This window comes from Gorilla gorilla, chromosome 6 (genome assembly GCF_029281585.2).
Source record: "Gorilla gorilla gorilla isolate KB3781 chromosome 6, NHGRI_mGorGor1-v2.1_pri, whole genome shotgun sequence".
NCBI lineage: Eukaryota > Metazoa > Chordata > Mammalia > Primates > Hominidae > Gorilla > Gorilla gorilla.
Genome location: NC_073230.2, coordinates 126,669,478 through 126,957,835, shown reverse-complemented (window position 1 = coordinate 126,957,835; position 288,358 = coordinate 126,669,478). Strand labels below are relative to the sequence as shown.

At 38.5% G+C, this 288,358-nt stretch overlaps 1 protein-coding gene across 5 annotated transcripts; it reads left to right on the top strand.

Annotated features, from left to right (window-relative positions):
• The first annotated feature begins 124,324 nt into the window (after nucleotides 1-124,324).
• Nucleotides 124,325-283,955, top strand: CTTNBP2 (cortactin binding protein 2). 5 transcript variants are annotated; one of them, XM_055392152.2, is made up of 25 exons: nucleotides 124,326-124,563; nucleotides 136,388-136,495; nucleotides 184,480-184,704; nucleotides 201,998-203,651; nucleotides 210,239-210,442; nucleotides 211,743-211,842; nucleotides 214,112-214,262; nucleotides 216,966-217,220; nucleotides 227,526-227,643; nucleotides 233,977-234,252; nucleotides 236,703-236,798; nucleotides 238,039-238,118; nucleotides 247,675-247,749; nucleotides 248,547-248,633; nucleotides 248,716-248,815; nucleotides 259,330-259,482; nucleotides 259,651-259,838; nucleotides 266,478-266,656; nucleotides 269,490-269,695; nucleotides 270,038-270,223; nucleotides 273,649-273,712; nucleotides 275,140-275,272; nucleotides 276,670-276,771; nucleotides 278,847-278,907; nucleotides 283,020-283,108. In XM_055392152.2, the coding sequence occupies exons 1-24, from the start codon at nucleotides 124,483-124,485 to the stop codon at nucleotides 278,862-278,864; spliced, it is 4,839 nt and encodes a 1,612-aa protein (XP_055248127.1). In that variant the 5' UTR covers nucleotides 124,326-124,482; the 3' UTR covers nucleotides 278,865-278,907; nucleotides 283,020-283,108. The 5 variants fall into 5 exon arrangements, with proteins under 5 accessions (XP_055248128.1, XP_055248127.1, XP_055248126.1 ...); XM_055392151.2 differs by lacking the exon at nucleotides 278,847-278,907 and adding an exon at nucleotides 208,268-208,307 and having other exon boundaries at nucleotides 124,327-124,563; nucleotides 201,998-203,488; nucleotides 283,020-283,955; XM_055392150.2 differs by lacking the exon at nucleotides 278,847-278,907 and having other exon boundaries at nucleotides 124,327-124,563; nucleotides 283,020-283,955.
• Nucleotides 283,956-288,358: the final 4,403 nt, after the last annotated feature.

The following is a 288,358-nucleotide window of genomic DNA, read 5'->3' as shown; positions in this document are numbered from 1 at the left end:
ATTCTCCTGTTGAGGGACATTTGAATTATTTCCACTTCGGGGCTATTAGGAATAGGGTGAGCATGAACATTCCCATAATAGGTCTTTTTGTAGAAATCTGTATCCATTTCTTGTGGACATATACTCTAGGAATAGAATTGCTGTGTCAAATGTGGTTTAAATAAAAGGAGTATTACTAATAATATCAACACAGCTAGTTCTCAATTAATTGTATTAATGTGCCTATACAGAACACAAGTAGATAGTCTAAAGCAGCCAAAAATTCCAGATGATTTTAGATTTCGATTTGGAACTTTCTCAAAGTGTTTGGGTTTGTTTTCTCTAACCCAAGCCTAGAAGTGATGAGTTAGAAATCATCTTGCATTTTATTTAGCATTAAAAAAAGTTAGCCCACGATCAAAATTTGTCAAAGAAAATATATATGGATGCATGAGAATTAACCACCATTTCTTATCACCAATAACAATAACTATTTGCCACTTAGGCTAAATTTAGTAAGTTTTGTGCATTGGAAGGAGTTATTAGGTCTGAATATAGCTAAAAAGAAAACTTTTTATTCCATTCAGAGCTTTAATGAGACAATACTCACATTCTCCCCCCCAAAGATAGAATACATTGTTTTTAGTTTGAAATATTTATCCATTTGTTCCTTTCCTTTTCCACATTTTGGCTGTAGACACCTTATGTTTTCTAACCAAAATGTTTTCTTACTCGTTTCATTCAACAAATAACTTTTGAGTATCTACTATGAGCAAGGCTCTGTAGCACATTCTGAAACTAAAGCATCGATGAAAGATGGATAAAATGTCTTCCATCTCATGAAGATTTCAATTTAGTGGAAATAAACATTAAGCAACTAATTACACAATTATCAAAATAAAATTGTAATAAGCGCTATAAAGTATAATATGTTAAAGGAGCATTTAATAGGACTGTGAAATAAGACCAGAGAGGTGAGCAGGAGTGCATATGAGCAGCTCCGTCTTCATTCTCGGAGCAATCAGAAGGCACCGAAGTAAACAGAGGAATGGCATAGTTGGAGCTGGACTTTTAAAGGTTTACTCTGGCTGCAGAGTAAAAACCTAAAAAACCTAGAAAATAAATGAAGAATTGTTCTGGTGACCTTCTGGGCATCACACTTCATTGCCACGTTCCACCATGCTCGAGGCCAGGAGTCCATTGTCTTCATGCTGCCCCAGCCCACCTAGTAGGGCACGCCCTTCCAGAACTACCCTGATTCTTCTGCATCAGAGCCCATCCAGGTGAAGGGACCTAAAGTGACCTAAACAGCTTTAAGCTATGGCTTTAATGGCAGAGAGCAGACTAAGATGTTACCACTATCCCCCACCCCTTTTCCTTTGCCCCAAATAGAGTAGAAATCTTGCTTCAGTAAAAAGGAGTGAGAAAATGGGAACGTTTAGTCATCGAGGTCAGCCCAGCTGGAAAGATGTTTTGAATATAGGGCGTCAGGATGTTCATTGTGCCATAAATTCTGTCAAAATAAACTGATGAGGTATTTAATATACAACTTATTGTCCTGGAATGTGTTTCTTTGTTGGTCATTCTAGGAGGATTTGAGTGGCAGGATCAGTTTCCACAGTGAATGTTCATCATACAACTGTCTACCTAGTCTTCACACCACACTTGAAGACAAGTGGCACATTTCAGGGCATGTACAAATTCCATTTGCGATGCTGCACAGGGCATCTGCTTTGCCTCATTATTATAAGTAAGGACAGCCCATGTATTAGTTCATTTTCATGCTGCTGATGAAGACATACCCGAAACTGGGAACAAAAAAAGGTTAATTGGACTTACAGTTCCACATGGCTGAGGAGGCCTCAGAATCATGGCGGGAGGTGAAAGGCTCTTCTTACATGGCAGCCGCAAGAGAAAATGAGGAAGAAGCAAAAGGGGAAACCCCTGGAAAACCCATCAGATCTCGTGAGACTTATTCAAGATCATGAGACTAGCACAGGAAAGACTGGCCCCCATGATTCAATTACCTCCTCCTGGGTTCCTCCCACAACACATGGGAATTCTGGGAGATATAATTCAAGTTGAGATTTTGGTGGGGACACAGCCAAACCATATCATTCCACCCCTGACCCCTCCAAATCTCATGTCCTCACATTTCAAAACCAATCATGCCTTCCCAACAGTCCCCCAAAGTCTTAACTCATTTCAGCATTAACCCAAAAGTCCACAGTCCAAAGTAGCATCTGAAACAAGGCAAGTCCCTTCCGCCTATGAGCCTATAAAATCAAAAGCAAGCTAGTTACTTCCTAGACACAATTAGGGTACAGGTATTAGGTAAATACAGCCATGCCAAATGGGATAAATTGGCCAAAACAAAGGGGTTACAGGGCCCATGCAAGTCTGAAATCCAGCAGGGCAGTCAAATCTTAAAGCTCCTTTAAAATGATCTCCTTTGACTCCAGGTCTCACATCCAGGTCATGCTGATGCAAAAGCGGGGTTCACATTGTCTTGGGCAGCTCCACCCCTGTGGCTTTACAGGGTACAGACTCCCTCCTGGCTGCTTTCACAGGCTGGTGTTGAGTGTCTGTGGCTTTTCCAGGTGCATAGTGCAAGCTGTCAGTGGATCTACCATTCTGGGATCTGGAGGACAGTGGCCCTCTTCTCACAGCTCCACTAAGTGGTGCCCCAGTAGGGACCCTGTGTGAGGGCTCTGACCTCACATTTCCCTTCTGCACTGCCCTAGCAAAGTTTCTCCATGAGGGCCCTGCCCCTTCAGTAAACTTTTGCCTGGGCATCCAGGAATTTCCATACATCTTCTGAAACCTAGGCAGAGGTTCTCAAACCTCAATTCTTGACTTCTGTGCACCCACATGCTCAACAGCACACAGAAGCTGCCAAGGCTTGGGGCTTCCAACCTCTGAAGCCACAGCCTGAGCTATACATTGGCCCCTTTCAGCCATGGCTGGAGCAGCTGGGACAGAGGGCACCAAGTCCTTAGGCTGCACAAAGCACAGGGTCCTTGGGCCCAGCCCACTAAACCACTTTTTCCTCCTGGGTCTCTGAGCCTGTGATGGGAGGGGCTGCCAGGAAGTTCACTGACATGGCCTGGAGATATTTCCCCTATGGTCTTGGGGATTAACATTAGGCTCCTTGCTACTTATGCAAATTTCTGCAGCTGGTTGGAATTTCTCCCCAGAAAATGGATTTTTCTTTTCTATCACATTGTCAGGCTGCAAATTTTCCAAACTTTTATGCTGTTTCCTTTCTAAAACTAAATGCATTTAACAGCACCCAAGTTACCTCTTGAATGCTTTGCTGCTTAGAAATTTTTTCCACCAGATACCCTAAATCATCTCTCTCAAGTTCAAAGTTCCATAAATCTCTAGGGCAGGGGCAAAATGCTACCAGTCTCTTTGCTAAAACATAACAAGAGTCACCTTTGCTCCAGTTCCCAGTAAGTTTCTCATCTCCTTTTAAGACCACCTCAGCCTGAATTTTATTTTCCATATCACTATCAGCATTTTGGGCAAAGCCATTCAACAAGTCTCTAGGAAGTTGCAAACTTTCCCACATTTTCCTGTCTTTTTCTGAGCCCTTCAATCTGTTCCAACCTTCGCCTGTTACCCAGTTCCAAAGTCACTTCCACATTTTCGGGTATCTTTTCAGCAGTGCCCCACTCTACCAGTAACAATTTACTGTATTAGTTCATTTTCACACTGCTGACGAAGACATACCTGAAACTGGGAACAAAAAAAGGTTTAATTGGACTTACAATTCCACATGGCTGGGGAGACCTCAGAATCACGGCGGGAGGTGAAAGGCTCTTCTTACATGGTGGCGGCAAGAGAAAATGAGGAAGAAGCAAAAGCAGAAACCCCGAATAAACCCATCAGATCTTGTGAGACTTACTCACTATCATGAGAATAGCACAGGAAAGACCAGCCCCATGATTCAATTACCTCCCCCTAGGTCCTTCCCACAACACATGGGAATTCTAGGAGATACAATTCAAGTTGAGATTTTGGAGAGGACACAGCCAAACCATATCAGCCCATGATTGTGTTTATGATCTCAATCTCATTTTCTCTGCCTGGATCTTTTCCTTTTTTTCCCCACCCCCCTCAAGGTTTTGAAATGATTTGTCTATGTTAAGCTAATCCTCAGTAACATTAGAAGATGGAAACAAGAATCGGAGAAGGAGATAGCCAGGAAGAAATTTACCCAAACTGTAATTACCCTCCTGCCTTTTAAAGGAGTGACTACAGCTGAGAATTTCAACCACTGAGGACAAGAAGGGGAGGGAGGAGATCATCTTTGCTGAGCAAGTCCTTGCTGTGTCCTTCAAAAGCTGCTGCTGCTGCCCCTACAGGAAAGCCATTGAAATGCACACCAATTAGGACCCTGTGATCTGGAAGGAAAGCTCTCCAGAGCACCCCTGAGCAAGGGAGGAGATTGCAGGCACAGCCATTTCAGCCAATGTAAAGCTGTAGCATTATTTCTTTCTAGGGTCTGGGAGAGTGATTCATTATAGAAAATAATAACAGAAACAAGTCTGAGCTACAGAATTAGCATCCACCCCCAGCAGCAGCTTTTGGTTTATTTGTTAGAAACTCTATCCAAGGGAAGGCATAATTCACTTCTAAGCAGCTTGAACTAATATCATTGTTTCTGTCTAGCTTATATATCAACTTCACACTAGAATTAGAGGAGATTATCTTTTTTTCTCTAGCAAGCCAATCATGACAGGTCTCCCAGTGTCTGAGCATTCTCAGCATGATAAAATGTGTAAGAATGGAGAAGGATGCACCTTGCATTCTGAGGGTGGTGAGGTTTCCAGATGGTGCTAGGGAGGAGGTGCAGATAATAGCAACACTGGGCTTCTAGCAGAAGACCGTTCACATGCAATGCATGGAAGCTCATCCAAGAAAAGGTAGGCATCCCCTAATTTGACTGGGCAACTCATTAGGGACCCACTCACTGGGAAATTAAAGGAAAACAAATGTATGGTTAATCTGTTACCAATAAAATCTAATAAATAGCCTCTCCACTTTGCCACCTTTGAATTAGAGGTGCAAGTCATGGAAGTGAAAATAGCACACTTGTCAAAACACTCAGTGCTATAGTGACAGGAACGAAATAAATGAGGCTGAGAAAGAGAGTTGCTGGGGCAGCAGTTCAGGAAATCACACTATTTTTTGCTCTTCTATCTCTGCTATGACATAATTTCTCAATGAGGGCTAGTAGAACAAATTTATCCTGAGGTCCTAGTAGAAAGATGTGCATTAAAATCAAATCATGTGCATTCAATTCTGCAAGAAAAAGTCATTCCTTCATTGTATCATTTATGTAATTTATTCATTTGTTGATTATGATTATTACTGATTATTCATTTGCTGATTAAAATATCTATTACATCTTCTAGGTCAAAGACACTGCAGAATATCTGGATACCAAAGAATAACCCTCAGGGACTTTATTCTAGACTAGCAGTTCTTAAATTTTAGCATTCCTCAGAATCACAAGGAGAGATTCTAATTCAAGGTGGCCTGAGGTGAGCCAGGGAATTTGCCTTTATAACACATTCACAGATGATGTCGATACTGTTGTTTGGGGACCACACTTTGAGAACCAATGGTCCACAGCAGTGGTTTTCAATCTTGTCTGCTCATTAAAATCACCCAAGGAGCTATTAAAATTCTTGATGACCAGTCTGCAACTCCAAAATGCACAAATCAAAATATCTTGAGTATAACCTAGACACTCATATTTTAAAGGCTTTGAGAACCAGTGGCATTCTGGGAGAGACAGACAAACCAGAAAAACAGCTGGCAGTTATAGTGGAACCAGAGGGCAATGGTGGCACATGGAAATGAGAGCCTAGGATGATTAGGAAAGACCGTTCTGTTGACCTGAAGCAAAAGACAACAAAAATGTCATGAACCATGGAATGAATACTTCAGGTGGAAGAACCAGCAAGTGCAAAGGCCGTAAGACTGGAGAAATTTACATACTTAAGAGATTGAGAATGGGCTAGCATGGGGCTGGATCATCTTGAGTGAACTCCAGAGTTGCCAGGTTGTATCTATAGAAGTAAGCAGTGATATGGAGACTTGTAGGCCATGGCCAAAGTTTGAGGAAGAGTAGGAAGCCATTCACTAATCAGATTTACATTCCAAGAGTGCCCAGGGATGAGCATAAATTAAGAGGAAATGTGGACATCTCTAGGTCTAGAATTAAGTGTTTAAAACAACTTTTTCTAGATCATCATCTCCTGATGCCTAGATAACATTTTCATCTCAAATGGAGGATGCAAGAAAAGATGAGTGAAGGTCATACTTGGGATAGAGGGAAGGGAGGTGAGTCTCCCATGCCTGGTCTTGAGAGTCCTTTCAATCTTTTCTCCTACACCTGAGCTCTGAACCTTACCATAGAGTGCCTCTCCTCTCTCCACCTTCAATGCTAATAAAATTTCTACCAAGTTCTGAAGGAAGCATTACCTGAAAACCTTAATTTTATTTTGTGGCACTCTGAACCTTTCAGTTTAGATTTCTTGGAGAGGCCTCAGAGAATACAAATGATCATTATTAGGATGAGAGACTTACAAGGAGAAAGACAAGAAGCTTAAACTCTCAACTCCCAAAAAGGCATACTCAAATCAATGGTGTGAATGAGTTCCAACCCACATTGCCTCCTCAGTATCTAAGCAAAACCAGTGTACACATATACTAAGTGAAATAGGCACAATGAATTATTCAGTTTCTAAGTACTTGCCTATTTAGTGTCTTCAAGCCAACAGAGAAATTCTTTGGAAAGAGAGTAGAGAAGTTCCCCTTGAAGTACAAAGGGAACTTTCAATAATTCCTTGTCCTTTTCTGGCAATGCAGTATCCAACATTTTCAACTGCAATGAACTCTCTAATTTGTTTTTCCACTGGAGCTTTGTACTACTCTACTGGTATGATCAATATTCTTTTCAGATTTGGAATCAAGACCTGAACTTGAGGCTAGTTGTTTGTTGTAGTCAGTTGTTTGACTCCAAGGCATAAAGCTCCACAAATAACTCTATGATTCATGTAGCTGAGATATTAGAAGCTTATCCACATCCTCACACAAACCCCAAACTCCAGCAGTACTGAAACACTGGCTGTTTCCTAAACATTAAAGGGAGAGGGACAGAAAAGGGATTCTGCCGCATCTCCCTATTCTGCCCCACCCTCCACAATCACTCTTATTTGTCCTTTAGACGTGGTTCATGGCTTAGATTCCTCTAGAAACCTTCCCTTGTCCCTTTACACCCCTTCAAGTCAGATAGTTTCCTTCTCAGATTCTCCCTTGTATTGCAATAACATCCTGTGCCTATGCCTATGACAGAATTCATTTCACTGTAATGTAATTTCACTCTAATGATATTCTTGTCTGTCTCTGCTACTAGACCATGTGCTCATGGAAGACAAGTACTAGGTATTGTTCACTTTTTACATATCTACTGCCCAATATATTCTAGATATGCAAATATCACAATAAATAAATAAAAGAGGAGAATTGTGAATTAGTTAAGATAATAAATAATGGACATTAATTTATGTATTATTAGAAATGCTACATAAACTTTTTCAACAGTTTTATCACTGGTGGCAAACTTTTTCATTATGTTCTTAGTCTAAAATTAAATGCTTAGATACTACAGTTGACCCTTGAACAATGTCGAGGGTTAGGAGTACTGACCCTCACACAGTCAAAAATCCATACATAACTTTTGACTCCCCCCAAATTTAACTACCAATAACCTACTGTTTGCTGGAAGTTTTACTGATAACATAAAAAGTCAATTAACACATATTTTGTGTGTTACATGTGTTATACACTGTGTTCTTACAATGAAGAAAGGTAGAGAAAAGCAAATGTTATTAAGAAAGTCATAAGGAAGAGAAAATATATTTATTATTCATTAAGTGGAAGTGAATCATTATACAATTCTTTATCTTCACTGTCTTTCTATTGAGTAGGCTAACAAAGAAGAGGAAGGGTTGGTCCCACTCTCTCAGGAGTAGCAGAGGCAGAAATCCATGTATCCATGTATAAGTGGACCCATACAGTTCAAACTCATGTTGTTCAAGAGTCAACTGTGTATGTTTATTATCAAAAGTTTAATTCAATACAAAAAAGATGAATTAAGTCCTTACGTGTCAGATATTTTGGTAGACACTGGGGAAACAAAGACTAATGACACATACCCCTGCACTCGGAACAAATAGGTGAATTAAAACATGCGTAGACAATGCCAGGAACATCAGGAAGAATATGGTATTCTGAAAAAATTGCTTGTCCTTTGCTGCCAATGCAACATCTAACATTTTCACAAAGATAGGAGGGGTCAGAAGAATCTGGGCTTCGAAAACTTCCCAGAAGAGGTGACACCTGAGCAGGTGATGGCAAGAATGGGCAAAGGGCAGGGTATTGTGGATCAGGGACATACTTGCTGACAGAGGGCTTTCTGTCTTGCATCTTGGATTTGCCATAGAAAATCCATCAGTATCATAGTAACAATGCCCAGAAGCCCATTCAGATATTTTGGGAAATGTCCCATCTCTCCAATCTCTCCTTTTTACAATTACCTCTTTCCTGTCACGACCCAACCATGCTCAATTTTCTCCTATCCTTAAAAATGAAATAAATATTGTTCCCTGACTCTTAAAGTATAAGAAATGCCACATTATTTTTCTAAATCAAATTAATTTCAACTGGAGGCCTCACTATCAAAGTTGGGGAGAAGTCCAATACCGGTCATTAGGTGCAGCTCCCTCTCCCACCTCAGGTCTAGAGGACTGGGTGGTCCATTCACAAGCCAGTGCCTCCACTAATGGCAGCACTCTTTCCTTGCTCAGCTTAGCCGAGCTAAGCTGAAAACTCAGCTTCTCAAGGCCTCAGTTCTTAGTGCTCATCCCTTATGTTGGCTCCACCGTCTTAGGATGTTGCAACTGTCTTTCTGACTTTCAAGAATCAATATCTCCTTGAAGTTAGAATGCCTTCCTTCATGTAACCCTCAAAGAATAAAACTTTCAAATGTAGTTATTGACCCACCTGAATCAGAATTACCTGGGGTGGTTGTTAAGATGAAGGTACCAACATCACCTCAGGCCTATGCCTGCAGAATCTCCCTGTGGAATCTGAGCAAACCTGCCCTCAGTGATTTCTCTGGGTGATTCTTCAGGATCCACTAACCTATATTCTGACCACCAAAGCCTGTTCTCCCTCCACCCTCTCCAACTATTATTTTATTATCATATACTCACATACACATCTATTTCTTTTCTGTGGGCAAAAATCTTGAATCTGGGTCAGACTGACTGTCTTGAGATAGTTGATATCAGCAAGGGAAAAAGACATGATATTTCTCCTATGATGAGCATGTGGTAGAAAACAAACAAACAATAACTACAAAAACAAAACCAAGAACCCAAAGCGCCAATAGATTTCTTAGCAAGTCAATCCATAATAGGAAAGTATGTAAACCTCTCTTGACCTTCATCTCTCCTCCCCCAATCCCACACCATCTCCTTCTCTCCATACCCAAACTTTTAGGAAGAATAATTTATACTCACTCTCTTCACTTGAATTCACTCCTTATTTCATCTCAGTCTGTCTTCTGATCCATTACGGGGTATCGGAGTGAAAGAAGAGGCTGTCCACCTTTGAAGGAGTCATATGAGCCATAAAAATGACCATCTCAATGGAAATCATAATGAACCAAAGACTACAGGCCCTTCCATCAATTTTAGGACAAGATGTAAGCCTCCAAGAATTCACTGGGGAATATTCCGCATTCCTGAATTGACTTGTTTAAACCACTCTGTCAATAAGAGGTTCTGAAGTAAATATAATCATTTAATTCAATGTAGAAAAATAAAGCAATGTGATATTTTTATTTCCAAGCATTTATGAAGTAAGGCTCATATTCAAAACAGTGGTAGGTGCTATAATATGCATAATGCACATTTGAGAGTCAAAAGAAAGTTGTCACCTCTGTCTTCTTAATAGAGAAAAGGAAAGCTTCAAAAAAAAAAAGGTCACTTGGGGCAGTCATTAAAATACGATTACCTGTTCACTATTGAACTCCTGGTTGGAAAATTTATTGTTCTTTTTTCATTGCTTATCATTCCTGTCTTCGCTACAGCATTCGTTATATCTTATCCCACTTCTCATCTTTTCACTACCTGACATTCTTTCCTCTGTTCATTTTTATGATGCCAGTATCTCTTATAAGCACTTTCCTAAATTATATCATCCATCCTCTTCTCTTCTAAAGCTGTATTATTTCAAAATAATTTTATCTAAAAGTATGGACTTCTCTAACACCTGTACAATGATTCTCAAATCTATATGCCTAGCTCAGCTGACTTCATTCATGACCCAAGTATTCACCCAGTCACCAAGCCAGAAACCTGGAACTCAGCCAAGACTCACTCCTTCTGTCCAATTAGTCACCAAATTCTGGCATTCATCTTCGAACTATAGCTTGAATTTATTACTTCCTCTGTTGCCACTACCACTGACTTGCTTAATTTTTTTTTTTTTTTTTCTGAGACGGAAACTGTTCTCCCTCTGTTGCCTAGACTGGAGTGCAGTGACACAATCTTGGTTCACTGCAACCTCCATCTCCTGGGTAAGGAATTCTCCTGCTTCAGCCTCCTGAGTAGCTGGGACCACAGGTGCCTGCCACCACACCAGGCTAATTTTTTATTTTTAGTAGAGATGGGGTTTCACTATGTTGACCAGGCTGGTCTTGAACTTCTGACCTCATGATCCACCCACCTTGGCCTCCCAAAGTGCTGGGATTACAGGAGTGAGCCATCACGCCTGGCCTTGCTTCATGTTTTCATCATTTCTCTCCTTATCTGCTGAAGTTCCTCCCTAATTTATCTTGCTAATTCCAGACTTGCTTGGTTTCCAACACATTTCCATGCCAGTGCTAGTTATTCATTTATTAAGTAAAAATTGAATGTTGTAAGTCCCTTTTTTAAAAGGCTTACTTGCTGCTGTATTTCTCAAGACTCTTAGTTGCATCAAGAGAAATGCATTTCAAACTGGCTTCTACAAAAATGGGAATTTGCTGGCTCAGGTAACTGGAAAGTCCAGAGGTAGAAGCACACATCCAGCTGCAATGGACAACAGGATTCCCTCCCTCTGCACCCTTTACTTTGTTTTGTTTCTGTTGACTTTATTCCTAGGTAGGCACTCCAAAGTGATAGCAAAATGAGTACGAGCAGCTCTAAAATTAACATTTCCACCATTTTAATTCTCTAGCAAAAAGAGAGTACCTCTTTCCCAATATTTCCAATTTAACATAGGGGTTGTCTTATTGGGCTATCTTGGGTCACATGAACATCCCTGTGGTAGAGAGAATGACGGCCCCCAAAGAAGCCAATGTTTAAGTCCCCAGAATATCTTACCTTACATGGCAAAAGGAACTTTGCAGATGTGATTAAGTCAAGGATCTTGAGATTCGAAGATTTTCCTGGATAATTCAGAAGGGCCCAATGTAATCACATAACCCTTGTAAGAGGCAGGCAGGGAGGTAACAGTCATAGTAGGAGACTTTATGACAGAAGCAGAGATCAGAAAAAGATCTGAAAGATACCCAGAGCCAGAAGGAATACAGCCCTGCTGACACCTTGATTTGGGGGCTTCGGACCTCCAGGACTATAAGATAATAAATTTATATTTATATTTAAGCTATTAAATTTGTGTTAATTGGTTACAGTTAACAATAGGTAAATAATACAACCCCTGAGCCAATTACTCTGGTTAGTATAATGAAATTTGACTGGCCAAGCCTAAGTCATACGTCCACGAAGTTAGAATTCTTCGATTCATGCAAACCTGATAGCCAATGTCGGGGATGTGTGGTTCTCCAGGGAAAGTCAGAGTGCAGTTACCTTCAAAGAAAATAGATGCCTGACGTGTAAAAATAACAAATGTCCTTTACAGACCTTCATTGTCTTCCAGGTAAAGATTCTCGGCTGGGTGTGGTGGCTCACACCTGTAATCCCAACACTTTGGGAGGCCGAGGTGGGTGGATCACCTGAGGTCGGGAGTTTGAGACCAGCCTGACCAACATGGGGAAACCCCGTCTCTATTAAAAATACAAAATTAGCTAGGTGTGGTGGTGCATGCCTGTAATCCCAGCTACTTGGGAGGCTGAGGCAGGAGAATTGCCTGAACACGGGAGGCAGAAGTTGCGGAGAGCCGAGAGCACACCATTGCACTCCAGCCTGGGCAACAAGAGTGGAAACTCCAAACTCCATCTCAAAAAAAAAAAAAAAAGAAAAAAGAAAAGATTCTCAGTGAGACAGAGATAAGCAATGGCACTTAAAATCTGATTCTTTTTTTTAATTTATTTATTTATTTTATTTTATTATTATTATACTTTAAGTTTTAGGGTACATGTGCACAATGTGCAGGTTAGTTACATATGTATACATGTGCCATGCTGGTGTGCTGCACCCATTAACTTGTCATTTAGCATTAGGTATATCTCCTAATTCTATCCCTCCCCACTCCCCCCACCCCACAACAGTTCCCAGAGTGTGTTGTTCCCCTTCCTGTGTCCATGTGTTCTCGTTGCTCAGTTCCCACCTATGAGTGAGAACATGCAGTGTTTGGTTTTTTGTCCTTGCAGTAGTTTACTGAGAATGATGATTTCCAGTTTCATCCACGTCCCTACGAAGGACATGAACTCATCATTTTTTATGGCTGCCTAGTATTCCATGGTGTGTATGTGCCACATTTTCTTAATCTAGTCTATCATTGTTGGACATTTGGGTTGATTCCAAGTCTTTGCTATTGTGAATAGTGCTGCAATAAACATACATGTGCATGTGTCTTTATAGCAGCATGATTTATAATCCTTTGGGTATATACCCAATAATGGGATGGCTGGGTCAAATGGTATTTCTAGTTCTAGATCCCTGAGGAATCGCACACTGACTTCCACAATGGTTGAACTAGTTTACAGTCCCACCAACAGTGTAAAAGTGTTCCTATTTCTCCACATCCTCTCCAGCACCTGTTGTTTCCTGACATTTTAATGATTGCCATTCTAATTGGTGTGAGATGGTATCTCATTGTGGTTTTGATTTGCATTTCTCTGATGGCCAGTGATGGTGAGCATTTTTTCATGTGTTTTTTGGCTGCATAAATGTCTTCTTTTGAGAAGTGTCTGTTCATGTCCTTCACCCACTTTTTGATGGGGTTGTTTGTTTTTTTCTTGTAAATTTATTTGAGTTCATTTTCCCTATTTAATAAATGGTGCTGGGAAAACTGAAACTGGATCCCTTCCTTACACCTTATACAAAAATTAATTCAAGATGGATTAAAGACTTAAACGTTAGACCTAAAACCATAAAAACCCTAGAAGAAAACCTAGGCATTACCATTCAGGACATAGGCATGGGCAAGGACTTCATGTCTAAAACACTAAAAGCAATGGCAACAAAAGCCAAAATTGACAAATGAGATCTAATTAAACTAAAGAGCTTCTGCACAGCAAAAGAAACTACCATCAGAGTGAACAGGCAGCTTATAAAATGGGAGAAAATTTTCGCAACCTGCTCATCTGACAAAGCGCTAATATCCAGAATCTGATTCTTCTTTCTCTACTATTTTCTTGTTCCTCTTTTATTTCCTCCGCCTGGATATCCCTTCCTTCATTCTTCGCCTAACTCCTTCTTGTCCTTGAAGGCAACTCAGGCATCACCTCTTCCAAGAAGCCTTCCTGGATAGTCTGAGCTACATGATCCTCCTCTGTGCTCTCAGCATACCCCTACCATAGTATTTATCACACTTGCTTAGAAGTGATATTAAGTCCAATGCTAATTCTCATAACTAATCATAGTAATTGTGCTGGAAGAAATGTGTAAACTTGATTTCACAAGCAAAACAAAATATTAACTATTTTTTATAAGCAATGTTTCCATGGAAACAAACATCAATATGGCAGGAGGGATTAATTGTCATTATATTTGAAATAATTCAATGTCCTGGTGTTTCTCTCCCATTTATTCCTCTAAAACAGATTCAAGATTCACTTAGAAATCTACTCTTTATATGATGATTGATAAAATTATTACTTGAGTTTGATGGAACTGGAAATGTGCTGCCCATGGATAAAATATCTTTCATTTTCTGCCATGACTCCTAGACACAATTGCTGCATGCTTTAGAATGAAATTTAAGAAAAAATAATTCTAATGCTAATATTAAGGGTTCTAATTAGATATTACTTCAATCCTCTCTGCTTAGAACAGAATATAGTAGGTCGCAAAAAGGATGTTTTAGTTTTTGTTCCTATTTTCTAATACGAATTGATCTGATTCACGCCAATAAATCCTCCTGACATTTTATAGTCATGGCACTAAATCACTAAAGCATCATGTCAAATGAAAAAGCTGCTGAATGTAATGGTATTAAATGATGATTTTTAGGTCTTGTCACCAACTTTAAAATGTGTTATTGATAAGGCATTGGATTTATATGTTAATGGCTATATTTCACCAGTCCTGCCTAATATGTCTCTGCTGCAGTCTATAGCAAAAAATGTTATTAAACCTCCAGGGTCGCTTTGACTGAGAGAAGTTTTGAAATAAATCAATAAAAATGAGCACGGCCTATTTTCTGAGCATGGCACATCATACTCAGAACAGCATGGCTGTTTGACAGAATGAGCACAGTGTTTGCTTGTTTTTAATCCAGTAATATCCCTTAATTTTTGCAAACTGTGGAAAAGAGTGTGACCGACCCTAGGAAATATATTCAGTTTTTTCATGCACAGAATGAGGCATGCATGAAGGGCTAAAAGGAAGAAAAATTCATTTTGAAGAGTCAGTTGTCCTCCTTTTTGAAAAACGAGGCTTTTTTCTTTTTTTATTTTAACATCAAACCGAGAGTTCTCTAAGGAGTTTTATATAACAGCAGTGCCAATCAGTCAGATGTGGCTGTTACTGGACGTAATTGTTTTATATTATTATGATTTAATTTGTAAACCTCAAAAAGCTTAAAGTTTAAGGAAGTGAATGAGTAACAGCTATATTGCATCACGTTAGCTCTGAAGGACTTCTAAAGAACATAAAGTAGTTCTTTATAAAGTTACTCATTGCTGGTACCTAAAAATGGCATGAGATAATTGACCTCCCATTACAGTGTCCTACCTTTTCTCCCATCCCTAAGCCTGGCCCACTTGCCCTAATCAGCCGCCGTGCACATTTTGCTCTGTACCTCTGCTTCGGGAGAGAACAGCTTGACCTGAGCTGTGACACGGCTTCCTTAGCCTCCTGGTAATTATTTTGATGTTTAAATTCTGTGTAAAGTCAAACAGGAAGGGTTTTATGATGTTTTGCTGGGAGGATTTAGTGCAACTGCAGTGCGCTTTGCAGATTAGCCTGGGACTGTCTGTGTGGTTCTCTGCCTAAGGAAGGAAGAATCTAAGTACACAGACAGATCTTTTAAATGCAATTTCCAGAAACTTCTAGTGATACACTGGTAAACACTTTGTAACATTTGTTTATTCAGCTGGTGGGAAATCCTGCTAGAAACCCACACTCTGATTGTCATAGAGAAACATTACATTTGATATCAGGAATAAGCTCTTCCCACAGGAGCGGAATTTCTTAGATGCAGGGTCAGCATATTCTCACAAATAGCAGCTTGATCAAACCCATTATTCTTAGTCCTCATAACATGAAAATATGCTTAATTGTTGATTGAGAGTTTAATTGATGTGCCCTATTTCAATTTCATACGTACAGAGACTTTTAGATCAAAAGTTGTTTATCCAAGTGTCACACTTCCCGATGTTACAACATAGACATTATTTTAAAATGAGGGAAACCAGTTTAACAAAAGCATCCACACCATTTGAGGTATAATTTGGGAAGGCTGCTTTGCTGGAGAGCTCTAGTGTGAGTAGAAGCAGAACCCCAGTCAACACAAGGCAGGAGCTTCTCTGATGATCCACATGAACCTGGCAGGGTTCACAGTGGCGATGGCCAGTCCAGAAAGGGAGCTGTGCAGCCTGGGGAAGGACAGTGAGCCTTGAGTTGGGGGCCCCGAGTCAAGGCTATACTCATAAAGCTGTAAGGAAGGTTATTTCAGGAGCAAGTGAGACTCTGTTATTTTGAAACAGGGAGAGCACCTTCAGACTGAAAAGACCAGGCCTGAAACATTGATTCCTACTCCCCAACGGCATAGCCGCAACCCCTTCACCTAGAACCCTTTGCCCCACTGGCAGAAGCAGGGGCTTCCAGAAGAAATGGCAGAATACACCTTATTGGATGTCCTCCATTTGGAGTTCCACAGTCCTCAAGGTCCAGATTTAAGTAAAAGAACTTCAGTTCAGGCAGAGAGCACAATGTGAGTAAAGTGCTGGTGGCAGTTAACATACGAAATGCGGGAGGGTCCCAGGAACTGGGGCAGATGGAGATGGCTGGAATGTTGGGCACCGGGGTGGAGCGGGGGTGAGAGGATGGTGCAAGAAGAGCCTAGGGTGGAAGATAAGGGATGAACTCTCTATCTAGTGTTGCCAGATAAAATAGAGGGTGCCCAGTTAACTTTGAATTTCAGATAGACATTACTTTTTTAGCATAAGTATGTCCTAAATATTTCACAGGACATACTTATACATTTAAAAATCCAATGTTTAAAATTCAAATTAACTGGATATCCTGTATTTTTTATTTGCCAACCTGGCAACCCTACACACATGCCATACCAAGAGCATGGACCTCTCTGCATGTGGAGAGTGCATTGGTAGGTTTTAAGCAATGTAACCTCTCGATCAAATCTGAGCATTCTGTCAGCAGCAAGGAGTGGAAGAGTGAAGGTAAATCAGAGAGTCTGAGACTAATATTAGTGTGGAGGATCTTGAGGAAATTTTTTTTAAAAGTGAAAGACTTCATCAAAAAGAAATAAACCAAAAAATATGCCATTGTAGATCAGAGTAGTTATCTATTCAGTCCAATATTCTGTCTCCCAGTAGTGACAAGTAACGCTTTGTAAAAAAGAATGACATGGTCAGAAAAACATCAGTCTCAGGTCTGGAGACCTGGCTTTCAGCCCTTTTGGGCCATTTGAACTCATACAAATCAAACAAGTCATCAAAGGAGCTGAGCATCCTCAGTATACACAGGCTTCTATATACAAGTTTCTATTTTATTCTCACATATTAGGGACATTTTTTCCCAAAATCCCCTAACACATTAAGAAGGTTTTCTAGTCTCAAAGCACAAAAGAGATAAGGTTAAAAGAAAGCGATTTATTCCCACTCTCAGAATCCTCTCTTCGTCTTCCGCATCAAATCTCTTCCTAACTCATTCAGGACTCTGCACTAGGCTGCTGTTTCTACTTCTCTTCCCTCTCTGCTTCACAATTGACCTGCTCTTGTGTCCTCCTGCCTGGTAAATCCATTTGCTCTTTATTTTCTGGAACTTTAAGCCTCTGTGTGTGCTTTTTGCCTACCTAGAAATATCATTTTACCCCACCTTCCCCACTAAAGCTGCTTGGTCTCTTTCTTCTGCTTAAAGCTCACTTCTTTCATGAAGTGGTTCTTAGTCAGTCTCATCTGTTTGTAGTATCAGTCCATTCACGTGACTCATCTCAGGTTATAATGTGCTTATACAAAATTTAAACCTAAATTCCTCTATGTGACTGCCTTTTCTTCTAGGGTTATTAGTCATATCATTCTGTACCTTCATCCCTTGAAAACCAAATGGTCCACCCCTCCCTCTCTACCAGGTAGGGCGTGTGAGCTCCTTCATGTTTCTGTTCCCATAATATGTATTACAGAGCTATAGAAGGTAGGCGTCAAATAGATTTTGCTGATCTCCTAATAGTAATGGTTCATTTATTAAGTCAAAAGTGTGCCCTGGTTTGAATGAGTTAAAAAAGCCTAACGTAGTCCAAAAAGCCATTTTTCTTTGAGATTGGCTTACAAGAAGATGACTCATTAACAAAATGAGCAAGAGAAGCTTGGCCCAAAGATGAAATGGCCATGACAATAGCTTAAAATGTATGAAAAATACAATGCCAAGAGTTTTTATTGCAGAGTAATGAAAACGTCTGGTGTAAAATTTTAATGTGTGGTCATACTGTTAAGAGAGAGCAATATCAGAAACATTAAACAATAGATGAAAAAACAGAAAAGTTTTGAGGTAATTTTAATTTCAAATTCAATAGATTAAACAAGCAAATGATGGCATTTTAAAAAAGTGGTACATAGATTATTTTTCCTCTATTCCTAAAAGCATACGGCATTATCTGGGTTTTTCTGAATAGGTAGGATGTGTCTGTTACGATCCAGCCATGAAGCAGAAACCATTTTGAATATCAAAAACAGATGAAATGAAATCTAGGGAACTTGTTCCACAGGGGATAAGACCTAGAAGGACCAGCAAGGCAACCCAGGAAGCAACTTTCAGGAAGCCACTCTCTCCTCTAAAGGGACAGAGGGAAGCCATAGTGTTACCAAAGCCCCATGGGAGAGGACACCCAGAGGACCCTGGGACTATAGTGGCCTGTATGGTGGAAACTGGAGCCATGAAAGGAAAGTGGAATGGTTAATATTAAGTGTCAACTTGGTTGGATTGAAGGATGCAAAGTATTGATCCTGCGTGTGTCTGTGAGGGTGTTTCCAAAGAGAATAACATTTGAGTAAGTGGACTGGGAGAGGCAGACCCACCCTCAATCTGGGTGGGCACAATCTAATCAGCTGCCAGCATGGCTGGGATGAAAGCAGGCAGAGGAACGTGGGAAGACTGGACTGGCTCAGTCTTCTGGCCTCCATTTTTCTCCAGTACTGGATGCTTCTTGAACATCAGACTCCAAGTCCTTCAGCTTTGGGTAACTTGGACCTTCAACTACAGACCAAAGGCTGCACAGTTGGCTTCCCTACTTTTGAGGTTTTGGGACTTGGACTGGCTTCCTTGCTCCTCAGCTTGCAGATGGCCTATTGTGGGACCTCACCTTAGGATCCAGTGAGTCAATACTCTTTAATAAACTCCCGTTTATATATACATCTGTCCTATTAGTTCTGTCCCTCTAGAGAACGCTGACTAATACAGAAAGTGACCTCTGTCCACCTGCATTCAAAGCAGAATGGGTAGAGAAGAGAAATACTCTGGCTTCTTCCTTCCTTCTGTCCTCTAGCCTCCTGCGAGTGCCTCCCATTGGCCAGATCCATCCATAATCCAGTAGAGACAGGAACCTAGCAAATATTCCCATCTGTATGACAGAGGTGAGAAGAAAAGGATTGGGGAATGAATCTCAACATGAAGGGCCTACAACTGACATACAGAGTTTCTAGCATAGGTAATAATCTCTTAATTAATAACTACTTATTTGTTTACTTCATTTCTCATTTCTCTGGGGATTAGAGGTAGAATCAATACTTTTTTTCTATTTTCATATGGGCATTACAGAGACATACTTTAAAATCATAAGAGGAAAAAACAAACAAATGCAGTCATGCATAGATAAAGCACAAATACTTTGAAAGAAATCCTTGCTTGCACAAAGGAAGTATCGGTATGTGTTAGGTTTAATTTATACAGTTACTTAAATTTGAAAATATATCTTTAGCTCTTTAAAAGCTGACCACTTCTATACAGAGATCGTGTTTTGAATGTTTCCTTTCTCTAAGTTTGTGTGTGTGGATGTGTGAGGGGGAGAGATGGAGGGATGGTAGTAATACTACTGGCTTTCAAAAGCAAACGAAATATAAAATTCCGCAGAGATGTAAGCAGTTCGATATAAGTGTTTCTTTGTCAATGATAAGATTATTTTTTACTCTGTTTTCATGAAGCATCAATAATACATGAAACCCTGAAAAGAAAAACTTCTGGTTGATTACATTTCCATTTGACATTGGAGAGGAGAGAGCCAATCAAATGTAAGACTTCAGACACACATGACAGGGCCCATGTAATTAGGGCATACAAAGTTCCACTCATATCATGTGTTGTGGTTTATAATGGTGCCTTTAACTGTTAGGCAAAAGTCATTAGAAAAAGTTACACTTCCAAGTGATGACCAGATGTTGAGCAGGAAGGTTTCCGCAAGTGCCACAGAAGTTGATTCTCAGTGGACAGAGCAACATAAGGTGGGGAGGAGAAAGAACAGGGCAGAAGCAAAGAGAATTCCCCATTTAAAAGAACCACTTATTTCTAAGATGGTTAAAGTTAACACTATTGGGGAAAAATAGTCTGTAAATTTTTATTTAGCTTGAACACTTTTTTTGGCACACAGCAGCTACTCAATAAGTGGTGGCTATTGGTATTATTGCAGAGATAAATTAGGAATAATGAAAACTGAAAAAGAGTCACCAAATTGATTGATTCAGATGAATATTTCAGCAGTTTGGGTAGGAAAGAGGAGCAGGCCACAATCTAAGATGTAAAGAGCAGAATACATGGTAAGAAATGATAGACAGCCCCTGTAGGTCATTTATTCTAAAAGTTTATTAAGCTTAGGAAGGAGAAAACAGAACAATAGTCAAGCACTAGCAGCAAGATCAAGAGATGTTGTTCTTTTATCTCAAGCCTAGGAAAACAAGTGCATGTTTGAAGGCAGAGTCGAAAGGTCCCACAGAAAAAGTAAGAATGAGAAAGCGAATAACAGACCAAAAAACCCTAGATAAACGAAAAGACATAGGATGGGAGGGGATTAAGGGCACTGGTCAAGTATTCTAGGAGCTGGCCTTGGAATGATGTGAAATCACTTTTTCTTCTATACATAATGAAAAGTGGGGGCAGGGGACGGGAATGAGCTTATAGCATCTAAGCTTTCAGAACAGAGCTTATCACCTTGATGAGATTTGGCCTGTTGAAGAGATTGGAGACTGAACATGATGACTGGGGTAGGGAAGGACTGTGCAACAGAGCCGGGTACAGATAGAGGGAGGAAGTCTACACAGGACAGTAGGGCATGGTACCCAACTTATGATGACAAGATTGTCCAGTACATGGCCACTATCAGGGCAACATAGGGAAGGCGACTGGAGTTCAAGTATACAAAGAACTCCTGAAAAGTCTGGGGACAGGTGTTAAATGGCAAGATACTCTGCAGCATCAGGGCATCTAGAAGCAAATGACAAGGTTCTAGCAATAGGATGATGATTTAGACACAACCTTAGTAATTGAGACTGGTAGGGAGAAGTGAATTGCTGAGTAAGGCAGTGTCCACTGTAAGTCAAAATAACAAAGCAGAAGCTCAATTATTAAAACTAGCCATAATATCAGAGGAGGATTAACAGCACATTTATCCTGTTGAGCAGTTTACGCTACTTCCTTTGACAGGGATCCGGATCTAGCTCTGAGCCTCAGGTTGAGCTGAGCTGGGATCACATGACCCTTCATGAGGGTAGAAAGGGGTTGACAGGTGAAGTCAGATGATGCAGGAGTGAAAGACTTCAGAACCTACAGCTTTCATCTGGTCAGAAAAGTAAGAGGAAATTCCAATTATTAAAATCTGGGTAAGTAGGTGGGATTCAGGTTTGAGACCAGAGAAAATCTGGAATAGCTCTTATGGCTAGAGTGGACAAGCAGTCTACAAAAGAGGCCTGAAGGGATTGCCAGATAGCAGAGACCATCCAGTTAGAAGCTGCATGAATTCCTAGTGGGCCAAATTCTTCATCCTTTCACTGATGTGAAAAAAGTCATTTTACCCTCAGACAGCCTCTACTCATGACCTCTTTGAGGAATTTTTCAGCTTTAGTTTAAATCCTTTAGTTAGATTTACATGTACTTTATTCAGATTTTTAAACATTTAAAATCCTTAAATGGTTCTGATATTCTCAGTACAACGCTTCATATCACTTAACAATAATACCAAAACCTTTCAGATTTTCATTTTGTTAATAAATGCAATGCATTTTTATCTTATTTCCTAACAGGTAGTCAACCTAAATTACATTTTTTTCTTTCAAAAACTAGATTCTGTTTGTGAGAGGGCAGAGGGCAAGGGCATGATGCTTGTAAACAAAGGATAAAGAATAATGTGCTAACATGGAAATAGAGTGGAAAGAAAAAGAAATCAGATGTTAAATAAGAGAAGAATGCCAAGAGCTCACAGCCTTACAGTTTAAGAAACACTTGGCTAGATCCTATCTTCTAACTGATTGGTTTGAATATAATAGAAACTGGAATTAAATTACTTTCAGGCTCAATGGCTCATCACTGAGAAATAGCAAGAAATAAATTTGATTGGGTATGAATTCTTCTTTACAAAGTTGTGCCAATTTTTACTATAGGACATGACCCAGTTATTATTTCCTTTCCAGCAAATGATGGAATTGTGCCCAGCCACTTTGGTCCTCATGGAAATTGAGCGATGTAATTTGATTTTATTATTTTAGTTAAGCAATGGCAAAAACTATCAAGGCTGTGGTAGCACCATGTCACTAATTGCCTGTATTTATTAAACATAAAAACAAACAGAAAAATAGTTAACTCAGTCATGTTGAATGTTATATACATCCAACCTACATCTTGATCTTTTTATCATTAAATAAGCAAAGTGGCACTTTATCAAAACATCAGTAGTAAAGTCTTTTTAAATCATTTTACACATAGTCTGTGTAAAAATGCCAAAAATTGTTTTTTATGAGAAACTCACAATTTTGACTGTCCTTCAAAGTTTTCAATAACAATACTTTGTACTTAGGTCAAAATGTCCTTCTGGGGAATTGGTAAGCTAATGAATAACAATTTGCCTATTTCACAAAGAGGAAAGTGCATATAAAATTACTCCTAATTTCTCGTGTCAACTCAGTTAACTAAATCTCTCATTTGAGAAATGACCCAAGGGAATATTAAGGACAAAGATGAGTATTAAATTGAATTTAAGCTATCATTCTGTGGTAAATGCCAGGAAATTCCTTTTAGGAGACACCAACAGACAGAAAATAGAGGGTAATATGTCACAAAGGCCTTTTTGTCTCATACACTAAATGCTCTAAAAATATACACATTTTCTGGAATGAAAGTTTCAGTAATTAATATAAATTTATATTAAAAGTGGGCCTATTTTGATGCAGAGATGATTTATTTTATACATCATATAAAGATGAATGTGTGATTATGAAACATTTTGAACATAATTCTGAAAATATCAAATTGTTCTTGGTATTGCTTCTATGTCTGGCTTCTCTGAAATGTGTTTGAACTTTATTTTCTTCACATGATATGAATATTCTGTTCCATTGCTTAAACACCTCTGTGGTTTCCTTTCACCTATCAGATAAAGGCTAACATATTTAGCTTTGGATTCTTCATGGTCGGTCCAAGACCTACATGCCAAGCACAGCCTCAGACCACTATCCTCCACACATACTGAGTTCTCCCAATATCCATTCTCCCCTTCTCTGTAGTAATAGAACCTGGATTTCTATCTGGCACATGGACTCTCAGCAGTCTTCCAATCATAGCAACTAAACCTGTCGTGATATTTAACTGTTTTTAAGACAGAAACAGAAGTGTACATGGAGAAAAAACCTCTGGGATTTTAACCCAAAACTTACCTACAACATCCTTACTACATTGCCCCAGGATCAGATCATGGCCTTGTTTCTCCTCCAACAAAACCCAAAAATACTATCATAATTCTTTTCATTATAACAATACATGGAGAGTATTTTGAGTAAATGGAATCATTAGGGTGAGGCAGCTGCAAGTTTATACTCTTTGAGCACATGCACAATATGTGAAGAAACAAGAGCAGCAGAACAGCCAGAACTTTGGCCGACAATCAATGGAGACCAAAATCAGATCCTGTACAGACATAAAGACTGCCAGTTCTCAGCAACTGAAATATCTTTTAATAAATCGAGTCCACTTGTATCGACCAGCATTATTAAAAGAGAAAGCTCAATGGGGACTATAGGATCAGGATGACGACTAAAGAATCTTTCAGCCACTTCCGGCTAAGAGTTCCCTGTGGGATTGATTATTTTGTAGCTTTATCTGTACATTTTGTAATTGTTTGTACATATGCTTATATTTAAGCTAAACATTTAGAAAACACTTTATAGTTAATCAATCTTCCTATATTTGTCAAGCCCAGAGTTGAAAACTTCCCCATTAGGTACCATTAAGAAAATGTACCTGACACATGGACATCAAGATGAGAATGACAGACACTGGGGACTACTAGAGTGGGGAGAGAGGGAGGGGCAAAAGTGGAGAGATGACTTATTGGGTACCACTCCCAATAGGGTCATTCATACCCCAAACCTCAGCATCACACAATATACCCAGGCAGCAAACCTGCACATGTACCTACCCCTGAATTTAAAATGAAACCTGAAGTCTAAACATTTTAAAAAATAATTTTCTTTTGAGACAGAGATTTGCTCATGTTGCCCAGGCCAGGGTGCAATTATGCGATCTCAGCTCACTGCAACCTCCACCTCCCGGGTCCGGGTTCGAGTGATTCTCCTGCCTCAGCCTCCCGAATAGCTGGGATTACAGGTGCCCGCCACCACACCTGGCAAATTTTTTATAATTTTAGTAGAGACGGGGTTTCACCATGTTGGCCAGGCTGGTCTTGAACTCCTGATCTCAGGTGATCCACCTGCCTCAACCTCCCAAAGTGCTGGGAATAGAGGTGTGAGACACCATGCCACAAAAAAAAAAAAAAAAAGATAAATTTTTTAAAAAGAAAATGCACCTGGGCTTCTATTTTCAACAGTAGGATGGATTAGAGATCTTGAAAACCTGCCAGTACAAAACACTGAAATGCTGTGTAAAATATTTTCTAAACATCCTTTAAAAGTCATGTGTGAATTTCCAAGAAAGTAAGAAAACACCTCTGAGGCAGGAATGTGAAGCAAAGGCATACAAGGGAAGTAAGGGAGCACTGAGTCCACGCAGCCCTCGGGAGGAGGACGGCTGCCTCTTGGGATTAGTAGTTAGGCACAGGGCCCAGAGGCCAGGGGGTTCATGGTGGAGGTCTACCCTTTATAGCAGAGACTCAGGAAGGACTCTGTCCTCCAGGAAAGGGTGAGTTAGGAAGCAGAAACAACAAACAAAATCAGCCCTTTGAAACTTGTCTGCCTTGGCAACTTGTCTGCCTTGGCTTTGGAGAAAGGGAAAACATCTCCCTTGAGAATTCATAGCTAAGGGCCAGAACGTAGAGCGCTTGGGGCCTGATATTGCAGTATGTGTCTTCTACAGTCTGAAGTCATTAGTTGTAACAAAGTATACCAGAGTTTGCAGGGCCTCCACGTGCCCAGTAGATATAAAGGCAAATCCTTTCTGGGAGAATGCCTCCTAGATTCAGACCTCAAAATATTCCCATATGTAAACTACAATGAATTAAAATCATAATTAAAAAATTCCAAACCATACCAGGTAATAGCACCATACTAAGAATCAGGAAAAAAAAATAAAGAACAAACATCAGAACTAGACATTTATGGAAGCTAATACACAAAGCACATAAAATACGCATGTTTAATATGCTTAAGACATATAACAGAGAATTTAAACCATGAGTAATAAGCAAAAGATTTTTTTTAGGAAACAGCCGTTTTAAAAAAAAAGTCAAATAGAACTTTTTGAAATGAAAAATAAAATCATTGAAATTTTAAAACTTGGACAATTAAGCAGCAAATCAGACTTAGTAGAAAATGAAAAACGGCCAGGCGCTCAGTGGCTCACGCCTGTAATCCCAGCACTTTCGGAGGCCGACGCAGGCGAATCACGTGAGGTCAGGACTTCGACACCAGCCCGGCCAACATGGTAAAACCCCATCTCTACCAAAAATACAAAAATTAGCCTCATGTGATGGTGCACACGTGTAATCCAGCTACTTAGGAGGCTGAGGCAGGAGAACCACTTGAACCTGGGAGGCAGAGGTTGCAGAGAGCCGAGATTGAACAATTGCATGCCAGCCCGGGTGAGAGAGAGAGACCTTGGCAGAAAGAAGAAAGAGAGAAAGAGAGAAGGGAGGGAAGGAGGGAGGAAGGAAGGAAAGAAGGAAGGAAGGAAGGGAGGAAGGGAGAAAGAAAATGTGAATTACAAATTGGAAAATAGATTCCAAAAATTTTTCCAGAATGCAGCACAGACAGAAAAAGAGATAAAAGCTATGAAGGAGAACTTGAGACACAGAGAATAAATGCCTAAAATATGTCCCATTGGAGATCCAGAAGGAGAGAATTAAAAGAAAGGGGAAGAGATGTTATTTTAAAAGATAATTACTGAGCCCTTTCCAGAATTCAAAATACATCTATCTATCTTTAGATTGAGTAAACCTAACAAATTCAAAACAGAATAAATTTTTTAAATTCAATATTAAAACACTGCAGTGAAATCCAAAGAGAAAATAAAAGATCCTAAAAGCAGTCAGAGAGAAAAGATAGGCTAGCTAAAAATAAACTATATTTAGTCTAATGGTTGCTTTCTCAAGAGCAAAAATGAAAGGCAGAAAACAGGGGAATTAGTAGCACCAATCTGCTGAGAGAAAATAACTGTCAATTTACATTTGTATACTCAAAACAAACACTCAAAAAGGAGAGTAAAAAAAGAAATTTTCAGATGAACAAAAACTGAGTTTAGTACCAACAGATTCTCAGTAAAAGAAAATCTAAAGGATGAATTTTAGAAAGATATATTTTTTTCCCAGAAAAAGATCTGAGTTGCAAAAAGAATTAGTGAATCAAGAAAGCATTGAGGATGAGAATAAATCTAAATAAACATTGAACACAGCAATAATAACTATTGATTTGGAGAATAAAACAATTAAGCATTGCAAAGAACTATAAAATAATGAACAAAATAGCATGAAACCTAAAAGGTAGTGTATGTGGTGGATAGCGTTAAATATCATAGGTCCTGGAGCTATTCAAGAGGAGGATAAATGTAATTATTAACTTAAGTCTTGTGAGGTAAGCACAGTAAAATTTCAAGGGTTTGACTAAGAACAAATAGAGCACGAGGAACATCCAAACCAGTAGAGGGAAAAAACTGATGCTGCATATAAGAGTAATATGTAAAACAAAAAGGCACAGAAAAGTTGGAAAGAATGGAAGAAAGATATATCTGAAAAGTGCTCATTAAAAGAAAATTGATGCCATTAATTTATAATACAGAAATATAATTTAAGACAAAAAGCATTATTAGAAATAAAGATGTCTACTACAATATGATCAAAGTTTTTGTTTGTTTGTTTGTTTGTTTTTTTGAGATGGAGTCTCACTCTGTCGCCCAGGCTGGAGTCCAGTGGCGCGATCTCGGCTCACTGCAAGCTCCGCCTCCCGGGTTCACACCATTCTCCTGCCTCAGCCTCCCGAGTAGCTGGGACTACAGGCGCCCGCCACCACGCCCAGCTAATTTTTTGTATTTTTAGTAGAGACGGGGTTTCACCACGTTAGCCAGGATGGTCTCGATCTCCTGACCTCGTGATCCACCCACCTCGGCCTCCCAAAGTGCTGGGATTACAGGCGTGAGCCACCGCGCCCAGCCTTCAAAGTTTTAATTCACCAGAAAAATATAACAATTCTATGCTTTTAACAACAATAACTTGAATTATATTGTACCACTAATAAAATACATTATATCATTAATAAACTAATTATACTATTAAGAAAATAAAATAAGTAAACGTAACTTGGTTGTCAAAAAGTCAGTGTATCAATATTCATACGTAAGACTGACACCTAACTGCCTTTTCATATCGTGCCTGTTTCTGACTTGGTCATCAAAGTCATTTAGCTTCATAAGATGAGTTGTACAATGTTCTCACTTCTTCTATGCCAAATTTAGAATTATGTCCCTCAAATGTCTGGAAGAATTTATCTCTAAAAACACATATGCATGATATCTTCCTTCTGGAAACATTTTTAAAAATACTTATTTAATGACTTTGATAGTTACAAAGATACATTTTCTATTTCATCTTGAGTCAATTTTGATAAATTTTGTTACCCTATGAAAATATCCATTTCTTGAAAGTTTTCAAAATTTTTGGCATCAGAGCATGTTTTTTTTCTTTTATCTATGTGGTATCTGTAATTTTTCATTGTTTTAAGGATTCCTGTGAAACTTATCTCTTGTTTTCTTGATTAAACTTCCCAGAGAGTTGTCTGTTTTTTTATCTCTTCAAAAACAAGCTTATTAATTTTCACTTTCTTCTTTTATGATAAAGCATTTAAATCATAAAAGTCCTCATACATACCACTGACCTACCTCTCTAAGTTTTTATTTTATTTTATTATTATACTTTAAGTTCTAGGGTACATGTGCACATTGTGCAGGTTTGTTATGTATGTATACATGTGCCATGTTGGTGTGCTGCACCCATTAACTCATCATTTAGCATTAGGTATATCTCCTAATGCTATCCCTGCCCCCTCCCCCAACCCCACAACAGGCCCCAATGTGTGATGTTCCCCTTCCTGTGTCCATGTGTTCTTATTGTTCAATTCCCACCTATGAGTGAGAATATGCGGTGTTTGGTTTTTTGTCCTTGCGATAGTTTGCTGAGAATGATGGTTTCCAGCTTCATCCATGTCCTTACAAAAGACATGAACTCATCATTTTTTATGGCTGCATAGTATTCCATGGTGTATATGTGCCACATTTTCTTAATTCAGTCCATCATTGTTGGACATTTGGGTTGGTTCCAAGTCTTTGCTATTGTGAATAGTGCCGCAATAAACATATGTGTGCATGTGTCTTTATAGCAGCATGATTTATAATCCTTTGGGTATATACCCAGTAATGGGATGGCTGGGTCAAATGGTATTTCTAGTTCTAGATCCCCGAGGAATCACCACAACGACTTCCACAATGGTTGAACTAGTTTACAGTCCCACCAACAATGTAAAAGTGTTCCTATTTCTCCACATCCTCTCCAGCACCTGTTGTTTCCTGACTTTTTAATGATGGCCATTCTAACTGGTGTGAGATGGTATCTCATTGTGGTTTTGATTGGCATTTCTCTGATGGCCAGTGATGATGAGCATTTTTTCATGTGTCTTTTGGCTCCATAAATGTCTTCTTTTGAGAAGTGTCTGTTCATATCTTTCACCCACTTTTTGATGGGGTTTTTAGTTTTTTTCTTGTAAATTTGTTTGAGTTCATTGTAGATTCTGGATATTAGCCCTTTGTCAGATGAGTAGATTGCAAAAATTTTCTCCCATTCTGTAGGTTGCCTATTCACTCTGACAGTAGTTTCTTTTGCTGTGCAGAAGCTCTTTAGTTTAATTAGATCCCATTTGTCAATTTTGACTTTTGTTGCCATTGTTTTTGGTGTTTTAGACATGAAGTCCTTGCCCATGCCTGTGTCCTGAATGGTAATGCCTAGGTTTTCTTCTAGGGTTTTTATGGTTTTAGGTCCAACATTTAAGTCTTTAATCCATCTTGAATTAATTTTTGTATAAGGTGTAAGGAAGGGATCCAGTTTCAGCTTTCTACATATGGCTAGCCAGTTTTCCCAGCGCCATTTATTAAATAGGGAATCCTTTCCCCATTGCTTGTTTTTCTCAGGTTTGTCAAAGATCAGATAGTTGTAGATATGCGGCATTATTTCTGAGGGCTCTGTTCTGTTCCATTGATCTATATCTCTGTTTTGGTACTAGTACCATGCTGTTTTGGTTACTGTAGCCTTGTAGTATAGTTTGAAGTCAGGTAGCATGATGCCTCCAGCTTTGTTCTTTTGGCTTAGGATTGACTTGGCGATGAGGGCTCTTTTTTGGTTCCATATGAACTTTAAAGTAGTTTTTTCCAATTCTGTGAAGAAAGTCATTGGTAGCTTGATGGGGATGGCATTGAATCTGTAAATTACCTTGGGTAGTATGGCCATTTTCACGATATTGATTCTTCCTACCCATGAGCATGGAATGTTCTTCCATCTGTTTGTATCCTCTTTTATTTCATTGAGCAGTGGTTTGTAGTTCTCCTTGAAGAGGTCCTTTATGTCCCTTGTAAGGTGGATTCCTAGGTATTTTATTCTCTTTGAGGCAATTGTGAATGGGAGTTCACTCATGATTTGACTCTCTGTCTGTTATTGGTGTATAAGAATGCTTGTGACTTTTGCACATTGATTTTGTATCCTGAGACTTTGCTGAAGTTGCTTATCAGCTTAAGGAGATTTTGGTCCGAGACGATGAGGTTTTCTAAATATACAATCATGTCATCTGCAAACAGGGACAATTTGACTTCCTCTTTTCCTAATTGAATACCCTTTATTTCTTTCTCCTGCCTGATTGCCCTGGCCAGAACTTCCAGCACTATGTTGAATAGGAGTGGTGAGAGAGGGCATCCCTGTCTTGTGCCAGTTTTCAAAGGGAATGCTTCCAGTTTTTGCCCATTCGGTATGATATTGGCTGTGGGTTTGTCATAGATAGATCTTATTCTTTTGAGATATGTCCCATCAATGCCTAATTTATTGAGAGTTTTTAGCATGAAGGGCTGTTGAATTTTGTCAAAGACCTTTTCTGCATCTGTTGAGATAACCATGTGGTTTTTGTCTTTGGTTCTGTTTATATGCTGGATTACGTTTATTGATTTGCATATGTTGAACCAGCCTTGCATCCCAGGGATGAAGCCCACTTGATCATGGTGGATAAGCTTTTTGATGTGCTGCTGGATTCAGTTTGCCAGTATTTTGTTGAGGATACTTGCATCAATGTTCATTGGGGATATTGGTCTAAAATTCTCTTTTTTTGTTGTGTCTCTGCCAGGCTTTGGTATCAGGATGTTGCTGGCCTCATAAAATGAGTTAGGGAGGATTCCCTCTTTTTCTATTGATTGGAATAGTTTCAGAAGGAATGGTACCAGCTCCTCCTTGTACCTCTGATAGAATTCGGCTGTGAATCCGTCTGGTCCTGGACTTTTTTTGGTTGGTAAGCTATTGATTATTGCCTAAATTTCAGAGCCTGTTATTGGTCTATTCAGAGATTCAACTTCTTCCTTGTTTAGTCTTGGGAGGGTGTGTGTGTCGAGGAATTTATCCATTTCTTCTAGATTTTCTAGTTTATTTGCCTAGAGGTGTTTATAGTATTCTCTGACGGTAGTTTGTATTTCTGTGGGTTCGGTGGTGATATCCCCTTTATCATTTTTTATTGCGTCTATTTGATTCTTCTCTCTTTTCTTAACAATCCAGGAATTGAACTCAGCTCTGCACCAAGCGGACCTAATAGACATCTACAGAACTCTCCACCCCAAATCAACAGAATGTACATTCTTCTCAGCACCACGTCGCACTTTTTCCAAAACTAACCACATAGTTGGAAGTAAAGCACTCCTCAGCAAACGTAAAAGAACAAAAATTATAACAAACTGTCTCTCAGACCACAGTGCAATCAAACTAGAACTCAGGATTAAGAAACACACTCAAAACCGCTCAACTACATGGAAACTGAACCACCTGCTCCTGAATGACTAGTGGGTACATAATGAAATGAAGGCAGAAATAAAGATGTTCTTTGAAACCAATGAGAACAAAGACACAATGTACCAGAATCTCTGGGACACATTTAAAGCAGTGTGTAGAGGGAAATTTATAGCACTAAATGCCCACAGGAGAAAGCAGGAAAGATCTAAAATTGACATCCTAACATCACAATTAAGAGAACTAGAGAAGCAAGAGCAAACACATTCAAAAGCTAGCAGAAGGCAAGAAATAACTAAGATCAGACAAGAACTTAAGGGAGATAGAGACACAAAAAACCCTTCAAAAAATCAATGAATCCAGGGGCTGGTTTTTTGAAAAGATCAACAAAATTGATAGACCACTAGCAAGACTAATAAAGAAGAAAAGAGAGAAGTACCTCTCTAAACTTTTAAGTTACAGTATTTTCTTCATTGTTAAATTTTCCCTTTTTAATGTTTTCTTAAACCAGGAGTTAGTAAAATATATATTTTTTTAATTTCCATTTTTTGTCCTGCACATGTATGCATGAATGTAAAATTTAAATTTATTTCCTAACTTAGTCTAGTTTGGGTCAGAGATGGAATTCTGTGCAAAATGAACCCTTTGGAGTTTACTCTGACTTGCTATATGGCCTAAAGCATTGTTATGTTTTGGTAAATGTTTCGAAGTTTTGGTAAATGTTCCTTGTAACTTGAACTGGGTCCAGAGTTTTTTATGCTTTCATTAGATTAGTGTTTACTAAACCTCCTCTATGATAATCACCTGAGGAATACAGCTTTCTGGGTCTCTTTCCTGGAGAGTCTCACTCAGTAGGTCTGGTATTAGGCCATCAGAGAGGTTTGGGAAATTTGCAGTAGACTGAGCAATTTGATTGTTCCATTCAAATTTTCTTTATTTGTACTGATTTGTGTCTGTTTGATCTATCATTTATTGAGAGAAATGTGTTAAAATCTTTCAGTTCAATGGTGGATTTTTTTACTTTTTCTTTTAATGTTTTCATACATATATATATACATATTTATACACATCTGACAGGTATATTAAATTCTCAGTTCTGTGTCCTCATTTTATAAAATACAGAAGAGAAAAGTAAAGATAATTATTTTAAAGTCTTAGGACAAATAAATGGAATGATGTATGTAAATAAAATGCCTGGTCCAGAGTAACTGCTCAATAGGTCGTCACTAATGTTTTCTGTAAGATCACTTTCAAAACTAGAATTATCTACATATATGTGCATGCAGTCCATATATTTACATACAGGCATAGTGTGTTTTATCCTTACATCAAGCTGCCCATCAGAACTCTTCCCCATGAACGTGTGAAGAACTGTTTCTCCTGGATTGAAATGAGAGATAATGCTCTTTCCTTTCCTCAGAACACGCTACTAGATGTGTATTTGTTGTGGTGATGTTCCCGAGGACATTGTCCTTTTTTTATTTATTTTTATTTTTTGTCAAGACGAGGTCTCCTTATGTTGCCAGGCTGTTCTTAAACTTCTAGACTCAACTGATCCTCCCGCCATGCCCTCTCAAAATGCTGGGATTATAGGTGTGAACCACCACACCTGGCCAGGACATTGTCCTCTACAGTCACTAGTGTCCCCAATACAAAGACCTGTGAGAGAATAGGAGCTAACTGTTAAATAGAAGCTGTGATTCTCCTAAGGATTTTCTATGCCTTTTTTGTGACATTCATATATAATGAAAACAATTTAATGGTCTGTTTTTGTTGTTACTTTGTCAGTGGTAAAGTTCAGAACTAAGTGCGTTGCTCAGCTCTGGGAACTAAATAGAAATTTACAACTTTCTTAGGCATAATATATTCTCTCTGACTCTTTTCCCTAGCCCATTTACATCTCCTATGCTAATTTAGATTTTCCCTGTCCTATTGTTTTGTTGTGTGTGTTTGCTTTGCAAATTTATTACATGTATTTACTGTTAGCACCTAAAGTCTTTATGCAATAAACCAAGATATAAGCACATGCATAGAAACATAAATAATAAATACTTGTATAGATAGAAGCATGACTTTCTACATATGTATGAATGTAATTTAGAGACCAAATGGAGAAAATAGCTGAATCTAAGGGCTTCATGTCAGTATCAAAGACCCTCTTCTAGAAAAGACAAATCAGAGAGATATTACGTAAAATATTTATATTATTCAGAGAGAGAGAAAAGAAATGCCTTCCTTAATTCAGTGATTCAGTGCTATACTAATATGATTATAGTTTATAGAGCAAGGTTTAAAAAGCACAGGATTTATGGATTTTCTACTTCTGTCAGTCTTGCTTCTACAGTCTTAGGAAGATTATATCACCTTTTGTATTGAAGGCTTCCTTATGGCTCTGTGTTTAGTCAAAATGTCATTTTAAAAAGAAATGGCTTGTTTTCAAAGCAATATCTTGCTTGCATAAATTCGCCTGCTGGGAAAAAGAAGAAAAGCTGTGTGCATTGGTAGAGTCAGCATTATTCTGGCAATTTCTCTAAATACAGTTTTAGAGGACTGTGGAGCTTGCTTCTCTTGTTCCAAGTCTAAGATACTCTCCTCCAAAATGTCCTGGTGCTGCTTATAGAGGCCCAGCTGTTCAGGGTGGTTTACTGGAAACATTTGTAAAACAATTAAAACTTTCTTCATGCCTGCTAACCTCCTGTCTTCTTAACATTAAAACTACCCTTTGTAATTTCCTTGTTTTTCTCACATTGACTGGATCTGAAGGGAACATTTATTTATGCCATAGCAAACACAGCTTAACTGGTATTTCGTCTGACAGAAGAGCTTTGTTTATGTGCTTGTATAACCTCCTCTTCTGAGAGCAGAACTTGGGGAGTTAGCCTTCTTAACAAACTGCCTATGCAATGCCAGCAGAAGACGTAGCAATCCTGTTATTACAGGAACACAAAATTGGTTGAGGTTACTTCATTTTTCATTTACTGACTTAAGCAAAAATAACACAGTGTTAAAACCTGAGTATTATTTCAGAAATCAAGAGAGATCACACTCTAGCTAGCTTTCAAAATTAAAGACAATTCTTTCATTTGGTAGTAGTACCTTTAGGGCACTATAAATTTTCTTCAGTTTCTTCATATGGTCCACAAAGGCTGAGAAAGGTAATGATGCATGTCAGTCCTGGGGGAGGCTAGATAAACATAGTTTAAGATTAAATTGTTTCCTAGCAAAACAAGAATCATTAGATTACAGCTTGCAGAATCAACCAATTATGCAGATATATGAATGGAACAGATAAAGCAGTGGGCATTCTTCCCCAACTGGAAACAACTGTGATTTTCAGTTTCTGCTGAAAAGGGTCTTGATTTTAAAAGGAATAAAAAATAAAAACCCTAATAACCAAATGAAAATTATGAAAGCAGGCATTGCTCTTCTTCAGGGACATAATGCTGTTTCAGATATTTCTGGAATATTTCTGGGGAACAATATTCTCTTTTGAAAGTGCGTTGTTAGGCTGTTACTCATCTTGTTTATAACTGCCCTCCCCCCTCCCAGGGAGTTCAGATGACTGTCCTAAGAACAAAAGAGAAGATACACAGCTCTTTTAAAATAACATATCCTTACTTCCCTGTTATGCCCTAAAATATATATTATACTCTCTTTTCTATATTTTGAGCAGAAAATTATTTAGGAGTCAATGGACTTTGAGCCCCTCAGTGAATTAAGATTTAAAGTTTCACTGAGAGCCCCTTTGGTAGCCTTTCTCATGGCAAGCTGACAAAAGGTTGGGGAAGGGAGAAGGAGGAGGCCTCTAGGTTCTTCCAAAGAGTACATGAGCTGACCTTGCAGGCAGAGAGCAGAGCTGCGGGTTCATTTAGTCCCTGTTTTCCCCATAAATCTACTGCAAACTTGCTATCACATTTGTCATGTGGTTGATGAGTGTCTGTCTTTATACCAAAGGTACTTAATCAAATTCTATAGAAAGATGACTCCGAAGACAGATTATATTAACTTAGGAGTCTGCAAGCTTGGCCGAGTCCTGACTGCTCCTGCGCAATCTTGAGCCTCAGATTCTCCAAATGTAGGGAAACTAATCCTTACCAGCTGCTTACAAGGAAGGGAAAATCAAATTCATGAAGTAATTTGAACTTCTTGTTAACAAAAATCATCTATCAATGTATATTACTTATTATGGAAAAAATAACCTGTCCACAATTTGCTTTCATTTTGCTTTTGATTAATTGTATGTATCATGCATTGTCAACCAGGACTCCACAAGGAAGTACAATTAGCATTACCTATGTTAATCAAAACTAATGGTTAACAAGAAGACAGATTCTATGCAGAATTCAGAAAAAAACTTGCTGACTCTACTAGTATGATCTAATTTAAAGAAAGCAACAATTGCTCAATTTCCCTAAAATTTTTAACTTCAAAGAGCTAGCGTATAAAGCAAACAAAAATGAGAAGTAAAGATGATAAAGGAGCAAAAAATATATGTATAAGGAAAAGTGAAAGAAATAAAATGTTTGCCAGGGGACATGCAGAATTGAGACTGACCTAATAAAAATGGTTTGCAGACTTCTAATGATTCCATTCTTTAGGCCAAAGTTAAGTCACTCTGGGCTACTTTTTTGTTGTTGTTATTTTCATCCCATGTCCATTCTTTTGATTAGACCCAAACCACCACCTTCTTATGCACTCATTTCATATTATCTACTGTAAAAACTATGTTAGGTGTTATGCAGGATAGAAAAATATACAAGACAGCCACCTGTTCTCAAAGAATCCAGATTAAGACATAGACACAAATCACTCCTATTTAAGGAATTGTGATTAAAAAAACAAAACAAAAAAAAAAAAAACTAATACAAGAGCACAGAGAAAGGAAAAAGATTTATATCCAGCAAGTGTGATCAGGGGAGCTTTTTGAAGAGTGTTGTTTCTATATGACTCATGATATTTCCCATTATTGCTAAAAAAAAGAAAAAGAAAAAAAGGAAAACAAAAAACACTCATTACCTCTTCTACAGATAAATTGAGTAATGTGGAAATTAAGATAAATTGGTATGACAGCATCCAGGCTCGGACTATTTCTACTTCTTCCAAGCAGCAAAAAAACATTCTGTCCTCTTGGCTGGTTTCTATTTTGTGAAGTCAGTCTTCAGGTCCGCTAGAAATGTCCCAGTAAACAAGTGCTGCTTCTGGCACAGGGGGTTGGATTGCTTCCCTTTTAGATCTGAATGTTGAATGACTTCTTGCTTCCTACTGGATCTTGTTTGGGAGCTAACTTAAAAGGTTAATGTTACTGGCCATCCGTAGTTATCGTTACTTAGGGTCGTGCTGGATGCCTAAATGATACAGTCAGGTTTTGCCTTTGATGGTGTGAGGGACAAAGACAATCATCTAAGCATCTGAATGAGCATAAGACCTGATAAAGTCCCCCAAGGATAGTGGACTGTGATTGCATATCAAGTATCTAGAGAGTACAATTTTTTCCCCCTTAAAAAGGTCTTTCTTACTTCTTTTTAAAAGGAAATACATGACAAGATAAACAATTCAGTGCAATGATCTTTCTAGAGTAACAATAACATGGTTTCTTTGGACTTTGTTCATATTCTCACTCATGTCAATAAACACGAGTTTATTGACTAAGAGATGGTGATCGGAAAGGTGCTGCTTAAGATGTCAAAAAGGCTGAGAAAATTATGAAACAAGGCTCATCACCATAACCATTCGAAGAGGAATTTTTTTTCCCATGGAAAGGTTATTCCTCTTCTTTCTGAAGTTGATATTTCTTCTCTTTGATTGAGGAAAATAAGAAACTTTTGATAGCAATAAGGAGCTACTTTTTATAGAGTGCCTACTTTATGCTAAGCACTTTATATACTTCATTGAATTATTAGATCTACTGTACAACATTATCTTTATTTTGCAGATGAGGAAATAGAAACTCAGAGAATGAGTGTCTCAGTTCAGAGAATAAATGCAGCTAGTAAGTGTTGGAGGCACCACTTGAAACCTGTCTCACTTAACACCTACACATGTTCCTGTAGGATGCCATGCCACAGAAACCCTTCAGGGGAACAGCTATACCTAGAAGTTGCCTTGCCAGGAAGAGCATTCTCCCAGATCAAAATTCTGATAGCATTGTCTTTAGCCAAGTGTTTGTAATGGGATAATGGGATTAAGATATGATCACAGAGAGACATAAATTAAAGAATCAAAGAAATCCAGGCACAGTGGCTCACGCCTGTAATCCCAGCACTTTGGGAGTCCCAGGCAGGTGGATCACCTAGGTCAGGAGTTCGAGACTAGCCTGGCCAACATGGCGAAACCCCGTCTCTACTAAAAATGTAAAAATTAGCTGAGTGTGGTGGCACATGCCTGTAATCCCAGCTACTCGGGAGGCTGAGGCAGGAGAATCACTTGAACCCAGGAGGTGGAGGTTGCAGTGAGCTGAAATTGAGCCACTGCACTCCAGCCTGGGTGACAGAGTAAGACTCTGTCTCAAAAAATAAAAATAAAAAATGAAAAAAGAATCAAAGAAAATCAGGCCACCAAAAGTAGAAATAAAACCAAGGGAATGGCTTGCTGGCATACAATAACACTTAATTAGGTAGGAGATATTGTACAGTATTTTTATGTTTTTATGCGCCTAAAATACATTGAAGTGTAGTGTTCATGACCTCCTATATTTTCCTGTGGCCTTATATATTTACTCTAGAAGCCTTCCAGGACAAGCTGAAGAGCATCAATATTTGTGATGTTTCTGAGGAGTTTGGGAAGGATAAAGTTCATGAGCAGGCTGTTTCAGCTGTCCTTGCTCTGCTGACCTGCTTTTGTTCTGACTGGCTTTCGAATTTCCAGCCTTAAGTTCCATCTTCTCTGTGGTAGATGTGTAACTTTACACAACTCACTTACCCATTTGTGATTTCAACATTTAAATTATAAAACAGAATGAAAATTGTCCTTCAAAGTTTTTGAAGCTCTAATATTTGATTAATAACAACTTAAAGTTCTCTTTACATTTTTATAGAACAGATATATATGTATTAATTTCAGTTAAATAACATTTTTAAAAATTATTAGTGAAACTTCAGCAGCCATGGAGTCACTATGAAGATTCTTCAATTGGTTATTCATCAATTATCCAAAAATTATTTATTCAATGGATTTAAACTCAGTTTATTATTTTAAAATCAACTTGTATGACTACTAAGGATAAAATATTGTGTTAAAATTAAGGCATTGTTTTATGTCCAATAGAGATTTTTCTGCATACACAAATCTACTTTTCTGAGGCTAAAATATAGCACACTCTAAATTGCAATGTTATTTATTTAGGCTAAATAAAAAACCATGGGCAATTAAGAAAAATAATATGAGAAAATCTTTATGTAAGGTTCTGTTTTTCATCCTACTGTCTTCCTTTTTATTGTATTTCACTTTTCCTTCTAAATGAAAATAAAATATTAATAACATCTTACACATGCATGATTTTTAAGGTTTGCAAAAACACTTTCATAAGCAGCAGAGTTACATCTTACATGGGGATTGTATTGTGAAGCCATTTCATAAGGTAAAAATCACATATGGATAAAATTACCCATAGCCCATAAAGAATACCATGCATAGTTTTATACAAACAACCTTTTAAAATATGCATATGTATGAAGACAATATCTACAGACTAAAGAAAGTATAGTATGCAACAAAGGATAGTTTGCAAATTTTATTTCTCAAAATATTAATTGTATAAAAGGATATATAGTTATGTATTTTAATTTCATGGGAGAATGCACATTATTTGTATAACATAGATGCAAACATGATGCTATTCCACTGTATAGCTCTTACAACATCCTTGTGAGCTAGAATTATGATTTCCCTTTATGAGAGAAAATAATGCTTGCAGTAGTTTTAAAACTTGTCCAAAGCCTCAAAACTCATAAGCAGCAAAGGTAATTCAAACCTTCAGAACTGCAGGCCCAATTGTCTTTCTACTTCCTCATAATTGGTTCTGACTTTATGCTTCTCTCCTGCCGAAGTATCTAAACATTTTTTCAACTTTACTAAATTGAGCAGTGTTTTTCAAAACAATTAGTTTTCCCAGATAAAATTATCTTCTTCAATTCATTGATAGAATGAGAGGAAAATGCTATTATGTTTGATTTTAAAATATCTGTTAATTAAATGTAATCTGACCAGCTCATGAACTAATATTGTCAATCTGCTACTAAGCTGCTTTAAATGTGTGAGACTTTATTGGATAGAGGTTTTATTTATAATATCTCCATTTTAAGAGAAAGTGATATTTAACTGTCAATAAAAAGGTCACTATTTTTTTTGCTTGACTCTGGCCCAGAAACAAAGTTTAAAATTTCTAAGAGAATCCGCGTCAGTCGATATAGGTCAGCTTTAGGGGTGAACATTGTACTGAAAGACTCAGGAGAATGATGAATTTTAGTCTGCCCAAAGACCAACACTTGGGATTACAAACCTTAACCTCATTCTCCAATTAACAGTCTGGATGTAAAACCAGATAGTTATAACCTAACCTCTTTAGCCATGTCTTCCACACAGGAACTAGCATAGTGACAGATTTAGACATGTAGAATAAATAAATAATGCAGCTAGAAGTATATTAATGTGGAAGTTATAGATACATACATTAATTGATTATGTATTCAAAATTAAGAAGTTGTGCTTATATAATTTTTCCTATTCTAATGTTGCTTTTCCAAAGCAGAGAATGGTTGCTAGAAGTAAGCCCTTACCATCCTCTCAGCTCTTTCTGTTTTAAAATCTTTCTACACATTGAACTACGCAAACATTTTTAGACTTGAGAGTTACCTCAACCCCATTATTCTTCAGAAGAGAAATTGAGGCCTCCCAATGTTAAATGATTTCCTCAGGAACATTTAGAACTGAGACTAGAATGAAATTTGTATTAATTCATTGATATATGAAGAGATATTGAGAACTTACTGAATGCCAGAAATTTTTGCACTTTTCACTACACTCACTACTGCTGTTTTCACTACAACAATCAGATTGGAATACAGTTTTATTAGAAAATATGAAATAAGGCCAGGCACGGTGGCTCATACCTGTAATCCTGACACTGGGAGGCCAAGGCAGGAAGACTGCTTGAGCCCAGCAGTTCAAGACCAGCCTGGACAATGTGGTGAAACCCCATCTCTAAAAAAATATACAAAAAAAAAAAAAAATTAGCCAGTCATGGTAGTATGCACCTGTAATCCCAGCTACTTGGGAGGCTGAGGTGGGAGGATTGCTTAAGCCCAGGAGATCGAGGCTTCAGTGAGCCATTATTGTGCCACTGCACTCCAGCCTGGGTGATAGAGTGAGACCCTGACTCAATGAAAAAAAAAGCAAAACAAAAAGAAACAAAAGAAAAGAAAATGTGACTGAAATAATAAGTTAATGGTATTTGAGTCCAGTATATGAGAGATTTCAGATCTCAGTCAATGTGAGTCTTGCTAATTGTGATTCTCAGGGAGAGAATTTGCAGAAGCTGCCTTCTAAGCTGCCTGGCTGAAGTAAGACAAAGATAAGTGGTAAGTAAGCAAAGGGATTTGGGGCAAGTAAGCCTTTATTGTCTCACTATATATTTCCTTTAGAAGAAAAGAGTCATTTTCCCCAAAAAGTCAGCACTAAAAGAAGAGAAAAATATGCAACAAGGCACAGGAATTATAGATTTTGTCCTCCTAGTCATGGGAATGTCATCTGGGCAGCCACACAGGATCCAGTGTTTAGAAAGGCCCCACACATGATTTAATGCTCTCCAGTTGCCATCTTGGAATTCTTAATAAGTCCTTAACAAGGGGTCCCTGATTTCCGTTTTTCATGGGATCATATAGTCTTCCATGCCATTGCTTGGCAGGGTCTGTACGGCCTTGCTCTGCCACAACCCTGACTTTCCTCATCCTCTCCTGCATTCTTTCCACTTGGGCGCCATTGCTAGGACCTGTTTCTTGTATCTGAACACGTCCTTAATGTAGATCTGGTTTGTATAGTAAATTCTCCCTCTGGTATTTAACTTCCAGTGGACTTATTTGGAAAAAATGGGATACTGTTATACAACTTGCTTTTTCTATTTAATAGACATGTTTTTATATCAGTAAATACAAATCTGCCTTGTTTGTTTTTATAGCAGTAAAATCTATATGTAGCCCACATATCCCCACTGGGGGTCCCCTGGGCCCCTAGAAATCTGGGTAAACTTAGTCCAAACCCCAACTCCGCAGTCCCGTGAGAAATTCCATGGTTTCTGCTAGTTCCTATCCTGAATTCTCCAGGCTCCTCTGCTACCACGCATATGCCATCTGCACATGATCCTCTGTTTGCCCTGTATTAGTCAGGATGAAGGTCTCAGCTGCTTCAACAGTTCCACAGGATATGTAATAATATGCATTTTGTGCTTTTTGTGCGTATTTTACTGAAGATTTGGAGATACCCAGGCTGAGGGGAGAAGTTCACATCAGGGATAGACGGTTCTCTACAACCTATCTGATCTCTGTTCTCTTTCTCCCTCATCCTCCTTCTTTCTCCAAAGTAACAAGTACATTTTTATTATTGTTTTGCATAGACATTTTCAACAGTATTAAGGTCTTGTCAGGGTCTCATACTCTACCTGAAGCACTTTCCCAATCAAATGTAGTTCCCATCCTAAGATAAATGTTGATTACAACCATTTTATAACAATAGTTTAAATTGTTAGCAGCAGTTTTCCAAAAAAAAGGTAAAAATGCAGAGGCTTTTTTCTTATGATTACACTTCATGATTTTTGGAATTTTTATACAAAAGATAAAGTGGTATTAAAGTGACCTACCTTTTCAAACTGGGCACAATATATAGTCCAGATATTACTGCCTCATTCTGAAGTCCTTTGTTTTCCTTTGTCTCTAAAAATATTTGTTAGTTATAAAAGAAACTTCTTTTTTCTATGTCACAGAGAAATTTATTTTCTATTTTTTTTAAGTGTGAATAAAATGCTGCATTTTTCAATCTTAGAAGCTTGGTGGGAAAATATATTGAAGTTCAAAACAATATTAGAAAGCCCTTTACCTGTCAGTTTCCATCATAACATGTATACTAATTAAATATTTTTCATAAATGTTATATTTTGAAGAGATGCTTTCATCAGCTGGTAGCATATTTTTAATTTACTAACCACTTCTAAACTGATTTATTTAGACCTTGTTGATACTTACTACTTAATTACAAATAAGACGTGATAATATACGGGTTTGATCTCATTACGCAAATAGCTTTTCCAATGCAGTTGTTAAGGAGAATCAGGCAGTCTGCTGAGAGTCAGAATGAATGATTTACATAACTGTTCTCCATTAGCCAGTTCTTCATGCATGGCCAGTCATTTCCTTCTCTTAATTGGAAACTAGCAAATTAGCCTATATGTAATTAGTTTGCATATCAAACAAATGAACAATTGAATGAAACGCTGTGTAATGTAGTACAAATTAGGGTCAATTTTCTGGAGTAAACAAGCTCATAACCAGCCCCCCTCAGCTCCAAATAAAAGAGAAATACAATATTTTTAAATACTAAAAATATATGTTAACCTCACACCATATCTAAATTTTAACTTAAAATGAATCATACACCTAACATTATCAGACATTTTGAAAAAGATAAAATTTTTGTGACTTTAGGCTAGGCAAAGATTTCTTAGATACAACATTAAAAACATACCAATAAACAAAAAAAATAAGTAACTGGACTTCATCAGATTTTAAATTCTGTTTTCTGAAAGACATTAAGAGAATGAAAAGACAAAGCCATACCTGGAGAAAAATATTTGCAAATCATATAGTTGATAATGGGCTAGTATATAGAATGTAAGAGAACTCTAAAATCAATAATAAGAAAACAAATAAGCCAACTTTTAAGAATTGGGCAAAATATTTGAGCAGACATTTCCCCTGCCCCAAAATAGTGTATAGAATGCAAACAAGCACATGAAAAGATGCTTAACATCTTTAGTTATTAGAAAATGCAAGTTAAAACCACAGTGAGCTGCTGCCATGCACCTATAAAAATGACTGAAATTAAAATGTGCCACTTATATATGGCCCAAGCAAAAACCCTTCAAGATAATTATAACTGAAGCTGTACTGCAAGAGGGCTAAACATCTAGAGTTTTTGTATCCCCATAGTACAGAAACTCAAAACTCCTCACTCAGAGTTCTTAACTAAAGGTCTAAGTACCCCTACAAGATGTATGACTGGGCTTTCAAATGCCCATAAACTTTCTAAGGGTATATATAGAAGGGTGTGTATATATGTGTATTTGTATTTCTTGGGGAAAAGGAAATAGGGATATCATCAAGTTTTCAATGGAGTAATTTAACAAAAACAGCAACAACAAAAAGTTTAAGAATCCACCCCAACCAATAGCTTAATTGAGCTAAACAACACAGAGAGCTCAATGAAGCAACCATGAGACCACTGGATAGGAAGAGGTGTAGGTAATAATAAGCACCCTGGGAAGATTAAACCCATAATTGAAAATTATAAAGCATACAGGAAAATTTCTGCTATGTGAGATAGTCAAAAGACCATAAGTTGGCAGAATTCACAAATGATAAAATATAAATAAGGCAGCATTCCTCATTTAAAACAAATGTTTAAATTTCTCAAAGAGATATTGCAGTAAATAGCATCCCAGAAACAGGAACATAAAGTTATCAAACAAAAGCTGGAATGCATGAAAATGGGCCAACTGGAAATCACACAAATGAAAAAAAATAACTGAAAGGAAAAGGGATTTTAATAGATGAAATAAACCAGACATATTATTTAATACTGTACACCAAACTGTCTTAGAGTCTGCTTCTCAGGGAACACAACCTGTGACAGACAGCAATCACCAAACATGCCTGTTTGCTCAACAGTCATAGGACATAAGGAAGATTGTAAGAAAGGAGTACACTCAGAATAGTCCATGGGAAATAAAGAGAGAAGAGGAAGACAGAGCACATTAATTGCTAGGATACACTTTTCTCCCACTGGTCAAAATCTGCTCCACTGGGAAACAACACCTCCACACTTCTAAGTCAGGTCTTTCAACCACTCTAGGTGGCCACCGGGGAAGGCAGATCTTTCTCTTGTTCAGTCAGCCCAGTACATAGGTACAGAGAGTTCTTGTCAGGCAGGAATTCACAAGGGGACTCCTAAATTGTGGTGGCAACAGCAGCCAGAATTTCTGACCATAGGAATAGCATGATTGATATTGTCACTCCAGTCAGAAAGAATAGCAAGTTACTGAATAGACAGGGCTGAATAGAGGTAGAATGAAACCTAAGCTATGATTAGTACAATGAGCAAGAGTGTGCCTATGCATATACTGTTCTTTCTGAACAATTATATATTTATATATATAGTTATATATAGACCTAATTATATATTTATCTAACATGAAGTACTTGCATCTCCTATCCAATTGTGGGAGATGGAGAAAACAGAATAATGAGAGTGGTAAGAAGAATCATAGTAAGAGTGACAATAAATTGTATACTTGTATAGTGCTTTGCAGCTAATAAAAATGGAAAAAGATGCTTTCATAGAGGAAAAATGCGAGACATTTTCCTTCTATTCACCCCAAAGCATTTAAACTTATTCTTTCTCTCAGCAAACAGGAGAATTTGATGACTGGGATAAATGATTTTCCCAGGCCAATGGAAAGCTAGGAAAAGCCGTAGAAATCCAGATTTTGAAGACATCGGAGAGGAAACAATCTAACCACCTCATTTTACAAATTAGGAAGCAGATCCAGAGACAGAAAATGAGTTCTGTGTCAGCTTTTGATTTAGGAGGAAATGATTATGAAAGAAGTGATTGTATTTGTGTTAAAATTAAGTGGTGTCCTCATTAAAACTCTCTCTTAGGACAGGACAGGCATGAGTGGAGGCTTACATTTACTGAATACCTGTTATGTTCCATGGATTTCACATTCGTTATGTCCTCTAATTAACTTATTAATCTTCACAAAATCCTAGGAGGTAGATATCATTTTACCTATTAATTAAGAGGTTTGGTAGCTTGTACAAGCCCAGATTAATAATTAGCTGCTTCTGGAATCAAACCCTGAGTAAGAACCTCACACTGAATCCAGAGGCGAAGCAGTTAAAGAATACTGAAGCTAAGAACAATGAAACCGTATTTTCATTTTAAAGTACTGTTTCCATTTCCCTTTCATTTTAAATGAGTTAGACACATCAAATATTATAGAATAATGGCTTGCCCCAAGTAAATAAAAGCTCAATTTTATGTTTGAGTCAGTAAAATGCTGACATATATACAAGCAAAAACATCCAGGAGAGACATATTTCTAAATTTCCTCACCACTGCCGGGCTCAGAGGTACCAAAGTCCTCCTTCCTCAGTATCTCTCTGTGTAAAATGAGGGCATTCTGCTCCTGGTCTTCAGGCTCTAAAAAACAAAACAAAACCCAACAAAACAAAAAACTCCACTACAGGCCTACGTGGTCTCCCCCATCCACCCCTCAAGACAAACCTTTAAAATATCCAAGAATAGAAACACAAATAGGTAGTGGGTCACAGACGCACTGAAATACGACCCAATTCAAACATAGGAAGTGCAGTTGCTTCAGTGGGTTGGAGCAAGTCACAGTGAGCATTCTGACACATTTGCCTCTGGTGGTGAGATTAATTGATGTACACTGGCCGGTTGCACTGCCTGTGGGGAGCTTGGATACTATTGTACAATTTAGTTATTGTACACTTGATAGTATTGTACAATTTAGTTATTGTACACTTGAGATCTAATTCTTTGTATAAATTCCGGGAGTCACTCCTTCAGGACACTGGTGCACTTCTTTTTCTGGAGGAAATTTAAAAAGAGAAAGTTAATAGGGTGAACTACAGCTCCACTGCTGCTGTTACTCAATTTACACTCATCATCTCCCTTCACATTGTCCATTCTAGATCTCCTTCACCTTCAGCTAGCATCTCTGCTGGTCTCGGTGGCTCACCCAGTGGCATGACTCAGTCCTGCATGTTTTAGAAATCTGAGCCCCTTGAGCACTGTGCCCTTTGCAGATCATGGTTGCTGTCTAAAGAGACACTCAAGTGAATCATGTAAGAACAATTGTTTAGCATAGTCATAGCTCAGGTATTCCTTGGAAAAAGGATGAAACGATACCTTTAGTTATGACGGTCTGATCACTCACAGGGAATAATTTTTCTCCTTGCTAACTCATTGGCATTTCCATTCCTTCCATCTCCCATCTCTTCTCTTTTTCTCTCATGCTTAATATGTATCAAGCATAGTTCTAAGTACTTCACGTATAGTAACTTACTTAGTTCTCACAACAACCCTGAGATAGGTATATGTTATCCTCATTTTAGAGATTAACAGTGGTGTGCAAATAAGTTAAAGAAGTATCCTTAGTCACACAGTAAGTACATCTGGGGACCAAGATTTGACCCGATGCAGCCTGCTCCAGAGTCCATGCCTGTAACCACAGATGCTATTCAGGTATCAGTTAAAGTCATAAACTACACATACTTCCTACTTCCCAGTCTTGGTTAACAATGTGCTTGCTTATTGATAAAGGTCGCTAAAAATACTTGGCTCAATCCAAAGCACCTTAGTCAGCTTTTAGCTAATTTGCAAGTCTGTAAGATAGTTGTGGCTGAAATTGCTAGTTCCAAACAGCACTGCTTTGCTTTGGACTGAATTTCAGTTGTGGCTGGCATTGTGGACCTATTTGATTGACTCATTTATTCTTCATCTCCAGCCTGAAGCTCATCTACAGCCTTTCAGCACTCCGCGTTCCAGCCACACCGGAAACCTGCTGCATGTTTCCGCCTCTGTGCTTGGCCTGTGCTATTCCCACTGCCCATAGTGCCCTTTTCTTCCTTCTGGACCTTGGAAACATATTCCCATTCTTTCAGCCCTACCATGCCAGCCACTGGGGAGTGATGGTAATGTTACAATAACTTACTTATGCATCCTTTGCCCCCTTCAGATTGAACTCCTGATGATATAACAATGCATTATTCTTTTAGTATCATTTCCCTATTTAATACCCTAGCACTTTGGGATGGATTGCCTGAGCTCAGAAGTTTGATACTAGCCTGGGCAACATGGTGAAACCCCATCTGTACTAAAATACAAAAAATTAGCTGGGCATTGTGGCCTGTGCCTGTAATCCCAGCTACTCGGGAGGCTGAGGCACAAGAATTGCTTGAACCCAGGAGGTGGGGGTTGCAGTAAGTTGAGATGGCACCACTGCAGTCTGCACTCCAGCCTGGGCAACAGAGCAAGATTCTGTCTCCAAAAGAAAAAAAAATTTAATACCTTAAAGACACCAGGTTAATGTATAAAAATTTCCCCAAGATAATTTTAAATGTGACGAAAACCCTTTTGAAGGTATCTGTCATTAAAACACATTAATAATTCCTTTTAGGAAAGAGTTGTCCTGAGCCGAGTTCATAATCCTCTTACTGTCACTGTAAGACCTTCAACCTCTAAGGAAAGAAGCAGTGTAAGCAGAGAAATTAGCTGGGTTGTGATACACTCTCAAGTGACACATCAGCCACACCCACAGGGATCTTTGCAGCTTTGACGGTCCTCCAGAATGATGCCAGGTTGGGGCACAGAGGCTGGATACTTTTTACTCCTTCATCAACCAGTCATTGGATGTAGGCTATCCTTAGAAGGGAGCATGACATTGACAATGGCAAATGCCGAACAAAGGTGACATCCAAGGCTGTTTTCTGATAATAATCCCAGCAGGTAAGTGAATAAGTCTGCATCATTCCTGAAGGGGGAGGTGGAGGGCACATCACAACATCTACTCCAATGTACCCCTGTACAGTTCAGATCTAATTCTTTGTATAAATTCTGGGAGTTACTCCTTCAGGACACTGGTGCACTTCTTTTTCTGGAGGAAACTTAAAAAGAGAAAGTTAATAGAGTGAACTACAGCTCCACTGCTGCTGCTACTCAATTGATACTCACCATCTCCCTTCACATTGTCCATTCTTGATCTCCTTCACCTTCAGCTAGCATCTCTGCTGGTCTCAGTGGCTCACCCAGTGGCATGACTCAGTCCTGCATCCTTTAGAAATCTGAGCTCCTTGAGCACTGTGCACTTTGCAGACCATGGTTGCTGTCTAAAGAGACACTCAACTGACTCATGTAAGAACAAACATATTTCTTCCTGCCCTCGTTGTGAAGCATTAGCCTAACTTCAGTTTCAGTTAACCCTGACAAGATGATTACTTCACAGTGCCCAGGTGGCAGTAGCAGTTAGAGTTCAGTGTGACTCTTGATGTGTCCTCTGGTGGAAGGGTTCCTCCTTTGGAGCCGGGACCCCTAGACACACAGAGCTCAGAGTTGTGGGGATGGGAAGCACAAACTCCTCAAATGGGTTCTGGGGAGCGGTGGTAAACAAGCCACTCCTGCTTCCACCCCTCAGTCCTTGCCCATGCATTCTACCTGTTGAGAACACAATCTCCTTATTATACTTGCTGATTCAGAGTGTGCGCTGCATCCTGGAGGATGGTCGTCTGTCCTCTGAGCTGGTGCTTCAGCAGGGTAATCCTCTCAGCTGTGCCTTCAGCAGGAGGGGCCATTGCTCTTCCAGGCCAGCACCTTCTAGGTGGTAAAGTATGTGATATATCCTCACCCTCACACCTTTTTTGCTGTAAAGTAGGGCCCTTGGTCTGATGCAGTGTTCTCTGGAAACTTATGCTGGTGGATGAAACACTTTGTAAGACCTTGGATAGGTCCTGTGAGCAGGAAAAAGAAACCCATACCAGGAATATATGTCTACTCTTGTCAAAATGAATCGCCAGCCCATCCAGACTGAAGGAGCATAATGTAGTCAACTTGTCAACAAGTGGTTTATTTAGTGATGATGCTACAATAAAGATGTAGAGTTGTTCTCTGTTGCTGGCACATTTGGCAATGGCAATAATAGATCGGCCAAGGTAAGCAGAAGTGGATGCTATTGGATCCATGTTGTTAGGCCCTGCTACCATGGCAACTCCACTCCTGTCCTCCTTTTGCCAGTGTTACATGGCCAATGACAGTGGCTAGTTGGTGTCGACTGTCTGAATTGTTTTTGGCTACCTGGCTGTGAAGTGCCTCTTCAGTGATGGGTACTTTCCAGTAGATATTGCATGTGATAGAAAAGTCTTCACACAATGTGCTCACTCCCATATATTCATCCACATGCCTCCTTGTTTCCAACCTTACAATCTTTCTCTTTCCAGACCCCTTTCAGCTGGCCAAAACATTTTCCACTGCCTGTGTGTCTTGTGCCCTTGCGACAGTTCTCTTTGCTTATAAAGTTAATAACCTGTTGCACCAAAGTGCGGCCCATTGGCCACACCCAAGTCAGGCTATAGAGCAACTACGATCCGCTTCTGACTTACACCTACATGCTGAGCCATTCCATCTTTGAACCTCTTCTATCAGCTGAGCATGAGATGCCCCCTACAGCCGTGAGAGTGAACTCGGGGGCTGGGCGCGGTGGCTCACGCCTGTAATCTCAGCACTTTGGGAGGCCGAGGTGGGTGAATCACGAGGTCAGGAGTTCAAGACCAGCCTGACCAACATGGTGAAACCCCATCTCTACTAAAAATACAAAAAATTAGCTGGGCGTGGTGGCAGGCACCTGTAATCCCAGCTACTCAGAAGGCTGAGGCAGGAGAATCGCTTGAACCTGGGAGTTGGAGGTCGCAGTGAGCTGAGTTTGTGCCACTGCACTCCAGCCTGGGTGACAGTGCGGGACATCATCTCCAAAAAAAAAAAAAAAAAAAAATAGTGAACTTGGGGAGAGGCACTGGAACACATTGATAGGTGACATGGGGGTTCTGAGCCACCTGCTGTACAGCTTGCTTATACACTCTGGTCTCGCTTGGGCTCAATTCAGGATGTATAATTTTTGTCTTAAGATAGATTGCTGTGGGACCTTCCTGAAGTTTGACAGGGTTCAGCTCATAATGACAATTCTAGCCATAGGATAAGTTAATGTTCCATGATCAGTTGTTCCAACTCTACCCCATAGTATGACAGGAGCTGTTTCTGGATAAGTGTTTAACTGTTCTCTGCACATGACATGGCATTAGGAATCTGCATTGCCATTTCCGTTGGGTCTTGTCATGAAAGGAATCATCAATTGTGGCCCCTTTCCCATGATTAATGACGTTAAGACAATAGGGTCTGCTAACTTGCATGACCCTTATAGCAGGCCACTTGCCTATATCATCTGAAGAGCCCGTTCCTACTCTGGGGCCCACTCAGCTCTGGCAGCCTCTCAGGTCCCCTGGAATACAGGTCAGAGTAGTATGCCCAGGTGTAGGATATGCTGGCTCAGACTCTGAGCAGGCCTGTCAAACATAACAATTCTTTCTTTGTAGTGGGAGATGAAAGATACAATAATTTCTCCTTTATTTGAAGGCAATATTTCAGACCCCTGGATCCTAAAAATACTACTGATGTAATAGGTCCTTGAAATCTGTGTAGGGATTACCTCCCATCTGGTAGGGCCAAAGCCTCCAAAATATTTGAACTTTTTGTTTTTCTGGTCATATTGGAATGAAGTCCTCAGTATACTGAACCAGTACAATGCTCTAGAGAATGTTCAGATGATCCAGATCTCTCTGGACTATATTATGAGGGCATAGGAGTTAACACAATCCTGGTACTGAATGTAAGTGTATATTTTTGTAAGTTGAGTGCCTTGGGAAGCAGACTGAGACAGATTAAGGTGCAAGAAGTTTATTAAGAAGCAATCTTGAGAAGGAGTGAAAGCAAAGGCAGTCAAGAGGAGAAGTTGGGCTGTGATGAGCTATAACAAAGGCCTCAGCTGACTACACGGGACCTCTGGAATGCGGCTAGTCCTTAAAAGTTGTCTTGAATTCAGGCAAGGGGACCAGGACTGTATGCTGCTGTTTCGACGAGTCATTGGTTGAGGCTGCTCTGGAAAGTGCATGTTACCAGCATGAGGCATCTCTCTTCAGCCAAAGCAATTCCTGAAAAGGGCTAACAGCTTGTCTCCCAGCAGCAGTTCCTGTAGCTGAGTGAGTGATCCCATTACTCCCGAGGTGAGGCCTGAATTGTGAATCACAGAATCCACTAAGCTTTCCTTCCTTCCCTGCCTCACTCCTTCTTTCCTTTACTCTTAATTTCCTGGGGTTGCACCCCATTAAAGCATTAGCATGTGAGCTTTTGCCTCAGGCTCTGTTTTCTAGAAGACTTGGGCTAAAATAACAAAGAGTTGCATATGTTTGTTTTGGCTTCTATTTCACAGCCTTAAATGAACGTGTGCCAAAATGGAACTCGCTACGAAAATGGAATGTATAGAATTAACACCCCCCCCCCCCCACCACCACACAAACACACACACACAGACTTAATGCAAGATGGATTTTGGGCTAAGACACTTGATTTCTAGTGGAGCTCAACTATTCGTGGATATTAGGAACATGGCTTGGTCTCTCAGATTTAGTTTCTAACTTAATATAGTGGGCATAATAATGCCTGATCTTTCCAGCCCCCAAATAACATCAAGTCTGAAAGAATATAATGTATGTCACAGCACTATGCACAATCACAAGATCCCTACTAACAAATTCTCATCTCCCCCTCATATTCTCTAGCAAAGGTACCGAATGATGAAGCAGTGATGCCATGCTCCAAGAATCGTTGTCAGGACCTTATGGTGCACAGTCCCTTACAAATGTGTTGATACTAGAATAGCAGGAAGCTACTAATTCAAATGTCTTTCTTATCCCCTGCCAAATTTCCTAATGCTCTACCACTGGACACTGAGGTTCTTCTTTCTTGTGATCTCTCAGTGAAAGCAACAAGGCCATAGTGTTGCCCAAGTCCAAGCACCATTGCACTTAAATCTCAGAATGAGGCCTTGTAGAGTTAGGCTGGTAGACAGATCCCTGAGAATGAGACAGGCATCTTCTCTGTGAGGAAGAGAAAAGAATGGAAGGAGAGATACTGGGAATCAAGGCAATGAAAGGGGAAAGTGAAATGTGAAGTCAGGGGAAAAGATTTCACATACTTCTTGATTTCAACAAGGTCTCATCCTGATTAAATATAGGTCGAGATCTCTACCAAAGACCGCAACAATATACATGGCTGCCACAGGATAGCTAAACCGTAGCTGCATACTCCTGCCTATGGCCACTTGCCAGTCTACTCTTTCCGTCTCCTTCCCTCTGAAATCATCAATGGCTTCCCTCAGTGGGGCTTTCATAGGTCTCTCTTTTGACCTGTGTATGAGACGGTGATGCCCACAATTATTAGAATAAAAATTTTAGTCCCTTAACTTGAGCCCTACAATTAAAAAGACCTTCATTCTGACTAAGGACAGGAAATGAGAACATGACCCACTCTTGCTTAATTAGCCCCCTCTTTTTCTGACAAGATTTAATTCTACAAGTCTTTTGAAATGCAGCATGTTAGAAATAAAATAACACAGAGTCCTCGAGCACTCTCAGGGGAGGAATGGAGAAAAGTCTTTGAAAAATAGCAAAAGTAATGGGAAAATAATTAAAGGAAACATCTCTGACATATTAAAACTAAAACAAACCATATGCTGTGGCAGAAAATTATTTCCTATAGCCCTGGATGAAGGCTGAAAGGGGAGGTCCAGTGTGGACCTAGAGGGCTAGTCTGGGCTAGCTCAAATTGGAAACTCAGGGCCTTATTCCTCCTGACTCGAGGGCTCTAGATGGCTGTCCTGCTCCTCAGTATCTGCCACTGAGCCTGCCATAGCACTAGTAGCAATTACTGGAATGTTGGGCACTGACCTACTTTCCAGTTTTGTGAACCAGTAAAGCTAATTTAGTGCTCTCTTTTCAGTTGCACAGACTTCATTGATTTTTCAGATAGATCAACGCCAGCCACCCTAGACCTAGGCAGCATTGAACAGTCTCTAAGCAGTTCTGCTGTGGTGAACTGAATTGCATAGACAACTACATATGTGCTTCTACAGTGTATCCTTTCTTTGATCTATGCATTCACTCTGAAATGAAATATCTCTAGGCAAATCAACAGAGTTACAAATGTCATTTGTAATCCATCAACTGAAAGGAAATGACAAGATGCCAAGGAGCCGAGCCTGGGGCCTGTCAGTGCTGGCCAAGTAGGTGGCTGCAAACTTCAGGTAATTTGAAGAACACCTAAATATTAATTCTGCTCAAATCAGAGAATCATAAAATATTTTAAGTGGAAGGGACCATACAAATGATAAGGTTCAGTGTCTTCAACTCTCAGGTAGCCTGAGGGGGCGGAGCTGTTCACTGTACTCACTAGGGAGCTTTTTCAACATGTAAACAGGATACTGAGACCCTCCTAGCTCAATCTGAGAAGATATTAGAGTCTGGGAGCATTGTGGGGTGGTCTCACAAGTGTTTTAGAAGTTCATTGAGTAATTCTGATAAATGATTTCCCTCACCTCCCTAAAAACCCCACTATTTTGGAGAGAAAGAAACTGAGCCCCAGCAAGGTATGGTTTAGCAAAAACCACACATCTAGTAAGATGTAGAATTGGGACTCTCTACCCAGATGTTCTGATTCTGAATCCAAAACTCCTTTTATAAATTTACTTCATTCTGCTTAGAACATAATCTTTTGTTAAATTTAGGGACAGGCCGGGCGCGGTGGCTCACGCCTATAATCCTAGCACTTTGGGAGGCCAAGGCAGGCAAACTGCCTGAGCTCAGGAGTTTGAGACCAGCCTGGGCAACATGGCAAAACACTGTCTCTACTAAAAATGCAAAAAAAATTAGCCAAGCCTGGTGGTGCACACCTGTAGTTCCAGCTACTTGGGAGGCTGAGGTACAAGAATGGCTTGAGCCCAGGAGATGGAGGTGCAATAAGCCAAGATTGCACCACTGAAATCCAGCCAGGGTGACATAGAAAGACTCCATATGAAAAAAAATAAAATAAAAATTAGGGACTACGTGCATTGAGTAACCATCTATTAATCTGAAAAAAATGATTATAATGTTCTTTCAAGTATTAAGATTTTATATGCAAAGTGTGTTTCTTTAAAGCAGCATATAGTTGGGTCCTTCTTTTAATGCACTCTGACAATCTCTACCTTATATTTGGAGTGGCTAGACTATTTGCATTTTGTGTAATAATAATATGGTTGGGCTTAAATGTTCTACTTGCACTAAACATTTCATTTTTTCTTCTCTTCCTGCCTTTTTAGGGGGTAATGAAATTAATTAATTCATTTACCAGTTCTATTTTCTGTCTATTTCTTTCTATTATTGTTTTATTATCTGTACCTCTTTGCTGCTGCTGTTGTTATTGTCATTGCTTTTTAGTGGTTGTCTAGGGTTTATAGTACACATTGTTATTATTTCCACTTTAGAAAGTCAATTATCTTTTAAAGTAAAACATCTTAAGTAGAAAAAGTATTTTATATTTGCCTACATATTTTCAATTTCTAGTGCTTTTTCTTTCTTTATGTAGATCCAAATTTTCTTCTGGTATCATTTTTCTTCTACCTGAAGGGCTTCCTTTCATGTTTCTTATGCTGCCGGCAGCACTGTGCTGGAGCCAGCTCACAGAGGTTTGCAGGAACATTGTGTGTGTCTCTTCCATACTCTGTCTTCAGAAATGACAGGTTGTTAGCATAAAATTAGCCACTGAAGGAATATTTACAGCATAGAAATCACAAAATGCTACAAATCTAGGTTTATTTTCCTGGAAAGCTACTTGTTAAACATTTGTCATTGTGCAACTTAATACAGGCCTATTTGGTAGTAGATTATCTCAGCTTTCATGTGTCTAAAAATGCCTTAATTTCATATAAATGTTTTGAAAGAAGTTCATGAGAAGTTTAAAGAAAATAGCACAACTGTACATCATACTCAAATTGCCAAAAACTACTAATGAAAGAAAATATTTAAAGTTCCCAAAGTAAAACAGATACATTATATATAGAGGAGCAAAGATAAAAATGACAGCAGACCTCTCAGCAGAAACATTGTAAGCCTGAAGAAAATGGAATGATATCTTTAAATTATTGAAAGAGATAAACTATCAATCTAGATTTTATACATAGCAAAAAATTCTTTTAAAAATGAAGGTGAAATAAGGACTTTTACATTTATAAAAACTGAGAAAGCATACTAATGTCTAAGGAGGAATTCAGAAATATGCTCATGAATTTGACCTGTTTGGGGGTAGGCCATCCAAAAGTCTATGTACAGGAGGAACTGAGGTATCTTTTGGTAGAAAAGACATCTCAAGAGAAAAGGGAAGCAGATCGATCCAGTAATAAAGTTTAATGGTAACGGGGGAAGGGAGAGTGCTATTTTACAAGTGAAGTATAAAGTCATTTAGATTTTGCACAAAGCCAGGCCCTGATGGGATTCATATATGAAGACAATAATAAAAACACAGACCTAACTGTAATTAAAAACTGGAAGATATGTTTTCCCAAAAATTCTATGAGACTTCATGGAGTAATCAAGACCATGTTGACACTCCCTTAACAGACTATAGCACCAGAAGAATTGAGAAACACTCTGTCCAAATTTACACCCATGTGATTATATCTAGATTTGTTTAAGAACATGGAAAAGACTCATCTAGAAATCACCCAAAATATTAAAGGTATCTTTGCTGTGGACTGAAATTCTGTATTAGCTGAGGGGGAAAGGCAAGTAAGAGCATTTTATTTGCTATGGCCTTTTGTCATGGATGTGGCTCGCATCTTTTGAATTCTCCTCCCATTGCTTGGAGTCTATCCCTTATCATGTTTCACCTCTCTGGGGGTAGAAGTCAGAAACTCTTTTTTAGCCTTTCTTGCAGCTTGTGTGCAAACAGTCAGAGGAGCCATTGTGAAACTTCTATATAGAAAGGAACCAACCTGCGAAGCATGTACCAAGAGTAATTCATTGTCTGGAATGAATGACCACAGAGACAGGTGGCTAGCCAAGATAGCAGAGATGAAAGTTCTGGAATCAAATGCTAAGTAGCAGTGAGGCAAGTTGTGTATCTGTGCTAATAGCAGCAGCAGCAAGATCTCTGTTGGATTAACCTCAGTGTGTGGTTTAGTCATTGTTCCTGGTTCCAGAGCTTCCAAGGCCCATTCTCTAGACCTCTCAGAGAATCTGTGAGTTGCCTAATATCCTTTAATAAATTCCTTTACTGTGTAAACCAATATGATAGGGTTCTGTTGTTTTCATCTTAGATGACCAGCTGATACAATTGGTCGTAATCATCCTGATACTCATGGTCATAATCAGTACCTCCTAAAACATTCCAACCCTCTCTCATTCCCCCAAAGTGCTAAATTTTCAGGATTCTGACTTTGCATACTCACATGCAGTCAACTGGAAGATAAAATACTTTTCCAATGTATTCTTGACGCAGCTCCAAAGAGCCTTGTAAACCACACAAGACTTCAACTTGGCAAAGACTGAGTATCTTTCAAGGGGCACAGAGGAATATTGGATAAAAGGACTTATTCAGGCATATCTTCAGGAATCAGATTGTTTCATTTCCTCTCCTTAATGGAAAGAGGACCTCTGATAGGAATTCTATCATTTTCTTGTACACCAGGATACTTGGTGAAACCCCCATTCTCCAACATGAAGACTCTGCCACAGGTACTTGGAAGAACAATTAATGTTTTGGTCATCTAAGCAGCCACCAACAGTCTTTTCTACAATGTGCACTCCACAAAAATAGGAGAATAATTTATCAAAAAATCAATCTGGAGTCCTCACTACAGAGCAGGAAGGGATTTTGACCAATCAAGGAATTGTGTTGAAAAAATTTAGCTATTCAAGTTTATGATGTGACTTACATTCCTCCTCTGTTTTTAGAAATATAAAAAGATGTGTTCAACATGCAGGTTTTTCTTATCATGTTGAAAATAAGTTTGTAATTGACCATGATTTTATATATGTAGTGGCACAATAACTGGAATTAACATAATTTTATCTTTTAATAGCTTTTATCTCCTAGTGCTCCTGAGATTGTCTTTCTGTGATCCTTCTCCCCTCCAGTCGCCCTCTTTCCCTTTTCCAGCACTCAGTAAACCTTCTGCTTTTCACTACATTAGGCTCTGGCAGGAGAGGAGCAGATGCCTTCATGCATACAAATGTGATTGATAATGAATAACAACTAACTCTTTGACAGGTGTTGGCTTTCAACTTTAAGCCAAGAGGATGGATTGATGAGAGTCTGCCTGTGGATTTCTTGTCACTTCTGGACTTATGTTTCTTGTGAAGCTGCCGACCCTACTCACAGCTAGTACACAGAGCAATACCGTAGGTTGGCCCTGCCTGTCTACCTCAGAAGTTGAGTGTACATCTGCAGGTGTACATTTCCTTCTCTATGGTTTTCTTACTAAGTAATGTGTACAAGAAGTACAAAAGATTGAAAAACAACAAAAGCAAGTCTTAGAGGTCATTATAATGCCTGTGGGGTACGCTATTTTGTACACATTATGCTATTTTGTACACATGCACCTTGCTGTGATATTATCTGCCTCCTGTAGGAACTAGACCTGCTGCAAGGGGCATTTGCCTTCAGGAGTGGTCTGATAGCTCTCGTTGGTGAGGACAGCGGCACACTTAGTGGTCAAGAAGGTGCACCAAACAGGGCCAGGAGCAGAGCCATTTCACCCACTGTGACTCTAGGCATGCAAGAACAGTTATTTGCATTTGTTGTGTTGCCTAACAATTTCAAACACTCTCGTATACAGCTGCTTTGGGAGGACAGCAGGAGAGGAACTTTTCCATAGGGAAGAATTCAGCCCTTCATCCCACAAATATTTATTGATATCACCTATTTTATATGAGGCATTAGAAGAAGTACTGGGATACAATAGTACATAGAGTTGATAGGATCCCAGCTTTCCTGGAGCTAATTTCACCATAAAGAAAATGCGAGCAGTTGATCATGTTATAGCAGCTAATGTTTAGGCTCACGTTTGCTTATGACCCCAGCTGATTCCTTGTACCACTCACCCATCACCCATCGCATTCTGCCTTAGCCGTAATTTTCTTATTAAAAACCTGTTTTCTAGCTCGTTATAAATCCTACAGGGCAGAGGTCATAGATTTTTATAACCACCAAGTCAAGGGAGGGGAAGGGAGGATAATATGTGAAAAATTCCATGGACAGCTCCCTGTAAAGGGAGTTGATGGCCATTGAATGAAATGTTAGTTTTTACTTCTAAATCATTCCACCTGGTCCCTCTAGAGTCATATGTTTTCTTTATGTAAAAGAAAAGTTACCCTCAAAAATGTAGTGAATTTGGACCTTCAAAATGTGTTTGGGTCTATCAAAATTGTTTGAGCAAAACATTAGAGTTACTTGTTTAATGTAGGCAAGACATAGATATCTAGCAACTACTATCTAAAGAAAGATGTCTGCATGCTTCACTGTGGTATATATGGTACAAAACACATGCATGTGCAGACTTCATTTCTCTGTAAGCAGGTGATAGTGAACAGAGCACAGATGCTCCATCATGAGGGAGGACTAGCTTGCCTTCTGCATCTTTTCCTCCGCTCTCTTTCTGGCATCTGCCATATTCGTGTTCTATAACAAATTAGGAAATAATCTGATAGGAGTATTTTACAGTTTAATATTTACATTCAGCAAACATTTATGCATCTATACTATGTGCCAGTAGCCATGATGCTGGTCACTTTTCATAAACAGCTTCTAATCTGTAAGGGAGTTAGGAGACCTGCACACAAAAGTATCACTAGAAAGTTATTAACAAAGTGACACAGAGGCACATAAGAAAGGGATGAGAACATTGTTAGAGGCAAGTAAATTGGGTAATTAATAGATAACTGATTAATTTTATCAAACAATAATATATAATTATACCATGTTTTAGGAACTTTGGAAGTTGCTGGGAATATGGAAGAAAATAAAATAAGCTAAGTCCTTGCCCTGATGAAATTTAAATTCTAGTGGAAGAGACAGGTAACAAATAAGCAATTAAGTAACTAATGTCGTAATATATTTTGTTTCCAACCAACCCTAACATGTTCTCTATGCTACAGCCCTCCTGAATTACTAGTTATGCTACACATGAGCCATCTTCATTCACATCTCTCAGATGATGTGTCCTTACACACAAAGATTTCCTATACTTCTAGTTTGACTTAGATGGTTCCCTCCCACCCTTCAAGGCTCAGCTCAAAAGTCAGTTGTCCTTCCAAGCATTTCCTCATAATTCCAGGAAAAGTCAACACTCTCTCCTCTGGATTGCCGTGACACTCAATACATTGGGCCTTGATTTCTGCAGATGTAGCAATGAAGTGCAAATATTTGCTTATATGCCTTTCTCCCATTAGACAAGGAGTCTCCCAAGAGAAGGGGCCACGGGTAATTTATTCTTTCCATGCCCTGTGCCTTGAGATTACCTGCACATGGAGATGAACTATACTGTCAACCACAGTGACAACAGTGACACAAACTAAAAGTACCAACAATGCACTGGGCATTCTGCAAAGCGAGTAAATTCCAAACATTCCTCTGAGTTATACATTTTATTATTCTCTTTATTTTATACATGAAAAAACTTAGACCCATGGAGGTTATGTGTTTTGCCCAAGGCCAGAAAGCTAGTAAGGGATAAATACCTGATGAATGACTAAACAAATTGATTTTTAGTTTATTATTAACAAAGAGCTCTGTGCACATGTCTGATCCATAAAACTTAGATATTCATAAGGCATTAGTATCTGCTCAAATCATTTTTTAAATTTAAGAAATATTGATTATCATCATTATCATAGCTGCAAAATCCAGTTACCTAGAATGTTCCATGAACCTGAACAATGTATACAACTTTAAAACTTAGAGAATAAATGATCCACATGAAGGAATTCATGCATATAATTCCCAGAAGAGCAATTGAAGATCTTAGCCTTTATTTTTTCCTGGACACATATTTTCTCCAATTCTCCAATTTCTTGAAGACAGCTGTTAGAAGGAAATGAGGCAAGGGATTTAGGGGCAGTCATGAGACTTAAAAATAGAAACTTGCATTTTTTTAAAGCATGCAGTGTCTTTTTCTCTTTCATAGCACAATGTACTATGTCTGTGACCACATAGCTGATACTCATTACATCTGGGACAATCATCGTGGACACGGTGGCTCATTTTCATAGTTTACACAGAAAAGTTGAATCAGGAATATTGACATTGTCTGACTTATTCGATTTGCCTGTATTACAGAGGCCCAGCGTTCATTGGATTATTGTGCACTCTCGTGCTCAGGAGCTTCAGTAGGGACTATTAATAAAGACCAAGTCTGAACATGTTTATTCCCATTGGTCTGAAGTACTATACTCAATTTGTTTGTAGAAGCTTTGAGATCTGTATAGTAAGTATATCATGAAAAGGTAGGATGTTCTTTTTTTTTTTTTTTTTTTTTTGTTTGAGACCAAGTTTCATTCTTGTTGCCCAGGCTGGAGTGCAATGGCACGATCTCAGCCCACTGCAACCTCTGCCTCCCAGATTCAAGTGATTCTCCTCCTTCAGCCTCCTGAGTAGCTGGGATTACAGGCGCCTGCCGCCACGCCTGGCTAATTTTTTGTATTTTTAGTAGAGACAGGGGTTTTGCCATGTTTGCCAGGCTGGTCTCGAGCTCCTAACCTCAGGTGATCCACCTGCCTCGGCCTCCCGAAGTGCTGGAATTACAGGCGTGAGCCACCACACCCGGCTGGATGTTCTTTTTACCAGTGTCTTCCTGATATCTGTTCTTTGCCATAAAATTATCTTTCATGATAGAAAGATGGAGAATAAAGCAAATTTTGACCATTCTCTCCAGGGTCATTTTAATCAGCCTACTGCCTTAGTATTTACAATATCAACAGCATTCATTTGGAAAAGTTCCTTTTAGTCATCCTAAATAAACGAACCATTAGAAATGCAATCAGGGATCATGAGCTTGGGTATTGTAAATAGCCATGCTTTCAGTCTTGATATTTTTAAGAATATTCATATTATTGAACTAGAAAAATATTACTTATTAGCAGTATTAAACTGGTTATCATTTAAAATTCATATAATTTTTCCTTTCAGCTAAAAATGTGGGGTAATAGGGACTGAGCCATCTCTTGCAGGAATGAGGACTGGCCACACAAGACAAAGAGGAATCCATTGTTCTGCCTCGGGTCCAACTTCAAATTAGTAAGAAAGGACCCTAGAGAAGGGAAAGATTCTTAGAAGAGGCATTTATGAGCCCCTATCAAATCAATAGAAGCCTCACAGGATTCCTCTTTGTTTCGGACAAAGCCAGGACCTGTAAGTCAAGGGCCACGGTTGTTGAGATTTTGCAGCCTTCAGGAGAATGTTTGTAAAATATGTCAGTTACATTTGTTATCCCCTGTTCATTTCTTATTCTGAGTTGTAGTGAAACCCTTAAAACTAAATGGGAGGCATGAAGGATGCTGGAGGGCTATGGAAGAGCCTCCAAGAGCAAGTGATGGCAAGGAAAGAATGTAACTGAGATCTATAAGGCAGACCACCAGAAAGGGAGGCTGGAAACTTGAGCATGGGCTGATGCTGTGGTCCACAGGTAGAATTTCTTCCTCCTCAGGGAAGCCTCAGTTCTGCTCTTAAGGCCTTTCAACTGACTATATCAGGACCATGTCAACTATTGAGGATAATCTGCTTTACTTAAAATCAGCTGATTATACATATCAATCACATCTACAACATACCTTCACAAAAACACCTTGTTTCGTGTTTGATTGAATAGCTGGGTATTACAGCATAGCCAAGTTGACACACAAAGTGTCCTTCAGTTGGGTGCGATGGCTCACTCCTGTAATCCCAGCACTTTGGAAGGCCAAGGAGGCTGGATCACCTGAGGTCAGGAGTTTGAGACCAGACTGGCCAACATGGCAAAACCCTGTCTCTACTAAAAATACAAAAATTAGCCCGACGTGGTGGTGCACACCTGTAATCCCAGCTACTTGGGAGGCTGAGACAGGAGAATTGCTTGAACCGGGAGGCAGAGGTTGTAGTGAGCTGAGATTGTGCCACTACACTCCAGCTCTGTTGCTCTAGGCAACAGAGCAAGACTCCGTCTCAAAAAAAAAAAAAAAAAGTGTCCTTCATAATGCACCCCTTGTCGTCTTGGCACCCGTACATATCTCCTTAAACCATACCTGGCCTTCAAATAAAGATAATAACAAAGTCATTCTTCCACTTAACTTGATAAAACTATCCTACATAAAACTGAAAACATAATAATCTTTTTCCAGAAGAGGATGCAAAGTCCTTGGGTGATATTCACTTTCTCTTTGATATCCTGTTACTTAAATACAGAGGTGTAAAGTTAACTTATTAATATATCTTATGTTAGATGATAAAGGAGGGAAGAAACATATATACATATATATACACACACACATATATATAAGATATATTAATATATGTATTATATATATAAATATATGTATATATGTATATGTATATATGTTTATTCCCTCCCTTATCTATATACATATACATCTATATCGATATACATATACATTATATATGTGTGTATATATATGTATAATCTCCTACTGGTTTTGTTTCTCTGGTGAGATGCTAATCCAGATGTTGGTACAAGAGTAGGGTTCTGGTATTTAAAATGATATTACATTTCCTGTAGCCTGATAAAGTATATCTATTATTATAACTTATGTTTCTGAGAGCTTTAAACTACTTCCCTATTTTTATGCAATCATTTTAAAGATTATGGCTAGATCTAATTTAGGTTTGTTGATCATTGAATCTAAATTCAAGAGAAGAAAGCAACATTAATTCCAAAGGAGAAATTTTGTATTTAGAGGTGGAGGTATGAGGGGTATTTTATTATAATGTCCTTGTTATCAAAAAGTGTCTTTATTCATGTGTGTGCTGCATTGAACAGCAGTGTCTCTCAAAGTTTATCAGCTGGAAAAAAAGAACTGAAACCTATTTTTCTGGAGGAAATTTGGAGATGTCATTAATAATTTATGATTGGCAAAAGGTTGTGTTTATTTGTTGAGCATTTGAGCTCTCTTTAAAAGTTCGTTTCAAAGGAACAAATACTTTGAATAATAATTATCTTATTAAATATTATCTGGGTATGTTTAACTAAACCAGGTGAGGAAAACATGGTGTTGTTTAATTGTCAATAGATTGATACAAGATTGGATCAACATTTGATGTGTATAATTTTGGTAGCAGAGGTTTTGTGGGTTTTTTGAAGTTCAGTTTTTCTCTCCAAAAAATACCTAAAATTGTGGAAGTGCCTTTGGGTAGAGGCTGGAAGAATTTTGAGGACCATGATAGGAAAAAACCTAGATGGTGGGGTGCAGCAGCTTATGCCTGTAATCCCAGCACTTTGGAAGCCCAAGGCAGGCAGATCATTTGAGGTCAGGAGTTTGAGACCAGCCTGGCCAACATGGGCAAACCCCATCTCTACCAAACAACACAAAAATTAGCCAGGTATGGTGGTGCATGCCTGCAGTCCCAGCTACTCAAGAGACTGAGGTGGGAGAATCTCTTGAAACTGGAAGGTGAAGGTTGCAGTGAGCTGAGATCAGGCCAATGCACTCCAGCCTGGGCAACAGAGTGAGACCATGTCTCAAAAAAAAAAAAAAAAAAAAAAAGAAGAAGAAAAGAAAAGGGAAAAAAAACCCTAGAACATATTGAACAGACTATTGATAGAAACATGGATTTCAAAGATGACAATGGTGAGGCTCAGAAGGAAGTGAAGAATGTCGTAGAGAAAGTTTTTATTGTCTTATATAACACATATACAACCATGAACAGAATATTGGTAAAAATATGAAATTAAAGGCACTGCTAGTGAGAACTCAGTCAGAAACGAAGAATATATTATTAAAAACTGGAGGAAAAGAAATTGTTTATATAGTGGCAGAAACTGTGAGTCTGAATTCTGTTCTATAGTTGTGTGGAAAGCATAATTTGTATGCGATGAACTTGGATATTTAGCTGAAATTTCCAAGAAAAGTGTTGACAATGTGACTTTGTTTCTTCTTGCTGCTTTTAGTAAAATGTGTGAGGAAAGAGAAATTTGATGTAGGAACTATTAAGCAAAAAGGAACCAGCATTTGGTGATTTGAGAGGTACTCGGCCTATTCATATTGCAAAGGATGCTAAAATTAGGAAATTCACTGTTGAGAATGCATGCTCTGGAGAGAATTCTAAGAGTTTGGCTGGACAACCTTTTGCTGAAGAGATTAGATGTGTTACTCATGAATTCACTCAATCACTCAGAAAGAGCTAGGAATAGAAACAGGATTATCCAGGAAAGATCTGTGGAGTGCCGTGCTCTCTAATGGCATAGATCTCCATAACATACACAGGAGACCCGCAAGGTTTTTGATACTGTTGTATAAGCAGAAACCTTGCCAGCACCGACTAAAGGGAAGAGAGGTAGGGCAAGTGAAAGAGGGCTGTTGGACTTTTAAAATTCTATACTCAGGAAATGAGTTGATAGAACTACTCAGCTTAACTTTGTTTAAACATGAATCCTTCAAAAAAAAAAAAAAAAAAAAAGGAAGGATGACTCTGAGTGCAGCAGCCTGAGTACAGAGGCAGAGGCCAGAGGTGTAGAATCAGAGACTAGAGCTATAGGCACAGAAGTCTGCAGAGCTTCTGAAGGTCCAGAGGACAAAGGCTTGAGCCACAAAAACTGAACAGAACTTACCCTGCTGGATTTCAAACTTGCTTGGGGCCAATTACCCCCTTTATTCCTTCTGCTTTTTTTCCCTTTTGAAATGGGAATGTCTATTCTATGCCTGCCCCACCAATGTATTTTGGAAGCAGATAACTTGTGTCCTAGTTTCACAAGTCCACCTATGGTTAGGAATTTTGCCTCTAGATCAATAATACTCACCCATACCTGACTGGAGGATTTAGATGATGACATTTGGAACTGTTTGAGCTGATGATAATTAGATAGGATTTTGAACCTAGAGTAGATGCCATAATGGGTCCAGACATTTGGAAGTATTGGGATGAGATGAATGGATTTCGTACGTAGGAAAGATGTAAATTTGGAGGGGGCCAGAGAGTGTAGTGTAGTTTGGGGTTAAATGGTGGCTCCCCAAAAGTTATGCCCATACCATAATACCTGAAGTCTGGGAATGTGATTTTATTTGGAAAAAGTGTTTTTGCAGATGTAACTAAGATCCACCTGATTATCCAGATAGGACCTAAATTTATTGACAAGCGTCCTTATAAGAGGCACACATAAGAGAAACAGAAAAGAGGAGGAGAGCATGTGAAGATGGAGACAAAGTAGATGGTGGCACCACAAACCCAGGAGTGTCAACAGCCACCAGGAGCTGGAAGAGGCAAAGAATGGGAGCCTCTTCCTAGAGCCCCTGGTGGGGATCAGCCCTGCTGGCATTTTGATCTCAGACTTCCTGCCTTCGTAAGTGTGACAGTGTACATTGTTGTTGTCTAGAGCCACCAAGCCTGTGGCAACTTGTTACAGCAACCCTAGGAAACTAAAAACTCATCACATAGTAGAAAATGTGTATGGGGTTCCCTGACGCAATTTTTCAATAACATTCCAGAATATAGACAAAACAGTGATTTCCTCTTTTCAAAAGTCACCTTGGATCTCAAAAGCATTATGCTAAGTAAAAGAAGCCAGGCTCACTTACAACATACTGTATGATACCATTAAGGTAACAGTATGCATTTACTCTGGAGAAAGCTAGAAAAATTATAGTGCAATCAGGAAGGGGGACATCACACACCGGGGCCTGTTGTGGGGTGGGGGGAGGGGGGAGGGATAGCATTAGGAGATATACCTAAAGTAAATGACGAGTTAATGGGTGCAGCACACCAACATGGCACGTGTATACATATGTAACAAACCTGCACGTTGTGCACATGTACCCTAGAACTTAAAGTATAATGAAAAAAAAAAAAAGAAAAATTATAGTGCAAGAAAAGAGATTAGTGGTGGTCAGGGGCTCAGAGAGGAGGGAAAGGATTCTCCACAGAGGGGCGCAAGGAATCTTTGAAATTGAGGATGAGGAATGTGTTCTGTATTTTGACCATGATGGTAGTTACACACTTGTATAAGTTGGTCAAAACTTATAGAACTGTATGCCTACAAAGGGTATATTTTACTGTCTGTACATTATACTTCAATAAACCTGACCTTAAAACTTTTTACCTCCTGCTGTTATACACTTACGTAACTCTTGTTTTAACTGCTTGGAGCAAGTAATTTGAAAACATATAAATACAAGTCTCACGTTGATATTTTTATATAAGTGCAACAGACTTGGTTTTACATGAATTTTTTAGTTTTCTGATATGAATCTACTCACTCCTAAAGGGCAATGATTTTCCTACCCTTGAGGATATACTAAGAAACATACACATATTCTGCCCTTAGTTCCTAAATAAGATTTTAAAAAAATATTTTGCTAATTAAGGATATAACATCCAACAGTGACTACTTTGTTTAGTTTAACTTAACAAATTTTTTTTAGTATTTTATGTAGAAGGCAGTATGCTAAGTGTAGGGCTGGAAGTAAAAGTGGTTACAGAGAAAATTAAGAAACGATTCTTCAATACTTAGATGTATAAAATAAGAAGCAAGTAACTCTTAAAAAAAAAAAAAAAAGATTCAGGACAGGCACGGTGGCTCATGCCTGTAATCCCGGAACTTTGGGAGGCCGAGGTGAGCAGATCACTTTAGGTCAGGAGTTTGAGACCAGCCTGGCCAACATGATGAAACCTTGTCTCTACTAAAAATATGAAAATTAGCTGGACGTGGTGGTGCATACCTGTAATCCCAACTACTTAGGAAGCTGAGGCAGGAGAATTGCTTGAGCCCGGGAGGTGGAGGTTACAGTGAGCCAAGATCGGGCCACTGCATTCCAGCCTGGGCAACAGAGTGAGACTCTATCTTAAAAATAAATAAATAAATAAATAAATAAATAAATAAATAAATAAATAAAATAAAAACAGATTCAAACAAAATATTTTAGGGCCTTTGAAGAGAAAGCAATTATAATCAGTAAAAGTATTTCTTTTAAATAGGTGAAATGATTTTTAAAATGGATAGTGGATGATGTGAATTTCAATAAGAGGGGGCATTTCAGGTAGAAGGAACTGCTTGGGCAAAGGTGCAGAAATAGCAATGTACTCTGGGAGCAGTGAATAGTCTCTTTGACCAGAAATTAGAGTACATGCAGAGGAGTGAGAGAAAAACTAGACAGTGGATTTAAAATAGTGTTCTTCATATCTTAAATACCAAGTTGAGGCATTTATACTTAACTAGGTGGTCAGTGGGGAGTTATTAATGCATCTATTTAGAACTTGAGAATTTGAAGAATCTGATAAATGCTATAAGTATATTTCTCTTAAAAAATGCACAGGTATATAAAATGTTGCATACCATCTCAGGAGGTTCAGACACCTGGAGCTCCTCCAGACTCTCCCCTCCCTGGATACCCCTGGATTTAAAATTTTTTGAGAAGGAGCTGATATGAAGGGAACTGTCATTTCATGTTTTTTTATTTCATTCCTCCATACATTATCAGAATGGAAAATTAGAGACAGTGACACAACTTAAACTCAAGTTTGAGTTTAAAGGTGTGTACATTAGAATTACCTACAGGGCTTATAAAAACATCAATATCTCTAAGTCTCACCCCAAATATACTGAAAGTCTCCAGTGGTGGCGCCATCTGAGATACATTTTTAAGCACCTACCTGATTGTGATGCACATTTAACTTAGAAAAATGCTGATTTTGTGATGAAGAGGGCATTGTAGTGGACAGCCGTGTCTTTTGACTTCCCAGCACCACATGGAAGGGACAGGAAGAACTAAAGCACAAAATTGTAAAAGATATTGTTTTCAACTCCACTGATTCTCAAGATAATCCTGCAATCAGTACTAATTTAGGCCAAGCATAGGAACATCTTCAGCTACAGTGTGTTAGGACTGAATTTACCCTGGAGAAAGCTGTCTCCTTTACATTAGCCAGAACATTTAAGAGGAACATTAGCATCATATATTCATAGTGTTGAAAGCTACTGATGGGTCCCAGCAGACTAAGATAAACAGTAATCATCCTTAACCTTAAATGATCACCTGCCACAGCAGCCAGAGAAGCTTCTGCTCTGTGTCTTCATCTGAGAAAAAGATCCACAGTTACACTCATACATCAGTCAATCTTCACAGGAAGGATTTTGCAAACTGACAGTAATTGCCAAGGTCCTGGAAACAGTACGGTCTGTTGCTTATCAGGGTTTTATGGGATTCTGTTATCTTTTCATTTTTATAAAATAATCACCATGACTGTATCTTAAAAATACTATTGATCCCTGACTTTTTTTTTCTTCCGACATTCCACACATTCATTTCTAGTCAGGAAGACAACATTTTATGATTTAATATTAAACTACCAAATCAATGTATTATGCATCCTGATTATTTTTTAACCAAAAAACCAAAATAAGTGTGAGAAATATGCTTATTAAGGAGTTAGTTGTTAAATGAAGCTGCCATTTTCATTTTCTAGAAATTCCAAGCTTGCTCACTGAATATTTACATAGCAAGCACATATACTAGTGTCTGTACCTGAGTTTTCAGTTCATCCAACAATAGTCATAGTACCTGCATAAACAGCCATTTTTATTCTTCCCTGGGCATAGAAGAATGTATACATTTATTGTTTCAGAGTTCCCAGTACCTCTTTTCCTCTTCTTGTTACAGAAACCTTTCTTCTTTTGGAGAGCTCTTCATTCTCCACTCTAGTCATAAGGATTTTTTTTAAGCTGTCAGTCACAGAACCCCACTCTGTCCTACACTAGACCAATTATGTTACCTGGCCTCATTAATGGGCCATCTGATTGACCTGAAAATGGGCAGTCAGAGTTTTCTCCAAATAGTTTTTTGAACTGGAGCTGGAGTAGACAGGCAGAGCTTGATGGGAAGATGAAGAGCTCTCTCCTCTCTGATAAAGCTGAGAATGTGATTCTAGAGAGGCTAGCAGCCATGTGCCCAGGCACAGTGAGAAATCAGAAGTGTACAGTAATGAAACCATCTCACAGAAGCAAGGGTGGTTCTTCAGGAATTCTTTCAGTTCTAAGAGCCACCCTAATATGCTTTAATACTATGCTATTTAATATCGTAGCCAATGGCTACAAGCAGCTACTGAGCACTAGAAATAGGACTAGTTCAAATTAAATTGTTCTGTATACGTAAAATATCACTCGATTTTAAAGACAGTATAAAAAAGGATGTAAAATGTCTAGTTATTATAAGGAGCATATATCAAGATTATATTTTTGATATACTATTTAAATAAACTAAATTTTAAGATTAATTCCACCTATTACTTTTTATCTTTTTATGTGGCTTCTGGAAATTTTCATATTACATATGAGTCTCAAATTTTATTTCTATTGAAACAGCACTACTCTCTGGTGAACTTGTGTTTTTTGTTTTTCTGTTTCTGTATTTGTTTGGCTACTTTGGATGGGGTTTCTGCCATTGGCAACCAACGGAGCCCTAACTGATGCCATAATTGGTAACAGGACCACAGGCATTGCTGTGGACAGATCCAAAATGTGGAATTGTCTATGTCCAGGTATAAATAGGACAAGCAGGTTTCCTCCACTCTGAATTAGATAACTCAGTAGCAAAGCAATTAGTTAATCATTGTTCATTGTTTATTGTTATTCGGATCCTGTGCCTATTCCCACTGAGTTTAGAACTTTATGGGACTTGGTAGAAAGAAAACAGGAATTTGGAAGTATTGGTTACTTCTTGCCAACAATAAGTATGGCTTCAATAAGGTGTTGCAACAACAACAATAACAACAACAACAGCAACAACAACAAATGGACCAAGCAGAGCCATCTAAAAGTGGAGCAGGAGAAAGACACAGCTCTACTCAAAAGGCCATTTTCTGCTACTGGACATGCTCTGGATTTCAAAAGGCAACTCACTGCACCCAGTTCCAGTAAATGTTCAACCAGAATGGAGAAACTAGATTCCCTAGATGTTTCCAAAGCACTTGTCCCTGGCAAACATCATTCTCCTTTCCCCAGATTATAAAGCATATTGGGAGTACCTGGGGCAGAGGGGCCCTTAACCTTGCCTCATCCCCAATGCCGTCATGCAGACAGAGACCAAATCAAGTCCCATAACGATGGGTAGCACCACTGAAGAGTCACCAAGAAACCAAAACCATGAAGGGGCAGAGGCCCAGATTCAAACATCTTGCTCTGACATCAGTTACTAGCAAAAGGAATTCCTAAACAAGCAAACCACTGGGATTTTAAGGAAGTTCTATTGTCACCATCATCACTCCCAAACAAATAAACCAAACACAAAACAAGTCTGGCTGAAAGAGATACAAGATAACTCATTGTTTAGGGCAATTTTTGAACCTCTATGTCACTGCCAACAGGAAATGCACAGCTAAGAAGTTGTCAGTCCTATGGCAAAGATGCCTGGCTGTCCACCAGAATTGTTTCCCTTCTTCAGGCATACCTCTAGTCTCCCTTACACTTAGTTGTGGTCCTTTGACTATCTTCAATGGCATATGAGAAGAAGCGATGTCTCCCTCTTCCAATCCTAGCCCATGAAAACTTTGCACATATTCTTCCTCATGCTCTTCTCTCTTCTAGTTAACAGGACTTGAGAAGATCACCAGGTCAACTTTGGAAATCATGCGTTGAAGGTGGTAAACACTACAGCCTTCCTGGACTATGATGTAAGCAAGATATAAACTTCTATTTTGTTGAACATTTACATGTTTGCTGTCACAGCCCAACCAAATATATGTCCCAATACATAAATCCTCCCAAACATCCTTGATGACCAAATCATGTAGGACACTGAGCAAATTAAACCTTTTTGGTAGATAACAGTCAAGCCAACCCAAAATGACTAACCTACTAGATTATTTATTTCCATAAAGGAAAGTCTGCAAATAGAGGTAAATTACTTACCTAGCAAGATAAAGATAGTGTCAGTAGGGGCTGCTTCTCGGGCTCCTAATCCTAATTTTAATTTTTTTTCCCATGGGTTACTGGGGAGTAGGTGGAGTTTGGTTACATGAGTAAGTTAGTGGTGATTTGTGAGATTTTGGTGCACCCATCACCCAAGCATTATACACTGCACCCAATTTATAGTCTTTTATCCCTCACCCCTTTTCCACCCTTCCCTCCTGAGTCCCCAAGGTTCATTGTGTCATTGTTATGCCTTTGCATCCTCATGGCTTAGCTCCCACTTATGAGTGAGAACATACGATGTTTGGTTTTCCATATCAGAGATATTTCACTTAGAATAATAGTCTCCAGTCTCATCTAGGTCACTGCGAATGGCATTAATTCATTCCTTTTTATGGCTGAGGAGTATTCCATCATATATATATATATATATATATCATATATATATATATATGTATCATATATATATACCACAGTTTCTTTATCTGCTCATTGATTGATGGACATTTAGGTTGGTTCCACATTTTTGCAATTGCAAATGTGCTGTCATAAACATACATGTGCAATTATCTTTTTTGTATAATGACTTCTTTTCCTCTGGGTAGATACCCAGTAGTGATATCACTGGATCAAATGACAGTACTACTTTTAGGTGAGGAATCTCCATACTGTTTTCCATAGTGGTTGTACTAGTTTACATTCCCACAAGCTGTGTAGAAGTGTTCCTTTTTCACTGCATCCACACCAACATCAATTATTTTTTTATTTTTTTACTATGGCCATTCTTGCAGGAGTAAAGTGGTATCGCATTGTGGTTTTGATTTGCATTTCCCTGATCACTAGTGATGTTGAGCATTTTTTCATATGTTTGTTGGACATTTGTATATCTTCTTTTAAGAATTGTCTATTCCTGTCCTTAGCCCAATTTTTGATGTGATTGTTTTTTCTTGCTCATTTGTTTGAGTTTGTTTTAGATTCTGGATATTAGTCCTTTTTCAGATGTATAGATTGTGAAGATTTTCTCCGACTCTGTGGGTTGTCTGTTTACTCTGCTGACTGTTCCTTTTGCCATGCAAAAGCTCTTCAGTTTAATTAAGTCCAAGCTATTTATCTTTGTTTTTATTGAATTTGCTTTTGGGTTCTTGGTCATGAAATCCTTGCCTAAGGCAATGTCTAGAAGAGTTTTTCCAATGTTATCTTCTGGAATTTTTATAGTTTCAGGTTTTAGATTTAAATCCTTGATCCATCTTGAGTAGATTTTTGTATAACGTGAGAGATGAGGATCCAGTTTCATTCTTCTACACATGGCTTGCCAATTATCCCAGCACTATTTGTTGAATAGATGGCCTTTCCCCACTTTATGTTTTCATTTGCTTTGTCGAAGATCAGTTGGCTGTAAGTAGTTGGGTTTATTTCTGAGTTCTCGATTCTGTTCCATTGGTCTATGTGCCTATTTTTATACCAGTACCATGCTGTTTTGGTGACTATGGTCTTATACTATAATTTGAAATCAGATAATGTGATCCCTCCAAATTTGTTCTTTTTGTTTAGTCTTGCTTTGGCTATGCAGGCTCTTCTTTGGCTCCATGTGAATTTTAAGATTGTTTTTTTCCAATTCTGTGAAGAATGGTGGTGGTATTTTTATGGGAATTGCATTAAATTTGTAGATTGCTTTTGGCAGTATTATCAGTTTCACAATATTGATTCTATCCATCCATGAGCATGGAATGCATTTTCATTTGTTTGTGTCATCTATAATTTCTTTCAGCAGTGTTTTGTAGTTTTCTTTGTAGAGGTCTTTCACCTCCTTGGTTAGGTATATTCCTAAGAATTTTCTTTTCTTTTCTTTTCTTTTCTTTTCTTTTTTTTTTTTTTTGCAGGTATTGTAAAAGGGGTTGAGTTCTTGATTTGATTCTCACTTTGATTGCCGTTAGTCTATAGAAGAGCTACTGATCTGTGTACATTAATTTTGTATCCGGAAACTTTGCTGAATTCATTCATCAGTTCTAGGAGCTTTTTGGAGGAGTCTTTAGGGTTTTCTAGCTATACAATCATATTATCAGCAAACAGAAACAGTTTGACTTCCTCTTTACCGATTCGGATGCCCTTTATGTCTTTCTCTTGTCTGATTACTCTGGCTAGGACTTCCAGTACGATGTAGAACAGAAGTGCTGAGAGGGAGCATCCTTGTCTTGTCCCCATTCTCAGAGGGGATGCTTTCAACTTTTCCCCATACAGAATGATGATGGCTGTGGATTTTTTATAGATGGCTTTATTACATTGAGGTCTGTCCCTTGTATGCTGATTTTGCCCAGAGTTTTATTTTTTTTAATTTATTTTATTTTATTATTATTATACTTTAAATTTTAGGGTACATGTGCACAACGTGCAGGTTTGTTACATATGTATACATGTGCCATGTTGGTGTGCTGCACCCATTAACTCATCATTTAGCATTAGGTATATCTCCTAATGCTATCCCTCCCCCCTCCCCCCACCCCACAACAGGCCCCAGTGTGTGATGTTCCCCTTCCTGTGTCCATGTGTTCTCATTATTCAATTTCCACCTATGAGTGAGAACATGCGGTGTTTGGTTTTTTGTCCTTGCGATAGTTTGCTGAGAATGATGGTTTCCAGTTTCATCCATGTCCCTACAAAGGACATGAACTCATCATTTTTTATGGCTACATAGTATTCCATTGTGTATATGTGCCACATTTTCTTAATCCAGTCTATCATTGTTGGACATTTAGGTTGGTTCCAAGTCTTTGCTATTGTGAATAGTGCCGCAATAAACATATGTGTGCATGTGTCTTTATAGCAGCATGATTTATAATCCTTTGGGTATATACCCAGTAATGGGATGGCTGGGTCAAATGGTATTTCTAGTTCTAGATCCCTGAGGAATCGCCACACTGACTTCCACAATGGTTGAACTAGTTTACAGTCCCACCAACAGTGTAAAAGTGTTCCTATTTCTCCACATCCTCTCCAGCACCTGTTGTTTCCTGACTTTTTAATGATTGCCATTCTAACTGGTATGAGATGGTATCTCATTGTGGTTTTGATTTGCATTTCTCTGATGGCCAGTGATGATGAGCATTTTTTTCATGTGTTTTTTGGCTGCATAAATGTCTTCTTTTGAGAAGTGTCTGTTCATATACTTCACCCACTTTTTGATGGGGTTGCTTGTTTTTTTCTTGTAAATTTGTTTGAGTTCATTGTAGATTCTGGATATTAGTCCTTTGTCAGATAAGTGGGTTGCAAAAATTTTCTCCACATGAAGGTGTTTGTAGTATTCTCTGATGGTAGTTTGATTTCTGTGGGATCGGTGGTGATATCCCCTTTATCATTTTTTATTGCGTCTATTTGATTCTTCTCTCTTTTCTTCTTTATTAGTCTTGCTAGCGGTCTATCAGTTTTGTTGATCTTTTCGAAAAACCAGCTCCTGGATTCATTAATTTTTTGAAGGGTTTTTTGTGTCTCTATTTCCTTCAGTTCTGCTCTGATCTTAGTTATTTCTTGCCTTCTGCTAGCTTTTGAATGTGTTTGCTCTTACTTTTCTAGTTCTTTTAATTGTGATGTTAGGGTGTCAATTTTAGATCTTTCCTGCTTTCTCTTGTGTGCATTTAGTGCTATAAATTTCCCTCTATACACTGCTTTGAATGTGTCCCAGAGATTCTGGTATGTTGTGTCTTTGTTCTCTTTGGTTTCAAAGAACATCTTTATTTCTGCCTTCATTTCATTATTTACCTGCCAAGAGTTTTAATCATGAAGGAATGGTGGATTTTGTTGAATGCTTTTTCTGCATCTATGAAGATGATCATGTGATTTTTGTTTTCAATTCTGTTTATGTGAGGTATCACATTTATTGACTTGCATATGTTAAACCATCCCTACATCCCTGGTATGAAACCCACATGATCATGGTAAATTGTCTTTTTGATATGTTGTTGGATTCGGTTAGGTAGTATTTTGTTAAGGAGTTTTGCATCCATGTTCATTAGAGATATTGGTCTGTGGGTTTCTGTTTTGGTCATGTCCTTTCCTGGTTGTGGGATTAGGGTGATACTGGTTTCATAGAATGATTTAGGGAGGATTCCGTCTTTATCTCTCTTGTGGACTAGTGTCAATAGGATTTGTATCAATTCTTATTTGAATGTCTGGTACAATTCTACTGTGAATCTATCTGGTCCTGGGCTTCTTTTTTTTGGTAATTTTTTTTATTACTACTTCAATCTTACTGCTTATTATTGGTCTTTCCAGGTATCTGTTTCTTCCTGATATAAGCTAGGAGGGTTGTATCTTTCCAGGAATTTATCCATCTCCTGTAGGTTTTCTAGTTATGCACATAAAGGTGTTCATAGTAGCCTTGAATGATCTTTTGTATTTCTGTGGTGTCAGTTGTAATATCTCCTGTTTTGTTTGTAATTGAGCTTATTTGGATTTTCTCTCTTTTTTTTTTGGTTAATCTTGCTAATGATCTATCAGTGTTATTTATCTTTTCAAATAACCAGCTTTTTGTTTCATTTATCTTTTGTATTTTTTATTGTTACAATTTCATTAGTTCTGCTCTGATCTTGGTAATTTCCTTTCTTCTGCTGGGTTTGGGTTTGGCATGTTCTTGTTTCTCTAGCTCCTTGAGGTGTGACCTTAGATAGTTTGTGTTCTTTCAGACTTTTTGATGTAGGGGTTTAGGGCTATGAACTTTCCTCTTAGCATTGCCTTTCCTGTATCCCACAGGTTTTGAAAGGTGTGTCACTATTGTCATTTGGTTCAAAGAAGTTTTTTATTTCCATCTTGATTTCATTTTTGATCATTCAGGAACAGGTTATTTAATTCCCACGTTTCAATACATCTGGAGTTTCAAATCAATTTGGAGTTGATTTCCAGTTTTATTCCACTGTGGTATAAGGGGTTGCTTGACATCATTTTGATTTTCTTAAATGTATTGAGGCCCGTCTTGTGGCCTATCATATGCTCTATCTTGGAGGAAGTTCCATGTGTTGCTGAATACAGTATAGATTCTGTGGTTGTTGGGTAGAATGTTCTGTAAATATCTGTTAAGTCAATTTGTTCCAGGATATAGTTTAAAACCATTGTTTCTTCGTTGACTTTTTGTCTTGATGACCTGTCTAGTGTTGTCAGAGGAGTACTGAAATTCCCCACTATTATCACTATTATTGTGTTGCTGTCTATCTCATTTCTTAGGTCTAGCAGTAATTGTTTTATAAATTTGGAAGCTCCAGTGTTAGGTGCATATTTATTTAGGATAGTGATATATTTAGGATTTTATCATTATATATGTCCCTCTTTGTCTTTTTAACTGCTGTTGCTTTAAAGTTTGTTTTGTCTTATATAATAATAGCTATTCCTGCTCACTTTCAGTGTCCATTAGCATGTAATATCTTTTTCTACACCTTTACCTTAAGTTTATGTGAGTCCTTATGTGTTAGGTGAGTCTCTTAAAGGCAGCAGATAGTTGGTTGTTGAGTTCTTATCCATTCTGCAATTCTGTTTCTTTTAAGTGCAGCATTTAGGACATTTACGTTCAACATTAGTATTGAGATGTGAGGTACCATTCCATTCATCATGCTATTTGTTGCCTTGGATTTTTGTTTGTGGCGATTCCTCAAGGATCTAGAACTAGAAACACCATTTGACCCAGCCATCCCATTACTGGTTATATACCCAAAGGATTATAAATCATGCTGCTATAAAGGCACATGCACATGATTTTTGGAGTTTTTTAAATTTTATTTTTGTTTTATAGGTCCTGTGAGATTTATGCTTTAAAGAGGTTCTGTTTTGATGTGTTTCCAGGATTTGTTTCAAGATTTAGAGCTCTTTTTAGCAGTTCTTGTAGTGCTGGCTTGATAGTGGCAAATTCGCTCAGCATTTGTTTGTCTGAAAAAGACTGTATCTTTCCTTCATTTATGAAGCTTAGTTTAGCTAGATACAAAGTTCTTGGCTGATAATTGTTTTGTTTAAGGAGGCTAAAGATAGGGCCCCAATCCTTTCTAGCTTGTACGGTTTCTGCTGAGAAATCTGCTGTTAATCTGATAGGTTTTCCTTTATAGGTTACCTGGTGCTTTTGCCTCACAATTCTTAAGATGGTCTTAACTTTAGATAACTTGATGACAATGGGCCTATGCAATGATCTTTTTGCAATGAATTTCCCAGGTGTTCTTTCAGCTTCTTGTATTTGGATGTCTAGGTCACTAGCAAGGCTGGGGAAATTTTTCTCGATTATTCCCCCAAATATGTTTTCCAAACTTTTAGATTTCTCCTCTTCCTCAGGAATGTCAGTTATTCTTAGGTTTAGACATTTAGCATAATCCCAGACTTCTTGGAGGCTTTGTTCATATTTTCTTAATCTCTTTTCTTTGTCTTTGTTGGATTAGGTTAATTTGAAGACCTTGTCTTCGAGCTCTGAAGTTCTTTCTTCTCCTTGTTCGCATCTATTGCTGAGACTTTCCAGAGCATTTTGGCATTTCTATAAGTGAATCCATTATTTCCTAAAGTTTTGATTATTTCTTATTTATGCTATCTGCTTCATTGAAATTTCTCCCTTCACTTTTTGTATCATTTTTTTGTTTCCTTAAATTGGGCTTCAACTTTATCAGGTGCCTCCCTGATTAGCTTAATAACTGAGCTTCGGAATTCTTTATCAGGTAAATCAGGGATTTTTTTCTCGGTTTGGATCCATTGCTGTTGAGCTAGTGTGATTTTGGGGGAGTGTTAAAGAACCTTGTTTTGTCATATTACCAGAGTTGGTTTTCTGGTTCCTTCTCACTTGGGTAGGCTGTGTCAGAGTGAAGGTCCAGGGCTCAAGGTTGCTGTTCAGATTCTTTTGTCCCACAGGATGTTCCCTTGATGTAGTACCCTCCCCCTTTTCCTAGGGATGTGTCCTCCTGAGAGCTGATTGTTATCTCTCTTCTGGATCTAGCCACCCAGCAAGTCTACCAGGCTCCAGGCTAGTACTAGGGTTTGTCTGCACAGAGTCCTGTGATGTCAACCATCTGTGGGTTTCTCAGCCATGGATCCCAGCACCTGCTCCAGTGGAGGTGGCAGGGGTATGAAATGGGCTCTGTGAGGGTCCTTAGCTTTGGTCATTTAATGGACTATTTTTGTGCTGCTTGGCCTCCTGCTGGGAGGTGGCACTTTGAAGAGAGCATCAGCTGTGGTAGTATGGGGAGGAACAGGCAGTAGGTGGGGCCTTAGATCTCCCAAGAGTATATGCCCCTTGTCTTCAGCTACCAGGGTGGGTAGGAAAGGACCATCAGGTGGGGCAGGGGTAGGTGTGTCTGAGCTCAGACTCTCTTTGGGTGGGTCTTGCTGTGGTTGAGTATTTGGGGAGTCTCTTGGGTCTTGCAGGAGCAATCCACTTCCTTCAGAGGGTCTGTATTTTCTCTCAGCTTTCCTAACTTATTCCTGCAGTCGTTCTGGAGCAAAATTTCACTATGCAAGCCTCCACACACTGCTTTGTCGGTCCAAGTGGGACCTGCAATCTAGTCCTGCCTCCCATTTGCCATGATCACCCCCATGCAATATACATATATTTTTTATTAAAAGCTTTTGTTAACCACTGTGTGATGGTTAATTTTATGTGTCAACTTGATTGGGTTAAGTAATGCCAAGATAACTGGTAAAACATTATTTCTGGATGTGTTTGTGAAGGTGTTTCAGGAAGAGAATAGCATCTGAATCAGCAGACTAGGTAAGGAAGATCTGCTCCCACCAGTGTGGGTAGGCATCATCTGATCTGTTGAGAGGCTTGATAGGACAAAAAGGCAGAGAAAAGGTGAATTCTTTTCTCTTTCTTCTTAAGTTGAGACATCCATCTTCTCCTGCCTTTGGACATCTGAACTTCTGGTTCTTGAGCCTTCAGATTACACCAGTGTTTACCCCCATCCATGTTCTCAGACATTCAGCCTCAAACTGAGAGTTATATCATTAGTTCCCCTGGTTCTCAGGCCCTCAGACTCAGACTGCAATTAAACCACCAACATTCCTGGTTGTCCAGCTTGCCAATAGTATATAGTGGGACTACTTGGCCTCCATAATCATATGAGCAAATTCCCAACATAAATCTCCTCATATATATCATGTTGGTTCTGTTTCTCTAGGAAACACTGACTAATACACAAAGGTTTCTTTCACTGATTGGCATACTAGATGTGTTAAGGGTGGTTAAATTTCTTATTTGGAACATAAATAACAGGGATCACAAGAAGCCATAAGACTTGACTGAGAAGAATGGACATTAAACGATATCACGGGCTCAGAGATGGCTACAATAACTGGGAAGAAATGTGGGTTGTGTTCCACTATGGAGAGAGTGAATGTATGTGTAATTGTAGGTGTAATCATTGCAGTAGGTTACAGGAGGGAATTTGGATAATTGTTTATAACTATAGGAGAGTGTACTTATATTTAGACACTAAGCTAGACAGAATCCAATCTTACAAGTCAAGATCCACATAAAATTTCTAGACATCATCAAGAAACAACTTATGGAAAACATGAAAGGACTAATCAAGGTTGAAGATAATATTTTTAGCAAATGTCCTTTTTTAAATGTTTTTTATTGTACTTGAGTACAATACATTGATATAATTATCTAGCTATATTCCAAAATGTTACAACGTGTGGTAAATTAGAAGCAAATAAAACAAAAGATGGATCTATAGCACCCCTGTCAAACTAGTCTATTCAAAGTTTTAAGACATTTGGAATACGATAAGGAAAATCACACTATCACCATTGACAAGAGATTATTGGAGGCTTCAGCCTCTATTTGCCACTATTTAATAAAACTATTTTCTGTTGCTTACATATTATATTAAATTTTTACAAAAGAGATATATATTGTCCCAACTTAAAAACAGTTTATTGTAGCACAATTATCATCAGAGATTCTAAAGAAAAACATCATCTTATACAAAATCATATTCTGAACATTACTTTCAACAAAAATCAGGCTTTCTTATGCTTGAAGTAAAGCTAGCACCTTTCCTTGATTGGTACTTCAGGATCAAAGGCAGTCTCTGCATTTCTAATCTACTTTTCCCAAGTCTTCAAGGCCTTGAATACGATTATCAGGACTGCTAAAGGAAGACCCTTCTGTCTTTGAGAATAACACAGTAAATAGAAAGGATAATGCTTTTGTTGTCAAGCATCTCTAAGGCTCCTTAATGAACATTCAGTTGGTAGTAGAAAAACTCAACGCATATCTATAAATCAATGTGAAGAAACTCCATTTGTTTCCCCAATGTTCAGTCCTCTCAACTTGAATTTGTCAGATGTTGCCACAGGATAAAATTTTCTGTTTAACATCCCAGATGCAACATGGTAGAGAGAAAAGAGAACTAAACAATAATTCTGATTCTACCTCATACTTACTTTGCACAAGTTAAGTAAATCTCTGTGAGTCCATTTGCTCTTCTATAATATAGAGATAATTTTTGCCCTCCATCCCTCATAAAGTTATTTGGATAAACATTAAAACTACTTATAAACTGCAGGTTGCTATACAAATGTGATATATTTTTGTTATATAAAGAAAGTGCTATTGATATTTTACTACTTGGCACACTAATCAGAAGACTCATAAAAATAGCAGGCAAGATAACATGAAATAAAAAAAAAACATGGTTTTTGTTTCTGGCAATTTAACAGATTAGATACACTGCACAGCCATCCCAATTGAAATAACTAAAATTTTGGATAAATCATCTAAAAATAAGTATATTTTAAATGTATCTTGCATAGAAGATAGAAATTCTGAGCAGATATTAGGAAATATAAAAACGAACAAAATAAAAATTTGAAACCTGAAAATTACAGTATCTGAAATTTAAAAATTCACTTGGACTCAATAGTAGAATTGAGAGGAGGAAGGAAAGAGTAAGGGAATTTGAAGATATATTAATAAGAATCAAATAATCTGAAGAATAAAGAAGAAATTATTGTATCCCTTAATATTGGAACGATATTGTCCCACCAGCCCCTATGGCTCAAACTATTTTTATTTCAATCATATGATTAGAGTCCCTGAAAAAGAGGAAGTGGTACAAAGGAGGGATTGGTACAGAACATTTGAAGAAAAATCACTCAAAACTTCTCAAATTTTGGCCGAAGCCATAAATTTACAGACTTAACAAGTTCAACAAATTGGAAGCAAGATAAACTCAAATAAAGGTATACCCAAATAGTATACATCATGAAACTGCTGAAAACTAAAGACAAAGAAAAGATATTTAAAGCTGTCAGAGAAAATTCCACATTACATTTAGAACAATTCAGATGACTATGGATTTCTCATTAGACAACAGGCTAGAAGACAGTGGAACAACATCTTTAAAGTGCAACATAAAAAAGAACTATCGGTTGAGAATTTGACAACCAGTAAAAATATCCTTCAGGAATGAAAGCTAAATAAAGACATTCTCAGATGAAGGAAAACTAAGAGAATCCATGGCAAGCCAACCTGTTCTAAAAGAATTACTAAAGGAAGTTATTCAGGCTGAAGGTAAAATGATTAAGGAAAAAGGAGCCTTTAGAAATGAATAAAGACTAACAGAATTAGTAAATATCTGGGTAAATATAACACACTGTGTTTCTTCTACTTTTAATTTCTTTAAAATATCTAATACTGTGTAAAGCAAAAATTTAAACATCACCTGGAGAGGTTTCAATATATGTAGATATAATGTATATGACAACTAAAACATAAACAGGGTAAAGGAAAAAGCCCTACATGGTGGTAAGTTTCTTATGCTATACTAAAAAGACAAGATATTACTATGTATAGACAGTGAAAAGATATATATACATAAACATATAAACAAGTATATTTAAATTGCTAGAGCAAATATTAAATAAATACAAAGAAAGATAGCCAAAAAGCAATAGATGAGTTTCACTGGAATAGTACAAATAAATAAATAAAAATTAATATTATGCAAAATAATGCAGAAAATGAATAGCAGAAGAGAAAAACAGGGAAAACAAACAAGAAATGGTAGACCGAAGTTCTACCGTTTTGTCAATACTTTAATGTAAATGGCATGTACACAGTAATTAAAAGATAAAAATTAACACATCGAATTTTTAAAAGAAGATGAAGTATATGCTGTCTATCAGAAAATCTACTTTAACTATTATGATATGGGTAAGTCAAAAGCAAAATGATAGAAATACCTAGAAAATTCCAAAATATTTTGAAATTGGAACAATTCTATATTACCCATGGGTTAAAGGAGTTTCAAAATACATTTGAAAATATTTTGAACTGAATGAAAAATAATACAACACATCAAAAGCTGTGGGTTACAGCTAAAGTAATGCTTAGAGAAAATTTCTAAAGTAATACTTAGAAGAAATTTTATGGCAATAAAATCTTGTATTAGAAAACAGGAAAGAGTCAAATCAATAAACTTCTATCTTATGAAACTAATAGAAGAGCCAATTAAACACAAAGTAAACAGAAGAAAGGAAATAAAGATAAAAGCAGAAATCAGTAAAAATGAAAAAAGAGGAATAAAGAAAATCAATGAAAACAAGTTTTCTTTGATAAGATAAAATTAATAAGCTTTTAGACAGACTAACCAAAAATAAAAGAGAGAGAGAATATACCAATAACAGGAATAAATAAGCTGATATCACTATAAACCATAAAGACATTAAAAGGATAATAAGGGAATGCAAGAGCAACCCTATAACCATAAACTTCACAACGCAGATGAAATGTACCATTTCCTTGAAAGACACAAATTACCAAAACTCACTCAAGAAGAACTAGATAGCCTGAATAGTCATATTAATTAGAGAAATTTAATTCATAGCTGACAACCTTCCAAGAAAGAAAAACCCAGGTCCAGATTGTTTTTGTGATGAATTCTACTAAACATTTAAGAAGAAAAATGACCAACTACACATAATTTGTTCCAGAAAAAAGAAGAAACATTTCCCAATTCACTTTATGGAGCCAACATTGCCCTTTCTATACAACCTAGCACTCCCATTCCTAGATATTTACTCAAGTAAAATGAAAATCAGTGTTCACTTAAAATCTCGTACCTGGGTGTTTATAGTATCTTCATTTGCAATCATCAAAAACTGGAGACAACATCGATATCCACCAACTGTTATGTGCATACAATGGAATACTACTAAATATGCAAGATTATGGATGAATCTCAAACATATTACGCTAAGTAAAAAAAAAAAAAAAAAAATCAGTCTCAAAAGGCTAGACAGTATATGATTTCAGGAGTTTCCAGGGGATTAGGGTGAGATTGGATATGACCATAAAGGGTGACCATAAGGTAATGGGAAGTGGAGTGGGTAATCACAATCAAGACACAAAATGTGTCTTGATTGTGATGGTGGTTACCCAATTCTATGCATGTGTCAAAAGTTATAGGACTGTATACCTAAAAAGTATGAATCTTACTATGTGTCAATTATGTAAATCTCACCAAAAAGTATAAAGATTAATATATATAATTTAAAATATATTTAGGCCAGGTGCAGTGGCTCACGCCTGTAATCTAAACAGTTTGGGAGGCCAAGGTAGGCAGATCATTTGAGGTCAGGAGTTCAAGACCAGCCTGGCCAACATGGTGAAACCCTGTCTCTACTAAAAATATAAAAAATAGCTGGGTATGGTAGTATGTGCCTGTAGTCCCAGCTGCCCCAGAGGATGAGGCAGGAGAATCATTTGAACCTGAGTGGCGGAGGTTGCAATGAGCCGAGATCACACCACTTGTACTCCAACTGGGGCAACAAAGAAAGACTCCATTTAAAAAAAATTAAATAAAAAATCAAAAACATCAATCAGTGTAATTGACCACCTTTGTAGTTTAGAGACGACAAACCATACATCATCTAAGTAGTTGCAGACCAAATTTAATAAAATTCAGCAAATTTGTATTATATTTTTGCAAACTGGAAATAGAACAGAATTATATTAGCCTAAGAAAGAGCATCTACAAAAAGCATATCACAAGAATCCTACTGAATGGCGAACAGTCAAAATAGTTTATTTTAAGATCAGGAAAAATACAAAATACTCACTATCACCCCAGTTGTTGAACATTACACTGTAGGTCTTTGCTAGTACAGATAGAGAAAAGTAAAAAAGAAGAAAAAGGTATAAGAAATGAAAGGTGTGTAACAATGAAGAAATTCCAAAGAAAATTAAAGCTATACCATTACAACTAGTAGAGATTAGTAAGGTTTACTAAATAAAAATGAATGCATAAAAGTCAAATGCATTTCCTATACATCAGCAGTAATCAGTAAGAAAAATACAATTTTAAAAATTACATCATTCACAATAGCAACAAAACATAAAATACCGAGAAAAAATGATATAATTTTGTACAATTTTGTACCATATTTTTCTAGATACTTTATGTTTTGGTACAAAATTATAAAATTTTATTGAAAAATATAAAATATATATAAATAGATGGAAAAATGAATATAATTCACTTGAATAGGAAGACTCAACATAATCAATATGTCAATTTTTTTCTTTCTTTTTTTTTTGAGATGAAGTCTCACTCTGTCACCCAGACTGGAGTGCAGTGGCACAATCTCGGCTCCCTGCAATCTCCACCTGCAGGGTTCAAGTGATTCTCCTGTCTCAGCCTCCAGAGTAGCTGGGATTACAGGCACACATCACCATGCCCAGCAAATTTTTGTATTTTTAGTAGAGATTGGGTTTCGCCATGTTGGCCAGGCTGGTCTTAAACTCCTGACCTCAAGTGATCTGCCCACCTTGGCCTCCCAAAGCACTGGGATTACAGGCATGAGCCTCTGGGCCCGGCCAAGATGTCAATTGTTTTTAAATTTAGTCCAAATCCAATTTGGACTGCAATTCCAGTCCAAATCTCAAAAGGATTTTTTGTTGAAATTGATCGGTTTATTCTAATATGCATTTGAAAGGACAAAGGACAAAGAATAGCTAAACATTCCTAGAAAAGAAAAATAGAGCAAGGTGGGAAGACTTATCCTGTCAGTATAAAGATTTAGTATAAAGCTATAGTAGTTGTTAACATGATATTGTACCATGGTTGGAAAAAAATAGGCCAGAAACAAACCACAAATATATAAATCCTCTATTTGTGACAGAGCAGGCTTTGTACATCCGTGGAAAAAATTGATTATTTAATATGATAGTGCTGGAACAGCAGATGAAAAAGTGAAATTGTATCCTCACCTCGTACTATACATAAAAATCGGGGTGGATTAAAAACCTAAATGCACATAAGAATATGGTAAAAACTTTTAGAAGACCATTTAAAAATAATTTTATAACCTTCAGGTAGGGAAATATTTCTTAAATAAGATGAAAAAAGTAAAAATCTATAGGCAGAAGATTGACAAATTTGACTGACTCATAATTAAGAACTTAGTTCATCAAAGGACACCAAAGAAAGGGAATAAAAAGACAAGCCACAAGCGATGATAGATATTTTCAACACCTAAATCTGAAAAGAATTATCCAGAATATATCTTTGTTAAAAATTCATATAGAACAATAAGTAAAAGACAAGTAATCAACTGAAAAAACAATGAGCAAAAGACTTTGACAGGCATGTCTCAACAGAAGAAATGTAAGTGTCTTTTATGAAACATTTGTATTATATAATATATAAAAAATCTGGATTATATTTGCATATAATATATAAGACTTATGTGTCCCATTAGGGAATTAAGAAATGCAAATTAAAACTACAATGAGAATCCATTTCAAACCCACAAGATTGAAAAAATTTTAAAGTTGAACAATTCAATTTTGTTTGAATTTGCACCCAGGAGTGGGTTGTTGGATCATATGGTAATTCTATTTCGATTTGATTTCTATTTTCTTGATGATTAGTGATGCTGAGCATATTTTCACGTGCCTGTTGGCCATTTGTATGTCTTCTTTTGAGAAATGTCTATTCAAGTCTTTTACCTGTTTTTCAATCAGATTATTTGCTTTTTTGCTATTGAGTTGTTTGGATTCCTTACGTACTCTGCATATTAACCCCTCATCAGAATCAGTATGTTGAGGAAATAGCTCTACTCCCACGTTTATCACAACACTATTCACAATAGTTAAGATATGGAATCAACCTATGCGCCCATCAACAGCTGGATGGACAAATAAAATGTGATATATATACTCACTAAAATAATATGCAGCCATAAGAAAAAATGAAATCCTGTTGTTTGCCTCAACATCAATGAAGCTGGGGAGCATTGTGTTAAGTGAAATAGAACAGGCACAGAAAGACAAAGACCATATGATCTTACTCATATGTGTAATCTAAATAAATAGATCCCTTAGAAGTAGAAAGTAGAATAGTGGTTACCAGAGGCTAGGGAGAGGAGAGGAAAGAGAGTATAGAGAGACATTGAGCAACAGGTAAAAAGCTAGTCAGATAGGAGAAATACATTCTGGTGACTATGGTTAAAAATATTGTACTGTATATTTCAAAGCAGCTAGAAGAGACCATTTTGAATGTTCTCATCACAAAAAACTGATAAATGCATGAGGTAATAGATATGCGAAGTACCCTGATTTTATTTTTATGCAATGTATACATGTATCAAACATCACCTGTAGCCCATCAATATGTATAACTATTATGTGTCAATAAAAACAAAATTTTAAAAAGTTTAATAATCCCAAACCTCTGTAAGGATACAGAGCCAGGAAAACTCCATCCACTGCTAATGGTAACATGCTATAATTTATTAGAAAAAAAGTATGGCATCACCTAGTAAATTTGAATGTGCCTAGGGATCTATACACCTTTTCTTTCCCTTTCTCTCTCTGACTCTTTTTTCCTCTCCCTTTCTCTTTTAAGCACACACACACACACTAAAGGGTGACAGGTTTCTTTTAAACAAAGTATCAAATGTACACAGTAAATTTATATATGCATTATTTTTTAATGATACCAAAATGCCGTAAGAAAGATATTTCTTTTTTTTTTTTTCTATCACAGGAAGGCTGGGGCACAGACTTACTAGTAATGAATGATAGTGAGCATGTGGAAGCTGTTTGTAGACTGTGTGATCATTTATTTGGAATAACCAAAAGGCTTCTACCTTAGTATTCAAATCAGTCTTAGAATTCAACATCCAAATTCAGATTTTCTTTTTATTTTTAGTAAAGCAGAGATCTACACCTTTAGGTAGAGGAAGTCAGGGGGAAAAACAACATCATCATTTTTGCAACTATTTATTGAGAAGTTACTATGTGCCAGGCCTGTGCTATATATTTTATGCCCAGGCTTATAGATGCTTAAGAATTTGTGCACACAGCTAGGAAGTGACAGAGTGAAACTACCAACTCAAACACTTTGTTTCCATAGGCTTCTCTACCATTCTACATCTATCTAAAAGACAGTAACAGCATCTTAAAATAGGCTTGCCTTTTTATTTATTTATTTATTTTGAGACGGAGTTTCACTCGTGTCGCCCAGGCTGGAGTACAATCGTGTGATCTCAGCTCACTGCAACTTCTGCCTCCCAAGTTCAAGTCATTCTCCTGCTCAGTCTCCCGAGTAGCTGGGATTACAGGCGCAGGGCACCTCGCCCAACTAATTTTTGTATTTTTAGTAGAGATGAGGATTCACCATGTTGGTCAGGCTGGTCTCGAACTCCTGACTTTAGGTGATCCACCAGCCTTGGCCTCCCAAAGTGCTGGGATTACAGGCGTAAGCCACCACGCCCAGCCTTGCCATTTCTTAAATAAAGGAAAACATCATGAAGATCCATGAAGTTGAAATTTGCATGTAAGTTCTGTTTTTCCTTGTTTCTAGTATTTTTTAAGAAAAATTGCTGTTTATTAGTTTGGATCATAAAACTGCTGTGCCCAACTTTGTTAATTACACTACAAAGATTTATAGTACATGTTTGTATTATCTGTATTGAGTCTGAATGTATATCCTACCAACTAAGATTGCAATTCCAAATTGTATGAACATAGTTCCATAGCTATCAAAAGCTTTTCTAAGACTTCACAATTCGATGTCATAAATTGCCAGATAGCCTGCTTCTAGAGTTTAAATAGATTATCTCCCTTTGAACTTTTATAATATCCAGTTTAAACAGTGGAACCTTAGCTATGTAGCACAAAAATAATCTTGATAAACCTCAAATGCTATCACTCTCCTGTAATTTATCTACATTCTGCTTATCACCTAGGCATTTCCAAATATGCAGATTGATAACACAATATAAGGAATATAGTTGGGTGCCTTAAGCATCAACAAACTGTGGTTAGTGGGTCAAACCTGGCCTGCTGCCTGTTTTTATAAATAAAGTCTTGTTGGAACACAGCCACACTTATTCATTTACTTATTCTGTGTGTCTACTTTCACATTACAACAGCAGAATTGAATAGTTGCAATAGAGGCTGCAAAGCCTCTGCAAAGTCTAAAATACTTGCCATCTCTCAGGAAAACTTTGCCAATGCCACTTCATCTGAAATATCTCTGTTTTCTTGGGTTTTGCTTTGTTTTGTTTTTTTATTTCTCAATAATCATGTGGAAGGAGAAAACTTCCTTCCCTGCTCCCTTCATTTTCTTTGGAGCATCTAACCTCTCTGAACCAGTTATTACATCTTACAAACTGGAATCAACATCACTAGCTATAAAAAAAATGCCTACTTTATAAAGTACATGTAAAAGGCAATGTGATAATAATGAGATACATGCAATTCTTATTAAACAGAGTGTGAGGTGATTCAAAACAGGCTGGAATAATTTTCCACCTCACAAATTTTACCCATGCTTTGGATGACATGGGCCACTAAGGATTGCAGGCAAGGTTGTGGAATCAGACCTGGGTTCCAGCCTTGGCTTTACCAATTATAAGCTGTATGGCTTACCCTCTGCCTGCATCCATTTCCTCCTCTGTTACTTGGAGATGATAATAATAGTATCCATTTGCATGGGTTGTTAAGAGGATTAAATCCTATTAAGACATCGTGCTTTGCCTTGTGCCTGGCACATGGTAAGTCCTCACATCCTGCCATTGACAACTTTAGAAGGGAACTGAAGAGACTTCAAGGAATGCATGAAGAAGGGAAGAAAGAATTATCACTAAAAGAATGTGGGCATTTTTCTGCTTTATTGCCTTACATTTCAATTTCCAGAATTAAAAAAATTAGAAACAAGAGCAAATGCTTCAAATATGAGATGCTTTCATAACTCAAATTATTTAGAAACTTAAGAATTTGCTTATTAATTTGAGTAAATGGAATCTATGAAACCACAAATGTCTTGCTCATGCTTAGGGCTGATTTCAAACTTCACGGATCCTGAATGAGATATGAACGCATCCTCAATGCATGTGTAAACATAAGCAATGGCTGATTTCATAAGCTCAGGAAACATATTTACTTTCAACTAGAAATGAGCTCTTGCTTGTAAAATTGGCCTGAAAACCCATTACTGCAATGGATTCATTTTCATTTATTTCCCAACAGGTAATGGAGTTTATCTGGAGGAGTGAGGGATAGTGCTTCTCTGAGGTTGGGTATTGTCTCATTTACATGCAAATATTTTTATCTTCATCTTAGGAAAAAATATAAGCATGCTCTATAAAGTCTGTCATGCACCCAGAATTTAATTAATGATGTGTCTATGCAGAATCAAGATGAAAAGCTGAAATGAAAAAAAGTTTATGCAAGTATATTTGGCATCACATAGTTTCAAAGTCTTCAATTGTTTTAGTAATTTCATTCATTTATTCATTCAGTTATCCACTGATTTAATGAACATTTATTGAGTTCCTACTGTATGTTAGACACTTGTACGTGATACAAACACGTAGGTGGAAAAACATAACTTTGCCTCCAAGAAGTCTACAATGTAACGGACAGAAGCAAACAGAAAGGATCCTTCTGTTCTGATGAAAGTAAGGCTTAAGTACGATGGCAGCATGTATGCCCAGGGACATAAAGGTAAGCTTCACGGACAGATAGTTCCTAAACAATCCTTGAAAAATGAGCAGACACATGCTGAGGGCATGCCAGGCAAGGAACAGCATGCACCACATCTAGCAGTGTGCAGACCGCGGAGTGTCTGAGGCACTAGAAGTGGCCCAATATTGGCAGAATGTGAAGTGTTAAGTGGGAGGGGCTAAAGGTACAAAGAACTGGTGAGAGTGGAGGCTGGATAGGGGCTTGATTATGGAAGACTTTGTCAAGCAAAACACTGCAGATTTTGTCTGAAGAGAATAAGAAGTCACTGCAGAATTTTGAGCTGGAGAGGGAGTAATCAGATTTTCACACTGGAAAATTTCAGCAGCTTTGTGAAGATAATGAGATAAGGCTAAAAGTGGAACAATCAGAAAATGCCCTATTTTGACAAATGGGCAAACAATGCCATTTGCATGGGTGTGAGTCATTCCAGTGACCATGGAAACAGATATGGGGGACTGAAATGAGAATTCTTTAGGAGATGAAATCAATGGAGCACAGAGATTGACAAGATGCAGGATTTAAAGGAAAAATTGTAATCTGGGATGATACCCTCGTCTCTGGCTTGGGCAGTGGGATTAAGTGTCATTTATAAGATAAGAAATTCAGGAAGGTATTTATGGAAGCAGGATGTGAGACTATTGTAGATGATGAATTCTAGCTGGGCCACCATTGCTATGGATTATCTAAGCAGAGATGCCTGGTAAACAAACAGAAAACAACATTTGAGGCTCCCAAGAAAGAGATCTGGACCAAAGTTCCAAATCTAGGAACTATGGACATTTAAGTGATATTTGATGTTGTAGGTATGAATGAATACATGCAAGGAAAGTATACTGCAAGAACAGAGGAAGAACTAAAATGGAAAACTGAAAGGATTCAGCGACCCCCCACCTGCCAATGCAGTGGAGAGAGAGCAAGAAACTGGATTGTGAAGAGAAGATCCGGGGGAACAAAGAATGAGAAGAGGCTTATTGTGGAAAGGAGAAAAAGAAAGAATGAATGAATGATGGGAGAGAAAAATGAAAAGGGAGAAGTTGAAGGCTAGGAAAAAACAGCTATTTATTAGATCAAGTCCTATGCATTCTGTTTAACTCTTTAAAAAAGTTGATACACTCAATTTAAAAATAAACATTTTCATGGAAAAAAGTAGTGGATGGTTCTACCTGATGTTAAATAATTATATAGAGTGGATTCTCACTTTTAACTGGAATTTTTTGCCCGATATAAATAGCATTTTTAAGTTAATTTTGGTGTGAGGTGATGAAAAAGCTAGAGTTGATTTGCTAAACACCAGGAGTGTTTGAATAGTAGAGTCTCCTTGAGTTGAGAAGGAAACAAATGTGTTCTTTCTGAAGCTCATAAACCCTTTTTATGGAACACAAGATCCATCATAACCTTGTTAATGCATGATGAACTTGCTTTCAGTTAAGGATTATCCTTTAATGAAGTGTGTTGTTTAATGTGTGTGGGATGCTTACCTAACACCAGAGGCAAGGTCTTCAAGAAGCAACTCTACAAGCCACAATCTTCTAAGAGAAAAGCTTTCTCAGGGAACCTAGTTTTTCAGATACACTGCTGCTGCTGTTACTGCTGCCACTCCAAGCAGCTCAGTGCTGGTCTTGTTCTTGGAGTAGAAGTGCCCAGTGTACAAAGCAAAGGACAGAAGCCATGGCTAATGACTCTCTCCCCTAGGGCCAGGCCTAGATAGTTTCAAGACCCTAAGACGAGTTTGAGCCAACAATGAATGGGTTATGGTAGGTAGTAGAAGAAAGCAAGGGAAGCAGTACCCAGAGAAACAAACCTATAATTCCCACAGATCAGGAAGAGGACAGAAGATGTAGCTGAAAGACAGGGGAGGATGAGAGATCCAAGCAGAGAACATTTAGCCATTCAACCAGTAGTTACCAGAAAACTATTGAGTTAAATAATTTGCCTAATATCAAATAAATACAACTGCCTAAGACACGGCTCCTAGTCTAGAGAATATAAACAACCTACACTTGGGAAATACATGTAAAATTTTAAGTAGCAATGCATTTATATATTGTTCAATATACCATATATATCATATGGCCAACCCAACGAAAAACAGATTGTCTATTAACTAAAGGTCTGCATGTATTTTAAAATATTCTTGATGAGCTTAGTATTTCTGTTAACACTTATCTATATTACCTGATGCATTCTATTAGTAATTGCAAAAAACACTTAATCACAAATAGTGGAATCTGCTTCTAATTTAAATCAAATTGAATGACTATCTCCAACTAAAATCTCTTCATATGTATGTTATTCATGAAAGATTTAATAAAGATTAAAAAGGATTTCTAAATCACAACCTAGTTAATATTATAATTCATGGTAGGTAAAAACATTTTTTATTGTAGAAGCAGAAAAATAAAATATCAACCAAATTGGAGATCCTACTGTTTCTTTTTAAGCCTGATTGAATTAAATTTTTGAAAAATTGAATTCAAAGATGTGAGGAGAATATGAAAAATCTTTAGATGTTAAGGCTAGGTCTGAAGCAATATAAGAATCAAATTTATATTCCAGTTATATATTTTTGGAGGGCAGACAGCATATATTATCTCAGCACCTAGAAAAGCAGAAGCAACTAAAATGGCAACTGAGGTTTTCTAGTCCTGGGGAAGGTAATTTGAATTGTTCACATCTATTTTTCTGAAAGCTTGATCATGAAAACAGAAAGAAGTATAAAAGGTCTTTGCCATCTTCTTCTGAACATTCTGTGCTCCTGCAATAAATCATATCGTTAAGACATTTCTCTTATTCATACTCTGACAATTTGAATATGTCGAGAAAATCACTCTAATCAATGGGAAAACTGTGGAAATAGCAATAATATTAAGGGTAAAGATGTAGGTTACATGTATGTCTATCTTCTCACAGATTTATCAGACTAAGGATACAAAATGAAAAATATTCAATCAGGGGCATGTGTTGTATTTTAATTCTCATCAAAGGTCACCCAACCAATTTACAATGCCAGCATGTCTTGTTTACTAAATTACCTGGACATTATTTTGAGTATGTCAAACAGCCTTCCTGCCCTTTCTTATTCAACTCAAAGAGCACGGAGTGGATAACTTCTCTAGCCTCATCTATTTTTTTTAGCATGAATGTTTGCTCTTTTCCCATATATGCCTGTCTGCACCTCTCCCTCTACAACACATAGCCTAATAGTGTATTTCAGGTCCATTATTAGAGAATCTCCTTTATTGGAAACCACGACTTCAAGAGTAAGGGGTTTGAGCAAAGTATATTAGGATGATCCTAAACACTGACTAACACAGTGTGTCTGGTTGAATATGACCCCCATAAGTTGTTCTTGGTCTTGGAAAGACAAATAGCTGAATTTTTAAAAAGAGAAAAAGAGAAGAGTAGCAAAGAGAAGAAAGAAAACATACAAATGAAAGAATGAACAAAGACAAGAGGAAGGTTTGTGCTCACAGAGCAGCAACACTGAAAAATACTGAAATTGAATTTATAGCATGATAACTGCAAGTATTGTTATACAGCATAAAACATTTGGGTTAGCATATTACTCGACCCAAGGGCCATATTTGGTGCTATGTTTAAGTCATAACTAGTGGAGAATTACAGAGTTGTCTTGGTCTAAAAGAAATTAGCTTCCATGTAAAGAAACCAGTCCTTCTGTAGACAAAAAATGTCTAACTCTATAATAGAAGGATCCCAATTCAACCTCAATTAACCCTCCTCCTTGGTCAGTTGTCCAAAACAACCAAATACTACTGAAATTTTACATATTCTATAACTACTTCAAGTAGGTTTTTATTGTACCTAATGCAATTAGAATCATTTTTTAAAATTTGTATTCTTACCAGTAAGTTGAAAAATAGTATTGACAATACTATTTCCATTGGGCTTTCTGGGCTCACTCTATCTCTTTAGACTGGGCTTCTTTGCTTCTGCTATTTTCTCACCAGATGCCCACATTTCTTGGCTTGCAAGACCCTCTGTTTCACCTACATTGGTTGGTTTCTAATGACACAAGTTATTGACAAGATATCTAAACCTCCTTTGAGGAGGTTAAATGTGGTACCTCTTACCACATTTAAACAGATCAAAGAAATTGGGTGAGTCCAAGGTCAATGTGATAATTTTGGTTTTTCTTAACATTGACAAATTTCATTTGTGCAGCACTTCACAGCTTACATAGTAATTCTTTGTGCATGATCTTATTTGTGCCTCATAGCGACCCAGTAAGAGAAACATTATTATGCCCATTTTCCTTATGTGGACTTTGAGGTTCAAAAGGGATGCAAGCTGCCCAAATTCACAAAATCAGTAAGTGAAAAAGCCTCCATTCAAATCTACAACTCCCAGTCCTTTCTTCCTCCCAGCAAAGTTGGCTTCACTGAACAATGAGGCCAGATAACCAGGTAAGACTTGCTCCTGGGTTACATAAGTTGCTGAAATCATAGAAGCATGTTCTGGTCATTTCAGGTACCCACAGTGTCTCTAAATTGAGACATTGCACTTATAATAATTGTGTCACTGAATATGTTTAAATATGCAGTGTCCACATCTGGACATCTTTCCACTTTCCACTTAATAAAAAGCCATTTTCCTTTGGGTCTCTCATTATGGTATTTTTCTGCTCTACTGTACAATTTCACTGCAGAGGCTGCAAGGCAAAATTTTCTCCATGGGAGCCTTCTCAGACCTCACCTGGACTTCTCCTCGTTGTTCAAGTCTGTTGTTTTGTTGACATCACTGCAATTCAGAAAACACTCACCCTGGGGCAGGATGGGGATAGGGGAAGAGAGGCATGAGGGGTTGAACATCACGATACGGTGACATGGACTTCCATCTCCACAGAGGTACCACGCGTGTTAAAGAATGGAGGGTGGTGGGGGTGGCAGAAATGCATGGGAAGCACCACGTGGCAGAGCAGCTGGGAGCTGTGATATGGATCACATGAAGGGAGAGCCTTCATGATTTCTAACACTCCATACCATGTATTCTTTCTGCAAGCACAGCTATGCAGACAATGCACGTCTCTCTAGGATTCCTGACTCCTGACAAGATGACAAAAGCACCAACAGCCACAGGGGCCCATTTTTTCTTAATGCATATCATTTAACTTTCACAATTTGACTACTGTAAGTAGATGCCATAAAGGAATTTTCAAAGCTGTGAGTGGGAGCTGTGAATACTGGAAACTAAAGAATCAACTCACACACTTAACAATTCTATTCTAAACAACCAAGGTGTTTGGAAAGGAACACATAGCTCCACTTTTAAATTGCCCAATTTTACATAAACATACAATTTTATTAATAGTCCATGTTGCTGGACTATTCTAGCAACAATGCCAACCACACTGGGCCTGACTCTGCCCCCTAAATGCACTGCATTCATTGGACATGGGACTCAGGGAAGGAAGAAAAAGAATTATCTGTGATTAAGAAGCTTCTAGAAACCTTTTATTCTTTCCAGGAGCCCCTCAGGTACACAATGTGCAAACTCATCCCCAAACTCTCCATCTTTTAGCAGGGAATAATGCAAAATCTCTGAGCTAGAGAAAAAGAACTAATATATGCAAGACAAAATAAAGGCACTTTTGGTAATCACTACTGTTCTTAAAAAGTTGTCAATCAAATATCAGAAAACGTGTGTGTGCGCGCACGCGCATACCAGAGAAACTTACTATTATAAAGAAAGCTTTGGATGATGTTTTGTTAATACAGAGTGCCTTCTCATGGCAAAAATCAACTCCCATTTGTCTGTTTTGAAATTTCGTATTAGTCTGAATCTCTCTTTTATTGTCTGATAGTAAGGTACATTTGCAACATTGTATTACTGTTTTACAGATAGTAAACCTGAAGAATAAAAAGGTTACCTGGCTTAATTTTAGTTACATCCCAGCTGCCTAAACCCTTAATTTTGTTGTCAAATGGGAAACTGGTAGGAGGGGAGCTATTTGGGCCTTGCTCCTTGTGCTGTCACAGTGACATGTGGCTTCTGAGTCACAACTGCAATTGCGACTCAGAAGGATATTGATATTTTCTCCAGGATCTTCTCACTTCTCTAAACTAGAGTCATCAGATTCAGTTCAATATTTGCTCTTTGAGTTGTACTTAACTTTTATGAGCCTCAGTTGTTCAACCTTAAAAACAAGGCAAATAACAGCACCTACTTTATCAGGTTGTTGTATGAATTGAATGAGCTCACCCATGCAATCCTGACATGGCCTCCTGGGCCCTGTATACCTGTTCTGGCCCGCTGCCATCCCTCTGATCTTTCTACTGCTATAATTGCCCTCTCATTCCAATCTGGACACACTCCTTACCATTCTTTAAGCGTGTCAACTCCCCCTACAGGGCTTTTGCATTCACTTCCTCCAGTGCTAGAACCCCAATCCCCCAATAGCTCCATGGCTGCCCTGTACCTCCATTTGGTTGCTGATCAAATGTCACTTTGTCGGAGAATCCTACTGTAGTACGTAGAATAATGACCCCCAAAGATGTCCATGTCCTAATCCCTGGAACCTTGAATATGTTCCCCTACGTGGCATAATAGACTTTGCAACTGTGAGTAAATGTGAATAAAGAATATTGAGATGGGGAGAGTCTCCTGGATTATCCAGGTAGGCCCAGTATAATTTCAGGGTCCTTATAAGAAGGAGTGAAAGGGAGGGAGATTTGAGAATGTTACACTACTGGCTTTGAATGTAGAGAAATGGACCATGAGCCAGGGAATGCAGACAGTCTCTAAAAGGTGAAAAAGGCAAGGATCCTTCCCTAGAGCCTTCAGAAGGAATGTAACCCTGCCAATCCATTTTAGACTTCTGACCTCCAAAACTGTAAGGTAATAAATTTGTGTTATTTTATGCCACTACATATATGACAACTTGTTGCAGCAGCAATAAGCAGATAATAGACCCTTCTCTCTCTCTACATAAAATTGCTCACAGCTTTGCCCCCGTATCATCACTTTCTATCATGCTTGCCTGCTGTATTTACCTCTGTAGCACTGTCACCACCCAACATAGGTTTGGTTTTCTGTCTCGCCTTACTAGAATGTAGTCTTCATAAGAAAGGGGTCTTTGTTTTATTGTTTTGTCCTCTGCTTTGAGAAGGGCCTGGCACATAGTAGGTGCCCCAAAATATTTCTGGGATGCATATAGAACCTAGCATAATATTTTCCCTCCATGGCTGAGGAAAAACGAGAACACATCTGCCAATGCAGAATTTCTAAACAGTGGGCTGCCGGCTAAATGCTCCATCTCAAATGAGTTCCAGGTGTGCTTGACATGCTGCTCTCCTCTGCCCCCGAGTTGGCAGGTGGAGCAGCCATATTTGCTTATTCAAGTGTACCATGCAACTATTATAATTTTCTATGTGTGGTGTGATATACAAAAGGTGTGGTAAAGTGTATTTGAGAGCTTCGGTAATACAGGAGTTAAGAAATCACTTAGGTAGATAGTAAGGGTATGGAAGTCCTTGGTAAGGCTTTCCTTTTAAATGAAAAGCAGCCCCAAATCATTTTCTAACAAAGTAGCCTGTAAAGTCAAGCTGCAGACATAGACAAGCAAGCTAGGGGCTTGCATGGGTGAATGCCTGCAGGAACTAGAGACTAGACACGTTCAAGATGGCGGCCGCATCTTCCCTTCTCTGCCAGCCACGTGTACAGTAAGGAGCAGACAAGATGGCACTGCTCAAGGAAAATTCGTTTGCATTATAAGATTAGGGTGGGGCAACCAGCCTTCCCTGCCTGCTATGTAAACTTTCTACCTGATGGAACCAACCTGTGAGCCCTGCATAAATCAAACACTGCCTCCTCAAACCACACTATAAAATCCGGGTCATCTGTCTGCAGCTGGTCCTTTCTGCTGGGAGACCCCTCTCTCTATAGAGAGAGGTGTTTCTCTTTCTCTTCTCTTCTGCCTAATAAACCTCTGCTCCTAAACTCTTGATGTGTGTCCGCATCCTAAATTTTCCCCACACACGATGACAAACCCCAGGGTACATACCCCAATGTAGCTGCTTCATTGGCAATGACTACCCTGTGAAAATCAGGTTCTTACTTATTGAGAGTTAAGAATGCAAGAAGGCTCTCCTCCCCCACCACACAGTTGTATACTGAGCATGAAGCAAATTTTAGTTTGAAGGTCGTGATGTCAGCAGATATCCCTCTTTGAATCTGTAATGTCTTTATGCTTGGGAATGACTTCGTAGAGTAGAATACCTATGACTGAGAGTAGACAAATGTGAACTTCAGGGATAGGACCACATCTGTGGCTTCCATTGGGCTTTCTGGGCTCGCTCTATCTTTTTAGGCTGGGCTTCTTTGCCTCTGCTATTTTCTCACCAGATGCCCACATTTCTTGGCTTGCAAGACCTTCTGTTTCTCCTGCATTGGTCAACAATTTCAGTGAGCTTCCCTGCCACTGATGTATGATTTCTTTTCTTCTTTGAGACTTTTTTTTAATTGCTTTTCAAGAGTAACAGGATTATTGCTCATTAGCCATTTCATTTGTTCCATTCTTACTACTGTCACAGGAAGAGCTGACTGCTGTAATAATCAGAGCTGTTTATTCCTGGAATTTGCTGACCCACACATCTATGCTGATGGTCAGTGTGCTGTTGGAGAAACTAGCTCATTACAGTAAAGCCATCTAGTGCTGGCCTTCCATTTTTATTCACTTGCTCATTCATAGATCTATTAAATAAATAAATAGTTTTTAAGTATCTACTACATGCTGGAATAAGTAGAGAATAAGGTAGACACCATCCCTGCCCTAATGAATGTTACAGTCCAGAAAGAAAATTAGACATTGACAACTAAGGACAAGCATGTTGAGCCTACAAAGGAGAAAACCAGGATTCTAAAAGAATATATAATCTATTCAGTATTCAGCAGTATTTAATTAATGGCTTTTATGTATGAAGGACTTTTTTGGGGAGTTGGGATTCAACAGTAAATGTTCTTGACCTTCTGGAACTTTTAATCTAGTAGAGGAAAGAGAAACAACAAATAAGCCAATATACAATGTCAGGAAATTATAAATATTATGAAAAAAGATGAGAAAAAGAGATGAAAGAAATAGTTAGTAGTGGGTAGTCATAAAAAGCCATTCTGAGAAGATTACATCTGAGCTGGTCTCTTACTTATGGAACAAGCCTTATTTTCTCAGGCTTCTTGGGAGGCAGCCTTAGGCAGAGAAGGAGTATTCAGAAATGTCCTCAAATTTTCACGTTTCCTTGCAATGTCAGTATCATCATCACTTTGAGATGGGTCTCTGCCCAGCCTGCGAATGCTTTTCATGTTCCCATGAATAATCTAAGAGCATGTTGAGTCTTTCATGTTCGTAGAATAATCACACAGTAATTCAGCTTTTACAAAGACCTATGGAATAGGTTTTAAAAAGTCAACAGCCATCAGACGAGAGTACAAAAGTTAATTCCAAGGAAAAAAAACATAAGAGTTAAATATGAGTATGTAGGGGGCTTAAATGAGATAAAAATGTTAATCTATTAGCAACCTTCTCACCTAGGCAAACTTTTTTCAGGCCCATTTGAGGATAATACTCAGTGTGCAGAATCACTGACTAAAGAGCACTATAATGAAGGAGCAGTGGGTTTAAGGTTGACCCAAGAATAGGTATTTATTGAGCACCTACTACATGCATGGCTATATAGGCTAGGCATCTAGAAACAGAAGATGATTTTCTCCTGTTGATTTTCCCTACCTAGAGTGTACTTTTACACCTTGTACCCCTGGCTAGTTGTATTTATGCTTCAAAATCCAAGACAGATATCATCTCCTACATATGCCCTTCTCTGAGCTATGCCTGCTCAGCCAAAATAAGTAAATTATTCCATCCTTTATGCTACATGCTAAGCTTCTACACACTTATAATTTTGCTTTTATCATCCTGAATTATCACTACTTAATTACGTGTCTTCTTGAGGAGCTCTGTCTTATTCATCTCTGTATTCCCTTTGTCTTACCTAATTTTTCCAAACTTCCCTGATGATAAGAATTGTCTGGAGACACTTGTTAAATATCTGAATTACCTGGCTTCTCCCTAAAAATTTGGATTCAGTAGTTTTGGATTAGGGCTGAGGAATCTGTTGTAATTCCAGATGATTCTTATCAGGCAAAATTGAGACATACCAGTACATAATACCACTAAGGAAATGTAATTGAGTGAATTAAACTATGGATGAACAGAAGTTTCTATCTTCCTTTAGATTAGACAATCATCAAATAAATATAGTATTCCAAAAGTGTTTATCAGATTCAGCTCCTAATTTTGATGAAATTGGGAAGAGGGAAAGATGATGAATTGTTTTACTTCTTTGGCCATGAGTGGGGTAAATTAAGAAATGAATCAATAAACTACAATTGCTGCTGATAATGTAGTTATTTATCAGTCCTTCACAACTTTAGCTTTATATTATGCAGTGCTTCTCAGTAGGGCAATTTTGCCCCCCAGGGAAGATTTGGCAATGTCTGGAGACATTTGGTTGTCAAACTGGAGGAGTGCCACTGGTGTCTAGAGGGTAGAGGCTAGAGAGGCAGCTAGACATCCTACAATGCACAGGACAGTTCTCAACAAAGAATGATCTGTCCCCAGATGTCAACAGTATTAAGCCTGAATCACTGCATTTGACTCACCTGAAAGCTTTAAAAATCCTGATTCCCAGGCTACTTCCCATACCAATGACCTCAGAATGTCTGATGGTGGGACCCAGGCGTTAGCATTCTGCAAGCTCTTCCCATGGTCTCAATGTACAACCAGAGCTGAGAGCAAAGGCAGAGCATAGAGGATGCTAGAAAGAGAAGTGAACTCAGAAACTGAGTTTTAAGTCTGGAGTTTGCCACCTATTAGGCTAGGAAATTAGATGTGTGACCTCCAAGTTTCTGTTTCTTCATCTGTAAAATAAGAATAACTCTTAATCAGATGCTTATTAAAAGGATTAAAGGGATAATGCATGCAGTAGTGCTTTGTAACTATACAAACAAAAGCAAGGTATCATTACTGCTTCTTGTTTGGGCACCAATCCAAGTGGCAGAACTGGGTAGGTTACTTGCTCAGCACTACAAATACATGCCTACATGCAAATTCAGTCTTGTATTTTTGCCTGAAATATGTTCTACATATGCCAAAGTGAGAAAACTCATGTGCTTCAGTGCATTTTTTTCATGTAATGAACAACCTTCTCCCATTCTTCCTACTTGTTCTGTTTGATATATTTGAATTTATGTAAGATTTTGATAAAGCAATGCCTACATTGTTGCAAAATAATACAGTGGGACCTGCAGTCCACCAGCTACTACACATAACCTAGTGACAGACCTCACTTGGGAAGGCCACCGCTGATCTGATGCATCTGAATTTGGACTAAGGGTAGGAGAGGCTATAAAGTTGCAAAGACTCCACATGTTTAAGGAGGGCAAAGATGACATTAGCTCTGGCGCATGAGTTAAGATTGCTGAGTTATAGTAAGAGTCCTCTAGAACCAGATTGCTTGAAGACCAGCAGCGTCTACATCCACTGGGTGATTGTTAGAAATGCAGAATCTCAGGACCCATTCAGATATATTGAATCAAAATGTTAATAAACTTCCCAGGTGACTTGTAGGCACATTCAGTTTACAGAAGTATTGTTCCAGCAAATCCTTCATGTGAAATTGGACAACTCTGTTCTCCCAAACATGTAGCTTGCAGTTGCCCTTCATGAATCCATGTCGATTTTAATTCCTTGCACCTCTCAAAGGTAGTCAGACTGCATATTTAGGGATGCTTCCAGTTTGTTAATTCTCACATCTTTGCCACCTCTGGGTTTTTAGAAGCCATTCTAGGTTATTAGGTAATGATCTTAGAGTTTCCAGCATACGTTTAGCGAGAAAATAATCACTAATTTCATCATTAAATTATTTGAAACGTTATTTCTTTGTTTTCATTATCCTGGAAAATAGTTTGCCTGGCAAAAGAAGGGTTAATTCATGAGCTGCAAAACTGGTTTCTTTTGTGCTGAGAGAATGAGGTGGATCATCTCTCTTGCTGAGAGAGGCAGTTAATCAGTATATAAAGTCCTGTGATTGATGTGGCATAACTTCAAAAGGTGCATAGTTTATTTCTCAATGCCAGTGCCTACTGTCTGAGAAGCAGGCCAAGGGAGAGCTGGAGTGGGGCTCTGGGAAGGCCACACTCTCTCATCTCTTCCTCTGCCTTTGTTCTTTTATTGTTCGATCATCTACAGCTATAATCCTACAAGTTCTCTGACTTTAGATTCACAATATCCTTTTTTTTTTTTTTTTTTGACTGTAAACTAGTTCAACCATTGTGGAAGTCAGTGTGGCAATTCCTCAGGGATCTAGAACTAGAAATACCATTTGACCCAGCCATCCCATTACTGGGTATATACCCAAAGGAGTATAAATCATGCTGCTATAAAGACACAATATCCTTTTAAGAGTAAGTTTGTATTGGTGAGGTGGCTTGTTTTGCAATGACACCGGTACCTGTAAAAGAAGAAATTATTGATGACAATTGTTGAAGACAGTAAGAAAGACTTTCTTCAAGAGAGTACCACTGTAATAGGTATAGGGACTACTACAATGGGGTCTTGCAGTCGAGAAGAGACTTTGGGCTCAACTCTGATTCCAACAAGGACAAGTGGGGATTTATAGCCAAGGAGCAGAAGAGGGGTTAGTGGACAAAAAATTACTAAGAGGAAATATCAGGGGTAAGGAGGGATTCTAGCTTAACCAACCTAACAGGATTTTTGCTGAAGGAAGGCCAGGGTGATCAGACATCACCTGGGGGGTGGGGTGGTGGAGGATGAGAAGTCTGATAAGATATTGAGGGTGATCAGATATGGAGGGTGAGAGATTCTGGCTAAACTGACTTAGCAGGTTCTTGCTAAAACTGGACAAACATAAAAGTCCAAAATTCAAGACCTAGTAGACAAGAGTTCAGGAGAAGCTGAGTAAATTTTGGTCAATGAATCTTTGCCATACCCAAACTTAGACTCACTTTTAATGAGCTAGGAATCCCTTTTATTAATTCCTATTTCACTTTTTTTTCAAAAGTATTCCTACATTTGCAATCACATGACTTAATATTATAAATTATATGCAGTCATTCAAATCTCCATCCAAGAAATTAAAACAATTTCTGAGCTATTTGGTAATTTGTTTGGAGAAAGAATTATTCTGATGTGAGGGAAAGCTATTTCACATGAAAAACCAAATCTAAAAATACTCAGGTGAGAAAGTAAAAAACCCCTAAAGAAGACTGGGGAGAAAAATAAGATTTACCTTGTCAGCAATTAGGTACTTACAACCAGACTAGACCTTTTAAAAGGGACACTAGCTTAGAGAGCCTGGAAAAGAGTTGTGTTTTTTTAAGTGTTCCAGCCTCTTGAGTTAGGAACCCAAACTTTGGCTTAAATTCCTAGCTAAATCACATTTATACTAAGTATCAACAAGGTAACCTCCTATGTAGTATAGTATACGTGATTTAGAGTTCTTACAGTCCATTAAGCAGAGTAATCAGCTCCTAGTCAAATTAATAATTAGTATGATGTAACAAATACATTTCAGATTCAGTGTCTTTCATCTTAGTAACAATGCTAAATGCATCAATATGTGTAAGACATGACCAGAAAGTTATAGTTGTGTTTGGTAGAAGGGCTCAGTCTCATTATTGTAAAGCCATAATTCATATGACAGTTTTAAAAAGTAATTATTGCTAAACTCTATGAGGTCCTTTGAAACACAGCCACTAAATAGTTCAATAAAAAGAGTTTATCTTTTGTAAAATATCAACTTTTACCTAAATGAGACTGCGTTTTGTAGAAGATCCTGAAAAGAAGATACTGAAAACAGTTTTGCCATGGACTTTGGGGACTTGGGGGGTAAAAGTGGGAGGGGGGCAAAGGATAAAAGACAACAAATGCCAGGTGCTGTGGCTCACACCTGTAATCCCAGCACTTTGGGAGGCCAAGGCGGGCGGATCACGAGGTCAGGAGTTCGAGACCAGCCTGACCAACATGGTGAAACCCCGATTCTACTAAAAATAAAAAAATTAGCTGGGCGTGGTGGTGCGTGCCTGTAATCCCAGCTACTTGGGAAACTGAGGCAGGACAATCACTTGAACCCGGGAGGCAGAGCTTGCAGTGAGCTGCGATGGTGCCATTGCACTCCAGCCTGGGTGACACAGCAAGACTCCGTCTCAAAAAGAAAAAAAAGACAAAAAATATGGTGCAGTGTATGCTGCTCGAGTGATGGGTGCGCCAGGTTCTCACAAATCTCCACTAAAGAACTTACTTATGTAACCAAATGCCACCTGTACCACAATAACTTATGGAAAAATGCAATTAGAAAAAAAAACTCAAGTGTCCTACTAGGGAATTAACAACAAAAACATGTGACTGTAGAAGAAAATGAACTTTCACCCCCTGAAGTTTCAATAATTCCAGCCTATAAAACAACCTGACAATAGGCGGATTAACAGAGAAAAGGCATACACATTTATTAGGTGCAAGCACAAGGGTGTCCTACAAAATATGAGGCTCAAAGAAGGGCCAGATGGTTGAAGCTTAAATGACCTCTTCATAAAGGAGAGAAAAGTGGGGGATGTAGGCAATTCTCAAGGAGGAGTAAATGATGTTTACGGAAGATAAATGGACCTGAACAACAGACAACAGCCTGGGACAAAGCTTGTCTGGGCTCTGGGTGTGGGGTAAGCTCTAGTCTTCCTTTCTGTGAGATGCATCCATTTCCTCCAGTTGATGTCCTATCTGGGGAAGGGATTCATAGCAATAGCTTTCAGGTAGATCGGGGAACTTCAGAGAAAGCCAAAGCACGTTTTGAGGTATTGTTTTCTAAGCCCTAACATGGCATGAATGTAGCATAATTTGAATTTTTAAAAACAGATGTTATGTTATTGTGTATGAGAAAAAAAGTGTTCAGAGAAAGGAGAGATCATGGTAATTGGGATTTTCAGAGTATGTTTAAGGGAGGAGATGGAATGTAAAGCTGGACACTAAAAAAATAAAGAATAAAGTTTAGAATAAGGAAGGCTGGAGGGAGCATTTTAGACAGGGAAGACTGTATGCAAAAACATGGAGGCAGAAATCAGTTCAATATGTATGCAACAGGCCATGGTGGATGGTTTATCCAACACACTTTTGCAGCCTATTTGTCCTTGTTGGCCTCTCCTTAGGATCTACAAAATCTAAATACTTGCACAGCCTCCTTTGCAGTTAGATGTGGTCATATGACCATAGATTTAGTTCTGACCAATAAATTGTATGAATAGAATTCTGCTTGAAGTTTCTGGCCAAGTGTGTGCTTTCTTGATAAAAGGACAGATGTGGTTCACACTATCCTTTCCCCTTTCTCTTTTCTGCATGCCCTGACTATGAATACGATCGCTGTTGCTTCAGTACTCATCTTGTGACCATGAGGGGAAAGCTTAGAGAATTCTAAAAATACAAGCGTTGACACTGTTGAGTTACTAAATCAACACCACTTACCTCCCAGGCTCTTACAGTGTTGGGGGAAAAAATTAACCCTTATTTGCTTAAGCTATTGTAGTCAGGTTTACTTGCAGGCAAGGTCATTTCTCCCTCATATAGTATATGAGAAGAAGAGAAGTGAAAAATTCTGAGTGACAAAGAAAGAATGTCATGGAGTGATAGAAAATAAGATTGTCTTAGATAAACTGGTTAGATTCTGGACAGCAAATGAGTCTGTTCTAGAAACCGCAGATGACAGGAAGTCATTGAGTATTATCAAAGGTAAGAGACAGTATAAAAGAGCTACTATATGGCAGATGCACCTGACTACAGTAACAAGCATACTCTGTACCCTGAAAATGACTCTATGGTCTTAGAAGAATGTCTGTTTAAAGTTCCAAGCTAAATAATCTGGGAATGGCCAACCTGGAGATTCACTCCTTATCTATGAGGAACATCTGAACCCCCAGCCCATCCCATGGAATGCAGGCCATATAAGAAATCAAAGTCCTTTGTTCTGGGTCAAACGAAGGTTGCTAGGTGGAGGATGTTAGGGGGAGGAGGCTACGTGAAAATGCTATATAAGCCTCATGCCTTTTAGAAGTGATCATGGTTCTCTTGTCCAGTCCACCACCACTGAATGAACCTATATATAAGACCCTTCAATAAATTCTATGCCTCATTTGCTGGCTCCGGCTCTCTTCTTTGGCCTCTCAGACATGGTGCCATCCCTACTTAAGTCAATATGGGTCTGGCGTGACAGCTACTTGTTGGAAATCTTACCAATAAATAGAAAGATTATCCTGACAATAACATGCAAGATAATTTGGAAGAAGAATTAGAAGCAGCACTGTCAATACTGAAGATGAGCCTATATATAGTAAAATTTAAACTATTAATACTTTTCATTCCTCTAAGTCAGAATTTGAGAAAACCAGACTAGGTGTTGTGATTTCATATTCTATATATGGCATAGGTTCTAAAATAAGTGTGTTAAGATGAAAATTGCATATAGCTAAAAACACCATGGGAAATCCTTTAAGAATCAAAGGACAAAACTCCTTGTGTTTATTTTTACATTTTTGCTGTGGTCTCGCTTTCCCTAGAGTAGTGGTCAGCAAGTTTCTTCTATAAAGTTCTAGAGAGTAGGCAATTTAGGCTTAGCAGACTGTCTATGTTGCAACTCATCAACTCAGCTGTTGTACAGCAAAAGCAGACAATATGTATTATAATAAGTATTAATGAGTATGGCTGTGTTGCAATAAAAGTTTGTTTACAAAAACAGGCAGCAGGCTGGATTTAGCCTGCAAGGTATAGTTTGACAGCCCCTAACTTAGAGCATTGGAAGTTAATCTTCTTTAAAATGGAGAAGGGCGATGAAGTAAATTGAGTGAAGCCTGGCAGGGCACGGTGGTTCACACCTGTAATCCCAGCACTTTGGGAGGCCAAAGTAGGTGGATCATTTGAGGTCAGGAGTTCAAGACCATACTGGCCAACATGGTGAAACCCCGTCTCTACTCAAAATACAAAAATTAGCTGAGCATGGTGGTGCACGCCTGTAATCCCAGCTACTCGGGAGGCTGAGGCAGGAGAATAACTTGAACCCCGGAGGCGGAGGTTGCAGTGAACCGACATTGCGCCACTGCACTCCAGCCTGGCGACAGAGTGAGACCCCGTCTCAAAAACAAACAAACAAACAAAAAAAGAGTGAAGCCTATGTAATTTAATTTACATAATGTACGTGCACATGAAAATCAATCCTATTGTTTATGACATAAATATTTGTATGTATTTTCTGTAATTTTTAGAGCCTCACTGAGAATAAAATAAATTTTTTCCAGGGTCAGTAACTTTTTAAACAAAAGGCATTGAGTTTTAAAAAGCTCTTAAATTCACTTTCAATTTCTAAAAAATGTATTGTTTGGATAATTTTTATGCAATGTAGCTATTTTGATTTTCCTTACTAACATAGTTCATTATCCCTACATAACGAATATCACAGAATGCATTTCTTTTAACATATTCTCTAATTCAAATTTAACTGCATTTTGTTTTTATTTTTCCCAGTAACTTATATATCAAATTAATTATTTCATTTTCAGTGTCAGTTTGCATATTAGTCAGGATAGGCTAGATGATGTTATGGTAACAGATTACTGCCCACATCTCAGTGGTGTAACACAGTGAGCATTTTTTCTCATTCCAGGCAGCTTTCTAAGGCACTTGTCATCCAGGCAGTGACTCAAGGGTCCATCTTATAGCTTTGCCATCTGGAATTGTTGACATCTAGGTCCCTGAGCAAGGGAAGAGAGATCACCACTGTTCTGTGCTTCAGCTGGAAGTAATATATGTCACTTTGTTTGTAGCCAAGTACCCAGAACTAGTTACATGACCCCAACTGAACTATCTGGTGACCTGGGAAATGCCATCTTCCTGTGTGATCAAATGGCATTTGGAGAATACAGAGCATGGCCTCAACTGCACTTTTATTCTGTTGTATAAAAGGCCATCAAAGAGCCAACATTTAGTGTTTTGGCTGAGGTTTAAGATTTATGCAGGCTAAATATCCAACATAATATATAATAACACATGGAGACATAATATGAAGGTTGTTAAAGGTCAAACGTTATTACTCAGTTTTGTTCTCCAGTTTAGATAGGTAACTATGTTATACAGCTTTCATGAATTATGAAAAGAATTAGGTGAGAATTAGAGAACCTACACTGTGGAATGAGATTTTTTATTCCAATATCATGTTACTTGACAACTGCAAATAAACGTGTGGTGGGGTAGTGCTGGGTATTCCAATCCACTTTTATAAGGATTTAACTATTATCCTGAGTGAGGTATAGCTAGGGGAATGCCCTTCATTCCAGGCCATCTTTCCGTTTTACCCCTCAATTCCATTAAACCAGTTGGAAATCTCACAAAATTATTATCCCTGATCTGCACTGTAGTGCTGTTTCTTCAGAGGAAAGCCCTTACTGCTATTGCTGGATATCTTAAATCTTTGATTATGCACATACTCTGAGATTACTTTATGCATCAAAGCTTTGTCAGTAGGGGCACCAAGGATACTTCACTTCCCTCTGATGAACTATCTAAAATTGGCTGCCTGATTTGCATATGACTCCCAAAGTAGCAGAATGTTACCATAATCTGTCCATTCTCTCTAATCTGAGCCTTCTCACTCTGTAAATTTACCCTGGGTTTTCTGCCAGAATTAGAACTATATTCAGCATCTTTTGGCTCAGGAATTCTCACCACGGATGCATGGATTTCTGGGTTTGAAAATGAAAATTAGAATCTCTGGAAGTAAGAACAGTGGGTGTAAGGTGTTTATAGTAAGAAAAAGCATATTTAGCATAACAATGCAGTGTGATATTTTGGAAAACAATTGTTTTTATAATTCAAATCCCTAGAAGTAAAATTCAACCATCTTCTTGGCTGCTGTGAATACACAAATGTTGATGATTTTCATCAGGATTGCGAGGATGCATTTCTGAATCAGCAGGGGGTTGGATTTTAAAATTTATCCAAAGAGGAATTGGGTTGGAGATGTGGAGAAATTTTTTATTAAGGCAAAAGCTGAGCACAGATCGATCCTCCAGTGAGCAGAAAAAAGCAAATCATGCCATCATTGTGAGATCTGAGGGTAAGTGGGTCAAAAAGGAAGAATTCAGAGCAGCAAGTGAGGGAATAATGTCAGGGAACTGAAAATACCTCTAGGAAATCTTTAAGAATATAAAGGCAGGGACTGGACATACCATAGTTGTGTAGATGGAGCTGAAATTATTTCATGTGGATGTTAATAGAAGGCTGATAAAGTTGGGATCCCTAGAGCTGCATTTATATTTGGAGAGATAACATGTGACCTGCTGTATATCCAAAATAATAAGCCCATCTTGGCCTTAGTTTCACTTCCAAGGATAGGTGACAGACAAGGTCTTCTCCATTCAAAAATTCCATCATTTTATGATACTTTTCCTTACCAAACTCCACCCCTCCCCCCCCCACACACAAACAATTAGCTTATAGTCAATGAACATTCATCAAGATCATATAATGATCCAAACGTTGTCACTAAGTTCTACAGGTGTTGCAAAAACAGAATATAGACTTTCCTGTCTGCAAGAAACTTACACTGTATTTGGGAAGATAAGATATTATTGTAAATGATGCAACAAGTACATAATTTTGTATTAGAACAGGTATAGGCACAATGTGGCCCACAAGACAAATCTGGCCCAACACCTGTTTTTGTAAATAAAGTTGTATTGGAACACAGCCACACCCTTTCGTTTACATTTATGGGTGCTCTCACATGGCAAGGGCAGAGATGAATAGTTGAGACAGAGGCTGCTTAGCCCACAAGCCTAAAATATTTAGCCCTGGCACTTTACAGAAAAAGGTTGCCAACACCTATTTTAAACAGTCAAATAACGTCACAAGGCACAACGAGATCAATTCCAAGAGGGTAGCAGGGAGGTTGAAGGTATTGGAGTTGAGAGACCCAGGCTGTGCAAACTTCAAATGATTACCCAGCCAGGTCCTGGAGACAGACGGGGGGAAAGGACTTTATTTCTGTAAAAAGAAGGTGGGGAATGAGGGATTCTTATAATAAGTAAGAACATGCTGAAAGCAATTGCATATTGCTTTTATTACATCCTTTTCTTATCACTTTTACTATATTGGCCCTCAAAATAATTAATTTGGAAAAGTCTAATCCTTTTAAACATTTTTCACAATGTTGTTCCAAAGTCAACATTGATTAAAAATTCACCACTCCTCTCCTGAGAAGCAGGAAATATTGCTGCATAGTTACTTTTACATACATGACATTTTGTGATTCACTCTAAAGATAATTAGAGGAATGTATAAATGAGTTGCAAGGGAAATTAAGATAGGAAAATCTAGAGTTAGAATTAAAATATCAACATTTATTATATTTTGATTGAGAGAGTTCTATTACTATATTTGTCCTTAATTCACAGATGTATTTTGTTAACCACCATAATTTTTACAAATAAAAAGACAAAGATAAATAGTCATTGTTACAGTTTCAGGGCCTAATTATTTTCCACTGTTTGAAACTTTGCTATTGTGGTGAAACAGATACTTTTTTTGATTCCGATAGTTTTGGAAGAACAGGTGGTGTTTGGTTGCATGGAAAAGTTCTTCAGTGGTGATTTTTGAGATTTTGGTGCACCCATCACCCAAGCAGTGTATAGTGTACCCAATGTGTAGTCTTTTATCCGTCACCCTGCTCCCATACTTCTGCCCAAGTCCCCAGAGTCCATTATATCATTCTTATGCCTTTATGTCCTCATAGCTTAGCTCCCGCTTATAAGTGACAACATACGATGTTTGGTTTTCCATTCCCGAATTACTTCACTTAGCATAACGGTCTTCAACTCCATCTAGGTTGCTGTGAATGCCATTATTTCATTCCTCTTTATGGCTGAGTAGTATTCCATGGTGGATATATATCATATTTTCTTTATCCACTCATTGGTTGATGGACCTTTAGGCTGGTTCCATACTTTTGCAATTGCAAATTGTGCTGCTATAAACATGGATTTGCAAGTGTCTTTTTCATATAATAACCTTTTTTCTTGGTGCCTATAAACATTTATCAGTGCCTTAGAGCCCTTTAGATGTTATGGGGTCAGTCACCCACTGTGGGCCACTCTCAGGCCTGCCCTCTCCACATAATGTCCTGTGTTCCACAATCCTTACCCTTCTCCCTTATTCCAATCCAAATTTATTTCCCTCTATTTTCTTAGCATATTGTATCTTGGGGGCTTGCTACTCAAGGACAATTATATCTTTTTGATTAAATATCTACTAGTGATATGATACAGCACTAGGATATGGAAGCATTCATTCACTCCTAAAACTTCCCATGCTTGGCAATGTGCTAGGCTCAAGGGAAACAAAGATAGATATTAGCTTGCAGGAGCTTGCTGTCTCCAGCAGTGTATCCCAAAAGGGGTCCCTGAATGATCTCTAGATAAAACTCCTGGACTGCCTATTAAAATTTGCAACTGTTTAGGCTCCAAAAGGGACTTAATCAGTGGGGATACCTTGGAATCCACATTTAGCATGCTTTCATTTTTCTGTGTGTTAAGGATAGAAGGAGATAATTTCTGGATTTAAGGCATCCATTGATCAGTGGTTGAAAACTGGCAGCCACGGGCAGCTTTGACTTGCAGATATATTTTTTATATTAGGAAATATCACATAAATATTTGATTTCTTCCTTCTCTTAAAAAATTAGAAGTTCTAACATCACTAGGTCTGTATATTTTTGACTTAGTGTGAGGATTTTTTTCCCTTTTAGTTGGACAGAGCCTATGCCCTGCTGTTGGTTCAAGTCTTTATCATTCTCTATTGTCTTACACCCTAGCCAGCCTTATTCAGATATCTTATACACATGGTCCTTATAATCATTTAATACAATGACTCTGTGATCTACATTCAAGTGGATAATTAAAAAGAAAAAACTCTGCTAATGCCATCCAATTTCTCTGTGTCTCAGATAATGCTACGCTAAGACTTAATTTCATGCACAACCTCTGAAAGGCCTTAAGAAGTGAGAATTTAAGGTTTGGAGCAGGGAGTGTGGTCAAGATATATGGGGCAAACAGTCATTTTCAGTCTTGTAGCTAGCATGGGTTTGATTTAGACTGTTAAACATGGATAGCAGGAAACAGAATAGAAATCTCTTCATTTCTTTCCAAATCTAGCATTTCTATAGCAATTGTCACCATGGTATCTTGATGTGTTTTGACAGAAGAAATTTCACTTTTTGAAAAATGTGGTAATGAGGGAAAGAGAAACTCCTTCTATACTTAAACTCCAGAGGCATTTCCTTAATAAAGAGCTCAGAAATGTGTGTATATAGAACAGAAATTCCAACATGGTCTGACCCAACTAAGGGCTGTTGGGGTTTCTTAGTGATGAGGCTGTCTATATCCAATTGAAAGAACCCTTGAATGTGAGGGCTGGAAGGGAAATCAAGCCCATAATACTACTTGTGCAGCTCTTTTCAGCATTCAAGCACTTGTCCATATTAATCTCATCTAATCCTCACAACAACCCTGTAAAGTGAGTATTGAAATTATCATTCCCATTTTATAGAGACAAAACTAGACTCACTGAAGATTAGTGACTTGAGTCAGATCACAGAGAAATCATGCTCAAACAGGTCTTCAAGACCAAGTCCCTTGGACTTTCACCATACCAGTGTTTTGTGAGTTTTCCTATTCGGACTTCTGTGGAGCATGAGAATGCCATTTACATAGACTACCAGATGAGTGGCACCCCCTGGAGTTGTGTAGTGTGGCTGATTCCGGGCCGGGCCCTGCAACATTTTTGGAAAATGTTTGCATGTAGGGTACACCATGGGCATAAATAAAACATGGGACAAGCTTTGCGCAATTCATGATGGGCTGGCTGTTAATCTCCTTTTTCTCAGACCCATTACAGCTTGTTCAACATCAAGTGAATGAGATGGTACAGAAATAACCTTGAATCTTGTAGGACTGAATGATCATGTCCTCCTAATATTCATATGTGAAGCCCTTACCCTGGATGTAATGATATTTGGAGAAGCCTTTGAGAAGTAACTAGAGTTAGATCAGGTTGTGAAGGTGGAGTCCTTATGGTTCTACTATTAGTGGGTGGCAGAAGAGAAAAATCTTTCTCTCTGCACATGCACTGAGGAAAGGCCATGTGAGGATGCAGCAGGAAGCTGGCCATCTATAAGCTAGGAAAAGGGCTCTCACCAGGAACCATATGTGCCAGCATCTTGATTTTGGACTTCCGTTGGATTTTTTAAAAACCTCTAACTTAATACCGCAGCGTTTCTTTTTACCTGATGGCTTGTGTTTCACAGCAGCTTTTAAAGCCTGCTTGTGCAACTTAGCTGCATACTGTATTCTAGCTATGAAAAAAAAAAGTAAATCTTACTTCAATTTTTGCCAGTTGTTTCTGTGTTAAAAAAAAAATCACACTTCTGCTGGGCAGGATTTAGAGGTTTATTATCAGTCTATGTGTAAAGTTCAAAGCAAACTCAATTTTGCTTAAGGGAACATTGTAAAGTAACAATTCTTGGTATTTCATGTATCTTATGATCCATTTCAAACCATAGAGAATTACACCTTTGTGTGTCGCTGTTTCAAGAGACAAATTTGAACAACTAAAACATCTTTAAAATGAAACAAGTTTAAGAAGTCTCAAATAAAACTTGAATTTTCTGTATATACTCCTGTCAAATGAAGTAGTTTCCTGTACACCTCTTCTCTTGCAAACTGGTCTTGTTTTTCCTTTCATTTGACGTAGATCTGCTATGAGACCTAGAGAAGGGTCAGGACAGCTTGTGATTTCTCTCCCAAGACAGTGGTCTCTCTCTTCTTCTGTTTCTAGAAAGCAACCTGCTCCAGCTGTGAGAGAAGCTTCTCCTTCTTGGAGATCTGTGGTGAGGTGGCCAACTCCTTCTATGATAATCGTCTCGAGGGTGAGGACCCCAAGAGGGAGGTGGGCCACTATTTCTACTTCTTACTTTTTTGTGTGTGGTTTTTTTTTTTTTTTTCATTTGACAGTTCCACTCCTTTTTTTTTTTTCTTTTTTTTTTAAGATGGAATCTCAGTCTGTCGCCCAGGCTGGAGTGCAGTGATGCCATATCTTCTCACTGTAACCTCCACCTTCCCAGTTCAAGCGATTCTTGTGCCTCAGCCTCCCAAGTAGTTGGGATTACAGGTGCCATGCCTGCCACCACATCTAGCTAATTTTTGTATTTTTTAAAAATAGAGACAGGGTTACACCATGTTGGCCAGGCTGGTCTTGAACTCCTGGCCTCAGGTGATCTGCCCACCTTGCCTCCTAAAGTGTTGGGATTCCAGGCGTGAGCCACTGTGCCATGCCAGTTCCCCTCCAACATGGTAGTCACAGAGTGTTCTTCCATTGAGCTGTCAGACAGCATCAGCTGCATCTCGGGACTCTCCAAATTCAAGAAAAGCAACCCACACACTTCAGAGTGGTCTGTAGTAGCCTAAAGCCTGTTCCAATTTGGTCTTTTTGCCATTGTTTCAAAGACTACCTATATAAACTTTACTGTCCAATGGACAGGAACCATGATGTATTTCCAGATCTAGGGAAAGGGTTCCCACAGCCTGGGTGCTTACCAGTGCTGGTCCATGGCCTGTTAGGAACTGGGGAGCACAGCAGGAGGTGAGTGGCCATCAAGCAAGCAAGCATTACCACCTTAGCTCCGCTTCCTGTCAGATCAGCCACAGTATTAGATTCTCATAGGAGTACCAACCCTATTGTGAACTGAGCATGCAAGGGATCTAGGTTGCGGGCTTCTTATGAGATGCTAACTAATGCCTGATAATCCAAGGTGAAAGAGTTTCATCCATGAAACCATCCCCCACCCACCCCTGTGAACAACTGTCTTCCATAAAACTGGTCCCTGGTGCCAAAAAGGTTGGTGACTGTAGATTTAGGGTAAAAATGTACAGGCTCAAATCTACACCCTCCGATTTGTCTTCCCACTTCCCTCTGCCCCAGCACCCACTGATGCTCTCACTCACCCAGCAGTCCACAAAATGGCAGCGACTTTCCAATTTATATGAGTCATCCTGAGTTTGTCTATTAAGACTATCATAAGCACTTATTGAGAGTTTTAATATTTAATCTAAAATCATGGAATATTTGGTTTAAAATTAAAAATTTATACAAATAGCCTTGTTGGGACTGTTGTGTAGTTGTAGAATCATTTTTATTAATTCAACAAGTTACTTGTTTCTGAAGCTCCATGTGTATTAGAGTGATTGTTAATTATTTAATAGGTATATGAAGAGCATGAAAATGGTAATAAGAGCCAAAACTTACTGGGGGCCAGGCGCTATTCTAAGTGCTTTAAATGAGTTAATGTAATCCTCTCAACAACCCTGTAGAGATAAGAGCCATTATGATTACCACTTAACCGAAGAGATAACTGAGACGTAATACTTGTCCAAGGTCACACAGCTAGAAAGAGGTTTTAATAATGTAACCTTGAATTTAACCACTACTCTAGAGCATGCAACCTGAGTTGTATTTGTTTGGAGGACAGAGCATTTGGTGATCTTCTAAGCTCTCTCTTACTTAGCGTACCCTAATTGGCCTATCACATCTAAATTTTAATCTCTCAAAACAATTTAAGTAATGTATTTAATATGTACATTTTATAAACATGAAATTTTTTTAAACATAAACTTTTTTAAAAATTAAAATTAAATATTTTCATGTTTACTAACCTCTCGTAGTGAGCATTTATTTCAATTATAACTTAAGGCAACAGGCCATAAGAGACCTTGTAGTACCTGGGACTGTGTCATAGTAGAAGTTACAGATACGTTTAAATCTTGATATGATGGTCGCAGATATCTCAAAATATAATTTACAATCATGGGGTCTGGTGCAGTGGCTCACGTCTGTAATCCCAGCACTCTGGGAGGCTGTGGCAGGCAGATCACTTGAAGTCAGGAGTTCAAGACCAGCCTGGTCAACAAGATGAAACCCCCCTCTACTAAAAATCCAAAAATCAGCTGGGCATGGTGGCAGGCACCTGTAGTTCCAGCTACTTGGGAGGCTGAGTGGGAAAACTGCTTGAACCCAGAAGCTGAGGTTGCAGTGAGCTGAGATCACTCCACTGCACTACAGTCTGGACAACAAAGTGAGACTCTGTCTCAAAAAAAAAATTACAAATATGGAAACTTCAAAATTATATTAATTATGGAGTTCACCACTATATCTTATTTACTGTGCTAATAAAGAAACACTTCCATTACTACATTATAAATTTGTTTTTTATATGCAGAATTTTGATCACTGGATTTTAATATAATTGTTTCCTTTAAGAGCTTATGTGTTTTATTTTATGTATTTAAAACCTTTTTCTGAGAAGAAATCCATAGGCTTCACTGCAATGTCAAAGGGGCTCATGCGAGAAGGTAAGAAAGGAGTAATACTTACTTGATCCATTTAGTCATCTATCTTTCCATCTATCCACATATCTCTTCCATTCAATTAATCTGAGTAAACATTTTTTGATTGCTTGTTATGTGTTGGGTTCAGTGTCAGATATTACAAGTGTAGAGTTAATGTTCTTACAGACCCACCAATCTTCATTTGACCTTAAAGTTCAGAAAATCTGCCAAAAGTTTTCAGAATGTACTAGAATCTTCACATTTGAGATGGTTTTGTTCTATATGTATTATGTATTATATTTCATGAATGCAATGTGATCCTTTATTGCCAGCCTGGTTTTTCATGTCAACCACAGATGAGGTAGCAGATTCGTGCCTGGGCTCTATTTGTCAATGGCAAATAGAGTCTAAGCTAGGTTCACCCCACTCCCAGGATACAAAAACAAATAATACAGTCCTGTTTATAATCCAATTAGGCAAGGAAACATTAGGAAGTTTTGTTATAAATACTCTCTAAAAGTAAGTGTGGTTTTCAGTTCTGGTTATGACAGAGAAGCTAGTATTGGGCCAACTCTCCTGCTGAAACAAAAAAGTGGAACAACATATATAAAACAACTGTTAAAAGGCATTGGCAAGCCATGAGCACAGACAGGACTTTAGAAGCTATGATTCCCTCTTTTTTTTTTTTTTTTTTTTTGAGACAGAGTCTCGCTCTGTTGCCCAGGCTGGAGAGCAATGGTGTGATCTCGGCTTACTGCAACCTCCGCTTTCCAGGTTCAAGTGATTCTTGTGTCTCAGCCTTCCAAGTAGCTGGGATTACAGGCGCCCTCCACCATGCCTGGCTAATTTTTTGTATTTTTAGTAGATGGAGGATTTCGCCATGTTGGCCAGGCTGGTTTCAAACTCCTGACCTCAGGTGATCCACCTGCATCAGCCTCCCAAAGTGCTGGGATTACAGGTGTGAGCCACCGTGCCTGGCACTAAAAGCTATGATTCTTGAGGGAAGAGCTAGGATGGGAATGGGGCAGTTGGGGAATAAAGATGACTTTTACTGGGCTAAGGAGATAGAGCTCAGGCCTTGGTAGTTACCCAGGAGTCTCGGACTTGAAGGAGAAAGTTCCAGAGGAGGAAGACACTTCAGAAAAAGAGCCCAAAAAGCATGCATGCAATTTCGTCTCAATATTAGGCAGAATTCTAAGCTGGGCCTGTGTGGGATGAGACTCTAAGAAAACCGGCAGAAAACAGCATCTCGGTGACTTAGGAGCTGAGCAAAAATTTCATAAACAGGACACAAAAAACACTAACAATACAAGATAAAGATAAGTTGGATAACATTAAAATTAAGAACTTATGTTCTGATTACAAGTTCATGAAAATATTTTTCTCCTAGGAGCTTTGTTTCTTTAGTGCTTATGTTTAAATCTACAATTCTGGGCCAGGCACAATGGTTCATACCTGTAATCCCAGAACTTTGGGAATCTGAGGTGGAATGATGGCTTCAGCCCAGGAGTTTGAGATCAGCCTGGGCAACATAGTAAGACCCTGCCTCAACCAAAAGAAAAAAGAAAAAAAAATTATCCAAGTGTGGTGGCACACACCTGTGGTCCTAGCTATTCAGGAGGCTGAGGTAGGAGGGTCTCTTTAGCCCAGGAGGTCGAGGCTGCAGTGAGCCATAGTCACATCACTGCACTCCAGCCTAGGTAGCAGAGCAAGACCTTCTCTTAAATAAATAAAAATAAAATAAAAACACAAAACTGGCCTGGCACAGGGGCTCACACCTGTAATCCCAGCACTTTGGGAGGCTGAGGCGGGCAGATCACCTGAGGTCAGGAGCTCGAGAGCAGCCTGGCCAACATGTGGAACCCCGTCTCTACTAAAAATACAAAAAATTAGCTGGGTGTGGTGGCAGACGCCTGTAATCCCAGCTACTCAGGAGGCTGAGGCAGGAGAATCACTTGAACCTGGGAGGCAGAGGTTGCAGTGAGCCGAGATCGTGCCATTGCACTCTATCCTGGGCAACACGAGTGAGACTCCGTCTCAAAAAACACCCCACAAAACTATGATTCTGGTTATGTTTTCTTCTATAGGTCTAGAAATGTTTCTGTACAGAAAATAGAACAATGCAATGTGGTATTTCAATATGGGGTGCCTTTACCCACTATTCAAAGTCAGGTAGTGTTTAGCAGGTTCAGTTCAATTCCTAATCTGCCGCCACCTCAAATTTTAAAGTCTGGGAGTGGGGTTCCCCATCACCATTCTAACGGCATCCATGGCTACATTGGGTGAGGATGGGGGGCTGGTCAAGGCAGAAAAGTGTCAAGCAAATGTGTTTTGTGAATCAGATGGCATGGTGTCCTTTGGATGATCAATTGTCAGGTGGTGGAGGCTGCAAGCCAACAAAGTGAGGTCCTTAACAGATGTCAAAGGGAGGAAAAAGTAGTGGTAAAATACATCCCAACTGAACTGATTCTTAACAAAGATGTTAATGCTGAAACGGATAGTGAGTGAGGTTGTCAAGATGATTATGATAGTAATGACCAGTATGTGGCTATTTATCTTTTGCCATAAGAAAAAAATATTTATTGTATCGCTAGCATAAAACATTTTCAGTAGTTAAATTTTTCTTTAATTGCCAGAATAAAACATTTCAAGCTACTTAAACCTTAATGATGGTGTGTTAGAAGTATTTTTCCTTATTATTCTACAAGTAACTTCACCTTCCCCAGAATGAAAATAGCAATACCAACGCTTTTTTTCCCTTCACTTCTTGAATCAAGTGAAATAAATTAATCCTTCAAGTCTAGCCATGACATTGTTTTATAAATATTATAAATTAAATTATATTGTATACTTATTGGTTAATTGAACAGCCCCTACTATATATATTTTTATATTTTCAAATAATGTCATCACATTTCCAGGTGATTTTTAAATAACCCCAACTAATTTGGATTAATAAAAAAAGTCTTGATGGACAAAAAAAAAAACAACCACAAACTATTGTCATCAAGTGAGATTCGAGGCAGGGTAAGGTGAAATTTACATCTCAAAAATTCCAAGTGTATTTGAAACTGTTAATTTGGTATATGACAATTGATTATGATTGTCTAGGAAGTGTTAATGTATTGGTTTATTTCACAATTTGACACAGGAGAGTTACACATGTATAGCTTTTCTCCTGCTTTTTGTATCCTAAGTAAATCCTCACTGAGTCAATCATAAATGCCATATGCATATTTATTAAAATCAAAAGATAACATCTTTAGTGTTCTTATTAATTCTTCAAACACTAAATTTCCTTTTGTGTTGAACAGTGCATATCCCCAAGTGAAAGAAAAATCTCAGCTGTGGTTTTACAGCTGGATCCACACTTCTAATCAGAGGAGAAAAGGGCCTGATCTCACAACATATTTATATAGTTTTTAAACTTTCTAAGATAAATGAAGCTCCACTATGAGTAATGCCTAATGGTACAAACACCCCTGCTTTAATGATTGCCTAGTAACTATATACTGCAGGCTTGTGAGGTTGCTAAAGAGGCTGAATAAACAGAAATATTCAGGTCCATTTCCAATTCAGGTGGATAAGGGGCAAGAGCAGGCCAGATTTTTTTTTGTTAAAATTGTTTTTCCATAATGGTATTGCACTAAAACATCTTTCTGCACTAAAATTTACTCTTGTAAATGACTTCTGCAGATAAGCATCCAAACCAACAAGTAATGATTTAAAATGTAAAAACCATGCAAGAGAATGGAACCAACACTACTTCATTGTTTGGTATTAGCTGGTTTCTGTTCTTAGAGTGACTGTACCGGGGGATGATTTTCTACTGTGGCTCTAACCTTGCAGTCAAATCTTATATTTGGACATTATTTCAGCAATTGAATGAACAGATACAGTTCCCAGTTAAAGGTTGTATTAAAAGGGGCTGGGAGTGATTATGATAATTATTTATGTTTCGCTTTGGCTTGCTTCCTACATAGCAGATTTAATTCCCTAATTATGTTTTGCTTTAGCTTAGGTAAAATTAGCTTGCATTCTTTTGGCACACACCAACTGCAGTTGGTGGAGGAGGCCTTCCAAAACCATAGATTGTTGACAAGAGTGGCTAACTAGATTAGAATTAAATTTACTGAGTAAAATCCACAAAAAGCCTGAGGCACATGTAGATAATGACAAGCTGACTATGAGGGAATGTAGTTAGGTCATAGGAAAACTTGTTTCTGGCAATGGACACTCAGAGCTCATCTGCGGAGTTCCTGATGTCAAGATTTGGGGCTTCCTAGGTTGGTTACCATGCTGCAGACAGGGACAAGCATAGTCTGCAATATTTAAATTGTATAACTATAGGCTTGAGGATACAGTCAGAAATGATTTGCTACTCAATAATTTTGTCATTTGGCAATACTAAGACATGATGACATATGGTTTGCTCTTTGGAATTAACATAAATGTTGTCATTTGACTGAAATAAATAATTCTCTTACTCCATGACGGAAACAGTTTTAGGTTCTGTGTATATTCCTTTATCTTTTCACATGGAAGGAAGCATCCTGTTGTATCATTATGTATAACTCTCTGGGTTTTTGGTTCAGTGGGTTGGAGGATATGGCTGATGAAGCCAAGGACATGGTTTAATCAGAAAACCACTTGGCTCCCAAACATCTGTCTGCATTCCCACCTTTAAGAACTCATTTCCCTGGTCATTTCACCCTTAGAGAGTGTGCTATAGCTCAGCACAAATACCTCTATTCCAGGGTTTGGAAAATAATTACCCTCAAATTCTTTAGTCAGTGGGTCATCAGCATCATTGTTATGATCCAAAAAAAGGATGTAAATAATAGTTTTCTCTATTTGCAATATATTCAGTATTACTCCTTCCATTTTAATGCCAAAAGGAATTTACTGATTAAGACTCATGATTCATTTTTGTTGTAGGGATTTATTTTCCTCCTGTTTATACTTCTATCTTTCTCCTTTTTTACCCTGCCTTTCAGTAATTTTCACTGTAACCCTGGGATATCTTTTAGCTTTATTATTAATTATTATTATTATTTAGCTGTTTAATGAGGCTTCAAAAGATTTAATTTCTGGAGCCATCAAGTCAATACCCTTTCACATCTATTTGCTTTGACTGTAATAGAGCCTGCCTTTGTGCAAAGAAAGTCTTAGAAAGAGTTAATTTGCAATAGTAGCAGAGACTAATTCTCAAGAGAGAATTTAAACCAGCAAGTGTCCTCCTGGTGGAGAAGCAGCCCCAGGCCAGGCTACTGGTGAGGAAGTTAACTCCTAGTGTGCCACTTCTGTGCAGTAGGTGAGATCCTCAGCCAACCTTCAACAGTGCCGGTTTTAAGGTGGAAACAGAATGCTGTCAATTCTCCTTCCAAGGTACTGGATTTTGGTGGTTAGAGAATGTGGTGTCCTGTGATTTTTATCACTGTTTTATTTATTTTTTTTCCATTTCACAAAAACAAACAAAAAATGATGGGTGGGGGTTTGCGGTGGTGGGGGTGGGCAAGGACTGATTTCCGTGTAACATGATCCTGCTTTAATTGTATTTAGGTGAATACAAGCTATTTTTTTCCCAGTGATTTTTTTTTTGAAAAATTGGGCTGCATGTATAAAAGGGATTTGCTTCCCAGAGATGGTGTCATTTCATATTTCTAACTCTTAACCCTGAGTAAAACTTATTATTATTATTTTTTTCCAGAAGTTTGCCAGTTAATTGCTTGAGAAGTATTCAACATCAGAATCAAGAAAATTGATTGCCTTGCAATGTGTGAAAGTGCATTTTGAAAAGAACAAGGAATGCCCTTGGACTTTAAATTTTTACTATCAGTTTGACATCTAACTTTTACTGTCCAGTGGTTTTCTTTCATCTTAAAGAAATCTAGTTATTCTAATATTGAGCAGTTTTAGAGTATACTTAATAAAGGAAAGTGGTATAATGAACAGGGATGGATATTAAAGGGATAAGTGAGGGAGTAACTATCAGTGCCAATAAAAATAAATAAATAAATAAATAAGTACCTGTACTCACAGGATAACCTGGAGATGATTTCTAAGCCTCTGACTTTTAGCCCCAGAGTTCTAGGTAAAGTTCTTCCTTGACCTCTCTTCTGGGAGGGAACTTTTCACAGTTTATTAATCAATCCCTTTCAGGGTCTTTGCAGAAAAGATTTTCTCTGCCCTGGTTTGTGTCATATTTGGGTCTAATTTGGAAAGTGGAGCAATTAAAGAGTCAAAACCTTTCATTAGGAGCCTGCCATTAAAAAAAGAAGAAGAAGAAAGAAAGAAAAAAAAGGAAAAAAAAAAAAAAGCTTTGATCTGTAACCCTTGGACTGAACATTCTAGTCATTCATCTTCCAAAATTTCAAGTGCAAGATTTGGTTGTGGTTTGATTTTACGTCTTTGAGACACAGCTTGAATGTCTCAATTTTATTTTATGCATTCGACACATTTTTAGGGATCTGGTGATTTGGGAAGGGCTGTACCATATGGTCTTGGTGAGGTGATAGATTTTCACATTCTGGAAATTGGCAGCAAAGGGTAGGAACTGAATTAGATGTGGAAAGGGAAGATTAAGCGTTTGGGCCTAATTCACTCATCTCATGAAAAATCTTCTGAGACGTGTAATTCCCATAAAATCTATTTTTACAAATACGGCTTTTGTTTGGTTGTTTTTGGTGTATATGTACACGTGTCCTCACACGTAGGGAGTAATTTTTTTAAATTCTCTCAAAAGTAGAGGACATGACATTTAGCTTTTAAAGCTATGACATTTAACACTTCTCAGTTAGTCCCTCAGGAGAGATCTCAGACTTAGGGGGGTCACAGAATATAAAACAGCCCGCTACACATTCCCTGAAAAGGAGATTGTATAGAAAGTTAGGAGCTGAGGGGCTGGTGCCACGTTCTAAAAGAAAACAGGACAGACAAATCGTTTTCATCTGAGAATTGTTTTTGGAGAAACACTAGAGTCAACGATAGAATAAATCAGAGCCAGGTGTGTATATATATAGGGAGGATAAAAACACCCTGGCGGCAATGAAATTTAAGAAAGAGCAATTTAAGAAGAAAGGGGTGCCCTGTGTGATTCCTCGCGGTGGGATAGAGGGAGCTGAAGTGTAGGATTTTCCCTGATCTTTCAGAGAATTCAGATTCAGGAGGCCTGACATTTAATCTGGTGTGTGCACGGATTTCTCCGGCTTGGTGGGGGTTCTGCGGAATGCAAAGCTCCTCGGGCGCTTTCTGCCTTCACCTCTTCCGTGGTCTTTGATCCCCAGTCCCCGCGCAGGGCCGCAGCGGAGCCAGGTCGTGCGCCCATTTCTCGCACCTCCACGAGCCCGCGGCTGGCGCCACCGGTCGCGGGACGCGGGGCGCGGGGCGGGACCGAGGCGGGGCGCTCCGGCGCGCAGCGGGTTAAGCGGCGAGGGCGGTGGCGAGGGGCGGAGGGAGTGCGGCGGCTCCCGGCTCCCGGCTCCAGGGGCCCGCGTCCCGGACAGCAGCGGGTTAAGTGCCGCCCGCGCGGAGACGGCTGAGTCCGGAGCCGCGGCTCCGAGCTCGCATTCGGATCCGCTAGAGCAGGAAGATGGCGACGGACGGCGCGAGCTGCGAGCCCGACTTGTCCCGGGCCCCGGAGGACGCGGCGGGGGCCGCGGCGGAGGCGGCGGTAACCGAGTTCCCGGGGCGGGCGCGGGGCGAGTGTAGACGCGGGCCGGGGGCGGCGCCGGGGTTCCAGCTGGACCCGACTTCGCACCCCCGGGGCGTTCCGTAAGCCCGGGACTCTCCGGTGCCCCTTCATCGGGGCGCCCCTTCATCGGGACGCCCCTTCCTCGGGGCGCCCCTTCCTCGGGATGCCCACACGGCGGAGGCCGGGGGGAGCGGAGCGGCCACCCGGGCTGGGGATCCCTCCTGTCCCTTCCGCGCCCCACGGGAAGCGGCCCCGGGTCGCCCGGTTCTCCCAGCTCCCTGTCTGCGTCCAGTGCGACCCCTATGCCCACTCCCTCCGCTGCGGTCGCTTCTGGCCGGGGGCGAAGGCTGGGACGTGTTTCCTGGCGAATTTGACCCCCCCATTGTTCACCTCTCGGTGCGCGCGTGGTTGCAAGCGCGTGTCTCGGAGGTGCCTGGTACCGCTCAGCGGACCCGGGAGAGCAGCTTGGGGGAGGTGGGCCATCGCCCAGCAGGTGTGGGGATGCCCATTGTGTGCATCTGGTCCTGTGCCTTCGGGAGGCCCACTGGGAGAGGGCCGTGTCCAGATGTGGGCGCTGCTGCCGCTGAGGCCAGCGCTTTAGGTCCTAGCAGCCTGCTGCCCCATTACTTGGTGGTAGTGATTGGGGTGTGGTGGATGGATTGGTTCTTCCCGAGGCGATGCTCGGGAGAGGTGGAGGTTCTGCACCTGGTTTCAAGACATTGTTCTTCTCTGGAGTCTAGAAGCCGAATGCGCTACCATTCTTGACTGGTCCTTACTTTCACCCCCTGAGTATCCCGGTGTAGAGACTCGCTGGTGGTTTCCAGCCTCTACTTTGGGGAAGGGCTGGACCCACATTTCCTGGGTGGAAAAGGTTCTCGGTGTTTGGGAAGCAGCTTCGCAGGAGCTGCAAGGAGCTGCAGAGAAAGGCAGATCTGGGAGCGCCTCCCACTCTTGGCCTGATCTGGCTGCTCCCGCCGAAGGATGGGGTGGGATGGAGCGAACGGGGCGTGGACGCCCCCCTCTTCCTATCAAGACCTGAGCAGAATCAGTGCAGAAGCGGGAGAGGGCAGGGCCGGGCGTAAACAGCGGGGGCTGCTTTAACTTCCTCCCACCCTCTGGAGGTAGGGCTTTCTGGAGAGGGAGAGGAGAGATGTGGAGGAAGGTACTTGGGGTGAGAGGAGCTGAGCCTGGCAATGGAAGGAGAAACAGGGGGAGGAGGACTGCTAATTTCCACTTGTAAAACTGGCAAGTTTTGATTTGAACTTTTGGGAAAATTGAGTTTCCATTCTTTGCATAGAAAATGAGAACTTTAAGATTTCAAACGAAACCTGCCCACTTATGTGAATCAGCTCCCCTCTGTGGGGCACAGTAAGGAAACTAGCTATTGAGACAAGGCTCTCTGGCAAGTGGAAATGATTTGGTGCCTTCATCCCCAAAAGGTGGGAAGGGGAAGGACGAGGAAACAGAAAGAGGGTGTGGGGTGTGTGTGTGTGTGTGTGTGTGTGTGTGTGTGTGTTTCTTGTTCCCCAGAAAGGTTGAATTTGTTTACTTAATCCACTCAGAATGGGTTTCTGTTACCCTCAATATTTTAATCACCTGACAATTAACCCAAACACAAACATCTGACTGACGGTCTGTAGAGCTGATATATAGTTTTGTTTGGTTAGATCGTAAACAAAACCCAGGACGCCAGGCAGATTTCTGTGTTAACAAGGTCAGTGTTCCCTCTCTTCTGTTTAAAATGTTCAAGTCTGATTTTCACTGCTGATAGTTGGGGATTTGATAATTTCACCCTTGTTAATGGGCAGAGCCATGGAAAATCTGCGAAAGTGAACCTTCTTTGCTATTTCCATAGAATCCTTTAGGGTTGCGAGATGCAATAAGGATTCTTCATCTAGTAGTTTAAAAGCCAGTAATAATTTCTGAATTTTTAGTAAAATTTTGATGATGGCTTTTGTAGTAAATTGGGCCTTTTATTTTAGTTCTCCAAATAGTTTTGACTTAATAAGGCATGGTTCTCTCATATCAGCCGCTTGACCTATAGACTGATTTTTAAGTGAAAGGAAAGCTAGTGTAGAGGAGTGATATGTGTCATCACAATTGCTCCTTAAAAATCAAAGGCGTTTTATGCATTTTGGGTTCTTGTTGACTGATATTTTTTATTTTAGTGAACAATTCACTTTGCATTTTGGAGATTTGTTGACTTTCAAATTGGTTTACATATCGTGCATTTTTATGTATACATTTGGCAGTAAGGAGTCAATGGAAGCTCTGAAGCAGTAGGCTATTTTTGAAAGTGAGTGTTTTCACTAAGCTTTGACTATTTAGATTGTTGCTTAGAAACAAGCTTAATTTATAGTTTTCAGTTTAATATCATTTTTAGTGGAATGTTTTAAATTTAGTTTGTGATCCTCATTCTTAGCTGTTTAAATCCTGAAAGCATCCCAAGTTTAAGGCTGGGTAACAGCTACATTATTCAGTAGGATCATATTAATAGTCTTTGCCGTGAACCGTGCCGGGAAACCTGGGCTATTTTCAGTGCCTTAGCCAAATGTGATGACTTTTATAGGCCATATTGCTGTTTCCACTCTGAAAATAACTCCTAATGGATAAGGCAGTATGGAAAACGAAATCTTCATGCTTTTTATTGTCACCAAAGAATTTTGGAATGAAAGGAAAATGGAGATCTTTTTAGAGCTATATTTGGGAAGCCAACCAACATTCTTGTCATTCTGAGCTTTTCTGGAGCAGCTAATAGACAAGAAGTAGGTATAAAATGTGTTGTCATGGTGGCAGTGACAAAGAAAAACTTGGACAATGGTTTAAAATGCACGACAGTGATGTTAAACAAATTAACAGCTGAACTTGAAATTTTTGTTTTCCAGGTGACAGTATTGAATGTAAATGCACTGAAAAGAACTTTCGTAGCCAATTGCGCTAAGCATTTTTTTAAACTAAATTATAGTTACATGGCAGCTATAGAATGTTGAAAGTTTTGCAGCTTAATTTTTAAATAGGAAATAAAGTAGATTTAACACACACTACTGAACACTTACTGAGATACAGGCATCATGAGTATGATCTTTGCTGCCCTAAAGTAATACATTCCAGTGATAGAAACTGACATATGCCAAGGAATCAAATTGGGGATGATGGTGTCATGAGAGGCAAAAATGATTTTGCATTAGAAGTTTGGAGAGGAACAGTCATAGAGAGGGTCCCTAGTGGATGGATCTAGAAACTTCCATAGAAGGATGACATTTGAAGTAGTCCTTGAGACTGAAGGAGGATTTGGACCGGCACTGCAAGAAGGAGTGTGCAAATGTGGTCATATCCTAGGGAGCCATATGCGAAGGGCTTTCAGTGATGAGCATAGAGGTTCCCAATCTGGTCTCAGCTATATGGTTCAGAAAAATAGCTTGGAAGTTGAGGACATTGACTGGAATATTTTTCCAAAGATGAGAATATAACTGTTTTCAATGTCCTGCTTCTCACTCTTTTTTTTTCTTCTTAAATAATAGGTTGTAGATTTCTGTTTGCCCCAGTTTTTGAACTTTATTGTTATTGTCGTTGCTGTCGTTGTTATTGTATTTCTCACAGCAGCAATTTTGTTTAGAGAACATTTGTCCTCTCAGTGATTGAATCCATGCCTAGGCTAGATTACCAGTTGGTTCTATCCTTGTGTGTTTCTCATAACTTTATGAGGTGAGAAAATGTTTCGCAGCCTTGGTACTTAGACATTTACAAATATCTGCTGTTGATCATGTGGACGGGAAGGCTGTGGCTGGGAGAAAGCAGCCTCCTCCTCCGAGGAGAGTTGTGTGAAGTTTGTAAAAGAAAGCAAAGGTGGTTAGCACAATGCCAGGCACATGGTAAGTGTTCCACAAATATTTACTGAATGAAGAAAATGAAAAGAAGCTCACCAAGAAGCTGTGTCATAAAATTTAATGTTGATTGGCTAATTAGAAAACTCACTTTGTGTGTTACCAGCTTTCTTATAGTGAAATTATTGGCCTGTGACTTGTAATAATTAATGTTATAGATATTATAGATCTTGATCCAAAAAGATAACCCTAATTCTTTTAAAATTTTCATCTTAATACTGCCGCTTTCCAAGCTGCTTTTCTCAATGACTTCTTAGATTCTTTGCAGGGGTTTTTTAAAAGTTTAATTTCCAACACTATTACTTTTCTCTTTAGATTCTCCCTTTTCAAAATGATGATTGAGGCTGCACCTCTGCCATCCTGCATCCTTCCAATAATAAGAGTCAAGGCCACATCACCCATTGGGGTGTGGAGGAGAGGATGATTGATAGGGGGTTAAGATAAATGTGGGGAAGTTTGGAAACAGGAAAGGGGAATAAAAGGAAAGAATGGGCAGGAAAAAAGGAGTTTAGGCAAGGCTTTAGAATAGCCTGCAATTTCACAGAAATGTGGGACTGGGATTTCAACTTTGAATGTGCCTAGGAAGGATGGAGCAGTATCCCCCAACTTCATTTACTTTGCTACCCAGGCCTGTCTGAGTATTGCTTTAGAAGGATACTTTATTTGAACATACTCGATTACATTATTCTCTGTTGGTGCTCCTTTGCAAAGCTTATGTAACATGGAAAAAGATTTGTCTTTTCTGTTGGTAGTTAGGTAAGGAATCAGAGGGACAGGTACGAGAGATGATGATGATGACATCGATATTGAAAGATTTTTAAAATTTTAATGTTTTAAATAACTTACACAAATAACGAGATCATATTATTAATGCTGTGTACAGCATGATGCCTTCCATATAGAAATCCTGATTTTAGAGTAGGGGGAGATACTCTCTTTAAATAAATTGTTAGTAACCAACTAATACGTTGGGGATCAGTTTAAAAGGTTATAGTAAATGTAGAGTAGTCGAGGTAACATTGCTGTGTGGAGTGAGTACTTGTTTGCAGATGATTTGCAAACATTGAAAAGACAAGATGGTTCCAAAGGCCTGCGTCTTCATTTGGCCCAGCCTTTTCATTTGAAAATCAGTGTGCAGATATTTGCCACCTACAGATAATCAAGACTATTCTTTAATGCATTGTAAGCTTCTTAAAGGATGGTTATTACATTTGAATGTCTGCTTGCCTGTGGAGCTGATCCATGTCCCATGTCGGGCTGATGTAACATCGAAAAACTGAGTTAGGGTGAAAATAGATGTTTGTTTTATTTGAGATGTAGTCCTTTTTTTCCCTAAGGAGGAAATAGAGACTGCGGGGAGATCTGAAAGGAGGAAAAGGGAGGTAGCTGAGCTTAATTATCAGAGGCTGTCACCCCTGAGCCACTTTTCTGCCATTCTTTCCAGCTTTCTCAGCTAAAATTAGTTACATCCATTACCAGGTTTCCTTCCTGACATTGTTTCCTTGTCAGTATTACCTCCTTTCAATAAACTGAGTTTCTTGTCTTGCATCAAAGACCCCAGACAGTGTGGTTGATTTGAGGTGCATGACCTTGGAGAGCTGACACCAAATAGATCTCATGTTCTCGTACTGTATGTTGTTTTAAAGTGGAACATCAAGCAGCTTCCCTAGTTTAGGTTACTCTAAATGATTTTTGAAACACTGAGTGAATCATCTAATACAGTTGCTTAGTTCCCCCTAGAGTGGGCTGAAACATTGTATCTTAGTAAGATGGATGTACCTGAGACATCCTTTGCACACTTTCTGTTTTCATACTGTGTGCAGTAGACATTTTATACCCGAGTATATGGTGGGGTGGGGGCAGGGGGAGCATGTTGGATAAAATAAGTGAAGAAGTAATATTCTTACTGTCCTGACACATCTAGTAGGAGTGAGAAAATAGAGTTAATAGAGATAGTAAGTTTACTATGAGGAAATGCACAAGGCTGGACATGATTAACTGCCAAGTGAAGTAATAGAGCAGATTTTAAGACTGAATGGCGAGAACAAGAGATTTCTGGAGTCTGGAAAGACATTCAAAAGTGGGTTTGAGCTATGTGTTGAAGAAAGATAGTACCCAGATGAATCAGAGGAGAATGGAGGATTAGGAAGAGCAGCATCAGAGGTATGCAACCCCATCACAAAAATTCTTTCCTCCTTGTAGAGAGAGAAATCGGGAAGATAATCTCAAGGCAAGAAGTAACTTCAGAGATTTGAAAATACTTTGAGATCTTGAGAAGTATGTACTTTTCTTCATGAAAACCCTTACAATTAGCCGAATTCTTAATATAGTGCATGTTCTTATGTACCTAGAGAGGTGAATTTAATATTTTGCATGTCAGTGATACAACCTTTGCATTGTGATGGTGAACTTTCAAGTTGATTTCATTGCTTTTCCATTTTGATAGCCCTTATTCGTCCCCAAAGCATAAATCTTGCTTACATAGAAAGTTCTAAATGCATTATTATTAGCATGCACTATTAAACTGGGAGGAAAATACATTTCTCTAACTTATGAGCAAAGAGGCAAAATCAGTTTTCCTCAAGTACCTCACAAAGGCTTTTAGGCTCAGGAAATGACCTAAATGAATTTCCTCAGTCCAGTAATCCAGTTACCCTGATGGTACATGAAATCAGGACATTTAGGGGCTGGAGGAGATTTAAGGGATCACTTACTCCAGCATCCTTATTTTTACTGATGGAAAACCTGAGATTCAAACAGATGAAATGATTTGCCCTACTTTGCTGATTCTTCCCTAGCCACATTGCTCATCACCCCACCTTCCAGTCTGCCTGCTTTCTCCTGTGTAAAGCTTACTGATGGAAAACAGGCACAACCTGCTGGATTTTAAATTGGAAGAGAGGCTCTTGGTGTTGGTGGGAAGAGCCAGAGAAAGTGCCTGAGTTTGTGTTTGGTCACCAACATATCCCCCAGCAGCCCTGATAGGACGGACGTGTTTGAGGAAAGATCTGAGGGGGGTGTCTCTGCCATTGTGGCTCATAATGTCTCCTGAAGGCATTCTGATAATCAATCAATGTTGGTTGGTTCGACTAATTCTAAAAGGGTATGGGTAAGACTTTTCTGTTAATATTTAGCTGTATCTATTGAATTCCCCACATAAACCTAGTGTTTTAGATTTGGGGAGGGGGAAACTTGGTATTGGCCTGTGTTCAATTCTGGAAATTTAAGATGAGTTGACTCAGCCAGGGTCTGTTTTGTCTATTCTGTCTCTTTCTCTCTTTCTCAGCCTGTATGAGAAAAAATCCTGAAGAATGCCCTCCCCATGCTTGCCCCAAGTAATTCAGAGCTGTTCAAAACTACAGTGTTGAACAGTTGAGTTTGGGATTATTTCTCCTTTTTCATTTATACATAATATATCATATATATGTATATATTATATATAATTATATAAGTATACTTTTAATTTTAAATAAATTATATATAATAAATTGTAATATACAATAGATTAACATACAATAAATTAATATATATGACTCGTATCCTAAACAAGACATACTTTGTATTTGATGACCAGATTCTGGATTAGTTGAAGCTGCCATGCCAGATTTTTAAAACTAGGTGTTAAGCATTTTTTCTGGAATGCTTTTCCAGGCAAATGTAACAGGCAGAAGAGTGGCCTGTGGAATTGAAATCTGTTTTTCTATTTTTTCTTTTTTTGGAGATGGAGTCTTGTTCTGTCACCAGGCTGGAGTGGCACGATCTCTGCTCACTGCAACCTCTGCCTCCTGGGTTCAAGCAATTCTCCCACATACAGCCTCCATAGTAGCTGGGACTACAGGTGCACGCCGCCATGCCTGGCTAATTTTTTTTTCTTTTCTTTTCTTTTTGTATTTTAGTAGAGATGGGGTTTCACCATGTTGCTCAGGCTGGTCTCGAACTCCTGAGCTCAGGCAATCTGCCGGCCTTGGCCTCCCAAAGTGCTAGGATTACAGGCATGAGCCACCGTGCCTGGCACAGGTCTGGTTTTACTTTGTTTTTAGTTTCTTTTCATCACTAAAAAATAGCTGGATTTTTCTTTTTTAATTGGGAAAAGCAAGTTCAGTAGTAAACTTTAGTCTGCGAACATGTCTGCTGTGATTTTTTTCTGGGGGGAGTTGGGGATTTGGGGGTCGTGTTTTCATGAGTGCCCTGATAGATGCCTTAATTTTTTGTGTGAGTGGCAGCATTTGAATCTGTCCTGTCTTCTATCCAATTTGAAAATTAGATTATCAAGGCAATCTTTTATAAACATTATATGACTTAAAATAGTTCGTTTGGCTCTTAAACCAAGAAACTTTAATATTTTTTTCTATATCTAAGTACTTTTGTACCATATGCATCTAAGATTAATGCCACTTCATATATATATGAATATATATGAATATATATTGAATAAATATATATGAATATATATGAATATATATGTATATAAATATATATGTATATATGAATATATATGAATATATGAATATATATGAATATATGAATATATATGAATATACGAATATTCATATATTTATATATATTCGTATATGAATATATATAAACATGTGAGTATATATATTCATATATGAATATATATATTCTAACAAAAATGTAGTTTTTGTTAGAATTTTTGCTTCTGGGGTTATTTTTCTAAAAATGCTAAAGTGCTTTATATTTATAAAATACTTGGAGTCTTAAGATCTCCAGCATCTTTTCATGCACAGTACTTTTTTTAACCCTGTTTTGCCAGAATAGAATTGGAAATAAAAGTTGTTGACAATTTGAAAATATTATTATTATATTTGTACTATGGAAGGCCAGGAATTAGTAGAGAAATTTTACTATGACTAGTAGTGGAGAAGTGGGGGTGGAGTCATAGAGGGAAGAGAGACAAGCAGACAGATGCACTGTATGTTTCAAACAGTACATCACTTCATATGTTGTGATGGGAGACAGATTTATTTTTAACATTCTGTGTGACATAATCTATGGTTTAGCAAGAACGCTTGTACCAATATTTTTTATTTTAATGAATTTCCCTCTTTATTGATGGTAATACATAGAAAAACAGAAGTTTTAGCTGTAGGTCACATGTGTTGCTGCTACTGATGGAAGCAGGGCAGGCTCTCCTGACTAATATGAATCAGGATCTTGGCAATGTCTTTCATAATTTATTAGTTTTTAAAATGGAGCACTTTGCTTATAAAGCTTTGGAGAAACAAGACAATAAAATATACAATTAATTAAAATCTCTAGAGCAACCAGCAGCATCATTAATAAAGCATTACACTCTAAAGCACATAAGAATTGCAGCTTACTCTCCCATCTCAGTGGGAAAAACCAGGATAAAAGAGCCTGTCTTTCGTCATAGTCAATAAACTGAGTTTATTGGACTTGGGCTGGTAGATTTTCAAAGAAATAGGCTCCTGGCCCACTCCTCTCTACATGAAACATCTGGGTTAATAATAACAATCGCCTGCCTTCATTTGGCACTTACTTCATTGATATGTTCTTGTTTAATCCTCACAAAAATGCAGGGTAGACGTTAGGAATTCCATTATACAGATGAGAAAACAGAGGATGGCATGAGTTACAGAAATGCTCCTCACCATGTAGTCCGTAGACCAGCAACATCAGCAGGAGCTTGTTAGAAGGGCAGATTCACAGCCCCACCTCGGACTCACTGAATCACAATTTCCAGGGGTGGAGCCCCGTGGCTTGTTTTTTCACAAGGTCTTCAGGTGATTCTTATGCATGCCAATGTTTGAGAACAATTAGTTTATAAGACCTTATGGACACTACTGTGTAGTAGGAGCAGAAACTGAGACTTGGTACATTGGATTTTACTGTTCATAGGGAGCATCTGTAAGAAATCTTTGAAGTATGGATCCTTCAGAACTATACATGATTTATGCTTGCTATAGATTTTCCTTTTCTCTTTATCCTTAGCGCTTGCCTTTCCAAATAACTTCTCTGTCTAGTGTATATGCAAAAAGAAATAATTTTAAGAGAGAGATCCTTTTAAAACCTTTCTTGAGAGAACCCCCTAGCTCTAGTCTCTTTCCCCTTTGTACCGTCATATCTCTTTCCAGAAGATTCTTTTGAAACTTAAATGTGACCATTCTGGTCATGCTTGTTTGAAAGCCTCTGAAATCATTTATTGTCTTTGCTATGTATACTTTTGTGTCTTCACAGAAATAGACCAGTGTTCATGTTGGCTGACTGACAGGACGGTACCATTTTTATCTCATCTCAAAGAGCTTATTCTAGAATGTTGGTGCCATGCTGGTAAAGTGTGAAGATAAATCATGGCATTTGATCATATATCCTGATTTTACCATTTACTGGTTAGTTTCATGATCTGCATATATCATCTGACTTTTCTGAGTTTCTATTTTAAAAATGGAGGTGGCAATATGGTGTAAATTAGAGTCAATTCTTTGAGAATACTTTGGAAGCCATTGGGTGCTATGCAAGTGTGAAATAATGTTCTGGCATGTTTTGAACAATGGCTTCTGAGGGCGAGTCTACAGAGAGATTTGGGGATAAATGTTGTGTTACTCTTCCCTGTGATGGTGACTGGGCTTGTCAAATGAGTTTGTATACAGAAGGGAGGAGCAGAGTGTGCCTGGTGGAAGGATCTCAGGCTTTGGACTCACCCAGGCTGACTGTGAACTCACTCTCAGCTTTATCTCTAAAACGAATGCCAGAGAACCTACTTGTAAAAGTTGCTATGAGGAAGGTTGGAGTGTAAGACAAAAGAATCGAGAGTCAATGATATATTCATGGGATTTAAAGCCATGAGAGGTTGGATGCAGTCACTCAGGGAAGAAATCTACAAGAGAAGACAAAAGGGCTGGAAGAACCTTGTGTGAGAAATTATGAACCACCAGACCGCCCCCCCACCCCATCCCACACCTAGGGCTCTGGCGCTGACTTTGTACTGTAGCTGGGTCCCTGGAAGGCTCACTTACTCCAGCCTCAGCTCCCTCCCAGGCCTGCCAAGAAGCTACAGAGGCATTCATAAGAAGGCACTTTGATAACCAAACAGCAGGGGTTCCAAACCCACCTGACTATGGCAGCCCAGATGACCACACATGGATGGCAGTCCTGGCTTCTTAAAAGTGCGTGTGCCTGTACTGTGTATGTGTGTGTGTGTATGTGTTGGTGGGGGAGGGTTGGCAACATGAGGAATGTGTTCCTTCTAAAGGGGCAGCTACTTCGTGGCTCGGTGGATTATTGCCCTGAGGAAATATGAATCTGGAGTTACCCAGTCATCTGACATTTAAAGACAAGCCAGGGATCTGGATTTTTTGGTGACATCTTCAGATTTTTTTAATGTTGGCTAAATGAAAAACAACAACAACGACAAACCCACTTTGTGACCCGAGTAACACACATCTGTGGGCCAGACTTGGCTGCCAGCTGGTGGCCTCTGCTGCAGAGTGTATAAGCATGACCTATTATTATTGGATGTTCTGGAATTTATAATAACCTCCCAGGAACCTTTATGCTGGGGCCCTTCTAGGAATGCATCCATGCTTTCTTTGCTTCTCTTGAAACTCCCCCACTCCCCCAAGATGTACCAGACCTGTTTTGCTTCAGACTCCAGGGACTTTAAATTTGTGCTGTGTAATTTGGAGAGATTTTGAGTCTGGGTGTGCAGGCAGGCTGGGCAACTACAGCTCCTTGGAGAGGAGAGTTGAGAGATTGGCGTTATAGTTTTTACCTCTCCTAGAAGGTCAAGGCATAAATTGTCTGCTGCAAATAGTACCCCAGTGCCTGCTGGATCTGCCGAGCCACTGGGATAAAACTGATTCATTGCATACCCTTAGGATGTGTGTGTCTTCCTTAGGAAAAGATTTTTCATTGCCTTATTTTTTTATGTGTTACAGAAAAAAGAGTTTGATGTGGATACTCTCAGTAAATCCGAGCTGCGGATGCTCCTCAGCGTGATGGAAGGGGAGCTGGAGGCCAGAGACCTTGTCATCGAGGCCCTGCGGGTAAGGACGACACAGGAGTGGGTCTCCATGCTGGATCATTTGCTTTTTTCAAAGAGCCATTGGCAAACCTTCTTTTTCTTAATTTTTGAATCAAATAGATTTAAAATGTTACATCAGGTCAAAATGTGCTCTTCACCCCAAACACTAACCCATAACTTTTATAAGCCCAAACAAACACTGAAGTCAGATGGTCATTGAAATGCTGGGGGCCGAGACGAAACTGTTTAATATGGGAGACTTGAGGAGTCAGCTGTACTCGTTCAGAAATCCTTTTATGTTTCACATGTTTATTTGGTTAGAAACGTGTTTTCAGAAAATTGCTAATTTGGTATCCTACATGTATGTGAGAGCAGTGAGGAAAAGTTGAGGTTTATAAAAAATATTGCTGGTAATAGATATTTTTTCTTCCTATAACAATTGTTATGTTTTAATTTTTAGAAACTCATGCATTAAAAAGTAAATGTTTATCCATACCTTCAAAGTGTTAATTTTTTCTGGTCTTTCAGTAATTTTGAAATATTTCTGTAATTGCTTACAAAGAATATATTACTGAAATGTCTCAATAAAATTTTGTTTTTGAAAAAACAATGGTGAATCCCAGCACTTTGGGAGGCTGAGGTGGGCGGATCACGAGGTCAGGAGATTGAGACCATCCTGGCTAACACGGTGAAACCCCGTCTCTACTAAAAAATACAAAAAATTAGCCGGGCATGGTGGCGGGCGCGTGTAGTCCCAGCTATTCGGGAGGCTGAGGCAGGAGAATGGCGTGAACTTGGGAGGCGGAGCTTGCGGTGAGTCGAGATCACACCACTGCACTCCAGCCTGGGCGACAGAGAGAGACTCCATCTCAAAAAAAATAAAGAAAAGAAAAAAAGAAAAAACAATACATCAAGAAAGTCTAATCACCAATTTTCTAATTAAGTATTCTGGATCTTGCGTTTGTTTTGGTTTGTAGATCAAACATAATTTGGTGCTTGTTTTTTTCCCTCTTTTCTATTTAATACTTTGTCTGTAATTAGTTATTTTTTGGTTCTTGGTCATTTGGCCAAGAAGGATATATTTATTAAGTATGGGTTTATCTTAATAAACCCATTTCATCAGGGAATTGTTTCCTCAAACCTTGTCTTAGGAAGTCTAATTTAATGTACATATGAAAATCTGTGGAATGTTAACACATTGTTGCCTGTGACAGGAGCTTATATGGTTGAGGAGGGAGGTGGTAGTGCTGGATGGTCAGACATAATAATGGAGAGGGTGGACATGGGGAGAACTCAGTTGTGTGGGAAGAAGAGATAGTTCCTGAAGTCATGTCTTCAATGTGTTTTCATAAACCAGAAGTTGGCATAGCAGATGTAGTGATTATCCATCGATTTCATTGCAGAAACAAATTGCCACAGAAAAATGGTAGTATAGTTAAGTATAGAGGCCGATATTGAGTTGAAGGTGTTGCCTTTTGAATGACAAGTTCTGCTAAGTAGACATTTGCAGTTTGCTTATATTCATCCTATTCCACATTGAGAACATCTGTATTGCTGGCAAATGTATATTTTCCTGAATGAAATTTTTGGGAGAAATGCTGAGGCAGCATGTAACAAACATATGTGACCCTTAGCCCAAGGACAGAACAAGGGCACAGTCAGCTGCGGAGGCCAGTAGTATAGCCTCTTGTGGTGAGATAGAAGTGAAGGGCTCCAGCTGTGCCTTAGATATTTTTTTTTTTTTTTTGGTCCTTCTGTGTTAACTTGTGAAAGGCATCAGCACTATGGAATTCCCCACTACTCACATCAATGTTTGAACATTTAGTGAAGTCTGTGTTTTTATGTATCACCTTAGCAACCACATGTATTTCTCTTTTTAATTTAATTGCAATACTTTGAAATGTTGAAATGTGAGAGTAGATGTAAAGGCTTGCTAATAATCAGCACTTGCCGAATAAACATTTTTCATAGAGTCAAGGAATGTTAGAATTACACGGAGCCTTAGATGATATTGTAGGTCAGTGTTTTGCATCCCTATCAGATGTGGTGTCTCCTTTTCATAAAATATTTTATCACCTTCTTACTATCCTGCAATGAAATTTATGGAGAATTGCATGTATAAGTAGGTTCTGTTAAAAATTACAAAACCAATACAAAGATAACAGGAAAATATTTAAAATAAAATATGATGTACTCAGTATATAAATGCTCAGACACGACTGTACTGAAAGACGTGATAAAACACGTGTCTATTTGAACCTATTCATGGCATTGACATGAATATAATAGTTGCAAAAGAATCCTGATCCCATCCTGCTATGTTGTTTACTCTGAGTCAGCAGATTTGTGGTGGGTGAGGTGATTTTCTGAAATGGTGAATGACAGTAAAGTTGCAAACAAAAGTACGCACATACACAGGAGTTGAATCCCTGGAAAATTCAGCTTGTTAAAAATTATATTGACTTGTTTAATAAGTAAAAAGGAGTTACCCTCTAGACTGGTCATATAGAAGGTTCCAGTGGAAGGAATGAACAGAGAGATATTTGAAACATGGCACAGTTCCTGGATATGTGGAAAGGAACCACATCTTTTCTCTGCCTCCCTAAGTGCCAATCACTGTGAAAACCAAAAATGCTCATCTGTTTCCAAAACACGTCCTAGGGTACTGCTCCTGTGGAGAACCACTGGCCAAGACGAGTTTCCTTTTTTTATAGATAAAATCAAACAAAAAGCTTGGAGACTTCTGACTTATCGAAGGCCACAGATATGGCATGCATAAGAGCTTCCAGTTCATTTTCACACAGCCTGCCATGTGGAACTCAGTGTATATGGAGACTCTTTGTTTTGTTTTGTTTTTTGTTTTCTTTTTTTTGAGACGGAGTCTCACTCTGTCGCCCAGGCTGGAGTGCAGTGGTGCGATCTCGGCTCACTGCAAGCCCCACCTCCCGGGTTCACGCCATTCTTCTGCCACAGCCACTCAAGTAGCTGGGACTACAGGTGCCCGCCACCATGCCCGGCTAATTTTTTGTATTTTTAGTAGAGACAGGGTTTCACTGTGTTAGCCAGGATGGTTTTGATCTCCTGACCTCGTGATCTGCCCGCCTTGGCCTTCCAAAGTGCTGGGATTACAGGCGTGAGCCACCGCGCCCGACCTATGGAGATTCTTAAAGCTTTTTTGGTTTAAAATTGAGAATTGTGACTTCTTTATTTAGATGATTGTGTTTTTTACAGTAGGTAATAATGTTGTCTTCACATACCTGTGGTAGCCATCATAGCATCACTGTGGTGATTTACTGATTGAGTGTTCCCTGGGACATTCACTGGTCACAGTATGTCATCTGTTTGCCTTTTCCCATAGGGGTGGAATGTAACTGAGTGACTAATGCCCCAGAAAGAAATTGGGAAGGAGAGAGGCTGTGAAACTGTCATTTTAATTTTGTTTTACATTATGAGATCAATTTACTCCTAAATCAAGAATCAAAATCGCCTCAATCGGTAATCAGTGTGCTGCTATTCAACTGTGAAGGAAGTGCATCTTGGTTTTTTTTTTTCAGCCATAATTAATATTCCTCTGAAAATAGTAAATAGTTTTGAACTTAATATATAAATTATAAAGATACCTAATTTGTACACTGAACTTTATTAAATTTAGAAATGATTTTGTTGTGAGACAAATTCTTTAGAATTTTAAAATCTTTAAACATATCTTTCAGATGAAGCTATTTTACTTTAAATCATGCTATCTTGAAGCTTTGATTTCAAGTTATTAAAAATTGCATACATCATTGAATTAATGGCAATGGACTTTTCAAAACAATCCATAAATATAATTTTGGATGGGGAGGATGTTAAGAGATTGTAATATATATCTTGGTACCTTTGCTATTTTCATATATTTAAGGTATAGATACTTCCTAGTATAAAAAGCCCATGATAGTATTGAAGACATTAATTTTTAAAAAGAGCAATATTGATGGAAAAATCTGAATTGCATAAAGCTGATTAACTGAAATGTATTTTAATTGATTCTCATGGGAATTATTTAGTTTGTCAACAATTCCTCCATATTCACATAGAGTAGGAATAAATCTTTGAACAAACAGATAACATTCAGATAAAGTCCAAAGAAAAATATTTTGCAGTTCAGTAAAGAATGTTCCCAAAGAGAAGCAGCTGCATTTTCTGAACACCAAGATAGGCACAGAAGTTTTTGAATTAAATTTAATTGGCTATTCAAAATCTGAGTACACAATTTATACAGAAATCCGTGATTCAAGATTAATTAACTTTGTGGAGTCTTCTGGCCTTTGTTTCTTTTTTCCTCTTGCTACTGGTATTCTTACAGGTATCTTAGTCAAAGAGAGACAAAGTCAAGATGATGAAAATGCTATAATCATAAAATTTTAAAAGTCAAAATTATGTGCTTAAGCCTACATTTTACAGTGCCCAGCCTGCCATCATTAGCATGAGTTTACATAAATATTATATCATTTAAACAATGAATTCCTTTGGCAATTATCTTCAGATTTTTTCTGTGCCTTTTTCCTTTTAGATTGGATAAATGAGATTGACCATAAATCCATGGCAATTCTTCCTCCTAACCTTCATATAAAGTAACTATATAATCTAGACTTTCAATTATTATTTGCATTGAAACTTTTAAAAATTAGCCAGTTTAACATTTCTTCAGATAGAATGCATTTATGACCCCAATAACATAGGAGACTATCAGTTATAGAATTGCCTTGTACAAGTGGCTGTAAGAAAGAGACTCAACATAAATAGATTAAATAAGTTCATTTCTCTCACATAACAATCTGGAGGTGAGTGATCCCAGCTGGAGAGGCAGCGCCGTGCTAAGTGGTCATTCAACAACCCAGGTTATTTTTGTTTTACTACTCTTCTTAGGGAGTTAGCCTCATCAGCATGCTTAAAACAGGATCAGTGCCAGCTCCAACATATGGTAAGGGGGAAAGATGGGAAATGGAGGGCAAGCATTTCCTCTAAGTATGGTCTTTCTTCTGCAGAGTGCACACAGGTATATCGGTGAGACCTTTCATAGACATGGAACTTTTCCTAGTTGCATAGGAGCCTGGAAAATGGCCATGGCTGGCTGTAGTACTGTGGAAGAAGGGAGGACTTGGGAGGACATTAACAACCTGCTGAAGTCCAAGAGGGAAGGGCCCTATCTTGATTTCAATATTATCTTTCAAAATATCCTGGGCTAAGATACAGGAAGATAGATCTTTCCCTCCTTCCTTCCTCAATAAGGATTTGATGAATACCTATTATGTAGCAGGCATAAAAATGTTTGAAGTACATGTAGGTGAAGATGTATTATGCCAAAATTGTATCTGTTTAGAAAATTCTGTTTCTTGGCTTTATATATTTAAAATTAATTGTTCTGTGTAGTGCCATCTAGGCCTAAGTTTTACTTTTCTCAGACCGTGACTCAGTATGTTGAGTTTGCCTAGAATGATCTTCTTTTCAAAAACTTGACTGTTCATTGGGTTCAAAATTAAAAATAAAATTTAAAGCTCTTAAGTAATTTTGCTTTAAAGCAGGTTTTCTCAACCTCAGCACTGTTGATACTTTGGACCATTTATTTTTTGCTGTTTAGGGGGAGCAGTCCTGTACATGTAAGATATTTAGCAGCATCCTTGGTCTCTACCCACTAGATGCCAGTAGCAACTCTTTGGTTGTGACAACAAGAAGGTCCCTCCATGGGGGACCAAATTGCTGCTGCTTGGGAAATGCTGTTTTAAGGAGGTAATACTAGTCAAGGAAGGACTATTTTTAAAACTGATTTTGCTAAAATTGGCCAGGCGCGGCAGCTCACACCTGTGATCCCAGCACTTTGGGAGGCCGAGGCGGGCAGATCACTTGAGGTCAGGCGTTCAAGACCAGCCTGGCCAATGTGGTGGAACTCTGTCTCTACTAAAAATACAAAAATTAGCCAGGCATGGTGGCAGGCAAATTTGGGATGAGGTCCCTCTATTTATGGCTATTAATGCAAACAGTCCGCATGAGGTAATAGCTTGTTGACCCCCATCCTCTCTATAGAACTGAGCCCAACCACTTGCAACAGTGAGCCCTTGCTTTGGGACAGGCAGATTTAATTTGCCAGTGATTATAAGATGTATCTCAGGCTGGGCTTGGTGGCTCATGCCTGCAATCCCAGCACTTTGGGGAGCTGAAGCAGGTGTATCACTTGAGGTCAGGAGTTCGAGACCAGCCTGGCCAACATGGTGGAACCCTATCTCTACTAAAACTACAAAAATTAGCCAGGGGCAGTGGCACACACCTGTAATCCCAGCTACTTGAGAGGTTGAGGCAGGAGAATCGCCTGAACCCGGGAGGCAGAGGTTGCAGTGAACCAAGATCAAGCCACTGCACTCCAGCCTGTGTGATAGAGCGAGACTCCGTCTCAAAAAATAAATAAATAAATAAATAAATCATCTATTTTTGCTAAAATAAATGTAAAAACTCTATTCAAATACGTTGCATAATGATGCAGTGATTTTCTTGAAAAAGTATACCTTTAAACTAAAAGTAATTATTCTGAAAATGCCCATTTTAATAACTTCAGGACCCTTTCAAAATGTATTACATATTTTACTATTTAAAATTGAATTACAGTTTCTTATGCAGAAATTAAATGCCTTATTTTTCAAATTAAAAAGCCTTTATGGTTGTATGGTTCAGTGCTAGAATCTTGACATAGAACAAAGGCAATCACTTTAAATAGAATAATGGTTCCACTCTAGTTTTAAAAGCAGCCACAGAGTATGCTACAGAGTATTGTGAATGTTTTCCTCATATGACATGTCTGCTAAATCCTGATAAAAGAATAACAATCTGGCTTTTTATTGGTTTCAGCTAAGTAAAACATGCAGTCTTTTGTATTTCAAAATTCTCCTGTGAATGCAGGCATTTGATTGACCAAAACATACCCTTTTTGTGCTGTTCATTATAATTAATGAATTAATTAATTTGCTGAGCAGAGCTGAATTTATGAAAACAAAAATTAATTTAAGTTTCCTTTCCTGTCTGTTGAGATAACGCTTTTGTGCCATGCTAGAGAAAGGAAGAAGGGTGTTGACCAGATTTTGTGTTGTTTCTGCAAGCAAATCAGTTTTCAGAAAGAACAAATAGCTGATGATTTTTAAGTAGCATTGTATTTGTTCCAGCAGGACAAACACTGAAATAATCAACTTTGATTCTTCTGGTCAATGTTTTCTTTGATAAACATTTACCATTAGTAAAAAACAAACAAAAAATAGAATACCATGCAAAACATTGCTTTTCCATATATTAGAAAATGCAGGTGATGAGGTCGTGAAAGCAAAATGTTTATGATCACCATTTCTGGCCCATATAATAAGCAAATGAAGTAACTGTGTAGCATTTGCCTGCTGATTATTAATAAGTTACCAAGATATATGTAAGGAGAACACACTACAGATGAGGCTTTTCCCAGCTCAATCTCCCACATACCATTTGATCCGTTCTGGTGCAGGATAGAATCAGGGTTACAAATAGAATGAAACCAGGAATATATTTTTGTATACTATGAAGATGATCGCAATTATGGGGACTGTCAGTCTAATTAACAGTTCATTTTTAGAATTCCACGTGATCTGAAAATACAAGGTATTCCTTTGAGGCATTCTGATTACATTTTAGCCACCTCATCCTGACACTTGGTGGCTAAGCTACAAGTCATGGGTTTTTGCAGAAATTTCTTTTGCCACCTTTGTGAGGAATTCTATGTTTTGATTATAAGAGGAAACAAGGGTCTAAAGCAGTGTGCTCATATACAGTGTGTAGCATCATCTTTATTATGTAAATTTTTAAATTTTGTGTGGCATTATTTTCAACTTTGCATAAATAATTCTGTTTGCAGCCACCTCTGTTCACAACCAGCTAACAGTAAACTAAAAAATGAAAAAGGAAGAGGGTGGTTTTATCATTTTAAACTAAAACAGTTTCTTTTCTACAGCCGCCTCCATCCATCCCATGATGGTGGGTTAGGCAGTAAGCAAACCAAAGTCAAGAAAAGGGCAATTCCATTTTTCTCATGCTTTGCAGGAATCCTGAGGTTAACTGCTATTTACAACAAGCTAGAGATTGAGCAGGGGATGGAGATGAAGCTTAATATTGTTAGGTTTTCGTTATATGTCCGGCACTTCATAGGCATTATTTGTTATCCCTATGAAATCTCTTGAGATCAGTGGTAGTACCCCTACTTTAGGAACAGAGAAAGTAAAGCTAATAGGATATATGCCATTTTCTGTCTGACTCCTAACCTTAGCCCTCACCATGTCTCTCCCCCAGAGGCAACATTAATGAAACTAAGCATTTTCCTAGAGCTGAAAGTTGTCATTTATGGATTTTTTACTTTACTTTAATTGCTACGAGGGCTCAGACCATTTCTACACACCTGTAATCAATTGTAAATTTCAAAAGCTGCACAGAAATTGAAGCAAAAAGAAATTGTTAGTATTCTATGTTTAATCATTCATTTGCTGTTCCCTTGCAATTGAGCGCAGGTAATTATAAACAGAAGTAAAGCCTTGAAGATTTTTAAGATCCTATTGAATGGCAAGTATAATAAGGTAGAGGAACATCATTGATTTTTAATGTGTCCTTCTTATTAATTATACCAAAAGCTTGTACTTTTCTGTAATTAGGGTATGATTCTAATAGGATGAGAGAGAACATGTTGGTGCACATGAGAATGCTGCATAACCTGAGTTTAGGGAAGTGATGGAGATTTATGAAATACACAAGCACACAATTGCTAAGGAACTGCTCTTTCCACCCTGACCATCTTTGCATATTTTAGTCATTAAGTCTGTCTCTTGTAGTTGCATTTTGTTTTTAAATTTGTAAATCTTTTAGTTTTTTCATATTTGATCTTTTTTTTTTTTTTTTTTTTTTTGGTTTTGTATCTGCAAAACATCAGCAGGTAGTAAATTCAGTCCTTAAATAGAAATTTGGTTTGGTTTCCATGAAAGGCTGTTGTATGGATTTCCTTGATGTTATAAAATTCTTTATTTTTTCCAATCAATAAAAGTTGAAGTGAATTTGCGAGGGTAGATTATGTAAGCCAGGGTCATGATAGAGGCACTACCAAGGAAGAGTTCAGTATTTTAAGTAATTGATATATTAAAATGCGGATGTGTCATTGGCCTTGTTAGAAAGTTCAGGTTTCCTTTCATGAAGCCTCAATCAACAGAATCTAGTTTTACATTAGATTTTTTAAGACAAACTTTTAAGTAATCCTGTCAAGTTAACTTAGAGTTGATGATTTTCTATTGATGAGTCTCTTTCCGTGAGTGCCTGGGAATACATTTTTCATAAAAAAGTCTCAAAAGTGTATTGGGGGCCGGGCGCGGTGGCTCACGCCTGTAATCCCAGCACTTTGGGAGGCCGAGGTGGGCGGATCACGAGGTCAGGAGATCGAGACCATCCTGGCTAACATGGTGAAACCCCGTCTCTACTAAAAATACAAAAAATTAGCCGGGCGTGGTGGCGGGCGCCTGTAGTTCCAGCTACTCGGGAGGCTGAGGCAGGAGAATGGCGTGAATCCGGGAGGCGGAGCTTGCAGTGAGCTGAGATTGCGCCACTGCACTCCAGCCTGGGCGACAGAGCCAGACTCTGTCTCAAAAAAAAAAAAAAAAAAAAAAAAAAAAAAAAAAAAAAAAAGTGTATTGGGCTTCCTTCTGGAGTTTCTTGACAAAATAATGAGACTTGACTGGCATAACTGAGAAGCAACCTTCCATCATGTCTGCTTGGCTACATCAGAGGTTCCATGTGTTTTTGTGCCTGTATGGGAATAGTAACAAGTTGTGAGTTTGGTTTGGTGGACTGTAGATAGGACAACTAATGGAAGAGCTTTAGAAACTCTTGATAGATACTGTGAATATGTTAAACTCTTAGTAAGTTTAGATTTCAGACAGTTGACAATTGAGATTCACTGTAGGCTCCGAGGTAGGAAACAGATGTGGTAAAAGCAGTGTCTAAGGGAGATTATGTTAACCACTTTTGGAAATAGATTGACAGTAAAAGGGAAAGAAGGAATCTGAGGAAGCAGTTACAGATGACGTTAATTAAAGTATGGTTCCATGAAGCTCTGAATTCTGGGTGATGGCTCTAAATGTAATTTGTTGTGTGTGTGTGAGGGGGGTGGTGGGGAGGTATTAACAGGACTTGAATAGACAGAAGAGATTGGGAATAAAATATCTCCTCCAGCATGAGTGCATTATTTTCCTTTATTTCCTCTCTTCTTTTTCTTTTTTTCCCTCTATTTTATTTTCTTTTTTTCTTAAATAGAGACAGGGTCTTGCTATGTTGCTCAACCTGGACTCAAACTCCTGGGCTCAAGAGCTCCTCTTACCTCAGCCTGCCAAGTAACTGGGACTGCAGGTGTGTACCACCATGCTAAGCTTAAGAGTGCATTATTTTCTAACTGGTGACAGCAAATAGTTGTTCCTAATGCAATTTCTGTGTCAGGGTAGAAACTTTGTTTTTTAAGGACATTGTGTTTATACTCCATGTGAATTCATGCTCAATTAATTCAGGCATTTGTTCTAGTTCTTCCAACAGCCTTTTTAGTGCTTAGCTGTTCAACATTCACCTAGTAAATATTTTCTCAGTGTATATTTATCATATCAGGTGTTGCACTGGGAAGAGAGTGTAAGCTAAATAGTCCCGGTACTTCTAAAATTTATTGTCTAGTAAAGAACACTAACCATAATAAGTTGCATTTGTGATAAGTGTGACAATGGAAAAGTACTGGGCTGTTAAGATTATGTACCATGACTGATATGGTATTTTTCTTAGACCCACTGTGGAGGGCTGTGTAATAATAGGGCCAAAGTAAGAATACAAAATATTTGAAAAATATTAATATTTATAATATATCTAATAAAATAAAAATAACCATGTTTCTCTTGTTTGGTCCCCACCTACTTAGGTTTCCCTGGATTTTGTGCAACTCCCTCAAAATTGTTTTATTTTGTGCAACTGCTTTGCCGTGTCTCCTTTTGATCTCTCCTTGTATGCAGATGATGGCCTCATGAATTTCTTTCTTTTCAAAGTGACTGTTAGTCTCTCCTATTTATCTGTCATTCTTTGGTTACTTGAAATTACAAAGCAGTATGGCTGTTTTGTACCAATGAATATAGAGGTGGTTTGTTTGTTTTGTTTTAAGAAGGGGTCTCTGTCAACCAGGCTGGAGTGCAATGGCACGACCATAGCACACTGCAGCCTTGAACCAAACCATATATATAGGTCCCATCTGTGGTTTCAGGCATGCACTTAGAGTCTTGGCACATATTCCCCATAGATAAGGGGAGGCTATTGTATATTCTACTAATCAAGCAGTCACATAGCTCAGATTCAAGGTGAAGAGACATAAACCTGGCAGGGGAGAAATGTTGAAGAATTGGAGGATGTTCCAAAACCTCCAGGAAATACCTGCCTTTGTTTGCTGAGCCCTAACTGCTAGGCATGCTATTTAGTATTTTATGTGGATTATGTCATTTAACCTTCATGAGTATCCCTGGAAGTAGGTACTGTTGTTATCTCATTTTAAGGCTCATGGTTAAGGAAGGTGTTCTGTGTCACAAAGCTAAGTGCCAAGCCAAAGTTTGGACCCAGGTCTTTCTATCTCCAAATGCATCTTCTTAACTACTCTTCTATATAATCTCGTGGAAGAGAGCTAGGTAATAGCTACTAATTAGAATGCAGGGCTGGCTTGCGTGTTTTAGTAAAGCCCAGAGAAAAGAGTTCTAATGAAGATGAATTATGGACGGCTTCTGGGAAGAGGTGGCATTCTTGTAGTCTTTTGAAGAATGAGTACCTTAATGAATAGAACAATGAGAAGTGTGTTCTGATCAGAAAGAGCCAGAGCACAGGATCTGTGTGTGCTCTGGGCAGAGTGAGGAGGTAATGGATGAAGGCACAGGGGTATGGACTGATGGAGTAGGAGTTCCGATGGGTTCTATCCAGGAGGTTTTGAATGCTAAGCTGAAGCATTTATGTGCTTAGCCTGGTAGGCAGTGCAGAGTCCCTGAAGATTATCAAGCAGGAAAACTGAATGATCTGAGGCTTTTGTTCTCCAAGTGTGGTTTCCATACCTGCAGCATCGGCTTCATCTCATTAAAAATGCGAATTCTTAGAATCCCTACCCTAGATCAACTAACTCAGAAACTCTGGGGATAAAGCAAAGTGTTCCATTCCGTGTTTCCACAAGTCCTCTGGGTGATTCTGATGCATGCTAAAGTTTGAGAACCGCTGATCCAAAGGACGGTCACTCATAAAGCTGGTGTATTTGTGTAACATCACATCAGGGTGTGCGGTGAAATCGCTGATGCTGATTAGGTGTCAGGGTTGGAAAGGCTTTCTGCTCAGTGAGCAAGACGGCCAGTAAATTTGTCTAGTCTTTTTCTTTTGCCCATCTACTTGATGAGAAAAAGAGGCACTTCTCAGGACAGCTTTTTCGAAAGTCAGCAAGTGCCTCAAAGTGACTCAGCCTGGAAACTTTCTTAAAGAAGTCTGTGGAAATAGCACTAAAGGAGCTTTCTTGAATTGTTGGATTAAAGTAAAACATGAATTATTAAGACATTAAGAACTGTATGCAATCGACTGATTGCTATTACAGTTGATATAATTATTCACGTACACCTCTAATGGTTTCACATAGGAATTGAAGTGGTTTACAGGAATAAAAACAGTAAAATGGGAAAATGTAAGTCTATACAAATTAGGGAATAGAACAGTAGTTTACAAACCTTTTAATAATAAGACCTTTTCTTCTAATGAAATCTTACTTTAGTCCCAGTACATAAACCAGAAGCTGAGCTCTTGGGTTGGAGCAAATGATTAGAGTCCTAAGTTTCCTGAATCAATTAAAAGGGAAAATAAAATAGGAGCAGCTTGAGTTACACATGATGTGTTGTTGTTTATAAGGTAGAAAAAAGCTGTAGCAATTACTTCCTCAGGGAAGAGAAACTTTTCCTGATACTGGGCTCTATAAAGTTTTTCATCTCTGCCTCTTCAAATTGGAGATATTGGGTAGTGTGGTCATGTTTTCCACAATATCAATGTAAAACTGTAATGGCTGAGTATAAATGGGTGCTTTTGCATAAAATTCATTGATATAAGTGAGAGGCAGGATGCTTGGGCAAAGTAGCTGGGGTGGAAGTGATCAGGTGGGGTGGTGAGGCGTGGGCAAGACAGTGGGATTTCGAGAGGGATGGGCACCACAGCAGAGTGGTCTGCTGTGAACTAAATCTGCAGCAGATCATCTCAGGAAGCAGATGGGGCTGTGTTACCTTCAAACCATTTGCCAGCTTGATCTCATAACATTTGCTAATGTTCCTTATTTAATCATTTTATGTACATGTTTTCTAGACTGAACAAGTATTCAAATATGGTTAGGCAGGCCGGGCATGGTGGCTCACACCTGTAATCCCAGTACTTTGGGAGGCCGAGGTGGGTGGATCACGAGATCAAGAGATCTAGACCATCCTGGCCAACATGGTGAAACCCTGTTTCTACTAAAAATACAAAAATTAGCTGGGCGTGGCAGCACATGCTTGTAATCCCAGCTAGTCGGGAGGCTGAGACAGGAGAATCACTTGAACCTAGGAGGCGGAGATTGTCGTGAGCCAAGATTACACCACTGCACTCCAGCAAGACTCTGTCTCAAAAAAAAAAAAAAAAAAAAAAAAAAAAAAAGTTAGGCAAAGAAGATCTATAAAAATTTGGACATGGAACAAAAGCATGGAAAACAGTTATATCAGTGCCTCTACAATAAAATGAGGGTTGATGTCAAATAATTTTGGCTTATAACACTGTCAGAATGTATGATGACTGCTCATAACACAAATTATGTTATGAATTTATGAATATACTTTATAGTTTAAGTACTGGTAGTTGACAGTGAACAATATTTTTCTATAGTCCTGAAATAATTTGGCTAGTTATTTTCTCTAATCAACTTATTTCAGTTTAGAACATTCTTTTTCTTTGGAGTCTTGCTCTGTTGCCCAGGCTGGAGTGCAGTGGCATGATCTTAGCTCACTGCAACATCTGCCTCCTGATTCAAGCAATTCTCCTGCCTCAGCCTCCCAGGTAGCTGGGGTTATAGGCATGTACCTCCACGCCCAGCTAATTTTTCTATTTTTAGTAGAGACAGGGTTTCACCATGTTGCCCAGGCTGGTCTTGAACTCCTGGCCTCAAGTGATCTGCCAGCCTCGGCTTCTTAATGTGCTGGGATTACAGGCGTGAGCTACCACACCCGGCCTAGTTTTCTGTATTTTTGCTTTTGAACTTTCCAACTCTCTTTATTGTCCTACTTTTCATTGCTTTGAAAACCAGCTTGTGCATTTTTTTTTTTCTGGATGCCCCTGAAATTATTTAAAATGTTAGAAGCATGTTGGTAACCCTGTAATCTAAAATTTTGTTATTTAGCTCCTCTTCCTGTTGGTGAGTTGAATATTGACTTTTGCAGGGCATCGTTGCTCTTTCTGTGGTGTCTCTTAACAGTCTCAAATTGTTTCTAAGTCAATTTGTCTATACGTTGTAACTAACCAAGTGTAACTCCTGGTAAACATTCACTACCATTTTTTCTTCATAACAAGTTAAGCTGCCCCTTTAATATGAGAGTATATATATATATATTTAGTTACAAGAAGACATTAACTTATATAAATATTTGCTTAAGGAAAAAAGTCACAATGTTTAAGAAGCCAGTTTTTAAATCTTGATACATTTAACTAAGGAATGAAGATGGTTAGATCATAATAATAATGGAGCAACTTTTAACATTTTTGTTAGTAATTATAATTATGAGAGTTGAGTTTATAACAGTTTTGTAAAGTGTAACAATTTGATTTACAGGCAATTCAAATGTTTCTTCATTAATCCTTTTCTTAACTGTGTAAATAGCATTATATGATATTCTAAAGTATATTTCTTTTTTTTTTTTCTTTTTTCTTTTGGTACATGAACAATGACTCTGGGTCCATGTGGGATTAGTCTTTCTCCATGGATTATTTTTTCTCACTAATAACAGAGTTCTAATTCTTTACGTACCAGAAAGTTATACTTCCTTTTCTTAATGGAAACATATATCATATGATTGTTAAATTACTGACTTTAAGATTTACCCATAAACCTACCACCATAACATAATTATAAACGAGTTATACAACAGTTTTATATTTCTCATTTTTTTATCAAGCATTTTAACTATTTTTAGTGTTTCTAGTATTAATAAATCATAGCCTTCTTGACTATACGGTATTTCACATGGTCGAAGAATCAAAACCTTATTATTCTTCTATATTCTATTAGCTGTTTTTCCATTAGCTATGAGTAGGGATGGCATTCAAACTATTTAACAGGGCCGGGCGCGGTGGCTCATGCCTGTGATCTCAGCAGTTTGGGAGGCCGAGGCGGGCGGATCACGAGGTCAGGAGATCGAGACCATCCTGGCCAGCACTGTGAAACCCTGTCTCTACTAAAAATACAAAAAAATTAGCCGGGCGTGGTGGCAGGCGCCTGTAGTCCCAGCTACTCGGGAGGCTGAAGCAGGAGAATGGCTTGAACCCGGGAAGCGGAGCTTGCAGTGAGCCAAGATCTCGCCACTGCACTCCAGCCTGGGTGACAAAGCGAGACTCCATCTCAAAAAAAAAAAACAAAAAAAAAAAATTAACAGAAACCACACAGGTAGCAGTAAATCAGAAAGGATGCTTAAAATACCAGGACAGATCACATTCGTTACACCATCTTGATGTGTACTGGCTGAACCACAGCCCTAGCTGTGGATATCCTTTGGTAATGTTTTAATTTTGAAAACTCTCCATAGAGAAGCACAGCCCAGTCAAATGTATTTGCTTATAAAAACCTGTGTCATCTCAATGAGCGTTGGTAGTGCCTGCTAGAATTTAGCGTAGCCAGAAATGTGTAATTTAGGTAGGTACAATTTTAAATGACATAATCTGTAAGATATTTTAATAGTTGTGCTATTTAAGATATCTTTTTAAATTATTAATGTAATAAATGTTCTTCATTGAATATCTTCAAAGACACAAAAGAGGAAATTTTCCCATCACTCAGAAGTAACCATTTTTCTCTGCATTAATGAACACATATAATACAGATCTCTCAAAAATGGGAACATGCTCTACACAGTAATGTGTGCAGCCTGCTTGCATTCTTAATATATTGTGAGTGAACATATCCCTAGCTATTCTTCAACTTTGAGATTTTCAATCACTGCATGTCATTTATTTACTGAAACCTCAGTTCTTGGACATCTCCTTACCCCTCTTAGACCCCATGAACTATTGCTGCAATTCCTCCTTTGCAGATGCCCCCAATTCCCTTGGTCCTCACTTGGTAAAACCCTGGTGCCAGTGAAATTAAATTCTCTGCCTACCTCATGCCCACACCAATAGGCTTGCACAAGCCTGGAGAAAAAAAACATCCAACCTTGCTGACTGCCCTCACTTTAAATTTACCAAGTCCTCCTGTTGGTCCTTTTTGCTGCTTGGCAATTGTATGGCATTTCTCAATGCTTTTACTCACCTGTTCTCCTAGATTCTTTCACACTTTCTTCACTCTTCTGAGACCTTCAGTACCTTCTTGCTTTACTTCACTCTCAGCTGCTTTCAGTTTCATTGAGAACATAGAAGCACTCAGAAAGAGCTTCTGGACTTTCCCATCAGCACATCAACCCACTCATGGGCACCAGTACTCATGTGCTCACTTTTCCTCCCCTCGCTCTGGCAAACCGTCCATGTCTGAGGCTTGAGTCCAGCTGGTTATTGTGCACTCAAGTCTGTCCCACTCACATATTCAGATATCATCAAGTTTTTCCTCCAATCCACCCTGCCTTCCCTTTAGCTGTTGTGACATTGTTTCCTTTTGCCCTATTGCAGCAAAAGTCCTTAGAATGGTTGCTTGCTAGTTGACTGCAATTCCTTTTTGTCCATTCTCCCTTGAACCTACTGTAATCAGATTTTTGCCAACACCGTTCTAACCAAAAATCACTCATTTTTGTAGTTTTCAGGAAAAAAATAATGTTGGACTTGATTTCTCCTTTTCTCCCATACCCTACATCCTGTCTCTGTGTACATCTTGTTGGCTCTAGGAATAGGATGTACCTTAAATCTTCCTGCTTCACCCCATCTCCACTTACCCCAACCTGTATTAGTTTCCTATTGCTGCTATAACAAATTATCACAAACGTCCTGGCTTAGAAGGAACACAAATTTATTATCTTAACAGTTCTGGAGGTCAGAAGTCTAAAATGAGTCATCAAGGCTGCATTTCTTCTGGAGGTTCCGTGGGAGGATCCATTTTCTTGTCTTTTCTAGCTTCTAGAGGCTGTCTGCATTCCTTGGCTTATGGTCCCTTCCTCCCTCTTCAAGGCCAGCAGGGTAGCATGTTGTAGTATCTTTCCCTCCTGCAGTGTCTATCTGTCCCTGTCTCTCCCTCTCTCGTTTCTGCTTCTGTTGTCATGCCTCTTTCTCTGACTCCAAGGTTCCTGTCTCCCTCTTATGATGACCCTTGCTGTTACATTTGACCAGCCCATATCTGGGATAGTCTTCCCATCTCAAGATATTTAACTTAATCACATCGCAACATCCCTTTTGCCATGTAAGGGAACATATTCACAGGTCCCCGAGATTAGGATGTGGACATCTCTGGGGGCCATTATTCTGCCCACTGCAACCCTCTTGTCTGAATTATTTTAATACCTTCCTAACTGGTCCTCCCACTTGTGTAGCTGCCCCACTCCGGTTTCTGTTTTCCATAGTCATCGAGTTATCTTGTTAAAACAAGATCGGGATCATGTCACCCTTCAGCTCACAGTCTTCCAGTGGCCACCATCTTGCTCAGAGTAAAAAGCCAAGGCCTTTCTGTGGCCTCAAGGCTGCATAATCTACCTCTCTTATGTTTCTGAATTGCTTCTTAGCATCATTCCTATTCTTCTACAGCCCTGCTGGCCCCCTTGCCTGTTCCAGCCCTAGAGCTTTCATACTTGTTTTCTCTGTCTGGAAAGCTCTCCTAAATGGACCTGTAGCTCCTTCCCTCACTGTTTTAGATGTTTGCTGAAATGTCATCTTAGTCAGGCTTTCTCTGACCATCTATTTAAAGTGGGAACTCCTGTCTACACTACATGCAATCTCCATCCTTTCTTGCTTTATTTAGCTCCACTACATTTATCAATATCTGATATGTAGTCATCCCTCAGCATCAGTGGGGATTGGTTTCAGGACCCCCTAGAACACTGAAATCCACAGATGCCCAAGTCCCTGATATAAAAAGGTGTAGTATTTGCATGCAGCCTACACATATCCTCCCATATACGTTAAATTTTCTCTATAATATTTAAGTCAGTGTAAGTGCTCTGTAAAAAGTTGTTATACTGTATTGTTTAGGGAATAATTACAAGAAGTTTGTACATGTTTAGTACAGATTACAACCATTCTTCTCTCCCCACCCCCAAATATTTTCTATCCTCAGTTGAATCTGTGAGTGTGAATCCCCAGCCCATGAATACAGAGGGCTGACTATACTATATCTTTTTACATGTTTATTGTTTGTTTTACTTTTCCCACTAGAATGTAAGCTCCATGAGGGCAGGAATTTTATTCTGTTCACTGGTCTGTCATACCTGGCTCAATAAGTATTTGCTGAATGAAAGTATGAAAGTATTTGCTGAATGAAAGATTGACTCCAAATTTTCCTTGTTAAATATAGATGCATCTTTATATCAAGGAGTTTAGATTAATGAATATTGTATAGACATAGAAATAATTTCTTGGTTTTGTCTTTTTTGTGTTATACAGAAATACCCATTTTCTGATTTTAGGTGAATACATTTTTTCTATCTCTATTTTCTTCTTCCATAGATGAAACTGGAGCCAGTGAGGAGGACACTTTTTACACATTACCTAGTTCTGTTGTTTGGTTGAGTATATGTTTCTATGGACCCTGGAGTACTTTACTATACTTTACTGTGATGGTTCTTTTTTTCTTTTTTTTTTAATGCAAGACTATTTTGCCGGTCACAGTGGCTCATGCCTGTAATCCCAGCACTTTGGGAGGATAAAGTGGGCAGATCACCTGAGGTCAGGAGTTCAAGACCGGCCTGGCCAACATGGTGAAACCCCGTCTCTATTAAAAATACAAAAAAATTAGCCAGATGTGGTGGCAGGTGCCTGTAATCCCAGCTATTCAGGTGGCTGAGGCAGGAGAATTGCTTGAACTTGGGAGTCGGAGATTGTAGTGAGCCGGGATCGCACCATTGCACTCCAGCTTAGGCAACAAGAGTGAAACTCTGTTTAAAAAAAAAGACTTTTTCAGAGCAGTTTTAGTTTTATAGAAAAATTGAGTAGAAAGTAGAGAGGGTTCTCATGTGTCCCCCTCCACCAGTTTCCTCTATTATTAACCTATTTTTTAACCCTATAGTATGTACAGTGGTTAGTAGTTAATGTGGTACCATGAAGCCTGGAAGAGCTTGTGAGAAACTGGGGTTCAACCGAGGTGTCCCTTTTTCCAAGCGTCTCTCTCATGCTCTCCCCCAAGCCAGGGAACTGCTGTTTCTTTTGTCTCTAGGTTCTAGTGTGTTTCTAGTAACATCCCTGCTGTTTGCTGTCCTGCTTGTGGATTCTGATGGCAACTTCCTCTGGTTGTTACCGTTCCATTTTTTCTCTTTTGTGTTTTGACTTTCCATTCTTCTTAGTACCTCATCATTTTTCAGCCATCATGAAAAAGAGAAGTAATCTTTTATCTGATGACACCAGTTAGTAGTGGTCTCTGCCTGTATAATCATGCATTCATCATGCCTATTTAATTCCCCTGCACTCCTATGCACGCAATTTCTGATGAGGAGAAGAGATTTGACTGAAAGGTCATAGCTTTCTATCTGAGACTAACTATCTTTGGAGAGGTATGGGGAAGACCCTTTGGGTCCTGAGGCAACCACCACATTAGGATTTGATGTGTGGGGGATGTTGTACTTTCATTAACTTTCTGGCACATGTATATATAGAGAGAGGACTCTTCATCCTCTATAGCAAAGCTGATACAAGGCTAAAATGTTCCAAATGGCTTAGTGAAAGGATGGAGATGAAAGGGAAAAAAAAAGACAGAAAGTAGAGTGTAGTCTCTCAAGGTATGGTCCAGGATTCAAGATCCTCAAGACCCTACCAAGTAGTCCATGAGTTCAAAACAATTTTCTTAATAATAGTAAACATTATTTTCTTTTTTCACTCTCATATCCCATATGTATACATTGGAGCTTTCCAGAGGCTACAATGACAGATGATTTTTTTAACAGCTCAGATGAAGAAGCAGATACCAGACTCCAGATGTCTTCTGTGAGGCCAGATAGTAAAGAAGTTTGCAGAACTACAAAACAATGCTATTCTTCTCACTTATTTAGGTTTGGAAAATATAGTGCTTTTTTCCCATAAATATGTTGTTTAAGTTAACACATTAATTGATTTATAATTATTTTAAAATTAATGCATTGATTTAAAATTTCTCAGGTTTACTTTTTAATAAGATAACTAGCAATAGCTATAACCCACATAAACAAAATCTCTATGTGTTTTTAATAATTTTTAATAGCATTAAGGGGTCCTGAGACTAGAAAGTTGGAGAGCTGCTTAATTTGATTTTTGAAGTACAGCTGTATTGCACTACCCAGACCCATTCTTCCTTCAGAGTCCATGCTGGGCTATTTCAGTCCCTCATGAGAGGATGAACAGTCTCTCTACTTGAAGTTTGCCCTCACCATTCAGATTTTCTGCTGGAGAACATAGCTTTTCCCAGTGATACTGGAAATAATTGCCTGCAGGAGAGACCCAGACTTCTTCCTGAAGAGATAATAGTTATATGCTTTGCAGCCACAGCAAGCTAACTATATCACAAATGCGTATGTGCTTTACAATAAGGCACTTGTGTGGTAATGGTTTACATGTATGGAGAGGACATTGGAGGAGGCGGGAAAATTATTTTTGTTGTTGTTGTTAAGACAGTGTCTCAAACTCTGTCACCCAGGCTGGAGTGCAGTGGCGCAAACATGGCTGAATTGCAGCCTCAATCTCCTTGGCGCAAATGATCCTCCCCAGGTGGCCTCTCCAGTAGCTGGGATCAGGCACGCCCCACTGCACCTAGCTAATTTAGAATTTTTTTTTTTAAGATTATATTATTTGCCTGACCCCAACTTGATGCTAGGGATGCTCACAGGTATCAGAAATATCCCCTTACTTTTCAACTTTTTTGGACAGGACTATTGGTTGTTACCAAGTGTCCTGCTTTTCCACAAAATATATTTTTCTCCCTTCTAGGCTATTTCTGGAACTAGCAATGATTCAAAAGCCCATGGATTCATTAAAACTGTGATGCTCAGTTATGGTTTTGTACTTTGTAGCCTTCAAAAACCTTTAAAATATACCCTAGATATTTGTGGATTGTATGAACAGGTGTGCATGTATGTATATGTATATATTTGTGCATGCATACATATAAATGTGTGTATGTATTTATTAATCTATATATCCCACATAAATTTGGAGTAGTGAATCTTTCAAAATCAGGAAAATAATTTCAGTCTTTAGATATTTATGTTAACCAGATTTGGTTATTTGGTAGTTTATTATTATTAGGGAGAGTTATAGTCATAAAATGTTTTATAGATAAAGCCTACTTTAAAACTATTTTAGGGAAATTTTGGAGGAGTAAAGGTGGATTATGCCATGGGGCCCTGTAGATGATAATAAAGCTAAAGTAGGGAGGTGGTACAATGTGTGCAGAGTTCTGAAAGCTGGTCAGGACCACAGCAGGAAGTAGAACGAAAACTGGGCTCTGGTTTCCTGCCACTCTTCAGTCTGAAGTCAGAGATTTGACCTTGCTTCTTCCTTTGACAGAAGTAGCACTTTTATTAAATTCACCATGGGGCTGAAATGCTCCTAAGAATCAATTAACAAAAAGTACCTGTATTAAAATGAATAGTCCACTGGCATATTAAATCTAACAATTTGTCACATTACAAGTGTGTTGAAGTTTTCTATTTATTATGATCCCTTAGCTATGACTAGAGGATTTTGCCAAATTGTTAGATGCATTATTAAGGCAATTCTGTGGTTCTGACACAGGGCTTAGGAACTAAAGTCCAGACTGCCATTATTGGCTGTGTGACGTTAGAAAATTTCTTCCTGTTCCTTAAATCTCAATTTACTACTCTGACTAATGGCATATAAAGAGCTATCTTAACATGATTGTCGGGATTCAATGAGACTACATATATAAACTCAGATAGTTGTAGGTAACTCTTGATGACTGGGTGCTTATCTGCCAGACAGGTGAGGAGAACACACTATGAAAATAATCACAAACTGTGATGAAATTCTGTACTAAGAAAATTACAGGCAGTTTCCCACTTTAGGTAGGGTGGTTGGGGAAGGCCTTAACTTGAATATTAATGTTTCTAGGAAAGGACCACTCTCTTCAGTTTTGTTTTGTTTTTTTTGAGACAGAGTCTCGCTCTGTCACCCAGGCTGAAGTGCAGTGGCGTGATCTCAGCTCACTGCCAGCTCCGCCTCTGGGTTCACGCCATTCTCCTGCCTCAGCCTCCGGAGTGGCTGGGACTACAGGCGCCCACCACCACGCCTGGCTAATTTTTTGTATTTTTAGTAGAGATAGGGTTTCATCATGTTAGCCAGGATGCTCTGGATCTCCTGACCTCATGATCCGCCGCCTCAGCCTCCCAAAGTGCTGGGATTACAGGCGTGAGCCACCACTCCCAGCCACTCTCTTCAGTTTTATAAAAAGAAAAGTGGGGTGGGAGGGGACATGAAATGCTAACAAGGTAGCAACAGTTCTCAATTTACTAATCCAAGAATGGGCTTGTGCTTCAAACTTGAAGTAGCATGAGAAGGTGGAAACAACAGTCTTGGTAATGAAGCCTCCCCTGTCCAGTCCTCCAGCTCAGACTTAGTCTGGGTGGTAGTTCATAGGGAGATATCAATTATCCTATTCTCTCTTCTTGAAAGTGACAGAACTCGACACTTTTCCTTGTGTCAGGCAACATGGCCTGTGCTGTACGTTACTTCTTTAAGCCTTATAGTAATCCTGTGACTTAGGTATTAGTTGTAGGTATTATTACTAATATTAGGTATTATTACCTAGTTTACACATGAGAAACTGAGGCTTAGAGTGGTTAGCAACTTGGCAGAGATCACAGATCTAGGAACTTTAGAGCCAAAACTCAAATCTAGACAGTTGAAAACCAGAGCCCCCATTGTGGACTGAATTATGTGGCTCTGCATCCTTATAATCTCCAGTCTCTTTCCAGATGCACGACCAGACCCTCTGGCTTTAATCAAGACAAACGCATGTTGAAAACTTTAAACAAATTAAATTTAACAATTCAATTGAGCAAAGAATGATTCTCAAATTGGACAGCCCCTGAACCAGTATAGGTTTGGTAGAACTCCAGAGTGGCCACATGGTCGATAACATTTATGGACAGAAAAAGTAAAGTGACTAGAGAGAGAAAAGGGAAGTGAGGGAAACAGCTGGATAGGTTACAGCTGAGTGTTTGCCTTGTTTGAATCTGCTTCTAACTGTTGACCCCCTGTGGTTGACTGAAGTTTGGCTGCTGTGATTGGCTGAGCCTTGGCTACTTGTTAGAAAAGTAGGTTCCAGTCTGTTTACACATTAAGTTGGGTCACAGTTCACTACATACAGAGAAACCTTTAGGCTGAACTTAAAACATGTAAGATGTCAGCTTTGGTCTAAATTTAATTAAACGTGAGTTAGTGTGCATATCTTTCATGTGGACAAGACACACTGATAATTCACCATGCCATCCTTAGGGCTCAGAGAGAGACTCATTCCTATTTCTGCAAACACTTTTAAACTGCAACTTCAGCTGTCCCCTGTGGGAGGCTTAGTGTTGAGAGCATCCATTCATGTGTGGCAGCTGAGCTGCTCAGGTTTAGAATTCCACCTACGGAGGTGTGCACTGCAAGCTGTTTTTGCTTTTATTGATGCTGGCAATTATCTGAAGAGTTTAGGAAAATTGGAACACTGCTGCATCATTTTGAGGCATTTCCAAGAGGCAACTCTAAGTAAACAAATGAAACCTGAAGCAATTTTCTTGTGTAGCTTTTGAAGGGCCAGAATTACTTTGTTTTGAGTAAGTAAACCCAACCTAGCACCTTCGGTGTGGACTAAAGAATTAGTACATGCATTTCTATCCCTATGTTTAAACAAAATAGAATAAATTATAAAATCTCATCACTTCTTGAAAGCAATATTGAATGTTCTAAATAAGATTTCTCTTAATGTAAAATGGAGAAGTTTATGACTCGCACTAAAAAGTAAAGTGTGTTCATTTATCAATACTAAATGTATTACAGTTCTTTTAAAAATGAGTTAGGTACATATTCTTTTCTTTATGTATTTACCTAGAATTCTAACAATTTAGGATTTAAATACTAAACTGCCATTCTTGAGAATGAAGAAAGATTAGTTTGTTTAGATCTGCACTTTCCCTTCATTTCCTAACTGGGGTGAGTTGTAAAGGAGTCATAAATAGGGAAAAAAAGGATATTAGTATAAGTTCTCAGTTCAGAGTCAGATTGTCTTCTCTGTTTTTTGCAGGTATTGTATTGCAAATTCCAAAATTGTATCACATACCCTTAGTCAAATATACATATGAAAATACATTCCAGCCTTGGCATGGTGGCTCACACCTGTAATCCCAGCACTTTGGGAGGCCAAGGCAGATGGATCACCTGAGGTCAGGAGTTCGAGACCAGCCTGACCAAAAAGGTGAAACCCTGTCTCTACCAAAAATACAAAAATTAGCCAGGTGTGGTAGCAGGTGCCTGTAGTCCCAGCTACTTTGGAGGCTGAGACAGGAGAATTGGTTGAATTCAGGAGGTGGAGGTTGCAGTGAGCCAAGATTGTGCCACTGCACTCCAGCCTGGGCAGCAATGGAGTAAAACTACATTTCAAAAAAAAAAAAAGAAGAAAGAAAAAAGAAAATATGTTCCAAAGTGAATATATTTTACTAGCTAAGCCACCGTTAAGATGTTGTCTATCTATCTATATATTTTTTAAAGGACTGTGAGTAAGCAGCACCTAAGGTTATTACTGATTAACATTTTTTTCTTTCAGCTGAGAAATTCTTAATTGAGAATCTCTGTTTCAAAGCAGCAAGGCTGATCATTAAGTACTAACTCAATACTGGCATTAGCAATGGACACTTAAACTAATTGAAGAATTCATTGAGTGCTTGTTGTGTGTACTAGGCAAAGTGCTCACAATAAACATGAGTATGGCTTGGTCTCTTTCTTGTAGCTCTCAGCCTAGCCTTGGAGGACAGAGAGGAGATGGAATTGCAAACAGGTAACTAGGTTGTAGTGGAATATGAAGAATTCAGTGAGGATCTACGTACAACATATAGTGATCAAGGAGAACGGGCTCAGCATTAGGGTGGTTAGGAAAGGCTTTTTAGAGAAAGACAGTCTAGACACTGTGGCTCTTGAAGGATGGATGCAACTCACCAGCTGTACATACACAGGCATGAAACCACATGGTGAACTCAGGACTCAAAATTGTTCTGTAGTTGGAACTTGTTTTAAAATGCACTCAGGATTTGTTTTAATCAGATAAGACACACAAACACAGAAATGACTGTCATGAAGGAAGACGTTTTTATTCTCAGAGACTGCTAGAAACAGGAGGCAAAGCATGCCAATAGGACCACACGGGGAAGCACCAGGGTCAGTCACGAGGTAGAGAGAGTGAGGAGAAGCATGGCCCAGCACCTTCATTGTGGTTTCCATGGGAAGGAAGGAGTGAGGCAGGGGAAAGCAGGATTGAGATTAGCTAGTTTGAATAATTTCAGCAGATTCCTGGGCTGTAGGGACTGCCTCTGGTTGTGGGACTTATGGGGTACCTGGACCTGGGGGTGATTAGTACAGGGAGATAGTGGCTTGATGTATGAGTTCCATAAAAAAAGGTTGATGGGCCAGATGCGGTGGCTCATGCCTGTAATCCCAGCACTTTGGGAGGCCGAGGTGGGCGGATCACAAGTTCAGGAGTTTGAGACCAGCCTGGCCAACATAGTGAAACTCTGTCTCTACTAAAAGTACAAAAAAAAGAAAAAAAAGCCAGGTGTGGTGGCAGGTGCCTGTAATCTCATCTACTCAGGAGGCTGAGGCAGGAGAATCGCTTGAACCCAGGAGGCAGAGGTTGCAGTGAGCTGAGATTGTGCCACTGTACTCCAGCCTCGGCGACACAGTGAGACTCTATCTCAAAAAAAAAAAAAAAAAAGGTTGAAAAGGTTGATGAATGAAGGGCTATAGATTGATTGGTAGTCATTTGCTGTCTCTAAGAATTGGTTTCCCTGGGAAAGACGATCTCTCCCTAGTCAGTGGTACCTCAGATAGTAGAGCATCAAGAATACAGAAAAAACAAAAATATAGTTAATACAAAGCTTCACAGGGAGAAAGGAGGAGATGAGTGGTAGTATGTAAAAAAAAATGAGAGTAGAGAGAGAATAAAGAGTCAGATCATGGAAGAACTTGCTTGGTGAGGGTTTGGGCTGTAGTATTATTAGGTATTGGAGAACTCTTGACAGATTTGGAGAAATACGGTAATACCTTAGACCTACGTTTTAGGGCAGTCCCTCTTATCAGCAGAGAGGAAGGTTGACTGAAGGAGTGTTATGTCTGAAGATGTAGGGACTGAGCAGGAGACAGCTGAAAGTGTCAGTGTGAAAGATGCTGAGGGATAGAGTTGCATGGTGGTGGCTGGGATGGAGAGGAGGGGATAAAGATGAGCGGGATTTATAATAGGATGTAGCCATTATAGTCCTTGACCGACTAGCTGTGGGCAGGGGGTAAGTGATGTGTCTGTGGACACTCAGGTTTCAGGTGAGTTGTAGGATGGCAGTGTCACAGCCAGGGCATGGAATGTGGGAGGTAAAAGGTGTGGGGTGGGAAAGATGAAGAGTTCAGTTTAATTCTTGTTGAGTTTCAGGGGGCTTGTTGAAATGTCCAAGCCAAGTTATTTAACAGGTAGTTGAATTTAAGGGTTTGGAATATGTCATTTTGGTCGTAGAATACTGTTTCTAGAAGCTTAGAAAAGGAAGCGGAGAAGGCAGCACAGATAGAATTAATAACCTTAGAGAGGGGCAAAGAAACGGCTTCCTTTAAGAAAGAGAATAAGGTTGAGAGCAGAACGTTGAACATACTTGAAAAAGAAACTGATCTCTGGCATGAAGAAGAAAGCAAGATTGAATGTCACGAGGAGGATGAGGGTGGGTTAGGAATGCAGTGAAGGTTTGGAATGTCCACCTCGAGCCACAGACCCAGGAGAGAATAGGCTCCTTCTAGCCAACATGAGCCATTGAAACTGTCAAGTCTTGGCTCCTGGGACCCAGGTGAGTTTGGAGACCTCAAATGTATACAGTCTTTCAAATGTGCTGTTGTGTACTTTAGAAAGAGCACAGATGGCAGATTCTGGATGGACCCAAGTTCACAGTATTGAGAAATAATGGCTTGAATCATATTGGTAAGAAGGAGCCTACCCTCTCCTGTGTCTGTGGCTCAAGGTGGACGTTCTAAACTTTCACTACACTCCTTATCCTCCTCATGACATTCAGTTTTGCTTTCCTCTGGAGCAAAAGATGATTCTCCAGAATCATCTGGAGAAATGTTAAGAGCTCTACACTGGATGGAGAGAAAAAGTGGTTGGAGAGTGGGAGATGAAGTTCGGGGAAATGCTGAGATCTTTGTGTAGTCATGATGAAGCCCACAGACATGAAGGTGTCAGGGAGTTCTAATGAAGGCTGTTGGAGCCAAGGATATTAAGAAATAGTGAGCTCTGATTCTTTTGCTTATCCACATGATTCAGGGACTCCTGGATAATGACAGAGTTGTTGGTGAATGAGGGGACTTAGGTCTTTAGATAGCCATGTTTATGTTTTATCTCTTAAGTGCTTGAAAAGTTTAAAATGTAGGTTTAATGGCCAATAAATATTTCATACACAGTTAGAATTACACTTTAACCCTGAGGTTCATTTACTTTAAGAAACAAAAAAAATTTAAAAAAAAACTTACATGTGAAAACATTATCTTTTTTCTAGCCAAGAGGATTCTTTGACTATTTGGTAGTCTAGGCTATTCATCTCCAAAGTGGAGTTTGAATATAAATCCTTGTTATGACCTTGTGAAACAAAAACAGTCATTACTTCCTCAATTAATTCAGCCAGAGAAGTGTTTATTTTCTGTGCAGAGCAGGCAGCTTCCAGAAGTGCCAAGTAGCGAGGGAAGGGTGGCGTTCATTCTAGAGAGGGAGGCGTTCCTAATAAAGAAAGAGCAGTCAAACAGGGTTGCAAAACCGTCAGCTGTTTAATGACTCTAATGTCTTCTTGGGTCTCTTCTCCCTCCAAATAATATATCAGCTCTAAGGATATTTCTCCCAATGGCTATGTATTTGGCTTTCTAATTCTTTACTTTCATTTCCAAATCAGTTTGAGTGTTCATGACACTCTAAGAGCAAGGAGGAAAGATTAGGAATGCCAGATGCATTGATGTTCGGTATGTCTCTGGCTGTTCACTCATTCACGAGCTAGCAGGTTAATTGATCTTGGGGTGGATTCTTAATATATCATGGTGCTAATGAATTTTTTGACCTTAGGAGGTCTCCATGGAGCCCTTGCTGTCGGCCGTGTAGTATGACTTTGTAGCTCAACAGAATTATAGTGAAACATTGTAACTTAGGTCAGCTTTAAAAGTACATTCAATTAAAAATAACTTGATTGCCTGTTGTACACGCTGTACATGTACTTGTGCATGTATTTTAAAAATCTATTTTTAGAGTCATTTTAACATTGAAAAATGGAAATAAAATTAAGACTGTTGCCAATACTAAATTAGCTTCCAAAGTAGTAATTTTGGAAATGGGCTATCAAGATATTTACTTGCCTAAATTGATTTTTAAAAATCATTTTGGTGGACTCTTCTGTTGATACTCCTGTTTCTATGGAATGGAGTAGGAATTGTTTCTATGGATGCCAGGCTTAATTCTCAAGTACATGTTATCCTTCTCAAACACAGCTGCAAGAATCCATGTGCTTGGTACCAATATTTAAAAATAGACTACACAGGCAAAACAGTCTGCGCATTCACAGGCAAGCATGATATTATTTTAGAGGGCTCTTCTAAATTGTGTGGCTGTACTGAGACAGCTCAAACTATCACGATGCCTCATATATACTCTGACACCTCCTCTTGTATGAATTCTGATGTGCAGTTGGTCAATCAGTTTGAGCATGGAGCTATTGTGACCAGAGCTATGGATGTAATTCCTATTTGGGGCATTTACTGTAGCACAGAGGCAGTTAAATTATACCTGGGTCCTTTTCCACTGGCTGGCCACATGGGGAGATAGTGACAAACAGGAATAGGGCGTGAGCATATGTGGATCCCTCATTCCTAGAGCATATGTGGATCCCTGTGTCCTGAGAAGGTCCACAGCATCATCTTCCCAATACAAAGAAAAGGTGTGCAGGTGAAAAGGAAACGAGTACCTTTAGTCTGAACTGGTAGTTCTGTCTGTCCTGGCTGAGAGACTGACCACAGGCTTTAGCCTTGCCTAAACCAACACTTCCGTGTAACTGATGGGTTTTAAGAACAGACATATTTTGGGCAGAAGCTGAGGACCTTAGTCTCATCCTAACTTTATTATTTTTGCCATCCTTTGTTCTCTATGAATATTAATGAGAGACTAAGGACATTAAAGGACAGAGACAGATGCCTTCAGTAGCTGCTCCAGAATAGAGGGAGTGGGAATGGTCAGGTCCTGACCTCCTTCCTGCAGCAAATTCCAACAAGCACTGTTCTGTGCCACCTACACAGAAGAGTGGTGTCATATGCTCTGAGGCCACTGAGGCCTGCAGGCTTGTGCTCCACTTTCAGTGAGCAAGTGGGTGGCGTAGCTTGTGAAGAGAAAACAGATTCCTACAAGAATAGATTTTAAATATATAATTCAGTTTTAGTCTTTTCAGAAATTGACCACAGCCAGTCATAAATCATGTTGGAGAGTCAGGAAATGATTAGCATCTGTCTTGGGCTAAACTCCTTTGGAGAAGACACTACATTTCACTGTTTTATAATGTGTAACACATGTTTACATTATTCTAGCATTTATTCTGTATTACAGACTATTTAATAGACACCATCCACTTCCCATTCTGCCCCCAAATGCCCAACATAATAAGGAAGACAAGGGAAGCTGATTGCGGGAGAAAAATTGTATACACATAGACAGTTCTTGATGAATTTTCATTGAATAAATGATGTAATATAAATAGCAGAAATATAAATAGTTGAGCTTTTACCAGTGTGAACAAACACAAACAGGCTTGTGACAAATGGCCTGTTCAGTTTTACATTGCTGATACCAATTAACCTATGCACTACACTTGATGGTTTGTAAAGCAGTTTTTACAGCAGTTCATACATTACCTACAATGAAGGAAGACAAAATAGCATGATCTGAAATAGATTCTTACCCTGTTACTGCAAATGATACTTGTCCTGCTGAGATGTGCCTACCCTTTAAGCAAGACCAGCTCTTCCCTTCACCTTTTGCCTAGGTCCCTGTACCTCTGACTTAATGGTAGCCAGGAGTGCCCTACCCACAGTTTGCACATATGCCACCCATCTAGGGGGCACACATGTTCTTTATTCTGGGAATAAGATGAAGTTACCCTGAAAGGACTCTCTTTGCTTTCTGGTCTGCCCCATGATCCTTTTCTCTCAGCCTCCAAGGTTTTCTGGTTTGCTCTGGGAGTAGCAGGAGGTATACCTTCTCTCAAGGACTGGGGAACATTTATTTAATGGTGGTAAAATTACTGGCAGGGTTTGAATAAAGACTGCTTTCAAACCGTTGACATTCCTTTTCCCTTGATTGTTTTTGATATGGAGTGAGTCATCTTCAGCTGGTAGATGGTGAGAATGTTAAGATCTTTCTGTTTATTTTTTCCAGATGCTCAGTGGTTCATGCAGTTGGCGAGTTACTCCTCAGTGGCCAAGGCTGGTTCTGTAGGGAGTTTGGGGCTGGGCGTAGGGGGAGTACAGGAGAACAACTGCCCCCACCATTCGCTCTTAATGTCCTGGGGAATTTAATTTTTAACCAAGTCAACTTGTGTTTCTTGGAGCTATAAAAGGGACTGTATTTAAAATTTTTAATCACAACTTCTGCCTACAGAAATTATCTGTTGTATTATCCCTAGTAGACAAGAAACTACCTTTATTTCTGTGTTTTTCACTTTTTAAATTTTGTGTGTGGGAATGCTTCTGTTAACTCTTGTTTCCACAGCCACTACTATTTCCCCATTTCTTTTCTCAAGTCACATATAAGTAAGCATTTCTGGAATTATCATACTGCAAACTACATTCTCCCGGAAATATTGAAACACCTCAGGGAAACTTCCTGCATTCTCTTAAAGGTTTTCACTTGCTTGCTTGTTTGTTTGAATACCTGCTTATGTGTCTATTTTATGTAAGAAGCTTAACATTGGGAATTTTTTTTTCTGTTATGAGTTGAAATGTCCTAGACGATTAAACACAAACACACATGATCAAAGCCAAATAAGAAAATGCTTCTGTACAGTCATAATGATGAGAACAACATGCAAGTGGGGGAAACTCCTGTTTGAAAATTTCCAAAACAGGAATTTGGTCTAGCAAACATGAAAGCAGTACCTGCTAAATCCTGCACCAGCCCCCACTCCCAGTATGCTTGCTACAGTGATATTCATCTCCCACAACATGGTGATTGCTTCTTTGGACAATATCAAACCCTTCTTCAGAAGCCTTATTTTGTAAACGCTTGCTTTAGAAGTAATGGTCAATTGGCCAGGTGTGGTGGCTAATGCCTGTAATCCCAGCGCTTTGGGAGGCTGAGGCAGGCAGATCAATTAAGGCCAGGAGTTCGAGACCAGCCTGCCCAACATGGTGAAACCCTGTCTGTGCTAAAATTATGAAAATTAGCTGGGTGCAGTGGCATGCTCCTGCAATCCCAGTTACTGAGGCTGAGGCAGGAGAATTGCTTGAACCTGGGAGATGGAGGTTGCAGTGAGCTGAAATCGTGCCACTGCACTCCAGCCTGGACAGCAGAGTGAGACTCCATCTCAAAATAACAATAATAATAATAATAATAATAATAATAATAATAATAATGCTCAGTAGAAATTTTAACTTTTAAATTATTGAAAGAATATTTTCTTATAGATGTTCTAAGTCATCTCTTTATAGGAGCTATTACTATAATTAGCTAGTTTAGTATAATGTCACAAACTTTGATAAGTTTTATGGGATTAATGTCACAAGTGTTGATAAGTTTTACGATAGGATTGCTTAGAAAATGGTATCAATTCAGGATTTAGAAGCTTGAGAAAACAAAGGATATGATTTAGAACTTCAGTAAGTGAATGGCTTTTGTACATTTGTTATTTTAGGGCTACAAACAATATTTATACATTCATATCTAAATTTACCCTGAAAGCTGAAAAACATTTATTAATAAGGGAAAGGCTTATAAAGTTAATGATATATCTTTTTTTCCTAAATGTGATGCTTTAGAACACATCGTTTGACTTACGTTAGAACTGATTTCATGTATTAAAGAATGGCATTGAAACAGGATTCTGTTTCATTTTAAGTCTTTTTTGCTCTGTAATCCTTTACAAACTATCTCTTGAAAAGATTTATTATTTATATTTTCTCTCTGCATGGAGTGTTCGTGCATGTTTCTGTAAGTGTTGATAATGGTGAGTTCATTTTCATCCTTGGGCATGTGGATTACATTTGACATAATTGGCTATGTTTCATGAATGCCCCCATAGTTCTTGGCCCTCCAAAGATGATGAGGGGCTCTAGAATAATGGGTGGTTGGGAGTGCTGAGGTTTTCCCTTCTGGAATGTGATGCAATTGAAGAGAAAGAACGGTTGTGACTGTGTGGACACACACATGAAAACAGTCACCCAGCATGCTAGATACCTGATAAACTGCAGCTGGGAGTTATAAATAACATGGAAGCTTTGGCACTGGCACCTGGCTTCCCATTTCCCATTTCTCTAATGAGACATCCTAAGGATATAAGAATAGGGAAAACCTTACACCAACGCTACAAACTAGAAAGAGCATCATCATTATCATAATGATAACTGTGATTTGTTGCATGCTTCCATTTGTTTAGGTACCCAGCCAAGTGCCTTACATGCATTATTTCTTTTTCTTCTTCAAAACAACAACAAAATTCTGGTTTAGGTACATTACTGCCTTCATGTAACTGATGAAGGCTCAAGGGGAGTCAGTCAAATAACCAACCCAAGTTTGCATAACTTTGAAGTGACAGATTCTATATCCAAATCCAGTTTGACCTCTGAGCCCATCCCTCTACTGTTGCACTAGCTGTATCCTGAAAAATAAAGGAATGCCTGCTAGATTTAATGTCTGTATGACCAGGCTGAAGGATAAATGAGAACTGACTCTTCCTGAAACCCTGTGATGCTCTGGAAAAGAGCTAGCCAATGCCTACCCTCTTGTATTTGGAGAGGCCAAGGCAGAAAGTGGGATAGGTAGGAGTTGCTGATTGAAATCCCTTCTGTGACTGTGAAGGAGACGTACCAGAAAGCAGCATTGCAACAGTGCATGACTCAGACAGAAGCAACAACCAGAGAGCTGGTCATTCCCTTATACTCTGCAAGGACAGACGGTGAGAGACTTTTCCTTGTACCTAGTAAGGAGACACAGCCAAAGAGACTGCATATCCTTAACACAGATGGGGGATAAAACCTGTCTAGGAGCCCATTTGTCTTGAAGGGCCTGCCATTGGCCTTTACTCTCTCTCACTCAAATGAAAGGAGCAATGGAATGTACATTTGTACCAGTCTACCCGCCGACTCCTGGTATTAAAGAAGCATTTTAATGGCAACCAGCTGGGCAGTAAATATATTCAGGAAGATTCTACCTGCATGCCCTGCTTATGGATAAACACCAGATCTGAGTTAACTCCTACTGGTCCAAGGATGGAGTAAACAAGAAAAAAGAAAACATAAGGCCCATGAAAGATCTTGCAGGATAGAACAAGGAAGATAACGTAACATTTAAAATGCAAAGGAACAACTTACATTTGACAAAATTATTACAAGAAACAAATTTTAGAGTGTCATTTTTAGATACCATCTGTCTTGTGTCTTACAATTTGAAGAAACCTAGGCGTTGAAGTGAAGGAAGCCAGATTGTGAAGGGTGGACTAGCTGTGAAGCTAGGGAAGAGAAAGCATTGAATGGGACATAGATCTTGGAGGCAGATTGCTGGGAGTGAGTCCAGGCTCCAAATTTCTAGCCATGCAGCTGTGGGCAAGTCCCTTGCCCTTTCTTGGTGCTACAGTTTTCTTATTTTTAAAATGAGCATCACAGTACCTACATAGTATGATTGTTATGAGAACTTAAAGTATATCAGCAGAATTAAAGCATGTATTGGAAATAGCAGAAAAAATCAACACTGTTAAAAAATTGAATCAGTAACAAACTTAAGATCTCCCGGAACCCAGTGGAAAGGATTAAAGTGATAAAGTAGAAATGAAGATTCATGTATGTGCAAGATACAGAATGGAGATCCACCAGGAGAAAAATTGATGTTCCTCAAAGAGACCAGAACAAGTGGAATGAATTCTACCACCAAAATTTCACATAATTTTTAGATTAAAAGGGCTATATGCCCAGAATATACCGGCTGATGCCAAGAATAATCTTAAAATATTATGTATTTTAAGGTAAGAAAAAGAATTGGCTTAATAAGGTAAAAAAAACCAGAAAGTTTACTGAAAAGGAGAAAAATCTACCTGAACTCAGGCTTGCTCTTGCATACTCTTGAATTCAGGAGATGTTGAAATTAATATCTACTGTTGTGAGGGTTACCGCCTAAGCATGTTTTTACCAGACCAAGGCAGTGTTTACATAAGAAGAAAGTAGAAATCATCCTCAAAGTGGAAAGAATATAAAATATTTCCATCTAATAGCTGCTTAAAAAAAAAAAAAAAAGACCTGAAAGATTCCTTAGTTGGAAATAAGCATAAACAAATTAGGTGAGCCTGGGCAACATGGTGAAACCCTTTCTCTACAAAAAATACAAAAATTAGCCAGTAGTGGTGCTGTGTGCCTGTGGTCCCAGCTACTCTGGAGACTGAGCAGGGAGGATCACTTGAACCCAGGAGGTCAAGGCTGCAGTGAGCCATGATTGCACTCCAGCCTGGGTGACAGAGCAAGACCCTGTCTCCAAAAACAAATGAAAAGTGTCCAAGAAGAGCAAGAAATCAGTTACTAGTTCTTATCCTTGGCTGGGGCATCAAAGGACTTAAGAGAATCAAGTGGGCTTGCCATTCAGTGTTGACCCGACTTTGAATGTTTGTGGAGTTATGCAGGTGATTCTTATGCGTGGTTAGGATTGAGATCTGCTTTAGCAATTTTATTCAAGATAAAATAAATACAAAGAAAATTAGGCAAGTGAGGATATTACCAAATATATAAAAATATTTCTTTTCAAATTTATGCAAATTTATTTGAAAACATAAACCTTTCTAAGCTATTAAAGCAAATTTTAATATATTAAACAATTTTTTTCAACCACGAGACTTAATTTTATGAAAAAGTCTTTTAAATGTATCTCTAATTTACATATAATTCCAATCAAAATTATAATTGCTTATTTTTCGAAGCAGATGAAATCTAAATTGCATCTAGAAGAATAAGCTGGTTGCATAGCAAATTTTAAGAAATGAACATTGTGAGAGAGTCTTGTCCTACTGGTTGGTAGCATTTACTAATATAAATTAAAACATTTACATTGGTGAATTATGAATAGAAAGACAAAGGAAACAGTAGAAGATTCAATAACAGGCCCAGTGTTAAAGAGATAATACAGTTTATAATGATAAAAGGGACAATTTATCACAAAGACATAAGTGTTTATGTGGCTGATAACAGAGCCTCAATATACATGAAGCAAACATTGACAATTAAAAACAAATAGACAATTTCATAATCATAGTAGCTTTTAATACCTCTCTCAGTAATTAATTGAACAGCTAGAAAACTCAGTAAAAACATAGAAAACATAAACACCCTCAGCCACCTTGATGAATTGACATTTCTAGAGTATTAGATCCAACAATGCAGAAAACACACTCTGGTCAAGTGCATGTGGTGCATTTACTGAGGTAGACCATATGCTGGGCAATAAAACAAGTCATAATTTAAATAATATATATTCAGTGACCTCAATAGACTTAAATGAGAAATTAGTCACAGTTAGCTATTTCGGAAAATTCCAAGTATCTGTGGATTTAAAAAAATATATACCATGTGTCCAAGACAAAACCAAAAGGGATTTAGACAGTAATTTGAACTGAATGGCAGTAAATATACATGTCAAAACATTTGAGATGCAGCTAAAACAGTGCTTAGAGGAAAATTTAGAGCTCTAAAGGTTTATATTGAAAAGGAGAAAGATGTAAAATCAATGACCTATGGTTCTACTTTATGAAATGACAAAAAAGGCAGGAAAGTAAACACAAAGTAGAAGGGAAAAACTTTTTGTTAAAAGAAGCAGTCAATGAAATGCGAAATAGGCATACAATAGGAAAAATAATAATAAAGAGTTGATCCATTGAAAAGATCAACAAAATTGAAATACTCCTAGCTAGAATGAACAAGAAAAGAAGAATGCAAATCACCAATATTAAGAATGGAAAAAGGGATTAGCATTATAGATTCTACAGACATTAAAAGGATATTCAGTAAATACTATGAATACTTTTGACAACTTAGATAAATAGGCAAATTTCTTGAAAAAATACCACTTATAAAACTAATACAGGAAGGAATAAAAAATCCAAATAGCCTTGATTCTATTTTAAAAATTGAGTTCACTATCAAAAACTTTTCCCAAAAGGAAATTTCATGCCTAGATGGTTTCCCTGGTAAATGGGTGAACTCATTTTATGAGGTCAGAGTATCGTAATCCCAAAACTGCAAAGGTATTAAAAAAAAGAAAAAATTACAGAGTAATACTCATAACTATAGATGTAAAAAATCCTAAACAGGCCAGGCGTGGTGGCTCACGCCTGTAATCCCAGCACTTTGGGAGGCCGAGGTGGGTGGATCACAAGGTCAGAAGATCGAGACCATCCTGGCTAACACAGTGAAACCCCATCTCTACTAAAAACACACAAAAAATTAGCTGGGCCTGGTGGCTGGCGCCTGTAGTCCCAGCTACTCGGGAGGCTGAGCCAGGAGAATGGCGTGAACCTGGGAGGCAGAGCTTGCAGTGAGCCAAGATTGCACCACTGCACTCCAGCCTGGGCGACAGAGAGAGACTTTGTCTCAAAAAAAAAAAAAAAAAAAAAAATCCTAAACAGAATATTAGCAAATTGAATTTCAAGCAATATACCATAATCAAAGAGTTTAATATTCAAACATCAAACAAAATTCAGTGTATTAACAATATAAAGGATAAAAACCACATATTCTCATTAATGGATGCAGAAAAATATTTGAAAAATTTCAACAGCAAACCAGGAATAGTAAAGAACTTCAAAGTGATAAAGGGTGCAGCTATTAAAAAACAAAAAAACAAAAAAAACTGAAAACAACAACAACAAAAAAACCACACAGCCAACATAATTGAGGGATGCAATTTAGACAGGAATAAGAAAAGCACTTAGCACTTTTTACAGCACTTTTGTTCAAGGTAGTGCTGGAAATCCTAGCCATTGCAAGATGGGAATAAAATAAAAAGCATAAAGAAGTAAAACTGTCACTTCCACAGATATTGCTTATGTAAAAATTCTACGTAACCTTCAAAAACAACTACTGAAACCAAAAAAGGAATTTATAAAATGTGTAGAATTAAGAAGTTTGTATTGAAAAATCAGTTATAGTCCTACATACTATTAGAAAAATATTTAGAAAGTGAAATTTAAATAATTTCTTTGCGGTAGCATAAAAAATATAATACTTAAGAATAAACCTAACAAAATATATTCAAAACAAAGCTTTTATGCTGAAGACAAAATGAAAATTGCTGAGAGAATATAAAACGACTTAACCAAACTCAATTAAAATTTCAGGAGACTTTTAAAAATCTTACAAACTGATTCTAAAATTTATGTGGAAAAACAGAGATCTTGGAATAACAAAAGCAATTAAAAAAAAGAATTTTAAGGACTTAACCTGCCTGATTTCAGCACTTATTATAAAGCAACGAAACATACATATACCTCATGGAATAGAATAAAGAATCCAGAAATAGAGTCACATATGTGGTCAGTTGATTTTCAACAAAGGTATCAGAGATATTCAATGGGGAAAGGCTAGTCTTTTCAGCAGATGATTGAAAAATTGAATCTATATGTGGAAAAATTGAACATCAACCCTTTTTTTTCTAACACCACACACAAATATTGCCTCAAAGTGGATCATGAACTTAAAAGCTAAATATATGCAACTTCCAGGAGAAAATCTTTAGACTTCAAATTAGACAAAGGTTTCTTGCTATTAAACAGAAGATAAAAAACATGAAACTTTAAAAAGTGGTGAAATTGGATTTCATCAAAATTAAAAACGTATTCTCTGGAAGTAAAGATCTAGCTAATGGTAATATTTCAGTGCCCAGGGCAGAAATAGTGGGTTGGTTAATCTGTGCTCCAGTTATTGATAGGTGGTGGCTGTCTGGAGTCTTAATAAGACAGTTGGACGTTGTTCTGGATTCAGCTTTATCTGCACTGATAATTTAATAGTATCTACCCTGGGCAAGAGAGTGGAACAGTGCAGCACTTGTATACCATTCTTGACCTAGTTAGGGAATAAAGGTGATGTTATTTTCTGCAAATGAGCATGGGCTCCCATATTAGAGCATGAGCACTAATGAATGTGTGCAAGGTGGTAAGTGGCATACTAGGTCAAAAGAAAATGGTGGGAGATTTCGGAAAGGAGAGAGATTACTTCTGGCTCTGACTTCTGTGCAACCAAGCCTTTCATGAATTCTGCTAGTATGGTCTACACTTTGAGAGAAAATTGGTGGTTTATTGAAGTATGCCTTCCAGATTTTAGCTTTGGGAACAAAATAAATCAAAGTCTTGGTATGATTCACAATATGCATTATGTATATTCCTGGCATGACAATTTCCACACCTCCAGATTATGATGTCTATGAACAGGTAGGACATTGTAGGTGGCAGAAAGGTTGGGGGATGAAGGTGGGAGGTGAGAGGGAAGAGGAAAAGCTTACCTCTTCTCTGACATTCTCAGCATTGCGCAGAAAATCATTTGACGCCATGACATTCTCCTTCACTTCTGTGGCTCAAGTATATCTTCACACACAGATGCAGTGTCTGAGATGCAGACACTGAAATGAACCCTTCAGTTCTTTTGTCATTTAAGTCATAATTCTAGAAGTTATTTTTCATTCCTGGCCAGTGAATTTCTAAGGCTTTCTGATCATTGAAGGGCATTGGGCAGTAATTTTCCTTCTCCAGATGACTGTGTAACTTTTATATTGTTATTCCACTCTGCAGTCACCCAGCCATTCCGCGTGTGTGTGTGTGTTTGTGTGTGTGTGTGTGTGTGTGTGAGAGAGAGAGAGAAGGAGAAAAGAGAAAGAGTATGTGAATGTGTAAACTCACTCCTCTGCTATTCAACCCCTCTTAGAGCGAGAATGAGTTCTGAGGACCATGGCTTATCTTTGGCTTCCCATTCCCTTTTATTTACAAATAGGATTTTCCCCCTTCCTTCTTACAAGAGCTTTTAATTTTAGTGTTATTTAATGTTGGTCTACTTGAACTCCTTTACACTAAGAGAGTTACAGCTGGATAGATAAATTTTTATGTTGACTGTTTGGAAAAATCTCTATGTATTTTCTATCCTTTTTGATTTTGAGTCATAGAATTTCAGGGTTTGAGAGGGATATAACAGTTCAGAAGCCAAGGACCTTCCTGACTTTTGAGACTCCTGAGTTACATTTCTATCACGTGTTTTTTCAGCCTGTGTTTGAAACACAGCTGGAGACAGAGATTTTGTTCCAATCAAATGCAGCTCATTGTATCTGTGGAAAAGCTTTGACCCTTAAAAATTCTTTATTATATTAGCCATAATTTTATTCCTTGGGAATCATGTAAATAAATCATCAAACACCTCTTTAAACATAAAATGCTTTCAGATATTGAAAGAGCACCATCTGGAAGGCTTTTCCTCTTTCAAGCATCCCTAGTTCTTTCTGCTCTTCCTCTTCAGTCTTGTTTTCAGATCCTTTTGCTATTGGTTGTTCTTTGAATACTTCAGCCAAAAGTGAGTCCAGAAGTCCAGTTCTGACACCTGTTCTCTACTGAATAATGAAGTCTGGGGTTGAGTTGCTGATTTGGAGGAGGGGCAGTGTCCATTTCATGGTTTGGTGGTTCAATATCTTGTTAATTGACACCCCTAAGTGTTTTTCATGCTTGCTTCTGTGTTTGTACTCAAGAACTGACTCACATTTCTTCCTGAAAAAGTCCATCTTGTCAGAGTGGACTCAACATTTTGACCATCCGCTGTGGCTTTTTGTATCATTGGCACCCAAGATAGTGACAGCTGTGTTGAGCGGGTTAGAGCTGAGTACAGAATTCCTTAGCAGTCTTCTTACAGTTAGATCTATATTAATGCTGGTTTTTGGTTATTTTTTGTTATTCTTAGGTAACCAGTGGTTTGTGAAAGCATATCTGGAAACCATTTTTATTGTTGGATTTATACTTAAATAATATATTCTGTGCAGAATCTTGAAAAACTGTTTAAGTCTGATTAGATCATGTTAGTATATGGTCAGTAATAATGGAAGTACAAATACAGCATATAGAAAACTAATTTTTGAGAACATTGTCATATTTTTGTCTTTCTTTTAAACCTAATTTCTTTGTTCTGATTTAAAAAGTGTTGTAAACAGTAATTATTTTTGAAGCCTTTTCTAGTGTTCCAAAATACTCTAGTCATAATTATCTTTCCATGCTTAAAAATGTAGGCTTTAGAGTAAGACTTGCCTGGACTATCAGCTGCTGTTAAAGTGACCTTAGGCAAGCAAGTTAATTTTTGTAAGCCTCAGTCTGCTTATCTATAAAATGTGAATTAAAATAATGGCTATCTCCTGGGCTTATTTTTAGGACAAAATGCATAAAAAGCACCTAGCAATAAATAATGTCAATAAAAGTTTTTTTGTTAGTATTATTTTTTAAATTGTTACAGAATCATTCTGGCTTTTCATAAAATGAAAAGCTTATAAGCTTGTCAGTATGTTTTGAAATTGGTAGTGTTTTATAATGTTTTAATTATGACTCACAGTGCAAGTTCTAGTTTCTGTTTCTCAGAGGATTACATGCTATGGGAAAGGTTGGATATTTTAAGTATGCTTTCTTTTATTTTCACTAATGTCCAAACTAGTTCAATTGATTATATCAAACAAGGAAAGCCAAAGTAGGAACCTCATGTATGTGAAACCGTCTGGTAATAATGATCATCTTTCAACTTCCTGCTTATGACATTCTCAACAAGATTTTCTAAAACTTCACATTCTGATGAAATTATATATATATATATATATATATATATATATATATATATATATTTTTTTTTTTTTTTTTTTTTTTTTGAGATGGAGTCTTGCTCTGTCACCCAGGCTGGAGTGCAGTGGCACAATCGCGGCTCACTGCAAGCTCCGCCTTCCGGGTTTACGCCATTCTCCTGCCTCAGCCTCTCGAGTAGCTGGGACTACAGGCACCCACCACCACACCCGGCTAATATTTTGTATTTTTAGTAGAGGGGTTTCACCATGTTAGCCAGGATGGTCTGGATCTCTTGACCTCGTGATGTGCTCACCTCGACCTCCCAAAGTGCTGGGATTACAGGTGTGAGCCACCACACCCGGCCGAAATTATATTTTTATACATCAGTGTGGCTAGGTTTAAGAGTTCCTTTAAGAGTCTGTTTTTATTATTAAAACTAGTTTATGTCTTCATAATGACTCATTTCCCTAAAGTGTGTTTCATTCTCAAGTAATTCTGATGCATAAACCAAGTCATTCTCTACATATTCAGCTCTTCCTTTTTTAGGGTCAGGCCTCCTCAAACCCAGCGTAATAAACATTTCAAGTCATTTTTTGTTACATGGTCTCCTTACCTATTAAAACATGTCTATGTTGTTGATCTGCCTTTATTAAACATAATGTAATACATTAAAAATTAAAAATAAGCACTCTGTTGCAAAGTAAGATTTTAAGAGCAGTAAACTTTTTACAAGAACGTTAGAAGGAATACACATTTTGTTTATTGAAAAGCAGGTAAACTGAAGAGATTTCAAGTGGCTTGGACATATGTTTCATTACAGATGTTTCCTTGAATCCAAATTAGGCTAAACTCTGAACCTTTTGACATGAGCACAAGAAGAAGAGGGGGCAGTGAGGGTTGGCAGTTCATGGGGAGATACGTGGGTGAAGGAGGGGAAGCATCCCAAGCAACACAAAGGCCGGGGGCAAAAGAGTGCTGAAAGGCTTTGAGCAGAGAAATGACTGAGAAGGTTTCCATTTTAGAAAGACTACTCCGACAACTGTGTGGTGTACAGAGTGCCTCCATGCTGCACAGTTCAGGGGGTGCAAAGAACAATGATCATTACAAAGCACGGTGAACCATAGAAAACCAACTGATATACCCTGTAGTTCTCCTGGAACTGCTCTCATCTGGCTTTAGGTTGGAGAGCTGATGAATCCTTCCTGGGATCCTAGCTTTCTGCCTTAGGCAGTGGGTGAACTGATCCTTAGCTATCATTTTCTCTAGAATTAGTCCTGCATAGAGGAGTCTGACATTGGCCTAACTTCCTCTCCAGGTTCCTGGGAAGATTGCCCCCCTGGGAAGGAGACTTCCCTCCAACAAGGAAATGTGGTCTGAGCTCTTTCTTCAAGGATACATCTGCTATTTTCCTAAGTCTGTTAGATGCTACCTTTATTCAGTCAACAAGTATTCATTATGCACCTGTTTTTTGCCCTGTAGTGGGTTGGATGTGTCAGTTAAATACAAGTACCCCCACTTAAAAGGAACTCAAGGCAAAATGCTTAGGAGAAGATATAGGCCAGTGAGCCCCAGAGTCCCTTAATCACAGATGATAAACTGGGTGTCCTGCTGTCCAAACCAGGCCTGCCAGTTGTATTTTGTTTCACTGGCAGTGTCATGATTTTTTAAAAAAATGTGAATGCCTTTTGTTAGAACATATCATCTCTAGTTCCTCAAAAATCTGCCATTTCACACTGATTAATAGCATGCCAAATATACACACTGATGTTGGCTACCTGGCCCCTGCATACATTTGTGGCAGTCAGCACTGCCCAGCATCCTAATAGTGGGGAGCCTGTTGTTGGATCTTGAAATTTCCAAGTCACCGAAAGTTCCTGGTTAGATAATTGGATCTACTATATTTTTTATTCCTCCATCTGGGAAAACTCATCCACTGGGGGTAGGATATATTTATATAGAAAAGTAACTTTCTATTTGCCTCTGGTAATAATTTTAAAAATACATTATATTATTCCAACATTAAATATATCAAAATATTTTTTAAAATTAGTTATTAGTGGGTGATTTGTCATATTCTGTGTTGTGAGTGCACTGCATTCATATTATAACATCTTGTCTTCATGTCCTATTCTTATTTAATCTATGAATTTTCACCATGGAATCAAAATGGGCAACTGCATTCTAATTTATAAGTTTGATAGAAAACTGTAGACCGAAAAGCACATTTTAATTGTTAGAATTACGTATTTCTAGAAACCCTTGCTATAAGACAAGAATATCAAAAGTACATGTTGAATATATGTAATATACACAAATGCATATGTGGTCATAGAACAACATTATTACCTGACATCTCTGAAAATAATAAATATGAGTTTAGGAGTCAGTTTAATGTTAATGAAGAACACGTGGTCTTTGACATTCATTTTTGCCTGGTTTTCATGCTTTTAGGGACTTAAAAATGAAAGAATGAGATCAGGTTTTTTGTCTAAACTCAAGGTGTCTTAAGCAACAAATAATACTGCTTCATTTCTCTCATTTTGACAACTAAAGATATCAGCAACACAGTTGCATAGCTAGTTAGCAACAAATACAAAGCCACTGTTTTTACCCTTAAAGGAATCTAATATACATATTTTATAGTTCATAAAGGCTAAATGTCAGTCCATATTTGTGAAGCAAATAAATTGGTGGTTTTAGGCTGTCACGGAGGCTCACTCCTGTAATCCCAGTACTTTGTGAGGCTGAGGCAGGAGGATTGCTTGAGCTTAGGAGTTCAAGATCAGCCTGAGCAACATAGTGAGACTTCATCTCTACCAAAAATTTAAAAATTAGCTGGGCGTAGTGGCACATGCCTATAGTCTCAGCTACTCGGGAAGCTGAGGTGTGGGAAGATCACTAAAGCCTGAGAGTTCAAGGCTACAGTGAGCCGTGATCACGCCACTGCACTCCAGCCTTGGTGGCAGAGCAAGACCCTATCTCAAAATAAATAAATAGGCAGTTTTATGTTTATGAACCTGTACATGTATTGTTATACAACATTTTCAGCAGAAAAAAATTCGTCTGCATTTAACAATGTCACAATGTGACTCAGTTAAAACTAGTAATTTTAAAATAAAAAAACACAACAAAAATACACATGTAAAAAACTATTTCACACCAGTAAGAAAAAAAAAAAAGAATTAAATGCTTTTTGACCATAAAATCTGTTGGGTAAAACTGGAACTAGGTCTGTGTGATATACGTATTTACCTCTCATATTATACAAAAAATTAATTTTAATTTTTAACCCACTTATCAAAAAGTTTACTCAGACTTAATAACCTGTGTGTTAAGAAATTGCTTGATTAGTGTTACAAGTACTGTACATCATAAAATATGTTGTGTGGGTGAGTAGACACCAGGTAATTACAATGAGTTGTTAAAATGTCAGTTTCAGCAGATAACTCATCATAATAAATATCAGATACTAAAGTGAGGAACAAGATGCAAATTATTGTAAGAAATATTTAAAAGCTAGTGTTGACTTTTAAACCTTTCATCCACATTGAGGGTATAAAATAATGTAGTTTTTGGAGATTAAAGAAAGATTTCTATCAGAGAGCATTTCTCTGCAGAGAATTGTGCTGTGAGTCCTGCCTCATCCAGTTGCTTCTCCCTTCATCTGAAGAGAAAAGGGGTTCAGAGAGACTTTTGAATGACAATAGGTTTTTCCTGCAGATCTTGGTGGGCTCAGTGGAGGTGGGGCTGAACAAGCAGTCATTCTGCAGACGTGAAGGAGAGATAGACGCGGAGATCTTCTTGTAGAGACTCCCAGCTTTTGTTTAGATAAAGATCCATGAGTGTTTCCTGTAGACCATGTTGGGCCATGGTCTTGAAATGGTAGGAATGAGATTGATTCAGGTCCTGTTTAATAGGGAAGTCTGGAGAGAACATGGGACCTCAGTTGTCAAAAGGTGGATTCCAAATGCTAATGAGAGTATGCAAGGCTTGGCTTCATGGGTGTGCAACCTGTACAGTCGCAAAGGCCATGCATTTAGAAGCGCCCCTTGTCTGGTTAAATGCTGTGCTGTTGCCATATTGAAATGCTTAATAATTTTGAACAAAAAGCCCATGTCTTCATTTTGCAGTGGGTCCTGCACATTATGTAGTTTGTCCTACATTTATGGCCTACATTGAAGAAACTGTAGATGAAGGGGTCCCAGCAGTGCAAAAGGGGGTGTTCCTCTAAGAAATCACCAGGCACTTCATGGGAAAAGAATAGACTTTAAATATTCTTCACACTGGGTTGGTAAAGCTAGCTGACCACCTGAACCAGTCCGGTATGACATTCCTGCTCCCTTCACCTCTCCTGTATCATCTACCTCCAGTCCTTTCCAACCCAGAGGTGACTAAAACAACTTAGAAAGAGGAGGAGAAGGTTTTGGGAAAAGGAGAGAGGTTTTCATATATACCTCTTTGCCGAGTGGTAAATGTTAGCCTGCAGCAGATGCTAGCTGATGAAGGAAGTTGCCGTACCACCGAATGAAGATGGACATTCTAATAATCAAATAGAGGCTATTTTGACTCAAAGTGACTGTAGATCTTTTATTAAATTAAAACGATTAGAAAAAACATAGAATTATCCAAGTGTTCATCCAAGGGTGGGAGAAGAACTGCTACACTGAATAAATATTAAGAAAAATGTGAAGGGCAAAATGAAATTGCTTTTGAAATTGCATCTCTCAAGTGATACTTATTCAGTGTATTGATTACGTAATTGAATTTAAAGAATCTAGAAACACCAAGTGCTTTTAGCTCATAAACCTTATCTTTAAAGTTTAAAGTGGTCTTCTGAAAGCTAGCTTAAATTTAATTGTGAAACTGGACTTTTTGTAAATTTTATTTATTAATCTAAGTTGATGATAAGGAAATAAATGTTAGATTTTTCCCATTTGTCATTAGATTTGTGTTTATCTAGTTGTTGGCTTGCTGATAGTGGCCTAAAATGGAAAAGTGTAGTTTTCCAATTCAGTTGCCTTTAAAGTATGGAACTGTATGGATTAATAATATTTCTTCAGAAAACATGTTTAATGTTTTGGACAAATAAGCTTGATTTTTTATAACTTAATTTTTCTACTGGCAGTGACATAGATTTTTTTCATTCTAGTGGCTATTCCAAAATGACCTGAATTAGGAAAATGTTGCTAGCTTTTAATACATTTCTACTGCTATTTTCCATTTTTATGCAATGACTTTGTAGGCTAATTATAGAAAATTGCATTTGCTCCTCATTACGTGGGTGTGAAATTAACTTTGTCACTGATGGACTGACATTTAGAGTATAATTAAGTTGCATACTTTCCTGGGATTCTGTGAACTATATTTTAATGCCCTTCAGTGAGAAAGAGATAGATGCCTTTTAAAGTTTTTTGAAGGCTGTTGTAGTTGGTCAAATTTTACAAACTACGAATATTGTGATTTATTTTTACATTAAAAATTTCACAAAGAATTTTCTTCTTACCAGACATCCATGTGATTTCCTTCTGGCTATAAAAAACCTATAGGGGATTTTTTGTATGCGTGATTTAACCTGATATTATTTTAAATGTAAGTTCTATCGATATAGAGATAATTTTATTTTTGAACTTTAGCTAAAAATTATTTTAATTGTCAATATTTCTGATTTTACATTAAATTAGAAAAGACTAGGTGGGGCATGGTGGCTCCCAGCACTTTGGGAGGCCAAGGCTGGGGCATTACTTGAGCCCAGGAGTTTGAGACCAGCCTGGACAACAAAGTGAGATCCCATCTTAATTAAAAAATCAAAAAAATTAGCTGGGTGTGGTGGCATGCACCTGTAGTTCCAGCTGTAAGACAGGCTGAGGCAGGAGGATTGCTTCAGCCCAGGAGGTTGAGGCTGCAGTGAGCTGTGATTGTGCCACTGCATTCCAGCCTGGATAACAGAGCAAGACCCTGTTGGGCGGGGTGGAGGGGTTGGGGTGTAAAAAAAGACTGCTGCTTAAATTCTGATCCTTGAGGAGTAGGGCACCATAGGACATAACTATGTTTGCGTCATTTGCAATGTAAAATACAATATTCTTAAAGGAAGAAAATTTGAAAGCAGATGGAATGGCATTCCAGGCTAGTGGAGACTGGGGGTCACATTTACCTCTCACTCACCACTGACATCATAAGCCATTACTCACAGCAGTTGGGAATACCATTTGGAAGTGTAATCACAAAACCTTCTTATAAATATCTTTCTGTATATTTTCATTTCTTTCTTCAATACATTTCTCTAATTTTGTTCCAGGCTCGCAGGAAGGAGGTATTTATCCAGGAACGGTATGGGAGATTTAATCTAAATGACCCGTTCCTGGCACTCCAGAGAGACTATGAAGCAGGTGCTGGTGACAAAGAGAAGAAGCCAGTTTGTACCAACCCCCTCTCCATCCTTGAAGCAGTCATGGCCCACTGCAAGAAAATGCAAGAAAGGATGTCTGCACAGCTGGCTGCTGCTGAGAGCAGACAAAAGAAGGTATTGAGACGTTCAAATGGTCATTTTCCCCACAACATGGTGTTGAATGAGGAGATCATCTCCAAAGTTGTTTGTTCTTAAGTATTATATTTTCAGACAGGATTGCAATAAGTACTTAGAAGTGCAAGAGGCTGACAGATTCTTTAAGCCAATGTAACCTAGTGTTTAAAATGTAGCTCAAAATAACACTAAACCATAAAGGAAGTATAACAGAAAAATTATGTTTCTGATAATGGTTACTTTGATACTTTCTTTAAAATCTCTCTCTATATATATGTTTTTGGACTTCCTAGTGCCTTCTAGAAAACATGCTTAGCTGCTAGGTAGGTTAATCCAGTGATGCAACCAGGACTCTTTGATCATATAGTAACATCCCAACTTACTGTATCCAGCTTCTGTCTAAAATAGTTATTTGCAATTAAAAATTATTTTATTATTTCTTATTTTTGGCGGGGGGAAATGAAAATAACATGAAGAAAATGGAATGCACGTTTGCGTGGTATGTCCAGTCTCACAATGTGTCATCTTAAAGTCCTGGTTAGTGTCAGACTCACCTCTGGGATGTGATAGCTGTGTCAGCTGCAGACCTCAAGCCTCCTGCTCACATGTGTTTCATTTAAACCAACCTCCTCCTCCTCTCCCCCTCCCCCACCATCACACACATATTCCTTTCACTTGAGTATCTGCTTCAAAGAGTACAAAGTTCAATGAAAACTTGTGATGATAATAAGGAAATAAGTAAATAGAAATTTAAATTTTGCCCTTCTAATATGCTGCCAAGACTATCGATGCCTTTTATTAGAAAAGAGAGTGAGAAAGCTAGAAGCTCATGCTGTGTGGTTTGATTAAAATTAAAACTAATATGTTCTCTCCACCATTATTATTAAAGCATAAATTAAAATGTTTCTTTTATTTGGCCTTTTCAGAGAACTTCTAATATCTCATATGTAACACCTAGTTGATGGTTAACCTGAATGCACTATACTTATAAATATTTATGATACATGTTGTCATTTCATGTGTGTCTTTTCCCTGAAATTTCATCTTTACATTAACATATAAATGTCAGTGTTCTGGTGTAGGTGCTGCATAAAAGGAAACATTTTTCTCAGTATGTTGCATGGTAGAAAACTAAAGCACTGAGTAAAAGAAAAATAGAAGGCTTTCCATTGATGTAAGGCAAAATCAGAATTTTACTCTGGACTCTACAAAGCCCTGCAGACAACCACTAAGATATCTGGAGGTTTTCAAAACTCCCCACAAACCACATACACAAGAGCCAATGAATTTCAGCTGATGTCACTGAAACTCATTTGTATTTCTTGGATGGGATACATTTCAATTATGCCTGTAATGTGTCAAATGAGTTATTTCATAATAAATTATTTCTGCTGGACTTTGTATTGTGTTATAAAAAATTAAGAAAACATTTTGTTGTCATTGAATATATAAAAAATACTTTTCTAAAATTTTACTTCTGTTCTGCCTTTAACAAAACTCATTTCTCTTTTAGGAGAAAAAAAGAACACTTCTAGTTGGATCAAAGATTTTATTATCTAGCTGATTTTTTTTTAAATCAACTTACATCCTGTTTGTTTCTGAATGACTGGGTCATTTCCAACCTGGCTGATAGTGAAAGGAAATTGTTTCTGTCCTATGGGTCCTGAGAGGCTAATATAAAATGAGCCAGTGGTGTGTCTCCCATGTATAATGGGAATACAGGAGTCCTTTATAGCCAAATTCATTGGCTGTGTCATCTCAGTGAAGGGTTTCTCTGACAGGGAGTGCTACATTTTGTCCTTAAAAAATATTATATTTTAGTAGATTATAGTGTATGCGAAGAGTTATAATTTGTACTCTTACCCTGTGTCTTAAAAAGAAAATACCGTATCAGCTGATGAAAGCAGAAACACCAAAGTCATCCCTTTAACAACAAAATTACCTGTCACCTTTAGTCCTCTGAAAGCAAATATTTTAACCAAATGTCTTCAATTCCCTCGCATGTAGAGTAAATTGCAGCTTTAGACATCTAAAAGCCATAAGGAAAAAAAATCCATTATTTTAAATGAGTTCAGTTCTTTAAATCACTGCCAGAGCAAATGTCTGGGAAAGCAAAGGCTCCATTAGCTATGATTCAAGTATTTATTATCTGACATCGGGCATATCTCTTTGGTAATTCTAAGACACTTGGCCTGAGCGCTGCTCTAGTTTGCCTCTCAAGGCAGGAGAACAGGGTCTGTGCTCATTCATGCATTGGCTCCTGCTGTGACTACGAATAGGCGTGTTAACTGTTTGGTAATATGTGTGCCAGGGAAATTTGGGCAAGAGTCAATCTGGCAAATGGACTGAGGCTCTGAAGCCACTTTGAATAAGCTAATGAGTAATCATCATGGGGAACTTTGCCTCTGGTAATCCACTTCCCATTTTGAGCCAGTAACCCAGGATGGAATGATATTTGGAGGTTTTTTTTTTTTTTTTTAATCTTGTCTATCATCTTTTAATAGAATTTCCATTCTGATTTCTTTGAACAGTAGGGAGGAAATCTATATATTTTCAAACATTTTCTTCGCATTCAGGAAGTATAAATTCTAGCCCTGAAGAAGGAAAGGCCTTTTAATTTGATCAGAACTTTGAATCTGTGTAGCCAAAATAATAACCAGGAAATTCAGAGGGGGAACAATTCTTTTCACCAGTGAAAAAACTAAAAATAACTGTGTGTATTAGATACAGCTCCTTCTACGTGGCAGCGCAATATAAATAGGTGAGTTGCATGGCAATAGATGCCTCAGACAGGATTCTTAGTTTTGAGCTGGTGAAGCCAATGTTCATTGAGAAGGCAGAAAGGGCATTTGTTGTCTGGTTTATAGAAATAGTTGGCTTACATCGTGGTTCAGCATGGCTAGCAAAGCGTAGAAGACTAGCTCTTCCCAGCCAGCATCACAAACAAGTACCGTCTGCAGAGCTATTCTGCAGGAGGAGATGCTTCTGCTGATGAGAAATGGATGCTGCAGCTTGCTTTTCACCCTGTTGATGCCAGACAGCACTGGTGCCCTCACTGCTCCAGATCCTGAGTGGTCCCTCCCCAGGTCCTTCTTTTTTGTATCACTCATTACCTATTTGAAGCCTAAGACAGGTGCATATCATTAGCCAAGCTTAGACTACACAGAAGACCAGGAAAGCAACTACTGGACATATTTAGCTTCTACAGGGGAGAATCATAAAGTAGAGAATTCTCCTAACATAGGAAGGAGTTTCCAGTGCTAGACAACCAAAGAAATGGAAATGGGTCAGAAAAGAACAAAATATTTGTTTTGTTTCCTTGATTTCATATGCCCATTTCTTCTTACAATTGTACTTTATTCTGCCATTTTTATTCCATGTTCTCTACTTCATTATATATTGCTTACCACATATATAAATGTATTTTCATTTTAAATTGCTTTTTAGACTTTCATTCAGTAATAACATGGTAGAGAATCATATGTAATAAAATTGTCAGGAGAGGATTTAGGACATTTTGCACATGAAAGATTATTTAGCTCATTCCTGAGTCTTTTTTGTTGCATTGTTACATTAAAAAATGCATTTTGATTCCCCAGGAGCATTGCAGAGCCATTGTCAAGGGGGTGTTGGAGATTGAGATCTGTGGCTCTGAGTAGAAATTTCAAGGAGAGAGCAGTTTGCCTGATCCATGTAAATAGAAATGAGCCAGCCGGGCATGGTGGCTCACCCCTGTAATCCCAGCACTTTGGGAGGTCCAGGTGGGCGGATCACAAGGTCAGGAATTCAAGACCAGCCTGACCAACATGGTGAAACCCTGTCTTTACTAAAAATACAAAACTTAGTCAGGTGTGGTGGCATGCACCTGTAATCCCAGCTACTCAGGAGGCTGAGGGAAGAGAATCGCTTGACCCCGGGAGGCAGAGCTCACAGTGAGCCAAGATCGCACAATTGCACTCCAGCCTGGGCAACAGAGCGAGACTCTGTCTCAAAAAAAAAAAAAAAAGAGAAAAAGAAGAAAGAAATGAGCCAAACCTCTGTTTCCAGGGCTTGCCTTCCCACTCTTGAAACTCTAGATTCTAGATTAAGAGGGAGGGGCAGATGAGAACTGTATAGCCCAGATCACTGAATGTTAGCCACAGCCCCTTTGAAATTAAAAATGAAAGGAAAAAAATGAAAAGATCTCTTAATATATCTTGTTGTTATGTATTTGTTTATCAGATTGAGCAGATGGGTTGGAGTGCCCCGGGAGAGAAGAGGACAGGGATGCAACGAGCCTTAAAAGATTTTGGGAGAGCAATCAAGAGTATGGTTAAATGTCGTAAGAGTATTTTGTGGTGTGGCAGATATGCACTCTGCTTTCTCAATTTATAAATGGCCGTAATTGCTTTCCTTTCAGTTTTCCACTTTGAATTAGAACTAATTGCCTTTACATCGCTGCTTTGCTCCCACCTACATAGTTTTCCCTTTCATTCTATAAAACCATGTGTTTGGTGCCTCTTCATTCATAGCTTCCAGTTTGGGTGCTATTCTTGGAGCAGCCACCCACTTTCTCACTACCAGTGAAGCTGCGTTCATTCTTCTGAGCTCTTCCACACAATCCACTGCTTTTTGCAAAAGAGTTTGGTGTTACTGCTCCATGCAAAGTTTCCCTCAGCCCCTGGTTGAGAGTGGTTCGAAGGAGATATAAATTTGACAATAACATAACAAAGTCACCTGGAACGCCATAATTTATGTATACTGTGGTTCCTTTTTAACTTAGTATGTGGTCCTGCCATCTGATCATCTCTTTAAAATTTGTGTAGTCCTACAATCAAATCAGTGGAATTTATGGATTTTCATATCCTTTGTAGTTTCTAGTGTGGTTCCTTGTACACAGTTTAGATATTTTCTCTTCAAAAGTTCTTTAAGACATTGCTTGTGATAATGTGTGAACAAATTAATACCAAGATGACTCAAATTTCAACAAGTGCACATTCACTGCTGTTATACTGACTTGAACAATTTTTTTAAAAATCTGTAAAAGTAGTATTGGAAACTACTTTATTGATGATAGGAAAAAATATAGGAAAGAGCCAACGACTCTTGATGGTGATGATGACAGGAGGTTTCAAAATTATATGATTAAATTCAGAGAGCTTAAGGGATTCCCCGGAGATGTAATGAGCTCGCAGTGTATGCCGTGTCCTATTAAATCAACTCATTTGATCCTTAGGATATTGTTATTACATACAGTAGAGGCTATTATTATTGCATTTTAAGCATAAGTAAATTAAGGTCACAGAGAAGTTGAACAGCTGTGCCTATTGGCTTGAAGACAAGCAGTCTGCCTTCAGAGTCCACATACTTAACTGCTGTGTGAGGGCGACTTTCCTATAGCCACTCGGTGGTAGAACTCAGATCTCCTGCTTCTCAGGCTTCCTATATGTACTGTATTTCTTCCTTACTGCTAGAAAAGTTGAAAATCCTTAATACTTTGGATTCTTTGTGATTTTTATGTCATTCCCTCAAGCCATTTAAGATTGAGAGACACAGATTTTAACACATGTATTCCCCCACAGCTCTACAATCAAGAGAATATCCCAAAGTTTAGAGGGAAAAAATGCCTATATGATATTGGATCAAAAGACCAGCTCTAAAACGCTTATTAAATATATGATCGATCTAGTTCATGCTTCAAAAAGAGCTAAAAACATGAAGGTCAGGTATTCAAAAGACGTTCAAAATGTATTAATAAAGATTGAAACAATCAAGAAGAGAGGCCACAGAAAAGATTTTGCTTGAAATAGGTCATTTTTCTACGTATCATGGAGAATGAACATGCAGGAAATTTTTGAAGTTCCAGGGCACATGTGCAAGATGTGCAGGTTTGTCACATAGGTAAACATGTGCCATGGTGGTTTGCTGCACCTGTCAACCCATCACATAGGCATTAAGCTCAGCCTGCATTAGCTATCCTTCCTGATGCTCTACCCCTGCCATGCCCCAACAGGCCCCAGTGTGTGTTGTGCCCCTCCCTGTGTCTATGTGTTGACATTGTTCAGCTCCCACTTATAAGTGAGAACATGCAGTGTTTGGTTTTCTGTTCCTATGTTAGTTTGCTGAGAATAATAGCGTCCAGCTCCATCCATGTCCCTGCAAAGTGTGTGATCTTGTTCGTTTGTACAGCTTTATAGTATCCCATGGTGTATATGTACGACATTTTCTTTATCCAGTCTGTCACTGATGGGCATTCGGGTTGATTCCATGTCTTTGCTATTGTGAATAGTCATATATGAAATTTGTAATAATGAGTTAGGACTTTTCAGTTTGATCACAGTTTGATCAGCTTTTGCATTTTTGGTAGAAATACCATGTCTGTGATGTTGTGTTTTTCATAGTACGTAAGATTCAAAAGGCATATGATCACCAGAAAAAAAAAATGTTTGTTATATACACTAGTGGTTTGAGAAACTTACTGGCTCATAACATTTATTAAAATTGAAGCCGGGCTTGGTTGGGTGCAGTGGCTCACACTTGTAATCCCAGCAGTTTGGGAGACTGAGGCAGGCGGATCACTTGAGATCAGGAGTTTGAGGCCAGCCTAGCCAACGTGATGAAACTCTGTCTCTACTAAAAATACAAAAATTAGCCAGGTATGTTCTCGCATACCTGTAGTCCTAGCTACTCAGGAGGCTGAGGCAAAAGAATCTCTCGAACCCAGGAGGCAGAGGTTGCAGTGAGCTGAGATCACCCCACTACACTCTGGCCTGGGCAACAGCGAGACCCTATCTCATTCATTCATTCATTCATAAATAAATAAAGGCCAGGCTTTTGAACATCAAAAAGCAGTTATTCAAATTTAATCTACCATATGAAATTATTAAAAATCATGTATCATGATTTACTTATATTTACCTTTTTTAAGGACAAAATATAGTTCCTTCTCCAATGCCATTTGGTACCCATTTCTTCAGGAATATTATTGGCTCTCTTCTCCCTGCAGTAGCCTTTTCTGGTTTCCTGGGGTAATGCTTTAACTCTGTAAGTCTCCTGGTGCATTCTTCTCTACAACCTGATTCTCACCCTCTCTTTACTTATGTCTCTTGATGGGTTCCAGACATACCTTTTTGGATGAGTCACAACTCCCTTAATACATAAAAAAGTCATTCTTCCTTGGCCTTTCTTTTCTTTTCATTTTTAAACTTTATTTTGAAGCTTTTTAAAAAATAATTTCGATTTTATTTTAGATTTAGGGGGAACATGTGCAGGTTGACATTGGCATATTGTATGATGCTGAGTTTTGGGGTGTGATTGATCCTGTCACCCAAGTAGTGAGCATAGTACCCAATAGGTAGTTTTTCAGTCCTTTCCCCTTTCCCCTCTTTTGGAGTCCTCAGCATCTATTGTTCCTATCTTTTTATGTGTACCCAATGTTTGGCTTCTACTTACAAGTGAGAACTTGTGGTATTTGGTTTTCTGTTCTTGGATTAGTTCACTTAGAATAATTACCCCCATCTGCATCCATGTTGCTGCAAAGGACGTGATTTCATTCTTTTAGTTGGCATATATGTGTATACGTATGGCGTATATGGTGTATATGTACCGCATTTTCTTTATCCAGTTCACTGTTGATGGGCACCTAGGTTGATTCCATGTCTTTGCTGATTGTGAATAGTGCTGAGATAAACATAGGCATGCATGTGTCTTTTTGGTAGAACAATGTATTTTCCTTTGGGTGTATACCCAGTTATGGGTTTGCTGGGTTGGATGGTATTTCTGAGTTCTTTGAGAAATCTCCAAACTGCTTTCCACTGTGGCTGAACTAATTTACATTTCTACCGACAGTGTATAAGTGTCCTCTTTTCTCCACAGCCTCTTCAGCATCTATTTTTTTTTTTTGACTTTTTAGTAATAGCCATTCTGACTGGTGTGAAGCGGTATCTCATTGTGGTTTTGATTTGCATTTCTCTGATATTAGTGATATAGAGCATTGTTTCATGTTTGTTGACTACTCGTATATCTTCTTTTGAGAAATGTCTGTTCATGTCCTTTGCCCACCTTTTTAATTGGGTTATTTGGTTTTTGCTTGTTGATTTAAGTTATTTATAGATTCTGGATGTTAGACCTTTGTCAGATGCATAGTTTATGAATATTTTCTCTTATTTTTTAGAGTGTTTATTCATTGAGTGTTTCTTTGGTCATGTAGAAGCTTTTTAGTTTAATTAGGTCCCATTTAACAATTTGTATTTTTGTTGTGATTGCTTTCAAGGTCTTAGCCATAACTTTTTTTTTTTTTTTTTTTTTTTTGCCAATGCTGAAGTCTAGAATGGTATTTCCTCGATTTTCTTCTAGGATTTTTATAGTTTGAGATGTTATGTTTAAATATTTGATCCATCTTGAGTTATTTTTTGTATATGTTGAAAGGTGTGGATCCAGTTTTGCTCTTCTGCATAGGACTATTTTGAAGCTTTTAAAAGAAATCCTTCCTCATATTCAAGTGATTACCATATCTGTTTCTTATATAATTGTAATTTTCCTCTATTGTAGTGCCGCTTACATTTTCCAAACTTTTAATTTTGATATAATTTGAACCTTACAGAAAAGTTGCAAGAATAGTATGGTATCAGCATTCTTTACCCAGATTCACAGTTGTTTATATTTTATCTAATCTGCTTTATTTTTTCCTTTTCCTTTACACACATACATGCGTGAGCGCACACACACAGATATTTTTCCAAACCATTAGAAAATAAATTAAAGACATATGGTTTTTTACTCCTAAATATTTTGATGTATATTTACTAAGAATAAGGACAATCTCTTACATAATCACCATACAGTTTTTTAAAATGAGGAAATTTGTAATTGAAACAGCATTTTTTCTAATCCACATATTCATTTCCCCCCAGTTGTTCCAATAATGGTCTTTGTAGCAATTATTTTCCCAATTCAAGATCAGGCATTGCATTTAATTGTTATTTCTCTTTAGTCTCCTTTAAGCTGCAACAGTTCTTCAATCTTTCTTTGCTTTATTTACCTTGATATTTCTGAAGAGCATGGGCTAGGTATTTTGTAAAACGTCACTCAATTCAAGTTTGTCTAATGTTTCCTGATGATTTTATTCAGCTTTTGCATGTTTTCCTCACTGTTTAGTTGTTATTGTTCCTTTTGTGTTAATAACTAATTTGTGGAGAAATATGTTGATATTCTTTAAATATCTTATTCATTAAATGTTCACCTGCTAGTTTTAGAATCCACTGATGATTTTCCAACCCCATTATTCCTTCTGCATTTTTTATGTGGCATTCTGCTGTAAGGAAAAGCTTTTCTTTCTCCCCTGTTTACTTGTTTATTACATCAGTGTGGAGTCATGGATGCCTATTTGATGAGTTCAAAACTTACCATCACTATCTGTCCCAGATTTGGCCACTGGGAGCCCTCTTAAGCTGGCTTCTTCTATATATTCTCATCATTTTTGAGCACTTGCAGCAAGATACTCCAGGCTCATTTTGTGTTTTCTTTAACCCAATGCTTGGACTTAGGTATTTCTTCCAGGAGCACTGTTTCCTATTTAATGGGAGATGGTACTTAGCAACAAATCTGGAGCTAGGAAATTACATATATTTATCATATTCATATGTACACAAAACATAGCTATATATCTTGTCTGTCTCTCTATGTATCAGGCTGTCAGTATACTGACACTGACATTCCTGAATCTAATTCCAAGCCATAGAGTATATGCCAGTCCTTTTTCTATTTATGACTCCTATTTTCCACCAGTGAGAAACCCGATTTTCACTGTACTTCAGTATATTTACTCATTTACTGAAGTGTGGAACACACAGAGTAGTTTCAGAATTACTTACTCATACTGCAGTATAAGGCCAAAATGAAAACCTGGAATTCAAAATTAGTTTACAGATTCTTAAGGAAAAGTTTACAGGAAGTACAATTCACATATCTTAAGTCTAAAAATTAATGAGTTTTGAAAATGCATACATGTGGGTAATCTGTGCATCCCCCACCCCACCAACAAGATATAGAATATTTCTATCACCACATAAAAAGGTTCCTGCAGTACCTACCCAATAAGTCCCTCCCCTAACTCAGGAAACTGCTGAGCACTATTCTGATTTTTTCATCATGGATTAGTCTTACCTATATTAGAATTTTAGGTAAACGATGACTATTGTTTTAATAGTTAGCCTTAAATTCAGGAGCTGTTAGTCTTCCAGCTTTGTTTGCTTTATCTAAATTGTTTGGCTAGTCTGAATCCTTTGGGCTTCCCTACAAAAAAAAAAAATTAAGGGCAGTTTGGCTTCTCCAAAAGTTTGCAGGGATCAAAATTTCACTGAATCTATAGACTAATTTTGTGAGAACTGACATCTTAGTAAAGTAGAGTCTTCCAACTCATAATTGTAGTACATTTCTCCATTTATTCAGATCTTTAATCTCTTAGCAACATTTGGCTTCTATCAGTGTAGTGGTCTTAGAAGTCATTTGTTGCTGTTACTCATATTTTATTTTTTGATGCTATTGTAAATAGCATTATTTGTTTAAGAATTTCAAATGTTGTTAATGTGCAGGTATTCAATTGACTTTGTATGTTCACACTGTATTCTGTAATCTTGCTATATTACTTAAATAGTTCTAGCCATTATTTTGTATATTCATGATTTTCTAGGTTAAAAATATAAAATATATGATCTATAGAGAACATTTTACTTATTCCTTTCCAAATTATTTGCCTGCCTGCCTTTTTCTTCTTCCCCACCACTGCCCTGGAATTATTGCAGTGACTAGAACCTCCAGTGCAATGTTAAACAGAAGTAGTGAAAGTAGACTTTATTGTCTTTTTCTTAGGGAAAAAATATTTCATGTTTCATCATTAAGTACAATGTTAGCTGTGCTTTTCATAGATGCTCTTTATCTCATTTGAGGTTTCATTCTATTCTTTGTTGGAAGGTTTTTTTTTATCATGAATGGTTTTGATTTAAAAAAATAGTTTATTCGCATTTGTTGACATAATCCTGGTGTTTCTCTTTTATCTTTTAATATATTGAGTTACACAGATTGATTTTCAAATATTAAACCAACTTAGACCCCTAAGGTAAATCTCACATGGTCACCTTTTTATTACTTTTTTTATATATTGGTGGATTTCATTTGCCTATATTTTGCTAAAGAGTTTTGTGTCTGTGTCCAAGAGAGATGTTTTCTCTGTAAATTTAAAAAATATTTTGTTTTGTATAGAGGTAATTTTTTGTTCACAAAGTGAGTTGGAAGTCTTTTCTATTTTCTGAAAGGGTGTAAGTTTGGCATCATTTTTTTTTCTTTAATATTTTCTAGAACATCAGTACAGCCTTATAAGCTAGGAGTTTTCTTTGGGAAGAAGTTTTTAATCGTGAATTTAGTTTCTCTTAAAAAAATATAAAGCCATTCCAATTTTCTATGTCATTTTGTGTAATTTCTGAAAGTGTAGGTTTCAGAGGTTTTTTAATTTATTGAACTTATTGGCACAAAGTTATCCTTTTAATATTTCTTTAATCTGTAGTGATATCCCCTCTTTCATTCCTGTTATTTGTAATTTGTGTTTTTCTCTATTTCTAGATCTGGTTTTCTACATATTTAGCAATATTATTAATCTTTTAGATGAGATACAATTTTTGGCTTTGTTAATTTCTCTATCATTTCTTCTGTTTCATCAATTTCTTTGGTATTTGATTCCTTCTACTTTGGATTTACTTTGTCCATCTTTTCCTAGCTTCTTAACGTGAAACTAGAATGATTGATTTGAGGCAGCTCTTCTAAAGTAAACATTTAAAGCCATATCGGCCTTAGCTGCTTTTAGATGCTCTGCTTTCAGAGTCCCACAAATTTTGGTATGCTGCGTTCTTATGTTCATTCAGCCCCAAATATATTCTAAATTTGTGATTTCCTCTTAATCCTCTTTACTATTTAGCAATATATTGTTTTATTTTTGAATTTTGAGGTTTTCTTAATATCTTATGATTTATTTCCAGTTTAATTCTGCTTTAGTCAGAGAACACATTCTATAAGATTTTAGCCTTTTGAAATCTATTGGTTTGGTAGTTCTCAATAGCTCAGCAAGTACATTTGAAAAGAATATCTTTTGTAGTTTTGGTATATTCTACCCTATAAATATCAATGGCCAGGTGATTTTTATAGTGTTTTCAGATATACTATTTATATTCTTGCTGAGCTTTTTAATCTAGGTTTTTTAAGTGAGATATTGTTATTATTGTAGATTTGTCTATTTTTCCTGTATTTCTGTCAGGTTCTGCTTTGTATATTTTAGAGAAAATTATCACCATTGCCATCATTTATGTTGCAGATTCTCTGTACGTAATATGTCTTTAATTTTTTGGCTGATTTCAAGATTATTTGTCTTTGTTTTCAGCAGTTTTACTATGATGTGCCTAGGTATAACTTTATATTTTTCTGCTTTGAAATTGCTGAGCTTCCTGGATTTTTGTAAGTTTGCCTTTTTAATCAAATTTGTAAATTTTGGGGCCATTTTTTCTTCCAAGATATTTTTCTTCTGCGTTCTGTCTTTTTTCTCTTTTTGGAACTCCAGTTCATGGAATTTAAACCAGTTTGTATTGCCCTAGATATAAATAAGATGCTGTTCAATTTTTTCAATCTTTTTTTCTATGCTCTTCAAATCAAATACTTTCTTTTGCTTTATTTTCAAATTAATTATTATTTTTCTTCTGCTCTCTCAAATCTGCTATTAAGCCCATTCAGTGAACTTTTTGTCAGTTTAGATATTACACTTATCAGTTCTGTTTGTACATTTGGTTCTTTTTTTATAGTTTTCGTTTGTATGCCAGGATTCCCCTTCCCCTCATTTATTATGACCATATTTTCTTTGAAAATGGCTGCTTTAAAATCCTTGTCGCTAATTCCAGCATGGATCATCTTGGGCCAGTTTTTATTGACTACTTTTCTCTAGACTAGGATTCACTTTTTCTTAATTTCATTGTCTAGTAATTTCTTATTGTATACTGAACACTGAGGATGATATGATATGTTGCAGACTCTGGATTCTGTTACCTGCTGAAGAGCTGTACTTTGTTCTAGTAAACAGTTAACCTGGTTAGATTCATATTCTGTCTCCTTGCAGTTGGCAGCATCTGAGGTCTTTGCTCAGCTCTGTCAGACATTCAGCAGCCACCTTCTGTCATTCTGTGGGGTCTGCCGCATGAATGTGTAATTCAAGGGTCAAACAAGGATGCTGGTAAACCGTGGCAACCTCAGTTTCATCCTCTGACTCCTCAAGCCCATATCACCAGTGCATTGTACTTGAGTTTCAGCTGCCAGTGCTACCAGAATAGGGAATTGCCTCCAGCTGAGCAGCTACATGAAGGCAAATCTCATCCAATGCTATGGCTCCTTTCTTACAGGAGGGTTTACTCTTCTCTCATTTCTACCTCTTTTATTGCTCTCAAGAGCCTTTAAATCACTATGTTTTATATGTTTTTCAAGGGGTTATAATTATTATCTGCAGGAGAATTAGTCTAATAACCATTGCTTCTCCATTACTGGTAGCAGAACTTTCTCTGATATATTTCATAATTGCTAAATTATAACCCCTATCTAACTTATAAAAACATTCATCTACATGTTTAATATGGTGTATTCTCTAGATTTTTGTATGCCTCTAGTGTGTTTCCAGAGGAAGAAATATAGTGCAAAGTCACACACACATTTTAAAATAATACAAATAGTCTATTGTGTTATGAATGGAAAACTTGGTATTTTTTAGTGCCGGGCACTATGCTATGTGATTTACACGTGTTGTCTTATTTAAAACCATAAAATAACATAATTAGGATCATACAGAACCAATTTTTAGAGAACTTACAAAGGTCACACAGCTAGTAAGTTCGGGATCAGAATTTAGTACTACATCTCTTATTCTCTTAAGTACACATAATTTGTCTCTGAGCTGAAATGGTCAAAGATTTTTTAATATAAAAATTATGTTTAAAGTATGGGAGTATGTTATTTTGTACTACATCCCTTATTCTCTTAAGTACACATAGTTTGTCTCTGAGCTGAAATGGTCAAAGATTTTTTAATATAAAAATGTTTATGTACTGTGTTTATATAATGTGATTGGAAGGCTCCTGTAGAGAAAAAGGTGTTTAATATTTTAAAAAGAGCAACATAATAACTGATGGAGTGAGTCCCAGAGGTGACGGGAGAGAATGAAGTTAAGCGCTGAAGGAAAGTCCAACACTGAGCAGATGGAAACCTTTCCCCCTTAGATTGAAGGGTAGGAAATATAGATTGGTGTTGCTATGAAAAAGCTTAAAGGAGGAGATAGGATGAAGAGGGGAAGTGAGTGAGTTTGAATGTTTTTGATAAAGGAGTCTGTAAAGAGAGACTAAGTCAGTTGAGTGGTCACTGGGTGAAGATTTGGGGAAAGGCAGAGGTTTGAAATATCCCCTGTAGTAAATGGCAGAGGAAGCTAAATAAAGTTAGGTAGAGTGATTGATGGTTGGGAGTCAGAGATTGAGTTTAGAGCCATGTGTTTATAGGTATATCAATTGTGAGGTTTCCTCTGTGCTCTGCTCTCTGTGGTAAACTTTTATTAAGACATGTATTAGTTTGAGATAGGATTTACAAAGCACAAGTGATTGAGGACAAAGATAGAAAAGGATTACAGATGCTTTTATAATAGTATAGTTTTCTGTATAAATATTTGAGATTAGCTGAATTGCTCTCCACTTGGAACTCCTTCTCAATTTGATTCTGAAAGATGATGATCCATAGTGCAGAATTACTGTGGACAAGATGTGAGATACAGTGAGAAAAACCTGAGACAGGTAGAACCCCGAGTGATTGCCATGACTGACACTCATTAGCTGGATGACATTAGGAAAAACACTAATATGGCCTCTAGTTATTGTTTTGTAAAATGAAGGTAGCTCTTAAAATTCTCTACCTTCAGAGGCAAATGATGAAATTTGTATTTTAATAGTTAGCGGAAAACTGGCCTAGTTTATGTTTTTCTTACATTGCTGTAAGAATTTTTTTTTGTTGGGGTTAGTATAAAATACGATTTAAATTTTCTTAATAGTTCTAACTTTGCATATGCCTTCTAATACCAGTCTGTTATTTGGTGCATCTCAGAAGAGTTCAATGTGTTTTAGTTAATAATATGTCAAATTTGTGCAAGACACCCACGTGAATAAGATATACATATAAAAACAGTATATGACAACACTATTGTTCCCCAGTCTTACCTAATCTACTTATGAATTACTCCCAAAATTTTATCCAGTAGAATAAAGTATATATGTAATTATGCTTGAGGAATAATCTATATTCCTGATTATCTATTTATGGGACACATCCCAATGCTATTTAGCAATTGTTTGTCAAAGCAGGAAGCATCCCAGAGTAAAGAAACACTATCTCTGACCATTAGTTGTACAGCAAGCCATTTTCTCCTTTTGGTTCCATGACTGACTGTGAGGGGAAAGGAGTCGTGGATTTTTGTAACAGGGTAAGAAACAGGAACATCGTCAGGACTTACAGATCATGAGAGTATCTTCCTTTGTTATTGATGACAAAAATTTGACTCAAATAAGTAGTGACTCTCTTGAGAGGATATTTGTGTTTAACATCTACAGGGGAAAACAAGTCCTATCCACATCTTTATAATCAGGTAGATCTACTTTAACCTTTAGGAACCATAAGGCCCATTATGGACCGCCAGTGGAACATTTCACTAGTTGGGGAAGTGAGGCGTGTAGGCTAACCTGGCTTCTGTATCCCAGCTTGGGGTGTGTCCTTTGCCCTTCATGAGCCCTTCGTGACAGATGCTTCCCTAGACAGAAGTGAGAAATTTGCAGGAACATGTTAGACTAGTGCCGCTGTGAGGCTGCCCACTTAGCCAGAAAGCCCATCACTTCTACGGAAGTAACGGAAGTTGATTGTTATCAGTGGAACTATGTTAATTTCAGCTCATTCATTCAATATACAATTTATTAAGCACCACTGTGTGCCAGCCACTGTTCTAGGTCTTAAGGACACAGTCCCTGCCCTCAGTAAAGTCACATTTGGGGTGAGGGGGCTGCAGGCAGGTAGTGAACAAAGGTTGATAAACACAAGGGTGGGAGTTTGTCAACTGTTATTTCCCACAGGGTGGTGAGGGAAGGCCTCATTGTAAAGGTGACAGCTGAGCAGAAGTCTGGAAGAAATGAACAAGCCAACCTCTTGTGCTATTGGGAGCTTTTGTGTATATTAGAAAGCCCCATCTGGAGAAAGAAAGGCTTTGAAAGCTCCCTGTCTAGGCTGATCAGTTAGAAAAATGATTTCACTCTGGAAAGCACCAATCCTAAGGGCCTGTGGCTTGGTGAACAGACAGTGCCTTTCTGTGAAGGAAAAGGCACCCCCGTCTTCATGCCTGGGCAGGCAGCTGGGTGAGTAGGGAAATCCAAGGAAGGGAGAGAGGGCTGGAATTTTGCTCCTACTCACCCTCCCACAGGTCACTCTTCTGCCATGGCGCTACGGGAAGGTGTGTGGTGGGAATCCCATGCAGAGAGAACAGCAAGGACAAAGACCCCGAGGCAGGACCATGTTTAGGAAACTCGGGCATCCAGTGAAGCTAAGGGAGTAAGCAGGATCAAAGTAGGAGACAAGGTCAGGCTCCGGGTTCACTGACACCAAATGTAGTTCTAATAAGATCGTTGTTTAGCTCTTCAGAGTTTTCAAAGAACTTTCTTTCATATATAATTTTATATGATTTCCACAACAACTCATCATAGGAAGCTCAAAGAAGTTACATTACTGAGATAGGTAATACAATTAGCAAACATGGGGGCTTAGAATTTAACTGAAGTCCTCAGTTTTCAGTACTTTTCATGACACTTTACCTCAGAGATTAATAATTTTAAAGCATTAAACCTTTTTTAAAAATATCACCAATTCCATCACAGAGCTGTGTTTTTATAAAAATAGACCTTTCTGATCCCTGTGCTGTGATTTAAAGCATCTGATTATTGTTCTCTTTTTCTGTAGTTAACTTCAATAGACTTTAAAAATTCTCTATTGTTGTAATTTAGATGTCTTTATAAAGCCATTTACGTCTATTTTCTCATTTTAATGGGTCTTTAAAATATTTCTTATCACAACACTTTTTGAAAATGTGGCGTTTTTGCTAACCCGAATTATTTAATTGTTAGAAAATTAATAAAAATCTCATAAAAAGCATTTCCTTGGTGAAAAGAAAATTCTGTATATTAATCAGGGTTTTCCTGTGAATTTCTTTCAGCTGGAAATGGAGAAGCTTCAGCTACAAGCCCTTGAGCAAGAGCACAAGAAGCTGGCTGCCCGCCTTGAGGAAGAGCGTGGCAAGAACAAGCAGGTGGTCCTGATGCTGGTCAAAGAGTGCAAGCAGCTCTCAGGCAAAGTCATAGAGGAGGCCCAGAAGCTCGAAGACGTAATGGCCAAACTGGAAGAGGAAAAGAAAAAGACGAATGAATTAGAAGAGGAACTCTCCGCTGAGAAACGAAGAAGCACAGAAATGGAAGCTCAGATGGAAAAACAACTCTCTGAGTTTGACACTGAGCGGGAACAGCTTCGTGCCAAGCTGAACCGGGAAGAAGCACACACCACTGACCTCAAAGAGGAGATAGACAAGATGAGGAAAATGATTGAGCAACTGAAAAAGGGAAGTGACAGCAAACCAAGCCTCTCTCTTCCACGGAAGACAAAAGATAGGCGTTTGGTTTCCATATCTGTGGGAACAGAAGGAACTGTGACAAGGTCTGTTGCATGCCAGACAGACCTAGTGACAGAAAGTGCTGACCACATGAAAAAGTTGCCTTTAACCATGCCTGTAAAACCTTCCACAGGGAGTCCCCTAGTTTCTGCAAATGCAAAAGGGAGCGTGTGCACCAGTGCCACTATGGCCAGACCGGGTATTGACAGGCAGGCTTCCTATGGTGACTTGATTGGCGCTTCTGTACCCGCTTTCCCACCTCCAAGTGCAAACAAAATTGAGGAAAATGGACCAAGCACTGGCTCAACATCGGATCCAACCAGTAGCACACCCCCACTTCCCAGTAATGCTGCCCCTCCCACTGCTCAAACACCAGGCATAGCTCCTCAGAACTCACAAGCTCCACCTATGCACAGTTTACATTCACCATGTGCCAACACCTCTTTGCATCCAGGTCTAAACCCACGAATCCAAGCAGCTAGGTTTAGATTTCAGGGCAATGCTAACGACCCAGACCAAAATGGAAATACTACCCAAAGTCCTCCGTCAAGAGATGTCTCGCCTACAAGTCGTGACAACCTAGTGGCCAAACAACTAGCTCGGAATACTGTGACCCAAGCACTGTCAAGATTTACAAGCCCTCAAGCAGGTGCTCCCTCAAGGCCTGGAGCTCCCCCAACAGGGGATGTTGGCACCCACCCTCCAGTTGGTCGGACCAGTTTAAAGACTCATGGTGTAGCACGAGTTGACAGAGGAAATCCTCCTCCTATCCCTCCAAAAAAGCCAGGGCTCTCCCAAACTCCTTCTCCACCACACCCCCAACTCAAGGTTATTATAGACAGCAGCAGGGCCTCGAACACAGGGGCCAAAGTTGATAACAAAACTGTGGCTTCGACTCCTTCCAGTTTGCCACAAGGGAACAGGGTGATCAATGAGGAGAACCTTCCTAAGTCATCCTCCCCTCAGCTGCCACCAAAACCATCCATAGATTTAACTGTGGCACCTGCAGGCTGTGCCGTTTCAGCCCTGGCCACGTCTCAGGTGGGTGCCTGGCCTGCTGCAACCCCCGGACTGAACCAACCTGCATGTTCAGACAGTTCCCTTGTCATTCCTACCACCATTGCCTTTTGCTCTTCCATAAACCCCGTTAGTGCCTCATCCTGTAGACCAGGTGCCTCAGACAGCCTCCTGGTAACAGCATCAGGTAAAGGGATTGAAATGTTATACCCTTTTTAAAGAATATGGCCTCTCTTCTCACTTGCCTTGATTTTCTTCACATTGCCTTGAAACTTTTTTTTTTTAATTTGATGCTTCCCCCCACCCCCATTTCTTTTCTTTCTCTCTCTATTTTTGTATTTTTTAAAAGGCTCCAGGGTATGGTGATTCATCTTGCTATATGAATTGCGGTTTCGCTATGCTAAGTGCTTTCTTCATTTAAGATAACCTGAAAGTAGTGGCTTAAAGCACATGGAGACCATTAATTTAGAGAGACTAAAATATTTACATGGGAGAAAAGAGTATTCCTTCTTATTAAATATTTATCTCACGAGACCTCAGTGGGTCATGATCAGACAGTACGTGTTCAATTCTGTTCCTTCTGAGATGACATTTTTAAAGACCTTTCAAGTAATTATTAACACTATGTTGGATTACCAAATTGACTAGATTTGTTCCGTAATTGGTATATTTTAAGTTCTAATATCAGTTTGGTGTTTTCGTGTTTTTTTTTTTTACCTTCAGAAATGGAGTGTGAATATTTATAAATCTGTTCTAAATTTAGTTTATTTCAAAAGCCATGTACCCTATTTAGTGCTGCCGTCTTCCAACACTCGGGCACAGATGGTTAACATAGCATATGGGCTATGTCACAGGAGGTTTCCACTGCAGGTGTGGCTTATGAAGTCACTGAATCTGGGACTCTTGAACAAAGAAGAGGTGGATTTTTCCCTTTTGTTATACAGTGCTAGAGAAAGTATTGCTTTTTATTGACATGACTGGATTAGTTATTTACTAAGCAAATGTGGCTCTAAAGTAATGTTACCAAAAATACATAATTGTAAATGGCAGAGACTAGATTCCAAACACATCTGACTAACTGCAAAGTCCATGCTGTTTTCAGTTCCCAATTTTACCCCTCAAAATGTGGATGACAAAGTTCTGTTGACACTTTGAAGAAGTCTTTCCTACCATGGGATCTTAGTGGTTGGTGGAGATTGTTGGTTCTAATGGGAGAGAACTTTTATAATTACAGGAAGGTTTGAACAGTTGTTATATTTAATACTTTGAGGGGAGAGAGAGAAAAGCAAACAGCATCATATTTGCTAATTATCAGGTGATGACAGCAGTACACTAGGATTTATTTGTCCAATTATAAGCTATCAACTTGAAATTAAGGTCTTTGAGAGGCTTTATCCATATTTTGAGGGGCGAAATAGGGAATTGGAAGCAGCATGGACTTGGAAGTTAGATCTATGTTGAAATCTAGTCTCTGCCATTTACAATTGTGCATTTTTGGTGACTTCTTATGCTACTCATATGGGGGAGGGTGGCTGTTAGGAGGATTGGATCCTATAACCTGTCAGCTTGGTATTGAGCTTAGAATAGCATGAGTAATCAATAAATAGAGGTGATATTACTGCTTCAATGATATTGTTACTTACAGTATTTTTGAGAATTTGCTATGGAATTGATTTTAGTATTATTTTGAGATGTCTTTACAGGCATTCAGCATTCTATATTTTTGATCCAAAATGGTATTACTGAGTTGAACAGCTCTTCTCGTGGCCTAAAATAATTTTGGCTGTTTCTTACAAATTAAATCCACCCTCAGAGAGGAATTTTGCTACTCAGGAGAATAGAGAATGTACTATAAGATCTTTGGGCAGTCACAAAACACAAATTCCAGAAATGTGTGGAGCAGTGGCAGTGCTATTGCCATAAATGCATAGACTGTAAAGTAGAAAACACTTCCTAGGATATAGAAGTTTTGTCACTTAAAAAAAATACAAAGCCATCTTTACTTTGAGACCTTGAGGCTTTGCCACTTGTTGCCTTAGTCATTACTGTGGTCCTGGGTTTAGCTGCACGTGCCCTTTGGTTTCGGCAGAGAAGCTTTAAAACCAGGATCTATGACTGAGGAACATTTTGTCAACAGGATTGAAAAGTTAACGGATTAAAATCTGTTAACTTTTAAAGACAGAGATTTACTAATCTATTATCTATTCACCAGGATGTCCTGCCCTAGGATTCAGTAAAATTTTAGATAAAAGAGCTATAACTCCTCTGAAAAATGCCCTTCACTTATGTCTGGAGAGCAAAAGACAATATAGACCAGAAACCAAAAAACTACCAGCAACTGAAGATACGGAAATCGGATTCCTTATTTTCTACTCTCTGACTTTTGCAATTTTACCAAAGTATTTTATTTATTTATTCCTCTCAGAACTTCTGAATTACTTTTGGTAGAATAACCAGTGTCTATGTCATTTGCTTAGAAGATGTGGCTTATTAAGGGAGAATGGAGGCACTGGAGGCCTTGAGTCATTCAGCCAGTGTTTACTGAGCACCTAGACTGGGAAATGGAAGTGTGATTACACTTACACAATGGGGGTGTACGACTCTACAACTCAAGTATAAATGTAGTTCAGCTGATCTTTCCAAATAAGATAGAGGATTTCAACTCTGTTTTGCATTTAGATTGCGCCTATTTTCGCCACTGTGACCATTGCAACTAAGAAACACCAGAGCTGCCTCCACCCTGCTTACTAACCTGTCTGTGCCTGGTTGAGCTTGTGCCTCTCCAGGTCATGAGCCCTTTGAAGGGGATTAACCTTCCAAACAGCCACTGATTCCATTGTGATTGCCCAAAGCAAGGCACAGGGACAACACACATCTGTCAAATACCTGGCAGGTGTCTCTTCCAATTTCAGTGATCAAACAAGCACTGAACTAAGTGTAGTAAGGCAGGATTAGTCCATTTCTGCCCCTTTCTAAGTATCACCCTAGAGAGCTAATTCCCTCTGAGCCATTAGCTTTTTCATTTAAAAACAAAAGCATTGCTGGCTGCAGTGCTCATACCTGTAATCCAAGCACATTGGGAGGCCGAGGCAGGAGGATCACTTGTGATCAGGCGTTCAAGACCAGCCGGGGCAAAATGGCGAAATCCCATCTTTACAAAAAATATAAAAATTAGCTGGGCATGGTAGTGTGTACCTGTGGTCCCAGCTACTCAGGAGGCTGAAGTGGGAAGATCACTTGAATTCGGGAAGTCAAGGCTACAGTGAGCCATAATCATGCCACTGTGCACCAGCCTGGGTGACACGGTGAGACCATGTCTCAAAACATTGAACCAAAATTATATAATAATATTCCCAAACAAAAAAAGATTTAAACTTGCCTGATAAATTTTCAAACTACCTCTCCCTCCTTGGAGAACTACTGGCCCATGATCTTTCCAACTCTAGAATCCTGTGTTTCCATGTAAGCTTTTATCTATAAAAATTATGACTAAGTTAGAGCCCCAAGGAAAATTGGAATGACAGAAGTTACCCTTTTAATGAATTGTAGTATAAATTACCCAAACTCTATTTGGCAACCTTTATAGCCAAATGTTAAATTTTTTCATAACATTCTTAATTCTAAATGAACTAGAATTTCTTGTTCCTCCTGAACTTGCCAGATAAACACATTTCAAATGTTAGATGAACAGAAGCCTAAACCAGAAATCACTCCAGGCAACTGAGTTTCCATACCCTTGGAAATTGTTTTTTCTGTTTTTTCTTTTTTTATTTGATACATTTGATTTAATTTGGTTTACACCTTTTCCCTATTGAAACATATCTTTTAAAAATTATCCTCCATGTATGATTGGCTTAAAGGCTAAATCAGAAAACAAGAATGATCTGGGCTATGACATTAACCTTCTCCACCCTCTGAAGCTGATGCCGGAAGCTGTTCTCACTCCTTCCCTCTGCCATTGCATGTCCAGTCATTCCCTTCCTCCTGGCATGTTGTGCAGGATGCTCACCTTACTAATGTTTGCGTATGACGCTGCAAAACTGATTGACCTTTTGCTAACATCATTAGAGTAGCTGTATGAATACCGGTCTGTTCTGTCTTAAGCACTATTTAACCTCTTAACTTAAGTATTACCATTTTTATGATTGTCAGGAATCATAACATTGGAAACGTTAGTGAAGATATAAAACATATTTACAGTTTTAAAATACTTGGTATTTATAAAGCATTTTTCTTTTGTAAAGATTTTAAAAATATATTGCAGACCTCTAAAAAAATAAGGCAACTGATATATCTTCTGTAGTTCTGTGTAAGAAGACCCTTGAGTGGTCTAAAGATTGAAAACAAATTGAAAAAAAAATTTGTCTTTCAGATAACTTATTAAAAATAGGGTTTCCCAGGAAATTACAGCTGCAATGGAATATTTCCATATAAGGCAGTTGAAAAATATATTTAAACTGTCTCCTCCCCTCAAAAGCCTAGATTTATGGTGAAAAAAGAAAAATGTAAACAAAACCCAAAAGAATAGCAAACCATTTACATATATTGGTATTCATAAGAGAATATCAACAACCAAGACCCCTTGGATGAGATCTAAAGAGAGAATGAAAGAGAGGCTGAGTATGAGCCCCATTCCCTCCTGTTCCACAGAGGACTGTAGTGCGATGCCTTCATGTTGCCTGTGTTTGCTTTGCAGTCGAGGTTTTATGCCTTCGTGTTTATAATTTCTCTGTTTATCCATTTCTAATAAGTACTGATTTAATTTTTGTGGGCCTGTTTTTTGTTTGTTTGTTTGTTTTTAAGAAAATACAAAAGGTAAAATGTACCAGAGAGGAGCCTTCTTGTAAGTATGAAGTAAAAATACTACTTTTGTAAGAAGAGCTAATGAGTATCAGTAGGAAAATATCATAAAGTTTAGATAAATATTGAATTTTATGAGCGTTTTAATTTTGTATGTCACTACATGTAGTCCTAATAGGATTAAAAACAATAAATTATTCATAGACCCAAATAATTGATTATAAAGATATAATATCCAGCTTTTTATTAGCAGTGTAGTTTCATTTGTATAATTGGCTTTGTTTTGCCTTTTTAATAAAGAATTTTTTAAATACTAAGTTCCTTTGATATGTACTTTTAAAATACTAAGATAATTTAAGGCAAGTAATTTAGGATTTAATCATAAGAATTGAGTATTACATATGTATTAATATGACTCTCATATGCTTAGAATAATTATGCTGATACCAATGTACAGAGAGTATAAAACATCCATCTGTTGTATCTTACTAAAGGGATATTACCACATATCGTAATCAGGTGGCCATTCTGCCTTGTATTCCACTGCTAAGAAAGGACATGCAGGTAAATATGGCGAGATCTTATCTCATCATGCCACACACTTGCAAAAGGATGTAAAGTCAAAAGCCCATGTGACCATTGTTATGAGCAGAAGGTTCAATATGGTTTTAATTTTCTTTTACAGGTGGTAGTGGATAGTTACAAAACATTTTAAAAATCCAAATGGTATAGTTCCTTAACATAAAATTTTACTGCAGCTAGTAAAAAGTAATCTTTGTTTTATGCACAATGAGATGTATTGTGCATATAGAAATTCAGGGTCTAGTCATTGTGAAGCACTATTTAGAATAAAGCCCTCCATCTGTAATCACTTTGGTCAGGACAAAATAGTCCTAATTGGTCTGTGAAAGTGTGCCCTTAGGGATGAATATATGTACATATGCACAACGATGTTACAGGTATTAGAACCCTATAAGGAAAAAGCGGAAAATGTCTTATTTTGAAAATTCACTGTATTTAAGTCTAAAATACACAAATACCTATATGTCACATTGAATGAACATTTTTTACTTTACTGTTTTTACAGCCTTTTGATCAAGGAAGAATTCAGAAAATTTTTCATGCTATATGCAGCCGAATTCACACACTTAACAGACTCTCTTCTAAAGCTGCTAAATACTGATGAGAAATATCTAACTATAACTCATTGTTTTTGTTAAAATTATATAGTTGAGTGTCCTGTTTTGTTGGCTGATTTAAAGTTTGTTAGGCATTTTGTAAAGGTGGCCAGATGATACAGTCTTTACAATTGTATATTGATTATTTGTGCTGGTGAACTCTAGATCCAGTTATATATGTTATATTTTATTATCTCTTAATACTGAATAGCAGTTGGCCTCCATTATTTCTATTCCCAAATAAGGGAATTCAAGGAATATAAATAGACTCTTTGGTCCATCTTAACGGTTTACATAAAATTTGTAATTAAACATTTTAGAAACCTTGTTGAAAAAGAAAAATCTGTTACAATTATTTCTCTTATACCTAAAAATATCAGTTTACTTTTCCAGATTAATATTGAATTAGAGGAAAACTTTACCTTGTAAAACCTTTACATTTTAAAATTCAAATTGTTTTAAAATCCTGAAGAGAAATTTGAACTTTTAAAATGAGACAGCCATCTTAAGTTTTCCTAAAACCAGTCACCACTTTAACACTTACCTGTGCAAGACTCATGACTAAAAATGATTTTTTACCATGTATGTTGATTTAATTAGCAGCAGATGTAAGATCTGAAATAACAGTCCAGATTCATGCTAAGTAAATATTAACAGATTGATAATGTTAGAAACCACATAATCCTCTAGGGACACATGTTCATATGTTTGTGTGTGTGTAATTCAGAAAGGAATGGGTAATATCTGTCTCTTGTCCTTGCTCCTACTCTCTAACGAGGGTCACTTTAACCTACAGGCTGGTCACCCTCCCTAACCCCTTTGCTAATGAGTGGTGGTCCTGCCCCCCTGGCTGGCAGGCCCACCCTTCTTCAGCAAGCTGCTGCCCAGGGAAATGTCACTTTATTATCAATGCTGCTTAATGAAGAAGGACTGGACATTAATTACTCCTGTGAAGATGGCCATTCTGCCTTGTATTCTGCTGCTAAGAATGGACATACAGGTAAATATGGCGAGATGTTATACCACACACTTGCAAAAGGATGGAAAGTCAAAAGCCCATGTATCAACTGTAATGAGCAGAAAGTTCAATTTAGTTTTATTTTTCTTTTACAGGTGGTAATGGATAGTTTTTTTAAACATGAGATTTAAAGTTTTTATAAACATTTAAAAAATCCAAATTGTACAGTTCATTAATGTAAAGTTTTACCAGAGCTAGTAAAAAGTAATCTTTGTTTTATGCAAGGATTAGTTTGCATTTATGGTCTGTTAGAAATACCTGATATATGAGAAAGTCTAATTATCAGAACTTTAGTGCTACATGCTACAGTGAGGGAAAGTTTTAGCAGTTAGGTAAGGTCATGGGCCTGAAATTGTTCCACAGTTGGAACAATTTATAGTTATTTGAATGTCTTAAAAGAACCGAGAAGTTGTGTAACTATAAATGGTATATCGATGAAGACAAGAATTATTCTTGTTCTTTAAAATGCAAATCCTGTAGTCAAATATACCAAAACATATGGGAGTGCAGAAAAAGAGAGGACTTGACCGCAAATGCAAAGTCAGATAGCGTTGCATATGGAAGCCCATATGATTGTCGATTAATTCAGATAAATGGAGGATTCTAGTGACCTCAGAGAGCCCGTTATTTTTAAAGTATTCTAGAATTCTTCATAATCACTATGGAGATTTTCTTTAATATAGAAGAAGTAAATCTAGTAAGTAACATCAGGAATGTGACATCTAGGTGAAATTTATTCCTGAGTTAGGTGACTTTCGATGGGTTGTCCTTTAGCCTCATTCATGGAGTTAAGTGTAGGATGCCCACCATCCAAAAGCAGTTTAAAGATTAAATTAAACATCATAAAGTAATAATTTATTTAAATATGAAGAATGGTATTTCAGTTTGGTAAATGAATTTGATTCTCCATCCAGGAACATTATTTTCTGGGATAGACTGTTGGAAAGATCTGGTAAAGCATTTTCTGGCACATGACATTTTTTTTTACTCAGCAGCAACTCTTCCCAAAATGCGCACGCACATGGGCACATGCGCATGCACACACACACACACACACACACAGGCATCTTAGTGAGTCTGGGGTATTATAATCTTTGGGAAAATAGGCTGCTTTTCCTGTAAAATAGTCTACGGAGTCTCAGGTCTGCCATGATGGAATTGTGAGATGAACTGTGCAGGGGAGAGTCCCTTTGGGTTTAGAATCTATCTACAGCTTGTATAGAATTTGGCACATCATAACTCCAAATGGGGAATTTACATGGCTTTCTATTAAAATCCATAGACTGTGTGAGATTGCTGCTGAGTGCAGAAGCCCAAGTCAATGCTGCTGATAAAAATGGCTTCACACCCTTGTGTGCTGCAGCTGCTCAGGGACATTTCGAGTAAGTTGCTCTTAATTCTTTTTTTCCCACCATCAAAGGAGCCTCTTTTTATAATTTGCACACGTATTTTAGTTCCGGCTGAATGTGTAAACTAGTGCTTAAAATCACTGGCAAATAAATTCACTAAATATATTTGAGGATTTAAATGCAAACTAGGATTCTAAATTTGCTCTTAATAATAGTTAATGTTTGAGGGAAGTGAAGAAGAGAACTGGGCTGTTTCCCAACTGAACGTGAATGAACTTTCTTTGGAAGATCATCTATGGCATATCAACACATATGTCGTGAGATGAAGGACTGTTGAGAAGTTTGTTTTTCACTGTTTTACACCATTCCAACCCCCTAAAAGATTTTTTACTTATGATGTCACTAGAAGTAGAACATAGAATTATATTGGTTGTAATAATCTAAATTTCCTAGTGGTAATGTATTCTAATTATTCATCTTGTTTTACCATTTAAAACGAAATCGAAGCATGAATTTTACATACTGAAAGTAGTTTGAGCATTAAGCTAAAGAGACCCTATTAATTAAAATATACCTAACTTTAGCAATGATTTCTTTAGTAGCTTACTAAGTCAGTTAGATATAGGCATGACTTTTTAACATTAAAAGTCATATTTTAACTTAAAAAAATAGAAAATAGCTAAGTTGCTTTCTTTGCCTGTGCTGAAATGGCAGGTTGTGGGAAACGCAAGTTGCTTTTAACTTTTTAATCTAACTGTCCCGACAGGAATGTTCTTTAACAAATTCCAGAATTATTGAAATATGGGTTTTTAAGGTTGACTCCATGTTATTAATCATAAATTAATTTTTTAAAATTCAAAATGAATTATTTATGTATAGCATGATTCACTTTTCTGCATATCTACCACATACCTCATTACCCTGAGTTTGTCATTGAGAACCCTAGACACTGATTTTGCTGTTACTCTTGGGACATATCCTGACTCCTTCAAAAGGAATTTCTCCTGAGCTGTGCTTTTTACCTTTACTTTCACCAGGCAACCTGTAGGGGCACTTTCTTGGACATATAGCAGTCACAGGAATGGAAGCATGGATAACTCTGCAAACAGGAAGGACCCTGGAGAAATCTGGGGATTGATTTTTTTCTTTCTTTCTTTTAGACGGAGTCTTGCTCTGTCGCGAGGCTGGAGTATAGTGGTGCAATCTCAGCTCACTGCAACCTCCACCTCCTGGGTTTAAGCGATACCCCTGCCTCGGCCTCCCGAGTAGCTGGGACTACAGGTGCACGCCACCACACCCAGATAATTTTTTGTATTTTAGTAGAGACGGGTTTCACCGTGTTGGCCAGAATGGTCTGGATTTCCTGACTTCGTCGTCTGTCCCCCTCGGCCTCCCAAAGTGCTGGGATTACATGTGTGAGCCACCGTGCCAGGCTGGATTGGTTAATTTAAATGTGTCTGATACACATGTATATCAACATGTCACTTAATTTAAAAAAAATGTATAAATCAGATACTGCAAGGGAAAATTAGGAAAAACATTCATTGGAGTGAAAATAAAAGATGAAGTGGATTGCTTCTTACTTTGATTATGATTTAGCCCTCTTTTCTAAGTTTATTCTCAACTAATTTTACAACTTAAGCTCTACATGTTTAGCTAGTAAATAAGTGCCACAAAGTCTTGACTTTACCTCATTTCTTTCCTCCTTGATTCTCAGGACAGTGAGTTTCTGCTTAGCTATCTTTTCCTCATCAACTAGCCTGACTTCAGGAGACAGGACAACCTCTGCTGTCTTTTCTCCCCAAGGCAACCCTTTTCTCAGCCTTTCTGCTGCCTTTTATAGAGAAGGCACATGGTGCCCTGCTGTCTATGCTATTTATAATTATTTTCTCAAGTGAAAATCTCAGAATGACTCAGCAGCCTTTTTTCAATGTTCAAACTATTTTGAACCAAAATAATATATATTTATCAAGTACAGTTAAACCGTTCATCCCAGTAAGTTAAATTCTAAGGACTCTACTTTCACAAGTTGGTTATAGGGAAGTGTCATAAAGCAGGTATTAGCACTTTTCAAAATTTCCTGGGAGAAATTAAATTTTATGATTAGAATATATTTTCTAGCCTTGTGAAAAAAACAGTATTCATGTAATAAGATCCATAATAATTGATATATGTAAATAGAAACAATTGATGTATATAAAGATGCAACATTGCTTTCTTTTCTGTATTTAATATCTTGGTTAGGTGGTGCTTCAAAGGTCAAACCCAGGTTTTATGTAATTAATCCTAATCTTGTGTTTAGGTGTGTAGAATTATTAATTTCATATGATGCTAACATTAATCATGCTGCTGATGGAGGACAGACACCTCTATACCTGGCCTGTAAAAATGGAAATAAAGAATGTATTAAACTCTTGTTGGAAGCTGGAACCAATCGAAGTGTAAAAACCACAGTGAGTAGCAGTCTGTTTTTTTCCCTCCGTATATATAATTTGCAATACATTTGTAAACTCTACAACTAGAAAAACAAAATAAATTAAAATAGAGGTTGCTTTATTTTGTTTTGCTTGTAGGATTTGGAAAGTGTCTGACCCTTGTTTGAATCTCTGTCCCGTTAATTAAATGTCTTGTTCATTAGCCTAGCCAGTCCTTTAACCTCTGAGCCTCAGATTAATCTGTCAAACAGGAAAACAAATACCTATGCTTTGATTATTTTTAGAACTAGGGCAGACAAGGGAGGTATAATTTTTTATTCATTCAACAAATAATAGTCTCAGATCCTGGATTTTCTGAAGTAAAGGAGGACCAGTGGTTAATAATATAAGCAGAGATGTGGCCGGGCATGGTGGCTCACGCATGTAATCCCAGCACTTTGGGAGGCTGAGATGGGCGGATCACCTGAGGTCAGGAATTCAAGACCAGCCTAATCAACATGGAGAAACCCCGTCTCTACTGAAAATAGAAAATTAACCCAGCGTGGTGGTGCATGCCTGTAATCCCAGCTACTAGGGAGGCTGAGGCAGGAGAATCGCTTGAACCTGGGAAGCAGAGGTTGTGGTGAGCTGAGATGGTGCTGTTGCACTCCAGCCTGGGAGAAAAGAGCAAAACTCTGCCTCAAAAAATATATATACATATACATATATATATATATATATATGCAGAGATGTAATAAGCTAGATATAAACATTTTTAATGACTCATTGCTACAGCTTTTTTTCTTTAAAAAACTTCCTATTTTTTGAAAATCTGAGAAAACAGTTTAGTTTTATATTTTTCATGTTATTTATATATATTACTTGAGAAATCTGTGGTGTTACACATATTCAGTATAAAATTCTATAGTGAAAAATGAATTAATTTTGTATCACAGGGCTGAATGAAAAATAAGTAGTACAGCATAAAAATTAGTCACATCCTAAGTTAGAGAACACAGAAATCCATTCTCTCCAACTAGTTGCTGATGAGCTGAACAAAACCTTTAGAAGTATAGATGCTCAAAACTCCAGAGATAAACAGTGTAATTGGGAACAATTATGTCTTGTGCCTTATAATAAGAAAGTATCAAAAGAGGATAGAAAATAGAAAATTTTTTTTCCAGAAGTGGTTGCATGGCCTTTGTAATATAAATCGGGAAAGGTCAAAAGCACTTACACTCTTCAGTAGTAGACTACTTGTGTAGTACTGTTATACTACCCAAGTAAAGGTGTCCACAACCCAGTGAAGAACACGCCTGAATGGAGCTGATTGAAGATCCATAGTCTTGTCTTAGCCAAGTGGAGTTTATTTACCTGATTGGAGCACCATTGTCTTGTCTTAGCCAAGTGGATTTTATTGCTATGAGATACCAAACCAGAGAAAAAGCCACATTATAAAGGGACAGCTTTAGCAAATGATCAGATGACTTAGCCCAAATTTAGATTGTTCGTATTTATTGCCTATTTCTCTGTCTTCTACCCTATTATTTTTTAAAGTGTACTGTAGCTTACTGAAATATATTTAGTAAAGTGTACTGTAGCTTACTGAAATATATTTAGTATAGCAATGTGAAATACTGCATGAAAAAGGTATGTCAAAGGGAAATTAAAGGTAGAAAAATAAAGCCAAAATCACCAAATCACCAAAATAAGACCAGGTTCTTTTATGAAAAATGTTTTAAAAAACTAAACAAGATGGGTGCCTGAGTAGAAGGCAGACCGATTTCTATATAAAGATGAAGAGACTGTAGATAGAACCTAGATTTTTCCCAGAATAACGCTTGTCAAACTTTAGTGTATTAGAATCTCCTGGAGGGGTCGTTAAGTCAGATTGGTAGCCCCATCCCCAGAGTTTCTGATTCAGTAGATCTGAGATGAGGCTTAAGAGTTTACATTTCTATAAAGTTCCCAGGTGATACTGATGCTGCTGGTCTGGGGACCACACCTGAGAATCACTGCCCTAAAAAGGACTTCTATTAATACCTCTACTCTAGCAACCAGCTAAGTGGGTAATAGAGGCTCCAAAATAATATATTCTAGAAAACAGACCCAATAATTTTAGTTGAAACATTTTCTAAGCTTATAATGATCAGTATCCCTCTGCAGTCACAAAACACCCAATAGGGGCCCATAAACCTCCACTGAAATTATTTGGCTTTGTTTTTTCTTTATGTCTACCTTTTCCCTATTATTTAGGATCTTTGCTTCTGGGGTGGTTGGCATAAAATTTTAAGATCACAGAGTTAGGTCAGTGCCTTATAAGTAAAACACGGCTTATAACTGCATTCTTTCAGTGCTCTACTAATAACATTGCATATAAATTTTTTAATCCCTTTAAGCTAAAGTTCATTCTCTTTCATAGTATTAAATTGAGATTTTGATTTACCATACATAATGCTCAGTTATGCCCTGGACAGTACCTGCTCACCCCAAATGGTTAACTGGTAGGTAGAAATGATTACAAAATAGCAAACATGAGTCATAGCAGTTGGAAATATTGTTAACTGACGGGAGTCAGAGAACTTTACCCAGCTCATCAGTGATAATGTTCAGGATTGGAATGCCTGCTTTTCCCAGCTCAGTGGTCCATGCCCAAGAACATTTAGAAGTGAACTTTCAATAATATTATCCTTGACATTAATGTTGTTATCAACCCTTTCCCCCTGGTCATTTTATTTTCAGGATGGCTGGACACCAGTTCACGCAGCTGTGGACACTGGTAATGTGGACAGCCTCAAGCTTCTTATGTACCATAGAATACCAGCTCATGGAAATTCTTTCAATGAGGAGGAGTCCGAGTCAAGTGTCTTTGACTTGGATGGAGGAGAAGAGAGTCCTGAAGGCATATGCAAGCCTGTTGTTCCTGCAGACCTCATTAACCACGCCAACAGAGAAGGCTGGACTGCTGCCCACATTGCTGCTTCCAAAGGTTTTAAGGTGTGTCTGGTAGCAGCTGGCCTCATCATGCAGCTGTAATTTGATGAGCAGCAAAGTTGTCTGCTATAGATTAAGTGTACTTAAATTGAATAATTGGAGACTGAGTGATACAATTGCAGATGTTATTTACCAATACAAATTGACATTATTCCTATGTAGTAGTTACTTATGGTCAAGGGTATAAGAGACTTTTAATAAAAATCATTTATTTGTAGTTTGTTAATAAGAAATATGAGGGTAATTTCAAACATTTTATCTTATCTACTATAGGAGCAAATCATTGGCATTGATTTAGTCCATTGGGTTGCTTACTTCAGTACCAACACCATGCTGCTAGTTAGAGGCAGGGGGCAGGGTCAGGATTCACACTCGTGCTGCAGAGCTCATTCTCTTGCCCTGTACCCTGAGCTGCCAAACTTATCCCTAACTGTGCTGTCTTACCGATATCTAAGAGGGAGCTCTAGATGCTCAGATAGAATACAGAAAGATTCTGAATATTAAAGAAATAGTATAATAATAGTAGTCCATTCACTCATGTTTTTCTGATGTCAATCGCTTTAGCATTAATATGTGTTAGCAATAATAAGATATTAGAAAGTTCCTGAGTGCAAGGCACAGTGCGTGCTAACATTTGCAAGGATCACTTTTGCCATTAGCTCCTAGTTCAATGGCAAGTGAGCAGGGTACAAGACAAATGTAGGATAAGAAAAGCACACATGAAAAAACACAAGGACAACAGAAATGCAGTTGGAACAGTACAAAAATGCAGCAATTATGGGAAAAAGAAAGAGAACATACATATTTCAAAGGGCAGAGCTCCAGGAATGTTAGGCTCAGGCATGGCCCATTCTGGAGGAGGTGGAAATTATTTTGAGCTTTGCAAGGAGGGTTAAATTCACCATTACCACTGAGAAAGGAGAGTGGTTCAGGTGAAAGGAGCATTAAAAACAAACACATGGAAGTAGGGAGGTGGATAACAGGTCCCTGTTAATTGGGGTAATGGAGAGTAGTGAGAAATAAGACCTGACTGGGAGTTTCACAGCAGGGCCCAGGGCCTTCAATGACACAGCAAGGAGTTTGGTCTTAATTTACTAGTCAAAGTGAAACCATTGAAAGGTTTTGTACAAAGGAACAAAATAATCAACTGAATAGTTTAAATAGATTCATTTAGCAACAACATCAAGAAGATTTGAGATTATGAAGAAATTGGTATCAGGAAGGGATACTACATGAAAGATGATGACAGCAGTGGAAATAATGAGAAATATTAGGAATGCCCCAGGAATGAACATGGATTAGATGAGGGAAATGGGGGAGCTGAATAAAAAGATAATAGTGACATTCCCAAAAGGAACAAGGAAAAGACATCATTTTGATCAAGAAGACAGAATGCAGTTTTAGACATGCTGAATGTAAGGGCTACGATTTGTTCATCCAGAAGGAGATAGCTAAAGATGTGTTTAGAGCTCCTGGTTGGGTAACTTCCTGTTATTGTGAACTTAGCAGAAGCTGTTCATCTTGGACTTTGGTGTTTTACAAAATGAGAAAAGGGCATGATTCAATTCAATCTGGAGGTATTGTTTGTTAGCAGTAGTTTTGTTGTTTTGTTTCCCCAACTTTACCCTTTGACAAAAGAGATAAAAAAATTCTGGGAACTTGATTTGTTTGTATGATTTGAATGGAATGCAATAATATTTGACATAAAAGTTTTTGGGAGACAAAGATGGAAAATGTAAATAGTTTAAACTTGAATATGCACAGTTAATCTAGGACTATGAATCTCTTTTGCTGTTGTAGAGGTGCATGGAAAGGGTAGTTTGCAACCTGCCTCCACTCCTTTAAAAGAAAAACTGTGAATGTAATATGAGATGTTAATGATAGGAGTGTGTTATACCTGCACTCAGCCTAGAGGCAAAAAAAAAAAAAAAAAAAGAAGAACAAAACCTGAACACCCTCGATCTAGGATGTTCGGCTACTGAACCTCTCAGGCTAGGCAGAAAGGAACCCACTCCCCAGGGTGAGTTACCCTTCAGTGTAGGGCAATTGTGATGCTGCTCAGCTCCTTAATTATGAATCTTTTATTAGTTCTGGTGTTTTTATGATCAAAGATGGCATTGTCATTGATTTCCACACCTCTGGCATATTGTCCAAGGAAAATGTGACCTCCTTCTCCCATAGACTATGACTCTCCTGTGTTTTTTTACTTTAAGAAGCACAAGATGAATTTTGGACAAGGAAAGAGAGTTTTTTTTAAGTGGGCATGACTGACAATATTCACACACTGCTAGGCTGTTAATATATTTTTTAAGCCCTAGAGTGGACATTTAATCTTCTAGTCTAACCTCTCCATTTTATGATTAAGACATTTAAATCCCAGAGGGTTTAGTAGATAAAAGTTGGGAATGAAGCCCAGATTGCCTGAGTCCATTAGTCTTTTCATTGTACCATACTTCCTTCTCCCCTAGTCAAAGATATTGGAAAATATATTTGTATCATTTGCCTAATATTTATATTCTGGCTGAGATAGTTCTTCAGAAAGTAATCCACTTATAACTAAGATATTAAGGCCAGATTTCTGAAAAAAATACAGCTCCGAGCTAGTCATTGCATTGGTAAAAAGATTCTACATTGACCACAAGTAGAGCTTAAAAATATTTTTTTTTCTTTTCTCTAGCATACATTTGTCTAATCTACGCAGGGTAGTAGTATCGTTGCTACCCAAGAAGATGACTTCAGTTTCCACGTGGTTTTCAGTAGAGAACTGTGGAATTTCAGAGCTTGAAGGGACATAACATAGTTCAGTGGCCCCCAACCTTTTTGGCAGCAGGGACCAGTTTTGTGGAAGACAATTTTTCCATGGTTGGGGGTGGGGTGGGTGGGAATGGTTTCAGGATGAAACTGTTCCACCTCGTAAGGATCATGCAACCTAGATCTCTTGCATGTGTAGTTCACAATAGGGGTCACACTCCTATGAGAGTCTAATGCCACCATTGATCTGACAGGAGGCGGAGCTCAGACAGGAATGCTTGCCCACCCTCCACTCACCTCCTCCTGTGCGGCCTGGTTCCTAACAGGCCATGGACTGATACTGGTCTGCGAACCCCCGGGGTTCAGGGACCCCTGACATAGTTCATCTAGTCAATTTCCCTTGTGTTGTAGATAAAGAAACTAAGTCTTTATCTACAAGAAATGGGAAATGGGTAACTAATTCCTGAAGATCAAATTCCCAAATCTGTCCTTTTTCCACGTCAGCCCCTGGTCTTTATTTCAATGGTTAAGAAATTTGTGCAGACCACCATTAAATGTCATCGGAAAAACTCTCTCTACAGCTGGCCTGACTATTCCAGAGAGGCTGCTGAACTAAGGATAAGCCTTTGTTTCCATCATTTCATGTGAATAGATACATGAGTTTCTTAACGAAACTTCCTGTTCTGTCATGAAACCATTGACATGTTAATTTCCTGCAACCGAAACAAATTTAGGAGATTGCCTGGATTTGTGCAGCTCTGTTGTTGAAGTTCATATACCCAGAGATTTTTTTCACTGGCGGGACTGCATGAATTTTTGACTACAGGAGGAGGTTATAGTTCTCGCTTATGTGTTGCCGAAGCCAGTGGCTTCCTGTCACTTCTGCTTTTGCTTAGTCTCCCTGGGTGTTTTAACAAGTTGACGATTTAATGCATACTCCTCTCTCCCTGGGCTTCCAGAACACTGCCCTTTTCTCGCTTCCTCTCCAACTTTGCTGACCAGGCTTTCTATTTGTTTTTCTGCTTTTTGTTTTTTGGGGTGTGTGTGTGTGTGTGTGTGTGTGTGTGTGTGTGTTTGTGTGTGTGTGTGAACTCTAAGCAACTCCCAAGCTTTATTCTCAGCTGCCTACTCCTATTTTCTAAGAGCTTATCCAGTCTTTCAGGAGTCAACAGTGACTCCTGCAGTAACTAGTCCCAAACCCATATCTCCATATTTGCCTTTTTACTTGTCCTCCAGACATTCATCTCCAGCATCCTGGAGGTCATCTCTGGGCAGTCCCACTGTCCTCTGATCAGGTGGTAGCCCTCTTGTTACCCACTTTAGATCATTTTTATGTGTTAGGATTGCGATCTGCCTGATGCATTGTTAGCTTTTAGTCATATGAGAGTCAGACGTTTCTACTCACACTGTAGCAGCCACCTTGGTCCTCCAGGAGGTATCCATGAGGTATGTGCAAAGGTCCACATGACGCCCCAACATTTGGATTCCATATTCCTAGGAATTGGATGCAACAAGAACAAGATAATAGGAGTCACTAAAGTTATTCATTATCGCATGGAGTTGGGTAGCTAGTTCAGAAGAGAGAACATTAGATTAGGTGCCTGCAAAAGGCACAAAGTCATTGGAACTAGATTTTTATCATGATAAATAGAAATCTGTTCTTTGAACTCTATTGTAATGCTTTTGATTGTCTATGATTATTTCCTTTTTTCTATTAATTTTTTAAAAAATTGTTCTGGAAAATGCCTTTTTATACTCATTCCCTGTAATGTTCAGTGAAGAGTACTGAATCCTTTCTTACTTTGGACAGCAGTGACTGGCAGAACCCTAAAGGGAATGTAAACTTGGCTGCCCAGGGTCGTGCTCCACCTCTCATCCAAGACATGGGCCATCCAGTGTTTCCCACCAACACCTTTCGTGGATCTGGGTTTTGATCCTTTTTCTCGTCACTCTGAACTTTCTCACTTGAATGATCTTGTTGATCCGCAGAATATAATCTATAGGGATTCTAAAATCTCATCTCTAGCCCTACTTAAGCATTTTCTGAGTCTGTCTAGGCAGGTGCTTTCCTTGGTAACCAGGGGAACAAACTTTCCAGTTTTCTCAGTACAACCCTGTTTATGCCTGTCATCCCAGTGTAATTATTAACAGTGCCTCCTTTTACTCTCTAATGTGTTCCAGTTTAAACAGTTATAGGGTAATCCTGTTGGGGACCACATTCACTTTTGCTTCCACCAGACAGCTCCCTTCTAGCACATTCTTGGCCCCTAATGTTTATGCTTCTTGGCCAATCTGCTGCAATTCTTGCTCCTCCTCTCTTACTCCAATAGCATCACCTGGCATTTGTTTACTTGCTCCATCTTCCTAACTTAAAGAACTCAAATGATCAACACAACTCTAGATTTACTCTTTTACGAATAAATTTTGAATACCTTGCCTCCTCCATAGTCTTGTCAGCGCTGTCCTAAGGGAGCCCTCATCATCTGCTGTCTGGTCACATTCACGGTACTGCCGTGGTCTCATCATGTTCGGTCTCTCTGCTTCCCTTTACATTGCCATGTGAGGGGCCTTTCTAACAGGTGAACATGGTGATGTAATTACCTGCTTCATGTCTTCCCAAGCCTCTGTCACTTCCAGGGCAGGGATGCCTATCATGACAGTCAAGTCCCTTCCTGATCTGGCCTTGGTCTGCTCCCCTAGGCACACTTCTGTCTCCTTCCTTAGTGCGTGTTAGGCTTTGACCACGCATGACCGGCCAATGTGCAAACATCCTGTGCTCTCTCCCCTCCCTGCTGCTGCCATTACCTCAAATGGCCTCTTCTCCTGTCCTGACCCCTCTCTGCCTGGAAAACATTTCAGCTTGTCTTGGCTTCTTGGAGTTAGGTGTTCCCAGGATACCTCTCCACACTTTGCTTAGAGAGCATGTACTTTATTGTAACTGTTTGCATGCTTCTCTGCCTCTCCATCTCCTCTGAACAGTTACTTTTTAATCCTTATATATACCGTGTCCAGCAGAGTCTGTGGCCCAAAAGTACTAAATGTTTGCTGAGTCAGTAAGAGAATGGACTACTATATTTTTCTTAACTGGTCTCCTTGCTGTCACTCTTGTCTTTTCCAATGTAATCTTTCAGTACAACAATTGCTTTTCAGAACAGAGCTGAACATGGCACTTTCCTTCCCAAACACATCCTCATGCCTATGGAAAAGCATGCAAAGTGCATAGCACTCAGCCCTTCACAGCTGGCAGCAGCCAACTTCATCTTTGGCCATGCACACCTAACTCTACCTTCTTGCTCATGTCGTTATTTCCCACGTTAACAGCTTCCATCTCCCCAGCCCTGTGAAGCAGCACTTACACCCCAAGGTTGTTCTCAGCACTTGAGCTGGGCTTTAAATTTTATAATTGCAAACTTTTTTCATTTTCTTTCCCTCTGCTCAATCTCAAACTCTTGGCTCCCTGCTCTGACTTTGATTTTTATCTCTAGCTCTCTGGACTTGGGGTTTCTACTGAATTTCCTGGGCAATGGTACCTTGCTTCTCAGCTCTGCCTAAAGGAGCCTGGCACTTCCCTCACCCCTCAACCTCTCCTCTGTCCTTGGTCCATAGTAACGGATCCCTCTGTTTCAGCTGGACCCATGGGCACCCAGCATAAAGACAGCATTCTCCAGTCCCCATTGCAGGGAACTATGGCCAAATACTTGAGTTCCGGCAAGTGGAATGTGAGTGCGTGTGAAAGCTGAGGCCTAAACTACTTCTTTAAAAGGTCTCTGTTATAGCAGATGTCTCTATATCCTAATAGGAATTTAGCTTAAACTCATCCATCTAGATCCCTGTCTCCGTATCACTTGGGTAGGACGTCGTGCCCAGTTTAGGGCCCCTGGGACTCTATTTCCAGAAGCAGGGACTGGGATCACAGCATTTGTCCTCTTCACACAATCCCATTCAACAAGGAGAGAGTGTAGACACTTCTCTCCCTCTTTACCTCCTCCTGCTCCTCCATAAAGTAAAACTGTACTCATTGCTTCACCAGCCCCTTTTCTGAGTGTATCAGGACACTTTGCACTCCTCCCTGAGACATGGAACTTCTCTACCTTATTCACCATCAGGACCCTTAGCCCTCATAATAGCCCCTGGCCCAAAGGGGCTTTGTGCCTTACTTATAAAGTTGTTGTGAGGGCTAAACGAACACTGAATACTTGCAAAGTGTGGAATGTGCCTGGAACTTAGTATGTGCTCAAATAGTTGTTGTAGCTGTTGTTGTTAAGTGTCAGTGGGGCCAAAGTTTTCACTTTCATTGAGTTCCCCATGCAGCCAGCACACACTGCAGAATTTACACTTGTAGTAGTGTTTGGCTATGTGCTACCCTCATGGGGACTGACATTCATGCTTCCTTAAAGAGAAAGTCACTGCTTATGTTCTGGCCCACTGACCTACCTGAATGTAATAAAAATTAGAAATAACCTACTTTGACGGCCAGAAATAAAAGACTCTCAGTTCAGGAGTACTGCAAACTTGTGTTACCCCTTTTATCATTTCTGTTTGTAATCTGAAGTAACAACACTTAAATTGTCTTGAGATTAGTGACATTTGTTATGTGCTATAGTACCTCACCAGTTAACTGGATATTTGGACTGTTTTCTAGCTGGTGATGATGATGTTGATTATAGTAATAATAATAGCTACTAATAAATATTGGGTGTTTAGTACAGGCCAAGAATATAAGAACTTTGTGTGCATCTTTCATTTAAGTCACGTTACCCTTATGAGATATAGATACTTGAAATACAGATAGAGAAATGAAAGCAGGGAAATGTTAAATGATTCAGCAATAGTGGTAGATAGAGTCATTTTGGATGGCAGGATTAGAATCCAGGTCTGCTGTGGCTCTTACCTACATTTACTGCAAGTTCTAACTTGCAAAATAAATGTGTGATTTTTATCATTTATCATCTTGAGAATTCACTAAGTTTAGTGCTCAGATTGCTTTCTATTTAAGTTTCTAATTAGAGTTCATTTCTAAATCAACATTATCTTATTCATTTACTGATTTTGTCCAAATTAGTAACAAAAAATTGATATGAATTGACATTTATTTATCTGACTTTGTGTTCTGTTAATTTCTTAGCTTAGCAATTTCTTAAATCTGAACTGTAGACCTATGAAAGCCAGACTTCCAGACTTCTCTTTAAGATTTACTTTTTTAATGGCCACATAATTGTACAGATTGCCAGACTTAAATGGCAAGCTTTAGAGAGATCCCTCTAACCTGAACAGGGCCAGCCAGGGAGAAACAAATGTCCTAGTTGCTTCCCTTTGCAAGCAGGCAGATTTTCTTTACTCAGGAAACCCAAGGCCCAGTTTCCTATCCTTCCACCGTCCAAGAAGGTTCTGTCTGTCAGCTTTACCTTCATAGCAGCACTGGCTTCCTGTTAAAGTTTCACTGAATTGGTGGTTTCTGCTTACTTTTTTGTTTTTCTTTCTGGCCCTTAGGGACTCACTGTACTTTCTAGCAAAGTCATTATTGCATTTAAAAGCATGTTTCAGAGGCAACATGAAGCAACTGGAACTCATGTATACTCCTTGTGGAAGTACATTTTGGTGTAGGCACTTTTGAAAGCTCTTTGAAGTATGGACTAACGTAGAACATGTGCATGCCCTGTGCACAGCAGTCCAGCTCTGCAATATACTGAACACCAAACACGTGTACACCACAGGACATGTACTAGAATGTTTATAGCAGAACACCAATGTTCATCAACAAGAGAATGGATAAGTAAATTGTGGTATACCATAATGGAATATAATGGAATCCCACATAGTAATCATTTTTTAATGAAGATGAATTCTGACTACTCCCAACACATGGATGAATCTTAGAGACATTATGTTGAATGAAAGAAGCAAAATATAAAAATGCACCTACATACAGTATGATTCCATTTATATAGAGTTCACAAATAGACCAAACCAATCTCTAATATTAGAAAGCAGATAGTAGTTGCCTCTGGTGGGGATGGAGGAGTTAATTGTTGAGATGGAGTACAAAAGGGGCTTCCAAAGTGCTCCTTCCACAAGTATGTGTGCTTTGTGATAATGCTTCAAGTTATACACTTCTATGTGAATATTATACTTCTTTCTTCCTTTCTTTCTTTCTTTTTTTTTTTTTTTTTTTTGAGACAGAGTCTTGCTTTGTCACCCAGGCTGGAATGCAGTGGCATGATCTTGGCTCACTGCAACCTCTGCCTCCTGGGTTCAAGCGATTCTCCTGCCTCAGCCTCCAGGGTAGCTGGGATTACAGGCGCCCACCACCATGTCTGGCTAATTTTTGTATTTTTAGTAGGATGGGGTTTTACCATGTTGGCCAGGCCAGGCTGGTCTGGAACTCCTGACCTCAAGTAATCCACCTGCCTTGGCCTCCCAAAGTGCTGGGATTACAGACATGAGTCACCACACCCAGCCAGATATGGTATTTCTTTTAAAAATATTTTATATTAGGAAGGAAATAGGTATATTTTAAAAGTGGATGTAAGGGTGTGCTACAGAAAGATAAGAAAAGGCTATTCAAGATGACCTGGTTTAATATGTTGTTAGAACTGCAAGACAGCCCCATGCCTCCAAGTGGGTGTGTGTGTGTGTGTGTGTGCATTTAGGGGAGTGATGGGCAGGGCATTGCTTGTTTTGGTTATTAGTTCCTTTCCATGCTTTCTGGTCTATTCATTTTCTCCTTAGCCTTGTGGGAAATTAGCCAACAAATCATCAAGTGGTAAACATTGATACAGGAGAGTTCCTTGGTAAATATCCTGATGTAACATCTTGCCATGTGCTTATTTATTAGAAAATTTATGTATATATATTGTCTCTTACTTTGCATTTGAAAAAATATGGAGGACTAAGACTTTTCAGTTCGTAGTTCTACTTTTTGAATGGAGATTTCCTTAAGCAACACAGAAGAAGAAAAAGCTGAAAAGCAAAGGTAGCATAACTTCAACATCTATAGGGAATGCTTTTCTAAAATCTCAATCAACATGATATGCATATTTTTCAAATGAAATATGGCAGGGTAACATCTCAAATACCAATATGCTTATGAGGACTCTTAGGATTGTTAAAATTAGAGCCCTGCACTTATATTACCAGGAAAGCCGTTTATAGTCTAGAAGACAGCAAAGTACATCCCGTTATAGCAAAAGTCTTTTTGTTTTCTGTTGCCAAATTACCATAAAAGGAGAATGTCTGCTGAAATTAATTTTGTTCTTAATTTCAATCTGCAGACTGAGTGATTAGCAAGCTATTTTTTTTTCTTGCAACCTAAGAAGCTGTTCTGTGGAACAATGTTATGATCCTATCATTTGCATTTAAGTAAGCACTCTTTGTTTTGCATTTCTAGACATTGTTTAGTTTAAGATTAATCTGTATATTGGGGTTGATGGAATTGAAATAAGATTTATAGCCATGAATTCTTTATTTGATTGTTATAGGCAACTGGCTTTTCCTTTGGGTTTTGCATTCAAGTTAATTCATTTGGACTTGGAGGTAATAGAGCTCTTGTCTTTATAGAACTGCCTAGAAATCTTGTGTAGGCACGGAGGGCTTGAGCCAGAAAGGAGAGACAAGTGCAATCGGACTGTGCATGATGTTGCCACTGATGACTGCAAGCATTTGCTGGAGAATCTGAGTGAGTGATGTTCAGAGCTTATTGTTTATCTTTCCCCTATGCTGCTGGGGCCTCTGGTACAATGGGAAAAACTATTTACATCTTTTGCATGTCCTTTTTAACCTTTTTGGAGCCCTAGCTATGGCAAAAATACTGACTATAAGTGTGATAATTAACTATTTTTCCGTGTAGAATGACTTTTTGTAGAACTAATTGCTATTCAAGTAATGCTGGCTTCTCCTTGTATTTTACTGACCTAGGACAGCAATCTAAATATTTATTGCATTTTTCTTCTGACTTAGATTGTCTTTCTAGACATTAGACTGGCAGGATATGAGAAATCCCAGCTATGTACTCTGCATCAGCTGATTGTATGAGGCAGGCAAGTTGGTTGTCTCCCAGCACCTGGTCGCCTACTTTTCTATGAAGATAATTGATCATCTTTTGGGTCCCTTCCAGCTCCACGAGTATATGCTCCTCAGCATATTTTATAAAGGCTCACTTGTGGGTTTATGAGTGTGGAGTATAGACCTTACAAAACATCATGACCTCTTATATTAAGATTATCACCCAATCCATCCAGTCAGCCAGCTGTATCAGTAATTCAATTTTAGGATAAGCAACATTTTAAAAATTGAAATAATGTTTTTATCTTCAACCTAATACATTCATATACTTTTATTTTGTGAAGAAAATTTCAGAATGGTAAGGAAGCATATATGCAAACTGTGTAAGTATACTTTAATATAAAATATAAGAGAGAATAATAGAAATTCTCTTTAAACCCGAGGGGGTTTTTTTGGTTGACAGAAGGCTTTATCATTAAAGTCTAGGTTTCGGGACCTTAAACTTTTGAATCACTGCTCAGTGTCTGAAACGGTGTCTTATATAGAATTTCTCTAAAATAGTTCTCTTATTACAAGCTGATGCTAACCTAAGAACAAACATGGAACACTTTCTGTTGAGCTAAAATTTTATTATGGAATGTAAATGCTGTCATTTAATTATATTTCACTTTCTGATATTAAACATTTAAAAATAGAAGGAATAAATATATATAGCTATGGTATCTTAGATGTGAAAAATATGAAGCATATTGGCATGGCTGGAATAGAGGTGTGATTAGAGGTGGGGAATTGGAAGGATGAGTCAGCGCAATTGATGTTTTGGGCAGTTTAATGCTCATTTCGGTAGTTATGACCTTACATTGGCAGTCAAAGATGAGCCAGTGAGATTGTTGATAGTGCATAATGTGATACAAATGGTGTTTTGGAATTCTGTAGGCAGCTCTTTCTGGGACAAATCAACCTATAGAGAGTCTGGAAACAGATCAAGCATCAGAAAGTTTTAATGATGTGTCCTCAGTTGGACCAGGGTGGAGGAGAGGGAAATGGTATATAATGAGAGGGATGGGAAATCCTAAAATTGAGGATTAAGGAGGACTTTATGAAATAAAGACTGATATGGGAGACCTGAGTATAATTTCTATCTCAGACATGTTGGCAGGATTTGCAGATGTACATCCTGTGGAAGACTGAACATTAGGTAGTGTGATTTAAGGGAAAGGGCATCTGAATCCCAGTATCCAGATGTCTGTGTAATGTCAGGCAAGGTGCTTAGCCTTCTCTCACCTCAGTCTGCTCACCTGTTAATAGGGTTAGTAATTATTCGTATACCTGAGTGCAAAAGAGTGGATCGTTTCTTAAGGTCTTTCTAAGATTCCAATTCTGACAATCTGAGAGAAGTAAAAAAGACAGGATATGCATTTAGGTTATGATTACTTCCATAAGGCTTATGATAAAAGCTGCGAATGCAAATGAACTATAGAAAGTAAGTGGGGCCAGGTGTGGTGGCTCACGTCTGTAATCCCAGCACTTTGGGAGGCTGAGGTGGGCAGATCACCTGAGGTCGGGAGTTCGAGACCAGCCTGACCAACATAGAGAAACCCCGTCTCTACTAAAAAATACAAAATTATCTGGGCGTGGTGGCATATGCCTGTAATTCCAGCTACTCAGGAGGCTGAGGCAGGAGAATCGTTTGAACCCGGGAGGCAGAGGTTGCAGTGAGCCAAGATGGCACCACTGCACTCCAGCCTGGGTGACGGAGTGAGACTCTATCTCAAAAAAAAAAAGAAAAAAAAAAAACCTGAAGAACAGAATATGTCAAAGAAGAACAAAGATGCACAATTATTTTCATTTATTCAACAAACTACTCCTCGCCTAAGCACATAGCTAGAAGTACTCTTGCATGTGTGTACCAGGAGACATATGAAAATGTGTGTTGCAGCATTGTGTGTAATACTAGAAAACTGAAAGCACTCTAAATGGAAATCTATTAGGAAATGGATAAATAGAATAAACTGTAGAAAATTCATATTTTAAAGGTATCAAGTAGCACTTAAAAATAAATTTTATCTATATAAATCACCTGAAATACATTAAAAAAATGTTGAGTGAAGAAGTCAGTTATAGAAGGACACATAATATAAAACCATCTGTGTAAAAGTTTAAAAATACAACTCCAAGCCTATATTTGTTATAAGTACCACTAAATGAGACAAAGTGTAAAAATATGCATAGGGGAGGTAAGAGCTTCCCTATGGAAGATTTAAGTGAAAATTGAAAGGCTGAGCCAAGAAAGAGTGGAAAATAGAGCCATTCCAGGTGAACTAGCAGCATATCTGGAGGCACTGAAGGGGATGTGCTTTGGAGTCTTTAGAGGTATTTAGCTATATCTGCAGTGCTGGGGAGAGGAGGGAGATGAGTATGGGAAGTCTAGAGTCAGGTCATAAAAGGCCTTGTATTCCTTTTGACTCAATCTTCCATGTAAGTTTTGATGCAATCCTGTGGACATGAATGAACAATTGAATGATTGTAAGTGAGGAAGTAAGAGGTAGGTAATGGGGAAATAATTGTCTTGATCTTGATACACAGGGTACCATAGATGGGGAGCATGACTGGTACCTCGTAAGAGGGAAGGAGGGCTGAACAAGCCAGGGAGTCACAGGGCTGGAGAACAGGGTCATGGTTCAAGTCATAGGTGTGCTATGAGACAGGAATGATATACAGGGTGAGGGGAAAAGCAAACTGAAGGCCAAGCCCAGAGAAACCCCCATTTTTAGGGCAGAAAATATTTTTAAAAAATGACCCTAAAAGAAGATTGGGAAATAGGAAGGAAAAGAGCCAAAAAATAATGGTGTATGGTCAGGCATAGTGGCTCATGCCTGTAATCCCAGCATTTGAGGAGGCTGAGGCAGGAGGATTGCTTGAGCCCAGGAGTTCAAGACCAGTCTGGGCAACATGGCAAAACTCCATCTCTTCAAAAAATAAAAATAAATTGCCAGGCATGGTGACACGTGCCTGTAGTCCCAACTGTTGTCTACTCCATGGGTGCTGAGGTGAGAGGATTACCTGAGCCAGGGAGGTCGAGGCTGCAGTGAGTCAAGGTGGCACCACTGCCCTCCAGCCTGGGTGACAGAGAAAGACCCTGTCTCAAAAAAAAAAAAAAAGAAGAAGAAGAAGAAAAAGAAAACAATGGTGTAATTGGATTCAAGTTAGGAGACCTTTCCAACAGGAAGAATTAATTTAATAGTATCACATTTCCTAGACTATAAGGATTAAAAAGAGTCGATTGCATTTGGCAAATAGAAGTTACCGCTAACAGGGAGACAAGTTTTGTGCAGTTACATAGAAGCTGATTATTTTAAGCTGAGAATAATATGGAAAGACAGTGGAAAAAATCTCTGGTAGAATAGTTTTCTTCATCCATTGAATAAACACCTTTTTATTAATTCATTGAATATATGCTTATTGAGCTGCTCTTGTGCCAGTCACTATCTTAGCCACTTGATGTAAGTCAGAAAATTTTTAAGAAGATTGTTCTCATCCTGAAGCTTATAGTCTAACATTAAGAGATAAAATGAACAATAAATATAAGAAAAATTTATTTTTTGGCATTGTGAGGTGGTGAGATATGCTATGGAAAAGACTAAGGGGGATGAGGATTTTAAGGGTGTGTTTCAGCTTTTAAAATGGTGGCCAAGTTTGCCTCACTGGTGAGACATTGAAGCCAAGGCTTGAAGGAGGTGAACAGGGCAGCTATGTGGATATCTAAGGTTCAAGAAGCTTTAGCACGAGTTGGACAGAGGCCTGAGGTAGCAGCATTCCTGTTGTGTCTGAGGAACTGCAAGGAGGGCAGGGTGACTGGGTTAAAAGGAAAGAGAAGCAGGAAGACGGGTCAGAGCAGTAGCCATTTCAGTGTTTGAGTGCAGGAGAGCAGTTACAGGGTGGAGCGTGGCCTGATCTTGTTGGAATGCGTAGGCCATTGTAAGAACTTAAGGTAGCCATTGCAATGTTCGATTGTAGGAGAGATGGGATCTGATGCACGTTTTAACAGTAGCACTGGTTGCTTTGTTGAGAATCAACTATAGGAAGTCACAGATAAATCAGGAACAGCTGTTAGTACATGCATATGGTATTGCAGGTGAGAGACAATTATGGTGGCTCAGTGTAGGAATGCAGCAGATGAGGTGATGAGAAGGACTTGGGTTCTGGATACAGTTGAAGGTAGAGTCAACAGAACTTCCTCATGGATTGCATGTGAAGTGTGAGAGAGGGAGGATAATTCAAGGTGTTCAGTCTGATAATTCAAGGTGTTCAGTCTGACTAACTGGCACGATGGAGTTGCCAGTACTTGTTAGGGCGAAAGGCCGTGAGTGAAACAGATTTTTTCATGTAGTTGGGGAGTTCAGATTTGGATGCAGGAATTTGAGATGTCTCTTAGGATATCTGTGTGGAGATGTCAAGTCAGCAGGAATTCCTGAGACGAGTGAGAGCTGGGTGAATAAATGTGAAGGTCAGCAGTCTATCAGTGATATTTAAAGTCATGGGACTGGATGAGATCACTAAGGGAATGAACATGCACGAAATAAATAGAGAAAGGAGCCCCGAAACACACTATCATTAAGAAGTCTGGAAAAGGTGGAGAGAACAACAAAGGAACAACATTAAAGAGCGACCAAGGAGGTACAGGAGATCCAGGAGGAGGATATCAAGGAGAAAAGAGAGATCACTTGTGTCAGATACTGTGGATAAGTAAGATGACTGAGAGTCAGAAAATGGAAAATAAGTAATCCAGCAGTTGGTTAGTTAATGGAAAAATCTAAGTTTAAGAAGAGGATCATATAAACACATGTTGTTTTAAAACATTTTAATTTTAAAGCATACAAAGGAATTTTTTACCAAAGTTTAGATAGAGGTCTTTAGTATAGGTTCTACTAATTAAAATTTCACATACTCTTGTTTGAAAAAAACATACCTTTGATGCATCATCTATGATTTCTAATGTTTGACTGCTTAAACACATTTGTGAAGCAAACTAAAGGTAATACCTGTCCAGAGATTATTAAACCATTTCTAATTTCATATAGTTGTCCCATTTATACCTCATTAGATAAAATTTTTTAACAGTTCCTAAACTGTCTCTAAAGGATTCAACTTAGTTTTCATAGGAACAGTAACTCATATTTCATCAATTTATGGAATACTTAATTCAATAATTATAGTCATCAGTTCAATGAACATAGAATATTTGGAAACAAACACAAGTAACTCAGCATACAATTCAGTCATGAGAACAGAAGTAGATGGGGGTGCTCCCCACTCCGCTGGAGCCTCAGTCGGAGAAATTGGAAAGAGCATTTCAAAAGTTAATTCCTGCTACCTTGTTAACCATTTATCAAATACTTACTGGTATTTGCCACATAAGAATATGTAAAATCTATTACAAAAGTAAGTTCATTTATTTTTCACACCAACTCGATATACATTCCCTCCATTTTATGGAAGAAATTGGGGTACAGAGAGATCAATTTACAAGAACACACATCTATAGGAGGCTGACCCTGACTCTGCTGCTCAACCCAAGGTGTATATGATTCTCAGTTACTATCCTAAGCATCCCGACCTGTCCAACTATAACCTGCCTCATCCATGACATTATCTATGAAGGAAAGGAGAATATAGAGAATTCAGGGTCAAGGGAGGGTTATAGTTCTTTCAGATTTTTTTTTAAAAACTTGACAATCTTGCTGATGGGAAAGAGTTAATGAAATAGAAAAAGCCAAAGATACAAGGAAAGAGACAGTTCATGCAGCGTGCTTCCAAAGAAACTGAAGAGATTGGGAGACAAAAGTTTACTCCAGTGTAAGAACGTTCAATGTAATGTTATTTAATGAAATAAAATAGCTTTGGTTTATAATTTTTAAATGTTTATATCTGCTTATTTTATGTAATAGTTTTACTTTTTTTTCTGCCCAGATTTTTTTAACTCCTAATTCTTTTACTCTTCTAACAGATGCTCTTAAAATACCCTTAAGGATTTCAGTGGGTGAGATTGAACCAAGCAACTATGGTTCTGATGACTTGGAATGTGAAAACACAATATGTGCTTTAAATATCCGCAAACAGACATCATGGGATGATTTTTCAAAAGCAGTGAGTCAAGCTCTGACAAATCATTTCCAGGCAATCTCTTCTGATGGATGGTGGAGTCTGGAAGACGTGACTTGCAATAACACCACTGATTCCAACATCGGCCTCAGTGCAAGAAGCATACGATCCATCACGCTAGGTATCAGCCGTCCTATGACGGAGAGAAAGTGAAATTTCTGGGTTTATTTATGTTTGTGGGTTTCATAACCTGATTCTTAGTTCATTGATTAAGCACATTCAAAGCTTACTTGTGGCAGCTGCCGGTGCTGAAAAACTTGAGTATTCACAATGTAGCCATTATGTAATGTTGCCTGTTAATATAAAAATGCTTTTATGCCTCAAATAATACTCAGAGAGTAAAAAACATGAAAGCCCTTGATGAGGCTTTGTGATTGCACTTGCTATTCTAGATAAATGCAAGAAACTAAATACCCCACAGCTGCTTGCTTTTGCACAAGTACTGAACACAGCTCAAAATTTGTTCTTGGGTTGGGCCAGGAGCACTGTAGTGCATTAGTACCTTACCTCCAGGACAGGTTTTCTGATGAAGTCTAGACTTGAAAGAAGCACTTTAATAAAGATATATTCAATGCTCCCACATGGGATGAATCAGGTTGGTAATTGGTTATTTCAATTTGATAGACAGCACAAAACAGATTCCAAGGAACTTACGAGATTTGCTTTCTGCTGAGCATAGTAAGTTCTCTGTAAATATTAGGTGTCCCTGATTAGTTCCTTTCTTCTTGGTCCAGGAGAACTACCACCTATGGGAAATCTGCTCCTTTGCAAGGACTGTATTGGGTGCTTATAAAAGGTCCTTTCAGTGGTGTCATTTTACAGATAACTCCGTACAAGATGACTTGCTTGAGAGCACAGAACTAGTGAGCAAAGCAGACAGGATTCAAATCATATTCTGTCTGATAGAAAAGCTTGTGTACTTTCAACAGCACCGTATTGGAAAAGGAAGGTCCAAGGTTGAGGGAAAAGTGGGCTTTTTACCATTGCTATTTATCTGTCAGATTATTATATCAGAAAGTGTTTTATTCTGTTTACCCATATATGTTTATTCACTTTCAAAACATGTTACTAGTTTTTAGAGAAGAGTATTCATGACAACTTGATTTTATGGATCTTTGGCATGATCATTAAAATTACTATTATTGGCTGGGCATGGTGGCTTATACCTATAATCCCAGTGCTTTGGGAGGATGAGGCAGAAGGATCACTTGAGCCCAAGAGTTCAAGACCAGCATGGGCAACATACTGAGACCTCATATTTACAAAACAATTTTTTTTAAATTAGGTGGGTGCAGTCACGTGCCCCTGTAGTCCCAGCTACTCGGAGGCTAAGGTGGGAAGATCCCTTGAGCCCAGGAGTTTGAGGCAGCAATGAGCTATGATGCAGCCACTGCACTCCAGCCTGAGCCACAAAGACCCCGTCTCTTTAAAAAAAAAAAATTATTATAGAATTGTTATAATGTACTTAAAATTGCATTAAGAAATGATTCAGTTCTTAGGAACACATTTTGTCCACACGTGGAGTATTACTCAAAATGTGGTTCTGGCCCAGGGTCTGATAAACAAAGTCAGTACAACTGTGTTTTGAAGGAAATGGCCCTCCATCAGCCTTCATTCAGCTAATGTGGAAACTGACAAAGGCAGATGGATATTCACTGCCAACAGATAAGTTTACCTCTGTGAGCAATGCATGCTAAGGCTTGATTATTGCAGTGTTCGTGCTTGTCTCAGAGGTATAGAGCACCCTGGTAGCATTTCACATCCAAAAATCGTTGAGTTTTGTGGATAAAGGACTTAGTTTAGTGCCTCGCTGTAACCACTTCATAACTGGTAATTATTAGTGTTGTTATTGTGTGTATGTAAGTGAGTTTGCTGGATTCATAACCTAAGCTACATGAAAGGAACTTCAGGTCAGCAGATAAACACAATTACAGGTGAATGTGCATGTATATTGGAGGCATGCTGAGAATAGATATTTAAGAATTGATCTGTGGAAGGAAGAGATGAAAACAAATACTTATTACCAATCACCCCCTAGGGAAGATACCTATGAAGTGGAACCCTTTCAGAACAAGAGTGAGCAGAGGGCCCGCAATGGGAGAAGGCCTGCCTTATTCTGAGCACCTGAAATTATCTTTCTTTTTTTTCCTGGAATCTAAAAATTTGCTGGAAAGAGGCTCAGGGACCAGATCATAAATGATCTCATATCTCACCCAAAGTGCTCAGGCTTTGAGAAACAAGCTTTGGAAGAACCGTGAAACAGTTTTAGATTATGGACAGCCTTGTTCTTGAGAGCTTAACCCTAGAAATATTTGAGTGGATATATTTGCTTTCTAGATCTCTCCCTGAATCCCTCCTATGGGCTGCTTTGGAGAAGTCTGTAGATTGAAAGCCTTCCTTTCAACCTTCAACAAGAATTTCATTAGGGAGCTAACCCCTTGTGTGGCCCTATATGTGTTCCGTACATGCCTTTGACAATTAAAGCTCTGAATTCCTTAGGGTTCTCACAGAAGAGAGCATATGTTTACCCTTGTGCTTCCCTTGACATTTTATTTCATTTTTTGGAACTAGGAAATGTGCCGTGGTCAGTGGGTCAGAGCTTCGCGCAGTCCCCGTGGGACTTTATGAGGAAGAATAAGGCAGAGCACATCACTGTGCTTTTGTCAGGTAAGGATGTCCCTAACTAAGGTGACCTTTAAAGAGTGTTTGCTTCATGGCTGCCTCAGAGCACCAGTTCTTAAATCTTCACGTTTCATCCCATGTCTTCTAGCCACGCACATGTGAGTTCCACCACTAGGTAATTAGATGTTTTTAAAATGTTTGATTAAGGGGAGGAAAACTCAAAAGCTATGTTCTTGACACCCATGGTAATGTCTGTCTGGATCATTGATGCCTGTCATTCTGATTGCATCACTCACTGGAAATAAACCAGAGGCCAAACTGGCATGCTGATAAGAGAGTGACAGAGACAGTGTTAAAAGAGAAATGTCTTTTTTTTTTTTTTTTTTTTTTTACTGTGCTTAATAATGCTTAATACGATGATCATGATGGTACAGGCTAATGTTTAGTGAGCACCTGCTATGTGCTAGACCCTGTTGTTCATAGCATATTATAAGTATCAAATCATTTAATTCTCATAACCCAATGAGATATGCATTTCTGCTTATCCCTATTTTATATCCAAGGAAATTGAGGCTCTGAGAGATTGATATTCTTGCCTAAGGTCATGCTGCCACTAAGTGGTATAGGAATACTCAATTTCTCAGCCCTTGATGCTAAACAGCTATGGATTTCATCATGTATTTCCCATACTTGGGAATGGAGTCTGAAAATTCAATCTTAACTAATAAAGATTTATTTTATTACTTGAACTGGACTTACTGAAGTTTAAAGAAAAGTGTGAGGCCACCCCAGAAAATTGCTTTAGGCCCAAACAATGTATTGAGAGAATGGCAGAACTTGGGGGGAGGGGTGGCGAGGATTGCCAGTGGACCTAACGGTGGCCAAGGCTAAAGCTTTCTGAGGATTGCAATGATCTATGATAACTTTTACTTATGAACTGTAAAACATCGAGCCCAGCAATCAGCAGATACTGGGCACAGTGTTTGGGCTGGGATCGGGAGGCCCTGTCTGTGGTTGCTGGGAGGTAGGTGGGCATCCCAGGGGGTGGAGGAAGGAACAGCTGGGAGCTCTTGGGAGGTCAGGAGCAGTGGCAGTTTATCAGCCAGAACAAAGTGTGAGGATATTTTCACAACAGAAAGGCACATTGGTGCCTCCTGGCCAAATGTCAGCTCTGCCTACATAAGTCAACAAACACATTCATCTTCTATGATAGATTCTGTTGTGTTTTGATCGTTTATATTTAACAAGGGAGCACCCATTTTTCTTCGTCTGTCCTTTCCTACAGGTCCTCAAGAAGGCTGCCTCAGTAGTGTGACTTATGCCTCCATGATCCCTCTCCAGATGATGCAGAACTACCTCAGGCTGGTAGGTGGACACTGCTGGTTGGAGACCTGTGTTTCCCATCCCTGCCACTAGAAAATTGGGTGGCCCATTTTTATGTTTAAAGGAGGAGTGCAAGCCCCTCCACCCTGTGCTCTGACACCGTTACCTTCCCCACCAGCCCCCTCCCTGGCAGGCTGCCCATTACATAGTCTGGATTTCTGTCACTGTCATCCAGGTATCTATTGCCTGGATCCAGAGACCACCTGTGACCTGTGAAATGCCATAATTTGGGCAGGAGCAGGATATCTTCCTTTAACAAGGACTTGATGTCAAGTAAATGATGATCAATATGAAAGGGAATGGCCACAAATATCAAGATACCTTACTATAAACTTTTATAATTTAAAATTGAGTAAAGATGCTAGCATTAGTGAGAAGGTTAATTTGGCCACTTTAATGGAAACCAAATAATTACAGCTTAAACAGGATAGGAGTTTATTTTTCTTAAACATATAAGTCCCAGCAGGTGAGAGGCCTGAGGAGGTAGAAGTGGCAGGGTGACCTCCCCAGGATCTCAGCACCCTTTCTCCCTGCTCCACTCTTCCCTGGGATGTTGTTTGTGTTGCTTGGTCAAAGGTAGTCACCACTCCCACTCCCGCTTCCTAGCTGGAAAGAGAGAGCCTGGAGGGCAGGCCTTTCCTTTCAGGGGAATTGCACACGTCATTCCTGCCCACATCCCATTCAACAGAACTTAAGACATCTGTCGGTGCCTAGCTGGGAAGTGGAGCCTTTTGCTGGGCAATTGTGCACCCACCTAAAACCAGGTGGTCTGTTACTAAAAGGAAGAAGAAGAATATGATCATTAAAACAAAGTAGCAAATTATAAATGTAAAATGGATAAATGTAATGCTTTGCATTCGTTAAATACTTACTACATGCCAGGCAATATGCCAAGTGCTGTTATGACTTTATTTATTCTTCAAAACATCCCTATGAGATAATTTCATCCATTTTACAGATGGGGAAACTGAACAGAGAGAGGTAAAATGCTCAAAGTCATGCATCTAGCAAGTGATGAAGCCAGGATTGTGCAAGTCTCTGATGTGTATGAGATCTATCTAAAACTAATACTACTGGTATAAAACATTAAACAATAATGTTGCTTGCTGCCTTAATTTCGATGACCTTTTTAAATAAATGAGTTGGAACTATGACCCTTGACAAAAGTTGTTTCCATAGACTGTGAATTGATGCCTTTGTTTTCACCCCTTATGAAAAGAAGTATTCAAAACCCTTCCATTGATCATCTAGCCAGGCTCACAGTTAGGATTAGCTTTTGTACCAGCAGCCACAGTAGCAGAGAAACATTCAAAGCCTCACAGTGTAGAAAAGGTGGATTCTCCTGAATCTGATACTTTGACTTCTTTGCTTTACTCTTTGTCCCCCTTCCTAAAAGCATGAAAGTATGCCTGTGATGGGAAGGAGATCTATATCATTACTTGGCTTAAGTGAAGGTAGAAGGGTGTGATCAACTGGTTTTCAGGAATGTTAGCCTCAGTCTTTCAGTAGAATCAGCTGGCAGAACCACTCCCTTCTCTCCCCTTCCCCCTTGTCAGCTTCTCCGTACAAGGCAAGGTTCTGACCCAGGGCTTTTCCTTCATCCATTAAGATGATAAAACATAACTGCAAATTAGCGTTGACTAGCAAATCTGTAAAATGAAATGTCTGCTAGTCACATTATATGTAAAATATTCCAAGTACACTTATATATGTGTCTGCTTATACATAAGACATAATTTCACTACCAGTTAACAGCAAGTCAGAGACCAAACACTGTTGTTGATTCTATACTGAATTCAGTGTGTGTACATAAAAGACTTCTTTAATCCAACAATTAACTCTTGAATGAATATAATAAAAATGTATCACTTATTTCAGCAGTCACTGCAAAATTTAAAGTGACTGAGACAACAATATATCGTAATGGTTGTGAATGTTTTCTCTTCCATAAACAATTATAAGCCCCTTAAGAGCATAGGCCCTGTGTTATGTATTTTTGTGTCCTGTTATTTCAGTTGTTTCACGACTGTTTATTGAGAGCCTCTTAAATGCAGGTGGTGTTTTAGAAACTGAGGATAGAGCTATGTATAAGACACATTGCCTGGCCTCATACAGTTTACCTTCTAGTGGTAAAGAAGGCAGATTTAAAAAATATCAAATGAATAAATGCACATGTAATGTGATGACGAGCACCAACGCAAGTGTAAAGAAAAATAAAGCAGACAAGGAGATAAAGAGTGGGTGGAAGGGGAGGCAGAAAGCACTGTTTTTAGATGGAGTTATCAGGAAAGATCTTACTATAATGACATTTGGACTGAAAAACAAATGAAATGAAGAGAGTCGCCTTGTGGGGGGTGTTTGAGGTACAGGGAACCACAGACACAAATGTATCTAGGTTGACAGTGAAGTCTGGGAAATGATCAGAAACTAGATCATGCAGGAATATGGCAAAAACTTCGAATTTTACTCCAAGTGGATAGGAAGCCACTGAGGGAATTTGAGCCAGAGAATGGCATAGCTTCCCAGTTCCACAAATAACTACAGGCACATTGATGTGTGTTGAATTGTTGGAAATCTGTACAGTAGATATACAAATGTAGTAATTGACTTTGTTTACCTTCAACTTTTATTTTACGTTCCGGGGTACATGTGCAGGTTTATTAAATAAGTAAACGTGTGCCATGGTGGTTTGCTACACAGATCATCCCATAACCTAGATATTAAGCCCAGCATCCATTAGATATTCTTCCTGATGCTCTCCCTCCCGCCAGCCCCCACTGTGACAGGCCCCAGTGTATGTTGTTCCACCCCCTCCACCATGTGTTCATGTGTTCTCATCATTCAGCTCCCACTTATAAGTGAGAACATGGAGTGTTTGGTTTTCTGTTCCTGCATTAGTTTGCAGAGGATTATGGCTTCTAGCTCCATTCATGTGCCTGCAAAGAACACGATCTCATTCCTTTTTATCATTGCTTAGTATTCCATGGTGTATATGTACCACATTTTCTTTATCCAGTCTATAATTGATGGGCATTTAGATTGATTCCATGTCATTGCTATTATCCATAGTCTTGCAGCGAACATACATATGCATGTATCTTTGTAATAGAATGATTTATATTCCTTTGGGTGTATACTCAGTAATGGGATTGCTGGGTCAAATGATATTTCTGCCTCTAGAAAGAAATGAGGAGTCGCCACACTGTCTTCCACAGTGGTTGGATTAATTTACACTTCCACCTACAGTGTAAAAGTGTTCCTTTTTCTCCACAACCTTGCCAGCATCTGTTGTCTCTGGACTTTTTAATAATACCATTCTGACTGGCGTGAGATGGTATCTCATTGTGGTTTTGATTTGCATTTCTCTAATGATCAGTGATGTTGAGCTTTTTTTCATGTGTTGGCCACATGAATGTCCTTTTGAGAATTGTCTACTCATGTCCTTTGCCCACTTTTTAATGGGTTTGTTTGTTTTCTTGTAAATTTGTTTAAATTCCTTGTAGACTCTGGATATGAGACCTTTGTCAGATGAATAGATTGCAAAAATGTTCTCCTGTTCTGTAGGTTGTCTGTTCACTCTGATGATAGTTGCTTTTGAATAGCTAACTTTTTATTGAAGATTTATTATACACCAACCTCTATTCTAAGTATATGGATAATCTCATTTAATCTTTCTATGAGATAGATACTCCATACAAGTTACATTTTACAGGTAAATAAACAAAGACTCAAAGTAATTTACCCAGCGTCTTCAGCAATTAAGTAGTGGGACCCAAGGAGTTGAAACTATCCTTTCTGCCTATTCATGCATGTAATCATAGTTTATTAGGCTAGGTTATTAGCCTATTGATTAAGCATTGCAGTACCAGTTGTTACTATGTATGCAAATATATTATATAAAATGCATGTGTTAAAACCCTTATGCAGAAAACCACATGTAGTGAAGACTTTAAATCAGGATTCTGTTTCTGTTTCTGTTTTTTAAAATGATGTTATTTTTAAATACTTTTATTGTTAAAAATAATACAAGTACATTTTAAATCTCCACCCTTGATTTAATAGGGGAAATATTCAACCCAATTGAGTTTTGAATCACTAGTAATTTATTGTAATTGTTGAATTTTTTGCATTAACTTAAACATTTAGCCAGTTGCAATTTTTGTTAGGTTATTTGAAACCTCGTGTTTTAATAATTCAGTGACTATGAGTAATTATGATATTAGAAAAAATGCTGGAGTTCGATCATCTTGATCTGAGTGCTTCTTTAAAATTAAGACTCTGAATGTCCAGGATGGGATCCTTGAGTTTCTTCTACCTGTTTTTCATTCACTTCAATATGTGCCATGCCAGTCACTGAGAATCATCACTAGGAGAGCCTAGTTATTCTCCCGTACATTCCCAAAATAAGTTTGCTACCTTCCTATAAAAATAAGGTTGTAAGTGATAGTTATGCGTCTAAGACATCCCACAACCCTGGTAGCAGAGGGCCAGCTCTAGCCTGATCTTTCTTAGGAAAGGGAAGAGCAAGCCTGGGTGAGGTCCTAGTGAAAGTGGGAAGCAGCTGGTTGCCTGATATGAGGAAGAGGCAGCTCTGCTACCAGTGGAACATTTGACTTCCACAGCAATAGTGGAAGAGGATCCTGGGCAGTAAATGTCAGCCTAGAAAAGGTCTAAAGCAGAAAAACTTCATGAATTCCAGAGGCTGGCTGACAAGGCAGCAGTTATGTCTAAAATTATGTTTTTGAAATAGCTGTAATACCCAAATTATTGTGTCTGTATCAATAAATGGGGACCTGTCTATATTTGAAGTTAGTAACCCAGTCTGCTATGTATGTGAACTGTAATTTCTCTTAAATTCCTATTACTCTTATACCTATTCTTTAAAAGGGACCTCAACAAATGATTAAAATGCTTTCTACCGTGAAGAATTCCAGTTTTTTATATTCCAAATGCTGGATGTACCAATATTGTTTGAGGAAATTTTATGTTAATGAATAGACCGTAATTGTGCCATCAGTGGCTCTAAAGTCACAGGTAAATTATTATTTAAAATCAGGTGTCAGATATGGGTGGAATGAAATTTGTAGCTATAAAACATGTGATTTTAACCGTCCCAATTTTGTTGGCTCCATAATGCCCTTTTATTTTTCATTTTTGTTTAGTCAGCACAAGCTGGCCTAGAACTGTTTCTGGACAGAAGTTCCTTTTCCTCACACTATGTGTGACAAGTGAAACTCCAAATAAAACTTGGGATTTATTGCTTTAAAATGCCACCACTCTGCAAACACATTACAGGTGCCACATTAACAGTAGTGGAAATCACAGCTCTTCTGGTAAACCCCATTCTGCAGGAAAGCATTGTGGAGGAAAAAAAATAGAGATGCATGGTCTATTGTTGAGGTCACTTGTTTCCATTTAATCCAGAATCTGTTTGGCTCACAAAGCACTAATTGACATGTGATGAGCTTCCTGAATAGTCTGTGAAGACACAAGAATAAAAGGGATTGGTACCAATTGTGATAATGAGGCCAGTGTCCCTTTATCAATAAGCAGAAATGTCACACTATAAATGTGCACTTAGGGGATAATTCTGGTAACTACAATTAAGAATGTAATTTTAAAAGTTGTGTTTGATCTTTTTCAAAGAACAGATCTCCTTTCAATACAATTAGAATATTTATATCCCACTTTCCCCAAAAGATCTGCCTATGTATCTATCTTTAGAGCCCTCTGCTGGAAGCATGGGGTATATATATTCATTATACCCAAGATCTTGATTATTTGGAGAAATATGATAACTTCAAAACAATGTCTTAGCAAAGCTTTGCATGTTCGCCCCAGTTCTGATAGAGTAATAGGTTCCCAGTAATTAAGGGTTTTTTTTTGTTGTTCAGAATTTAAATGGTAACCAACATGACTATATCATTTGATGAGATAACAGAATACCATTTACAAAAAATTGGTAATACCTGAAATGAAGAGAAACCTACGAATGAAATGCGTGCATTAAAATGTATGAATGATCTGGAAGTATATACATTTGTTTTTCTCTTTATCTACCTAATCCAGTTATTTATTTATATTTCTGCTTTATCCCATGAGGGACATTAGACTATGTAAATGCAAAGGGCTTACATCTAGTGAATGGCCTTTTCAATGAAATTTTAAATTGAATGTTTCCTGCATGTGTTTCCTAAAAACCTACAGTCTGAGAACAAATGAAGTGTTGCAACTAAAGACAGCTTCTTTATGAAGTTGGGTCTCTTTATGTTATTTGATTTCAAAATCAATCTTAAGAAAGTGTCGGCAGTTTGACAGGATGGCCGTAATGAATAGAGCACTCTTGTTCTTAGAAGTGAGACAAGATTAAATAGCCACGCTAGTTGAAAATCTCTGGGGTAAATCTTGAAAATCTTTAGCCTGTTTATTTTCAGTAAATCTTAAAAATCGGTATCCTGTTTCAATGGTATGAAATGATACATTACTTGTGAAAAAAAATTCTACCCAATAAATCATAGCGATTTGGGATTAATTTGGAAAGCTCAAGAGCTCCGGTTTAAAATTGCACCTGGCTAGCAAATTGCGTACCTAATAGACAATTTCCCACTGAAGTACTTTTGAAAACTGACAAAACCTCAGTCACAGAAAAATAGAACTGAAATCTCTCTTTGGCAAGAATCTGGAAGCATTTTCTACTATCATTAAGACTAATAGAGTATTAGGCCCATTTATGTGAGGCCTACCTGAAATTAGGTAGGCAATCATTATCATCCTTCCTCTACCATCTTTCTGGTGATTAAAAAAAAAATAAAAAAGATTTATACCACTTAGAAAATTGGGCATTTATCCTTTACTGCATAGGCTCTGCTTTTTGCAGCACTATGATATTCTCCTCCACTCCCAGGAGTCCTTTCCACATCCATCCGAAGACTGCGGGTCCTAGAAATACCTGGACAAAAAGTTGGTGGGGATTAGTGAGACTGTGCTACATCCCAGGTGGTAGATTCTCTATAAGCACTCAGCAGGGATGGAGACAGGAGCTGCTGGGCTGTGGCGCTTCCTGGGTCTGTGGTTTATCTTCATACATTGTCTGCTGTGTTGGACAGTAGGAGTTCATTCCATTGCAGCCATTGCTAGACCCAGGAGTTTAATCAGCAACTGCAGGCACCAAGTTTTCATCCACCCACTGACCCAAGAAGGAGATTCAGCCACCCAATTTGTGGACAGCCAGTGAAGCCAGTGGTGGTCCACACATCCTACTTTCCTGCAAAATTCTTCCTCTGGTTTCATAGTACATAAACGAATAATAACAAATTAACCATATACCTCTGGAAGAATACTGCAGAACAGTTTTCAGTCTGAAAACTCAGGGAAGAACACACCCTTAAATTATTTGCTAGTGTCTTAGTCCATTCAGGCTGCTGAAACGAAATATCGTAGACTGGGTGGCTTACAAACAACAGAAATGTATTTCTCACAGTTCCAGGGTGCGGAAAGTTCAAGATCAGGGGGCCAGCAGATTCAGTGTCTGGTTAGGGCCTGTTTCCTAGTTCATAGATGGCACCTTTTCATTCAATCCTCAAGTGGTGGAAGGGGCAAGGGGTTCCCCTTAGCCTCATTTATAAGGGCACTAATCCCTCCTAACAACCCCAACTTCTAATACAATCACCTTGGGGGTTAGAATTTCAACATATGAATTGGAGCCAGGGGAAGCAACACAAACATTTTGACCACAGCAACTAGGAAAAATAGAAAAAGTTTGGAAAATTATGTTGTCTACAGGATGCAAGGTGGTAGACTATGAAAGCAGGGCAAGAAAGTCAGAGTCTGGGCTTAGATTACAAGGAAAAGTGTTAGAAAGGAGATGGATGAGGTAAGGAACTGTAAGAACAATTGAAAATGCAATGGCATAAAGTTGCACTTGACTATAGAGAACAGAAGTGAGATCGTGAATATTTTGCGTGTTGTGCAAGACTAACTTGAGCTCTCTCAATGCAAAAGAAGACAGAGCTATAATGATGAGATAAGATGACAGATACTCGCAGAAAAAAGAGAACTTAAGTATTATAGGTGTTCATTATAGTTAAAGAGAACTAGAAGAGGAGAAATTACCAAAAAATTGGAGAAAAATGTCCTAATCCAAAAAAATTATGACTATGCATATCAAAAGGACTTACCATGTTCCATTTAAGATTAGGAGAAAGAGGCTATAACTAGACGTATCTGGGCAGCATTTTTTTAATGAAAAGTACAATCTGTACATCACCCAGGCTTTCCCATCTCATAAGTATAAATGAAAACGTATTACTCTTCAATAATTATTATTTAATAATAATGTACCCCTGCAGACTTGTGGCCCCATTGCCTTACTGCGTAGAGGCAGAACCTCAGCAGCACTTTCTAGGGTAGTCTTTCCTGTGTCTCTGGGGAAGTTCTTGCTCCAGGTTTGGTCCTTGCCTGCACCTCCACCGTAAGCCTTTTATTGAAGGTGTACTAATAATTGAACAGTATTCCAACTCAGAGAATATTACGGGAGGCTACCAGACATGATGTCTTTCAGAGCCTAGAACCCAGTCCCAAGCCCAACATCAAGGAGCCCCTTAAAGGACCACCGCCCTCTTAGCTCATGGTCTGAATCCTGGTGGTCATGCCTGGCTTTCCTCCACTTCCCAGAAGTGCTCACCAACCTTCCTTAGTCTCCTTAGAGGCCAAACCTCATGTCTTTTTTCTTTTTTCCCTTGAGACAGGGTTTCGCTCTGTTGCCCAGGTTGGGGTGCAGTGGCACGATCTTGGCTCACTGCAACCTCCACCTCCCGGGTTCAAGCGATTCTCCTGCCTCAACCTCCCAAGTAGCTGGTATTACAGGCACCCGCCACCACACCTGGCTAATTTTTGTATTTTTAGTGGAGATGGGGTTTCACCATATTTGCCAGTCTAGTCTTGAACGCCTGACCTCAAGTGATCCACCCACCTTGGCCTCCCAAAGTGCTGGGATTAAAGGTGTGAGCCACCATGTGTGGCCCAAAGCTCAAGTCTTAAAGGCCTAGGGTAAGGAAAAAGTTTAGTTCATCTCTTATGCTAAGAGCTTTTCTTCAAGCCTTCCTTTTATATCCCACAATCTGCCTCCTTGTAATGATGGAATGGGGCATTTTTACTATCTTCACAGAAGTCCATCCCAGCTACCATAAAGGATGGGCCTTTTCCTGTGATCTCAAAGGGACAGCCTCATCAGTGTATGAGAGAGACAACACAGAGATACACACACACATTCTTACATTGTCCTGTTCTAGATTACAGAGAGAACAAACTCAAAACTTCTCTAAGTCTGGGTGGCTCAATCTTCACTTGAGCAATATCAACTATATCAGTTAGGTTGGACCCTCACCTGTCCAAGTCCTTTCCTGCAAGACCTTGCTGCAAGACCAGCTTTCCATTAAGAAAGCTTCTCCCAAGCATGTGTGCTGGGCAGGGGGCAGGGGTGTCAGCCCTGGGATGACAGAAGTGGGAGGCTGACTTTCCTCTCCATATTTTTCTCAAGACATCGCTGCCATTGCCCTGTATAGATGGTAATTGCCTTTCCATCCAAGTGCATGCTGAAACTCCATGTTCTCAGGTGAGGTATCCTTATACACGAGGATAAAGTTTAAAAAATATATATAAGCATACAGGCAGGAGATTTTCTTTTTGACAAAGCGAAAGTAATACATCTCTACCTAGATTTCTTTAAAACACTGAAGTCCAGAAGGGAATAATATATAAAGTTGATCTGAGTTTTATACTCATCAAAACATCTTTTACCTAAGAAGTCAACACAAAGACATTATCTGATATACAACAGCTGTAAAAAGATTACACTCATGTACCCATCTTTTAAACATACACACACACACGCAGCCACTATGCAAAGAAAAAACTGGAAGGAAACAAAAATATTTACAGTGACTGTGGGTGCTGACACTCAGTAATTTTTTATTCTTCTTTATATATACCAAAATTTCCATAATGAAATGCATTACTGTTTTAACCACGAACAAGCTAAATAAGCATTGACAAAATTCCACATAAAGAGCATCTGCAAAGGATAATATAGAAAAAGTTACAGAATTTCTGGAAGGGACAAAATGAACTTGGAACTGTGTTTCTCAGCTACCCTGCAGACCCTCGCTATATAAAATAGAGGGAAAAAATGTGTTTTTTATAAAGTGTCAGCTCTTGCTATGTACCCTTTGCCCATGTTTCACATTCAAATGAGAGTACACATGTCCAATGATAAAGCTAATCTCTAAAATATTGTTTTTAATCTTTTGAAAGTATGAGGACAATCAAAAAAGAATTCCACACCTGTGTACCACTTTTTTCTCTCATCAATTTAGCATCTTCACCCTAGCTCTCTACTTGGTTTGTTAATAGGTTGAGCAATATCATAATGTCATTTTCCACGGCCCAGAAGGAAGCTTGCAAGACTACATAGTACATCAGCTTGCACTCTGCCTGAAGGTATTGATTACTTGTATATCAGCTGCTTTTCTTTGAAAATTGGCAAGTGCGTAGAACTAATCACCCTATTTTCTTATCACAGCACAGACAAATGGCTGCAGGATTCTCCTGTGAAATAGTGAGAGCTGAAGTAGATGCTGGTTTTTCCAAGGAACAGCTACTAGACCTGTTCATTAGTAGCGGTAAGAACATTTCAGCAAATTGCCTGTGATAACCTAAAGGCATGCTCTTCAATTATGCCATTAAGAGAAAATACACTGTGTTGCTTGGGGATACATTTAAGATAACTTTAATTATTTAGCAGCTGTGGGATAAACACTTGCAAAAATTATCTTCATGTGTATATTATTGCATTTGTTGAGCATCCTGCATTTTTTTCTTCTTTTTGTTATCTTTTGTTATTAATCATTAATTGTTGCTAGCATACTGTCTTACTGGCACTAGTGGTATACCAAGGGAGGAGGTGGTAGGAGCAGTTCACCCTAGCTGGACTAGGTATTGCATCTTTGATGCTGTTTAGAATTGCTGGAGCATGGTGGTGATACACAGATCAACTTTTTAGTAAATTTTATTACTCATAAATTCTCTACAACCAATACATCCCTTAGTGCTGCACCTGGGGCCAACCGCTTTCTCTACCTCACTCTTGCTATGCCATTGACTGGCACTTAGTGAAATACATCACATGCACTAATTAACTCATTCAGTCTCCACAACAGCCCTATGCAAGTAGGTATCATTATTTCTACTTTCAAAGGTGGGGAAGGGGTCACAGAGAGGTCCAATAATTTGCCACAGCTATAGTAGTAGCAGCACCGGGATTAAATATGTTTATTAATGTAATGTTATTAATAGTTTTCAATCTTAGGTTCCAGGGTCTAATACCACACGTTTCATCACAGGTGGAATTAGCATAACCCTGCATTGCATACTGTAGAATAGCATAACTAGTGACTCTGACACAAAACTGAAATGGACCAGACTTTAGTCTTCTAGGGCTCAAAGCCACAGAGACCCCTGGGGAAGGGGCGAAGAAAACAGTTGTGAGATTGGAGAAGGATAGGTTGAAATGCAAATTCAAAATCTCTTTGTTGGGGAGGGGTGCTTCTATATCTTGTGGCCAGGGCAAAAGTAGACCAGGCTTAGGAAGACAGAACAGTGGCGTGATCTCAGCTCACTGCAGCCTCGATTTCTGGGGCACAAGCTAACCTTCCACCTCAGCCTCCTGAGTAGGTAGGACTACAGGCACGCCCCAGCACTTCCAGCTAATTTGTGTGTGTGTGTGTATTTTTTGTAGACAAAGAGTTTGCCATGTTGCTCAGGCTGGTCTTGAACTCCTGAGCTCAAACAATCTGCCTGCCTTGGGTCTCCCAAAGTGCTGGGATTACAAGCGTGAGCCACCGTGCCTAGCCAGCACTTTCTAAGTCAACAGATGAATAGATAAAGAAAATATGGTACACATACATGATGGAGCGCTATTCGGCCATAAAAAAAAGAATGAGATCCTGTCATTTGCAACAACACGGATGGAACTAGAGATCATTATGTTGCATGAAATAAGCCAGGCACAGAAAGACAAACATCACAGGTTCTTAATTGTTTGAGGGATCTAAAAATCAAAGCAATTGAATTCATGGAGATAGAGAGTAGAAGGATGGTTACCAGAGGCAGAGAAGGGTAGTGTGGGGTGTTGGGGAGTAGGTGGGGGTGGTTAATAGGTTCTGAAAAAATAGAAAGAATGAATGAGACCTACTGTTTGATAGTGACTATAGTCAGTAATAATTGTACCTATAGTCAGTAATAACTTAACTGTACATTGTAAAATAACTAGAAGAAGGTAATTGGATTGTTTGTAACACAAAGGATAAATGCTTGAGGGGATAAATATACCCCATTCTTCATGATGTGATTATTTCACATGACAAGCCTGTATCAAAACACCTCATATACACACAAATACATACACCTACTATGTAGCCACAATTTTTTTTTAATTTTTTTAAAAAAGAAATGAAATTAAGAGGCAGGTTTAGGGAAGCACTGAGGATTTCACTGAGGATACCACAAACCTAGAAGCACATTTTAGGAGCAGGAAAATTCCAGTAGAATCTGAATATCACTGTGCTACACAGGCCAGTCTTGGGCTAGAAATTAGTGAAAGTTAGCTACAGAAAGCTGTTTTTTCTGATAATGTTACTAATTGTAGCTAACATTTTGTAAGCTCTTACTCTGGTGGCCCTATTCTTTTTTTTTTTTTTTTTTTTTTTTTTTTTTTTGAGACAGAGTCTCACTCTGTCACCAGGGCTGGAGTGTGGTGGCACGATCTCGGCTCACTGCAACCTTTGCCTCGCTGGTTCAAGTGGTTCTCCTGCCTCAGCCTCCCGAGTAGCTGGGGCTACAGGCACTCGCCACCACACCCAGCTAATTTTTGTATTTTTAGTAGAGACGGGGTTTCACCATGTAGGCCCTATTCTAAACACTGCATTTATTAACTCACAACTTTCTGAGGCAGATACAGTCCCATCCCTGATTTATAAACATGAAAACACTTGAAATAAAAGGTTAAGTGTCCTACTCAGAGATCCCACAGCAAGAACATAAAACGGAACTCAAACCCCAGCAGTCCAGCTCCTAAGCCTGACCTTAATCACTACTGGCTTTAAAAACCTCCCAGTGCCAAAACATCATTTTTTCCTCTGTTATCTAACAAAAGTCTCCCGCATTTTTTCAACTTAAAATCTTGCTTCTTCTCAAAGTAAGAAGCTAAAGTATTTTGTGCTCACCCTATGGGGGTAGATAGCAATTATAGACTGAATTCTGCTCTAAGCTTAGAGAGCTAAGAAAACTGGAGTGCAATGAACAAGGTCACAAAGGATGCAAAGGTGACCAACTCAGCATTTCTAGATCTATGGTGGGCATCTTCTTAAAAAGAGCTGCTCTTCCTAATTTCACAGTTTGGAGAGTGGCCCATGTCTCTTGGCTCCCACACTGGAAACTCAGATCTCATTGGCAGGCTTGAAAACCTCAATGCCCCCAAGTAACAACAAGCCACAGGAAGAGGTGAAGCAGGCTGGGCAGGGCTGCAGGGAGAATGGGGCATGCCCCCATCTCCAGGAGGGGCAGCAGCTTTCAGAACCAGCTGTTTGTTGCTGACAGAATTGTAGGTCCAGTGTCGTCAGGTCTTGTGACTTTCAGGAAGAAGCCAGAAATCCAGGTTTTTATGTAAAAACTTTGGGGTTTTTTTCTTTCAATATTGCTAACTATTCTAATTTTTAAAAGCAATATGAGAACCACATGGAACCCCAGGTGCTCTCATTTGTGGGCCCCTCACCCTCGTCCCACAGTCCATCGTCACATCCTGCCAGTCAGTCTCAATCTGCTTTTTAAAATCCATTTCCATCAGCACCATCTTACTTTATGCCTCCCTTTCCTGGAACTCCTCACTTTTACATAGACGGTTTCTCTGTCTCTTGTTTCTTCTCCCTGAGCATTCTTCACAGGCCAGCAGACCTCTGATTAAAATCTCTGTGATTTCTGCCCCTCCCCATCCCGCATCTCTCCATTGCCCAGTGAGCTAGGTCGATGCTGTTCAAGGCCTTCTATTCTAGGGCATTCATCCACCCAATCTGCTGATCTGACCCTTTTAACATAGATACCCATGCTCCAGCAGAATAAGATGTTTCTTCCCTATGTATCCTTTGCTTTTCCACTCTGCATGTCTTTGCTCATGCTGCAGTTTCCACTAGAATTAAGGAGTAAACATGTAAATGCCTCTCATCCCACAGACACCATGGCTACCACATGGCCGGTGTGATGCAGAGTAGTTTGTTATAGACTAGTGATTAAAATAGACACAGTCTCTGCCCTTCTGGAAACTATAGAAAAAGCCTCTGTCGAAATACTTTAAGGACACCTCAAATGAAGCTTCTGTGATTCACTCCTTCTGGTAAACAGCAGTGGATTTTATTTATACTTCTGGGCTCTACCCAACTGTATGTCAAGGCAACGAGGGTATTATTTGGGGTTTTGCCTTGTTCCACACACATGTTATATGATGAGCTCCTTGAAGGCTAGCACTTTAACTTATTCTTCTCTTAGCTTGTATATAAATTGTCAATAATTATTTTTTGAATAAATTGGTGAATTTTCTGATGCAAGAAATAGCATACGCAAAGAAAAAGAGAATTATTAGCTCAATTTGGATGGCAGCAAGTAGAACTTGCTTAGAGTCGAGGTAGAAAGAAGTAAGATTAGAAAGACAGGTATTGATAAGGGACAGAGAGACAGGCATTGATAAGGGATAGAGAGACAGGCATTGATAAGGGAGTCATTGATGACTAGGCACAAAGAATAATTTGGATTTTAAAAAATGAAGTGTTTGAACAATAGACTAAGGACAAAATACTCCACTCTAGGTTAAAGAAGGAAGAGTAGGAAATGGTATGTTGTCTCCAAATACAGAATAAAAATCCTTCTATACCCTTCATATCACATGACTGTGGTTTGGTAAGGAGGCTGCGAATGCATACTATAATTGGGTCAGATATTCCTTAGTGTAAGGTATGGAATTGGGTTAGTAAGACAGATACTTTTTAAAATTGCAAATGATTGTAAGCAGTAAAGCAGAAAAGAAAATTCATACAGAAGGATTTTTATTCTGTATGTAGCTTAGTAACTTATAAGTATCAATATCTTTCTTCACTTTTTAATAAGAAAACTATGATACAAATACAAGGTTCATCTGCTAAGACCTTGACTGCAGTTGCCCAAGTTAGCAAGGTGAGCATAATCACTTCCTCTCTGCCTCACTCCCCATATCTAGGCAGTCCCTAAGCTCTGTGGAATCTGCTTCCTCTATCTCCTCCTCCTGCTCTCCATTCCCCCTATCACCTATTATTTCTTGTTCAAGGCGTTGTAGAGGCCTCATCATTAACCTTTCATATTTCCTCTGGTCTCACTCCCTCCATGGGCCCTCCACAAGGCATCTGGGGGCTCACTGGAGGATAAAAAACCATTCAGACAGTTCCCTGCTGTTATATTCCCAAGGCTCCAGAATGAAAGCTAAAGCTCTCAGAATCTACATCAGGAACACTGTGGACTGGCCTCTCATCCTTGTCCTGCTGCAGTTCACCCTCATCTCCTAAAACCCACTCTACCTCCACTGCCGTCTTCTCAGTAGGACCCATGCTGTGGGCTGGAGGCTGATGAAGACATAGAGGAGAATTAGAATCAACAAGGACACCAGAGACTTCAGAGCAGTGCAGGGGAACTCTTGTGAGCCACAGGGAAGGATCCATCGACAGGTGTGGTGTCAGTTCTTTCACTGTGCAGAAAGCATGCAGCAGGGAATGATCCTTCAGTCAAGAGGCGATGGATGAGGCCACAGGGTAGAGAAGTCAGAGATCTGGATGGAGGAAAGGGGTTTTCTAGGCTATTCCACTCAAACATTTAGAATAATGAGCATATAGCGATTATCTACCAGCTACTCTCTTTTTTTACCAAGAAATTAAAGTGGTCAAATGGTAAGTACCACAACTGAAGAGTACACTGATTCCTGAGGTATTCTACACGTACTCCTGATGGTTAACCTTATTTTCTCTAAAGAGAGAGCCTTAAACTACGTGGATTGAACGGGATGAGAATGCTGAACTTCTGTCTTCCACTGAGCACAGCACACATTGCCTTATGTGTTCTTCTCTATGACGCTGTAGAAGAAAGCCAGGGAACAGGCACAGAAAAGAGTTAAAGAGGGTGTGAGCAAAAAGACAGAAATGAAGAGTAGCAAAAGTATTTTAAATAATTAGGTTTAAGAATCTAAAACTTAAATGGAGATTAAAATGGTGCCAATGAAGAAAAGAATAGAGAACAAAAGACCATTTCAAAGAAAATGACACAGCACTTATTCTAGCATAAATTACTTTGTGTTTATTTTAAAATAACATTTCCTTCTCATATTCCCTTTCTTGAGAGAGGGTCATGTCATATGACTCTGTTATTTGGTAAGGAGGCTATGAATGCATATTAGAATTAGGTCAAATTTCTCCTCAGTATAAAGTATGGACTTGGGTTAGCAAGATGATACTTTTTAAAATTACAGTGACTGTAAACAGTAAAACAGAAAAAAATTTAAACACTAGATGGGTATTTTAAAGTAATACTTTGAATTTTTCAAGGGAACTTTCCTTTGTAAAAGTAATGAGGATAGGATTGCTGTTACAATAGGAGACTATGACAATTGGAGTCTCCAGAAATGAGTTTACCTCCGTGGGCCCTGCATTCCTGGGACTCTTTAAAGGCTTGCCCTGTGCTTCCCACTTGGCCTCTCAGAACATCGTTCCTCCAGAGCCGGGGTTTAAGGGCTCATGGAAAAGAGGGGTTGTTTTCTGTCCTCAAAGGGGAGATTATAGACTTGGAGTCAGTCACCTACGACACAAAGCAGTTTGGGTTTAGCTAGAAATGCGATATGCTAATTATTTTTAAACTGATAAGTTTGGCTGCAGAATTCACTCTCTGGGACTTTTAATATAAGGATGTGCAAAACTGGGATGTAGCCCTGAGCCTCACAAAGACAGTGTCCAGTTAAAATTACCAACCTGCAGGAGAGGAGCAGGGCTGAGAGAGCCTATAAAGTTGGAAGAAAAAGGTCAAAAAGAGCAGACTGGTTTCAGAAATAGCGTTTTGAAGTGGCACAAAGCAAAGGGAATTCAAATGGCTGACTTTTTGGCCGAAGGTAAAAAGGAACCTGCAGCTGTAACATGGGGTGTGTGGCCTTCTTTCACCTCTCCATAAGCCCTGATCAGAGACTGGTTGATCCTTGAAACTGTAATGAGTTCCTGCTTCTGTGGCTGGTTAATATTTTAGACCTGAAACTATGCAGAATAACCTGAACTAGACATATACTATTTCTCAACTAAAATAAAATTCACCCTTGCCCCACCTTGACTAAGGATGTGGAACTTAAGTGGTCAGATGGAAAAGTAGGTACTAATGAAAAACTGAGGCAATGAGGCAAGCGAATGAAGACAAAGCTTTCCCCCAAAGAAACCTGTGCTGTTTGACTCTTGATTGCTACTTCATGGGAGACCAAGATAAAGATGAAGTGGAAAGATAACCCAATGGTTATGTATAGCAGCCCTTACCCCTTTTTGACTAGGGCACAAACTGTCCATTGAATGTGAGATGTATTAGGTCACTAGCAATACAGTCTTTGCTTGAGGACCCAGGAGAATGAGCATATTGCCTCTTTCCAAGAGACCCCAGCATGCCTGAAAACTCATTTATTTTATCTCCGGCCTGGATCCTTCCTTGATGCCCTCACCCTCATGCCCCACCACCTGCTGGGCATCAGAGAAGCAATGTTTCACTCATCAAACACATCAAGCCTGAAACATAACCCATCACCACCACCTCCTCCCGAAGTACATGCTTGGTCACATCTGCTCTCTGCCTCCATTAGCTGCTCAGCCTCTTCTCTGGTGGAAACCTAGAGTTGTCTCCCGTATTTCCTCTCTGCCCCTCTTTCAGTAAGTCAGCCACTGAGATTTACTGATTCGGTCTCAAAATGCCTTTTCATTCTGTGCGTTGGTCCTGGGTGAGGCTCCCATCATCTCTTTCCTTAACCATAGCAGTAAGAGTCTAGGAGATGTGTTCTCCTATTTCTTTCCTCCTCAGCCAATTCTCTGCACCATGAAGATCTCAGAGCAGGAGTCAAATCCTGTTTATCCCCCTATTTAAAGACTTCCACTGATTCCCAGAACCAGTAGCTCCCTCCCAACAAGACATTCTGGGTCTTCTACTTTTCATTTTTGGCTTGGTCCTGAGGCTTCATATCAGCAAATCTCGCCCCTGATTGCACAGTCCAATCACTAGGGAGCTTTTACGAAATGCCAGTGCCCCAGGCCCAGCACAGCGCAATTAAATCAGAAGCGCTGAGAATCACTGGGGATGGGTCCAGCGATTCCTGCAGCTCAGGATGAAGATGCAGCCTGCCTTCCGCAGCTGTGACTGCTGGGCCCCCTGCCACTCCTGTGGCACCACCCCGAGTTCCCAGCCCTGGCTCAACTTGCTATATGGATCAGCTTTCAGCTCACCATGATGACGCTTTTGTAACTATTCTGACCTTGATCTGATGCAGTATTCCCTTCTAGAATTGAATCCTGCCCAGCCTCCATTCTTCGGCCAGTGCCATTTCTTAAACTTAGTTTAAAATGCTGACCAGGTGCAGTGGCTCACACCTGTAATCCCAGCACTTTGGGAGGGTGAGGTGGGTAGATCACGAAGTCAGGACTTTGAGACCAGCCTGACCAACATGGTTACTCCCATCTCTATTAAAAATACAAAAAAAAAATTTTGTATTTGGCATGGTGGTGTGCACCTGTAATCCCAGCTACTCGGGAGGCTGAGGCGGGAAAATCACTTGAACCCGGGAGGTGGAGGTTGCAGTGAGCCGAGATCACGCCACTGCACTCCAGCCTGGGCAATAGAGCAAGACTCCATCTCAAAAAAATAAATAAAATGCTACACACCCCCAGTTAGAATGAGTCACTTCTGGCATGCCATAGCACTCAGCATCCAGTACCTGTAGCAAAGAGGCATTGGATAAACATTTTTTGAAATGCAAGGAAATATTCCTTCCTTCAGATGCATTCTGGCTGGCTGCAGCAGCTTCAGAGCTACTTAAACTGGCGATGCACTTAACACAAATCAGGGAAAAGCTGGAGACCTTCAGTCCTCAGTTACAGAAAACCAGATACATAAACCATCAATCCTGTGTGTTTTTTTAATCACTGAATTAAAAACGTTTGTTAGTTTTCCATTGTTGTTTTAACCAACTACGGATCTCTCATACTTCCACAATATATCTATTTCTGAAATAACATTTGAACCCAAAGAAACATAGAATTTTAGCATTCTTTACCGAACAGCTGTGTTGAAAGGGATCTGACACACACTAGATGCTAGTGTTAACAGCCCTCCACAAGTACAACTAGATTGAGACGTGGCTGTGATTGTTTCTAGCCTTCTAGATTTTAAATTTTCATAGCATCCAGAAGAGCCATTTCTGTCTGAGAAGAGATTCATTTACAGTGTTCAAGGAGTTCTTTTGAAAATGAAAATGCATTGTGTCTACAGTAACAAGAAGGAATTGAGAATATACTATCATGAATATTTGTAAAAAGTAGACTATTTGGTAATGATACTCTCAAGTATCCTAAACTGGTTTCTTTTCAAGGTTAATTTGACTAAAACTGTGGCATCTTAGAATCTTCAAGAAACTAAAGTGATTTTATTTTGTAATTGATTAGTATATGGGAAGTGCCATATATAATACGTTTTAACTAAACTATTAATAGTTTCTGCTTAGTAGATACCAGGTACTGTTTTAAGTATGTTTTGTGCCCTTATTCATTTCCTATATATAATATTAATTTTTCATTTACTTTTCCAGCTTTCATTTTGGGTTGACACAAAGTCAGTCCTTCCCATCGTGAGTGAAACGAATGGGAAAATATGAGTCAGAAGTGCTGGATTTTACTCCTCCTTTACCATTGTTTCTGAGACCACAAATTACTTCAGCCTCTCTGAGATCTGGAAAATGGAAAGAGCGATTTACTTATCTCTCTGAGGTCTTGTCTACATTTTTTTTTTTTTTTTTTTTTTTTTAGACAGAGTCTTGCTCTGTTGCCCAGGCGGCAATGCAGTGGCACAGTCACAGCTCACTGTAGCCTCAACCTCCTGGGCTCAGGTGATCCTCTCACCTCAGCCTCCCAAGTAGCTGGGAATACAGGTGCCTGCCACCCTATCTGTCTGATTTTTTGTATTTTTTGTACAGGCAGGGTTTCACCATGTTGCCCAGGCTGGCCTCGAACTCCTGGGCTCAAGTGATCTGCCCACCCTGGCCTCCCAAAGTGCTGGGATTACCAGCATGAGCCACTGTGCCTGGCCCTGTCTATATAATTTTATGAACATTTTACACATGCATAATTTAAAGGTCATTTAAGGGCTTTTAACGTTTTGTATTATGAAATAGATATACTAAAATATATACTACTTATGTTTACAGATTAATTAATAATTTAAAATAAAATAACCATGTAACCACTGACTAGGCCAAGAAATAAAATATTCTCAGCTCTCAGAATGTGACTGTGTGGTCCGTCCCCCTTATCGCAAACCCTTCCCTTTGGAAGTTACCACTACTCTTTTGTGATAATCATTTCTTAGCTTTTCTTTATAGTTTTACTCCCTGTGTATGAATCCCTAAATTATAGATTTAGTGTTGCCTGTTTTGAACTTTACATGATGAAGTCACATTGTATATAATCTTTTATGATTTGCTTCTTAATATATTGTTTGTGAGTCTTCCATGTTGTAAAAGTTGTCATTTGTTTGCTTTCTATTTGTTATATGAACATACTCTTATTTATTCATTTATTCTATTGTTGATGGACGTTGGGTTGATTCCATTTGAGACTTGTTATAGAACAAGGAATGTTGGATCATTTTGAGTGTGTTCAAACATATCAAATAATACTGAACAGTTTTCCAGAGTTGTTCACTCCCCAAGCAACTTAAGAACATTCCCATTGTACCACATCTTTGCTAATGCTTTACAACTTCAGACTTTTTTAGTTTTGCCAATTTATATAAATTTTTGTCAAAAGCTTGAATCACTGAATTTCCTTTTTTATTATAGCTTGTCTGATCCCAGTGAAACAATCTCCCAGTAAGAAGAAAATCATCATCATTTTAGAAAATTTAGAAAAATCTTCACTGTCGGAGTTATTGAGGGACTTTTTGGCACCTCTTGAAAATCGCAGCACTGAAAGCCCCTGCACTTTCCAAAAAGGTAACGCTAATAAAGGGACCATGCTGAGAAGCAAGCTTCTGTAATATTCTAATCTTTCTGTTTCCCAGAGTACCAGTTATACTTCATGTTCTTTATGTTATTTTAATTTGAATCTGTCCCATAACATAACTCACTGAGGATGGGCCATTGCTTTTTGGTTTGTTTCAGGAAATGGACTGTCCGAATGTTATTACTTTCATGAGAACTGCTTTCTGATGGGAACCATCGCCAAGGCCTGTCTCCAGGGCTCCGACTTGCTGGTGCAGCAGCATTTCCGCTGGGTGCAGCTGCGGTGGGATGGCGAGCCCATGCAAGGACTGCTGCAGAGGTTCTTACGAAGGAAAGTTGTGAATAAGGTAACAAACAGCAAGTGCAGCCTATTGCCAGGAGAGCAGGGGTTGTTGTTGTCAGGAGATCTCAGCTTGAGTTCCACCACTCACTAACTATGCAGCCTTGGGCAGGTACAGCTTTTTGACATTCAAGGGCCAAAAAACATAATGAATGTGAAACCCATAACAATTTCTGCACTACATTAACTACAAGAAAAAGCAAATTAGTTTTACCGTGGCTATCAGCTGTTCTCAAGGAATCTCACCAAGTTCTAAATGCTGTAGAAGGCTTGGTTAGAAAATTAATCACTCTTCTTAAGGAAAACTTACATCTTTCTTGGAGCCTTCAAAACATACTCCCTTGTGAGCACATTTTACAATAGGCCTGTTATACTACGCTATGGTAAATATTAAGCCACATGAAAAAGTAGAATTCTATACCTTTTGACACATTTTCAAGAGTAATAATAACTTTTAGTGACTTTCACAGAATAACAAAATAAGTATTCTATATTCTCCCAAATGACAAAAATAATTGAAAGCTGACCAAATCGAATACATCATTATTTAATATTTTTAAATTGGGCCAGTAGCTGAGTGTCAAGGTAGATTAGAAATAATAGAGTTTGATTTAGTAAGATTTTCTCATTTAATCCTGCACAATGGGCCACATTTGGAGGACAGTATTGTCATTGCATTATTGCAGGATTTTAAGCTGCTAATAACACCCCAACTGCTAGCTGCTTCACAGAAAGAGGATTTTCCCCCTCACATAACCAGATACCTTGTGGTAGGTGTCCAGCGTCTCAGGTCCCAGGTCCAGGGGAGTCTGTTGACCCTCCCGTCAAGACTGCAGTGTGCCCACAAGGCTGCAGACACTGTGCCCTTGTGAAAACATGTTCAAGGGCAGAAAGCGGGCTGCAGCGAAGGATAGAGAGCTTTGGCTTCCTCAGTCTCCTCCTTATCAGGGAGGAAAGCACTTTTCCAGAAACATAAGACTTCTCTTTAATGTTTCATTAACTAAAACTGGTTTCATCCCAGACCATGGCCAAACCTGCTTTTCCAAGATTGAAGCTCTCCACCAAGTGCTTGAACAAATTTCTGTGTCTATTGTGTTAGAGTATGTGTACGCATTTGTGCTGGGGAAGGGGAGATGGTGGCGGGGAGAAGTGTGGGGTGAGAATGGCTTTTGGGAATTCATTGAACAGTGTCTGCCACTGGTAATTAGAATTAATATCTGAAATTCCTAATTTAATGAGGGAAATCTACCCCATGTTATATTTAAATCAGTTACTTGGTCATAAATATTATGCTTTTGGCCAAAGCCTAGCCACTGTATGATCTCAACAAGAAGGACGAATGGTGAGGTAAAGACAGTCATAGGTCTGTAGCTTTTCAAATTACCGATACTTGCATTAACTATCACTGTCAATATTTAAATCTCATTGCCAAAGATAATTCATGTAAATAATCAGAAAAGATACCAGTTTTATTATGTAGGATTGGCACTATTTCAGGTAAAGCATACCCCTCTCCCCCTAGCTCTCTGATAAAAATTGTTTTAACTTATTTTGAAACGAAAGTTCCAAGCTTCACGTTCACTCTCTTTTCCATTGCATTTGAGAGTGGGATGTGCTGCAAATAATAGAAACTGGAAAAAAGGAAATGCCTTTCCTATACCAATAAGCACTTCAAGTAGGTTAATAAAACAGCCCCTGGGGTGTGTGTACAAGGGAATGGATGAGTCCTACAAAACATCAGAAATCTTGTAATGTCACAGAACCTAATCTTTGTGGGCACTTAAAGCACACTGGCAATTGATCACAATTTCTTCTTCTAGTTCCTTGGAGAGATACAAGAAAATTGACCTTTCAGGACAATACTAGGCTTCCTACTAGTATTTAATAAAAAACAATTATACCCTTTTTAGTAGGAAATACTAAACTATCATTAATTATATAATACATAATCTCAGAATTGTAGCTTAAAAAATATGAAAGAGTTATATAATGATCATTCCTCTTTTGAAGAGAAGGAAAATTGTAACAGATCCCAAAGCCTCAGATAGTACAGTGATATCAATTTAATAGAGCTGCTGGTATCACAGAATCATTTTTTTGTTTTTCCTTGGCCAAATTATTTCCTTCATGTAGGACATACCAGTATTCACAGTTGTCCCCTGTCTTAATATCATGATTACTTGGTACAGCAAAGATTTATGTGAATCTTCTTTCTTGTAAAATACAAAGTTAGTTTCTGTGCCTGACTTTTTTTTTTTTTTTTTTTTTTTGAGACGGAGTCTTGCTCTGTCGCCCAGGCTGGAGTGCAGTGGCGTGATCTTGGCTCACTGCAAGCTCTGCCTCCCGGGTTCACACCATTCTCCTGCCTCGGCCTCCCGAGTAGCTGGAACTACAGGCGCCCGCCACCATGCCCGGCTAATTTTTTGTATTTTCAGTAGAGACGGGGTTTCACCATGTTAGCCAGGATGGTCTCGATCTCCTGACCTCATGATCCACCCGCCTCGGCCTCCCAAAGTGCTGGGATTACAGGCGTGAGCCACCATGCCCGGCCCTGTGCCTGACTTCTAATCAAGTGTATTTCTTCTAAAAGTAAATAAATATTTATTTTTGTGTGAACCCTCCATAAAAGATTTGATTTTTATAAATAAAATATAATTCTAAAAAGAATTACTCCCTTTAGGTCATGTGTGTTATATGGTGTTATTTAAAATGTGCCCATTTTAAATTTTGGAAAAATGTGCGCTGAAAGAGCTCTGTACATTTTGGTGACGTTAGCATTTTATCTGAGACCTTACTTTTAGGAAAATAAAATTGTTTTTCATTACCATTAATACCGGGTGAACATACTACAAATCCAGATACAGCATCTCGTCACTTACCCAGAATATGAAATATTTAATCTCATTCTTATTAAGTTAAAAAAACTTTTTTGAACACTTACGTTCTGTAAGACCTGGTGAGGGACTATATACACATATATGTAAGTAATGTTTTCTTCCAGAATTCATGTTTAAAAATTGATCCAGCTTTCTCCTTTGTCTGCGTGCCCCTCTATTTTGTGTTAAGTTCATGTAATCAGCTACAGATCTATATAATGCAGTCCATCTGACACTGCACATGTAACAAACTCAACATGTCGTGTCCCCAAACCTAACTCCGGGCTTCCCCCGCCGACTTCCTTTTTTGTTATCAGTCATCCAGACTTAGAACTTCTCAGCCTGTTCTTCCCATCAGTCAGTCATAGCATTTTCCAAATCCTCACTTTGTGGCACACCAAGATCCAGTACTAAGGTCGAAAGGACATATAGCCATGGCAACTGATCATCAAAACACAGTGTGATAAGTGCATCAGAACAGTGTTAGCTGGTTATTCTGTAAACATTTGCCCCTGGCCTGGGGACTGTGGGACAAGACCGGGGTCCTCTCACCCTCAGAGAGCTAGTGTTCTCATGGAAAGACAGGCCTTCAAAAAGAAACTATCTGTGTAGGATCTGGGACCTTGGAGGACAGTTTTTATTCAGGAGGCATTATTCAAGTGCTATTTTAAAAAAACGTGTTCAGTGTGTTAAAGTTGTACATCCAAATGCCCGGCTTTCCCTCAGACTTCTAAGTCAATTGTATAAGCTTTATCTTTCTATGTATAAATCTAGCAAAATTTAACAATCACCCTTGAAGGGACTCATAGCTTAATTACATTTCTTTAAATAGTTTGGTCTTTAAAACTTTAATATCTTTTATTTCTCTTTTTAAGAACTTCTGCTGTCTGACAAATCTTTCCAAGTACTTAATTAACTCTTATAAAACCAGAAAATTAAATTTATAAATTGTGGCTCAAATGTTCTCTTAATAGCCTTGTACCATGTACATAAACTTAATAAAATTCTCTTACCCCTTCTTAAGACCACAACCCTAAACTCAGTTACCATTTTAAACTGGACATGAAGCTATTCTAATATATGAAATTCCTGTAAACATTTCAAGTATTTAAAAATACCCAATATATGATTCTCTCATCCTAACCGAAAAAATAATGTTTGATTATATTTAATTCTGAATATTAATGAAGATAAAAATATACCCCCTGTCCCCATCCCCCCAAATTTTTTCCATCTCAGGAAACCTGGGTTCTCTTTCCATGAAAATTTAGGGTTATTTTCTTGGCTGGCCAAGTCTGTATATCAGCCAGGCTTGTTGAGGACTTGTGATCTGACCTTAGGCTTTCCTCAATAACAAGAAAAAAACCAGTAGAGTCCCACTAATAGTCACTGTGTACAAGCGTCTAAGTCCGTGCCTTCCAAGTGGGGTAGATTCAGTTTACACATTACCTAGTTCTCAGCTTGTATTTGAATCTGTAACCTTTACCCATGCTATTTCACCACTGGACTGGATTCAACTATTTAAGCCTTGTCTCTTCTTGAGTGGCAGGGCCACAAATCTGGTAAATGACATCAGATTAAACTCTGTGTTCCCAGTTCTGATTCTGTCCGACTTCATGGGTACAACACTCAAATCATGCTAATTAAACAGGTGGCTAATGTGTGCTGTGAAAGAAACAGGTAAGGTACCACTATAGAAACTCGGGCGGAAGTTGGGAAGAGTACTTATTTTAGGAATTTGGGGTGGAGGCCTCTCTATCTGTGGTCACATTGAAGGATTTGCAGGTCATGCTAATTTGTTATGTCAAGGAAGAAGAGTTTGCTGAGAATAGGGAAGCAGGGGGTCTGGGCAGAAGGAGCAGCACTTGCAACACATCTCAGGCCTAGGGAGGAGGAGGTTGGCATGTGGAAAACTCAGGGACGACTACGTGGCCTTGAAGTCATTCGTTCAGGGGACATACTAGGTGGGGGATCAGATCCAGCACCTTGAATTAGTAACAGTTACATATACTGTTTACTTGTAGAAGCCTGTCATTTATTCATCCCTTTTGTTATTTGCAAACATCAGCATCCATTTTGACTGCTCCTCCACAGTTCCTTCCCTCTTCCATATTTGGGACACTCTTCCTACCTCCCCTCACCAATCCCATGTCCTGGACATCCTGTGAGAGACCCGGCTGAATTCCCCACCTCATCTATTTGTCTTTCTTGACCACGCTGTATTTAGTCAGTTCTTCTTTTGAATTACCATAGCAGCTTGTGTCTGTCTGTACTTCAAGACTGCCAGTCTGGAAGGGATCTGAAAGATAAAGGGCCTGGCTCAATTTCCGCATTTTTCCAGCTGGTAAAATTCAAAAGGAAAAAAAAAGGGAAGGCAATTGCAGTACCTGGTGGGTGGCTTTCTCCACTCCATCAAACCGCACCAGAACTGACCACTTGCTCTTCATTAGCTTTTCACACCTTTTCTTTTGTTTCCTCTGTATTTCATGAGTACACTAACTTACATGGATTTTTTTCTTAGCAGCAATAACAAATAGGCATAGAATACATAGTAGGCATACACACCTCTATGCAAAATTATCCATTAACACTGAAGGAATGTATCTCTGGGGAAGGAAATAAAAACATGTGGTTACTAGAAAGTCTATTTATTGGACAGACCTTTTAATGAAACACAGTTTTTAATGTACTGTCCGATAACCACTTTTCCCATAATACAGCCAACTTGCAAAAGGAGAAATTTCATATAAACAACATCTGCACTTTGGAGAGAGGTGGACACCCTTCCTGTTTGTTCAGGTCCTTAGGAAAGACAGATTACATTCTGCCTTTGGGTACTGTGAAATGTGATTCCGTTACGATGTCTAACAGTCTGAGCTTTAGAAGCAGTTTATTAGACAGTCATTAAGAGAATAATTCAGTCCTCCCAGAAAAAGTAACGTTTCCCTGGGGACCGAGTTACAATGAGAGCTCTGCCCTCCTTCTCCCTTCCTCTACATGTGGTCTTGATGAGGCAGCTGGGGAGATCCCTCTCCCTCTGTCAGCTGCCCACAAAGCTAAGCCTGTTCTTTCAGCCCTGGCTGACCGTAGAAAGTGAGGCTTAAACAGAGAGCTTCAGAAATGTTAAGCCTGAGGAAGAAGAGGAAGTTCTTTAGCTTAATAGTGATTACTGAATTCATTTTAAATGTGATAAATGACTCCTTTATTATTTCAGCGAGATGCTGTATCCTATTTTTCTATTAAAGATAAGCCCTATGTAGTTAATGTATACTTGCAGATTGCTGAGAGTAGATCTTAAATAAAAATAATTATGTGAAGGGATGGATATGTTAGTCAGCTTAATTTAATAATTTCACAATGTATATACATCAAAACATCATGATATATAACACAAATATATATAATTTTTGTCAATTATACCTTAATAAAAAATATAAATAGACTCTAGCCCTGGCTTTGCCACTATTACCTGTGGGACCTTGGGCGAGTTATTTTTTCTTCCTGCCTCAGGCTCCTGATATGTAAAATGGGGTAAAAATGCCTAACTCAGGCTCATGGTGAGAATTAAAGGAGAAAAATGCTTATCACACTAACACGTTTGCACAACTATAGTATGTGTTATTATCCCTCCTTCAGCCATCCCAAGTAAAGTTAAATAAGATTCAGCTACTTTTCAATTTTGATTTAAAGTTTTATATTTTTAATTTTGGGCTTCTAAAAACAAAATGTTCTAAACCAAGCCCCTGGGTTTCACCTCCCTGTCTCTCTAGTTCAAAGGTCAGGCGCCCTCCCCCTGCGATCCTGTGTGCAAGATTGTCGACTGGGCTCTGTCCGTCTGGCGTCAGCTTAACTCCTGCCTGGCCCGCTTGGGCACACCTGAAGCACTTCTTGGACCAAAATATTTCCTGTCTTGTCCTGTAGTTCCTGGGCATGCCCAAGTGACAGTGAAGTAAGTGCCATTTTTCCTTATCTTTCTGCTTATAATAGAGAAATGGCCAATTCAGATGTTTGAGGGTGAGAATGCTGACCAGGCTGCCTTGTGCCACCTCCTGTCACTGACACGGAGTGCCAGTGCTCTCTGCTCTTTCAGAGGATGGCCACAGCTTGCCTACTGTGTGCTTCCTAGGGCAGCTGCATTTTTGCTGAGAGCTAGGTTTTTCCTGTATTAGAAAATTCTCATCCAAGTTATGTTTGGCTTGCTATGCAGAGTCTCCTGAGTGAGGTACCACATAAGAAGTTTCATCAAGTATTGTATGCACACCCTCCAAAAAACCTGCATTCTGTTAATGAGTTGAAAAGCTTTCCCTTTATTGAGACATATGTTCAGTACTTACTATGTTTTCCTTTGAAGCATCTTATGAGAACAGACATATATACAATAAGGTTAATGAAATAGAAAATCAGGAGAAAATTGAAATGAGAAAAAATTTGTTACCATCCAGTTTAGTAATGGTTCTGTGACCAGCAAGCAGATTTGATTCTATAGTTTCTGGTGCCATGGGCAGAAGTCTATTTTGGAAAGCAGGGGATAGAAATAATATCTTCTTAGCTGGATGTAGTGGTTCATGCCTATAATCCCATCACTGGGAAGTTGAGAGGGGAGGATCACTTGAGGCCAGGAGTTAAAGGTCAGCCCAGGCAACGTAGTGAGACCTCATCTCTACTTAAAAAAAAAAAAATTAGCCAGGCATAGTGGCATGTACCTGTAGTCCCAGCTATTGAGTTGGGAGGCTGAGGCAGGAGGATCAATTGAGCCCAGGAGGTCAAGACTGCAGTGAGCTTTGATTAAGCCACCGAACTCCAGCCTGAGTGTTAGAGCAAGACCCTGTCTCTAAAAAGTATATGTATATTTTCTCTATTGTAAGACAAACCACCATTTTTATAACAGCTAATTGGTGGGAAAGAAGTACTATATTAAATATATATTTAGAATTTTGCTACAAAATAAATACACTTATTGATATAATTACCACTTTCTTCATTATTATGTCAATTAAATTAGTCTTTTTTACATCCAGAGTCTCAAGATTCTTAGGAATCATTTTTGACCTCTCCTATATGGAATATAGTCTTTGTCAAGAATTATGGAGGTCCCAAGATTTTTACCCTATTTGCAAGCTACCAAGTTAGCCTGCCATGGTTCAGGATGCTGAGTTAGGGACACAGCACTTCATCAACCACAACACAGCAGGCAGCCTGAGCTTCACTTTTACATAGATTCCCTTTATCCCTGAAGCCCCACAGGGTGATACATAGTAGCCCATGTGGTTGCTGGATTTGCCTCACAGCTGTGGAACTCCCCCCTTCCCATCCCTCCAAGGTTTCTAAAGGGATGCTGCAACTCTGTCGACCCTTGGCCCTGGAAGATGTTGTTTTTATTATCCTGATCAGGAAACAGTTCTGCCCTCTGCTCCTGAAGGAGACATTTATCTCTGTCTTCCAAGACTGAAAAGATAGTTCAGAACAAAACCTGACACCAGATGTGCAGAAATGCCGCAGAGAATTGTCTACCAATGGCTAAGTTAAGGAGTTGATTTTTTTTTCCGACCACAGCTTATCATATTTATACTTTAGCACTTTTAGGAATAACTGCATAATTTCGATTCATGCTGTAGAACACCAGAATTTTGTCTGTGTTCCCATTCGTACTTTTATTTTTCCCCCGATTGTGTAGCAGTAGACATTAAGAGAGAAACTTAAAATAGATGGATCATAGTTTTTGACAATTCTTGAAAGTTTTATGCAATGTCTAAGCTTTGAAAACATTCCTAACCTGGGAGATGTGGTTTTGTTTCTATAGCCTTTAATCATATAAGTGTTTTTTAATACTGCAACAAAGCATAATCTTTTTTTGATGGAATTTTAATTGGCATTGAGTGCTGCAAATTTGGGCTGCAGTCCCACTGTTTATGGCTATTAATGCAAACAGTCCACCTGAGGCGATAGCTGATTGACCCCCATCCTCCCTATAGAACTGAGCCCACCCACACGCACCAGCGAGTCCTTGCCTTGGGACAGGCAGATTTAATTTGCCAGTGATTATACATCCCAGGCTGGGTGCGGTGGCTCATGCCTGCAATCCCAGCACTTTGGGAGGACAAGGCAGGCAGATCACTTGAGGTCAGGAGTTCGAGACCAGCCTGGCCAACATGATGAAAACCCCATCTCTACTAAAAGTACAAAAATTAGCCAGGCCTGTTGCCACACGCCTGTAATCCCAGCTACTTGGAAGGCAGAGGCGTGAGAATCGCTTGAACCCAAGAGGCAGAGGTTGCAGTGAGCCGAGATTGTGCCCTGGCACTCCAGCCTGGGTGACAGAGCGAGACTGTCTCAAAAAAAGAAAAAAAAAGTATCCCAATTTCAGAAATATTAAAATACAATGTATGTGCACCTTATTGAGGAGATGTAACAAAGAAGTTGAAGCTATTTAGACATGGACTTTTAGGAAATCTTTTTTCCAGATTTCTTCAGTCTTTAAATTTACCTTCCTTTCAATGTGTTTATTCATGCATTCATTCACTCAGCACTCAAGCATTGATTCTACATTGAGAGAGACATGTAAACAATCAGTTTCATTTGAAATACATTGTATTTTTGAGGCAGATTCAAACACTTTTGTATTGGGTAATTTCACTTCTTTGAAAACTACCTGGGAAAGGTAGCATATCTATAGAAACACTTAACGTTTTTTCCCCATAGTCTTCAAACTGTCCTTTCATGGAATTGTGTATAATTATTGAGAAGCCTGCTCCTAAGGGATGAATCGGTCCCTCTCCTGCTAGGTGGATGTCTAAGCTGTGGAATGGCGTCATTGCACCCAGAGTTCAAGAAGCAATATTGTCAAGAGCCTCTGTGAAAAGACAACCTGGCTTTGGGCAGACAACTGCTAAAAGACACCCTAGCCAAGGACAGCAGGCTGTGGTCAAAGCTGCTCTCAGCATCTTGCTAAATAAAGCTGTACTGCATGGCTGTCCCCTCCCCAGAGCAGGTATGTGGGTTTCTGCAGAGAGGAGAGGAAATTCACACCCTTGTGAAATACCTTTTCACACCCTTGTGAAATACCTTTTAAAAGCTGTTTTTACAGAGCTTTCTCTCTTTGTAATTAGAAAAATATACATTTTATAGCAGTGTTCCAGAACTGTGATTTTAATTACTGGTTAGTGTTTGAATTCTAGACCTCCAAGTAAAGTTGGTGCTGGTTCACAAAACCCCAGCTTGGATATTAAATAAATGCATTATTTTGAACAGTCCGTATCTTTGAGAAACGGAAATGTATTTTGCTTTAATCAGTGAAACTGCATTATCCCTGCTGTGATTTGTGTTGTTTCAGAGCTAGACCAGCATACAGCTGATTTCAAAGGAGGAAGTTTCCCTTTATCCATAGTTTCCAGTTATAACACTTGTAACAAGAAGAAAGGAGAGAGTGGTGCCTGGAGAAAGGTGAACACCAGTCCTCGCAGGAAGTCTGGCCGCTTCTCTTTACCTAACTGGAATAAGCCAGACCTAAGCACTGAAGGTAAAGGGCGGGGGTAGGCATGTTGCCTACCAGGAGGTGGACATACGTGATCCAGTGTCTGAAAGCAAATATGCTTTCATTGTTATCACTATGCATTTGGTAAAACAAAGTTTAAGTATTTTAATGCACATTTTCATGGAATAAACTATATAGTAGGTACATTTCCAAGAATATACAGGAGATCTCTACCTGAAAAATACCACTTTCAAACCGGAATTCCAAAATTAATCTTTAACTTGTTAATGGTCATTTATTTATTAATTTGTTTCTCTTGGTGTTCACAATTTGTATAATCATTGCATTATTGCATAATAAAATCATTGGCATATTTCTCCATTATGTCACTCCTAAGTTAATCTTACATTAAAAAAATATGTGTAGAGACATATTTGATACCCATTTAAGGCCTTTCCAGGTGAATCAGGTGTACACATTTCTTTCTTATGTATGACGTGTACCATGTGCTGGGTTTTAGTCTAGGCACTGGAAATAGAGTGGTAAAAAATATATATATTCCGGCCAGGCATGGTGGCTCATACCTGTAATCCCAGAACTGAGAGAGACCAAGACGAGTGGATAGCTTGAGGTCAGGAAGGTGAAACCCTGTCTCTACTAAAAATACAAAAATTAGCTGGGCATGGTGGCGCATGCTTGTAATCCCAGCTACTCAGGAGGCTGAGGCATGAGAATTGCTTGAACCTGCGAGACAGAGGTTGCAGTGAGCCGAGATCATACCACTGCACTCCAGGCTGAGTGACAGAGCAAGACTGTGTCTCAAAAAAAAAAAAAAAAAAAAAGATCCTGCCGTCATTGAGTTTATGTTCTAATAAATTGGACAGATTTCATATGATGGGACATCAAGTGAAAAATATGTAAGCTTTCATTCTAACAAAGAAGATGTAACACGTGTGTATCTTCTGGTGTTAGACTTATTCCTTTTGGCATTGATAATAGGATAATCAGCTATTATATAAATTATAAATGTCTTTCCCAAAACAAATCCAAATTGGAATAAAAATGAAAAGAAATTTCCACCTCATGTGCACTGTGGACTTCAGATTATGTCATTCATTTACCTCCTCTCTCAAAGTATTTGTTTTGTGAAATTTTATGCCAACTTTATAGCAGTGGGGTTTCTAAATGAGGTGCTTAAAATCTTATATTTAAAAAACAAAGTTGCTTTTAGTTATGAGTATATTTTCATTTTTAAGCTTGTATTTTGTTAATTTTAATAAAAATTTAATGTTTTTTTAATCCTATCAATATATGCTAGGGTTCCCCAATTACCCTAAGTGCATGATAGCAAATTGTGACCCCTTTTTAAGTGACTGAATGAAAATTTACTGAATAAAATGAATTTTCTTATACTTTTAAAAAGATCAGTATTTTATATTGATAATAAGATACTGTTTTGATCTTAAGAGCTTGTTATTACTTCCCAAAGTTGTCAGAGTGTTTGATTTAGGGACTAAGACTAGACTCCAGCCCACCAATTTAGTATAGACCCCTAGATGACTTTCTGTAGCAAGGATTATACCTTTCATTTGCTCTTAGTCCTTTCAGTATGCAAGAAAGCTCCAAGACAATGATAATGATCTCCATTTACAGAGAATAAAACTGAGGTTCAGAAACCCTTGGGCACCTGCTCCAAATCATCTCTCCTGGAAATACGCGGTTCTGTAATTGTTTCTTGCAAGCCCAGTGCTATTTTCTGTAGTCCACGACACCCTGATCTTGTTAGACATGCAATGATCTATGGGTACTCAGATAACTGGACACCCATTGAGGCTCTTCACTGTGTCATTTCTAAGTTTATTAGAATCTCTGTAAAGTTTAAGACCAACTTTTTGAGCTAACTTAATTGTTGGTATATGCTTTAGAGTAAACAAACAATCAACAAAATGAATATGAATTTAAAGCAGTATGATGGAAGAGTCTGGATCAGAAAACTATATTATGCTAAATGTAAAAAAAGATGAATAGACTTGAAATTATTTGTGTTTTTAATAATTTTAGTTTTAGAACTATTTGATATCAATTGTTATATTCTTTGAAGCATGAACTTCTTTGACAGAATAAAACTGTGCTACAAGAGTTTACACTGACTTCAACAAGGAAATTTCTAAAAGTTAACTTTACAAAGTATATAATTCATGAGTCAGTAGTTGGGTTAGAAACCATGACTGACATGCCTCTCGTTATTTTTATAATGGTAAATTTTTCCAATAATTACACTGTATATATGATTATTACAATGGTTGGGGTGACTTTGGTTAAAAAAAAAAAAAAACCAACACAGGAATCCTTTTGCATGCAGATCACTATGGAAGCTCATCAAATTTGATAAAGAGACAGCCCATTTCTTTCCTGACCTAAAACAGAAAGGCCAATGATGTCAGATCCCAGGCTTTTAGGGCAGAGCCCAAGGCTGTGCGCTATGTAGTAATTAGTAGAATCCACTAGTCAGTGCTTTCGACAATAATGACAGAAGTATGACTAAAGAAACTCGACAGTGATTTTCTTTGATCTGCTTTTAATGAGGATATATTTACTTTTCAAAAACATTCTTTAGAGAAAATTTGTGTTGACAACATTAATATTTTTAGAATTCACTCAAAAGCAACTGTTGTAATGCATTCATAACATTGAGTCTAAAATGGTTTATAAGAGTGTTTCTCAAACTTTAACCATAACCCATTGTGAGAAATACATTTTACACCATGATCTGTACACACAAGCCTCTGCATTTGTGTGTATATATAACTGATACGCATCAGTATACCTCCAGCAAGAAATACAGGCTATTTTCTCTTTTTTTAACTGTGTCATAATCTGCAGTTTAAAAAACATTTATATGATTTTCAGCATTTTTTAAATTCTATGACTTTTTGTACCCTGTTCATATTTTCTTTTCTGTATAATGCAAAAGCTGTTAAAAGTTAAATTTCTACAAGTACATGGCTAATGCCACATATCAAAAAACTATACTTGATTACATAGTAGTGTTAGAATGCACACAAAGGTAGAGAAAGGGTGATTACCATCATCAAAAGGCAGGTATTAAAATCTTCTTTTGTTCCTTTGAGAACAAGGGCCTAAGGAACTAGGGACTTGACTAAAGAGAAGAACGGCCATCCATAAAAGTGAAATTCAGGATTCTTGACTTGAGCTTCAGGTAGTGTTAGTTGTACCGAGTTCCATCAAAATGTACTCGACGGAGTTGGCTATTCCTTGACTTTCCCACAGTGCCTCTGCAGGAGGCTATGCCCAGAGCCTCTGTCCTGGGGAAAATCTCCTCAAATCCTGGATACTAATCCAAGAACAGTATGAAAGTACTGCAAAGTCCACAGTCTGTTTCTTTTAAATACAGAATTCAAGAGGCACAGGGATAATGATCTATTGAAAATGGTTCTCTTTTTTAACAGGTATGAAAAATAAGACTATATCACAGCTGAATTGTAACAGGAATGCTTCTCTGTCAAAACAAAAGTAAGTTCCCCTTTCAAATTTAACTCACAGCAAAGGTAAATCAAGTAACTTCAATTACTATTTTAAATGTTCCATGTTCTCAATTATTTGAATGACTATTATGTTAATATGGTTTTAAAAAAAGTTATATATGTCATTCAAATGCTGATATTAAACTGAAATCTAATGGTGTCTTTGGATAATGTCTAAATTGTTAAGATTAATATAATGCAATATGACGACTATTTTGCTTGTAATTTGTTGAATAAGGTTAGAAATATTATAGGTTTCATTTGATCAAATTTTGTTTATGCATTTGTGAACTTTTAGACAGTCATTAGATGACTTTTCCACAGATTTACAGAAACAGTATGACTTTTTTCTTTTTTTTGGAGACAGAGTCTTGCTCTCTTGCCCAGGCTGGAATGCAGTGGCATGATCTCGGTTCACTGCAACCTCCACCTCCACGTTCAAGCAATTCTCCTGCCTCAGCCTCTTGTGTGGCTGGGATTACAGGTGCCTGCCACCGTGCCTGGCTAATTTTTGTATTTTTAGTAGAGACGGCGTTTCACCATGTTGGCCTGGCTGGTCTCAAACTCCTGACCTTGTGATCCATCTGCCTAGGCCTCCCAAAGTGCTGGGATTACAGGCGTGATTTTTAAGTGCTATAAATTTACAGTGATAATTTATTATATTGTTCCTAAGAAATAGACTATTTCAGCTTACAAATATCAAGGTATAAAGGATGATTTGGACAATTATAGAAATGTTTAGGCAGTTTGTAAATAGGTCCCCATGATAGCCCAGTAAATTGTGTGCCCTGTCACTTGGCTTGTAACATTTAGGATCATGTCCGCTGGTTTGCAGCATTACAGAAGAGGGGAGGGTAAAGAGAGAGAAGGGAGATGAAGGAAACTGCATGGCACGCTATTTTCTGCCAGGACCGCAGCTAGATCCATGACCTGCAACAGCCTGTATCATTTTTCCAGCAACCCTAGGATGTACACATAAGGGTTATTTACAGAAAAGGGAACCCAGGAACTGAGGTGTTAAGAAAACCTGGTGCATGGTCATATTGCTAGCTAGCAATAGAGCCAAGTCTGAAATCCGTGTTTGTCCCATTTTATCACATTGTCCCCTGTGCCACAGTGTTTAGCATCCTGTCTGGCCTGGGAGACAAGAAACGGCAAGAGTAAGGAGCTTGGAATATTGTACATCAAAGTGAAGTTCTTTGTGAAACAAAATTTTATCCTCTCAAGAATTTTGAGTAGGAGTTACCAAAATCCTGTGGAAATTTCTTGCATTAAATGACATTTATGAAATACTTTAAAGGATATTAAAAACATTTTCCCTACCCCACACCAAATCCCAAAAAAGGTACAGTGTCTGGATTTCCAAATTGGGAATTGTTCTCACTTTGAAAAACGTTTTTCTGAACTTTGTGTTAGGTCTTTAGAGAATGATCTATCACTGACGTTGAATTTGGATCAGAGACTCTCTCTGGGTTCAGATGATGAAGCAGATCTTGTCAAGGAACTTCAGAGCATGTGCTCCAGCAAGTCTGAGTCTGATATCAGCAAGGTGAGCAGTACAAATGGGGGGCATTGAATGGCTCTACTCAACAGCTGGGAGACTTTTGGGGGACCACAATTCCCTAAAAGAAATTCCTTATTGATAGCATGGTTAATGATCCAAATCAAACCATCCCTCACCTTGCTTAGAAAGGCCGTTTCTTCCTAAATATCATTTATACAATAAAGGAGCTCTACTTTGTGAAGCCTGCTTTTCCAAACTCCTCCGAGACCTGAAGTTAAAATTGTATGTTAATTGCATTAGTACAAGTCACATCAATTCATTTGGGCAGCTTTTCTTTTTTTTTTTTTTTTTTTTTTTTGGAGATGGAGTTTCGCTCTTGTCACCCAGACTGGAGTGCAGTGGCGGGATCTTGGCTCACTGCAAGCTCCACCTCCCGGGTTCAAGCAGTTCTCCCTGCCTCAGCCTCCCAAGTAGCTGGGATTACAGGTGTGTCCCCCACAATGCCTGGCTAATTTTTGGACTTTTTAGTAGAGACAGGGTTTCGCCATGTTGGTCAGGCTGGTCTTGAACTCCTGACCTCAGGTGATCTGCCTGCCTCAGCCTCCCAAAATGCTGGGATTACAAGCGTGAGCCACTGCACCCAGCCTGGGCAGCTTTTTATATAAGCCTAAATTTGAGTTTCCTCAGATCTTTTTCCTTTCCACATTCCTAACTTTGGCATATCAGTCATCTATCAGTAAGAAAATTATAACAAGCATCACAGCAGACTTATGGTCTAGACCAAGCAACAACTTTCTTTGCAAATGAGAAAAAGAATTAGCTTGTATAATGCATACCATCATAATTTTTAAGCTGTGAAATTTGAGACCAAATATGGAAACCAGTGACCTGAAATCTCACAGAAAACATGGACAGCATCAAGTTCAACCTGTTTTGGCACTCTAGTATCTGCAGCAGGTTTCACCGAGCTGCCTTGATAGATGCCTTATGAGTGGTTGTAACGTTCAGCTTCCCCTGAGACACTCAACTGTATTATTTGAATCGTCATAATATATAATATCTACGACAAAGTAGAATTCACTCTTATTTAACTTCGTTGGAAACAAAATATATATCCACTGGAAAAGTAAGGTAATGATTAAAATCTTGCAAATTTTATATCCTTTCTTTGCTTGCAAAGTGCCTTTTTTTCCCCTAGAGAGTTCTTCTGGTCTTCTTTTGACGTTTTAAGTGGATTCTTTTTCCTTAGAGGATGTTTCTCATGCATTTGCTGTCAGTTTTACATTAAGACTTGAAGTCTCATGTGAACAGTTCAGGACTAGAGGGGCAGGGAAGAGGATAAGATTAACACTTCTGCTGTGATTTCTCCACCATTTAGCTGTGCCTTGAGTATGCACAGTGTGACTGTGGAGACATGACTGGGCAAATTCTGTATTTTCTAGATTGCTGATTCCAGGGATGATTTAAGGATGTTTGATAGTTCTGGAAACAACCCTGTACTTTCAGCAACTATTAATAATCCGAGAATGCCAGTGTCACAAAAGGTAAGTGTCCCTTTCTCCCCAAAGTGAACAAAGGATGATTGCTGTGGAATTGACTTCACAAATCATCTTTCAGTGTGAATCACAGAGTTATTTATTTTTTTAAACCAAAGCTAAGAACTGAGAAATAGGATAAAGGTAAAAGTGTTCATTAGGTTTTAGAAAGAGTGCTTATAGATATTTTGGAAAAAATGACATAGGAAAGCATTACTTTTTTCCCTTCAATTTGATTCTAAAATTTTGGGTGTCTGTTGAGATCTCCATTTTTTTTTTCATTTTATATGACAAAACTAGAAATATAGTAGTTCTGCCTTATCCTCAGGTGATGCCTGAAATCTAAGATAGTACCAAAGTTTATATACACTATATTCCTTCAATCCGATAACCTAGAGGGCTACTAAGTGGCCAGTGTGTGGGTAATGTAGACAGAATGAATAAGTTGATTCACATCCAGGGCAGAACAGAGTAGGATGGTGCAAGATTTCATCATGCTACTTAGAATGGCCTGCAAATTTATGAATTGTGTATTTCCGGATCACAGAAAACAAAATTGTGGATGCGGGGGTACTAAGGTAACAAAACTGTCATCTTGGTTGTTCCTAAAGTTTCCTGCATTTTAGAAAATTAGAGTTAATTATAACAAAGCAAAGCACTGAGTGATAACATAAAAGGTCTTATACATTGCAAAAAAAAAATCTCCATTTTATTTCATCCTGACTTTCCATAACATGCATTACATTTCAATGAGACTTTAAAAATAAGTCTGAATGGCAGCTAGAAGAACCAGGATTCCAGTAGACTTCCTTAACCTTTTGAAATAGCTTCCATGACTACAGCACTGCACCCTTATTGGTTGGTTAATAAATGGCAAGAGCTGGCACAGCAAGGTATTCCTGGGTGAGCAGAAACAATGAGAAATGTCTCACTCATTAATTACGTTGTGAGGATGCAGACTTCACACAGAAGCACTTTGTAATATATGGTTTGTTCACCAAACCATGTTTATTGATTGCCATTCACATCTTGTTCTCATCTACTCCCAAGGTGGCTTACAAAGACCTGTGTGTGGGTGGGAAGGTGGGGCGCAGAGAGCAGGATTATAAAGTAAGCATGGTGAGACTATTAAGTTATTAAGCTTTATCTGATCACCTAGTGGCACTGGGCCCCACAGCCCCGCTCCCTCACTGCTTCATTAGGTTTTGATCCTGGCTATTACATGTGGAACTATGTGAGCTGCATGCATTGGGAGAGCAGGTATGGGAGTGGGAATTTACACGGCTGGGGGCTCTAATACAAAATATTTAACATGATGTCCTGTGAAGAAAAGCATGGCTTTCAAGCTCACTCTATCATAATGTCTGCCTTTTTTTGTTCAACTGGGAACAATTTAGAAGCCCAGCAAAATTTGGAGGATGACCTAAGGAGGTGACCTGGAGTCAGCACTGAGCCTTCTGGTTGGAAAACAGTCTAGGGCCCATCCCTTTGCCATCTTTAAAGCCTCAACTCACTCCCCCTGTATTTATGGCTTGCTCTGAGCTTGACTGGATGCCGGTCTCTAGGACCCAAGAATTTAGGATTCCTTGTGGAACAGTGAGCCACCTTCCCCATAAGCCCAAATCACTTTCTTGTGTAAAAATAGAGAATGGCTGCTGCTTAAATGTCTAATGAAGAAACAAACATTGTCATACCCCTATTTCTCTGTCACATGACGGTATTGAGTTGCTGCAATAAGCTACTGTCCACGAAAAAAAAAAAAGTAGTACTGAAAGTCAAAGTTCTGGGCAGCTTTGTTTAAAAGACATTTTTTAAAACGAGTCCTTTTATACTATCTGGGCTCTTATACAAAGAAAAAAAAACTATGTTATTGTTTAAATGTGCAATTTGATGTGGGAATTAGGACTGCTGCCTCCTAGTCTTCTCTCCCTTTGCCCACTGAAGACACTTATTTGGAGGGACTCTTCCCCAAGAGCTAGATGATGTTTTTCTCAGAAAGTGCCAGCAGAGGGCAAAGTGGTACTTACTGTTGGCAGCCTTCTGAAACCTTGACTGGCTGATGCCTTTTCTCTTCTCCTACTCAGCTGGTATTTCTGGGTTAGATGCCCAGTTTCTTCTGTTATCAGGAAGTGTCTCCATTTAGAGGTAAGAGTTTCCTGGGTTAGTTGAAATCACTTTCTCCTTCATGGCCAGAAGGCTGGCAATGCCTCCATTGAAGAGGGGCCCTGCAACCATCATTATCTGTTGGAAAACAAAAATGAGTAAGTTATCTTTATTATTTGCAACAATATAACTCCTCACTGCTCTAACAGTAAGGGAGAGTAATTGGGTTTACTAATCAAGTGGCATTTAGCAGGCCTTCTGAATTAAAAACAAATATACATATTTAAATCAACAGGAAGAACAAATGCTAATAAATGTTTTCCTTTTATGTAAATCCAAACTAATCCTCTGAAAGGACAAGTTCACATCTTTGGTTGCATGATGAAATCCACTTGAGGTTTCTTTTTTTTTTTTTAACCTCAGGGCCTGAACTCTGGTCTGAGGGGAAGCCTGGACAATGGGTTTTTTAAAGGTCCCTGGTGATTCTTACATGCAGCCAGGGTTGAGACCCACTGCTCTAAAACATAGCCCTGATCTGTCGTCTTCATTTTCCACCCATTTCTTTCTTTCCAAATATATCTTTAGAGGGATTGAGATGCCTTCATGTAGCTTTTTACATGTTCCTGTTTTACATGTAATTTACTACTTCCCTCTGTACTCCTCCCCATAGAACCTTCTCTCGTCACAGTCCTGTGCCTCTTTAAAGACTCACCCCCAATGCCACCTTCCCTACATGTTGTTCTCTTCCTCCTGCCCCCAACTTTCCCATCTAGAGGAATTACAGTATCTTCTTAGCTTCTAGTAGATGCTGTGTATTGCATGAATTGCTCTGATTTACCAATTCTTTAAGGCTAAATAAAACTTACTTTAGGTCAGTGCCTTTCTACACAAATTAGTTTTTCTTTGAGTTTAACATGCACAGCAATATGGATAGTAAACGTTATACATTTAATACAGATAATTCGGGGGTTTTAGCCCAGGAAGCATTAAACACCTGTAACTCTCCTGCTCCTAAACTCCGCTGCCTCCTAGGCTTGACTTCCAGGGTGTCAGGAGCACTTTTCAGGCAGGATGCTGTGCATCGGTCACCTGCTCTATTCTTGCACTCCTGGCCTTGAATTGCTGTGGCTCACGCTAAGCCCAAGTGATTCTCCATGTTCTCATCCTAACTCCTTGCATTCTAGCCTCACACTTCCAGGGACTGACCAAACTACATGTTTTTAGTTGTTCTGGGTACTTCTCAGTACTTTATTTCATGTGGATATTTCCTGCCTCAGACCATGAAGGTACACTCCCCTCACCATCATGTTGCAGGTACAGAAACAGACTAGAACAGCGTATGTCTCCTTTCCTTCCTCTGGGCCATGGCATTAATTAACTCTGTGGATTTGACAATAATGGCAAAATTAAACAGCTCCCCTCACCACCAGATTCTGTATAGCAACTAGCTGTTATCCTTATTATAATGCCATATTTCAAGTTTTCTGAATACTATGTATGTGTTGCATTTGCTGGTGTTTTAAACCAAATTACAAGTTGTAATTGGCCTTAGTAGGCCATGACCAAGTCCCATTTTGCAGACTTAACAGTAATTTCTTGTTAGCAGTAATTTCTTGTTAGGAGAAATGAGATTGGATCATGGTACCTGCACTGTTTTTATAGTTGTGACTATCACCATCCAACTCATGACAAGCAATGTAACTTCTCATTTTCTTTCTGGTAACTTGACAGCATAAGCATCTTTACAAAACAAAAGCAGAACATACTAAGCAGATTCACCCTTAACATACCATCAACTACACATGGAGGTGACGAGGATGGACTAGGATGTGTTCCCTCACCAGATGTAGCTCAGCCTTTTTCCAGGCTTCCTTGGACGTAGTTAAAACCGAGCCCATCTGTTTTTTGTTTTGTCAGGAAGCTCTTGCCTTTCTAAGCTAGCTTTTTGCAGTCTAGACTTCTCTTTCCTTTCCCTGTAAATGCAGGTGGCCTGGACCCCAGATTTGTCCCCTCTTTATTCTCCATTACATATTTGTTGTTTCAGTGTTTTTATATTTTCCCAAACCACTAGCCAAGTATATATTAGAGTTACATTGCTGTTCCACTTAAGATTAGCTGAGTCTGAAAATCTGACCCCAAGAGATTTCACTTTGGTGATTTAGGGGTAGTTTAATGAACATGTTGTGTTGGGCTTTAAAGAATTAGGACTTTAACAGGGAAGTAAAGGAAAAATAGGATTTAAAGGGGATTGGAGCCAAACTTTAAAAGAACTTTAGTGACATGCTTTAAAGGTTGGTACTTGTTCTGTGCAGTTAGTGAGGACTTATCCTTTACCTTTACACAAACACAGCCATAATTCTCTGCCCATTTTGTGGGTAACATTGGATTAGGTTGGTGAGGAGAGAGAGAGAGGCAGCTGCTAAAGATAACTGAGGATTTCCTGCTAAATTCACTGGGAGAGCAGCATTAGCCAGTAATGAGCCAAGCGGAAAGGCTTTAGAAATGAGTAGTATTGAAGAAATGCAATAAATACAGTTTTAGAAAGAATTTGAAGTATGGCTAGACATATAGGTGAATTAGTGGGGTGGAAATGCAGGAGATAAATGAGGGCTAAAGAAAGAACTTTGGGAAATACTTAGAGATTGAAATACTCTGAAGGGAAAGATTATCAATGTGTGACTTATACAGGGCTAAGAAAAATGCTACCATTTAGGACAGCAGTCCCCAGCCGTTTTGGCACTGGAGACTGGTTTCGTGGAAGACAATTTTTCCACGGACCTAGGTAGTTTCCGGATGAAACTGTTCCATCTCAGATCTTTAGGCATTAGATTCTCGCAAGGATTGGGCAACCTAGACCCCTCACTTGCACAATTCACAAGAGGGTTTGTACTACTATGAGAATCTAATGCTGCTGATCTGACAGGAGGCGGAGCTCAGGTGGTAATGCTGGCTCGCCCCCGCTCACGTCCTGCTGTGCTGCCCAGTTATTAATAGGCCATGGACTGGTCCACAGCCTGTGGCTTGGGGACCCCTGACTTAATTGCTCAATGGAGAAAAAGGATATTGAGGAGTTAAGCTAGGCGTTCTTTGGCCGCAAGATTTTTTAAAATCGTATGTCCATGCCACACCCCAGAACTATGCCACACCCCAGAACTATTAAATATGAATCTCTGGTAATAGGGCCCAGCCAATGACTATTAAAGCTCCCCCAGGTGATTCCAATGTCATATAAGACGATACCCAGGAGAATGCAACTGCCAGATGAAGCCAGATTTTTCCTGTTAAATTTTAGGTTTTAAATCTTGTAATGGTTATATTGCTGTTGGGTGCATTATTACTTTTGAAGAGGAGAAGTTATCAAGGTCAACTCCTTCAGAGGCATTCAGAGTAGCTCACTTAGTGGGAGTCATGTCACGTTTGTTAGTTTGCAGAATTTAATGCAATATAGGGAAAACACCTTGAGTGAAAGTTGGGAGACCTGAGGTCTTGTCCCAGCTTCACCACTCTGTTCACTGTGGGCAAATCATCTTACCTATCCAGCTTTCAGATTCTTCATGGGCATAATGAGAGACATTGACCAGCTAATCATAGGATTTCTGAAACACTAGAGAAATGAGAACATGCAGCTTCCAAGTATGGAAGATCTTGAGTGGCCTAACCACAGATGAATGTAGGTTCTGCTAGGGAAGGAATGTTTCTCTTATGTTTTCTCCTATATGCCCCTAGATTATTTGATTATTGAGTAGTAGTTCACTTTTAAGACTTGAAAGTAGAAAGCAGAAAAGTTAGGTGATTTACCCAAGGTGACATAGTTTGTAGAGCTACCTACAAATTGGACTACTCCAATTTGGTGATTTCCTCATGCCTGTAATTTTGTGAAGTTTCTGTTGATAAGGAGATCGACACCTTAGCACTTGATTCACTGACTCCTGTATTTAGGAATTTTGTAACAGCAGATGGATTAATGAAAATCATGCAGTAAGTCTATAGGAAATTAATTACTCAGCTTCTCCTCTTCATTTTCTTTTGATTTTTCACGAGAACCTATAGTTTTAGAGAGAAACGCCTGTACATTTGCTCAAAGAGGAGGCAGGGGTAGGGCTCATAACAGGAGAAGTTTGTGATAAATTTCTGTGGTTTCTCATCTCTTACAGGAGGTCAGTCCTCTCAGCAGCCATCAAACTACTGAATGCAGCAACAGTAAATCAAAGACTGAGTTGGGTGTTTCAAGAGTTAAATCTTTTCTTCCTGTTCCTAGAAGTAAAGTCACCCAGTGTTCCCAGAACACCAAAAGCAGCAGCAGCAGCAGTAATACAAGGCAAATAGAAATCAACAACAACTCAAAAGAAGAGAATTGGAACTTACACAAAAATGAACACCTAGAAAAACCTAACAAATAGGCCTGCCTACAATATTCTCATTATTAACTTCCTCTATTTCACACAGAAACCAAGGACAACAAGATATAAATACCTTTAAATTGATAAAATGTTTTCACTGTAATATAAATTATGAGTGCGGGACCACTATTCATTTTTTTTTGTAAAGAATGTATTTATAACCAACATTTTGTTGCTTTTTTTTTAATTCTGTAGGATTGAACTTCAATACCAGGAAGTTATGCCAACTTTTCAAGTAGTTTTATAATTAATAGAAAAATTGTAATAGTTTTAATCAAGATGTTCAGGGGTATTAAAACAGAACTGTGTACTGTATATCTGTATATATGTATATATGTATGTATATTTAAGGAAGTCCAGAAATCATACTGCATACATGCTACAAAATGTGTATAACTTTGGCTTAGATAACTTGTACCATTTTAAATGGAGATCATAATTTTATGTTCACTTGATGGGGAATGACTAGAATGGGGCAATAACAAATCATTTCTAAACAAACAGTTATTTTCCATTAAAAGCCATATTAAGTATTTTGCTTGTTAAATTCTAGTTTTATGTTTTAAATCTCTTAGTGGTTACATTGCCATTTGGTAGCATCATGTATATATTTATGCTTATAAGTTTGCATTATGACTCCTGTAAAATATGAAATTATAATGCAATAAAAGTGTTATCTTTCTTACAAAAGTTTTGTACCTAAGTGGATATAGATAACTGCATAAATGAATAAATTCATAATTAACTCCTTCAATATTATTTCTAGTAGCACAACTGATAATATTGATATTTTCTACAAATGTTACTTCTAAAATTACAGACAAAATTACTTATACAATTCAGTTAAGATGCTTTGACACTGAATAAAATATTGATTTCATGAAATCATTTTGCTGTACTTTTTATCTATAGCTCTTTGTAGTCTCTGCAACAGATAATTTGTGTTCAATTTATTAATGCTCATAAAACTTGCCCTCCCATGTTAGTATTTCACTAGCTGTTCACAACAAGAGTCAACACTAATTAGAAACATCTTAAATACTTAAATGGAGCACCAGGAATTGGGTGCTCAGAGTTAAAACACCTTCCTTTTTTTTCATAAATACCAAAGAAGTATGATTTTGTACCAAGAATCATTTACTTGTCCAAAGTCATTGAAAGCCTTTTTTTCGCCAGAATGGTTATTTACAATGAAGTGTACATACCTGCATTGTATTGCTGTTACAAAACTGCACATACCTTAAAAATAACAATATATAGTAAAGATTATGTCACTGATCTTGAGAACAAAACTGAATGCTCTCAAAATCATAGATCATATCTAGATTCAGGTGGCTCTAATGTGTTTTTTTTCCTGCTCACATACACCTGCTTAGATTATATCTAATTTGATTTGTTAGTGATAAGGCATTGTGTTTTATATTAGCAGCTTTTCTGAAGATAAAGATCCCATTAGTGTACTCAAGAACTAGAGGTGAGAAAACAAAACCAAATTTGGAATACATTATTAAGATGACTTGTAGTAATTGATCCATGTGACTGTCAGTAACATTCAACAAATGCACTTTTTGTAATTGAGGGCAGACTGCAAGATGTCTAAAAAGGACATTTAGAACACGGCTTTCAAATACAGGTATAATACCAGTGGGTCATTATAGCAATTTAGTGAGTTACAACTAGCATTAAAAATTAGAAAATGTCAGAGTCATCTTTTATTGTCTCACAGTCAATACAAGAACTGTTTGTGAGACTTTTGTTTCTATCGTGGATGTAGGAATGTATGTATATGTGACACAAAATATAACTGGGTCATGGTCAAAAATCTTTGAGAGTCAATACCCTATCATGGCACCTAGTGTTGGCAGTTCTTAACTGCATTAGTTAAGTGGGGGCTGCATTGAGGGGTCATATAGGCTTTGGTGGTAAACAGCCTTGGGGATGAATTAAGCACTGCCATTTATTAGCTGTGTGGTATGAGACAAGTTAATCTTTTTTTTTTTTTTTTAAGATGGCGTCTCTGTCACCCAGGCTGGAGTGCAGCGGTGCAATCTCAGCTCACTACAACCTCCACCTCCCAGATTCAAGCGATTCTCCAGCCTCAACCTCCAAGTAGCTGAGATTGCAGGCATGCACCACCATGCCCAGCTAATTTTTTATTTTTAGTAGAGACGGGGTTTCACCATGTTGGCCAGGCTAGTCTTGGACTCCTGACCTCAAGTGATCCACCTGCTTTGGCCTCCCAAAGTGCTGGGATTAATTACAAGCATGAGCCACTGTGCCCGGCAAATCTTTTCTATTACGTTTTCTCTGTAGTTAAAAAAACCTACAGGTTGTCCATGAGTGTTAGATAATGCAGTAAAGCCTTCCTAGTTGCCTCACACATTCATAAAATAATCAATATCTCAGAACTTTTTATGGTATTCTATATGAAGCAAATTTTAAGGATCTGAAGTTAGAGCAATACAATAACAGTAGGAGACTTCAATATCCCGCTTTCAACAATGGACAGATCATCCAATCATCAATATGGAAATATTGGACTTAAACTACACTTTAGACCAAATGGACATAGATATATACAGAGCATTTCTTCCAACAGCAGAATATATTCTTCTCAAGCACACACAGAACATTCTCCAGGATAGGTCATTATTAAGCCACAAAACAAGACTTAACTTTAAGAAGATTGAAATCATATCAAATATCTTTTCTGACCTATGGTATGAAATTAGAAATCAATAAGAAATTTCAGAAAATTCAATAATATATGAAAATTAACATGCTTAACTACCAATGGATCAATGAATAAATTAAAAGGCAAATTAAAAATGTCTTGAGACAAAAATGGAAACACCACACCAAACCTTATGGGGTGCGGCAAACCAGTTTTATGAGGGAAGTTTATAGTAATATACATTAAAAAAGGACAAAGATCCAAAATAACCTAAATGTCACACCTCAAGACATTAGAAAAGCAATCCCTTTACTGGGTATATACCCACAGGATTATAAATCATTCTACTATAAAGACACATGCACAAGTATGTTTATTGCAGTACTGTTCACAATAGCAAAGGCTTGGAACCACCCCAAATGCCCACCAATGACAAACTGGATAAAGAAATGTGGCACATATACACTGTGGAATACTATGCAGCCATAAAAAAGGATGAGTTCATGTCCTTTGCAGGGACATGGATAAAGCTGGAAACCATCATTCTCAGCAAACTAACACAGGAACCAAATACCACATGTTCTCATAAGTGGGAGTTGAACCACAAGAACACATGGACACAGGGAAGGGAACATCACACACCGGGGCCTGTCGGTGGGTGGGGGGCTAGGGTAGAGAGAGCATTAGGAGAAATACCTAATGTAGATGACGGGTTGATGGGTGCAGCAAACCGCCATGGTACATGTATAACTATGTAACAAACCTGCACATTCTGCACATGTATTTCAGAACTTAAAGTATGATAATAATAAAAAAAAAAAAAAGAAAACAAGGACAAACTAAGCCCAGAGTTAGAAGAAAGGAAATAAAGATCAGAGCAGAACATTTTTAAAAAGTTATGGCATTCCAAATCTTTTCAAATTGTAATAATTCACAGATGCTGTCAACTATATTATGAAAATTGGATTTTAAACCGTGAGTGTATAAAATAACTAATTCATAGAAATATCTAACTGAAAATAACTATAACACTTTAGCAATTTTCAATTTCATTCTATTTTAAGAGTTTCTCCAAAATAGACTAATACATTTTGTAGTTGTTTATGTAAAAAAGAAAACAAGTAGACTATAAAAGCTAGTTATTAGAAGTAGCCAATTTGGATAGACAAGGTCAATTTTTCACAAATACAGTATTTTTTGTGAGCAGTTAATCCTTAGTGAACATTTAATTCAGTTGACTAGCCCCAGGCATCACTTTAGGCATCACCTTATTTAGGCATCTGTTCTTAACAACTAAGATCCATTAAAGAAAAGTCACTCTCTGAAGGAATGCGATGCTTTCTAAATTCTATCCCACCCCTTTGCAAAATCATTTTATTCAGATAACATTCCACAGGTGTCAAAGGAGGAAATGAGTGAATAGATATCCTCTATTAGCCTGGTTTTGACCATGAATATGTATGTTTAGTTGTGTATCAGGATGCCCACTGAGTGTTAATTTGAAAGAGAAGACTGGGAAACACACTGAGAAGGAATGTGCAGTTACTTGCCATATCTAGTCTGTCTTTCATAGTGAAGCACTCATATCAGGAGTTGCCAGCTCAGGTTCTGGCCACAGAGCTAACTACAATGACACTTAACATCTCTGGCTTTAATGTCATCATGGTAAAAATTCAGAAGGTTTTTCTGCCTCCTGGAAAGAAAAACACAATGGAAAAATAAAAAATCCTGCAAGTTTTTCCAGTATATCCTGATACCTTATAGTAAGGGCATCAGCTATACATATCACAAAAGTCATTTCAGTTGTAATTTAAGGAAATCGAGAATATATTTCTCCTAAGCTAATTCAAATATTCACATCTGCTCAGAGTGGCTTCAAACCTTACTTATTCATTAAAGTAATATCGTGCTAGGGACTAGGAATAAAGCATTAAGACATGCCAGGCATCTTCCATCTTAATAGGGCTGAGACAGTGAGTAAATAAACAAAGCAAGATAATTTTTCATTGTGTATGTTCTATAAAGGAAATCAGTATAGTGATGTATTGATAATACAAAGCACTTGGTAAAGATTATGGAAGGAGGATTACTTTAGAGCAGAATGGTTGAAGAAAGGGTCTTCAGGGATCAGGGTATGTAGCAGCCAGGGTAAACAGCACTGGCAACTCTTCTTATGGAAAAATAGACAAGTGAGATTAAATTACATTAAATTAAAAAGCATCACACAGCAAAGGAAACAATCAACAGAGTGAAGAAGCAACTTACAGAATGGAAGAACATTTTTGCAAACCACATAGCTGATAAGGATTAATATCCAAAATATATAAACAGTCAACTCAATGGCAAGAAAACAACCCAATTAAATGGGCAAAAGACCTGAATAGATATTTCTTAAGAGAAGGCAACAGGGATATGAAAA

Coding starts and splice junctions, on each gene's coding strand:
- CTTNBP2 (XM_055392150.2), top strand. CDS start 124,483: ATGGCGACGGACGGCGCGAGCTGCGAGCCCGACTTGTCCCGGGCCCCG. Junction 238,119..247,674: donor TGCAGAACTACCTCAGGCTG/GTAGGTGGACAC, acceptor ATTTTTCTCAAG/ACATCGCTGCCATTGCCCTG. Junction 270,224..273,648: donor GCCAGACCTAAGCACTGAAG/GTAAAGGGCGGG, acceptor CTTTTTTAACAG/GTATGAAAAATAAGACTATA.